Source organism: Pituophis catenifer, unplaced genomic scaffold (assembly GCF_029215685.1).
Source record: "Pituophis catenifer annectens isolate HBS135680 unplaced genomic scaffold, rPitCat1.0.hap2 SCAF_6, whole genome shotgun sequence".
Lineage (NCBI taxonomy): Eukaryota > Metazoa > Chordata > Lepidosauria > Squamata > Colubridae > Pituophis > Pituophis catenifer.
The window spans coordinates 95,061,073-95,304,865 of record NW_027256886.1 but is presented as its reverse complement, the minus strand read 5'-3'; the positions used below and the strand labels follow the sequence as shown (position 1 = coordinate 95,304,865).

Genomic DNA, 243,793 nt, shown 5'->3' with positions numbered 1-243,793 from the left:
CAGGCAAGTTGCATTTTAAGTAGTTTCCACTAGATCCCGTTGGTTGGATGATTTACTGCAGTGGAACTGGACAGATTTGGATCCTGGCATTACTGGGGGCTTCCTTCAACCTTGGCCTTTCTGCACAGACATCCAGGGCAAAGGCCAAGAAGCACAGCTTTCTGGGATGGGGATGCACCCAGTGAGGGAAAGAGCATCGGCAGCCCCTCAGAGGGGTCAGGTTTGCCCTCTCCTGCCTGGAGGCTCAGAGCTGCTGCTGTGTAACTGGGCTCATCTGCCCTCCAGAAGAAGCGATGCCAGTCTGGAACTTCTGGTCCGGCTCGAGGCAAGTGAGATTTGAGTCTCTTCTGGCCACCCTGCAGTTCCAAACAGGGTGAGCTGGGAGCGTTCCTCAGCCTGAAAGGTGAGTTCTGCCCAGCCCTTGGGATCCCAATCTCAAAGGGAAACCTCCCACAACAGCTGGAGCGAGGCTGGATGTAGTCCAGAGGAGGAGGCTCTTCTGCTGCCAGAGTCAGGAGGGCTGGCACAACCCCCCCCCTTTGACCCTGACCTGAACCCCAATCAAGAGCTCCAGAGATGGCGGCTCTTGCTCTTTCAGCCAGGGAGGAAGAACTGGCTCCTTGCAAATTTTAATACGAAACTTTGTCTCCTGGTCTAGGAGTGGATGAGAGTGCAGTTATTTTTTGGTTTTCACACTTCACTATTCTTTTACGCAGTTCATGGTTAAAAAACCCCCATGTTTTAAAGAGAAAATTTGTTGAGATTTATGTACTTTGAGGGAACGTATGTTTGAAATATATTGAAACAGATGTTTAAATACATTTTTGTGTGGGTGCGGTTTATTCTTTTTATTCTGTTTTATCACAGTTGAATGCTGAAATGGGATGGAGGAGGCATAGGGGAAACGGCTCATAGTGAGACAGGCTGGACACAGATGAAGCCATCCATGCTCCCCCCCCGCCCCCGTTGGACGTGGCTGCCTTTCAAGGGTTCAGAGGCAAGCTGGGAGCTCCACAGCAGAAGGAGTAGGCACAGAGAGGATGGAGGCGCACACATGTGCCACACACCCAGGGCGAAGCACAGGTGGGTCATAAAATGAGGGGCTCTGCCAAAGCCTCACATAACTTGTGCAGACTCTGGAAGGCATTGTAATCAGGAAGAGGTAGACCAAGATGCTCCCTGGCCTGGCTCAGTGGAAGAAGGGGGGGGTCCAAAGCAGTGCTCTGCTTCAAAGTTTTTTACACTACCCTGCCTTTATGACTGCTAGAAAGCCAAGGTTTAAAGTATATTGGGGAATCTAGCCGAGATCAACCAACCAAGAATTCAAGCAATTAATGGCTAGACTAGCTCTTGGACAACCCTTCCTTGACTCTGCTTTGAAGAAGCCCAGATCGACCGGGCTCTCTTTTCAAGGGATTCCCTTGGACGGCAGGATCCCAAACATCATTACCTAAAATGTTCTCCCCTTCTTCTAATCTAATGGCTGTGGCTGAAGTTCTCGCAACCCCTGTGGAGACTCATCTGCATGCCAACGTTACTGATGGTGCATGGGAGGCTTCCTCTGGGACCGAAGGACAGTCGGGCAGCCTGTAAGAGATTGAGCGCTGCAGTTCGTAACCGACAGGCCGGCCTTGAGACAGGAAAGCCGCACTCGGCTGCGAGGGTGGAGTTGCTCCGAAGGGTCGAGGCAGGACCCAGCAACCTCAGGCTGGGGGGGAATTGGGACTTTTTGATCATAGTTGGCTTCTGTCCCATGAAAGTGGATGTAACCCCCTCCCCAAAAGCTGCCTTCAAAATATAAGCAGAGGAGGAAAGGCAGAGAGAGACAAATGCAAAGTTTAAAAAGCCCTTAATATCCAGAGCCTCCTTTTTTGCACTAAAAAAACAAAAGGAAAAGGGGAAAAAAGTGGCAAATAAAAAGGAGCTGTTTAATTTTTTTTTCTTTAAAAAACAGCACATGATACGCGGAAAATAAGAACTTACATAAATTATACAAATGAAATTGACACGGGTCATTCTTGTTTCTGAAGCAGATATGTACAGTCTATTTTGTGTTTACTTTTTCTGTTCTGATAGTGTTAAGATGAAAGTTGACACAGTTTTTCTATACATTGCATTGATTTGAACTCTGAAATGGTACCCAAAGAAGCAACCTCCCCAGGTGGCGTTTCCTGCCTTCCGGATTTATCTGAAAGGTTTCAAGGCTGCTGCCCGGGGGTGGGGGTGGGGCAAACCGAGAGGGCCCTTCCTCTGAGTTGGGGCCCAGGCGCACCTGAGCCTCGGCTGCCAGGAAACCCTAACCCCCTGCAGCCCTCTGTGCAGCAGGAGGCACACCAGTGAGGAGGCTCGGAGGAAGCCCAGCAGTCTGGCCTCAAGCCCAGCTAAGCGGGAGCCGCGTCTCAGTCAGACCCAAAGCGCTCAGCAGGGAGGAGCAAAACCGCTTATTGGTTATCACAAATATTGATATACTTGTTTGCAAGACAGGATTGCGGGCTGAAGGAATGTCATTTGCAGGATGTCATTTTTCAGGAGCATTTACAACTTTGTGCTCGGGTGTACAGAGGAGAGCTGGGAGGGGGGGAAAGCAGGCTGGGGGTTCAGAGCTGCCAAAGGATAAACGCTATTGTGCAAAAGGTCCCCGTAGGAGCTGCCCACAGGGGAGGCTGCCGCCAAGTGCCGGTAAAGCTGCTGAGAGCTGCCTGGGGAGGTGAGGAACTGTCTGTGCACCATGAAGGAGTGGAGCGCAAATGGCTGCACCAGGGGGGAGAGGGCGGCCTGGTTTTTCAAGTACTGCAGGGGGTGGGAATAACCAGTTGCGGGCATGCGGCTGCCCAGGCCGCCGCACAGGGACCCTGGATACAAGCTTGTGAAGATGGGGCTGGAGAGGGGGAACTTGTGGCCCTCCAGCGCCCCGCCTGGGGGTGGGCCATGCACTGGCTTGCTGCCCTCCACGTCCTGCTCTTTGGAAGGGGCTTCCTTTGGTAAGCGCAAGGGCGAGACTGCTCGGACTTTCTTCTCCAAAAGGCCTTTGTCCAGGTCCTCCAGGCTGCGCTTCAGAGGGCGAGCTGCCCCGATGCCCGGAGCCATGGCTTTGTGGCTCAGGACTGGGTGTACCATCCCATCCAACTTTCTTGGGGCTGGCAGCTTGCAGGCCCTCAGGAGGGGCTCCCCCTGTTTCTTTGGGGCGGAGACCGTCATTGGGGAGACCCGACAAGCCTTTGGATTGCCATCCACGCTTAGAGTCTGACCAGTCAAGGAGTGGAACCGGGTGGCGCTTTTGCTCTCCTCTGCCCCCTTGGGTGAACCCCGCAAGAGAGGGGCTCCCAAGGTTTTTGTTGTCTGTTTGTGGCCCCCTTTGGGAAGACTCAGATCTGTGGGCTGATCATCTGAGGAGGTTTCCCGGGAGGTCTTGTTCTCTGGCTGGTGCAAAGGGGGATGGTAGCTGAGTAGTCGCCTGTCCTGAAGTTTATGGGGAGGGAACCCGGCAGCATTTTCCCCGTACATGTCTCGGGGGAAGTACTTGGAGCACGGCTGGCTCCCTAGGTGCTCAGCACGCCTATAGAGGCTATGGAGGGGAGGGGAGGCATAGAAGTCCGCCAGGAAGCCTGGCATGTGCGAGTGGTGCAGGGCCCTCCTCTCATTCATTCGCTCCTTCATGTCCTGGATTTCTGACTTTAGCGCGTAGGATTCTGCCAGGGCACTCAAATGCTGCTTGGAAAAATCACAACATTCAGAGTCTGGTTTCTTGAGCAGGGACTCATGTCTGTAGGCATCGTGAGTGGGCCTCCTGTCCTCCGCAGTCTTGGGTTTAAAACTCTGCACGTGTTGGATGACTGATGGCCTGCTGACTGCTGCACTGTCCATCGAATGCCTGGAAGACAGCAGTCCCGGCCTGCCAGACAAGAGGTCGTCTTTGCTGCTGAACTTCTTCTTGCTAATCAGTGGTGGTGGGGAGCCATACGGGTAGTTGCCACAGGATAGGGCTGCCCCACTCACCTGGGAGAGGAGCTTCTTTTTTGCCAGAGGGGACATGATGCCTGGGTTGCCCTTGGAGTAGAGCAATGGGGTGGAACCAAACCCGGGGTCCCCATTGAAGGGACTCGGGAGGTCCTTCTCCTTGAACATGTCAAAGTTCTGCACCACCAGCACTTTGGGGTTCTGCTTCAGGGCACTGTGGATGTCCTCGCTGCCCAACTGATCCACTTTCACCGTGCAGTTGGCAATGTAGTCCGCCATCTCTGGGATTTTATCATCTTCCATCTCATTCTGACTTGGGAGGGGCAGCTGGAGGCTGGAGAAGTTGGTGAATGGAATTGCCTGGGCCTCCTCCTCGAGGCCGTCTGCAAAACATGACACCCCACATAGTTCCTGTTTGGGCTCCTCCTGCAGCTCCTCCAGTGGCGGGCTTCTGATCATGGCTTCAGGGGAGACCAGAGATGCGTCAGCCAAGGGCTCCTCCTCTTCCAAGAAGGCCACTCTAGGGGCCGTCGGAGGGGAGAGCTGAGACCCTTCGGCAGAGAGGTTCATGGCTTCTGCTGCAGTCAGGTCCGATAAGCTTTTCTGCAATGAGCATTCTTGATTCTTCTCTTTGGCCGATGAACCCTAGTAAAAGATTTGGAGAGAAAACTGTGAGAAAACACCACCAAGACAAGCATCTTATCTGCAAACAAAGCCCTCGGCCCTTGTGCTAAAGCCTGCAGGATTTTCTAGTGGCCTCCACAAGAGTTTTCCACTTGGGGAAGAATTAGGACTCAGCCCCCCTCTTCTATCCCACCATAACGAGCAGGCAAAGCTATGTTCCTGATCTGCATCTTCAGTGTTGTATGGAGACCCAACAACCTTCATGGAAGGCCCACCTGCCAATTAAGGGACGGTTGCTGCTGCTGGGTTCACGGAGCAGCCCAGGGAGACAGAACCCAATCCCAGCCAAAATGGATCCTCAATCTCTGTTTTAGATTTAAGCTTTCAATGCCCTTTCTATAAAGAAGGATCTCTCTTAGGGTGTCTGGAAGGGGGTCAGTGTGGACCGAGGGAAGAGCTGGAGGGAAACCAGGCCAATAGATTGGGAAAGATGCCCAGGAGGGACACAGAAAGCTCCCCTCCCCCTTCTGGGCAGGGCAGTCTTGGGCTTTCCCTATGGCGAGTGTTCCTTCAGACCATTTTGCTAAGAATCTCCCCCTTCAGTTCCCTCAGTCCATCCATTTACACAGAGAGTGAAGCTGAGGCCATTCGTGTGCTTCACCTGAGGAGCAGCTGCCTGACAATCCTGACAATCCTGCAATCCTGCACCGGTTGGAAGAGTTGGGGGTGGGGGGCACTGTGTTGCGGTGGTTCTCCTCCTTTCTCTCCGACTGGTCGCAGTCTGTGTTGACAGGGGGGCAGAGGTTGACCCCGAGGTGCCTTATATGTGGGGTGCCACAGGGGTCGGTCCTCTCGCCCCTTCTGTTCAACATTTATGTAAAGCCACAGGGTGAGATCATCCATGGTTTCGGGGTGAAGTACCACCAGTACGCTGATGACACTCAGCTGTACATCTCCACCCCGGACCACCCCAATGATGCCCTTGAAGTGATGTCCCGGTGCCTGGAGGCCGTGCGGATCTGGATGGGGAGAAACAGACTCAGGCTCAACCCATCCAAGACCGAATGGCTGTGGTTTCCGGCGTCCCAATATAGTCAGTTGGTGCCATCACTGACTATTGGGGGCGAGTCGTTGGCCCTCAAGGAGAGGGCTCGCAACTTGGGTGTACTCCTGGATTCACAGCTGTCTTTAGAAGAGCACTTGACAGCTGTGACCAGGAGGACTTTTCATCAGGTTTGCCTGATCCGCCAGTTGCGTTCCTTTCTAGATTGGGACTCCTTACGTATGGTCACTCATGCCCTCGTCACTTCCCACCTGGACTACTGTAATGCTCTCTACATGGGGCTCCCCTTGAGGAGCACCCGGAGGCTCCAACTGGTGCAGAGTGCGGCCGCGCGGGTGGTTATGGGAGCGACGTGGCACTCCCATGTAACACCTCTCCTGCATGAGCTGCACTGGCTCCCGGTGGTCTTCCGGGTGCGCGTCAAGGTTTTGGTTACCACCTTTTGGCCAAACAGTGTCGACTGGCGGCCCCCAGGGGGAGAGCCTTCTCTGTGGGGGCACCTACTATTTGGAATGAGCTCCCCCCGGAGATACGGAGGATCCTGGATCTACGCACCTTCGGCCGCGCCCTCAAGAGTTTCTTATTTCAACAGGCTGGCTTGGCCTAACTCCTCCCTTTTAACTTTTTAAATTGTAAATTTTAAATCTGTCTTAAGTATTGGGGGTGTTTTAATTTGTTCCGGGCCAAATTTATTTAATGTGGTTTTATATTGTTTTTTTTAATTTTGTAATCTATGTGTTTTATTTTTTGGCTGTTCACCGCCCTAAGTCCTTCGGGAGTAGGGCCGTATAGAAATTTAATAAAATAAAAAATAAATAAATAAAATAAAATCACCTTCCTTCCCCAGCTGTCTTTAGGCAGGAGGCCCTGACCACAGCGTGATGGACTAAGCCAGAGGTCTTCAAACTTGGCAGCTTTAAGACTTGTGGACTTCAACTCCCAGAATTCTCCAGCCAGCTATGAATTCTGGGAGTTGAAGTCCACAAATCTGAAAGCTGTCAAGTTTGGGGACTCTTGGGCTAAGCTAAGCTGCTGTCCTTCTCCCTCTCTTTCTCAGGCCCAAAGAGAAAGCAGCAGGAAAGCAGCAGGTGCTGCATTCAGGAGATGGATGGAAGGCAGGAGACAAAGCTCCATCTTCTCCTGGATTGGTGCCTCTGCAGCTGCTTTTAAGTCTCCCTGCGTGTTGAGAAGAATGTGAGGCTGGCAGCAAGAGAGCGTTTTAGCGCTTTAGTCAGCTCTCGTCCCCAAAGAGAGCCACCTGGTGATCAAAATGGAGCGGTACAGATCAAAGAATGAAAAGTTTGGGACACACAAACGGGAACAGGTAGGACTGACCTCTGCTGGATCCTGGGGCTTTGGTGCCTCTTCTCGCTCCTTCTTGTTCTTCATGTTTTCATGTTTGATACGCTTTGTGCCCGTCAATTTTATCTTACTCTCCACCTCCTGAGCGATCTCTTGCTTTCGAGGCTTCACCTGAGGCAACGGCTTGTCTTCCTCCCCTTTAATGTATCTTTCATAGGGCAGGATTAATCTAAAGAACAAATCATCAGTCAGTTACGGAGATTCTCACCCACGGGAAGAAACCATGTCTTAGTAGGGGAAACGTCCTGGAAAAACACCAGGACATCCTTTGGGGAGGCCGGGAAGAGGCAGGCCTGCAGCTGTTTTGGGCAGGGAAGGATCTCCAGCTTGGAGGTCCAGGGTGGGGTCACCACGAGCATTAGGAGGGTCCTCCATGTGGCATTAGGGTAGCCAAGGCCAGTTCCATTCCCAATTCCCCCCCAACTCCCCATCCATGGACCCCTCTCTGTCCTGCTCAAAAGGGAATCTGGTTTTTGGTTTTGCTTTGTTTAAATGAGACGCTCTCCTTTGGTTACATCCTGGATTTCTAAGTCATCAAAGAGACCTTCCTTTGAAAGAACCCTTTGATGCCATCGTAGTCTACAGTTTTTGGTAAGCATTAAACAATTCTCAATGCTAAGGGAATCCTTAGCAAAGGGGATGGTTTTAAAAACTCGGAAATGACATTCACCCCAACATGATCGTGTACGTGTGTTTGTGTTTGTGTGCGTGTGTGTGTATCTATTTTGTTGCTCCCAATCAGCTGTACACTCACTAGAAGAAAGTCTTAGTATGTTACTAGAATGCTCTATCTGGGGAAGAGATTTTGGATCTCTTTTGAGCTGGTTCAAAAAATCAAAATGAGATTTTGAGTTGGATCAAATCAGCCCTTAGCAAACAAGCTACTTATTTTTCTGAAGTTTGACCCTTTAAGTCAACCGAATTAAGCTTTTATTTTTAATGCCATTTTGGGTCACTAAATAAAGTTGGTCTACGCACCCATGAGAATTCCCCAACCTGGACCCCCACCTGTAAAATTTGGGGCACTGAATTTTCCATTAGCAGAGGAGATATTGGTGTGCTGGAAAACCGAGGAAGGCTGAGGGGATGCAGAGGCAGGCGAGAGACCCTTCTTTACTTGAGGGAAAGCACAAGAGGAGAGAGACTGGGTAGGAACCCCAAGTTTTTATTTTTTTAAAATCCCTGCCTCCTGAATGGTGCCATTCTTTTTTAGAAAATAAATCTCAGTGCTATTTTTCCCCCCTCCCCAGTGTGGCTCTTGATTTAAAAAGGACGAGTTCCTTCGCACTAACGAAAGGGTTACACACACTGGCTATCGGAGTTTCAGCATCTGTGATTAAAGTTTTTATAATGCATTCAATGTGATTAATGAATTACTCATGGTGGGAATAAAATGGGAACTTTTATATAGCAAACATGTTTTTAAAGGCATCTGTGGAAAAAAATGTACTTGGCTTTAGAAACAACATTAATCTGTTCAAATATCAGACTGCTTTAATTATAGTTTAATCTATGGATTCAAAGTAAAAAAATGCTTTTGTTCGAATGCAAATTTTGCTTTCTGGGTTGTTCCAGAATCCACTCCACGTGGTTTAGATTTAGATGTCCCAACGCAGAGAGAGCTGGGATTCGCGTCTTCACAATGATAGAATTTCACATTTTAATAAAGTGCAGCATAATTGATGTTAAATATAAACCTACTTCATGCTCTATTAGAAACCAGAGTCATTAGCTGAGCATGCTTTGCCAGGGCCAAGTGTGGGAGGAGGCGGCTTTTGAGCCCAGCCTCTGCCCCCCCCCCCACGTCCAAAGGAGGCCCAGCCCAGGGGAAAAGTCCTCTTCAGATCCCATTACAAACTGAGTTTAAACATGTTACAGCTGCTGGAACTGGGAAACGTTCCCTCTATGCAGGCTTAGCAAAATAGCAGGGACGCTGCCAAATACTTCCTGCGGTAACATTACAGTGACTGTTTATGTAGTGAAACAAGGAGTAAAACAAGGCTGATGGGGGTGGGGGGAACCGACTGCCCCTCCTGCTCCAGCTCTTCCTGAAGAAGCAAAGGAGAGTTGGCTGGGTTGCTTGCAGAGCAATATTTATCTCTTCTCTGCCATATGTTAAATATTTAAAGAATCAGATTTAGTCAAAACACATTTTTGCAGCAAGATGTGTTAGCACTGCAGAAAAGATTGTTTGATTTGGGTTGCTATGGGAACGTGCAGCCTCTTTGAAATCTGCATATTCGGCTGATAAATCAGCAGCCCAGCAGGGGCCCCAACCTCTGCACCCCCCTCGGGGTTCAGGATCCTCCTTCACAGACCGGTCCAGAAACCTTTCCCCCCGGCCCCCAACAGCCCCAGGAAGCCTGCAGCCTCCTTTGTGATCTGGTCATCGCCAAGGGTGGGTGGTAGCATTCCCCCCTGCCCCCAGGGAAAGGCCAAGGGCCCCTTGCCTGGCTGGTCCCAGGTAGCTGCGCATTGGAATGATGGGGGAAGGTGGAGGCAGCAGGAGGACAGCTCTGCAGCACCCAGACTTTGCGAGGAAGCTCCGCTCAAAAGGAAGCCTGAGGGAATATACCTGACTGATACAACTGAAAGCGCCATGGAGCCCCTCCATGACAACTGTAACTGATGAGGTTTCCAGGGCTAGAATTTCCACTGTTTCTCTCCCCCCACCCTTAATCTCTTTTTTCTCTCTGTTGAAGCCCAACACAGTTACCACAGGATGTGCGATCTTATCATGTCATTATTAGGTGCTGTTACAATACAAGCATAATCCAGTGGATGGGAGACTCAAACCTCCAGCTGCTCTCTTAGTAAAACACAACACCAACATGTATGCGTACACACCCACCCACCCACACACACACCAATATTGCCCAGACAGGAAGAATGCCGCTCTCTGCTTTGCAAATGCAACAGGCCTGAAATGAGCAGCTTGATTAATTTCTGTGTAATTATTGTCACTCAGCTGAAGACTGACATCAACCTCTGTGCAAAATAAAAGGGTCCCCTTCATAACCATAACGAAAATAAGCCAGGAGGGGTTGGTATCCCCCCCCAAGACAGCCCCCCTCCCCAATTGGATGTGGACCCAGGGAAGGCCGAAGGTGGACAGAGGCTGGTGGGGCTTTTCCCTCAAGGTTCCTGGGCTGCTTGCCTTGGCGGCCTCTCCCTCCACAGGGTTTCCTCTCCAAACTGTTCTCAGGACACCAACCCCCCCCCCCATTTTCTGCTGCCCTGCATGGCACCACCTCTCTCTTCCCACAGATTCTTTTGGCAAGTAGGAATAAGGCAGAGGGGTTCTGGCCACAGGAGAATGGATCAGAGCAAGACTTTCAATTTTATGGGGATTTTTTTTTTGGGGGGGGCAATATTTGAGGTGATTTGAAATGATGTATTTTTGGCTTCCAATTTTAAATTTGGTAGGAAACTAAGTTTTCCTGGTTCAGCATTTTGGCACTAAAATCTGCTGGTTTTCTGTCTGTACAACAGAGGAGCCCTTCTGTGGGGTCCAAGCCCCAGTGTAGATTTACCAGCATGGAGAACGGTTAGAAAGACTCCAATATTTACTCCCAGGTTGCTCCCAGATTCCATCTGGTGTGTGCTTTTACCCATAACAGCATTATAAAGTACAGTTCCTATGTTTAAGTTAATAAAATGTATTATTTAAGGGATAATTGCCGTAACTAGAAAATGTAAACAGCCACACATTAAAAAACAATTTTTCCATAGGTAGCAGATTTTGGAACAGCACGGGGCAATTTTTTCTCCTGCAATAATAAAAGAATAACATTTTCCAGTCCACAGCAGAAACAGTAGGGAAGCCTTTGCTATCAACCGAGCTGCTGATTAAATTCAACGACTATGAAAAGCAACATTATCCTTTGCAAAAAAAAAATAATAATCATGGCAACTTCAAAAAAATCCATACAAGCTGATTGAACAAACTGAAACTGCATTAATCCTCACTTAATGCAGCGATAGATGACATTTAATTGCAACAATTTCCCCCTCCCTTTAACGAATAAGGGAAAAAAATCTGTGTAACTGAATGTTGGTTTAAATAATGCAGCTTCTCGTCCTGAGTTTTGAGCTTTCAGTATCCCCTGATATAATGAAAAATTCAGCATACGCCTCTGCAGCGGAAGTCAGAGGTCATCAAATCTATTACAGTAATGTAAGTCATCTGGCGTTCTGCCAAGCTTTGGGAAAAGAAAGGAAAGAAAGGAAGGAGAGGGGAGTGGAGGAAAAGGAGGAGGGCACCGTTTCTCTCTTACCTTCTATCTTACAATGAGTTGAATAAGACAGACCAACAGACGAAACCAGGAATACTTATGGGCTGTGTGTGTGTGTAATGTGTTTCTTCTTCACTGCCAACAGATCATTTTATGTTTACAAATTCTCTAGGACTTTTCCTCACTTCCACCAAAAGCAGAAACTTCCCATTAAAAAGATGGATTTCACGGCATTTCAAACATGTCTTCATTGCTGGGATTTCATAAACAATGCGGGGATAAAAACACGCAGACCCACTCATGTCATGCTCTCTGGCCAACATGGTTTCTCCTCTTGAAGAGGGCGTGTGAATGTGAATGGCTCCTATCCCAATGAATGCTTGTGCCACAAGACTGATCTGGAGTCAAACTCTTCATAGCATGCAGCTCTTTATGGAAACCATAAAGTCATCACCACCACCAACCCCAGCATTGGCCAGCCAGAATCCTTGGGATTTGGGCAGCATATGAGATTAAGTAACAACAGCCGCCGCAGCCCCAAAGGAGGCCAGCCAGAAACCATTTTTAAGGCTCTTTGATGAGGGACCAATGCTAGAACTGTGCCAGGAGAGCCTGGCTTCGCAGCATTTCCCATCAGAGGCATTTTAATAGCAGAATGAAAAGTATGACCACAAAGGCCTTTGAGTCACTGGTCAAGCTTCAGCTTCATCCTGGCTTCCAAGGGTTGGGGAAGACAACTATTTGAATGGGTTATTACGGCCCTTCTAGGCCAATCAGGACTGGAGAAGCAGCGGATTTGCTTCTGAGTCACCAATTAGGGCAGGAGCTGCATCAACTGCAGATCTGGAAGACACTGCCAGTGGTGGTCACTCAGTGGGCCAAAGTCTGACATCTAAATCTCAGCCACCTGTTAAGACCTCTGCTGCAATAACCGGTCCCTGTAGCCTCTTGCATCAAGGAAAAATATATAAACACTAGAATTCAGCATAACAAATGGAAACATGATAAGGCAGAATTTCAACTGCCTCTGGAGGTAATTATTTCTAAGAGACAGAGATAGCCGTATGGACATAAATAATAAATCATTAATTCTCCCCATGGAAATGATCCAAACCCTTAGAAATAGGATTAAAAAAAGCAAAGAAATGTAGGTGTTCATTACTTAGCCATCTGCTTCCTCTAAAGCAGGGGTGTCAAACTCGATTTCATTGAGGGCTGCATCAGGATTGTGTTTGACTTCGGGGGTGGGTGGGCTGGGCATGCCCAGAATGGGCGTGGCCAGTTTGACATCATTCCTGACGGCGCCTGTGGTGGCCCAAGCACTCTGCCAGTGAAAAACAGGTTCCTGAGCTCCATTTTCGGCTGCTACGGCCTCCTGCAACTCTCTGCCAGTGAAAACGGAGCCTGGGATGGCCATGTGCGGCCCTCCCAAGCTCCGTTTTTACTGGCAGAGGGTTGCAGGAGGCCGGGGCAGCTGAAAATGGAGCTCAGGAACCCGTTTTCACTGGCAGAAGCACCGCAGACTGGTCCTTCGCTGTTTCCAGGACGGCCCCATGGGTCAAATCTAAGTACCCTGCAGGCCGTATCCAGCCCCTGGGCCTTGAGTTTGACACCCCTGCTCTAAAGCATTCTGAAAGGGTATATCTTGTAGATATGGAACAGCAACAAATCGCTCCTTCAGGACTTGTTTTGATCTTATAAAACAGAATCAATTGGGAGATACCAAGTGTTTGATCATTTTCAGCCGGCTGCACATCTTCCCTAATCTAGTGCTTTTAGAGATATTGATTTCAGCAGCAGGTAGCAACCTGATATGAGCTGAAAGCTAAGCAGGATCAGGCCTGTTCAGGGCTTGGATGGGAGACCATCATCCGTTCTCAGAGACTAGTGGATATTGTTTTAAACAGATTGGAAGGTTCTTGGGATACGAGAGTCTGCTTCAAATAATTGCATTCTTCCATCACTAGATATTTAATTTTAATGTTCTTTTTGTACTTATTGGTGAGGGGAGGAGAGAAACATCATTTCAGACTGTTCAATAGTTCTTTTGTTAAAGCATCCATTCCACACATAATTGAAAAGATGTTTGTTCAGTGGTATGCTTGACAGTACAGTTATTTAATCTTAAGGATAAAGCCCTGGGGACAGAAATGTAAGTTAGAAAGCTTCTTGTTATTTATCAAAGTGGGACAAATCGCCAAGGCAAAAAATTGATCCTCTAGTTCTTGCTTGTTTGCTGAGGAACTTCAACCCAGAATTCCAGAAATGGCTGGATTTTCCTGGAGACAGGCTCCTTCTCTCAGCTGGCGTCAAAGACCAACCCAGTAGAACTGGAGGCGTGGGCTGATCAATACATCTGTTTTTAGTTAATAGGCTTTTATTGGCCTGCTTTTAGTTACCTAAAGGCACCCCTGCAAGAAGGCTGGAAATGCCTTCACTCAGTAGAGTATCATAGGGCCTCCCTGTTGAAAGATGCAAGGATATTCGATAATAACACTAAAGCATAAGAGTGTTTAAACTCTGCCCTGGTTGGTGCTGTTATATCAGAAAACCATGTTCAACTTCCTAGTTCTTAAAACATTTCTTTAGGAAAAAAGGAGACCAGCCAGCCTGGGCCTGGGCATCAAGAGATCAACACACATCCTGACTCCACTTCTATTCTGCTGAGAGGAGAGGCCAGCAAGCAGGATGGAGAAGGCAGAGGGATCTGCATCCAGAGAGGCAAGAGAAGAGGACCCATTTTCTGCAGAGGATCTACAGCTCCCTCCAACATTTATATTATTCCTTCCTCATTCCCAATTGCCAAACCATATGAAGTGTTTCATGAAGTGGCAAGGCTGCATTCAAAGGCTGAATTCCTTAGGAGGAAGCCGTCAAATCTGGGTGATTTGCTTCAAGTAACAAAGTGCTCTTTCCTCTGAGCCGTTCGGGATGCTGGGCATCTTCACCCAGATCTTTTTCTCAGTAAGAATTTGGAAAGGGTTGCCACCACTTCCTTCCAGGGAGTTTTTCAATTTCCTATTCCAGAGTTATCTCTAAGACCTTAAATAAACCAACTTTTGATCTGGACATTGCATATTGAGTTCCTTCAGCAAGGAACAATATGTCTTAGTAGTTCTTTCAGGACTCAGTTTCCCTTTCAGCCCAACTTGGTTGTGTGAATAAAACTGGTTGTCAGAACTGCCATCTCATGCCTGTGCTTTGCATTCGCTAGCTGCCAGTCTGCCGTGAACTTTGGGGGCAGGGAGCTGGATGTGAGGAGGGGGAAGGATAACAACTCATCATACCTTCTAGAGCAGGGGTGTCAAACTCGCGGCCCATGGCCCGGATGCATCACATATTGGCCCCGCCCCCGCCTGGTTTAGTGAAGGGGGGAAAAGTCCTGATACATCACGTGATGCCATCGTGACGACGCGGGCTTGACACCTCTGTTCTAGAGACATAACTTCAAGGTCAGACAGCTGGGGAAGGCATGTGTCTCCAACTGCCTACTCTACAACTGAAGAGACCATTCCCAAAACATTTTATCTGAATATGATTGGACAATGAGGGATCAGCAATGGGAAGGGACAAACAGGAAAATTTCACTGGGAAACTCTGTTACCCAAACTTCAGTTCTGGCTTTGCTATACTGTAATCCACTTGATCTTTAGTAAAGTAAATCTTTCACATCGAATGGAGTCGAGGATCATTCTTACTTAAGAGACAAAGTTGGAGCAGGACTGACACTGGTTGCTATTTTTCCGCAATCTAGCATAGAGTTCCTGCTTCACTTGTTGCAAATTCTTAGTGGCTCCTGGCCGACTTTCCCAGGAGTTCACTTGGTGCCCAAACCCTTCACTTCTCCCGGGGTGAGAAGAATGCTGGACACTAGAAGTGGGCAGATGGGAGGGCCTCCAGGCTGTGCTGTAAGCTCCGCCCTGCTGCTGTGCAGGGCAAGAAGCCTCTTGCTGAAAGGAAGCTCTTTAGGCCACAAAACCAGTGGAATTCCACTTTGGCTGTGCAGGGAGCCCCAATTTCTCCCTCCTGTCTGCAGATCCCGATCCAAATGTTTAGGATGCTTTAAATATGAACATTGCTAATCAGCCCTGGGGCTTATTCCAGGAAGCAGGCAAAGGAAATAATCTTCCTTGAGTGAGTGCCCCAGATCCACAGAATGCTAGTAGAGAGGAGCTACCAGGTGGGATGGCAGCATTATGCAATAGGATTATGTGGCTGGAAATAAATTTGCCATAGTGCAAAGAAAGGCCATATCTAGTTAAGAATAGAAATATTCAGATAAGAGAAGGAATTTACAAGCCACTAAGATATATGCAAATAAACTGAGGTTGGGCTTGCATCCTGCAGTCCTAAATCATAATGCAATTGAGATATTTTTCCTTTTGTATGTTCTGTGACCAACCCAACAGGACTTATTCAACAAATCATGAAATTGTGGTTTAGCATGAGGGGTACATCTCTCCAGGCCTGTGCAGACCAAATCTTAAAACCACAAATGGGAGAAACCTATGCAAAAAACCTGGCCCTTCTCCTTGGTCCTTCCAGGAATACAGAGAGGCACCCGTGCGGGCCAACCCCAGTAAGTCTTGGTGGAGAAGAGAAACGAAACACCAAACTTTCTCTTGTCTTGGGTTTTAAGGTTATATTGTGAATGTGACTTGAAATTTCCCTCAGAATTCCAATAGGCATCAAGCAATTGAGGTCTGAGGTGCAAATCAACACACTTGATTTTAAACATCAATTTCAGTATTTCAGATTTGACAGATGGCATTTGACAGTTTTCATAAGTTGGCATGCAATGGCACTTAGGATTTGACAAGATTGATAACTGGCGCGTAATAGTATTTAATATTTTTGTTTCACTGTGATGAACTGCTGTTTGACAGGATTTGAGAGCTGGCGTGTGACAGCATTTAGCATCTGCTGCTATTATTATTATGGTTGGTCACACAGTCATCCAGATGTCCAGACTGGACTTGGCATTTCTGTCCAACTCTCGAGTTCTTCCCAAGGACCTGAGAGAGGCAAGAGGGGGATGTTTGATGATCTTAAAGGTGTCATCACAGGATGTACGGTAAGTTTTTCTGGGTAAAGCTTGCCTTTTGCAATTGACTGATCGTGATTTTGTCAATGCTATTGATATTCCTATTGATTTCATTTATTAAGTTTGCCATGAGATGACAATAAATGCTAAGCGCTTAAACCAAATCCAGTGTGAGATTTAATGGACAAATGTGCCTATTATAAGTGTAAAAGGCAGAATGAGCCACGTCAAATAGCTAAAAAGTTCAGCTCCATTTGTTTCTTCCCTTCAAAACTTCTGGATATCATTCCCACCTTCCATCCTAGAGCCGTGATGGCGAACCTATGGCACACGTGCCACAGGTGGCACGCAGAGCCATATCAATGGGCATGCGAGCTCAGCTCTGGCACACATGTGCGTACCGGCCAGCTGATTTTCAGGCCTTCCGGGCCCACTGGAAGTCGGCAAACAGGCTATTTCCGGCCTCCGGAGGGCCTCCAGGGAGGTGGAAAAGGCCATTTTCACCCTCTCCAGGCTCCTAGAAAGGCTCTGGAGCCTGGGGAGGGTGAAAAAAACGGGCCTACCAGGCCCCCCATGCCATCACATGCCTAAAGCAAGGGAAGTGTGTGTGTGTCACACACATATGCACATGGGTGGGGTGCATAGAATTATGGGTGTGGGCAGACTCGCACACAACCCCCCTGCACTCCCCCTGCTTTTGGCATGTGATGGCAAAAAGGTTAGCCATCACTGTCCTACAGGGTGGATGGAGGGGGAAAGGATGGATGGACAGATGGTGAATCACATGCCAGGCCCCCTTCAGTGCAAAGAACAAATCCTTTGGGGTTCCTCTGGACACACACACACACACACACACACACACACACACACACACACACACACACATCACAGCAAGGACAAACCAAATCAGACGTGTATTAGGTCTAATGGATGAGTTTGGTAGCTATAGAAATTGGTTGATTGACTGATTGAATGAATGAATAAATAAATAATATGGAATTTGCACCATACATTTTTATGTATGTTTTCTCCACAAGAATTAATCCTTGGCTCATTCCAGGCTTGCAGTTTCCATCTTTTAGCAGGATTACACAACAATATTGAAAGTCCATGTAAAACTACAGAATTCATCCCTAAGAAGGCAAAACTTTTTTCTTTGACAGAGTAAATTTTTCCATGTGCTTAGGGAAAGGCCCTAATACAGTCTTAGCTTCAGTATTTAGTTCAAAGTCAATTCCACTATTGTGGTCAGAGGAATCTCAAAGTTTAGGCTTTGGGCAAAAGTTTCATCGTTTGGGACAGAGTCGCGGGTGGCTTCCTTATCCGCCTGCTATGAACATTTTCACCAGAACTTTCTTCTTTTCATTGGATCATAGATTTGGTTGAACTAGTTCAAAGAACAAGAGATTGAGCTTGTTTGGGTACAGTAATCTTAAGCGTATGAGACTTAAATGGTTGATCAATGGAGTTCAGAGGCCTAACTACTAATACGTCTCTGCAGGTATGAACATATCTGCTGAGGTAGCTTGGTGCATCTGGGGCTGCTGGGATCTGTCTGGTTGTGCCAGCTCACCTTCACTTAAGGCAAGCGGGGGCAATTATGCCAGCTCTTGGAAAAGGAAATTGCCCATTTTGAAGATCTACTGAGGGTGCCTATTTGAAGCAACAGACTCCTGTTGTGGACCTGGGTTTTTGTCTCTATCCAGACATTTTAACCATCTGCTTCCCACTCTATGAAGGGGAAAAAAAACCTCCCAAGATAGACGATTTGTACAAGGGCTCAGAGCTTTAAAATATAGCTTTTCTTTTCCTTAATTTACAGTTTGTTTAGAAATGTTGAGCTCCCAGATAAATGACAATATTTTCTTTATAATCGGATAGCTGTTATGCTATCTTTAATTCTCTGGGGGAAAAACTCACTGTTTATTCAGGGAAATGAAAGTCAGTTGTCATGTATTTTGCACAGAAGTCAAAGAAAAGGCCCTGGAAGGAACCGCATCTGATTTAATATCATTTATATTATGATGCAAAGAATAACTCAGGCATTACCAGCTGTCTTTATTTCTTGCTAAACCAGGGATAAACCAAGATGGGCGGAAGCTGTGCAGGGTGGCACATCAGGATGCGCTGGGGAGAGGGAACCCACCAGAGCAGCTTCATCCCACAAAGCAGGCGACCCTCTGATTGGTCTTAGGTGACCCCAGCGGAGAGAATTAAAGCTGCACTATCAACATAATGCCTTGTGCGCTTTGTGAATGTGGAATCTGGACCATAGCAACGGCTCCTCTCTGGAAGAATGCATTTTCTACCTAATAATACCAGGTCATCATCTAAACTCCGCATTGGCGACAGGAAGGGCAACCGGCCAGTAAACACTCAGCTCCATTCAGTTCCCCAGACTCCACCCCTCAAGGGATTATGGGGTCATTAAAAGAAGAAGATGATGATGATCACCTGTAACCTAAGCTTCTACGTAGAGTACAAATGCACAACAGGCAACAGCTGGTACTGATGCTGAAACCCTTTCAGAGACGGAGAGGGTGGAAGCCAAACTGGGCCGGCAAAGACTTTTTGGTGAAGGGTTTGCACTAACTGAAGACAATCAATAACAGCTGAAGCTGCGGTGATGATTCTGCATTTGCGGACAGTAAAGGATTCCGCAGAAATTTCCACCGAGCAACCTGCATTTACACTCTTTAAGAAGGCCCGCAAAAAGTCCTAATGCATGTCCAGAACAACACTTAGGAAACTTACAGCCGCTGCACTGCCTGGTTTTAAAAATGAAAGTGTTTACTGTCAGGTAGCCACAACAATGCAAACAGGAATAGGCAAACAAAGGTGTTCCAAAAACCACCTTCTTCTGCCTCTCTGGGGGCAGAGCAGAGGCTGCCTCCACAATACAGGCTCTGTGTTTGTGTGTGTTCATAATTTGAGGGTTAAAGATGGCAGAAGGGGAGCCAAGAGGAGGCAGGCCTGGAGAGAACAGGCAGTTGGGGGGGTGGGTGAGCCCCAGGCTGGATAGGCCACGATTTCTCTTCCTTTCTCGTAATTTTGGACAGGAAGCCGATGTTCTTCAGCCTCGGGATTGAACCCACTTGCAGGTCGGGGGCTTCTCCCTCCCTATTCAGAGAATTAAGAAGATGCCAAGTCATGCCTGGCTTCTCACAAAGATGTGGTAACATCTGGGAAGGGTTTCCCTGCAAGAGGACGGGGTGCTTTGTCCCCTCCTTCCCAAACAGCTTTCCTGACTCTCCTCCATGGGCTACACATGGCCATCCTGGGGGGTCTTTATCCAGCTCCTCACTAGAGCCAGCCCTTCTTAGCTGGGTGGGTGAGGGTTCAAATACCATATTTTTCAGTGTGTAGGACGCACTCCCCCCCAAAAAGTGGGTGGAAATGCAGCAAATGTTGCCGAAGCACTGCCCACCAGCCAGCCCCCACCCTTTGGCCTCTGTCTCCCAGCAATTTGCTTCCTTGCAGCAAACAGCCTGGTCAGCTTCAGCACAGCCTGATTTATCACAAACAGCTGACTGGCGGTTGGATCGGCCTATCAGAATACCAACAATCAGCTGTTCTAGGCTGCAGGCATCGCCACTGCCTGTTGCTGCTGCCCATTGCTGCTGCCACCTATCGCTGCCTCTGCGCACCCCATTTTCGGCCTCTGCACATCCCATTTCTGGCCCATTCCAGGCGGCAGGGATTGCTGCCGTGGCCGCTGCTGCCTATCCCCAACACCTGGAACGAGCCAAAAATGGGACACACGGAGGCTGAAAAGGGAGCGTGGGGAGACGGTGATAGATGGCAGCAGCAATGGGCGGCGATGGGCAATGACAATCCCCATAGCCTGGAACAGCTGATAGGCAGTATTCCGGGAGGCTGATCCAACTGTCAATCAGCTGCTTGTGCTAAATCAGGCTGTGCTGAAGCTGACCAGGCTGTTTGCTGCAAGGAGACAAATTGCTGGGAGTCAGAGGCAGATTTTCCCCCCTTGTTTTCCTCCCCAAAAACTAGATGCATCTTATACTTTGGAGCGCCTTATAGTCCAAAAAATACTGTAATTATTGACCAATCAGTTCTGATGTTCATAATCTTGTATGGGATGGAGGCATCCGCTCAGTTTACTCATTGCGTAAAGTCAGTTGGAGGAAAAACTCACGAAAGGATGGACTTTCCCCTAGAGATGACAGTCCAAGGTTGGCCCCAGATAGGAAGGGCCTGAAATCCCCCAGAGACATCCCGGCCTCCCTTTCTAAGCACTGGGCTGCCCCCTTTCCTAGCTCTATATTTCCCAAGCAGACCAGGTTTCTACCAGAACGTGACTATCGCCCTTGATGAGGACTAGCAGCTTTTTTGTGCTTGTGTGGCCAATGGATCACGACTTGGAGAGAGGCCCTCCTGCCTGGCTGGTGTCCCATGTGGAGAGCTCAGCACAAGCTGCCTCAGCCCCTCCAGCAACCGGTTAGTGATCTGGAGCATGAGAGCACATTCTGCTTACAGAGCTGGAAAGCGGGCATGTTTTATTAATGGCCGTATTTTTAAAAAATTCTTTTAAGAAAGCAGCACAGCCGTATCGTGTTGTCTGATGTATGTTGGATACCCGGCTTTGGAAAGTATTATTAACTCAGGGTATAAAATCAATGCTTATAAAACTGCAAGTCTTTCGCATTTCGAAAGATAAATGGCTGATAGCGACAGAAGGAAAAAAGAATAAGGAATATGGAGCAGCCCCATCAATCTCAATGCACACACACACACACACACACACACACACACACACACACTCCAGTGTAACAAACAAGCTAATTGTTGCTTCATTTACATATATCTGCATAATTTTTTTTAAAGGCAACCCAGAGCCAATCAAATCTTTAAAATATCTCCCATTGGTGCCCTGTTGATTATCTTGCTTAATTGTTAGAGCTTCAGGCTAATAAAAGCTTTGGAGAAATGAAAGAAATCAGAAGGCAGCTCTTTGTTTTCTCATGGAAGAAACAAACACTAGTGGAAATCAAAGCCCAACCAAAGGATTAAACTGGCGTTGGAGCCTTGAAAAAAGAGCCTTCCAGGCTCCTCCAGCCAATTCTGTGCAAAAATCTTTGAAGGCTCCCCAATTGAATTGTTCCTCTTTATCAGACAAGCATTTCATGGCTGCTCTCTTACCTTTCGTAATGTCTGCGTGTGCAAGTGGCTGCACTGGTGCTCCCGGGATTTCCACCTAATTCGTCATAAATATGTTTCCATTGTCGACGGGCTGTGATCTGCAAAAGTGGCAATGGACAATTTAATCTCGCACTTTCACAGATTGTGTGTGCGTGTGCGCGCGTGCAGCAACAAATGTACATGTGAAACATATAGGACAGCAGGAAGCACAAGCCATAAAGCCAGTGCATAATAAGCTAACATGGATCCCTATAGCATACAAGGTTTTGCACATTTCTTTCACCTACCTTTTATTTTTTCTGGAATTGCATTTTGTTTCTGTCTGTTTAGTAAGCTATCTCACTATTTTGTGTATGCAATTTCTTGGGTTAAAAAAAAAAGCATTCAGTCACTGAGAGCATTAACCATTAAAATGCTTTCTGAGAAATCTCCTGGTAAATTATAAACATGAATCCTAAACTCAGCATAAATAATGACTGCAGAATTATTTTATTGAGTTAGTGACAAGGAATTACAGCTGTAAGCCTCAATCCATCACATTCTCCAGTAAATCCATCCAGAAATACAATTTGTGTAACTTGATACGAGCTGTTTATTTTCACTCATCTGAGCTAGTAAAATATATAGATCAAACGGTAATGAAATCTAAACACTCTCTAAGATTAATATCTGAAGTATGTCCTAGAATTGGCTAAATAAAAGAAAACAAACATCTGATAACATGTTAAATTGCAAGCTATGACTTTTATGTGCCCGATCTTTGTACAGGAAATAGGATTAGCAGAGAAACAGATGGAAGATGTGGCAAGAGAACTGAAGGGGTCTTCATTATTTTATACAGTCCAAACTACTTTAAAATAGGACAGGAGGGGGAGAAAAAGCTTGATAGGATTCATGCGTGACAAAAGAGGGAGAGTGGAAAATAGAGAGAAAATGATTGGGGGGGCGGGAAATTCAGTTCTATTTTGCAGTGGGTCTTGCAGCTCTGGGGAACAAAGACTGGGCATGGTTAAAGGGAGTTGGTGCTGCTGGTCAGATCAGAACCAAAGGAAATCAATGCCCAAAGTTGTCAAGTTGGCAGAGTAGGTAGGTGTGTGTGTGTGTGTGTGTGTGTTATAATTTTAATCTGAAAAGGAGATGAATGGAGGAGAATTAATTAGTACTGTATAGAACCTATACATTTCCTGTTCTGCATGAAGATAAAATGCCTTCTTTGCAAAAAGCAAGCACCAGAAGCAAAACACTTGTTACTTGGTAATATTATAATTTCAGACAAACAAGGTTATCTTTGTTTTCTTCTCTTTAGTTATAATCACTACCTTTTTCAGATGGAGATTAAGTCAAAATGCCTCTTTATTCAACTCTAACCTGAAATATTTGAGGTTTGGTAGAACTGGCTTAAAGGTGGGCAAATTCACCTGTATCTTTTCTTTCTAGCCTTGCCTGGTGGGGATGAAGACTCACTAAACATGCCTATCAGATGTTTTGCCAGGACTAGACCAAGACATGACCTCTGGGTCTGCTGTGCCCACTGAACTCTAACGGCAAGGGAGGGAAGGATTTGTGCTTCCAGAACAGTGGTGGGTTGCTACCGGTTTGCCCCGGTTTGGACGAAGCGGTAGCAGCAGTGGCGGGGGGCTCCACCCACCTGCCCGGACGTCATCAAATACGCTCTGTGCATGTACAGAAGTGGTGTGTGTGCGTGTGAGCGAACCGGTAGCAAAGGTAAGTGAAACCCACCCCTGTTCCAGACCAACACAAAAGATTGTGTAGTGGGTGGGTGCCTCTTTCTTCTTCTGGGGCAGGGGCTCCTTGAAAAGAGGGGACAGTGATGGACAACAGAGGTTGCAGGCTTCGGCGAAGTGGGTTCCCATTCATTCTGTGGGTGAGGCAGCTTTGCTTTCACCCCATTCAGGCAGCGAGTGGTTTCCTCCAGGGAGGGAACTGTAGGTGCTGCCAGGAATGGCAGGAGAAGGAGACAGGCTTGCTCTCAGTTCTGCAGGCAGCAATAAGCCATGACTTGTGGGCAATAGTCCTCAGAGCATCGCAGACAATCATCTCACATGATGTAACATATTTGAGAGAGAAAATCATTTCTGGGGTGCCAGCAGGTCTTGCATGTTTACCCCCAAATCATAGTTGATGTGAGAAAACTGGGCTTCTTAGTCTCTGAGGTCAGTCACTTGATAACTAAGCCTGCATGTCGAACCCTGGATGTTTGTATGTTTGCCTTTAGAATGTCCTTCCTTAAAACAACCCTTGCTAGAAAATGTATTCCCTATTTTAGAGAAGGTTTCATCCAGTGGTGGGATTCAGCCAGTTCGCACCACTTTGGGAGAACCGGTTGTTAACTTTCTGAGCAGTTTGGCAAAATGGTTGTTGAAAGAAATCATTAGGGCTGAGAACCGGTTGTTAAATTGCCTGAATCCCACCACTGGTTCCATCCACCTTCAAACGGAGACACCTGGAACACGAGATTCTCACTTCAATCCCTTGCAAATGAAACTCTCCTATTAGATAGTTCTTTTCATGTATAAAATTGAATTAATTGAAAATAAATATACGATTAATTCCCAACACAGAAATGTCTTATTTTAAATATGCATCTGCATCAACTCGTGGCATTTTGGAACACCTCACAAATTTGTCTTCTGTTGGTGGGCCATGTAGTATATAACATAATATCTGACAATTTCCATTGTGACAATATAAACACTGTACTTGGCTTTAATTAAGGGTGCAGATACTACTTCATAGTTATTTCTATTTGCAAAACAGGCTGTCACAACTGTCTTACATGCTTTTTCTGAAATGCACATAATTCAAAGCCACGGTGTCTTTCCCATTTTTCTCTCTTAAGTATTATTGCCTTCTTGTTGTTCAGTTGCTTCTAATGCTTCATGATCTAACAAGCATCTTTTCACCAGGACTGGAAGTTTCTGCTTGGGCCATTATCTGTGATGGCAGCTGGCCAAATAGTCTTCTGTCCGCCTCTTCTTCAATTCCTCCGAGCATCAGAGCCTGTTCCAAGGACTCCCACCTTTGCATTATGTACCTAAAGTAACTCAGTTTTAGCCTCATTCCTAGTGATTTTAGTGAACAGCCCCGTGTGACTTCATCTGGTGTTGAATGATGGATTGGTTCTTCAGGCTGTCCAAGCTTCTGTCAACAATTTTCTCGAGTACCAAAATTCAAAAGCATTCATCTTTTTTTGCTTAGCCTTTCCGATGGTCCAGCTTTCATAGCCATATGCCACAACTGAGCAGGCGTGGGCTTGACAATACATACCGTGGTTGTCCATGTGATGTCTCAGCAGTTTAACATTCTGTGTAGATTTCTGCTAATCCCTCTTCCAAGTAGCAAATGTCTCTTTGTTGCATGGCTCTAGCTGCCATTCCTCTGCAAACTTTATCCTAGGAGGGTAAATAAAGTCTGTTACTATTCAACTTCTTTGCTCCCTATTTGCTTTGGATTGGCATTTCCTGTTAACATAATCTTTTGAATTTTGATTTTTTTTTAATGTTGAGCAGCCGATGGGATTTTGCATTCTCTCCTTTCACTTTCAATACAAGATTCCCAAATCTTTCTCATTTTCAGCCTTCCTGGTTTCATCAGCAGTTTCCATCTGAATTTCTGCTTTTTTTAACTGAACAGTTCCTTGTGATTTATTCTGCATTTAAATTAAGCATTGGTATAAAATCTTGCACATTCCTTTCCCGACCTTGAACCATTCAGTTGCTCCAGAAACCTTTCCCACTCTTCTTCCTGGCGATCATAGTTTTTAAAGGAGAAGACCCAGTTTGCTGTGGGATGGACACACAGCCAAAGTCCTATGTAGAAGCAACAAAGCAAAAATCATCATCTTTTTGAAGTGCCCTTGTCTTTTCCGTAATGCCACAGCACTGTGATTTCAGCCACTAATGCTTTTCTTCTATTGAGCTGCCATTTTTGGCAGTTTTATGTCCAGCTGCGGAGGAAATCTGAACGGCAACATCTTGTGCTCTGTACTTGGGGAGACTTCTCCGGCAGTCCCCTTGCATGGTCATAAACTGGCCAATATCAATGGGTCTTTTCCAGGCCTTTGGCTTTGCTGCCTCTTCTGCACCAATCTGCCAACCTCAAGGAGATGCCAATCGGTTTGGCCGCTATTTCATCAACTCCTGCAGTGGTGTCCTCAGCAGCTTTTTCTGGGAGCTGCTAAACTTCCCCTTTTGTATCTCTAGCTCCACTGGTCAGGTTTTCTTCCTGTATGTACCTCTTAGCACTTGGGGAAGTTTTTAATCATAAATGGGATGCATTTTCAACTGGATATATTCACTTCTGTAAGAATATCCTCCCCTCCCCCCCTGAAAGATGGCTGGTACCAACCAGCCCCAGGACATCATCTGATTCCTTCCTGACAATAAAGCACTGACCCCAAAGTGCGCTTGAAGCCAAGCCCAGGAAAAGCAGGTTCAACAAACGGTTTCATTTTCCAAATGAAAGCTTTTCTTTTCTTTTTTTCTTTTCTTTTTTTTTCTTCCAGCGAATAAAATATGTGCTATTTACAGCATTGAAATAGATGCTTATTAAAATCAGACCAACCCTAAAACCAAGTTTGAAAAGCTTTCTGGAATAGAAAAGTCTATCCAAATTTCCTCCTAAGAGTTAAGTGGCTGAAGGCTCTATAAGGAATGGAGTTCCTTAAAATTATAACAATTGAGAAGCTGCTAAACTGAAAGGAGAACCAAGAGACCAAGAGCAGGAGAGTTCTACTGGCTTAATTTGGGATTTCTGGCAACATTTAATCACTGTTGCAAAATATATGTTTTTTTACCACTTTTACTGGTTGAGGGGGAAAACGTTGCTTCCTGCACCCAAATGCCCACGGGCTCAATGAGATTTCAAATGTTGTCACAATTTGTGCTAAACCAGGGGTCTCCAACTTTGGCAACTTTAAAACTTTTGGACTTCAACTCCCAGAATTCTTCAGCCAGCAAAGGAAAGCTGGCTGAGGAATTCTGGGAGTTGAAGTCCACAAGTTGCCAAGGTTGGAGACCCCTGTGCCAAACAGAGCCAGAAATCAAAGCTAAATTCTCAGTTCAAGCACACGATATGCCTGCTATGTTTAGAATCCTTCTGGATTTCTTTCCAGTTTCCATTTAGGCACCTTGTTTGGGAATTCATTCCTGTCTCTGTGACACAGGACCCTTGGGGGACAGGATGATGGGAATCTTTTTGATTTGATAATTCAAAGGGACATCAATTTTTAAACTGGCCATGGGTAACTCAGGCACCATCCCCAGTGAAAGCCAAGCTTCTTGCCGCATGCTTTGGAACAGAATGTTAATTACGATATTTTCATTTCATGTTTTAAGTATGGCAGTAACCATATTAAACTTGCAATTTTCCTTCAAAGCATGACCCACTAAATTTAATGGAGATTACTCCTGAATAAATAAGAACAGATTTAGCCACGCAAGTAGACTAAAACAAAAGGAACAAATGTCAATTAAAGGGCGAGCTAAAAAAACGGCTTGTATGCGTTGATTATTTCCTGTAATAACAAAAGCATCTCAACATCCATTAGCAACATAGTTATTAAAGTGAAACAATACACTTTTTCTTACTAGTTCCAGGATGATTTGTTGTTTCGCTTAAACACATTTCAAGTTTTATGTTATTTCATTGCAGCGTAAGGGCAGACAACCTGTGTGCTTTCTGAACAAAGGCAAAAACTAGGGTTTTCCATACATCCAGGTAGGCCTGGTGAATGTGCTTGGAATCCAGCTGCCTAAAGAAGGCTCCAATTAACCTGAGGCCATGAAAACATTTCCACTGATGAACCTTTTATGTCAACTGGATCTTGTTACAGATGCCATCTCTCTTTCTCGGTCATATCAGGCAGTTCTTTCTTCTCCTTTTAAGATCTTAATCACAGTTTGTGACTCCAATATTTGTTGGTTTGGGACACATGCTGTAAAATCCACAACCATCAATTTTCCCCACGAGCTAAAAATAAAGTCTCTGTGTCAGATACTGTTAGCTGATAAAAAGGATCAGTGCACTGTGTTCCCTCCCCACTCATTTAAAACTTTAGATAACTTCCTGTTTATATGGCCTGACCCTTTTCTGCAAAAGGCTGTTACCATTCAAAACAAGAAGAGACACCGCAGTGCACTACACTGTAATGGACATGGCTGATTGCTTTTTAAAGTATTTAATACATTTCCCACATTTGACAAGAACAGATGTCAGGGACTATGCCAAGGCAAATGTTCTTTTATGCAATCTTGGCTAGTTGTACAAGAATATCCCTCTCTTAACATAGGAAAAAATTACAGACCCAAACAATTTCCTTGACAAGGAAGAGTTACGTATGTTTTCCACTCAGAGTTGGGTTTTTTGGTTTTCTTTCTTTCTTTTTTTTAACTACAAGTTTACAGTTTTGCCAAGCCTGGAATTAATTCAGACTGTTTCCAAAAGAGAACCCCATAAATTCAAAGTGTTTTCTGCTGAACTGTGGAGGTTTTTTTTTTTTGTTTTGGTATATTTAATGCACACATGGCAAAAACATGAGAAAATTAAGAGTGCACAATTTTTTTTCTCTGAAGTTACTTCAACACTTACTGTTTCATATCCTCCCAGTTTTTGAGCAGCTTGAAACATAGTCCAAAGGTTAACTGTTAGAGGGACAATAAGCATTGAGATAAGCATTGCATTAACCATCTTTCCAAGAAAGGCAAATGAAACAATCTTTCTTTGACAACGAAGCAAGAAAAACAATAATCACATCCACACGTTTAGACAAAAACAGAGAAACAGTCTGAGAAACACATTTACATAATTCAAAGTGTAAAGTCTGCCCTTTGCACATATGCCATTCTGTTAAAAACCGCAAGGGGAACATTCTACTTGGATCCAGTTACAGGTATTCAAAAACAATTATTTCCTCCAAGATAAAAAATAATCAGTACTTCTCCCAGTAAACAAAGGAAGCGTTGTTGTATATGCTCCTAAATCGAGGGCATTGATTAATTAAGAACAGGGCATTTCCTTAAAGTGGCCTCACTAAGAGAGCAGTAATTGTGAACACAGATACAAGGCGAGAGAAGAGCCAGAGAGAAGGGCCAGATCCAGAAGCTGCCTCCACCCAGCAGCCCATGTGCTCCTCCTGCCACCTGGGGCAGGTAAGGGACAGATGGCCCTGGAGAGGGGGCTCTGTCCAAGATGTCTTCCCTCTAATTCCCACCAGAGCTACTACCTGTGTTTCCCCAAAAATAAGACTCTGTCTTATTTTTTTGAACCCTGAAATAAGCGCTTGGCCTTATTTTTGGGGAGGTCTTATTATTTTGGGGCGTGTGGAGCAAGATGGGGCTCCTCTTGCTGTCTTACCTGATTTCCAGCTCTGTGTTTAAATATTTTTGGGGAGGGCTTATTTTTGGGGAGGCTTATTTTAGTGCATGCGCTCAAAAGCCTGATTGAGCTTATTATCAGGGATGTCTTATTTTTGGGGAAACAGGGTAGATGCCAGAGCGGGGGTGCAAACCCCCCCAAGATTGGATGTGGAAGGTTGCTCTAAGCCAGGGGTCTCCAACCTTGGCAACTTTAAGACTTTTGGGCTTCAACTCCCAGAATTCCTTAGCCAGCAAAGCAAAGCTGGCTGAGGAATTCTGGGAGTTGAAGTCCTCCAGGCTTAAAGTTGCCAAGGTTGGAGACCCTTGTTCTAAGCTAAGGTTAGAGATGCTTGGGGGAGGGGGGGAATGTTCTCTCTTTATGCCTTAAATTTCTAGACATTTTGGTTCAGCTCAGCTCTGGGTACAAAATGTTTCCTGTAGAGACCTGCCCTTAGAACAACTAAGAGTGCAACGGTTTTGCTTTCTTTCTTTCCAATTACAATTGAGGCGTTAATCATCTGGAGAATGGCTGATGTGGATGTGTTTCTGGGCCTGTTTCCTTGTGTCCAACACTTGGCAGGAGCATTGGGGAAATACTAGAGGCAGCCCTGGGAAAGGGTGCTCACCCCGATCCCTTGAGCTTGATGATCCTGGCCGCTCCCTGTCCCTCTAATCCTTGCTGAATCTGAAGAGCCTCATAGCAATGGGACAAACAACTTTTCCTTCAAGGAACATGTGAATGGTCACTGATCTTCACTTACAGGAAACCCTTGACAAGCTTTCACGAAAGTCAGCCTCTCTCAGGCAAAAGGACTGAGCCAGCCCATTCAATTGTCCAACATTTCAAAAAAGCCAAAGGCATGTCTTGCTTGGGTTTAGTCAAGAGCAGGGGTCTCCAATCTTGGCAACTCTAAGACTTGTGGAATTCTGGGAATTGAAGTCCACAAGTCTTAAAATTGCCAAGATTGGAGTCCCCTGGTCAAGAGACAGTCAACTTCAAAAGCCCAAGTGGAATTTTTGTGTGTATGGAGGTGGGTGGGACAGCTGGGACAACAGTTGACTGCACTTTCTTCAAATATGTTGTTTTCCTTCAAATTTGGAACATTTCTTGAGTAAAATGAACACTTTTCAACGTCCACCTTTTAGATATTGAAGCCATGAAAATAATTTCTAAAAGCTGAAGCAGTCCACGTGAAGACCTAGAAACTGCAGAGGTTCTATAAAAAGAACTTCCAGCCAAGGTGACAAGGATGGAGACTTCATAGTCGTCTCAATGTCAGAAAGGGCACCCTTACATCTCCATCGCTTTCTCTCTTCTCTTTTCTCCTGCCTTTAGCTGAACAGGGCTGAGCACCAACTGATTTCTACTGCAGGTACTAAATTAAAGCAATCAGACTGAGCATCATTAGAGAGCGTGAGTTCGGGGTTACACTGAATAAGTGCCCTTCAGCATCTAAATGCCAATTGTTATTATTGTTTTAGAATTCACCATGATCTACAATTTGGGTCATTGTGGAAATGCCAAAACAGATCATCTTTTAAATGTCTAAGAAAATATGCACATTCAGTCTTTCTGCAGGATCTATTAATCTAATTAATCAGTGGAATGACTTGCCTCCAGAAGTTGTGGGGATTCCAACACTGGAGATTTTAAACAACAGATTGGACAACCATCTGTTTGAAATGGTATGGAGTTTCCTGCTTGAGCAGGGGGTTGGACTAGAAGACCTCTAAGGTCCCTTCCAACTTTGTTATTCTGTTATCTAGATTCACTTTCCATTTGCAAGTAATCAGAGATCTGAATCAGAGGCAGAAAGAAGGATCCTTTGATGTGATTACTATATCATTTCCTGTAGGCCCTATTTTAAAGGCATCATGCATGTTTGATATACTTTTATTTAAGTTACAAATATATAAAAAAGATTCTCGTTTGCAAAAGCCCTGGTCACCCCATTTAAACAATGGGATAAACAAAGGCTGCCTGTCTCTCTCTGTCAAGTGAATTATATACTATTCCACGAAAGAGCTTTTTCTCCTGGCTGCAAATGAATATTACCTAAAAATGGGGGTTCTCTGGTCAGCAGAACGTGTTACTGAGGCTGGTAGCATATAACGCTTCAGTTATCTACCAGCAGAGTAGTTTCACTCTCTCAACAGGTTCTCCTGACTCAGCAGGTTGTTTTCCCATGTCCAGATTGGAAAACGGCAGTCAAGAACCGTCCTAGTCATCACAGGATAATGTGGCTCCCCTTCGGCAGTTTCTCCCTACTCTGGAACCCTCCCTGAAATGCCCCCAGCCAGTCTCCTGGACTACACTTCCCATCAGGTTCAGCCAGAACAGGGATGCCGTTTTGTGGAACTGTTTGCGGACTTGGAAACTTGGTTTCAGCCTTGTTGAAAAGCGACGCCGCACATCCAGGGCGCTGGGCATCTGAGCACCAATAGTCCATTTCTAAGCAAAGCAGAGCTTTCTAAACTACATTCCTGTTTCCTAAAATTTATTAAGGATGTATCTGATATGATAGCAGTGTCCCAGTATCTCAGGGACTGCCACAAAGAGGAGGGGATCAACCTATTTTCCAAAGCACCAGAAGGCAGGACAAGAAACAATGGTTGGAAACCAACCAAAGAGAGAAGCAACCTGGAATTAAGGAGAAACTTCCTAACATCATATGCTGCCCTGAGTCTTCGGAGATGGGCGGCATATAAATTGAATTAAATTGAATTGAAATTGAAATTGAACACTGAGGACAATCAACCAGTGGAACAGAAGTTGCCACCAGAAATCGTGGAAGCTCCATCACTGGAGGCTTTTAAGAAAAGACTGGACAGCCACTAAGTTGTCTGGAATGGTAGAGGGTCTTCCAACTATATTATTCTGTTATAACTGGGGGAGAAAGCATTACAATTTCTCTCTTCTCTCTCTCTCTCTGACACACACACACACACACACACACACACACACACACACACCCTCTCAAAACTTTCTGAATAAAAAGCATTGCTAAATCTTGCATTTTTTCTGAGCTATCAGAAGCTTTACTCAGGCCTTAATTTAATAGGAATCCAATGCATAATGCAACAAAGCTGTTCATAGTACATTAATTCTGCTTCTATTTCAAGCAGCTAGTTTTTCAAGCAAACATTGTAATCATTTTAGAGTTATGTAAGCTTCTAATGGCTGCTGGAAGCCTGTTGCAATCAGTGTCAATTGCTATTAGGTATGTAAATTGTTATGTAAAGCATACCAGTCTGACATTCTGCATCAACATAACAGGGAAAAGAAATTCAGATACCCAGTATTTCCAAATAAGAAAATAATTTAAAATAATTTGTAAAACTGATCGATGATTCAAAACACATCCTTTATGACATCATTCCATCCATTGTATGGGATACTAACACAGAATTTAATGATTGTTTTAAAAATAGGGGTAAGTCCTGCACTGAAACAGCTTTTTGCATGGTGTACTGTTAGTCAGATACATTAAATGTGATTTTCATATCTGGAATTTACTTTACAAGTTTCCTGGTCTTATTGAAAGTAGACTTGACTTAGACTTGTACACCCCCCCATCCCCTTCTCAAAGTAAAAACTGGGTAGGATACAAGTAAATGTTATTTTAACTCAAGCAACTACTATGGATACCAACTGATTTAAAATAATATTTTCTCCTGCACTGCTTTTTAAAAAGGAAAATAACAGAAGCATCTTACAGCTATTTTTGGCTTGGCTATGCATGTCAAAAGCATATGGATGATGCAGTCCCATCCAGCTAATTTACTAATTTAATAAGTCTTGCTAGGAAAAAGGGGCACTTAAGAGAGTGTGACAGGATTGCAGACTAAATTCCTAGGATTTATGGAATAGGGGATGCAAAAGAAATCAATGTAGGAATCAACCCAGGGCCAATAACTGGATTCTTACGAGTCCCAGGGTGCCCGTTTAATGTACTCTAGACCTCTAAGACACATAGACTGCCTACCAAAGGATTTGCTTTCAGTATGGCATTCCCCAAATGTGGACAGGTTGCTCAAAGCAATTGGGAAAAACCAAAAACCCTACCGACCTTTGGTATGCCTGAATACCTCTCGGGATGTCAACATGACTTGGATAGTAAAATAGAATGCAAAATTAAAATAATTAAAATTAGGGTCCCATCACCTTTAAAATTGTCCCTTCTTACCAAGTCAAGCACATTAAATGTCACACACAAAAATGCAATAAAAATTCTACTTACTCTGCTTAAAACCAAGGTAGGGTATTCGTTCAATGGGCGTTTTTCTTTCTTTCATATATTTATAAAGTGCCACAAGGAAGGCCTGTTCATCTGCTCTGCATTCCTCACCGACAGAAATCTTGGATTTATCCTCATTTGAGCCCTTTTTACAGTTGCTGTTATTGTTTTTGGTTTTGGACAAAGGTGATCTAGACTCACATTTTACCTGGAAGAAAAGAAGAGATGGCAGATTAAATCCTGAAAACTGTTTGATTCAGTTTACATTCCCCTTTGACCGTTGTTGTGTCTTCACATTGAAGCTTTCCTTGGACTTTGCTCTATCCCTCCTTCCACCTGGTCCCATATACACAAACTATGATGGGCAAAGGCAGGCCACACCAAATCTGCTTGGTGGCCAGGCGGCTGTGCTGTGGGGGAGACAATCCACTCTTTTACCTCATTTTAATATGACCAAGACATGGATTAATGGGTAAACTTTCGTGCTGAGGATCTGCCTTCATTTGGGGGATTGATCTCTTCCCAGCAATGCACACATGCTCGCCTCTCTTGGCTTGTTATTTATTTATTTGTTTGTTGAACATGTACAAGACAGCAGGTATAAATATGAACATGGACATGAACGAAGGAAAGGAATACAAATAAATGGGGACAGTAGTCCTCCTGGTCCCTTTCATCTGAGAGAGCGATTCCCAATCCCAATCTGGGCAGGCAGAAAGGATGCTCTTCACCCAGTGAAGAATTCAATGGGCAAGAGAAGGCAGGACACCTGGAGAGGAGATTCTGCAGGAAATGCTTTCTGTTGGTCCTGGCCTTCTGAGACCTTTAGCGCTTGTCAGGTGAAAAATGTCCTGGACCTGCCCAGCCAGAAGTGGCTACAGGGAACGCACAGGCACTGTTGCTTCTAGGAAGTGCCGTGGTCCCCTGGTGCTGCCTCCATCCAGTTTGAGGCCTTTGATCTTAAAACCACTTGATAGGACCTTTTCTGTTGGGTTGCTTGGCCCCTGGAACACAAGGCCCTGGAGGTTGAAAGACCCTGCCCTGCTTTAAAGTGGCCACAATGACCTGCTCCTTTCCCCAAAGCTAGAATAGAAGAATGTGCCTCTGTGGGAGTTTTATTAATGGCTCACCCAGTGCTGGGATTTAACTGGTTCAGGCTGGTTCGGGAAAACCGGTAGTTAAATTGCTGGCTGGCCCCTCCCCTCCCTGCCGCTTCCAGGAGTCCCACCATGCCCCATTTTGGCTCCCAGGTAAGTGCAGGGAGGCCTCCTAGGCCCAAAACGGGGCACGGAGGGGGGCAGCGTGCCCCCCCTGCAGCCTGTTTTCACTCCCAGGAGGTTGCAGAGACACCTCCTAGGCCCAAAACAGGGAACGGGAGTGCAGCGCATTCCCGTGGCACGTTTTTGCTCCCAGGAGGGTGCAGAAGGCGGAGTGCTGCCTGTCACATCCCCTGGCCACATCCACCATGGCCACGCCCACCCAGCCGGTCATTAGGGCAGAGAACTGGTTGTTAAAGTATTTGAATCCCACCACTGGGCTCACCGTAGGAGTCCTTGGCAAGAACTCCATGGGAACACACAAAGGCACCACTTAAGCAGTCTCAGGTTTGTTAATGGACAGCTTTGAGGTCCATCACTCTCCTGGGACACTTCTTTGAATGATGGTGGGAGAGAGCAATAGACCCTTAAATAATGGACATCCAAGAAGACCACTCATATTCCTGGAGCATAAAAATTAAGATGATGTTGGCAATAAGCCCACCAGCCTTGAGAAACAAAAAATTCAGGGGGATGATCAAGAATGACATCTTCCCCTGCATCCTGAGGACATGGGATCTAAAAGATAATGTCTCCTGTTTGCTACTAATAAATGGGGGCATTTGGTATTAGGCCAGATCCTTCATGGTGACCAAGTTGAGAACAGGCCCACCATGTGGATCAGTGGTAGGTTTCAAATTTTTTTACTACTGATTCTGTGGGCATGGCTTGGTGGGCGTGGCAGGGGAAGGATACTGTAAAATCTCCATTCCCTCCCCACTCCAGGGGAAGGTTACTGCAAAATCCCCATTTCCTCCCGATTAGCTGGGACTTGGGAGGCAGAGACTAGATGGGGGTGGGGCCAGTCAGAATTTTTACTACCGGTTCTCCAAACTACTCAAAATTTCCGCTACCGGTTCTCCAGAACTGGTCAGAATCTGCTGAAACCCATCACTGACGTGGATTCTCAATAGGTCACACGGCTATTACCAGCCTTGAGTCTTCCACTTTCTAAGGACAACAATGCTGGAAAGTAAATATTTTTTTCCCTGTGTGACTGAGGTACAAGAGCCCTGAGTTTATTTATGTTTGCAAAGTATTTATGGAAATATGAGAATTTTTAAAAAACTAGTTTGGTGTCAGACAAGCTTCTCAACTATAGTTGTGAATTTCCCAGCAATATTTGCAAGACTATGTCTTATCCAATGATAAGCATAACAACTAATTTGGGTGCTCAGAAAATAAATCAGAAATTAAGTAATTAAGAAGGAAAGAAAGAAAGAAAGAAAGAAAGAAAGAAGGAAGGAAGGAAGGAAGGAAGGAAGGAAGGAAGGAAGGAAGGAAGGAAGGAAGGAAGGAAAGAAAGAAAGAAAGAAAGAAGGAAGGAAGGAAGGAAGGAAGGAAGGAAGGAAGGAAGGAAGGAAAGAAAGAAAGAAAGAAAGAAAGAAAGAAAGAAAGAAAGAAAGAAAGAAAGAAAGAAAGAAAGAAAGAAAGAAAGAAGAGTAACTGACAGGATACCATGAGTTCTTTTATATGAGAAACTTCCATTAAATCAAAGTAGTGCATGTCAAGCCTTTATTATGTAGTTCAGGGGTCTCCAACCTTGACAACTTTAAGCTGGCCTGGGAATTCTGGGAGTTGAAGGCTTAAAGTTGCCAAGGTTGGAGACCCCTGATGTAGTACAATCTTAAATAAATGACAATTTTAGGTGATTATTGGTATTAAAAGGCCCTTGTCAGAAAAGATAGGGAGGAGATACGTGATTTGGATTCCTTTTTTAATTTAAGAAAAAAACACACACACTCCTATATAAAAGAGACCTTTGAAGACTGCATAACTTAGCAGGAACATTTTCTTCGTATGTTCATGACCAAAGTGGTGTTTCCATAAATAAAATATCTGGTATAAATGTCTTGTGGTGAGGCATGAATTAGTTCTGTTAAAATTTGGTGAGAGATCATCCATTTTATTGTGGGCTCAAAGTATCGTTTAAAAGCTGCCATTGGGAAATGGATTTGTTTATGGGTCTTTTAAGAGGAAATTTCCAGCATTCGTGCTGAAGGGAAAAATTGATGCGCCTGTACTGCAAACGGTCTTTAAAACTCTTGGAGTCTCTTGGGGCTTATATTTCTTCAGGGGAAACTTTGGTTCTCAATTTCACTGAGTGTGAAACTATCTGTGGACATCAACTGCGTCTCTTGACCGTAAAATCATATCATCCCTGTGCTGAGAAAGAAAATTAAAAGCCAACATGAATTGATCCTCTTAATCAAAGACGGAGACAAAGTAGAACGATCTACAGAGGGGCCTGTTTTGAATTTAGCAAGGCATTGGGGGGGGGGACACGACTCTTCATGCAAAGGGAGGGGGGCACTGCCAAATTGCACATGGGAACAACAAACTGATACCATCCTTTCAGAATTTTTAATACATGCTATTAATTAACATCTTAATTAGATTTTTTTTTTTTTGACAGATGAAAAAGAAGAAGGTTTCAAACTCCTTGATGAAATTCTGGGGAGTCATTTTCCTTATGAAATAAATTGAGCCTTCCTTTCCTCTTGTTAGAATTTTCAGTCATATTATTGTCATCATACTGCTTGTGTGTTTTGTATTACAGCCCCACCTGTAACTGAGAGTGGGTCTCAGGCATCAAGAGTTGTTTTGTTTGGTTGCGTGAGCAAAACAAATTCTTAGAAGGGTGGGAACATGTTAGCAATATAGAAACAATATCAGTTACGTTGTTTATTTATTGGACTTACATGCTGCTTTAATTGTTGCCAACTGTAAGCGGATTATGTAGCTGGTGTCTATAATTCAGATTAAGCAATAATGATTAACATAATTTATAGCGACGGCAAGAGATGACAACCTCATCATGTAGCCATTACTGAGGCCTATTGAAGCAGCCACGTTTCCCTGGCTTTCCTAACCCTAGGAGGGTTGTGGCCAGTTGCAGAGAACGGGTCTCTGGTAGCGTCTGCCGAGTTCTTGGTCCCTGATGGTTCCTTTCCCGGGGAGAAGCAATATGGGGGGAACCCACTCCTTATCTTTACTGAACAGGCAGATATAAGTGGGAGCAGGTGGCCAAGCAGAATTTTGAAGGCAGCCACCATGAATTACATCCACAAGCTAAGCAGCAATCAACGCAGCTCTCAAAGCAGAGGGATTACACAGGAAACAGAGATACCACATTCTGGGCCTCCTGTGGCTTCCAAGTGGTGGCAAGCGCAGACTCATGAAGAAGACATGGCGGTCGTCCAAGTGAGAGATGACCAAGGGATGAGTGACTGTGAGTAAAATCTCCTGATCCAAGAAGGTTCATAACTGGCACATTATACAATGCCCTCCTAACTACAACTGTCACTTGTGACAGGATTGGGTTGAGGTCTAAAGCTGAGCATCATCACAGTACTGATGATGCCTGATCTATGTTGATGGGTGACCTCCCCATGGCTTCATGTAGACATTAAATCAGAATGGAGGAGCATACAGGCTCCTAGAACTCAACTCCTTCCTCAATGACCAGAACTGACTCCTTAGAAGGAGAACAACTGCAAAATCAGTGCTTCCAGTGCCAACCCGGGGAGACAGTCCAGAGGGATAGCACAGTGGGGGATGTTCATGGTCAGTGATAAGACCAAGCAACACTGGGGGGCTCCCCCCCCCCCGGTCTCACCAAAGGCACCTACAAGTGGAATCCGGGTAAACTTGGTCCTGTACCCTGGACAGATTGAAAAGAGTTCAGATAAGCTCTTTCCTCTAGTTGTAGGCCCAATTTATGACAATTTATTACTGATCTAGAATGGGATATATATGATTCCTTCAAAGCCGTTGCAAACAGAAGTCTTCATATGTTGGGCAGGCCAATGGATCGTGCAAATTATTTATTCATTTTGTTTGAACTGGCCCACTATCTTATTGGCAGGGTTGGGAATGTAACTAGAGTATATTTTCATGTTTTGCCCTAAGACAGGAGTGTCAAACTCAAGACCGGGGGCCAGATCCGGCCCGTGGGGTAGTTAGATCTCTGGCCCACGGGGCCGCCCTCGAAACATCACAAAACCGGCCATGGTGCCTCTGCCAGCAAAAACAGAGCTCTATTTTTGCTGGCAGAGAGTTGCAGGAGCCTATCGCAGCTGAAAATGGAGCTCGGGAGGGCTATGGGCGGTCCTCCTGAGCTCCATTTTTGCTAGAAGAGGGTTGCAGGAAGCCATCACAGCCAAAAACGGAGCCCAGAAGCCTCTTTTCGCTGGCACAGCACTTTTTTTTTTTTTTTAAATTTGATTTATATGCCACCCTTCTCCGGAGACTCAGGGCGGATTACAATGTGCTCAGCAATATGCTCAGCAATACTTGGGTCCCCACAGGCACCCTCGATATGAGTGACATCAAGCTGGCCACGCCCACCCTAGCCACACCCACCCTGGCTCCCCGAGGTCAAATAAAACCGTGATGTGGCCCTCAATGAAATTGAGTTTGACACTCCTGCCCTAAGCCCTCCAAAATAAACTTCTGAGCAAAAGTTATTAATTGGTTTCTGAGAAAATGTCTGAAGATGGAGTGAGATGATGTCTCACTGGAGACATCTGTCTGAGATGGAGTGAGAGAACAACTCTTCAACTGATGATTGCATTTCCCAACAAGTATTTATTGCCAGTCTTGCACAGAGCCTTTGCAGGCAAGCTCAGAAGAGGAGAAAGGACGTGCAAAAGCAGACAAAATACCACATTAAACAATTACAGTTCTGCAATTGTTTCCAATCATCTGCTGACATGCTATTAATATGCAGAGGACATATAACCCTATAGGGCGATTCATTGTTTACAGCCAATGCGTGATTAGTGAACTGGGGAAGGCAGACCATGATCTCCGCAAAGTGGGCCACAAAGGAAGAGCACCTTCTGAGCAACTGGAGGAGGCCCCACACTTTTCATGGAGTTCAGACCTCAACCCTCACATTTTCCACTAGTATCTCTGAACTGTCAGGATACCTGTCAATCTTATTTACAGACTAATGGCTCTTATGTACCATACGTAACAGGCCACACAACTAAACTGTGAATTCAAAATTAGTATGTCTTAATGTTAGAGTGAATATTATTGTTAGCATACATGAAATATGAAGCAGACAAAAATAATAATTTAAATGACCCAGAAAATGTAATACAGGTAGTCCTCAACTTACGACCACAATTGAACCCAAAATGTATATTGCTAAGTGAGAAATGTGTTAAGTCGGTTTTTCCCCATTTTACAACTTTTCTTGCCAATCACTGCAGTTGTTAAATTGGCAACCTGGTTGTTAAGTGAATCTGGTTTCCCCACTGACTTTGCTTGTCAGAAGGTCGCAAAAGGGGATCGTGTGACCCTGGGACACTGCAACCGTCATAAATGTGAGTCAGTTGTCAAGCATCCGAATATAAATCATATAACCATGGAGAATGGGGATGCTGCAATGGTCACAAGTCTGAAAAATGGTCAAAAGTCACTTTTTTCAGTGCCGTTGTAACTTCGAATGATCACTCAGTGAACTGTTGTAAATTGAGGACTACCTGTACTGTCATCAGACTTTTTAGAGCCTCGATTCAGCTTTAAAAAAAAATCAAATGGGAATTCTCTCAAAGGCCCCCACCTGTCAGTACAGAGCTTGGCCCATCATTGGGCTCACAAAAGGATGGGGGGGGGGGGCGGGTGTTGGAACTGCAAGAAGCAGTTTGACCAAGCTTCCTACTTCCTATTGTGAAGAACTCAGCATTTCCCATTTTTCAATGCGCGGGAGATGAAAAAGCACAAGCCTCTCATCTTCGGGAGGCCTTTGCTCCACATTAGTATAAACTAATTTATAGCATTAAAGATTCCTAAAGATTTAGATAATCCAGCATATTGAAGAATTTAGGAAGAATTTAGGAAGAATCTTCAGCGGTGTTGCCATTTCTTGAAGCTCCAGCTATGAACTTCTGAATTTGGCCAAGGTCCAGTGAATTAAGTTTACCCTACCAACCGAAATCTCTGGCTACTAATGGTTGTGCATAAACGAAGCAGTTTGCGTGGAAAACACCCAAACCCGTGAGCTGAGGATGCTGCAGCCTGCAGCGGGAACAGGGGGGACCTTCCACGGGTTTCACTGAAGTAGGAGGCTGCTGCCTCTCCAGCCACGTATTCCTTTGAGATGAGCTCACAGTCTCATTTTTAGTCTCCACGACTGCTCTTGCATCTAGCCCAAGGAGTGAACCAGACTCATCCTTTGTTCACAATTACTCCCCCCACCCCCATTCTAACTATCCTTCAAAGTAAGCTGAAATCCTGGGCAGTTCCATGTAGTTGCCTTGCAATGGTGAGGATGAGTCTGCCCACCATCTTCCTCTGGTCCATTTCTTCCCCTCCCAGTAACCTCCATGATGGGATCTCCTGGAGACCTTGCCCCGTCTACTCATCAGTTGGACCTGCTTAGCTCTGAGTTCAGGTAAAGATACTGGCTGCCATTGGCTGCAGCAGCCCCTCCGAAAGGAGGCTGTAAAAGTTACCAAAAGAAGAAGGGACCTGCTCCCCGGAACCTGCATTATAGAGTTGACTCTACAGGGGTGCCCTTTGGGGAGCAGCCCCGCTCCCTTTCCATACTCCTATCCCCCCCTCCCCCTGCCCCGTGAAACACTGCCCTGAAAAAGAAGAGCAAAATTCATCTGGAAAGGAAAATTTGGGGAAGGTGCCAAAGCTCCTTACCTTGGCCACAGTTTTGCCTTCACAATTATTCTGAGAATCTTTATTGCCACTGAACGAATCTCTTCTCTGTGAGTTGCAGGACTTTTTCTTCCGTGGTCGTCCTTTGAGGTTGGGAGCTAAAAACAAACAGGCAACAGTTCAAGCCCAATTCCTTACACGGGACTAATAAAGTTAATGTGCTCCACGAGCTGCTAGAAGCGACAGATCTTCCCCACAAGAACTCTCCAAAGTTGGGCTGTTTCTAGGTCACATGTTCCTGTGGCCATTCCCCCCCTGCCCCCTCCCTCCCGCCCGTGACTTGGAGTGCCTTCACAGCATCACAGCCATCAAACGAAGCCTGTCTGCACTGCTGTTATTTTGGCACAATGGTGCTTGGATGGAGTTGTTAGCGAGAAATGACCTATATTACATTTGCTCCTGGCTCATCTAGTGCTGTTTACATTTGAAAGAGCTAAAGAAAAACACAAAGTGCCTTTTGCAAAGCTAGGAGGAAGCAGCAGATAGCTGAGCTTTACGTGGCCACTCCTTAACAGAATAACAGAGTTGGAAGGGACCTTGGAGGTCTTCTAGTCCAACCCCCTGCACAAAAGTAGGAGATCCTATACCATTTCAGACAAGTGGTTGTCCAGTCTCTTCTTAAAAGCCTCCAGTGATGAAGCACCTACATCCTACAATTTCTGAAGGCAAGCGGTCCCACTGGTTAATTGTCCTCACTGTTAGGAAGTTTCTCCTTAATTCTAGATTGCTTCTCTCCTTGATTAGTTTCCATCCATTGCTTCTAGTTTTTCCTTCTGGGGTTCTGGAAAATAGGTTGACCCCCCTCCTCTTTGTGGCAGCTCTTCAAATACTGGAACACTGCTGTCATGTCACCCCTCGTCCTTCTGTTCACAAACTGGCCATTCAGTGGGGATCTGTAACTTCATTTTCTGGCCATGTCCTTGCAGAACATGGCATCAGAGTGGGTTCCATATGCCAGCAGTGAAACAGGGAAAGGACCATAGTCATTGAGGGTCTCCTCTATTCTCAACCATTCAAATGAAACCATCCTTTGCCAAATTAAGTGTTTAATGTAGGCCTTTATTTACAGAGCCCAGAAACTCCAGATTTACAGAAGATCAAACTATTTTGAGGTCATGTTTTGAAAACCCACATATATGATGAGAAAAAAAACAATGGGGAAAGGAAGGAAGTTGGGAAAATCCTTAGGGACGATTCACACCCTGGTCAGCCCTTCTTTACTCTCATAGAAGCACAGCCAGTCGAATGAACAGGCTGAAAAATAGCTTCTGCCTGTGGGCTGTCAGACTTCTGAATGCAACGTAACACCATAACTACTTAGTATGATAGACTTGCAAGGCCAGCACAATGTGCAATGTGTCTACACTGATGCAATATAATATAACGTAATGTTATGCACATATATGTATAAAGGATTGTGTGTCTGTTAGTATGATCTATTAGGTTAGGGTTTTTTTTCTTTCTTTCACTTATGAGTTATTGAGATGTATTTGTGTTGGGGTGGGGCTGCACTAAGGGAGGCTCATCCAGTCTCATTGTACACATGTTGTGCATTGACAATAAAGGCTTGAATTGAATTGAATTGTTTGCTATGGAAACAATAATAATAAGCTCTACAAATTCAGCCTTGAAATTCCAACAATCTTCAGCGTGAGAAACAATCATTAATTGGTGACTGATAACTTGAGTCTCTCTTTCTTTGAGAGTAACCATTGTTTTCATTACTTCTAGGGATAATTATAACGATGTCAGAAATCTAAACACCACAAACCTCTTGAGTGGCTTTTAATTGTTTCTAATCTTACATTTGTCACACAAGAGGTTTTAGGACATTCTACATTTTAATTAGTTCTCTGAAGCAAAGCTGTGCTAATTTGATCCTGATGCTCTGAAACGAGAATTTCCTGGGGGTGTGGAAAGACAGTCACCCCAGCTTCTTCCCCACCTGTTTCCTCCAAACACCCCCACAGAGCTCCTGCTTCAGAACTATCACTGGCCAGAAGTCCAAGGTGTCCTCCGAGCAGATGTGGCTGGCACGCAAGAGAGGCAGAGCACAAGCCAGCCAGCAAGGCAGGAGAAGGAATAGTTACCATCCCAGACGGCAAACATCTGCCTGATTTATCTTTGACTGCTGGATGCTGCAGCATGTGGCTGAGCACTGCACAACCCTCCCAGGAAATCTCCTCTGTTGTCTGTCTGTCTCCTTTTCTTGGAGCTGCACTTGGCACTCCCCGTTGCCCTGCCGGCTGCTCCCTTACTCACAGAAAGCCCAATGAGGGACTGGGCAGCAGAGGGAGGGATATGCATTCTGGCTGCAGCTTACAGTCCCTCCTTTGCAAATGTAGCCCGTGACTGCATTATGATGGGTCTGCTGCACTGACCTCCTCGCCTGAGCAGACCGAGATCCATCAAAGAGGAAAGGAGGAAAAAGAGGAGGAGGACAGGACAGCCTTGGTACTATTTCCCTCCAAAGAGAGGGCCTCAACTCCAAAGGCACTCCCGATTCATTGCGCTAAAATGTCCCTGCAAAAAGGGTGTCAGATGTAAATGCCTTATTCTCTAATGTGTAAATAATGTATATATGGAACATCAGGGGTTAACTTATTCTTTGGACTTTAATGTATTCATAATTTACCACTCCCATTCCTGGCTCCACCCCTTGTATATATAAGGAGCCATCCTCCCCATTTTCCTTGCTTCTATCTTGAATATTCAGCGAATATAGAATGCCTATTATGATTAAAGAGAAATATATTTAAATCTCTAACTTCTATTATCTTTATTGAGTCTGATCCTGAAAATATTGCAACAAGCTGGTAGCAGAGGATGGTTAATTGACTCAATAAGTAATTAAAAATGTCCAAGAAAGATAGGCCCAACACCAGGGCCTACAGCAAAGAAATAGAAACTGATCAAGAGATGATCAACGAATCCACTAATGCGATTTCGAGAGAATCCGAAGAATACACCACTGAAGAAGAAGAACTGATGAGTGAAAATAACAACCAGGAAGAAATTGAGATAGAAAATAACGAACTCAGGTCAGAGATATTAAAGATACTAAAAAGTCAAAAGAATGATGAAAGCCTCATCGCGGACCTCCAGGAGATGCTGAGGAACAGCGGAGCAGCGAGAGAGAAAAACGTCATTAAAGAAAAACCCAAAGATCAAAAAACTGTGAGTGAAATGACTACTGAGAAAATAGTTGTAAAAAAGAAAAGATGTGACATCGCGCGAAATTTTGAATGGCAGCCATCTTGGTTTCAACGAACTTCAAAAGAGAGTGAAGCAGAGCCAATCAAAACGCTCAGTTCAAAATTTCTGGCGCGAAAAACGCTATCAGACGAAGAAAGTGAAAAAGAAGTCTCAAACTCTTCAGATGAACCAAAATCAGAAAGTGAAGACGATTTAACAAAGTCTCAAGTAAAGTCAGCAATGAAAACGCTTTTTGCTGCTTTTGGGCCAAGATTGAAAATTTCCAAGACATCAACGAAGAAGCAAGAAATCAAACCGACAACTCAAGACCTGCACGCTCCCATCCTGACTTCGAAAACGACGACACCCGAGCCCAGAGAGCCATGCCGATTCCGTCCTACACCGCAGACAGAATCGAGTGCCAGCACACACAAGAGAAAGAGAAGAACCGTCGCCATCACCAAAGCCCCAAAAACCGAGCCAGAGACCGACTCATCTGAAGAGGAGCGGATCGAGAGAGCTGAAATGGAGAGAACCTTCCACAACGGCGCCAAAGAAGAAATGAGCAACGCGCATGTGCAAAACTACGTAGACGGCCCCGAAAGACTTGAACTGGCCAGAGAACCGCGCAGACTCGTTACAAGCATCCCAATGCCGTTCTGTAATTTCCTGCACTTGAGAGACCACGGACTGCCTCAGGTTGTAAGTAATGGACAAAATAATGTGGGGAACTTACCCAGTGACTTCCCAAAACTTAGAGTTGATGGCATTAATTTACAAGAGTGGTACCAACAGCTTCAGGTTATTTTCATGAAAGAAAATTTACTATTCTTTATAACTAGTCCTCCAAGAAGACCTTGGACTTTAAAAATAGATTGTTTACATCATAGAGCATTTTTCATAATAATTTCTAGCGTGTCTCCTGCAATGTATCATAGCATCAAACCAAACCTAACTGTATCAGAAATAATTCAATGCATGTTTAATCTATTTCACAGCGATAGCGTAGCCACAACCACAAGAATGTCTAAGGATTTCTTTTCTTCTAGAGTGAAACCAGGGGTTTCTATAAGTGAGCATTTGATAAATCTAAACAAAATAAGAGCTGAGCTGCAATTGAGGGGGGAAGTGATTTCAGATCAAACAATGAAAAGTGTTATTATCAATTCACTTGATCCATCATGGGATAGCTTTATGTCACACTTAGATACCATTAATTTGGGATATTTATCAATAGAAAGTCTATCTAACAAATTGATAGCAGAAGACAATTCAAGAAAAAATCGTTCCAGTAACCAAACAGAACACAAATCTTTTAGGAAAGTAGTCTTTCAAGATAAATATAATGAGGCCTTTAGATGCCACAATTGTGGATCCAGGGAACACAGTAGAAGAGACTGTCCCAAAGTCCCAAGGGAGAGACATAGGCCAGAATATAGGAGCAAATACAATTACAGACAATCTTCCACAGATAGACACAAATATAGAAGTCCACCAAATTACAGAGAAAGTAGAGGGGGTAGAGAAAATTCAAAAGAGAGAAAATCTGGGTCACTAAATGGGCTAAATAAACAAGACAGCACCAGAACACAACAAGATGAGAACAATAATTGGCTTATTGATTCTGGTGCAACAAATCACACCACTAACAACAAAAGTATATTATCTTCATTTACAGAAGATAAGTTTGTGATAAAGGTAGCTAATCAAGAAAAGGTTCAAGTATTAGGCAGAGGAAATGTGACCTTGCCTGGTTTAGGGAAAATAGAGGGGGTATTATTAATCCCAGAAATACCTCACAACATACTGAGTGCTATAAAACTAAGCAGAGAATCTGACATCAATATAGTTTTCTCAAAGGGGAAAGCAACTATAGAAAAGAACAAAACAAATGTAGGTACTGTGATGATAAAAGGGGATCTACCCTATCTGATAACCAAAGAAAGATGGTTACATAACATTGATTCAAATATGGAAGATTGTATTGAAGCAGATGATGAAAATGTCAATAACAGTGACAATGATGAATGTAAAATAACTCATGATAACAAAAATACACACAATGAGAAGAAACCAAAAATAGGTAAACCAATTCATGATGAGTGTGCTCACATCTTACATAGGAAGTTAGGACATGCAAGCTTTCCCGTAGTACAAAAAATGACTGAACACGCAGAAGGTGTCAAAATAAAAAATTGTGAAAATTATTTGGAATGCTCAGTATGTAAATCCACCAAACTAAAAACCAGTCCCAGACCAAAAAAATCTAACAGATCAACTAACAATATTTTTGATTTGGTACATATGGACTTAGTTGGTCCATTAACTCCATCAATTACCTATAGAAAACGTTACTTCCTAACAATAGTGGATGATTACAGTCGCTATGGTTTTGTTTACACATTAAAGCACAAGGATGAAACCTTTCAGAAATTTAAGGAATTCTACAAACGCATAGAAACACAGCATAATATCAGAATAAAACAAATTATGACAGATAGGGGATGTGAATTCATGTCTAAAGAATTCTCCCAATGGTTAAAGGATAGAGGGATGCTACATTTCACGTCCAATCCATTTTCTGCATTTCAAAATGGGATTGCAGAGAGAAAGAATTCCACACTACAAACCATGATTAGATGCACATTAGAGGATGCTGGTTTAGGCAAACAATTTTGGTCAGAAGCCTTACATTATTCAAATTACACTCAAAATAGAACATGGTCCAGTATTGTGAATAAGACACCATATGAGGTGATGTACAATAGAAAACCCAAATTAGCACACATGCACATATTTGGAGTTACTGCAGACGTACACATACCTAAACAATTGAGGAGAAAGGGAGAAAACGTATCCAGGAGATTAAGATTCATGGGATACGAAACTGGAACCAAAGGGTACAGATTCATTGATAGTAATAACAAATTTATAGTATCCAGAACAGCTGTGTTCCATGAGCAGGCCAATTGGTCTAAATTGCACCTTAATGAAATATTTCCTAATAAAAGCAAAGATAATATATCTTGCGAGGAAGGAACAACAGAAAATCAAAATATTAACAAAAGTAAGAACAAAACCAAAACTTGGACAAATAGTCAGCATAAAATAAAGACAGACACATTAACAAAAAAGGAAGCCAGATATTTGCATGACAACCATAGCAAACCTGAAAGAAATGTTAGAAACAATAGAAACCAAATACCAAATAAATACAAAGATTACATAATGCATATGGATGGAGAACAAATAACACCTAATACATATGAGGAAGTATTGAAACTTCCCCGTGAAGAAAGAGAAAAATGGGAACTAGCTATGGAAAAAGAGATGGAAAGTTTACAAGGATTAAATGTATTCACACCTGCGATCGCACCTAAGGATAAAACAATTATAGGTACCAGGTGGATTTATAAAATTAAGAATTTGGAAGGAGGTAATACCTTATACAAGGCCAGACTAGTTGCACAAGGTTATGCACAAAAATACCCAGAAGACTATACTGACACTTATTCACCAACAGTGAGAACAGAGAGTGTCAAAACAGCTCTTGTAGTAGCATCTGCACTCAATCTGGACGTGTTTCAATATGACATACAGACTGCATACTTACACGCAAAATTAGATAAGGAAATATATGTAAGAGCACCACACAGTCAATACACTAATAAGAACGAAATTTGGTTATTAAATAAGAGTCTGTACGGATTGAAGCAATCTGGCAAAAGATGGTACGATTGTTTGGTAAAAGTACTTAAGACCATGGATTTCAACGCCACCACTGCTGATAACTGTTTCTTTGTAAAAAAGAGTAATGATCATATTGAATTTGTATTAATTTATGTGGATGATATTTTATATATTGGAAAGCATAAAGAGAGCAGGGAAATCTTTGTAAATAAGTTAAACGAACATTTCTCATTGAAATCACTAGGTAGAGTGAATAAATACCTTGGTGTACAAATTAACAAAACTAAAAGGGGATTCAAACTTACTCAGAAAGATAAAATTATTGAACTCCTAAACAAATGTAACTTAAATAATGCCAAAACATGTGACACACCTATGCAAACTGATTTTCTTAGAAACACTGATGAATCTTCCCCTGAGTTTAAAGACAACACATTTTACAGATCAGTTATAGGTTCACTCCTTTATATATCTAATTGGACTAGGCCAGATATTGCATTACCTCTCAATTTATTGTCAAGATATGTTAGCAAACCAACCTTGTATCATTGGGAAGCTGTCAAAAGAATTTTAAGATATCTGAAAAGTACATTAGATTTTTGTTTAATATTGGAACCAAATAATGACAAAGAACCAAAAATTACTTGTTATGCTGATGCAGATTGGGCTGGTGATACATCATGCAGAAAGAGTACCTCTGGTTATGTTTTTCTATTGAACGATTGTCCAGTTTACTGGTATACTGGTAAACAAGAACTGGTAGCCACTTCTACCACAGAAGCGGAATATGTTTGCTTGTCTAAAGCTGCAAATAACCTTGTATGGTTCAATGATTTGATCACAGATGTTTGGAAGAAACCTACTTTACCATTTATTATGCATGAAGACAATAAAGCGGCCATTGAAATATCTAGATCCGATGCAATTGGACAAAGGTCCAGGCATATTGATATAAAATTTAAGCACGTGAGACAACTATCTCAAGACGGATTCATCAAAGCAATACATTGTGATACTTCTGAACAATTAGCTGATATATTAACAAAACCCTTATCTTCTAAACAACACAAATATTTAACTTCTAAATTATATGTATTATATTGTCCTGAATCTGAATGTAACTGGTGTTGTATAACGAACCGGCATTTAGAGGGGGATTTGTCAGATGTAAATGCCTTATTCTCTAATGTGTAAATAATGTATATATGGAACATCAGGGGTTAACTTATTCTTTGGACTTTAATGTATTCATAATTTACCACTCCCATTCCTGGCTCCACCCCTTGTATATATAAGGAGCCATCCTCCCCATTTTCCTTGCTTCTATCTTGAATATTCAGCGAATATAGAATGCCTATTATGATTAAAGAGAAATATATTTAAATCTCTAACTTCTATTATCTTTATTGAGTCTGATCCTGAAAATATTGCAACAAAGGGGACAGATTCCTGCTGAGCAAAACCACTTGAAGATGCTCAGATTCTGGATTCCCTTCTGGCCCAGAGGCACGAGAACGTCTCTTTTGAGGGGCCCCGGAATGAAGCAGGGACGGTTCCCAGCAAGGAATTTTGGGGAAAGAATGGAGTCTGTCTGGTCTGGAGGGAAAAAACACACCAGCCCCATCTTACTTCTCATCTTTAAATTTCAGCAAACAACCCACAAATTAAGCAGCAAAAAAAGGCCCCTTCCCTAAAGAGCAGACAAGTATACTGTGTACCACGGCAGTAACATAGAGTTTCTTTTTGAGGAATTTGGAGGGAAAGGACTTCTCTAGAAATTTCATACTCTGGGTATGACATAATGTGATTTTAAATTGCACCATATCAGATGCATAATTAAAAGTGTCTCAATGAATCATCAAGGACTGTGGAATTTCACTGACTAGCAAGACAGGCTGACATTAAAGCAGCATTTCCATTCCCTAAACGGCTGCATATGTTTACTTATTGCTCCTAAGTGACTAACACTTCCCTTGGCTAGATAAATAAATCATTGATAAGAAAATATTTATAGTTCCATCTATTTATAGTATTCATAGTGAAACTCTTACACAAAAATATTTGACAGTGGCCCACTTCTTGTTAAAGATATTTGCAGTGGAAGCATTCAGGATGAAGAATACTTTGTATTTTCTTAAACTTTTTCCAAGAATGAATGAATTAATTAATTAATAAATAAATGCCAGGTGAACATCGTGCTAGCATGCACCAATGTTGTTTTCTTTTAATCACTTACATCAGGCCAGACAGATTATCTCCAGAGTATACCCCAAAAAAAGCAAACTGAAAAAAGCTTTTAAGAGGTAATAGTATCTCATCAGAGAAGGAAAAAGGTTGCCAGAGGTCACCTGCACCTACTTAACTTTGGGTTTAGAAGAGTGAATGCCCCGAGAGAGGAGCTGGATTACAAAGGATCCCAAAACCTGAAAGTCGATAATCCTGTGTTTCAGCTTTCCATTTTTTATTTTGCAGTCACCATCACCATTATCACCAATCATAATAATTACGCAGATTAATCCAATGCAGAAAGATGGCCTCCTCCCTGAAGGGGATGGGTCAGAATCTATCATGGTGATCTGATATGGGTTAATAGGTTTTTTTTATTATTATTTCTGGGTGAGCAGGGAGGAACTCATGAAAGTCACCCAGCCGGCTTCTGTCCTAAGAGTGGATTGCAACCTGCTTCTCCCACTGCTACTCCAAAACCTTCCCCTTCCCTGCCCCGGCTCTCATGCATGTATCCATGTCAACAAAGTAAATAATTTTACTATTCTTCAACATCTTTAGGATCAATGAATATAGGCATCCCCTTCCCCTCTCTTCACCTTGTAAAGACCATGGCCGATGTCCTATTCTCTCTAGCTTTCCTCTTCTTTTACCAGTCAGACTGAAGCAACTATAGCAAGAAGGAAGTACATCTGTTTTTGCTGAGGTCACACCATTTCCATCACAGCCCTTAACGCTGCACATAATTGCACATAAATGAACCAATGTGTCCCTAGAGAATAGATGCATCCTGATGGGGCCATACAAGCTCCCTTGTTTCAGAGTCGGTCTCTACTAATACCAGCACAGTCACTCATTCTATCATTATAGACAAATGCTGAGTCATCAAAATAGGATTCCAGGGCTCCTTGTAAAGTCTTTTTTTTTTTTTTTGTCTGTAGGAGAATTTACTGTGAAATGTACTGAATGTGTCTGTTTCTGAATTTTTTTAAAAGCATCCACCCATCACGACCCTCTTGTACACCAAGAAATGGCCATGAAAGCAGCCTGGTCAAAGCCTGCTCTCTACTATGCACCCAAACTCTCTTGTAAGAAGGCAGACCATCATACGTATTTCCATACAGCTACCATTTGTGGCGAAACCGAGGTTATGAATCACATCACCCACACCAATATCCCTGCGGATGAAACTTAAGCGGATGGTTCAGGGACCAAGATCTAGGAGGGTCCTGGGGAGGGAGGGAAAGTTGTTGGACTTCCCAGGAATTGTCATGGGAATATATGACCTGTATTTATTCATCTCTCTGGAAAAGTAACCTTGGCCTTTGATCACCAAATCAGAATCTCTAGGAAACGTGATGCATCTGGCTGGCTGGGAATCCAGAGAGGTTATTCCAAACTCTGCCAAAATTCCCCAAAGGGCAGAGCCTGGATAGCTCAGCAGACTAATGCATTGTAATTTAACTCCAGCTGTCTGCAATTAGTAAGTTTGAATCTCACCAGGCTCAAGGTTGACTCAGCCTTCCATCCTTTCTAAGGTAGGTAAATTGAGGACCCAGTTTGTGGGGGCAATAAGCTGACTTTGTATAAATATACAAAAGGATGAAGGCTATTGCTTAACGCATTGTAAGCCGCCCTGAGTCTCCGGAGAAGGGCGGCATATAAATCAAATTAAAAAAAAAAAAAAAAGCAAAGCCACAGGCTCCCTCCTCAGGAAAGGCTCTATTGAAAGGCCAAGGGAGTGTGGAGGGCCAAAGTGGCACCAGGACAGTCCATGAGGCCAGAGGTCCTTCCTGCTTAGGGGGCTGAAGAGTCCGCATGGACTTCCCCGGGGAAGAGCAGCCCAGCCCAGCGGCGCCCCGTCTCCTGAGCTGCCTGGGCCGTTGGGGGACAAGGCCCCCTTGCAGGAGGGGGAGGCTCAGATCGGGGGAAGGGTCGCTGCCTCTCCCCCCCCCCCCAACAGCAGCACCCTTAATGAAGAAGGAAAACTGCCTGTGAAACAGAAAAAGGCAGAAAAGGTTTCTCTGTGCAGGATGCGAGCCTTCCTAAAAACCGGTCTCGCCGAGTCAGCATGAAAAATTCTCTGAGCCATAAAATGGCTCCTTGCATACCAGCCATATTTCAGAAAGGGCGAGTTATGTAATATTCCGGGGGGGGATGGGGAGGGAGGATCAATACTGATTTGAGAGAGATGAAGGCAACGTGCCATGGCAGGGTTTGCTGATTTCCCCGTTATTTCTTCCCCTGATCTACTGTAACGATCGCATCGGTTGTGCATGTTGCTGGCAGAGCCGCCGCCGCCGCCGCCGCACCACACGCGATTTCACATTGCAGCGTCGCAGCGGCGTTATTGCCTCATGACCGATTGTCAGTTGATCATTATCTAACCCAGAAGGAAGCCAAGAAAAAAAAAATCCCTTATATGGGCAAAAGCAGCTTTCCTCTCCCCACTTTTCGCTATTTTCTCCTCCAGTTGGACGATCGTTCTCTGTCAGCAAAGAGCTGCGTGTCACGTGTATATTAAAAAACGTACAGCAGGCAAAGAAAAATCAATCTTTACCGTGTTTGAAACACTTCAGAATGTTATTAAACCAGCCGGATTTGTTCTTCGAAGCAAATCTCTCGGTCGCCCTCTAGCGGCCCACTCGGGCTAAGCCAGGGAGAGGAACTGCACCGGAAAGGTTCCCATCCCATTCATTCTTAGAAACGGGTCGGAAAAGCCACTCTTCAAAAGGGCAGCTCGCTTCCTTATCCCAAACATATATTCCCATATATTCCCCCAGTAAAGCTTTCCTCAGCAGGTCCATTCGGAAATCTGGGGAAACAGCTGCACATCTTCCACTGTAAAAGATAAAATACCTCCTTGTGCCCAGAAAGGTAGCAGCTCATGTTTCCTTGACATGCTGGATTTGTGGGTTGGTTATTAGGGAAGGAGAACTCCTCACCTGCACTTAACAGTAGAGGAGAAGCTCTGCCATCCTCTCCTGCAGGTAAATTTTCCAGTGACACAAAACATTCTGGAAAGCAAAAGTTCTCTTGAGGAGTCACCCTTGTCTGCCCCATTTCCGTTATTGCTATCAGAATAAAAAGAATGCATTTTTTTTTTAAAAGTACCTGTTCCTATAAAGAAGAAAGGAACCCAAAGATCCTCATAATCACAACTCAATCGACAGGAGAAGGAAGCACCAACAGGAGGCCTCGTCTGATGATGAGGGTGCTGGGGTAGGAAGAAACCGCCTCAGTCGGCCTCCCCAGGGGCACAAAATATGATGGAGCACTTGGTGAGCTGAGTCACACTCTGGTCATGAGCAAGCCAAAGCCATCCATGTGCTCCACAGAGATCTGGTGCCCTGATCAGGTGGTGCAGTGGTTAGAGTGCAGTACTGCAGGCTACTTCTGCTGCCTGCCGGCTGCCTGTGATTTGGCAGATTGAATCTCACCAGGGTCAAGGTTGACTCAGTCTTCCATCCTTCCAAGGTCAGTAAATAAATATGTTGGGGGTAATATGCTGACTCTGTAAACCAGGGGTCTCCAACCTTGGCAACTTTAAGACCTGTGGATTTCAACTCCCAGAATTCCTCAATTCTGGGAGTTGAAGTCCACAAGTCTTAAAGTTGCCAAGGTTGGAGACCCCTGCTATAAACGGCTTAGAGAGGGCTGTAAAAACACTGTGAAGCAGTATTAAGTCTAAGGGCTATTGCTAAGTGCTATCAGGTGGGTCTGCTGGTTACCAGGATCAACCTCACCAGGTTCCTGCCCTTCTGAGGCAGGTCACCGTCCCCTCTATGGAAATGGGAAATTTTCAAGCACAAAGAGCTGCTTGGATCTTTTCACAAGATACTGGATTCAAAGGGGTCAGAGAGAAAGGAGAGGCATAGTGAACCTGATTCCACCTGAGGCCTCCTTGTTCCCCAGTAGAAGTGCTGAATGACTCACCCAGGAAGGAAAGAGCAACAGGCTAATTTTAAGGATGTGAGCAAAGGTACCCCAGGGACATAGACGGTCCCTTAACATCCCTTGTATCATTTCACCCTGCCTTCTTTTTATTCATTTTGTTAAATACACAAAGGGTGCCTATTATTACATTTACGGGCCACAGTTCAAACTTTTCAAGAGAAATTGCTGCATTTACTTCCTGCAGAAAATCCATTCTTAACCCAAAGCAGCTCTGGATGGCCACAGGCACAAGATTGGATGGTTCAAGAGAGAATTGAGATCTTAAAATTCCCTAATATGGGCAAGAAATACAGTTTTTGTTTCTGAAAAAGCAGCTAATTTGTCTCTGCAACTGAATAGCATGCACAAAGACCAAATTAATCCCTGGCAGCACAGAGTTTTTCTACCTTCCCCCACTCGTCATGTACATTTTAAAAGGTATTTCAACAGCCTGAAAACATACATTTAATTATCAGATTAATTCTTCAAAACAACTTTATTAAAAGGTGACTAGGAGATTTTATCTGACCCATCCCTGAAATGCAAATAGCCTGACATTAAAGGAAGCAGTAAAGGCACATTTGAAAGAGGAAAAGAGCACCCCAAAAGCGTTTTCCACTCCCACCTCAGTAAAGTTGCCAATCATCTCTTTTGGCTAGACTGTTTTGAAGGTGGCCTGTCTTGGCTGCCCTTTGTGCCCCAAAAATGGCCTCTTAACACCAGAGGAAGGAGGACGACGACATCACCCCCTTCTGTTTCAAAGTGCAGTTTTTGTGGCACAGGTCACAAGTCGCTTCTTCCTGTGGCATCATCAGCACCCCTGAAATATGGCTTGCTTAAAAGGAAACAAGAAGCTCTTTAAAAAGGCTATGCAGGACATGCTTGCCTGCTCTCTTTCTACCCCGTAGTTACATCATTTGTTTTCTCTGCCAAGTTTCGTTTTCTTCTTTGAACCAATTGCCCCAGGTAATTATTCTACCTATATTTATACCCGTATTATTTCAATATCCATGTACTTCCTTCTTAATGAAGAGAAAGTAAAGGTCATCTCTGTCGTTTACTGAAGTAGGTTCGCAATGCCGGCAACTCTAATTAGAAAAGGGGGTTCTCTTAGTTTAGGCGATCCCTATGCCTCAACCTGTTCACACGGCTCAGGAAAATGAATGGCTGATGTGATGTGGATTGTTTCTATGAGCACAACCTGTGAGTAACCCAGAACTGGCTCAGACCCATCCCAGGGAGAGCAGCTCAGTGCCAGCTCTGGCGTTAGGAAAGAGGAAGCCAATTGGCGGTAAGGTATATAAAAGGGTAGGATGGCAACAAGAAGGCCACACTTCTTGAGTTCCAACCCTATACATACAAGATGCCTTCTGCCCACACTTCCATCTGACTGCAAATGTCTAAAGATACGTATTAAGCCTGCAGATCTCCTCCTAGCCCATTCTTGACCTGTCCTATTTCTACCTTAGGGAAAATTTCTCGCTTGTCCTCTGTTCCAAATTTGTTTTAAGAATGTGGGCAGTTGGTGCTGTGCTGTTATTAGGCACCTAATCTTCTTGAGTAGATTGTAAATATTTTGTGAGCAAGGTAAGCATGTCCAAAAAAAGGCAGGTAATACCTTTTAGGCCTCTACATCCTTCTGAAGGTCCCAGTATTTCCTGAGTAAGTGAGCAAAACCTAAGAAATCATCTGAATTCTGAGCTAACATCTACAGATCATGCTGGCTTGCCATCATTTCCATCCCTGGCCTATAAAGTAGGAAGTTAAAAATTCAGGAAGTGATTCACCCCCCACCCCACCCCCGCCAATCAATACGGTGCTTTTATAAAAGGGATTGACCTGCAACTTTAAAGGTGCTGCCATATAACATTTTAGAACTTTTATAAATAATGCTTTTATCCTAATTGCAAAATAATACTCTGCAATGAAAACAGGCAGAGTGCTTTTATAGGTAATGATTCAAAATGTCATTTTTTAAAAAGAGTAAAAATAAACTGCCCGCATCCTTGCATTTCTCCCTCCCTCCCTGAGAAGCATTCAGGGTTCAGGAGTAGATTTCATTTTTCTGAGCTCTTTGGGGCCTCCCTGCCAGACGCGCTTTGTTTATAAAACCTGAGTTAAATATGTTCCTGTGTTGTAGCTGGGCTGCAACTGCACTAACAATGGAAACAACAACGGAACTGACAAAGCAGCAGACAATTCTCCATCCTAGGACTAGTTCTCAGTGCCATGTGCTGGAAACCTTCTGCTGCAACTCATTTTCTGTTTAATTTGGCTGTAATCCCAGCTTGTCCCGTGCTTTGCTACACTAATTTTATAATAATAAACTGTTTCACAATCTTTACGCGGTCATGCAAATAAAGGGGTTGCAGAAGACATTTTCATTTGATTATCTTCTCAGGAAAAGGCATTGTATGGAAATTAAAAATGTAACTTAATGAATCTGTGAAAAAATAAAATAAAATAAACATCCCAGGGTATGTGAGAATATCTTTTCTTAAAGAGAACATTTTTCTTAAAATAGCTTATTCATGATCATTAATCATGCCTGCCAGAGTCTCGCCTTCTCACCCTCACTGAGTCCTGCTGTTGACTTCATTATATATGGCCCCAAAATTTATTTTTAAAATAGCTTTTTTCCCCTCATATTTGGGGGCTTGGTTCTGGAAATCTTTCCAAGGAGGGGCAGCTCACTTCTCTGCTGATAAAAGACACTTGCTTTTAGAAAGACTTCTTGTAGGCTGCTATTTTTTTAAAAGAATGTTTCTTTTGTTTTTTAATATTTTAATTTCTTCGTATTACTGTTCCACTAAGGTTTCTTGCAACTATTTCTGGAATGTAATCTTTAGCACTGGAATTGGATTGAAAGTGGGCTGCATGTTTGCAATAGTTAAATAATTGATTTTGTTGCAAACCTTTGTGAACTCACAAAAGAAAAAGAGGATTACATTTCAGAAACATGATTTTGATTCTAGTCAATTGCACTGTCCAACCGGAAGGCAGGATAATCCCAGAGAGACAAGACAAATCCAGTGGGGCAGGAGAGATTTATAATAAATTGCTTTTCAAATTTCTCAAACATTTAATGTGTTAGTGATATTTAGGGAAAGGAATGCTCATTATTTCAATTGTATTTGATCCAAATGTGAGTTATGCCTCTCTGACATCCCACTACCTTTAGAAATCCTTAATCGCAATGAGCATGCTCAAACCGCCAGTGGGCATTATCCGAGGCACAGGAAGGTAGGTCCAGAGGCAGAACAGGCAGAGTGGGGAGCTGCCTTTTCTCCCACTTCATCCCCCGAGGATGGATTGACAAAGGGATGGCAAGACATTAGTGCCATCAAAGTTCCAACATCTGACTCCAGGAAATTGATTTAATTGAAGGCCAAAGCTGGAAGCTGTCCGCTGCTTTCTCCAATTAAATCTGCTGGACCAGCCATGATGACACACCATGGTTTAGAAGTGTCAAACTGGTAGGCTACGGGCCGGATGCGTCACACACAGGCCACGCCCACCCCAGCTCCATGAAGCGGAAAAATGTCACAATACGTTACGTGACGGCAATGTGATGCAGCGAGTTTGACACTTTACACCAACGTTCCCCAACTACTGAGAGTTGAAGTCACACACCTTAAAGCTGCTGAGTTGGGAAATGGTGGCCTGCACAATGATTAGCCCTATGCAGTGGCAAGTCTTAAAACATGGTTTCAACAGCAGCTGCTCCTTGGAGGGTTTGCATTAAACCTGAATTGGACCAAATTTAACAGCTGGACGAGACCATCTGAATGATATTGAGGGATTTGGTCCATCCACAGAGGAAGGTAGAGAAGTGAGGCTTATCTTGGTCCTGCAGGGGCCTGTGTTCTGTGTGAATGGGTGGATGGATGGCCAGGGAGGGAGGGAGGGAGATAGAGGAAGAGATGTCTGGATCAGCACAACATATTTTCTTCCTCCCTCCTGTAAAAAATGAATATTAGACAAGTGATTTTCATAGACAGAAAAAGAATAAAAACTATAATATATTTTAAAGCAATGGCTAATTTGCACTCTTTTGCTAGCTTAATCTTGGTCGGCAACCATCAGTGGACTTAGCAACGGCTGAGGTAAAACTTGTGCTGCATATTCAGAGGGGTGGTGACACTTCCCCCTTCTCTTCTCTGGAGAGGTAATAATCTTCTGTATGTGATGGCAGGTGCTGCATCACATGGATTCCCAATAAAATCTGAAAAGCATGAATTCTCAGGGCCGGGCCGGGCTGGGGGCCGGGCCCTAAAAGGCAGCACCGGTTCTCCTTGCAAGTGAGAGGGTCTTGATCCAAAAGGTCCTGGGGTGGCCCTTCCTTTCTCCTGCAGGAACCATCTGATGAAGCTCCCTCGGCTCACCTGCCGATACAGCTGACATCTGTGGCTCAGTCATCTCAGCCGCTTTGGCTCTGCAAGCCAGCAACTTGATGGTTGCTAGGCAACTATTGTTGAATACATGCATAAGACATTAATTGTCTAAGCACTTTTTGAAAAAAGCAGAGAGAGAGAGAAAGAGAGAGAAATTCTTAAAAGCGGAGGCTACTGTCATATCTAAAATTGGGCATGTTCTTTATCGCCATCTCTTCAAGTTGGTGTGCAGTGTGTTTGTGTCAAGGGGTGAAATGAGTCACAAATTAATCAGACATCAATCCCAAAATTGTCAGTAGCCTCATCTCTTGCAATGACTCATTCAAAGAATTTTATGTCTTCTTAATCTTCTGCTCTTCGTTATCCTGCATGTCATTTTGCTTGACATGCAGTTGCCTTATATTAGTCTCTGTATCATGAGGCTACACAAGTGACATGTGTGACTTAGTATTTCAACCCATTTAGAAGATCTGTCTCCCTGTAATGGAATCAGTAAGAATTCTCATTTATGTCACTTCGCAGGGATCGTGTAGCCCACAGCGGATACCAAACACTCTGTATCCTTGGACCCCCTAGTGCCAATTCCCCACTTTGGCCTTTCCCAGGATTCCAGGCTCAGGAACAAATGACCATGACAGCAAACAGGGCCTTCCATAAATTGATGCAAACTTTTCTAAATAAATGGAAGATCTAGATCCAGGGAACCATCAATGTCTGAACTCCCACGGTTTTGATGAGAACTCATGCTAGAAACCCACTCTTGGAAGTACAGTTGCTCTTGAGAAGGCTGGGATCCTGTTTCTCGAGGAAGGCAGGATTAGTGGGGCTCAATCTTGAGCAGAAGGGTGCTGCTGGGGCCAAGCCATTGGCTGCCGTAACACCAGGAAGCCTTTCCTAGAGCCATAATTGCATTTGCCAGAAACAGATGTTGAGGAGCCTGTCTCCAAGAGATGCTGCCACTGCTCTGGTCGGAGGACATGACAGTTTGGTGAGAAGAAGGTGGAAGGCATGGGCAAGTTCTCTTGGCTGCCTTCATGGTTCTTCTCCCTGGCTATTGCCCTTGGTCTTTGAATGAAGGCCGTTCAATGGGCAGGAGAGGCTTAAAGCAGAGACTGAAGTCCACTTGCTATCAGGGCCAATACAGAACCAAAGAGAGCTGGAATACCTCACCCAGACCTTCTGATCTCCAGAAAAGGTAGGTCTCTGAGTGCTGGACAGAAGCTTTTGCTCAGTCAACCAACATCAGGCCAACCGCTTTGCTCTTCCAATGTCTAAGGGGCTGCCACAAAGAAGAGAGGGTCAATCTGTTCTTCAAAGCACCTGAGGCAGGACATGAAATCAACGGAATCAACCTAGAACTAAGGAGAAATTTCTTGACAGTTAGAACTATTAAAAAGTGGGACGACTTGTCTCTAGAAGTTGTTTCAGTGGTTTCAGACAATCATTTTTCTGAAATGAGCAGGGGATTGTACTAGAAGACCTCCAAGTTCCCTTCCAACTCAGTCATTCTGTTAATCTGCTCTTGTTATCAGAAGCTTCCCAGATCATGGGCTGATGGCACCAGGAGATCAGGGCACCCCCAGGCTCAATGTTGAGGATCTTATACAGATAGGATAAATATAGGTATCTCCATACAATTGTGCCACAAACCCCAGTAGGTTTTTAAGCTATCCACCTTGCTGAGGCTCATGACTTGGCCATTTCTGCTTCTCACGGCCTGGCTTCTAAGTTAAAAGCTGTTCAGAGGCATCTTCCATCTCCTTTTTGGCTCACTGGCTGCTAGCATATTTTAATCAATGTGCTCATTAAGACTGTTATACAAAATAATCCAGGTAAATCAACCATGAGCTAGGGAGGCAATTTGAAAGGCCTACTTAAAGCTCCTGTGGTGCATCTTGATTTTTGAGTTTGTATTAGTCAATGTTTTTTAGCCAAATGAATTTAAAATGCTATAATCAAGTAATATTTTCTAGTTTAACTCACCCCAAATAACAAAATAAGCGTATTTCTCAATCTCTGTAATGAGGCTCTTCTGCTGAATATTCTGCTGAAATTAATAGCTTACTGGTACTTCAGTCCAAACACCAGAATTGCACAACTCCTGTACATGCAAAGATATCGCCTGATCCCATATGCTGAATACACAAAAGGGGAGATCACTACAGCTGGGGCCTTTTGGATCCCCAGCACACTCGGAGATCTCATGGAAGCAGCTGGGTAAACTGAAGGCACCAATGGAGAAACTCCTGAGGCAATTTGCACATTACTTGAGGGCCTGCATTTGATTATCACCAAATGAAGGGGTGGCCTGATTCCCCTGAACAGCCCTGACTTGGAGAAATTTCCCACCCATGCTTCAACGAGGAAGGCCACTTTCAGATACGCAGCCCATCCCTTCTTGTTTCTGTGGTCATAGACCCCTGCTGCCAATCAAGGTTATGTCCAAATGTGTCAGACCTTCAGCTTCTACGCTTTGCTGGCATCTTGACAAAAAATGCAAGGGGTAAGAGCAGGCAATGTAATGTAGAAGGTAGAGATGGGAATGGGAATCTAAAGACAAATGGTGGGAGGGGTGCCTTGATGGAAACCAGAGTTGCCAGGACAGGAATACACTAGTTTTCAAGGACACCTGGCCTGAGAAAGGATTGCAAAATTTCATGGAGTGGTGCCAAACATCCAAGCCATTCCCAAAACAGCAAAGCATTGGACATTGATGAACTGGTCAAGTGGGGAGGGCCAAGAAAAGGGGAAGAGTGTAACCTTTTGCACAGGAATCTTCAGATCTAGCCTTTCTTTCACTGCAACCACTTAACTCTAGTAAAAGAACCTATCACTTCAACCAAAGAGTCGAGGGTCTTTCTAAGGACCTGAGTGAGGCAAGCCTGACAAAATGACAACAAACTCATTTATAATAATAATAAACCCTAATTTAATTCTGATCAGAACCAACTTTATATTCCTTCCTTTTACTTCTAACAATTTTAATCTTTAGTCCATTCAAATAACGTTGTAATGATTTCTTTTCATTTTTTTCTTTGTATTTTGAGACTTTTTAAAAACTTTAACAAGCTTCTTTTGTAAATCTGATATAGGAAAACTATGCAGGTTGGTTTATTGTTTGTATATCCCTTTTAATTATTAATACAGCAGCTGGGCTTTTTAAAAATATGGCTAAATGAAAAAACATCTTTTTCCATGTCATTCTTGTAGCCTATCATTTTCAAATCAACTTTTAATTCAGTCTTGGTCTTGTCAGGTAGAACTTGTTCCTCTTCCATAATATCTTTTAGATACAGGTCCCTCCATAGAGGCTGATGTCTCTGTTGACACTATTAAAAATAACTTCTGAGTTCACTCTTTAAAAATATGCCTTGATATGTTTAATGGTATAACTCTGTACTTTTAAGTCAAATTTATGAGTTGATGAGTTCTTCTCCTTTAATGAATTAGTGTCCTTTAGTGTCTCCTCCTCCTCCCTCTCCTCCTCCTCCTCCTACTCATTATTCAATTCACAGACTGGGACTGATAAAAACTTAGCAGTTCAAGTCCTAACCAAGGACCCAAGAACTGATAAGAGCTCTTAACCTAAGAGTTCTTAGTACCGTGTTTCCCTGAAAATAAAACCGGGTCTTATATTAATTTTTGCTCCAAAATATGCATTAGGGCTTATTTTCTGGTTAGGTCTTATTTTGCAGGAAATACAGTACTAAATGCATCTATCTGCCTGACAATCTTAACTGGGGCTTATTTTGGGGGGTAGGGCTTATATTACGAGCATCCTGGAAAATCGTGCTAGGGCTTATTTTCCCGTTGGGTCCTATTTTGGGGAAACAGAGTATTTACTTAGTATCTGAGTATATAGGCAGTTCTGAGTAGGGTGTTTTTTTGCAAAGTCAGGAGATTCAGATCTAATAAGTTCAAAATTTCCATGTATCTAGGCAGCCCTTTGAGTATTGCTCCAAGTGCTCCTATTACTATTGGTACAACTATTGATTTCTTCCTCTATAGTCGCTCAACTTCAATTTGTAAATCACGATATTTGGTTATTTTTTCTAGCTGTTTCTCTTCAATTCGTGCATCACCTGGTACTGCAGTATCAATGAACCAGACTTTTTTCTTTTCCACATTAGTGATGTTATGCGTGTTGTGGGCCAGATGTCTCGTCTGTTTGGATCCGAAAATCCCACAGGATCTTGACTTGCTCATTTTCAAGAATTATTATTATTATTTCAAAGGAATTGTTATTGTTATGGATTTAATCTTCAATTTGATTCATAATCTGGGACTGATAAAAATGTAACCATTCAAGTCCTAACCAAGGACCTAACAGCTGTTAAGGTAGTGTCTGAGTATATAGGAAATTCCGAGTAGGGTATTTTTTTGCAAAGTTGGGATATTCAGGTCTAATAATTTCAAAATGTCTATGCATCAAGGCAGCCCTTTGGTGGTATTATTATTATTATTATTAAAAAACAAAATCATTTTTAACAGTGTTAAGATTGCTGGGTATAGGTTTTGTATTTATCTACACAGTGATAGGAAACTGCGGAGCAATTTCAGCAGCTGAGCAGCTGAAATGTGGGTGGGGGGTCATTCCCCCACTGCCTCTGCTGAGCCTCCCTCTGACTACAGGGCTCCTTCCTCTGAAGGGCCGAGCTGTCTATGTTGGGTTAAATGATGACATCCCATGGAAATAAGACTCCTTCCTCCATTTTGGACCTAGTACAGCAAACATTGTGCAGCAGCGCACATGTTGTTTGAAATAATTATATAGACCAAACTGTATTAAAAAAAACCAAAACAAAACCTGGGCAGATATCTCTCAACTGGAGAGGAGACCATCCAGATTCAGACAATGCTTTTACTCTTCCATTACGATTTCTGAGAAGCCAACCGATCCGGCATTGTAAGAAATGGAAAAAAAGAAACCAAAATATACTTAAACAAATCAGGGGTGGATAGAAGGAGTGATATTAACCAAATGGTTTGTTCACAATTTGCCCCATCCACATATTTTCAGCTTTATTTTGCCCTATTTAATGTTTATCCATCCAGTTTCTCGTCTTTAGTAACCATTCAACCAAGGCACACAAGTCACTTACTCGTTTTAGGGTTTTTGCCTGAGATACATAATAATTTTTCTCATGTAAACATATAATAATGTTTTCTTTTGCAGATGGAAATAATAACCTAGATTATCAGCCCTGGTCAAAGTCTGGACACGTGTCCTGTTCCTCGCCAACTGTGGGAATACCACTGGTCAGTCTGGCCAGAGAACCACAAATATGACCAGGCCCCAGTTCTGCCTCAAACATTATCCTGCTATTGTGCACTAAATTTGCCTGCATCCCATAAATTGGTGGGAGGGGGGGCACATGCTGTGTTCTGAGGCACAGCCTTTTTTCTAGCATGTGTGTTTAAGAGGCATAATTGAAAGAAAGGAAACATAACCATTCAGGGAATATTATTGCAACATAAAAAGGAAAATTAAAACTGTTTGTTATCAATTTTTTCTCTTCTGTTTCCTGTAGTGCGTCATCTCCCAATTGCCCCAATTTTCTGCTGAGTGTGTTGATTCTTTAAAGGCATGGTCCTCAAATGCACATAATTGTGGAAACAAAATTGTGAGGCCATTAAAACAGTAATACACCAGCACTTCCAATAGATGCCAATTCTTTTCTAGATGACTAGTTGTCTGTGGCTCTAACTTCACACATGGGAGGTAAAATAGCTTAATTCTTCTATTTTGATGCAGATGTTTTCAGAGGATTGCCACAGACACCAAATAATTTCTTCAGAAATATTCTTCACAGTGTCTGCCATCTTTTCCTGGGCTTTCCAGATGTGTTGGCTGAGCTAATGGAAGCTCCACACATCTGGAGGGCATCCACTGAGTAAAATTGCTGTGGAGTGTTTACAGAGAACCCCAAAGGTCACAGTTTTTGACTCCAAAATCTACTTGGACTGTTGAGCAAAGGGCTTAATGAACTTATACGCCATCCCAATCTTTTCCAATTTGATGCTCTGTCATTTTTAGCCTTGCTGGAGGACATTTGCAGAACATTACAAACTGCAGCCCACCAGCCTGTTCCCTCCTTCTAAACAGCCATTAAAGAGAAAGTCTAAAATGTACACATTTCAAAGACGGCTTTGCAAGCATGAAGCCTCCTTCCAGATGTTTTACATTTTGAATTTCCCAATAAATGAATAACATACTAAGAAAGCAAACAAGAACTGACATTATTTAGTCTAAAGTTCTAAAATGGCGTAACATCTGTAGTGAAAAACTATTTCAAATAACTATATATAAGTATCTACAGGGTTCAATTAGATTTGAACCTAGTTTGCTTTGCAACCACCTCCAGGACTTAAAAGACAGATAAAAGTTATTAAGAAAATTGGAAGTGTTTTAACTTAAGTGTTTCTTTGGTCCCACAGATCTTCAGGGTTTTGAAACAAGACCACATTTTGCTGAATCTTTTTTTTTTTGCAATGACACCTTTCTTACTATCTGCCTTCAGCTTTATACTGGGGTTGGGGGGAGGGGGAGAACCCTGCTTCCCATCCAAGGAAGCAATCTGGCTTTACCTCTTCCCCCTTTTAATTGTTCAGCTCTTCCAATGTTTGATATTAGCACAAGGAATCAAAGCTGTTAAAATAAAGCTCCTCTAATCTTGTAGTAATTTTTTCCAAGCTGTTGAAAACAAGCATTCAAAGTCGCAGTTGGGAGCAGAACAGCACAATGGTTAGTGCTACACAATTTCCTCCCTCCTGCTGCCTATGGAAAATTTCCCCTTCCCTTCTAGTGCAGGAGGAGAGGGGGGGGACAATGAAGGTCTCGACATCTCCACCACCCACAATTGGGTGGAAATATTGCTCCATGGAGCTTCTCTGCTTCCTGGCGAGGACTCCCCCATAGAGATTCCCCCATAAAACAACCCAGCTGCCCCTGGATGTCCAGGTAGCTCCCCTGGAACATCTCAGGTGGCCCCACATCAGCCCCGATCAAGGTTGGAAGCTTTTCAAAGTCTTTCCAAATGGAGTCTTTCTCCAAACTGAACTTTGTCCCAATCTACAACCAGCACGAACCGTTATTAAAAATCCTTCTATAAAACCTCATCCACATTTATCTGCTTTACAACAAATACTGAATATTTCCTCATTAACCCAGAATAAGTGTTGCTACATTCTATAATCTTTTCACTTGCAATGGCTTGTGAAATGCCTTTAATTAAAAATCTGGAACAATTCTAAATGTGGTTTGCAGACTCATTTGCAAAGCATTTGGGAAAAGTGTCTCCTTTTGAAAAATCTACAAGATCCCTGCATATTTATTCACGTTCCATAATAATCACATTTGCCTTGTTGCATTTTATCAAAATAACATTTGTATGTGTGGTACATGCCCACACACACGCACACTTTGTGTTAAAATTAGAAGCCCTAGTGTAAGGCTGGAATTTGTGGCCATTTATCCTAGGAAGAGATCTGTTTTCTTCCCTCCTTCAGCCCAGATCAAAATGCCCCTTTGCAGCAGTCCCACCTAGATCTGCCAGTTATAAGGAAATAAGATTTACCTTGAAAGCGAGAAATCAAAGCTTTTGCTGCTTTTACGTTGCTTTGACAAAGAGAAGGTTAAAAAAGACAAATGCAAATTAATTTGGCTAAGAGTAATTAACTAATTGCGTGTTGAGAAAAATTAAACAATGTTCATAGTGAGTCACTAGCTGTGTTTTTGTTCTTTGTTCCATTTTCTGGCACACCCTGCATGTTTCCTTTCTTCTTCAAAGAAATACTGCATGCACTGGAAAATATGCTGAGCATTTGGAACGAAGGGATCCTAGGCTGCTCTTGCTCCTCTGTACTGAAGCCCTGGAAGGTGAGGGCTAAGGATCTGCTCCCTGCCCAGGTCAGAAGAAGGCATGTTCCACAAACTAAGTCCCTCCTGGGCTACCCTTTTCACCATTTTTTTACCTTGCTGGCAAAACCCCCAAACCCACCAATTTCACCGATGCTTTTGCGCTGAAATGGCAAAAGGACCCAGTTTGTGGGGGCAATAAGCTGACTTTGTATAAAATATACAAAAGTATGAAGGCTATTGCTTAACGCACTGTAAGCCACCATGAGTCTCCGGAGAAGGGCGGCATATAAATCAAATTAAAAAAAAAAAAAAAAAAAAGCATTCGCAAGAGCCGTACATCCATTTTTTAAGAATCTGAATGTCCCGCCTGCCTCCAATGGCAGCTTTCTTAAGTAATACATAGATTTGGATGCAAGCTTGTATTATAGGGGTTTGTTTGTTCTCCAAATGGTGGAAAGGTTTGCAAGACGACATAAGAGCAATTGACAAACCTTTGCATCCTCTGTTTGATGGCAGGAGCGTCAGTAACGCTTCCCTTTTCAGTCCTCAGAGAATTATCCACTGGAGCCAGAGAGGAAGGGAACAACCTGAGCTCTCTGGGTCAGTCAATATTCGTAATTGTAACTATCACAAGAGTGAGGTGGCTGATGGCCAACTCAGAAGTTCACTGCCAAGGGGAATTTGTGGAGCCAGGGATTTCATGTGTCACACCTCAGGATTGCACAGAATATCTCCCACTACTCAACTGGATTCCCTAGATCCAGTAAATCAGTTCCTAAACCCTGGGAAGCAAGTCTGCAGACCTGATCCCATTAAGCCAGAAGTCTTCAAACTTGGCAGCTTTAAGACTTGTGGGACTTCAACTCCCAGAATTCTCCAGCCAGTATATCATTCTGGGAGTTGAAGTCCACAAGGCTTAAAGCTGCCAAGTTTGAAGACCTCTGCATTAAGCCTTAGGACAGTCGCTTTCCTTTCCTTCTTCTGGTTGACTTTTGGCTGGAAGATTCTCTGCCCCCCCCCCGCCCCGCCCGCCGCCCCCATGATTTCAGGTATGCCCACAATGGCCTCCTTGCAAAGAAGCATTAGCTAAAATTGTTCTGGATTTCAGTGGGAGAAACTTCAAGTGCTGACATGTAACCGCAGGTCACGTGAAACATAATCATACTCTTAAACCAGCCTTGACATAATATCTCCCAAAGCAAAATTACCGCAAATGACTGCTTTAGCCAGGAGCAAAACAGAGCCATGTAAGAGTAGATTTAGCCATAAATACCTCTACAATGTCTTACGCCACTTTATCTTAAAAAAAGAAAAAGAAAAGGAAGGAGTTGTGCAATAATTAGCCGGGGGTGGGGGGGAGCGAACCCAACCCTGTGCCCTGTTCTTTATTCCTGCAGGGGGCCTGCGAGTTGTTATTTCATCGCCCCTCAGCTGCCACACATTGCAAATTATGCACCAAGAAGCATTAAAGAGAATAAACACATTTAAATGAAAGCTGACGTAATTCATGATAAACAGTCACTGGAAAATATTACATTGTTGTCTCTCTCACTGCTGTTTAAAGCAGGTTTATTCTGAAGAATGAGTCCATATTCTGACATAGATCACTTATTCCTTTGTTCATTGTGTTACTTTCAGGAATGTTGGCACTTACATGATAGATTTTTTTTTAAGGTTCTCTTCTGTTCATAATAATTACTGATCTCCCAGACCTCAGGGAATTTAACAATGTAAATTTGATAGTGTGATGGATGAAAACTCTTCTGAACACACAATGCAAAAAGCTTCCAGCAGGAGACACAAAAGGCATCCAGGGTGGTCCAAGCAGAGGACAGAATGTGGGGATAATAATGTGTGAACCAGGATGTTTGTCTGAAGAGAACATAAATTACTTAATAGCTTAAATGGCTTAAAATAACTCCTCTCTGTATGGGATTTGATTCACTAGAACCCCAATTACTGAAAAGGCAACAGTGGAAGATCCTAAATATAGTCTGCTAATTCAGGTTTTTTCCAACTATACAGAGCTCTGATTGAAATGGATCCACAGAATCAAACCATCACGGAATAGACCTTGGACGTCGTCCCCTGCTTAGTGGACGTCTGATCAATGACCACCCACCCTTGGTGAAGACACCCTGTAGAAGAGCCACTGTCTGCCCATCTGTCCAGCAAGCAAACCCTCCTGGACCACTAAGCCCCAGGAGTAGAGTACAGATAGTTTATTTAGTGACTGTTCAAAGTTACTACGGCACTGAAAAATGTGACTTATGGCCGTTTTTTACAGTTACAACCTTTGCAGCATCCCTACAATCATGTGACCAAAATTCAGATGGTTGGCAACTGGTTCCTACTTATGACCGTTGCAGTATCCCGGGGTCATGTGATCCCCTTTTTGACCTTCTGAGGAGCAAAGATAATGACGAAGCCAGATTCACTTAACATCAATTTATCAACTGAGTGATTCACTTAACAACTGTGTCAAGAAAGGTTGTAAACTAGGGAAAAACTCACTTAACAAATGTCTCACTTAACAACAGAAATGTTGGGCTCAATTGTGATTGTAAGTTGAGGACTATCTGTACAGCCCAGAAAACAGATTCACAAAAAGTCTCATTTGTTAGGTTTATTGTCAAGAGGGAAGGAGCTAATGTACAGGTTCTTGGAAACTGACAAGCCCAAATTCCAATTCTAGCACTCCATAAATTATCCATGAATTCCTTAAGGTGGTGTCTCTGAGACTACTGGGACCCCTTTTCTTCCAAAAGACCAAACCAAAGAGCCTCCCCTCCCCCTCCCTCCCTCCCCACTCTTTTTATATATAAATAAAAAACTTCTTAACCATTCATCTCCCTCGTAGAGCCCCCCTCTCCCCACGGTCCATGCATACTCACCCTCCTGACCTAAAGCAACTTCATTCCATCATGCCATTGAAGCAGCAGGATGTTGCTTTTCAAAGAAACAGAATGTTTTAATTGTGTGTTGTTTTTAATGTATTGTCTGGTATGATAACTCTGGATAAACTGAGGTTCTGTTCAGTTCCCCAACTGTCTCTGGGCCACGCAGCTGGAAGCTAGGAAACCACAGCCAGCATTTTGCACAGCAGATAGCAGGCAGGTTCTGTGGTTGTGGGGCAAAAAAACAGCCTCAGAAAGCTGGATGTTCACATTTTTCCTGTGTGGTATATTTAGGTGGCAGGGAGGGAGGGAGGGAGGGAGGGAGGGAAAAGGTGGCAGGGAGGGAAAAAGCTGCACTTACACCGTATGCTGAACTCAAGCCATGAAAGGACCTTATCACAAGAGACAGAGTTAAGCCTTGTCAGTTCTGATCAATGTTCATTACATGCAGTGGTGCAAGGAAGCAGGTTTTATAGTAATGGAGCATTAACATTGTTAAGATGAATATTTAATATTTGCAACGTCCAGTTGGTGGGAAACAGAATCACCTTTCAGAATGCATTCTCGCCCTTTCCATCCATTTCCCTCCTCAGCCATTATTTCCTTAACTGTGATCACTGACAAGCAAAAGTAAATGTCCTGCATTGGATCGAGTGGCTCTTGGTGTGCAAGCTCTCCCCCGCTCCGGCCGAGTCCAGTATACCTGGGAGTGGCTCATGGGTTCCACATTGCTCCAGCTGTAGCTGCCCTTGCAGTGGGTGCCTGACCCCGCACAGCATCAGGGCAAACGGAAGGACTCCTGGCCACAAGCAGGCCCTGGCCAGCATCCTTTTGTTCTACAACCCCACCCCACCCACTCCCCAGCACTTCCTGGAAAGACCCTTTCAGGGTTTGAGTGATGACGTTTCAGGGTTTGCAGGTGGCCAGGCCCACATTCGAAGGACAACCTCGACATGAGAGAAGAAGTCCAGCTTGGCCTTCCAGTTGGCAGAATCCCTCCAGTGCAAGATCGCCTTGTTTCCTCCCCTACAGAATGGCCTGTCAGAGGAAATTCTTTCTATTACCTTTACAAAAGTGCAAAAGAGTTGGAGCAGATGTTTGGAGCATCCTGGAAAACAGGGTTGGACTCATGGGCCAAAACACCCAACCTGAAGCTCCAAAGGGCATTGGAGGATGGAACTGGGACCACAGTGCCTTTGCGTATTGCCAACTCAGTGCTTAGGAGGCCTTGGTCAGAGGGCATCAGCTGCCATTTTCTGCCGGTGGTCCTGGCCAGACACAAAGGACAACCTGGACTGAGTCATGTGATGGATGGAGCCCATCTCTTTTAGCTCCTGGCCTCACTGCTCATTCAAATGGCCACTGAAACTTCAGTTATGTGTGAGTATCCCGAGAGACCAGCCAACAGTATACATAGTAGGGCCAAAGGAATATTTTCCCTAATTCTCAAAGCTTCTTAGTCAGATGAAAACAGCAACACATAAAGACAAAAATAAGTCATTACAAGTTTTTATTTGCACTAGAAACCTTACAGGGGGAATCTGTCCAACCATCAGTCTGAGTAGTGTCAGTTTAGGACAACATGAATATGGATTAAATTATAGCCGCATTGCAGGAGGGAAGCAGACTTTGACCTTATTATTATCTGGGACTTTTATGTTTAGTGAATGCAACTATTTTACGCATACAAGGAAAGACAAAATGTGCTAATATTTATTCTGAGATTATGAAAAGCGGGAAGCAATTAAAGTTAAACATTTAGCAGGAAGAAATAATTTAACACAAGAAATTCTGCAAGCTATATAAGTTCCTCTGTTCAATATGTTTTTTTCAAACATTATTCTAGGGGATGCTAGAACTGAATGTTGTATCACTGTTGGTGTTGTTTTAAATAGGTATTATTTTACAACTGAAAATCAGTCACTATAAGCAACATCTGGAGACCATTAATAGCTTATTTCTCCATTCTTATTTTTTAAAAAAGAAAGGTTTGACCAGGAATTCAAAACATTTCCAGATTTCTCATTTTCAAACATTTCAGATTTATGCTAAATGATGGGAAAGCACTTTTATTTTACACATACCTAAATGGAAATAACATTATGGTTACTGCTCACTAATAACAGTTCTCAGTGCCATTTGCTTTATTTATTTTTCTAAAAAAAAGTAGGAATTGCTATATTTAATTAAGGTACTCTAACCATGGTTTCTGAAATCTATCTTTTTTTAGACTGGTAAGACACTGCAGTGAACTACTGTATATTTAAAGAGGCTCAGAATCCATCCACATTGGAACCATATTGTAAAGATGAGAAATAAATATTAACATGCACTGGCTTTAGGATTTAGATGTATGTTTCTGCTTTACCACTGAAACCTGCGGACCCATTGTCCAGTAAAGATTTGGGCGGAAAGGCAGATAGGTAGATAGTTCATCCATGCTCCAGTGGTGACTCTAGACTTCCCTGCTACTTATGGATCTGTCCAGGTGGAAAGGAGATGGTTCTTAATAGGCACTATGGAACACCATAGTGGTGGATGTGCAATTTTACAAAATATCTTTAAGAAGAAAATTCTTTCTTGACTTCATTCATTTTTTCAGCAACGTCATGTAGGAAGAGCACAGATTAGACCAATGGTGCCTTGGCCAATCCCAAAAGGCCACACAGGGTCAGGTCCATGGTATTTCTTGGCAGAAGATCCTTGGAAACATCAGGTGGGTTAAAATCAGAAAAGGCAGCAATAAACCCATTTGATAATTTCCCCAAGATAACCACATGGAAGTGAGCATGTGCTTACCAGGAATCCAGTTCAGCTCAACAGAGGCTTTATTTCACATGCTAGCTGAAGGTGTACTTGAACGAAATGACTCATAATTAACATAAACAAATCATTTGCATAATGAGGAAACCAGGCCACAAAGAACTATAGAAGTGGAGCAGTCAATCCTAGACACACACACACACACACACACACTGGAAAACATGTCACTATAAATTCAAGGCGGATTCTGGGCGAGTAGCCTGGTCTTCCTGGGAAATACAGGGCCGAGGTAGCACAGTGGTTAGAGTGCAGCACTGCAGGCTACTTCAGCTGACTGCTAACTGTAGTTTGGCAGTTCAAATCTCGCCGGCTCAAGGTTGACTCAGCCTTCCATCCTTCCGAGGTCGGTAAAATGAGGACCCAGATTGTTGGGGGCAATATGCTGACTCTGTAAGCTTAGAGAAGGCTGTAAAAGCACTACGAAGCGGTATATAAGTCTAAGTCTAAGTGCTAAATACAGCAGAAGCCTCTGGTTGAAGAAAAGGAGGATGGCACCTAATCTTCCCCATAAGCACAATCGCAGGAGATGGCTGGGTGGATTTGCACTGGGTGAAGGTGAGAAGGCCCTGCATTGTGCACGCTGGCAATGCAACTGGCCCATCCACAGGGGAGAGAGTATTATTCCCTAGGCTGCCACTATGAAGACAAGGTATGTGGTGGCAACCACAGAGCTTGGTGAGCGTGCTTGAAGCAACAGCAGAAAGAACAGAGCTGCTCCTCCCAGTTGTGACTTGACACATTTGCATGTCCTGAATGCTTATCTCTTTGACTGAGATAAGGAGGGCCACAAAGAGAGAAGTTGCTTTTTCACTCATTGCAATATCAATATTGCCCATATGAGATTAATGATTACATTAGATTAATGGTAATAATGCTGTGGAGGATTAAGGCTCACGTCTTAAAGGTGTTGCTTTTTTAAAGAAGGCAACCAAAATTCCCTTGCCATATTTAAGACGGCTTTACTCTTCCCCAGTTTAGAAAAGAGACGAGAATGCTGCTTTTGTTAAAATGTCTAATTGAAAAGGGAAAAGGAAAACAAAAACAAAAGCTTCATGGAAACATCATCTATTTTGGTTGAAACTTTCTAACAAATACATGAAGTTGATATGTCCTATAAAGGTTTTTATTCTTGGTCAAAACAGTCCTATCCTCCCCCTTTAATACTGAATAATACAGTATCTACTATCCGGAGCCTGCAGAAGATAAAGTGGTGCCATACGTTAATCATTAAATACAGTCTTCAGGAATTAGAGGCCCACATTGACGTTTTACCTAGTAGTATTTCAGCGCTGGCACATTTCTGCATCACAGAGCAGGATGCTTTAAATAGAAATATTATAATATAGTTTAATAATATGTAGTTTTAATTTTTTTAAAAAATCTGGATCTTGACTGATCTTGCATTCCCTTCCTGTCAAATCTATCTCTCTGTCAGCATCTCTTCTTGAAATGCTTTTGCTTCTCTAAAGGAGTCTACTGAATATTGTCTGGCTGCCCAAAGTCATAGAGATGGCATAGACATTTAATATGTTATCATTATTGTTATTGTTCTGAAAAAGAGCAGCACTGAAGCTCTTTTTTAAAAAATGTGACAGTCACTTGCACCCCTGTAAATTGCTCTTTTCTTTGCACATCAGACTGAAAAGCAACCGGCCACTCAAAGCACACGACTTCTCTGTTATACCACCATTCTTAGGTTTATATTTACCTGCCATGATTTTGTATATGTCACCATCATCTATATGGAATTAATGTAAACTAACAGTGCATACTAGTTATATTGTAGTAGATGGAATTATAGAGGAGGGGGCAACCTGCCACCTCTCTCTCACGTACTCCTCAGCCCCGGAGGTCTAGGATAGCAGAAGTATAGCTTAGGTCAATGCTGGCTTCTGCCCACAAAGTGGTCTTTGGTTTCAGAGCAAATCCTTGATGCCCCCCTAACTAGATACCAGGGCTGTGCTGATTTCACAAATGATTTTATCCTTCACATATCCCCTAAATGCAGCTGCATGTGCAAAGACACACTTCATTCTAGGCTCCCAGTTGAATCTGGAAGAAACAGTCACATTGGACTTTATAAATTGGCTCCTTAATACCACTGCAACTTCTTTTCAAACTCACCAGAAATGTGAAAAATGTCAGGCTGCTTTAATGACCAGCAGGAAAATGCCACGTCTGTGCCCATCCGTGAACTCAAGCCCTTCCTCTGAGTTTTTTTCAAAGCATGCATGGATCTACCTTCTCTAATCCTGAGGTTGGATATCTTGCATTGACAGAGACGGCAAAGAGTCACAGCATGGAAAGAAGCCATGGCCAAAATAGTTCTCTGGATACAACCCTGCACTTGCAAAACCCAAGCTGAAAACTTACCAACACGATGAATACCCTTTATTTAATTATTTTTTTAAAAAAAATACCCTGAAGTCTACAGACCCACTTTGGTATCATTTTTGCATAAAGCAGTTAACCAAGTAATACTTGGTGACCATCACTGCAAGATAGAAAAGGGGTTTGTGGAACCATTATTAATGTTAATTATCAGATGTAGAAGGAATGATTGTGATCCTACTAATATTGAATAATGTATGTTAATTTGTTGCATATATAGTTTGATGCTACCTAAATATTTCTGACTTTCTGCCATAGCTCTGGAAGCGGGAATTGAACATGATGCTTACATGTGTCTTTGTACTGTAACCTCAGAGAAAAAAAAAAAGACATTGCTATTTACAAAAGCCCTGAGTAAGTGAGCTAATTTAGAGGTAGAGTTCGCACAATTAGCCAATAAACAGGTCAGCCAACTACCACTAAATTGTGTATTTGATACCAGTTATGTCAGTGCAAATCAGGGGTGAAATGCTCCCGGTTCAGACCGGTTCGGCTGAATCGGTAGTGATGGCAGCTGGTGGTTCGGAGAACCGGTAGTGATGGCGGCACGAGGCTCCGCCCACCCACCTGGTCGTCGTTACTTCCTGGTTTTAACAAGTTTTTTACCCTCTGTGCATCCACAGAAAGGTTTGCGCATGCGTAGAGGGTCCACGCATGCATATGACATGCACACGCGCACGAGCGAAGTGTGCACTTCTGAACTGGTTGGGAAGGTAAGTAGATTTCACCCCTGGTGCAAATCCTCCCCACCGCCAAAGTACAGCCAACCCTTGTGGGTGATGTAAGGAGGATAACTTGGCATCTGGGCCTTGCTGTCCCTTTTTCAAATTACAAATAACTCAAGGAGAAACATCTTCAGAAGAGATGGGTCATGATGGGTCTTTCTGGAGGATTCCAAGTATGAATTGGCAATTATTTGGGAGAGATATTCTGGCTCAGGAAGTCAGCATTAAGCAGGGGAGAAAACAGAAGCCAGGTAGAGCCACTTTCTGGCCATCCTTCCATTATGCAGTTTGTCCCTGGTACCAGAGCTCCTCGATCATAGTTTTGTCCTGGGTTCCTGGTTATGAAGGAATAGGGTTCTGTCTTGTCTTTGGGGAACAACCTTCTGCAGGAATCTGATCCCTCCATCTCAACTGAAATCTGCCCAAAAGTCATTACCAAACTGGAATTTTTAATGTGCTGTATGGGGAAGTTACTACCTGCATAGGTGAAAATGATATTTCATTTTAGTTAAAATTAATTTATCTTTAAATTAAATCACAGGTTTCATGCTGGCTTTATAACTTTTGGACTGTGGGCACCATCTAAGTCAAAATAAACCAGCAGGAAACACCACATTTACTGATGAGGTTCCCTAGTTGGGTCATGAAATGTTTGCAAGAAAACCACCAAGTTCAGAGAGCACCAAGGACCCCCCCCCCCCAGTTCAGCCCTGAGCTCTTCCTTTCTACCAAAGCCAAGACAGACTTCCTTGCATGAAAGTATCTGAGCTCTGTAGCTCCCATAACTGACTGAACAGTTTTCCTTCTGAATCTGAACTGATCCCGGTATCTTTACTTTCTCACTGTCTTCCAAAACATTCTCTTTTTAAAATCATCGTTTATCCTGAGCCATGGGAAACCCATTCTTTTCAAACAAGTAGCAGGGCAGCGGGTAGCAGAATAAGAAATATATTTTCTCCTTGTCTTCACCAACATATAAAAAATGGTTTCACATTACAAAGATTTATGAATGTCATCTAATTTGTAAAGTGATACGGTAAATAAATACTGATTTACACAGCGCAGGTAAAATAACTCAGAAAATCAGCCTATCCCAATAATTAAACTTGTGCAGGGCCCAGAGACAAAACTCTGAAAGACAAGGGATGGAAGCCTCTCCACCATTTTTGTCAACCTCCATAAAGCGTTTCTACTCACGAGGACAAGCCTTTAAGGGCCGGTTGTGCAAAGTGTGCCAAACAGGACCTTCACAAAGGAGGTTAAGGGTCTCCCTTGGAAGTGCAAAAGCAGCTGCATCCTTAGCCAACTCATCCAGTGCTCCAAGGATAAGGATAAGGATAAGGATAAGGATAAGGATAAGGATAAGGATAAGGATAAGGATAAGGATAAGGATAAGGATAAGGATAAGGATAAGGATAAGGATAATTTTATTTCTATACTGCCCCTCTCCCGAAGGACTCGGGGCAGTATACAGCCAGGTAAATACACAATACAAATATCACAATTTAAATTTAAAAATTATTAAAAGTATTACATTTAAGGCCAATTAGCCAAAAAACTCAAAAATTTAAGAATTCCGAATTTAAAACTCAATTATGAAGCTAGCCCTGCCTGTCGGAAGAGCAGGGTCTTAAGAGCACAGCGGAAAACTCAGAGGTCAGAGATCTTGTGTATGTCCGGGGGCAGTTCATTCCAAAGGGCAGGGGCTCCCACCGAGAAGGCTCTCCCCCTGGGTGCCGCCAGCCAACATAATTTGGCCAACAACACCCTGAGGAGTCCTTCTGTGGGAGCGAACTGTGGGAGGCTATCGGTGGCAGAAGGCGGTTTTGTAGGTACCCAGGTCCTGAGCCATGGAGTGCTTTAAAGGTGGTAACCAACACCTTGAATCGCACCCGGAAGACCACTGGGAGCCAGTGCAGCTCGCGCAGGAAAGATGTTACATGGGTGCAATGAGTTGCACCCATAATTACCCACATGGCCACATTCTGGACCAGTTGGAGCCTCCAAGTGCTCTTCAAGGGGAGCCCCATGTAGAGAGCATTAGAGTAGTCCAGCCGGGAGGGCTCTTCCTCTGTTTTGTTCATGGTGCACGGTGCCTGCACCCCTCCCATTTCTGAACACACTTGGAGACCGCTGAGGATAGCCTTCCAAGCAGCCAAGCGAATCTCGCAAAGGATGTTGCTGCTCTAATGTTGTGTAGGGAGGTGCTTCATTCTCACAGACATGCTCTGAAAACATCTCTTTGTGCAGCCCAGCTAAACTCTACGCTGCACATTTGGGGACTGCAAACTGTAGAACCTGATGAAGCTAACACCGATCCCGTATTAACAATGTGGTCTCTGCTAGAACTGAGCTCCACAACGAGCCATTCACTCTACAGCACCCATGAACACATCTGACACTGGAGCTTGTGAATCTCCTTCAGAGTAAGCAGTTTAGAGCTTAATGGCTTCAGCATAAACCAAGGACTGACATTCTGATAATAAGCCAGAGCCATCTCGAGCTAGAAAACATCTCAGCATCTGTCCGCTGGTACACAATTGAAGAATAAAGGAGGTGCAGCAAACCCCAAAGAATAAGCAAACATGGAAGAATGAGGCCCAGCGCAGTTGTGCCTAAGAACCAAATACACCATGTTGCCTTCAAAGCTCTCTTCAACATCATCTCCATCCTCCAACAAACATGCTGCTTTTCTAAGAGCATTTTGCCAGTGAATGCAGATGCCTAACTATAAGGACTGTTAGTTCTGGGCACCTCCTTGGCTTCTCAGTAAAGTAAAATAATGCTTTTCACCAGCCATTGTGACTAAATCGCACTTCCAAAATGGGGAGCAATTGCAGAAAACCCTTTTAACCTGAGACAGAAGGAAAGGTGAAGAGACTTACCAAATTCATCACATACACTCTCATTTTCGATGAGTGTGGGATGCTCAAATGTGTCTCGACAGTAGAGGATTTGAGACCTTTGACTGATGGCTGCAACACCTCCCAGGGCTAAGACGAACTGGTCTGCTTGCACTGAAGATGGCTTGCCCTGGATCCGTTTCCGCATAGAGCGATAGCGGCAGTATTGAGGGTAGCTGAGGATCAGCACATTGACATCTTCTTCCTCCTCACCTGAGAAAGAAAGAGGGAGCAGAGCGTTATTGCGTCCCTAGACAGAGAACCAACCAACCAACCAACCAATCAACCAACCAACCAACATTCAGCTTTTGTTGTTAGTTGCGAAGTTGTGTCCAACCCATCGTGACCCCATGGACAACATTCCTCCAGGCCTTTCTGTCCTCTACCATCCTCTGGAGTCCATTGAAGCTCATGCCGACTGCTCCTTTTTCTTTTGCCCTCAGTCTTCCCCAGCATTAGGCTCTTCTCCAGTGAGTCCTTCCTTCTCATTAGATGGCCAAAGTATTTGAGTTTCCTCTTCAGGATCTGGTCTTCTAAAGAGCAGTCAGGTTTGAACTCCTCTAGGATTGACCAGTTTGATCGCCTTGCAGTCCAAGGGACTCGCAGGAGTCTTCTCCAGCACCAGAGTTCAAAGGCCTCCATTCTTTGGCGCTCAGCCTTTCTTATGGCCCAACTTTCACAGCCAGACATTGCAACTGGTAAAACCATAACCTTGACTATACACACTTTTATTCTCAGGGTGATGTCTCTGCTTTTTAATATGCTGTCTAGATTTGCCATAGCTTTCCTCCCCAGGAGCAAGTGTCTTTTAATTTCTTGGCTGCAGTCCCCATCTGTGGTGATCTTGGAGCCCAGGAAAATAAAATCTGTCACTACCTCCATTTCTTCCCCATCTATTTGCCAGGAAACCATCAGCTACTTTGGAATAAAAATTTCAGTACTTTAAGCATTTGGTGACTAATTAATTTTACCATTTTTGAAATTTTGATGGAATAGTTATATTCCACTGCTTATTAAGAGCATTTTAATTGTTTATTTTTCTTTTGAATTGCTGTAAGCCTCTCTCTTTAATGATAAATAGAATAGATAAATAATGCATAAGCAATCTCTTAATAATAGGGTCCTTGAATGTGGATATGAAATTATAATATTACACTTGAACAATAATGGTAATTTAATTATTAATCTGAACTCACCATACTGGCAAAACCCCAAAGAAAGCCAAGTCTGAATTTCTATAGAATTCTTCTACACAAATTAAATCTTTTAGATGTGGCTAAGCTCCAACCAATCTGAAAAAGACACCCAGCATTTTAAAAACAGAGATCACCAGAACTGTATGAAGATTTTCCCCATCCTGTGAACAGAAACTGCTTATATAGGGAAAGATGTTGCTGAATCCTGACCCTCATAATAAGCTGGTACATCACATCCTGAACAAGGCCATAATATGGCTTGTTTGGCTGGTGCCCGTGGCCCAGACTCCACCATCTCTTATTCTAGAAGATGCCAAGGGACAGCAAAGCCAGCCATGTGGGTATGGGTGTGCAATGCATCTATGGATGCAGCATGAAGCAAGCAGGGCAGCCAGCACCTCCTTCCTACCTGCAGAAGCTCTCAAGAGTCCATGGAGCCTCTGCCTTTGCTGAACTCCCCGCTTTCAGGGCAATGAATCAGATATATTAGCTTGGGAAGAATTTCTGGTCTGCCCTATTTTCTCAGAGGCACTTTACTCAAAGGCCCCTCTTGAAACCTTTCCGGCTTCATTGTCTGTCCTGACCATCAGCTGCAGGTTCCCAAAGGCCACATTTTCAGGGTGGGTTTATGGCACTTTTAATCATAATGTTGTAACCAAATCTTTGCACAAGACCTGCTGTCTTCAATCATAGATTTAAGGCCACATTTCCCTAATATACCAGGATGTACTCAAGCTGCATTTATGTGTGACAGTTTATTCACTTAGCATATGGCATATTGTACATGGACTAGTAATATATATTAACATTTCATCTAGATTAGTAAAGCGCAATAAAATATAAATGTTAAAGAGATCTGTGTTCAAATACCAATGTCTAGGCCATCTAACCATTGAAGCATAGCATCGTTAATATTTTTTAAAAAATCAGATACTGGTCTGGTATATGTCCTCAGCTTACAGCCAATCATGATGTGATCTAAAGTTTAATGTGGGACCCTGCAGTCACACTGAGAGGAGGATGCTATGCCTGATTTATACAGATAGTCCTGGCAGATGAGGTGTGAATCCTGTTCAGGATTGTGTATCAGTGTTTTGGTATTACTTGAGGATTGTTGGTTTGTTTTTGCCAAGGTCTCTCTCTCTCTCTTCCCTTCCCTCCCCTCCTCGCTCTCTCATCTTTAACCATTTTACAAACAGTATATTCACAGTAAAGTGCATTACTAAAATGACTGTAATACTATTCAGGATTATTTTAAAGGGATATTTTAAAGCCAACTCATCACTAAGGTTATATTTTTTACCCTGATCTTCTACTCTCTTTACATTTACTAGATTTTAACTCAAAGCTGCAAAAGCAATAACGAAAAGAAAAATGAAAGAGCAATAGGAGCTCAACAAGAGTGCTGCATGGCATTAACTCCCCCCCCCCCCGCACACCTTTTGCAAAAAGTCCAACCAAAAGATAAAGAGGAAAAAAAGCATTTCCATTTGTTTAAGCAAAGACAAACAAACGATTCCTGGAACAAATATATTATTTCCACCACACCAATGCAAGAAAAAACAACAACCAAAGGTCTCTCTATCTCTCCCGACTGAAACGGGGAGGAGAAAAACCTTTGATTACTTTCAATAGAACTTAGTAAATGTTACTATGGTTATATGTTAAAATTATAGCACTGTGTCAGAATGAAACATCTGAAGATAATCTGCTTTGAGCATGAGCACAATCCTCATTTTCTCTGTGGAAAGAGAGATGCCCAGTCAGTTGTCAGCTCCTTCTCCCTGGGCTGCATTTATTCGATTACCCCCCCCCCCCCTCATTTGGCTGGGCAGCTGGGCTTAGGACGGAGCCCTGCCATTCTGCGGGGTCTTCTCAGGCGTGATCATTTCACAATGGACTATCAGCTGTAGATGAGCCTGGCATCACGAAGGACATCGGGACAGAGCCCAAACCTCTCCATGCTGGACAAGCCCTGGAACTGGAGCTGCCGCGTAACCAAGGTGGGCCTTTTGATGGGACCATTTTAAAGAGCAGACACATTGAGCTCTTTGTATTTTCTTTCTAGTCCAAATAACTTCTGAAGGAAAATATTTTGTGGTTCCACCTCGGATGCTTGGCACCCTGGCTATGTGGACAACTACCTTTTCTCGATTTTGATCACCATGAGAGAACAATGGTTTATACTAGTCGCCCCTAGAAGCAGAAAGTGAATTTTCAGGTCAAAGTCCAACCCTCACCATTAAGGCTCAAACTGACTTTCAAGATCAAAAAGTCTTTCAGCTAAACAGAGAAACACATAAAGGGAGCTTCTCCTGCTGGGTTTCAGAAACACCACACTCCAATGATTATTGCTAACCACCAAATCCAGTTTTAACATCACTGAGCTTTTCCCCTTTTCAAAAACACACATAAAAAATAATCTTCGCACCGGGATTTTGTAGAGTTGGATGGAAAACTATGCATGTCCCTTCCTGTACCTAATTACCCAGCTGCAGAAATCTGCCAAGAATTTTGCCCTTTAGTTCTCTTAATCGCATTAGTCCAAACGCATTCCAATGCCAGGAGAAACACTTTTTTGTTTAACTGATTCCAATTCTGTATTAGAAGAGCTATTTTTGAAACATCATCTCCCCTTTTCTGAGAAGAAAAGACAGAGGTGTGTTCTTGCTTTCTTATCATGCTTGTGGGGCTCTGGGTGTGTGTTTATTGTTTTCATTTATGGTATTTCCTTCACCGCAGATATGACCGAACGGAAGGGCTGAGGAGGGCTGTTGGCAGTTGCCCACTGAGGTCGTATATAGAAGTTCTCAAACATTTCCAGGTGGGCCTGCAAGAAACTCTTGTGCGACAACTGGGAAAGAAGTTGGTGGAAGGGGAGAGTTCACGAAGGCATCTTCCTCTGCTTTTGTGCTTCTGGGAATCTCTTCTGTCTGCTGGTGGGGCATCACCTGTCAACCCCACCACTTTAGAGAGAGAGACGCTGTTTACTTAGTCACTTCACTGGAGGATTAATATTAATTAGTTCTGCGCAGTGTAGATCTGAAGAGCATCCAATCTAAGATTGATCTAGGGCAGCTCAGTTCTAGAGGAGGTTTGTATAATCTTTTGATGTTTTACTGTGTATTTTTCCAAACTTTGCTCTGGCCTGATCACATGCTAGCAACCAAACTGGAACAGCTTCCAATATTTGGCACAGCTCCAGCTTTCAGATACCAATAATTAAGTTGATGTCTCCATGTCGTTGTTATTCTGCTGCAAGACACAATTCCAGCTTCTAATTAGGCACTTTGTAAATTCTGTGCATTCATTTTTTGAAAAATGATTTTAAAAAGTGGGGGAGCAGGCGGCGATGTGAAGAACCCAGCAGAACAATGTTCTACAGATAAGAAAATTTACATCAGTTTCTATCACTACCAACGTTATCATGTGAAGCAAGAATAGGGGTGGGGGTGGGGGGGTTGGAGTGTGAATATAATTTCTCAGAAGGTAATTTTCCTTTCAGCCTAAGTACTCTTATTCATTCCTCACTTACTCAATGATTTCCTGTTCTAATTACACGACATTATACAGTACGACATTTGTAGAAATAAAATGTGTCTAAATCTAAGTGAATTGGTTACCAATGCTTAACGTTTTAAAACTGTGAATCAACTTTATCAATCCTCTGGTTTTAGCATATTTATTCTACCTGAACTCTCTCCCAAGGCAGTTAAATTAGTACAAATGTATGCATTCAGGAAAGAAATGAACACTTGTAGGTAAACATGCAACTAAACACCTGGACAAGAGGATAGCTGTATCCTCCCCACTTCTGCTCCAACTATTGTTGGTGGTTAAACAAATCAAGACAAATGGAAAATATTCAAAAGAAAAACACCTGTTTCATTTTTTAGGAAAGGGGCAAGGAAAATATGAAGGGAGGGGAGAAAAGAAAGACAGGCTAAAACAGAAGGGAAATAGAAAGAGACTTCGTAAAATGCAAACGAATATCTGTTTCCATTATTTTGTAACAGCAAAGCAAACCAAAATAAAACAAACACAGCATTATCACTTTTGTGTTGTTATTGCACTGCTGTGGTTATTTTGAAAATCACAAGTTCTTAAATTACCTCCCAAAGCCACACCCTTGAAGATTTTATAATTATTTACAAAGAAATCAACAGAAGTGGGCTGTGAATACTGAATATTGAGTCTATAGACTAATGAAAACACTCAAAAGATGTTTCTTTTGATGGTAGAAAACAAGGTCAAACTGCCTTAGATTGACTGGCTTTCCTCTGGAGATTCCTTCTTCTTCCACACCTTGTCCTAGGACAATCATCTAGTTGTCTCCATCAGATGCACAATCACTCACATGGAGCTCTGTCTTCCTTTCCTTCCAAAACCAACACGTCTCATCCCTCATGAGACTCAGCTTCCCTTCATCCATCCCTTTCCTTGTCTCACCAGCCTCTTTTAGGCATGCCATTTGGAAGTGCCTTAGACTCTGGTTGATGCTACCTGTTTACTCATTGCTCATTGCCGTAGCAGAACTGTGATTAAACCAGACTAGGTGATCGTTTTATTCTGACTCGCAGATACAGGAAAGTATCCTCCCCCTCCTCCCTCTTCCTCCAATTTGTGGTTGTTTTAGCACCACCATGTTGCCAATGCTGCCACGGTGACCGCAACAACATAATTATTGTGGCTGTATCCCCATCCCTTTTCCTGCTCCCTCTGGCTCCTATGCCCAATTGGCTCTCAGCAAAGCCTGATGGGTGAGCACCAATTGGTTGCTGTGAAACTGAGGCCAAAATCTGAAATCTCTTAATGGGCGGCAAAGGAAGGATGGATGAGCAGCTCAGGTGCCTGCTGGCATGTTAGGGCCGGCTGGGGGCATCAGCAGTCAACAGGTGAGCTGTCTTCTGCCTCAGAAGGAGGGGGACCTTGGGAATATGCTGGAATGGGGTGTGAGAGTGCAGTTTTCCTTGTGGTCCATGGCTCCTTTTGTTTCTCCTTCCCACAGCAAAGTGGCAGACAGTTCTATGGGAAACTTTGAAAAGGCTGAAGAATGCATCACTGTAAGCAGTCAGAATTTGCTTTATAAAGATGACTAGAGAAACTGGGTTCAAGATGTGCTCAGAGAAATGTCCCAAGGCATTTGTCCCAGGGATCTTTGCATTTCCAATAAACAGAAAGGCCAAATGAGAAGCAGCACTTCAGGGCCCAAAACTCTCACTGGCACCCAGGATCACAGGGAGCACACAACCCGCGCAACAAAGGAAATATTCATGTGAAGGTGCTTAAACAAATGCCAGTTGATTTATTTGTTGTTGCTGTTTAATTAGCCAAATATTCCTCGAAGTTTCTCAGCAAACAATTTCGCTTGACCCTGAGGGCAAACTTGCTGCTCCCTTTCCTTCTCCACATCACCTCCTGGTCAAGGTGTCTCCAGGATGTTAACTGGCCACAGAAGGATCACCTTGTGGTCTCCACACCAGACATGGGAGCCTTTTGTATCGATGACTCCAACCATTTCCTTCCTCTGCTCCCCCCACTTGTTCTTGCACAGTTTCAGTATCTAATTAACAGCAACACTTTTTAAATATTAATGGCTGACTTACCACATTAAGGAAATGCAAATCAAATAATTAACTAATCCCAATAGGCGAACCTCTAGTTTTTTGTTTTGTCGAGGTTTGAACAATTTTTTATGAATTATCCACACAACGGGAATCTGCTTTGTTGATAGAACTTTAAAGGAAAAATGTCTCCGGTGGTTCATGGAGCACCTCAACGTTTGAAAGTCCCGGTAATCAAAGAGAAATATCCCTCATGGAAAAATGGCTCCTGATGATCAGAGAGAGGCTTATTTTTGATATACTGTCAGTTGTGCCAATTTCAGATGGATATTTAAGCGCCCTGAAACAAGGGCAGCAGTCCAGCTCTTCTTGTGGTCATCTTTCCTCCGCATCCGGGTCAGATACCTTGGACCAGAGGACTCCCTTCTGCTGAGGAGATGTTTCTTCTCCTCTCCGTGTAGAGCAGGTGAGGGACTTGCAGGTCCCTGTTTGCCACTGGGTGGGTTCCAAGTCAGACCTTGGCTGAACAAACCAGGTCCTCATCTGGTACTTTGACCCACCAGTTTCAATGTCCTAAGAATCTCATAATCTGGCTTGGTAAGAAAAAAGACTTGCCAAAAATATGTAATCTCCCTCCTTGATGCAGTCCTCGCTAATCCCAGTTTTAGGAGTTTTCAAAATCCCTGCCTCCCTCTCCACGCAAGGGTTTCCCCAGAGCCCCCAATCTGCTGGGATCCAGGACAACATTCCGGGTCAATCCCCATGGCCACCAGTTGGTGGTGATGGTTTCCAATCATTGGCCCAGAGAAGTACCATCACTAAGTGGATGATGGTGAAAGCATCAGACCTTTGAACACACAATGGTTCCTTTAGTCCATTGCAGGAGATAAGGAGGTGTTAACTTTCCAGAACCTTGTTTAAAGCAAACCTGCAGAATATTTTGCATTAATTCATGTGATACGCATACTCTGGGGTTATGATTTTTTAATGATAAAATGTATCCAGAAAATAATTTGGGATCCCCCAAACCTGACAAGCCCTATTCCTTTCATTAAAAATACAGAAAAACGAATCTATTTCATAAATAAAGCATCCAATCTGTCCATCAAAAAGTTAAGAGAAATTTAGAGAACATAGCGGGAAGTAAGTAAAAGACCGATTCTTTTAAACTGTAATTCAATGATTTATACTGTTCCTTATGGAATGCTAGTTTAGGTCCCGATATAATGTTTAATGCAATGTAGTATAGAGTCCTATACTGAATCAGAATAAAAGAAAGACCCTTGACATTTCCTTAAAAGAGAAAACATAACAACAACAAACAAAAAAGATTATGAAGGGGAATTAATTCAGCAGTGCCTGAATGGATAGAACATGTTTAAAATTGCTAAAATTCTATATCTATGGGATTGCTGGCTTGTTTTTAATACCCCATGAATTTCATTTTAATAAGAAAAATGTATTTATCCTCAACAGGTCTATAGGTACCCTGTTTCCCCCAAAATAAGACATCCCCTGATAATAAGCCCAATCGGGCTTTTGAGCACATGGCAATAAGGCCAAGTGCTTATTTCAGGGTTCAGAAAAATATAAGACAGGGTCTTATTTTCAGGGAAACACGGTACGACCATTCGTTTAATGACAGTTCGAAATTATGTCAGCCTTCAAAAAAGTGAGTTACAACCTACATTCACACTTAGAATCGTTGCATCCCCACAACTGTCTTGTGATTGCAATACGGGCACTTGGCAACCGGCTTGCATTTATGACCTGGATGCTTGATCTTGGTTTCATGCAATGTCTCTTCGTTATTAGCTAAGAAATTCAGCAGAGCTTGGTCTCTGCTGTTAAGAAGCAGCTGTGGGTTTCTTCGTAATGGCACCTAGTGAGGATTTAAGCATTTAAGACCTGCTCTTGACATTTATGCCTTTTTTTTTAAAACCTTTAACGAAATAACAGCCTTGTTAGTTCTTGCAATGTATACTTTGTATAGCTTACATGTTAAAGAAGTGGGGTATGTGAGCGTGCCTGAAATATATATTGTTTAAAGCCAATAGTGTACTAGCGGCCCTATCTCAATGCCTATGAAAAAGAAGTCCTTTGGCTATTAGGCCAACCTTCCCCCCAACGAGAAACCTTCTCATTCTGTTTAGCAACCCTCGATTTTGAGAAAGAGATTCTTTTGGAGGCCACACGTTCCAGCAGCAGCCCTCCGTAGTGATTGTTAGGGAAAGCACCGTCAATATGAATCAAAATTAGAGCTCTCTCATGTGGGCATTTGACAGCCGGATAATAGAGTCTGGGCACAGGTTGCCCGGGCGTTTCTTTTCTTGTTAATATTTCCTTGTGTGCCCAACATAATGCAAGAGACAAGTGTAAAACAACACACCGGGAGAGGCAGGCAAAGAAAGGCTTGAATGGGAGCCATAACGGAGAAAAGTGTTAGGGTTAATTTTCAACAGCATTCAATAACAATTTATTTGCAGCCATTTTCTGGGCTAACCTCGCACAATAGAGCAGGTAAGATGCAGCACAAGGCAATTTGTCAGCTGCCAGATAGGAACAAAAGAACCAATTTTTAATAAGCTCCAGCATTACCTTATTTGTTCTGCAACATTTTAATAACTGTTTTGGAGGCCTATAAAAGAATCATTAGGGAGAGAAGACGAGGAGATGAAAGCCAGCAAGAAAAAGATAATCACTGCTGAAAACACTTTTTACAGATAAACTTCATCTACTCACTTTCCAAATAATTCTCTTCTCTTAAAGAGATAATTACAGGCTGGCAGTATCTTGTTCCCACGCATCAGCTGAAGGTCTGAATCAGTTTTCCTCCTGCACTGACCCCACAGCCCTCCAGCAAGTCCAGTATGTGCTGTTCTGCCCCCAAGCCTGCCTCCCTATCCTAATTGGCCTTTTTTCTCTTCCTGGCTGGCAACTCTGGCTTGGCATCTCAGAAGGGTGCCAGGTGAGCCCTCTTCCTTTCCAATTTTGCACCTAGGCTGGTTGGACTGAAGACTCCCCTCTTCCTCTTTGCAGATTTTTCAAAAGTCTACATTCTGCTTAAATAAATGCCAGTCCTATCCAGACTCAGTAATGAAGGAATGTGCATTCATTTTTTAGTTCAAGAGCTGCACTCAGCTTTTGATTTATGTGCCAGAAGCCATTCTCTGAAGATGGGCAGAGCAGAATGAAAACAAAATTTGATGAAATATCAGTGTGAATTATTGATCTGATTTAATTGTAAATAATTAATACTAAAATATGCACTCCCCCCTCCTTTCTGTCATAAGGAATATAAATGAATGGTATTCGGGGGACCCCTCAGGGACAGCCCTGAGAAGGCCCCAAGGGCCCCTGAAGCCCTTCCATCAAATCTCCAAACACCTATGAGCCCCACACTGGCCACAGAGAGACTGAGATTGCAACAAGTACCCAACAGACCAAGATGGATGTTGATGGGCTAAACTCATTCCTCATTCAGTGGAGTCTTTCAATCACACGCTGGGAGACAGGAAAAGCTCCTCAGATCAGAATCAAAAGTTTTTAGTCCTGTAATTTCAATGCACTTTAATCTCCACATTGGAGAATAATGTATTTTTTAAATGTGTTTCCCTTTTTATTTCCTGTGGGGGGAAAAAAAAGCAGCCAAAGCAGGAAAGCCCTGTTTATTAGTACCCCATTTTCTTTTGAACTGAAGGTACCTGGTCCCCATATCAGACCTCACTAAAACACCAAACTTCCAGGAACACCAACTGCAGGAGCTTTGGGAGGCTACCTCAATTGCTTCAGGCCATGATAAGCCCAACACATATGGAAGGCCCAGGTGAGGGAAGGCTGGTGCAGAGCCAGTGAGTCACATGAGGGTGGCCTTGTGCAAGGATTCCTGGATGCTTTAGGAATGAATAAGTAGCTAGGACAGAAGCCACTTTTTCCTGACCAGAGGCCCTGATTAATTTGGAGGCTGCATCTCCTGAGATGGGATTCCACAAAGACTGGAACCCAATGGGGAAATGTGGAAGGAGTACAACTCTGTTCCTGGTGTCTCTTGAAGCAGAAGAGCAGCAGCAATTCCACAGCCAATCTGAAGATCTAGCTCAGAAGGCTCTTTCCAGAAACTGCATGAGAAGAACCAGTGCAGCTATCATCTCTTCTTTGAGTTGGCATTGAGTACAGACCTATGCTTATTTTGATAGGTGCTCATTACTCCTTCAAGAGACGCTCTAATTTCCTAGCCTCAGAATGCCTTACCCATGAATTTTAATGCATTTATGAAATAAGACATAATTTCCCTACTGTAATACTATAATCCAGAATGCCAGTAAGATTCAGAGCCTAAAACATTCTAGGCAAAGACTGAATACTTACAGTTCAGACCAGGCCAGGCTGGTGACTTTTCCATCAATGCTAAATTGGAACAGCATTAATTATTCCCGAAATAAAGAGAAAATATCCACTGTGGTTGTTTAAGGTATTCCCTGCCCCGCACCCCTTTCTGTGTAGTCATTAAAGAATAAAGCAGCCAATTTTGACACTAGAGTTTGGATGTCGCAAATGCTATGCAGCAGGTGAGTGATTATTAAATTTACTGTGCTTGTATTTTTACTGGTGGAAAAGGTGGCATTTTTCTCTCTTAGGTGCTAAAGTAACTTGACCGGCCCAAAGAAATTTGCATGTGGAAGGCAGCTCCCTTTTCTGGCTGTTTCTCATTATTGCCCTGGTCTCACCCTCTGAAAGAAGGAGAAAATCTTATGAACTAACAGCATTTGCCCAACTGACGTGAATCTTTATTTTTCAGGCTGTATAGAAAAGGGGAAGGAAAGCTATGCAGCATTTTTGGGGCCATAAGATTAGAAATCTCAACAGCGGCAACCATCAAACCTCATGGCAGCACCCAGGTTGTCTGTCAGCAACTTTAAAAAGACCTGATCCTAAACCTCTGAAGAAGCAGCCAAAAGCCCCTGAAAGGAGGTGGTGGCAGTGAGAGATCTCTGGACTTGAAGGGACCAGGTCCTTCAAAGCTTCCTCCAGTGAGTTGAATCAGAATGTTACCTCTTCAGCAGAGCAAGCCCAGGAGGTGAAGGAAGAAGCTGAAGGATCAAACTACCCCACTAGGAAACTCTTCACCAAGAAGGGGCCTGAATTCAGAAAAGATGATGGGTAATTCACTTTCTGCTATCCAGGACATAGCATATAAGCGATGCTGGAGCAGGGTCTGCAGGATTGCCTGGGACACTCACTACCCATCCTCTTCAGGACCTGTTTTCTTTGTTACCTCCTGGGAGGAGAGGCTTTATGGTACCCAAAGCAGAACATCCAGATTCAGTCACAGCTTTGTTCCATATAGCATCAACCTTGTGAACTCTCAAGCTTCCTCTTTCTATGTATTCAAAATGGACAGTGATATGTGTGTGTTTGTATGTATGTATGTATGTATGTATGTATGTATGTATATATGTATATGTATATGTATGTATATATATATATATAGTATGTGTGTGTGTAATGTGGGCCAGTGTGTTCACAATAAAAAATGACAAACAAGGTTACCTTATCTAATGCTGTGGGCCTGGGATATGTTTCCCATAGATCAATGTCCAAATCATTAGAATCTCCCCACTAGAAAAAAATTATGAAGATGATCAACATCTCATAACAAAAGAGCTCCTTGGAGTTCCCATCCATGCAATTACATTCTGCCCTGCGCTCCAAAATAATCAGCCCTTCAGATCAAGAATGTCCTGTTTTGATCATGGCTGTCATTGTAGACAATTCTGACTCTAAATTCGCCTCTCTTTTTTTTCCCTTTGCCCATCCCGTCAAGATGGCTCTGTGTCCGTGTGTGAGCATGAGTGTGGCCCCTCTCTCCACACATATTCACACACACTTCTTTCTCCGGACATGCGTGTGTGGATTTGACTGTGATGCATTAAAGGTAACTAAGTTTGACACACCACAAGACTCAGTTTTAGAAAGAGCAAATTGCCATGTGAAATTACAGTTGGAATTGCCTGGAGAAATCATGGGGGCTCAGACGATGGAATCTAGGCACTGCCCACTCCTCCTGTCAAGGCGCAGAAACCCCCTTGGCCGGGGAGAATGGGTGCCATTGGGTGAAGATGCCACTCTGCTCCCCAGATTGACAGGATACCAAACCTAACACTGGGCAGTTTCACTGTGGATCAGGAGGAAAGGATGCTGTGCTTTGAGTCAATAACGTGATGCAGTTCAATGCATCTGTTTTGAATTCCTAGCCTTTTATTTATACACAGAACAAGTCAATTTAATAACTGCAGAATGTTGTTTCAGGCAACATAATGGACACACAATAAAACTATTCTTTTCCCCAAAGGTCGCCCTAGGAGAACCATACATTGTTCAGACACCTGTTTCTCCCTGGCTATTAGGCTATTATTCCGGCAGAAAATAAAATTGAAAGAAAAAAAAATGTATAATAAGCATATATTTTCATCGGAGCCCCTCGGCTAATTTAAAGTAGCAGCACAAGGCAATCAATCACAGGCTAAAATTACTTCGTTTTCCAAACTGTTTACACTTTTAAAGTTACAAACCCTCTTTCTGCTATTTCAACTCACGATTTACAGCGACAGATTTAGACTGCCCTTGGCTCCCTCCCAGCCTGCAGTCACGAGGGAGCTAATGATATGAACAGATCAGTGTTTTATAATGGAGAAAAGCGCATGTAAATTTCCAGTAGGTCTGCAAGTAATCAGGGCAGTCTGACTATAAATGAGGATGCCTGAAATTTATTTTAGGAAAAAAATCTGAAAGCTGCACTTTTAATCTGAGCAAGCCAGAGGGAGGGTGGGGGAAGAAAGGAAGAAAAAAAGAGTTTTTTCTTTTTTTAAAAAAAAAGTTCTGGAAGATGGAAGACTGGTCACAATTTATCCTAAATAAACTCTTTTCCAAACAACGCGTTAAGGAAAAGCACAATATCCAACTGGCGTCAGAGTTCCTATTTTTAGCAGTCATTCCTCATCATGCTTATGTGAAACATTGAAGTGGCTGGCTCATGAAATTGAAATACACTCACAGGCACAAAGAAATGTTTTATAGCATGTTATCAGAAAGAAGCAATTTTTTCCAAAGAAGGTCAGGCCTTATGTATGCAGAGCAATAGTGCTTCTGTTTCTTTTCCAGAAATACATCAGAAACGTTTAATAAACAGATAACCGTCAAAATGAATGTTCATGATACAGACAGCCTAGCAACAATCCAGCAGTTGTCATCGGTTTATTCTGTCGGCATAATAATAAACTGTAAGCGGGGGGGGGGGAGGGCTGGGGGTGGGGGGCGTGCGCTAATGTATGCACAGTTGCTAATGGTTTAGCTTACCGTGTGTTGAGGCTGAAAATCTTTTTATTAGGTGATACACCAGAACAGCAATTTCAAAAATTCTAAGGCTTAATAAATGGCAACTCATCAGGGTCTTTGCAATAAAATTCTAGTTCCTTTTCAGTGGTTCTCCACTGAGGTCAGTAAATCTATGCCAAAATACTTTATATTTTAAAATTTTATCTTAATTGGTAATTGTGATACAATCTCAAGAACAGATCCAGTCAAGGTGTTAAAATATAGAATATGGTACAAATATTTGGGGAATCTGAGTTTTGGAGAAAATAATTACTCCACAAACGATCCAGCCCTCAAGAGCTCCTCTTATTTTAACATGAAAGATTTAAATTTACTGTATATTTACTCACGACACGGAACGAGTGTTTTGACAGGTCCCTCTTGATTCATTATATTCTTATCACACTTATCTTTCTCTCTTTGATTATCCATTCAAGTCTGTATCTTATTTTAAGCAGAAGCGAACCAATTTGGGAACTGAATATGGTGGCAGAAAGAATTGGTATTAGTTCAGCTTCTTTAAAATTAATGGACCAAGTCAGAAAGAATATATTGATCATGTCCTATTTTCACGTTTCTTGGCTTTGAAATTTGTAGCTCAGTATCTAAAATGCTGCTGTTGTGAAGTGGGAAACAGCAATACAACAATTAAAATAAGCTAGATGAACAAAACTACCTCACCTCACTGTCCAGAAACTAAATCATTTTATTGGCTAAGAACTTGTTTCTCCTTTCTTGGTAAAGCATTTAATACTTGGGGAAAAAATATTTTAAGGCCAAGAATAAAAAAGATTCCTGCTGTTCAAGAAAAAAGATAGATAACCACACTGTGTGTGTTTCTGTCTCATCTCCAACGTGCTTTCAGAAGAAAAGTTTAGGATCTGCTTCAAGGTAGTTTGAAAGGCTGAAAAGGCTTTCATGAAAAGGCTGTCATGTCATACAAGAAAATTTCTGGGGGAAACACGACCCTGAAAGTTTTCCAGAATCTTAGCCTATTTCTGACTGCCTGGTGTCCAAACGTGACCAACCATGTGTGTTATTTGTGAATCAAACCCACCACATATTTGAGAATGTTTGGACAATAGAGCCCTGTGGATGGAGAAAATCATCTTCACAAGCCAGAATTTCATTTTTCCCCAAAAAAATATATTTACCTTGATATGCGGCATTTCCAGATTTTTGTTCAGGTAGAGACACTATATCTCTTTCATGCAAGGACTATTGGAGACCATGAAAGGAGGAAATGGGATGAAGGTGAAGATGAGCAGCAGCAAAAATGTGCGAGATCAGAAACACTCCTGATTTCTGCAGCTTAAAAGATGGCAGAAAGCCTTGGTCCTAAGCCTTGGTCCTAAAAGGCGGGTGAGCCCCACATCCTTCCCCCTGTCCAAAAGTCAAGTCTCACCCCCACCCCCTTTGGGCCTTTTTTTTTTTAATTTGATTTATATGCCGCCCTTCTCCGAAGACTCAGGGCGGCTTATAAAGTGCTCAGCAATAGCCTTCATCCTTTTGTATATTTATACAAAGTCAGCTTATTGCCCCCACAACTGGGTCCTCAATTTACCTACCTTAGAAAGGATGGAAGGCTGAGTCAACCTTGAGCCTTGGCGAGATTCGAACCCTGCAGTAATTGCAGGCAGCTGGTCTTAATAATCAGCTTAATAACAGGGTGCCTTAAACCCCTGTACTACCAAGGCTCTTAAATCCTTAAGGGCCTTGAATCTCTGTCTATCAAAGGGGTGAGCTTTTGGCTCCAAATGGCTCACCATGATGGGGACAGAGGGAAGAAGCTCTTCCGTATTTCATTCTGGGGTTTTATGGTTCTCTATCTGTATTTTATTGTTGTATAAACCACTCAGGAGATCTTTAGGATTGGAGTGAATATGAACAAGTAATCGACAGCTTGCTGTTTTAGTGCTCCAAGGGAACTTCTATTTAATTCAGCTGGATCTGCTCCCTGATAAACCTGTATGCAGCATTGTACAGCCCAATTCCACCTTGGGCTCAGCTCGTTCGAAGATTTGCCACCCAGCAGCAATTTTTAAGAGGACAGAAAAAGAAAACTATTAAAGTCATGGGGAGAAATAAGAAGGAAAATCAATCAATCAATCAACCAACGCATATCCAAAACTGTGCCAGTTTTTAGCTCATCTGAGCTCATCTGCATTTTGGAGCATAGTCCTGCAGTCAAGCTGGGACCAAGATGGCTCCTGGCCTGAAACAACCAGTGGAAGGTGAGGGTAAGCATACCTCCAAGCAAGGAACCCTCGGAATTCCCCAGTTACCTCGCAAATCTGTTGCTGTTGTAGCCTTAGGATAAGACTGCTATCCAAAACATTGGAATGACCTTGCTCCATGCAGCATGAAAGGAAAGGGAAGAGGGAATGGGGGAACCAGACCTTCCAATGGGAGGGAATAGGGGAGGATTTGGTTTTGCAGCCCTTCTAGATGTGCAGAACTGATAGTGGCCAGCAACACAATGGGCCTGTTGCACAGGGCCCTTTTTCTCTGGATTGCCAAATCCCTCAGGATGACCAGACTCTGGTGGAGTGGTAAAGCCCCACTACTTCACCTCATTGGCCCGGCTTCCAATGCAGCTTTGACAAGAGAGTCCTGGTTGGAGGGAACAAGGGCTTTTTAAAATAATAAAAGGAAATAAAAGTGCATGTTCCATTTTTGCTAGGCACACACTGCTTTCACTCTCTTGACTTCCACGTTCACAATATTGCATTCACCAGCTAATATACAGAAAGATATCTATGTGATGAACAATAAGTGGTATATATGGGTAGAATCAATTTGTTTCAATTTAAGGAAATGGAACTGGGATGGCTCAAATGCTTGTTTTTTGGGTCACCTCCAAGTTCTTAAGTTTTCCTGAAAGCATTCTCTCTCTCTCTCTCTCTCTCTCTCTCTCTCTCTCTCTCTCTCTCTCTCTCTCTCACACACACACACACACACACACACACACACACCAGTTCTGTAAACAAGATTGGAACATAAAATTGCTGATGTAATTTAGGGTTATGTAAAAAAATGGCTGCTATTAAAAGACAGAAACATTCACTTTCTGTCCCTCTTTTGAGTCACAGACAGTGAAGAGCGAGATCTGAAAGTGCAGCCGATCCCCATCCTTCACTCAGGTGCAGAAATGCTGCAGAACATAAAATTACAAAATGTTGTTAACAATAAAACAAAAAGAAAAAGGGAGGGAGGGAGGGAGGCAAAAAAATGGAGGCTCTTCTCTCTTGCCTCCTTTGCTTTTCTCTGTTGAAGTAACCAAAAAGATTCTCTCAAACACCATAGCCAAAGAAAGGGGTGTCAAATTCAGTCAACAGATAAATCACTGTTCTTTTTTTATTCAAGTTTTTTTTTTAATCAAAATAGCAAATCAATGCGTGAACAGTGTGGCACCTGATTGTCATACATTCTAATACAAATAAAGCTAATCAAATTAATCATAATCCTTGCATTCAATCCACATATATTTCTAATAATAATGCATACTTATATTAATTTATAGTCTCATTATTCAATTATTCCACACTTTCTCTTATTACTTTCATTTTGTTATGTAAAAGGTCTACGCTAATATTCCCCCTTTTCTTGTTTCTCTCACTTATTCTAGCTTTTGATCATATCACCCTTTATTTAAAAAACCTTTCCCTTTCTTTCTTATCTAACTTCTAATCATGTCACCTACTTAAAAATGAAAGAAGGAAAAGAAAGAAGAGAGCGAGAGAAAAGAAAAAGTAACTCAGAACAACAAAAGAAATATCCCTCGTCCGCTTCAGTATTTTCTTTGCTATGCTTTACAAGAAAAATAGGAAAGAAGAAAAGTAAATCAAAACAACAATATAAAAATAAAAAGAATATCATCTATCCATCGTCCTTTGCCCACCTCAGAATTTTAATTGCTAACCTTTTTTTTATTTGTCTCCCATATTCCTTTCTTAAATCTACTTCTTGGATGTTTAATCTAGATATTCCTCCCACCTCTACCCACTTCCACTGCCTAATTTCAGGACAAGGGACTTGGTTCATCTTCATGAGCTTGACAACAAAATTTGCAATGAAAAAAGGTGGCCGTCAGGCTGCATTCACCCTGGACCATGAAGGAAAAGGCCATTCTTGGGAGGATCAACGTTCTTTATGGGGGAAAAAAAACACCTTTGTTTCGTAATAATCTCCTTGTCAGGGGTCAAGAGGTACAAAACCTGGGAGTCAAACCATTCTGTCGATTAAATGAGCAACCTCAGCTTGAAATCCCCAAGACCATGTAAACAAGGGTGAATCACAGCTTTTGTTTCTGGATAACTTTTGAATGAGGCGATCTATGGAAGGGCTCTCTTGTTTTCTCTCCTCCACCTGCAGAACAGCAGGGCTTCCATAAAGCCATCGCCTCTCCTTGCCAGAGTTTCTATTTAATTAAACTGACAGTAGGACAGGCCCTGCCTAATGTAATCCAGACCTGTTTTCCTACAATGTAAATTCTTAGGCATGAAATTACATCTGAAGCAGACACAATAATCTCTCTATTTCTCAGACATAAATTTAATCTACACTAAAATAACATTTCCTTTGTCTAGATTGGGCTAGTTCAACTTTTTTTCTTTTCTTTCCTGAAATAAAGTTTGGGGAACTAGGCCATTTAAAATGACCCAACTTTTTTTTCCATTTGTGGGAAAAGCAGCAACAGGAAATTCTACCTCTACGGACATCCCATCCTTCCAGGTGGTTGCCCAAAACACCTCTGCTTCTCTGCAGGGATGGTGTTCCCTGCTGGGCAATGCACTAGGCCCTCTACCTATCTAGCCAAGCCCATGGGGACCCTCATCCTACCTATAGGGAAATCTCCTACAGACAGACTGAACCATGGTGATTATTCAGCCTGTTAGAGGAGCCGATTCAGTGGATGGAGTCACAAAACCAACTCTGATCCTGTTATTCAATACTCACTAAATATTATTTGTAAAGCTAAAAAACTGACCTTGGTCATGACCCAGACAGAATTCTCACACTTGACAAGTGAAGGACAATGACCTGTTGGGTTCTCCAACAACTTTCTCTGATTGCTTCATCCCAAAACTCTCTACCTGAGCCCTTGAAACCAAACGGAGTACAGAAACATTAAGAATCACTTAGGAGGGATGGGCAATGTAGAAATGTGATGAATAAATAAAAACAAACAAATAAATACATTCTATGCCTCCCCCTTCAACGTGACAGGATGTCTTGCCAGGAGGCAGTGGGGGTCCCCAGTCCAAATACTCTCTGACCTGGCACAAAGCTGTGCCCTGCGATGGAGAAGACCCCTGGGGTTGATCATTCTCAAGCCGATAAGGGCAAGGATTATAATTCCCCTAATGTCAGGAAACGTTTCCTTTAGAGAAATCTTAAATTAGACAGGAAGGATGATGCCTTGCAACTCGACAGCCAGATCTGCTCTATGAAATCCTTCCAAGGGCTTCTTACAAAAGTATCACGTGCCAAAGATGAGGAATCTGGCTCTTTGTAGCCTGGGCTCCACAGTGGCTATTATTTATGAAAATACAGGTCTATAAACAGCCAATTTCTCCAAGTGAAGAGTCTTATTAGGCGAAATGATATAAAGAACAAAAAATGCTTTCTAAATAATTTCTTCCCCAGTCAGATACTTGGAACAATGCACTGTATGTGCCCAACTCCCCCCCCCAAAAAAAACTCCAGCTGCCTAGATTACTTTTAAATATTTGGCACAGTTACTCTATCTGCTGCCAGATCAAGTATGTAGACATGCCTGCTCAGAACACGGCATGCTTGGAGTCACCAGAGAGTTCTAGGGCTGTAGCTATTCTTTCTATCGGCCATTTTTCCAAGGCAAATTAATTGTCCGCTTTTCCTAGAAAGACGGCAGGGTGGATTTGTTTGCAAAAATTGGTTCTCCTTGCTTCCGTCCGAAGAAGGCAGAGCTGCCCTGGGAAAGGGCACTGGAACAAGCGAGGGCTATTCAGATAACACGAAACAGAAAGTCTTGGCCCAGGAAGCTAAAGTGTGTTACGACACACATGCATTGATCTCTTAATCATTTCGGGGCAAGAACTGGACTTGGAGAGAAACCAGCAGCAGGGCTGACTCTCTTAAGTTCGAGATCTGCAGTTCAAAGAAGGCAGGATGCAGCTGGAGTCTGTGTGTGACTGAAAGACAAGCTACTTTTGCTCCAGCTCTTTCCAGATTTGATTTGTGGAGATTTCTGCCTCCTCTATATTGGAAAAGTATCAGTGGCAGTAAGACTGGTACAGCAGGGGAGCATCCTGTCTGCGGAGGTCGTAGCTCCTCCACCTCTGGGGGATTTTAAGAAGTGGCAGGGGGACCCCACTCAAGGATGGCTTGATTGGATTTAATGCAGAAGGGTGGACTAGAAATCAGGGGTCTCCAACCTTGACAACTTTAAGACTTGTGGACTTCAACTCTGGGATCATGCTGCAATCATCAAATAGCAAGGTTTGCCTCCCTTATTGGAAGGGCTGTTGAGTGGCCAAGGCTGCCCCCTGCTCATTGTCAGAAGTCCGTATCATACCAAACTAACAATGCAACTTATGAAAATATCCCAGGATGGGAAAATGATAATTGTAAAGAAGTTCCTTCCTCTCTTTGGAAAATGTTTCCATTATAAACCTTTCATATTTTATTAATTTAAATTGTTTAGAAAAATTAAAACGATGACATGTTAAAAGGGAAACTATTCGCTCCAACTGACAACACAAGATGAGGGTCAGGAAGCACAATCAGGGAAGGGAAATCTCAGATCTAAATGTCAGCAGAATACCAGATATAGACAGAAGGAGCTGTAAAACAGAAAAAAACAACTTGAGCAATGTTATGCCTGTATTTTTATTAATAATTGCAATTTACCACTCTATTGTTTGGCCATGTTCCCAACAAGGCACATTTATTTTAATTCTGAATCTTTCCTACCATGTTTCATGTTAGGCCCATCCTTGGTGAGGACCTGAGCTATTTCAGGTCTCTGTGCAATGAGACCACCCCTGACCACCTGTTTGATCTTTGATCAGACCCTTTGATCTTCAACCACAACTCCTTGCCCACTATCTGGGGCCTCTTAGAGCTTGTGCTGTCAGCAAGCATCTTTTAGATAGATCAAGGGCAATTCTGATTAAAATTTGACTGTAATTTAAAATTAAAATTTAAACCGTTCTGTTTAAAAAGACCTCATAATTAAGTTAATGCGTTAACTGTTAACTAAACATTTCACGAAACAACTGAGTCTGTTAACAGTTCAGTTTAACATTCTGCAACCTGGCATGCATCAAGCACTGGATCACAGCTTCAAGGGCCTGATGGAAAGAGCTGATTCAGCTGGGAAAAGCCTCGACTTAGCGCTTCTAAACAGGCTGGGGGTGCCAAAAACGTTACCTGAAAACTATGAGTATGAGAAGAAGCTGCATTTAAAAAACAAAAGAAAAGAAAAGAGATACTTTGTTCTTTTGTGGCTGAAACAGCTAATCATTAGCCATTAAACACATTTTTAGTGTTTATCCATTTACTGCAGGGGTGTCAAACTCGATTTCATTGAGGGCCGCATGAGGGTTGTGTTTGACCTCAGGGGGCTGGGGGGGGCGTGGTCAGCTTGATGTCACTCCTGTCGAGGGCACCTGTGGCGGCCCGAGCGCTCTGCCAGCGAAAATGGGCTCCCGAGCTCGGGAGGGCTCCCGCGTGCGGCCCTCCCGAGCTCCATTTTCACAGGCAGAGGGTTGCAGGAGGCCATGCCAGCCGAAAACGGAGCTCGGGAGCCTGTGAATGAATGGCAAAATGGATCTCCCTCCTCCTCCTCCCCATTGGCCAAGGGAAAGCACCTGATGGTTTGGATTCCTGCGCTTTGTTTATTGAAAGAGTTTCCTTCTTTCCTGAAACAAAAGTATTCATTGCAACGAAATGCTTACCCTGAAAGTCATAAATGGAACAAATAAAAGGAAAATTCAAGACATCCCTCTCAGCTTAACAAGTGTTCTTGTTTAAAAACCTCCTCGCCACATTCTGACTCGGCCATTCTGGAGAAAGATCCAGTTTTCTTCCTGCCTTGTTCTCCGAATATGTAAACAAGGTGTATGGCTGCAGGGCAATGTTCTGCTCCGAAAGTATTTAAGCATTTGAGCAAAGCTATTTAAAGAATGGAGGATTCGGTTCCCTAGGCCAGATGCTAGTATAAATATGAAACTATGCTCGTATTGCAGAATGAAGTATTTATAGTGTCTGTGTTTGAACAAACAAATGACTAGAGTCCTTCTAATAACACCAGACAATTGGTGCTCTTCAGGGCACCAGACCAAGATTCATTCCCACTCTTAAGTCCCCCCTTTTAAAAGCTGAATCAGTTCAACACAAGGAAAGGTATTTGGCAAATTAACAGGCCTGGACCAGTGGTGGGTTTCAAATATTTTTACTATCGGTTCTGTGGGTGTGGCTTAGTGGGCGTGGCTTGGTGGGCGTGGCAGGGGAAGGACACTCTAAAATCTCCATTCCCTCCCCAATCCAGGGGAAGGTTACTGCAAAATCCCCATTTCCTCCCGATCAACTGGGACTTGGGAGGCAGAGAATAGATGGGGGCGCGGCCAGTCAGAATTTTTACTACCGGTTCGCTGAACTACTCAAAATTTCCGTTACCGGTTCTCCAGAACTGGTCAGAACCTGCTGAAACCCACCTCTGGCGTGGACACTTTTCCACACACGTGGTACCCGACGATGTCCATCAGCCCTATAGCTGCTGGCCCATCAGCAGGCATGGGGCAAGCCATCACTTTAATGTGCCTTCCGTGCCCAAGAATAATGCCACCTGAGATCTCAAGGCAACACAGGCACTTTAAATGGCTACTCAGGTTCCTAAAGGTATTGGGACTAGCAGATCCAACCACTGGTGAAATCTGAACCGGTTTACTACCGGTTCGCTGGCTGTGCATGCGCAGTGAGCACCACGCACCAAATGCAAGGTGCATGCGCACAGTGCACGCCAAAAGGAGGCATGCGGTAAATAGAACAGCGCGTGAGAGGGGTGATCAGCTGTTGTGCGTAATCTTTTTTTTTACTTTTAAAAGCATTGCTTTTAAAAATTTTAAAAAAGCCTCTGATGATCACGCTGCTCAGCTGGGCATGGGGAGGGGCAGGGATTTTTACTACCAGTTCTTCCAACCACCCACCGCCATTGCTATCAGATCGGGCGATCTGGTCCGAACCTGGAGCATTTCACCCCTGGATCCAACCCAGGATAATCGAAATGTGCTAGGGACACCATGAATGTCCTTATGCAAGTTTTAACGGGATGGAAAAAACAGTTCCTAGTATGCCAATGGTCTGCTGTTGAAAGGAAGGGGTTAAATCTCCCAGTTGCGGCCCTTTCTGGATCAGGACGCCCTGCGCACAGTCACTCACGCCCTCGTCACTTCCCGGCTGGACTATTGTAATGCTTTCTACATGGGGCTCCCCTTGAGGAGCACCCGGAGGCTCCAGCTGGTCCAGAATGCAGCCGCGCGAGTAATAATGGGGGCGTCTCATCGCTCTCATGTAACACCCTTCTTTCGCGAGCTGCACTGGCTCCCGGTGGTCTTCCGGGTGCGCTTCAAGGTATTGGTTACCACCTTTAAAGTGCTCCATGGCTTAGGACCTGATTATTTACAGGACTGCATTCTGCCACCGATTGCCTCCTACCGACCAATATGCTCCCACGGAGAGGGCCTCCTCAGGGTGCCGTCGGCCAAACAATGTAGGCTGGCGACCCCCAGGGGGAGAGCCTTCTCTGTGGAGGCCCCAGCCCTATGGAACAAACCGCCCCCAGACATACGAAGGATCCCCGACCTCCGCGCCTTCCGTCGTGCTCTTAAGACCCTATTATTCCAGCAAGCTGGTCTGACGGGATAAAGGATTTTAAATTTGGTTTTGATAGGGGTTTTAAAATGATTTTAGTTGGGTGTTTTAAACTCGGCCAATGATTGAATTATTTTAATTAAGTTTTTAAATTTTTGTTGTATATTGTTTTTATCATGGCTTTTCACCACCCTGAATCCTTCGGGAGAAGGGCGGTATATAAATATAATAAACTAACTAACTAACTAACTAACTAACTAACTAACTAACTAAATCAACAGCTTCCTCTAATCCTTCAGTTTAGCCACAGCAGCTGTTTGGATGCCAGCAGAAAAGTGTGCTCAGATAAGAGTCAGAGGTCTCTAACACCATCTCACCAACTGCAGTCCTCAGTCCCCTGTAAGGTCCTTATCGAAGATGACTCTGCAGTCTTGCACAGAAGAAGGACTCTCCCCCGGCACCAAAAAGCCCATCTCTCTGCATTCCATGTTCCTTTTGCTCCAGGGCCTGAACTTCCTGGCCCAGGCAGTTCGAGGCTACAGTAGAGATGCAGGGCATCTTGGAACATGAGGCATCGTCTTATGGTTGGTTCTCTTGCTTTGGGGAAATCATCATTTCTGCTGTTCCACTCTGGAGCGTGACCACCTGAGGTGAAGCTCTCTCAGCATCACTTCCTATTCCCCTCTGTCTCCCAAGTCCTTCTTCCTTTTCCTGCGCACAATTGCCCTGTATTAATTTCATCCGTATCATGCACACCTCAGAACTTGCTCAAGACTTCAGTATATCACTAACCCTTCTTTTCCTATGTGCATCAACCTGTTCTTGACAAAGAGTTCTACAAAAACACCCTAGTAGTTGAAAAAGCCTACTGCTTTTCTGTAAATGCACGCTTCTGATGAAATGAGCTGTCATTCATGAAATCTGATGCCTTTGAATAAAATCTGTTAGTGTTCAAGACTCCCCCGATTTTGGCTTCCATAGACTAATACAGCTCTCCTCCTACAATGCTTTTCTGTAAAAATTCCAAAACATGTTTTTATTTCAAACATGTTAATTGGTACTTGAAGGAAAATAATGACTGGAAAATTCAGGTTCTTCCTGTTCTCTTTTTCCATAATAGAGTGTGAAAAGATAGTGCAGCACTAAATTAAATGCTGAAGCTCTTGATTGCGTTAACTGTTACGATTGATTATTAGTATTGTTGTGGGTTGTTTTTCTCAACTGCTAGTTATGTTGTTTACAATTTTGTTATGCTGTTCTTATTCTGTTTTCAGTTATTGTTAAACAGCCCAGAGTCATGTACTTGAGAGGAGTGAGCATATAAATTTAATAAAAAAATAAAAATGCTCATACACTTTACAATTAAGTGACAGCTGTATTTCCAGCTACAGGTAAACGTCTGTGGAGATTCTCCATAGTCATCCAGGTCATGGTTGTCCCAAATGTGCTTTTTCAAAAGGCAACTGGACTTTGTTTTTCCTTGAAGATGTTTCGTTTCTCATCTAAGAACTGAAGAAGCTTCTTGGATGAGAAGTGAAACGTCTTCAAGGAAAAACTAGAAAGTCCAGTTGCCTCTTGAAAAAGCACCTTTGCGATACAGATCAGTATTAAGACTTCTCCACTTTGTGGCTAAAAACCAACTTCTACCATTTATATATGTGGCCAATCCATTTTTTCCTCTCACATCTTCACATTTTAAACTTCCCCAGAGATTGTTGTTTCATGTACTGCTGAGAAATTGGCCATTGGTTCCAATGTAGGCTACATTCCTGGGGATCCTTCATCAGAGATTTCATGCTAATGTCCTCTTAATGAATCCATTTATGTATAGGCTCCCAGCCAACTGCACAGTGCCCCGTTTCAATCATCTGTCTCTATCCCCTCATCGGGTAGTTGAGGACAGCCCCATGAAGGTGGCCATCTGAACAAGGAGGATCCTTTCCCAGCAGGTGCAGATGTCTTCCTCCAGCCCCATCTAACCCTCTGGCTCTCAGCTGCCTCCAAGCTAGCAATCGCCAAACACTAATGAACTATCAATAGACATTGAAGAGTCCAGACCGCAGCTACATAATGATATTCATCACTGATATTCATCAAACATAGGGAACTACATGCTAGTTTCCGTTTCACTGCAAAAGGCCTTGCTTCCAAAGAACAGGAGAATGAGACAGCAACTGAAATGATATTGCTAATGGCTCAGATAAGAAGTCTGAAAATTCCATTCTTGGGTATAACAATTTATCAGTGACAGAAATCATAGCAAGACTATTTACTACTGGAAATCTCCATAAGGCCAGGTTTGCACAATGACTTAAATGAAAAGCACTGTTAAATCAAAATATAGGAACATAATCCCTATTGCTGTGCTGTGCTGACTAGCACATAACATTCTGGGGAGGATTCCTGTATGTCAGCCTGCAAAAGGCTAGCCTAGGATAGGGGGCCAACTTGCAGGATAGCAGAAACCAGAAAAGGAAGTAGGACAAGCTGTGTATTGCAAATATTGCCTATCTGCTCATTACAAGAATTGCATGAGTGGGTAGCGGAAGGAAAGGAAAGGAAAGGAAAGGAAAGGAAAGGAAAGGAAAGGAAAGGAAAGGAAAGGAAAGGAAAGGAAGAAGGAAGGAAGGATTATAGTGTTCTAGCCAAAGTTTCTTTTCTCTTTTCCAAGGTACCTGTTCAACTCTCGTCCTTTTGCTGCAGAGCAGATCCTGGAGACTCATCATAAAGAGGCAGAGTAATTATTTAATTTCACATGTAAAATGCAAATGAATCTAAATCTCCATTTTAAATTTGCATTTGCGAATCAAAATTAAAGCTCATATTATTATGAAATTTTCAATGCAATTAGAAGAATATGGGTACAAAAATGTATATAGTCATGAAAATAATTTACAGAAACATATACTATACTTAGCCAAATGCACTGAAAAAAATGTATGTGTGTTCCAAAATATATATGCTTTGTGAACCTATCAAGATTAAAAAAACTTGACAGGTGAGAAATGAGAAACATTAGTATGATATGCAACACACTACAAGAGAAAAGGAAATTCTTTCTGGCAAGTGGGTCCATTTCAAGGGACGCAACCCAGAATTATGACGAAAGGCAGCTGTGGTACAGCAGCTACTAGGACTGAGAGCAGAATCCCAGTTGATAGAAGTCAGAATAACTTGTTTAGATTTCTTTTTACATTTCTTGAATCAGCAGAGGGGTTCGGTATATTTTTGGGTGCATATGCACTCACATATGTGCGTGTATGTATGTCTATGCCTTTTAAAGTTAAATCTCTCTGGAAGATATTGACAGCCTTATCAGGTAGCCCGTACGGGAGAAACGACCAGATAAATTAATTCTAGTTTACTGTAAATTGCCATTAACAGAATCTTGCAAGTCTGGAAGTATAATCCTCCCTCTATCATCTTTACAGCCTGATATTTGAGGAGGATTCCTTCTGAGCCTCTTGCTTCGTCCATTATGTAGCTGCGGTCTGGACTTTCTCTTGATTGCTGACTGTTCCCTAGTCGGTATCTCTTTGCCCCAATTCCCAAGGTCTTTCCCTATTATAGAGATTAATACAGATGTAAAGCTTATTGGGTGGTTTTAAATAATAAATGCAAAGTTGCTGTAACACAAATAATCAAGTGATGACTCATTTCTTAAAGGATTAGGAAAATTCAAATTGATTAATTATGCATACCTTTTATTTGCTTAAATTGAAACACCAATAATTATTGGTGTTCTACATACTAATGCATGTAGAATTCTGTAGAGGTCCAATCTAAAATTCAGAGTCCTCCATTTCTGCAGATGGTGCCACACTTATGGCTTTGTCATATTCTCTCTGCCTCAGCACTCCATTTTGGAGCCTTTGATTGCCCACAAAATGCCTGTGAGATTCCTCCAAGGAGGAAAGGACCCTTGGCCAACAGGCTCATGTCTGTCTCTAGTAGACCCTACTGTTCTGGTCTGAGCTTTGACATTTTTCTGACAGTGTTGTTGTTGTTTAATTTTGGGTTCAAGTAGTATCATAAGGATTTTAAATCATGATTTATGATGATACCAAAAAAATAATATTGATACATGGTTCATTCATGTCCTGTAAACTGTAAAGTAGAATAGTTTGGAAAAAAGTCAGCTTAGACTTTGCTTCCAGAAGAGAAAATCTTAAAGCCATTTTATTGTACAAGAATGCTGACTCATTTCTGGAATTTGACCAGAGGTCCAAATGACATTGTCCTACTTTTGTGCTTTTATTTTATTTCCAGAAAGGAAAGTGGTGAAGAAGGCAAACTGAGAAGAAGAGAGGCACAGTTTCTGATTGCTAGGGCCAGGAGCCTTCACTTTGGAAGCCCCAAACCCACAAGCTCTGCTTGATGAATTACATGGGGCAGTCGATGATCTCCCCTGCTAGACCAGCTGAAGACATGGATCAAGTGAGTAAGATAAACAGGTCTGTTTGGCCCATCCAGAACAGGGTTTTCAGCAGGTTGAAATATACTGAAACTGCCAAAAGTGGTAAAGCTAATGAAATATAACAACCCTGGAGAAAAGCGTACTTGAATCATCCAAGTGTTCATTAAACAACTGAACTGGTTCAAAGAGGAAGGGGTCAAAAAAGACTGACAGTGAGCTTGCTCAGTGGCTGCAGCTACAGCTGGGGAAAGAACAGAAAGTCAGAGAAAAAGGGAAGAAATAAAAATTGAAAAGGTAGGAAAAGCCAACACAGCTTTCTACTCCTTGGCCATGAGCTCCTTCCAGGGTCTCCTGCACAGAAGGGAGGGTCTTCAGATGGAACATCTTCAAAAACTGGCAAATATTTCAGAAATATTTGTTCCTGCGGATTCAGCCCATATGATTTTTCTGTTTGCGGTGTAGACTTCTCTCTCCATACCAAACCAGTCCTATTTTGACAGGGTCTAGATAGAACTTCTCAACATTTCATGGAGCAGAAAGCGTACAAAAAAATAAAAAGGCTCAACAGCAGAGACTCAGCAGGATGCAGCATAATATAATCTTATACCCAATTTTGCAAAGACTATGACCAAAAGAGAAAAACAATTCACAAAACTTCCAAGAAGTTCCGCAACTACTGATGTGGCACGTTAACACAATTATTATTGCCATTTTTTCCCCTGGATCCAAAAGTATAAAGCAATGGATTTCACCCTATTCAGGTGCCCTGGACAATTCCCTGGAGATGCCATTCTGACACATCTGGACAAGGCGAACCCCTGATCCCATGCGTGTGTGTGTGTGTGTGTGTGTGTGTGTGTGTGTGTGTTTCTGTGATGCTGACTATTTCCTCTCCTGTACAGTTGTGCTGAATGACCCACCCACACCTGAATGGGCTTGCATCTCCCAGCTCTTTACCACCAGAATGAGACAAAAAGAAATATACAGGAGAAACAGGAAGAAGTTTAAAATGGAACCACAAAAACCTAGATAAGATCCTATGCATAACAGAAACATGCATTCATTTATTTTATTACTAATGTTTTTATGCCATTTCAGACAAAAACAATGAATGTATGCAGTTTACAAACGAAAGAAATAATTAATAATTAATACTATTATAATTAGTCCTCTCTTTTACTTGACACTTTCCATAACAGCAGATGAAAGAAAGGCTCCCCAAGACCTAGGTGGATTTTAATAAGAATAACAACAACAACAAAAGGCTTTGGGGATTGATGCTAAAAGGGAGGAGGAGAAAAAGTGATTTTAAAATGGATGAGTTGCCCATGACTCATTCAGAGAAATTGCTGGGCTCCATGGGAGACATTCAGCTGAGCAGAAAATCAGTGTATTGAATTAAACCGCAACATTTAGGCTGACAAAGGAATGTGATAAAGTAGAAATGAAATAATCAGTGTTAAGTTCTAGAGACAACAGGAAGAAAAATAAATGTCAATATTTCTGGCTCCTAATCAGACACAAATATGCTCAACGACCTGTTGGGAAAGGTAAACATTGAGAGTTGGGCTGGATGGAGTCCCTGAGCCAGTGGCCGCCCAGGTAACAGGATGATTTTACAAGTCCATAAGTTTTAAGATTTGAAGGGAAAGCGGACTTCCACTTTCTTGGACCTGAATATAGTTCTTCACACAATCCAGGACTTTATTAGAGCCTTGGATTGTAGCAAACCTATACTTAGACTCAAACGAAAATGGCTCTTGGCTGGAGAAACAGCATCCAACCAGAAGAAAGTGTCGATCTGGACATCTTTATGTGTCCACTGGAGACCCTCCATGGCCATATATAGAGCACCTCCACACACAACAATAACTGCACATACATACTTGGCTAAAAATAATGACTGGATTAATGCAGATCCATGCCATGGCCACCAAAATGTGACAAATAAAACAAACATGTACAAGTATCATTTACCTAGAATATTAAAAGTGTAATTAAAGAAGCCGCCTCCGGTCTACAAAATAAAGGGCAGCCAGCTTGTAAAACTATGGAAGTTAACTATTAGATCGATTTAACAGCTCCGCTTCTAAGCAATTAAGCAATTAAACAAGTGCAACATGTTCCTTGACTATGTTCCTTTTGTCTCTGTTGAGTTTAGATTGCCTAGGAATTCTCAGTTTACATACAAGATATTCTGGCCACTCATTTCTAAAAAATCATCTTAAATTTCTTACTCAACGGGTGGGGAGAGGAAATAACACCACCAGCACATCCAACCTTTTCCAGATGACTTCACCAAAAATAGTATTGCTCCAAGCATTCATATTTAATTCATATTTCACATTTTAATGAAAGAAACTGTGAAACAATCTATGCCACAAAGTAATTATTGAAAGACAGATCATGTGTGTTGTAATTTGTGACAGTCATACTAATTCCAGACGTTCATCATCTACAAAAAATGTATCTTGTTCTTACCATGCTAAATAAAAGACAAGATAAAAAATAGCTACCTTCTAATGCCTTGTGCGCAGTTCAAGGCATGAACCCCCCCCCCACGCTAAACTTCTCCATCCTTCTCACACACACACACACACACACACACACACACACACACAGAGTTTCTAACTGAGTGAAGTGGTCCTAACCACCTCTGTAATCCTCATGGACTGATTGAACAGGAGAAACAAACCATAATTCAGTATGGGAACTTGAGTAACCTCTTCCCCCATTTCATTGATTTTCCCACAACATCAAATTCAGCAAGCACAAATTGGCAGGTAAATGATGGGAGGGTGCAAAGCTAGTTAGTGTGACAGGACACTAACCAAGATATGCCCTTCAAAGCTTGTTGGTTGGCAGATGCCCCCTGCCCTCACCATTGACGGGACTGGCTGGCATGGAGTGGAATTTCACTCTGTCTGAGGGGTCACAAGTTGTCTGCTCTGTCACTAAATCAATTTGTTCATTTCTTTCCATTCTGCAAACCACAGATGGTTGTTGCAAACCACAGTCAGCCCTGGTGGTGGTGGTTTATGAAAAGAGTCCAGGAAAACCTCAGGAAAAAAGAAGTTTTGGCTTCCACAGAAAACTTCATGCATTCATTACCTAAAACCAGACTCAGCCATCAGCTTAGCAACTGGCCTGGCATAAATCCGAGCCCAGAGATACAGTGCTGCCAGATTCATGCAACATCATAACCCAGGGGAAACAAGCAAGATTTGGAATTGTGGACAGTTTATGAACCACTATTTATGTCTTAACACGCTGCATAAACTTGTTCAGTTCTCAAGGAAGACTGAGGGTGAGGTATAAAGTCAGGCACAATTTCCACCTGATTCATCCAATAAAGCCAGAGCACCCCAACAATAAGAAAGGAAGAAGTAGGGCAGCAACCCCAATAAATGGAGTCCCCTCTACTAAACGTTGAGTCCTTCTTTCCTTCTTCCCATTTTCATGCAAGCCCAGCTCTGACTGTCCAGTCTTTTTCCAATGGCACATTTGGAGATGAAGCCATTTATAACTGCCTGTCCTCAGAGTCTGTGGCTGCGTAATTGACAATAAACTCACTGCAAACCCGAGAATGCTGTTTTAATAACCTTATGCTAAGACACTTTCTACGGTATGCCTCAAAGGGTGGCAATAAGAAAAAAATCAACCTGTAGTGACATAGTTTCCTGCATAAACACCAATTCAATGCATATAACCAGAGCGCACCTATAATGACACCTTTATGGGGCAATAAAACCTAAAAAGAAGCTTTCATACTTCATTTAAAGGAACTCTGTAAGAAGCAGCGTTATATAAAATAATTTGACTTCTTTTCTTGAAAAATAGGTAGACCAATGAATGAATACATGAATGAAGATATGCATTCCCCCACCTTCAAGTGGCTTGCTTTGCTCAAAGCCTGTGAAATAAACAAACCCTCATTCAACTATGCTGATTTATCAAATATTGGGTATGCAAGTCAACTAAAAATATCATAAATCTGAAGGAGGAAGAAGAGGTGGCAGAGGAGGATCAAATAAATGATTTAATCAAATGAATTTATCTTGAAAAACAGGTTGACATACTTAATGTGAATAACACATTCCACAACCAGTTCTATTATTATCTATAGGGTAAGGCTGAACTTCTGTTATTTTGATAAATGTCTAAAAGAAACAGCATTCCTGATATAAATCAAGTGACGGTTGCAACTTCTGCTCTCCTGCTGACTAAGAGCACCTTGGACTTGAGACTTTCCTTCAGGAGACCCACAGAGGCCCTCAACCGTCCCCTGCTCTTCTGCTGCTGAGCTGCTCTGAGCACTGCAAAGAGCAAAGGGCTGCCAGGGGCTTCGGCATCCAATCCCCATTAGTTTTAGCCAGTGGGATAAAATCAAGGATAACATTAGGATTCCCAGGAACTTTAACCGATTTTATCACATCAGTTTGTTGTATCCATCTCAATAGAGCAGTTACCTTCAGCTGCCTTTGGAGTTTTGGGGTTTACCTCTGTAATCTTACTTCTGTAAAATCTTTCTTAGATGTACTGGACCAAGTAGAACCAGCTCAATGTCCGTTGCTTGGAACTGAACCAGAAGTCAACCCATCCAGTTCCTTTCTCTTTCCAGGGCCAGCCCAATTCTCTGATCCCAGCATCTTTCAAATACTGTTTTCCTCGGCCAGAATGACTCTGGCACAGGTTGCACAGCCAGGCCAGCAACAGAGGGAGGTGTGAAGCCCTTGGTTGCTTTCTCTAGTGGTTTGTTACCCGAAGCATTTTTATATCCCAGCCTCCAGCTGGGCTGATCTACTTAGTCAGTTTCATGTTGTCAAATATTCTAGAGAGGACAGTTTTATTATGGGGATTCTGGGGAAAGCTTTTCCCTGTCATTTTGGCCTCAGACACTATTGCTGGCTCACACACTACATTATACCCTAATCCTGGGATAACAAAACAAAGTTGTTTCCTAGGCTGACACACAAAATTGACACACTGACCCATAAACTTCCCAATCCCAAACAAGCAAGAATTATACTTGCATCACATGACACAACGAGATGTGTAAAGAATAATTCACAGTTATCCTGGGCTTAGAAATAACTACAAGCTACACATCTGGCCCGCTGACCTGCTTGCGCAAGACGAGCCAAGTTGGACTCTGCTTGTACACTGGCACTATGTCAACTTGGATTCCTTCTCAAAGGGTTGTGACTACTGGTCTGTTTTACCAAGGAAAAGTTCAGGATTACACGATTATAAACCATTATTTGGCAAATAATGATTGTGAAAAATCTGAATAAACAATCTCTGCTAATGTAGTCTAACATTTTATCCACAATCAGATCAGAAACTTTTTAAATACTCTAGTTACTAGTACCAAACTATCATCAGGGCTTTTAAAAAAGACTAATATCCAAACCATACTTGTAAATTAAAGAAAAGGATTTTTTATAAAGAATAAATGGGATAAAGAAGTAAAAATTCTGTCCTGCCACAATCAGAAATCTTTCCCAATCTTCCACCACCTTGGGAACCCCATCTTTTGATTGAAATAAAACCTCAACTCTGCCAGGCAGAGGCTCTCCCAGAAATAAAAAATCTACTTCTGTCCACTTAAGGACGAGATGGAAAGCCCAAAGGGTCCCAAGACCCAGCAGCAATGAAACAAAGATGAAAGATTATGTCCATATGTACCTTCCAAAAATAAGGAGGTCATCTTCTGGTTCGCTGAAGCTTTGAATAAAGAAACCATGATAAGTCAAGGCCACCAGCCCTGGGTCAGAACTTTCATGGGGCTTCTACAAGGAGATTGGAAACTTGCAGAGTTCCCTGCATTTTGGGCTTTTGCATCTCAGAGCAGAGCATGAAATTACACTTTTCTGAAAGGAAAACATGTCTGTTGGAAAAACTTCAACTGATACAATCCGATGGGATACAGGATTTTTTTTTCTTACATCGCCCTGCCAGACAACATGATTTCCTTAAATCCTTTGGATTATGTATTGATTGTGCCACTCAAATTCTTGGGCAAAGTATATAAAGGCGAGATCTTGTAAAGAAGTCTCTGAAGATTTATTTTAATTATTTTGGTTTCTGGATAAACTTGCTAGTTTCTGTTTAGATACACGAGTATATGTATGCAGTTTATTAGAAGCTTACAAAACAGAAGATAGTCTTTAAAAAGGCTCTGTCTCTGAGAAGCCCAACAGCTTATAGAAAAATAACTAAAACATGGAAAGCATTAACAGGGCAGCTGGGGATGTGATCCCCTTAACCTTCTAACTAACACGAAGGTGGGCAATGTTTAACATCCAGGCCTCTAAAAGTGTTTTGATCTGAGTGAGACTGAACTCTCACCAGCTTAGATGGTGGTGGCAGGATTGGTGGGGCGCAGATGCCAGAGGGGGAGAGAGGCTGAGCCAGCTTCATGTCTTCCAAACCCAGAAATGGAATCTTTCAGAGGCTCAGCCACTGGGCAACGAAATGTCCAGGGAACAAGCAACCATATTAAGCTTTAGGCTTTATAAAGACAGAAGCAAAACACCTAGTCCATCAGAAAGCCCCACTGAAATGAGTAAGGGGGCCCAATGAAAGCCACATACAAGGAAAAAAAAACTCTCTTGACCATTTTACACAAGACCCATAGGGAGGACAGCAGAGGTCCCTACAGTGGCCTTGGCAGTGGCCCTCCTTCTAAATTCTGGCAGTTTGCATTGACTCTGATGCGTCTATTTTGCGCAAATATCGTTCACACTTTATCCTTGCCCTCCAGTGAATTTTCAATACGCTTTATCCTCTGCAGCCCAACAGACATTGGAATGTTCCTTCATTTTACAATCACCTTAGAACAGGGGTCTCCAACTTTGGCAACTTTAAGACTTGTGGACTTCAACTCCCAGAATTCTCCAGCCAGCATAGCTATGCTGGGAATTCTGGGAGTTGAAATCCACAAGTCTTAAAGTTGCCAAAGTTGGAGAGCCCTGCCTTAGAAGTCATTACCAGATTCCCTGAGTCTCTGCCACACACCCCTTCTCCTTTCAGTCAAGAAAAGCCCAAGAAAATTGGTCCCCTCAATAATCACAGAAGCCATAATCTCGCACAAGAACCAAAGGAGCACTCACCCAAGTCGGCCTTTTCCTTCAAAATATCCTTGAAATTGAGGCCACTGTTGTGCGTGGATTGCCGGAACCTGCTTAGGGCTTCCCTCTGCCCATCTTTCCTCAGTTCCAGAGGTGTGAGGGCTTCATCCTGGACGCCACGTTTCCACTTGGAAATATCTGTCCGGGCCCATTGGGCCAAGTCTTCAAGCTTCACAGTTACTTTTTCTGAAGCAGCAATGACTTCATCCTGGAAGAGCCAAAGGGGAAAAGGTTATTTTGGCTCCTGACTTGTATCGTCACCAAATTACAACAGGCTTTTCTCACCAAATGAGGTGGAGAAGATCTTCTGATCTCCCACTTGTCCCAGCACAGCACTGCCTTAAAAGCAGCCTGATTAGGCTGGTTAGGATTAAGGTTAAGGCTGAGAGGGCCTCCCTATGGTGCTTCTCCCCCATGCAGCCATCCCAGGGGTGTGCAGCATGATCATCTCCCATAATTTCCATCCACCCAAAACATTGCGTCTTCCCACTCCTTCGCCTTTCCCCTAACCCCTCCCATTTTTTAAAAACCCTACTTTCATTACAAGCAGTTCCAAAGTAGGGCATACTGACTGTTCAAACGTTTGGACTGGTTCTAAAAAATTTAAGAAGGAGCAGATCCAAAGGAGTTGGTCTTTTGCTCTGCTCCACCACTATCCATGGAGCTCACTTCACGAAGACAAATCAGGACACTTTTTGGTGTCTGCTCTTGTTCTGGGAGGCTGCTCTCCCACCCCCCAGGGCACCAGCACAAGGGGGAGCCAAACCCCTATGGATAGAAAACCCTCTTTTCTAAAAGGGTGACTTGGCTGCAGTACTTGGCACTGAGACCATTGCAGCTGACGTTAAAATACACTAAGTAGACTCAGACCACTGGAAAAGGCCAGGATTTCCAGTAGGTTAGACCGAGGAGTCTACATCTCATCCCCAAAGAGGGCAATTGCACAAGTCTCCAGGATTTGCGCTTTGCCTTTATAGCCTGCACAGAAATGAATAACCCATGAAGGTGTCACATGAACATATGCCCTTTTGTGGGAGTGCAAAGGGACATCCCTCATTAGGCTGGTCTTTCTTGTTCACATCACATTGTACATGTTATGATTGTTAATGTTATTTAAATCAACTTTTTATACATATTTCCAAGAACATGAAATAGAATTTACTTCTAAATAATTAGAAACCAGAGACGTGTGTATGTGTTCCATCTTCCGCAATGCCAGGGATTGAGCAAGGGCCCCTTTCTGAAAATGCAATTAATCTCCAGAGGCAAAAATGCATAGCATGATGAGTAATGGTTCTAACTTGTTCTTATTTGCACAAATGATCTAACTATAAATGGGGTTCCTGGAACTCTGAGTCACTAGAAAATTCCTGTTTATGATACAATTTCCTTGCCTAATATACAAATATTAAAGTAAACTTTTGTTCTAAAAGTTACATGAAACGTTTGACCTAATCACCCAAGAAATATTACAAAAATTCTGCAAGTCTCCTGCAAAACAAGATAATGGGCAATGCTCTGATTTCCTGCACGTTTCCAGGCAATTAGTTTTAATTCCTCCTTTTTTCCCAAGTTTCCTTAAAGTAACAAGTAGTCCTTGTTACACCACCACTGAAAAAAGTGACCGATGACTGTTTTTCACACTTACAACTGTTGCAGCATCCCCACAGTCACGTGATCAAAATTCGGATGCTTGGCAACTGGTTCGTATTTATGACGGTTGCAGTGTCTCGGGGTCACGTGATCCCCTTTTCCAACCTTCTGGCAAGCAAAGTCAATGGGAAAGCCAGACTTAACAACCGTGTTCCTAACTTTAACAACTGCAGTGATTCACTTAATGAATAGGGCAAGAAAAGTCGTAAAATGGAGCAAAGCTCACTTAACAAATGTCTCATTTAGCAACACAAATTTTGAGCTCAATTGCGGTCGTAAGTTGAGGACTACCAGTATTACTTTAGAGAATTGTCCTTTATAGAACGCCTATTCAATCAAGTCTGTTGACTGAAGTTTGTTTTACACCCTTGCCAGGAGCACAGCGGGTGGCAGCATCACAGGGCCAACCGTCATCCTTGCAAAAGGGACCCTTCCAGATCACTGGAAGCGAAATTGCTATTACTTTTAATGGACAAGAGCCAACATTTCAGAAGATTTCAGCTATTTTTAAATACCCCATTCAATGTCTTCCAGGTACCTTAGACATCAACTCTCATATTCTCAACCAGTATGGGAATTATGGATACCAAGGGCCAAGATGGGTGGCTTTACACATCATGCAAGCAATTACGACTTAATTCTGTATGGCCATTTTGGCTGGGAATCATGGGACTTGCTGTCCAACAGATCCCAGCAGGAAAAATGCTGAAAGCCATGTAATGTGCCAACACTCCATGAATCTTGCCTGGCACTTTTAAAGAGCCTTACACCAACGTGATCTTCCCAGGAACCATGACTCTTAGCCCAATGCATTCTTCCCCAGGGCTCAGCCAGGCCAAGGTACCTGTTTTCAGAAGGATCTGGGTGCCAGACCAGGCGATACAGGGCTGCTTCTAAAGGGGCAAAGGATTAGCACTTCCATTGCCAGGCGCTCACCTCCTCCTTTTCAGGAACTGCCATGGCTAAACCTTCTGTTGGCATCCCAAGAGAACAAAGGTGTCCATTGAATAACTTAAAAATGAGCATAATCATGACTCCATCAGAAATGAATAATCCGGTTATTGAGGATCCAGGCCCAGCGGTCAAGCCACCCAAGGCACCTGCAGAAAGACTATACATTCCCTACTGCCAGAAACCAACAATTCCATCTCACAAGCAAATGAAGCTCAATTCAGGACTCATGGACCGTCAGTTCTATTTGGCCACTAAAATCTGATTCAAATGAAAACAGATCTTATCCCATTCTCCTTTGACCCTGCTGTCTCTCCCCCCAAGTGGAAACTCCTTGTTAGAGTGGAATCTCTTGTTCCATTGATGGAAAGTGAGTGTGAACTTTGCTTTCTGTCTTGCCACTTGATTTAGCCCAAAAGACGTATTTTGAGATAGCATCGAAACCTGACAGCATGGCTCCATTGTGGAGCTGGGGATTTTTCGGGTGACCAAAACAGCTGTCTTGACTCTTTCATGCAAATGCTTGTAGTGTGGATTTAATTCCATTTACAAATGGAGTGTTTAGTTTATATGACACCTGGAGGAACTTACTGTGATGCTATTATTAAACAGTAACTATAAAATGCCACAGGTTACAGCAGCATGCCTGTAACACAGCGGTAATCACCATAATCTAACCTTGTTATAATTATCATCATTTCTATCAATATACAGACCAGAACAAAGGATCTCTGCAGCAAAATGACATGTGACAACATTAATAATACATACAATTCAACTAAAGCACCTTTGATGGGAGAATTGAAAATGCTCGGGTATTTGCATTTCTGGCCTCTGGGCTGGGAAATCCTTACACTCTGGCTGAATCCAGCCCCAACTGCATTAAGACTGTGGCAGCTAATGGCGTAATTTGGTGCACAGAAAGGCCTGACTGCGCAGACCCCTCTAGATCCAGGTCACATAAGCAGGACCTATGGTGTGCTGCTTTCTTCTCCTCCTGAGTTGGAGGTTCTTCTGGGTAGAGGTTCTTCTCCTCCACTGAGACCCTGAAAGGATGTGCTTGTTCCTAGCAACAGCCATCCTAGAACTGGAAGGGGCCTTGGAGATCATCCAGTCTAATCTCTTGCCCAGCAGAGGAATCCAAATGAAAGCATCCAGGCAGATGGTGGCCTGGCTCTGCTTGACCCCCTTCTTCTTTATGGCAACCCCATAGCTATTGGAAGACTGCTATCATGTCTCCCCTGGTCCTTCTTTTCATTAAACTAGACATATTCAATTCCTGCAACAGTTCTTCATATGTTTTAGCCTCCAGTCCCCTAATCATCTTTGTTGCTCTTCTCTGCACTTTTTCTTTGGTCCAATATCTCTTTAATGAATGTTCCCATCACTACAACTTTGAAAGAGCTGCAACTTGCTTGTAGGAAGCACTGCCTATATTTATTGCGATGGGCAGGCAATTATAGGCCCTAACTATTGGATCAATTTGATAGGGTCCCCCACCCCACCCCCCATTTTCTAACTCAGATGCTCTTTGCTGCACTACCAGATTTTATTCCCAAATTTCTGAGCAGAAGTGGGTACTTTTGACTCAAAATGCAGCTTCTTCCCCATTTTTACCACTTCACTTCCTTTTGAACAAATTACGTTCCTTCAGTTCCAATTATAATTCTCTATTCCTAATTTCTGTCTACTCAAGGCCACTGTAAAGCGCCTTTACCATCTCCAGGTTTAAGATCGTGAACTTATTTTGATTAATATGTGACAGTTGGCAAATAAACTTGAAAAATATATACTTTTGAAAGCAATGCTGAGATGGTAAATATTGGGCTGTGTGAGTATCCCTGCCTTTGATGGGCTGATGCCCTCTAGAGCAGGGGTCTCCAACCTTGGCAACTTTAAGACTTTTGGACTTCAACTCCCAGAATTCCTCAGCCAGCTTTGCTTTGCTGGCTGAGGAATTCTGGGTGTTGAAATCCACAAGTCTTAAAGTTGCCAAGGTTGGAGACCCCTGATCTAGACAAGCTGACTCTTCCCTTGCATAATCCTGAACCAGGATGTGGCAGAAAAGCATCAGTGAGATCAAGGAGACCCTTTGGTAGGCAAAGTCTGCACACAATTTTGGGAGGCAGTCCAAAGGAAACATGAGAAGCTGCAGGAGTCGCAGAGAGTAAACAGGGATTTTGATGGGGGGGGCATTGAAAAGTGCATGGGGGGGGCATTGAAAAGTGCATTGTGACTACACTTTGAAAAGAGCTTGAGTTGCTGCTTTGTATGAGAAAATAAGAGCCATAATTGTTTATGAGTATCAGACCTGCTCATGCATGACCAGATCACAACCCCTCAGTCTTGTCTATACATGTGAAAAAATATGAGTATTGAAGCTCCCCAAGTTTTAATCAATACTTAGAATGGGGAGATTAATTGAATTCTAGGGGAAAAACATAGTCAACTTATCATAATAGAAGAACAGAATAATTTAGGTTGTTAAAGCATACTAAGTTACTAATATTATACAGACATCTTGTAGAGACATAATTATTTTGTCTAATTGTCTATTTGGACTGAAGATTATGGTGCTAATTATCATCAGTTATGAGAAATACACTTTCCCGCTGATAATGTAACATCTCTCGCTCTCGCCCTTTTTCTCTCTCTCTCTGAATACACTCAGAGCCTATTCCAAGGAGACCCAGAGCTGTTCCAGGAGAGACCAGAGGCAACGGCTTGACCACCAACTGCAACATTTAAGGGACGAAGCCCCCGCAGAGATGACCTCTGTTTGTTGCCCAGCCTGGTTCAACCTCTGTGTGAATGTGGGAAAGCAAGGGCTTTTAGACATCCTTCCTCATTAAGCAGATGAACCCCGGCCACAGACCAGCTATTTTTTCTTCTACTTCCGGTAAACTCCAATAATTTATATTGTGCTAAATATGTGCCTATGGGTTTACCTACAATATGGGCTTCCTAATACACATCTGTTTCCCCCTCCCCATTTTGTAATTTCCACCCTATAAGGCAGGAGTCCCCAAATCTGGCAGCTTTAAGACTTGTGGACTTCAACTCCCAGAATTCTCCAACCAGCTGTGCTGGCTGGAGAATTCTGGGAGTTGAAGTCCACAAGTCTTAAAGCTGCCAAGTTTGAAGACCTCTGTTATAAGGGAATGAACCATGAGAAAAAGGAGAGGAGCCTAGTGAAGCAGCCCAGCTGCCAGCCAACCCAGAAGCACATTTTCACATGCAGTTTCTGTCTCACAAGAACAGCCCTGTATGGCTACGTTCCTGTTGTTGGGTCAATATTTCTATCCAGAAGGGCCCATTTCACCCCACACTTTCAAGGAGCTGAAAGGAGCAGCCTCAGTCTGATTCCATTTCATCCTCACACAGTGGCTCCTGTTGGAGTAAATCAGATGGCCTGTACCAATCCCTCTCACACATACACAACACAGTGACAACCTCAGTTCCACTGCCACCTGGGTATTGGCAGACCATCCTAAAAAGGCCATTGATCTACTTAGAAAACGTATGTGGCCACTCACAACCTTGGTGGCTAACAATAATTCCCACAGAATGCATAAAAACACCAGCATGAAAATGAAGTTTAAAAACAACTGCAATACATTAACTGAGATATCAAAACAAACCTCCAATCTAAATTTGAAGCAATTAACACCATCCTTCCCAGGAGCTCAGGAGTCTCAGGTCCACCCCAACACTGGAGGACATGAGGAACCATTCCCTGAATCCCAATTGCATTTGTAACATTTATACATTGACAACAGAATGTGCTTCTTCTTGGATTTGACAACACAGCCACAAAGGAGGAACCAGAGGTGTGTTAAAGAATGTTGGTTTTAATATCTGCCCTTCCTATTGGGATAAATTAATCCTTCATGCCATTATAAATATTCCCATAGTCACACAAAACCCCAGTTTGCCATTGAAAATTTCCAGGTATATTTGTACAATCATGCTGGGATTCCCAATTCACATAATCTGTTTGGTTCTGAGAATCTGAGCTTTTAGGAAGAAGCATATGTGACTGACTGCTTTAGCACAGGCCTCAAGCCTCAGTGGGACAATTGCGAGTAAGGCAGGAGAACCGTAGCGGATCTCTCTCAAGGATTTTTATTTGGGTTCTACAGACTTACAAACTGATCAGCTGGGACTCTCAAAGGGAGCGATTCCTCCCCTCCCCATTTAATTTTATATGGAGTGAAACCATGTGCCTCTGTTTGAATGTTGGGAAATAAAATTCCTCTAAATCCCAATCATTCTAACTACTTCCATCTAGTCTTCAACCTTCGGGAAGAAGTGGGCTAGAGAGTTGATCAGGCTGGAGAAAATGGATCGTCTAGAGTCGGAGACCTTCAGTCAAATTTCAGGCCAGGGATCAGTAGAGAGGTCGCTGTGCCAGTCAATAAACCTGGGCAGATCTGGAATGAAGATGGTGAGTCCATCCTGGGGCTCCGTGATCTCCCACCAGCCTTCATTGACCATGGTATCCTTTTGGACCAGCTTTGGTGTCTCTTGTGGAAGTTCTCCTTCTTTTTCGGTGGCCATTTTTCAGTGGCCACTTTTAATCGGCGTGGACAGGGCGGGGAGGTCATGCCCACTGTCCAGGCAGACTGGGCACATTTGGGGTCTTATCGATAAAACAATGTCATTTTGCAGAACCCAGGAATTGTGCCTCTTCATGAATGGCACGTTATCTCTTCAGAGGTCCATCTGACATGTTATCTGTTCAGAGGTCCGCATTGCTGCCACCTTAATGACTTTTCCAAAAATTTCCAAAAACTATTAAAAATCTAGTTAACATCCCTTGGCTTAGGATGACTGAGAAGCCATTAAGATTTTGGTTTGGCCTTTTGTCACAGTGAGTTAGCCTTCTGGTTGGCTGTGTTCTTTGATATTTGTTGGAGCTTTTTTCCTATTGTAATCCATCCAGTGTCATTGAAGAGTTGGGCAGACTGAAACTGAATTAATAAAATTTAAAAAATAAATAAACATCCACAAGTCATTAAAACAAACATAAAGAGACAGCTCAAAGTAATTTAGTTTCAGCTCCAGTAAACAAAGGAGGAAAGGGGTCCCGTGTCAAAAAAAAAAAAAAAAAAAGAGGAAAAAAACAAAGCAATCCCTCAAATAAAAATTGTCCAAGGAAAACACCGCTGAGCTGCTTGCTGGACAGCTACTAATCTTGTATTGAAAGTTGAGAGAGATTACACTCGGTTGCAAATGAAGAACAAGTAAACAATCTCTTCTATTAGCCATAATGAGCAAGCATTAAATAGACATCCTGCATCTCTTGGTGAATTTCTTGGCTCAACACCCATTGAATTGGACCTCCTGTGGCATGGTCTCTCGCCTAAGGGCAAGAAGTGAAACCTTTTGCAGATCTTAAAAGCATCCCATCCTCTTGATCAGAGGTCTTCAAACTTGGCAGATTTAAGACTTGTGGACTTCAACTCCCAAAATTATCCAGCCAGCATAGCTATGCTCTTGATGGTTGTCTTTGCTACTCAGCTCATCTTCGGCTTGGAGTCAAAACTTATGTGGGGTGGGTGGGATTCTTGCTGCTTATCAGGAAGAGCCCAGAAGATTATCGACCTGAGGCCAGACTTTGCCTTGGTAGTGTAGTAGAAAGTGGCAAGAATGCCTGCATCTTTAGAGGTTCTGCTGGGACAAGCGATCGAGGGACCCTTTGACACTCCCAAAGGGAGATATCCTACTCCCCATCTGATGGAGAAAACTTGTTTTAAGATTGAGAAAAATGTAAAATGCTTGAGTATTATACATGAATTGCATGTTATTTAAGATAAGGCATGGAATTAAGAAGCACATGTTAAGATGGGAGAAATTAAAATCGTCACTGTTAGGGAGAATTCCTGTGATGAAAATGAATTTCTGCATAGAATGATATTTTTGTTTCAGACAGCACCTGTTTTGACAACTGATGTGCCATTCAAGCAGTGGCAATAATTTATATCTAAATTTGTACTCAAGAGAGCGGGGGAGGGGCACGAATTAAATATAAAGCCACGTTTGTCAAAATTGCTGCTGGGTCTGGACAAGTTGCCCCACTCTGAAAGTTAAGTGAGAATTCAGATTTCACACCACATCTCAGCCATCTAAAGCAAAGTGTTAGTTTGGCACTCAGGAAGCTCTGGCTGCAGGCTTGCCTATCTGTTTTCCCTTCAGCACAGCTTGTCGTGTAATCTTTACTTGAGGAGGACCTCTTGAGCATAGATAATAAACTGTGGCTTGCTTTGAACAAGCCAATTCCACATCGTGTAAGTTGTACAGCTGATTTGTTTAGACAAGTTTTAGTGACTGTCAGCCCCAGTGTGAGACTTGGGAGGCGTGATTAATGGGAGCTGCAGCTTTCAAACAGGCCCAAGACGAGGCTGCCCTGGTTCATTTCCTCCACCCCGAATTATTTTACATTCACATGCTATTTTAAACAAACTATTTAAATACGCACAAAACATGCTTCCTGAGGGCTACTTAGAATGATTCGTAAGTGAAATTGCAAGCACTGAAAGTTGTTTCTCTCATTTCCCTCCACGTCCTCCTTCACAGCCCAACTGCTCTGACGCCTTTCTAGGCCCTCGCATGAGGGGGGGAGGGGGTGCAAGGAGGTGGGGGGCTGGAATAACCCTGCCCTCTTTGGCCCTCCTTTCCAGCCTCTCTTCCCTCCCAGCCATGGCCTTTCAGTGACCCAGCCCCTGAAGTCAGACACATCTCCATTTTCATTTTATGTCTAAAACCCATCAATCTGAAATGCCGCACAGGTAGTCCTCAACTGAAGACCACAACTGAGCCCCAAATGTATGTTGTTAAGTGAGAAATTTGTTAAGTGAGTTTTGCCCCATTTTACAAATTTTCATTCCACATTTGCTAAGTGAACCGCTGAAGTTGTTAAATTAGTAACACGGTTGTTAAGTGAATCTGGCTCTCCCATTGACTCTGCTTGCCAGATGGTCACAAAAGGGGATCGCGTGACCTAGGGACACTGCAACCATAGGGATGCTGCAATGGTCATAAGTATGAAAAATGGCCGTAAGTCACTTTTTCAATATTGTTGTAACTTCGAATAGTCACTAAACAAATTGTTGTTAAGTCAAGGACTACCTGTATATTATTTATTTTTGGCAAAGTGTCAATGCTCCAAACAAACCAGTGAAGCGGAAGACTACAGAAAATGAGGTCATTAAAAACTGTAACTACTCTGAAATTACAGGTAAAGTGGGTTGACACTCAGGTAGTTTAAGGTCTCCTTCTTATTTGTCCAAGTGGTCCCACTCTCATCCTAGGTCCACCTGAAGCACGAGCATCAAGAGACCGCTGGGATTATCCTAGATCCATGATGGCGAATTTATGGCACGCGTGCCAGAGGTGGTACCCAGAGCCCTTTCTGTGGGCACAAGCGCCGTCGCCAGCTGCTCTTCCAGGCTCCAGTGCATTCACTCCAGTTTTGGCACTTGGTGCCGAAAAGGTTAACCATCACTGACCTAGATTGATAGAGCTAAAGACCCAAATGGAATCAGCAAAACCAATTTGGGAGAGATCCAACCCTTCAGACTTTGGGTCTCAAACTTCAACATGGCTCCCTTGGAAGCCGATGAGTTTGGCACTCACTAAGCTGCATGTTTTGTTTTGTTTTAAGTTTTTATTATATTTGTATACCGCCCTTCTCCCAAAGGACTCAGGGCGGTAAACAGCCATGATAAAACAACATACAAGACAAAATTTAAAAAACATATTAAAACAATTCAATCTTTGGCCAAAATTAAAACTTCCAATTAAAACCATTTTAAACCATTTTTAAAACCCAATTTAAAATCATTTATCCCGTCAGACTGGCTTGCTTAAATAATAGGGTCTTCAGAGCACGACGGAAGGCGCGGAGGTCGGGGATCCTTCATATGTCCGGGGGCAATTCATTCCATAGGGCAGGAGCCCCCACAGAGAAGGCTCTCCCCCCTGGGGGTCACCAGTCGACATTGTTTGGCCGACGGCACCCTGAGGAGGCCCTCTGTGTGGGAGCATGTTGATCGGTGGGAGTAAAACGGTGGCAGAATGCAGTCCTGTAAGTAACCAGGTCCTAAGCCATGGAGCGCTTTAAAGGTGGTAACCAACACCTTGAATCGCACCCGGAAGACCACCGGGAACCAATGCAGCTCATGCAAGAGGGGTGTTACATGGGAGCGACGAGTCGCCCCCATTATCACTCGCGCGGCCGCATTCTGGACCAGTTGGAGCCTCCGGGTGCTCCTCAAGGGGAGCCCCATGTACAGAGCATTATAATAGTCCAGACGGGAAATGACGAGGGCGTGAGTGACTGCGCGCAAGGCGTCCTGATCCAGAAATGGACACAACTGGGAAATCAGGCGAACCTGATAAAAAGCCCCCTGGCCACTGCCATCATATGATCATCTAAAGACAGCCGTGAATCCAGGAGGATGCCCAAGTTGCGAGCCCTCTCTGAGGGGGGTAAGATCTCATTCCCAATAGCCAATGATGGTGTTAGCTGGCTATATAGGGATGTCGGAAACCACAGCCACTCAGTCTTGGAGGGGTTGAGTCTGAGCCTGTTCCTCCCCATCTAGATCTGCACGGCCTCCAGGCAACGGGACATCACGTCAAGGGCATCATTGGGGTGGCCTGGGGTTGAAATGTACAACTGCGTGTCATTGGCATACAGTTGACACTTCACCCCAAAGCCACGGATGATCTCGCCCAGCGGCTTCACATAAATGTTAAACAGGAGGGGCCTGCCTGATTTGTTTAATTTAGATTCCTTTGATTAAAAAAGAATTAAATGGATAAGTGACAGCAGTTCCATGGCCCTAAACAGATCCCCAAAGGCTTTTTGAGAAAATAAAAATAAGGGTCAGCTACAGCTGAGACCTTTGCTAGAAGGATGCTCTCCACTTCCTCATCCCCAACTCCCCAAAAACCAAAGGTGTTTATATGGCTGTAGAAAAACTTGTGAAGAGAAACCTTCATCTTCAGATATGAATGGCTGGCTGTGAGGGAACCTGCCAGAGTAGCTGCTCTTCTGAGAAAGACCCTGGTCTATGGACAATGGTCAGCTTTCAGCTTGGTCACACCTGTGGCCAGAGGGAAGGGCCTCTCCAGGAGGAGTAATGATGAACCAACGTGAATTAAAATCAGAGCTTCTTTTGTGGGAATCCAAATGCACTGGAGACAGAGAAAAGCAGGTTCTCTGCTAAGACTTGCACGTCCTTAATTTACATTCAGATCATTAGCAGACACTGATGGTCTTCTCCACTTTTAAATAACATGCAGACATTTATGTTCACCAAGGGGTAGAGAAGAGCTGGAATTCCTAATGTGTTGACCCCCAGGATCAACATTTTATTGATCATAAAAACTAGGTTAGGCATTCAAAGATGGCCACCATTTGCTGCCCACGCTCCATCCTGAAGTATACTGAATCAGGACCCCGCTGCTATGGCTCCAGATTTTTCCCTAATTCTCCCTGGGCTCCTCTACTACATTTTGTCTGCTTCTACCCCTAGAATTAAGAACTCAGAACAGCAATCCATTTGGAAGGAAAGCTGGCAACTCTGTTCCTGCCACAGCTCCCTTTAAACACACAAACAAACAAAGCAGGAGTGAGATTTAAAGAATGAGGAAAACACAAACAGGAACTTGAGATTCGGCTACAGATTATTTACCCAGTTTTTTAGGAAATTAAAAGAGTGTGCTGTAGTCCACTGATGTCACCTGTTATTTCTTGATGCATACATAAACCACCCAGGCTGCACCCTTTGCTGTATAAGTTTAAAATAGCAACAAAACTGAACACAGATTAAATATTTAGTTATTTACGCGTGCTCAGCTTTTTGTGCCATGCAACCACTCATGTCAAACAAATTATAGGTCAGTGGCTTGGAAGTTGATCCCCCACTCGCAAAACTCATCTCTTGATCACATTCCAGGATCCTTCAGGCTTGGCTAACATCAGGATCTCATGTCAGCTTCTCATTTCCTCCTTGCTCCTAATCTTTCACACAACATTGTGGCACAGCATTGCCCAAATTACACGCCAGAAGACTATCTGTTGGCCATATTCAAGAGAAGAGGGATACTGAGGCAGCGTTCTTCAGAAGGGAAGAGGTGCAACCCTCTTGAAAACTTCTCCAAAACCAGTTCAGCTTTATGGGAAGCTCCTACTAACTGATGGGAGACTTCCTTGACTGCATCTATTTGTCTATTTGTCTATTTGACACAGCTGGAGGATTCCTTCAAGGGAGCTGCTGGTAACCCTCAATGCTTCCTTTTTCTAGGGAGTAACCTTTGGGAGAAGACTTTTACCACCTCCAGAGAAAAATTATTCCCATTCTCAGATCTACTAAAACCAGCGGAAAGCAAAGCTTGAACCGCTTCCCATCTTCAGATGTGCTCCTTGGTCACCTTCGAGGGCACCAAGAAGGCGAATCCCAGGAAGAGATCATGGGCAATGCTGAGTTTCCAAATCTTTCAGGTTCAGCCAACACTTCCATTTTGAAGAGCGCATTTTGGCTGAACATTCGGATTGTTCCTCAAAGGCCCATCTCTCATCCCAGATGAGTGGCAGCTTTTCTAGCAGGAGGAATGATCTCAAATTCAGCCAACAGAAGTTTGGCATTAAAAACCACACAGACACACAAGAACGCTATGATTACAGAACCTGAACACATGCAAATTGGAGGCTTAATTAACTGACAATTGTTTCTGAGATATAAAGAATTGCCATTTGTAGTTTTGCACAGAAATGGCACATATGGCATTCTGGAAGACAGACAGCAGGTTCCCCCATCTGTGGAATATGACTGTGCAACTTACACTGTTTCAGATAATTGTCATCAGCATTTGTACGGCACCTTTCACTATTCAACACCCTTCACATCGATTGCTCGTAAAGTCTGGTTTCATTCTACTGCTGGAATATGAAGCCTGACTTAACGGGTTGGATCCAGGCATTCAACAATGTGACATGATCCACAGGCACAGACAGTTTAGCACCAGCACACGTGGATTTCTGTCCCGTGTCTCAACTCTGATTGTACCGGAAGAGCCGTGCACACTCTTAAACTCCACTTCCCAATGATCCATCCTGTATCACAATAATGTGAATCTGAAATAAAAGGACTTAGCCAAGTTGGGCTATGCTACCCCTTAGGCACCCTTCCTCTCAACACAAGCTCACTTTGCAAGGGGAGAGGGGAACAGAGCTGTGGGCCAAGCAAGACTGTACAAGAGTTGTGGATGCCTTGGTCTACTACAGGGCAACCTTCTCATGCTTGCTGGGAAGTGAAGGGCCTTCCCTTTCTCCCACTAGCCCCAGTCGTGCTCCAGAGCTGTCTCCCATTCCTGTGATGAGTCCGTGAGTGGCAGACGGTTCATCCTGGACCTCCTTCGGTCAGCAGAAGCCCAGATTCACCTAGGAAGGCTTCTAGGATGAGCTGCCTGAGCTCTCCACGCTGCTGGTCTCAAACAGGACGGTTGCCTTCAAGTGGCTGTTACGGCATCTGCCTTTCAGGAGGGTGAGATCAAATCTCAAAATGCTTCAACATCGTTTCACTAACAGGCCGGCATGTACTGGTGACTGAGACAAACAACAAGGTGCCACTGAAGTGTGGGGAATCATGGAGGTCCAGGCTCTTGGACACCCAGCGGGCTGCTCTCTCTGCCTGCTCTTGTTACCCCGAGAAGAGTCCTTTCTGGGCAGACGACAGACATATTTTTCTTAGCAAGAAGTGTTGCCCTCTGCATTCGCCCAGTGAAATTATGCATGCGGATTTCTTTTTTGGCTTTTGTTTGCATTGTGTCCCATTGTGCTGGGGAAAACAATATGTGCTTTAATTAGCAAATATCTGTAAATAATTTACTTGTTTCTGGGTACAACAGAACAATGGGGCAGTTTTCACATAATTCGATTGAGCATGTGCGGCTGGGTCTTTGCCATAATCTTCCATTGTCTGATATCACAATCAATCAGGACATTATTCACCATCAACATTAAAATGTGCAGAAGGAACCCAAGATTTAAACTCTGTCACTCTAACAGGCCCCAGGCAAAGGAAATGAATTGGTTTTATGAAAAGGGCACAGTAATATTCAAATAATTTTGAAAAAAGAAACCAAAATATCCCCAAATAATTAGATCACTAATTTAGATTTGTCCTTAGAGAATAAAACTATTCCTAACAATTATTCAGTGGAAGTGTTAGTGGATTAAGCTAACGAGTCCAACAATTAGTGACATTTTGTACAGAATCACATGCATATAATTTCAGGAATATTTATACTATTTATTGTAATGTTTTTCAACCTGGGGATGAGTGAACTTCAACTCCCAGAATTCCCCAGCCACATCTGTATGTTACACTGGGTTGCTGCACACAAACTGCCATGCAACATCAGCAGCACCCTTTGCATCTAATTCTGCAAATCCAGCATCCTTGCCAGTAGATGAAGGCCACCAAAAGCTGATCTCTCCTGGAACTTCTTACAATGTAGTCATGGTCTAGAATAGGGGATTTCAAAATTTTTCAGGCCAGGTTATTTTTCTTTTAAATTCCCAGAGAGGAGACAAAGGTAGGAAATTGGCTCCATTTGTTTGAACTTTTTGTTTCTTATTTTTGCCTTTCAGCTTTCATGGATCCCCAAGTTCTCAAAGACCCCGGCCTCAAAAGCCCTGAATCAGAGACCAGAAATGCCCAGTTGGACCCAGACCAGCTTCTATAGGGTTCGAGCTGGGCGGGGCTGCCATAAAACCACCCTGAAGAGGAAGAAAATGTCTGTGAGTAGCTCTTTGAGCTTGGGAAGTTGCACGCCTTGGAGAACCATCTTTAAGTGCTGCTGGTAGCTCCCCTTCAACGTAGAAAACCCCAAGACCAATATCTCTTCCTCCTCAGCATTTGCCACACACCCATGAGAAGCCCTGAACAAGCCTGGGTACTTTTGCCCCAAAGGCAATTTGGTAAACATGATTAAGAGCACAAAAAGGAGAGTCAATTTATTTCACTTGTGCTTAGGAATATGCTAGAGCGTAACTAGGCAACTAAAAGTAAAGTATACCCAAAATTAATTTGCCCCTTTGCTTATTTAAAACATTCAATTAAAACATTTTTAAAAAACACTTTCCATCTTGCTCAGGATCTTGATATGTTTGAGGTGCGATGTGCAGAAGCTTTTATTCACCACGGCAAGAATTTAATGCTCAAGAATCGCTGACCTGCAGCTCCAAATCAGGAAGGTGTCAGTGGGGTGGGGGGGAATTCTCCCCTACCAGAGTCAGGCTGTTAGGCCTGATGGGAACAACGGCCTTTCTCCTACAAAAGAATTTTGGAGATCAAGATCCACAGTACTCCACAAGATTTATGGAAACCATGCCACACCTTCCCAACTTTCATTACAAAACTGTGGTTTCAGAGGGGTAAATGAAAGTTGTGGTTTGGTTGCTTATAGTGGGCAGCAGATCAGCCAGAGCTTCCCGCTATTAGAGCCCCATAAGCAACAAAGCCTAGCAGGAAAGTCTGCATTTGTATGCACCAGCATCTCAAGTTCACTCAGCAGCAGCTCCACAATCTATCTGGACAGGCATTTGGGAGTCCATCTTGGTGCTTCAAAGGAAGGACACCTGGGAGGGAGCAATCGATGCTGAATTGGTCTCAGCATCAAGAATACCTTGCAGAGTGACAGGAACTTGGCTTTCTAAAATGACTATCTCTTTGGAGGAATGGGGCAATATTTAAAAGTTAGTTTCAAAATGCAGAGAATAACTCAGATCAAAAGTAAAGGAGCTGGGGATTTTTTTAAAGCTTCAAACTAATTTCTCATGCAGTTTTAATCTCTGCCACTGAATTGTCAGGAAAACTGTATGGATGTGTCCATGAAGGCACCAAGAATCCAGCATGATTCTGGATCTTGTTGATTTTATATGGCCGGCTTCCTTGGTCACTCACTATGTATATAAGGTTGTGTTGCTAGGCTTCAACACAGTGTACATACCAGGGAATAAGTTCTCACAACCTCAGTGGGAATTTCTCTTGGAGATAATGTGGAGGGGATCAGGGCCTGCACTGCTTCATCTCAACCGGACCAATTCAGTACATCTGTCTTGGCCCCAGCTTAGCTTCATTATAAGCTAAATTACAAAAATACTGTAGGGATGTACAGGTAGTCCTCGCCTTATGACCACAATTCAGCTCAAAATTTCTGTTGTTAAGTGAGACATTTGTTAAGAGAGTTTTGCCCCATTTGACAACCTTTCTTGTCACAGTTGTTAAATGAATCACTGGAGTTGTTAAATTAGAAACACGATTGTTAAGTGAATCTGACTTCTCCTTTGATTTTGCTTGTCAAATGGTTGCAAAAAGTGATCACATGACCCTAGGAGACAGCAATGGCCATAAGTGTAAACCAGTTGCCAAGCATCTGAAGTTTGATCACATGATCATGGGGGTGCTACGAAGGCTATAACTGTGAAAAGTGGTCATAAGTCACATTTTTCAGTGGCGTTGTAACTTTGAATGGTTATTAAATAAACTGTTGTAAATCCAGGACCACCTGTGCATCTGTATTTCTGTGAGTTTGAAGAGCCTCAATGGTTTCTCCCCATAGAACAGCCCATGGTTCCTGGTAAGAAGACTGAAGGTGGGGGGGGGGGTGAGCATACCCACAGTACAGGCACAACTTCAGCCCAGGAATTCAGTCTCTGCTACACAGCCTGGCCTGGACCAAACCAGCCCTTGCAGGTACGCAGGAAGTTTAGGGCAATAGTTGCCTGCTTAAAGATTTGCACAACCTGCTGGACAGACACATAGAACAACTCCAAAGGACAAAACTAGCTCAAGACTAACAGGCCAAAATAACATAATTAAAATGCGGCACAACTGCCACAAAGGCTAGGCTTCGACAAAGTTCTGAGCTGTGTAGAGTTCTCCACAACTCATGGCACACAATTCCCAAAGATAAAAGAGCAGGAACTTCTTTCACTGCATTGGGGGCCAATCACTGCCTGCTTCCTGGATCACACATCCCTCTCCAAGCAAGCCACATCGCTACCACTTCACTTGCAGAGAAGAGACTGGCTGGACCTCTGGGCTCAAGACACACAGTCACATTCTTCTTAGTCACCTCTTGGAGGGAGGGCAGAGCTTCTACTCTTTAGGGGGCATCTCACAAACCTCTGGAGATGGTACCAAAGGCCATAATCACCCAGGCCTCCCCCTAGGTTATGTTCCTGGCCCATGGCCGCAATGCTGCCCATCTAGGATGTCAAACTAGCAAACCAAGGTTGGAGAGGAGCCACAGGGTCCTATCAGTGCAAAGGCCAACATATTGGACTAATGATAGCTGCAGCTTCAACCAATCTTGGCTAGATCTTCCAGCTACAACTTATTATCCTGTTTCTGCTAAGAAATGTATCTTATACACCTGCAAACTGCTGGTGTTGTTGTCCACCTAGTCACTTTTGCAACCTGCAGCTTCAGGCTCTTTTTTATGAACCCAAAAAGTCCTGACTTCATTGTAAAACCAGAAGCCCCCACGATGCAGAGTTTAAACGTTTTCAGACCATATTTCCCATTTCTTGTTTTTTGTGCTGAAAGCTATTGCTCCAGGGCTTTTTTTCCCAACTCCAGGTTTCTCCATGCAGTTACAAACATTTCTGCTGGAAAACACCTCAGAGGCTTATTTCCTGCATGCAACATTTATTGCTGGCCTGTGGCTCCCATGCTCAAATGTGAGTGTATTATGTTGCAGCCTTTTACAAAGCCTCTCAAGCTCAAGAAAATGGCCCCAGAATGAGTCAACCTCCAGGGATGCAATTCCAACAGCCAGGAAATCTCTGGAAGATGCAGCCAAAGCACCTTCCTCTGAAGGGCTCTGCATAGTCATCTGGAAACCAATTGCATCAAGCAGTGGAGCTGCACCCAAGTAATCAGGGATGAAGCTCTAGGAGGGGGTTCTGTCTCCTGGTATGTTTTGAAAATCAGGAGCTGATCTAAAAAATTGGCTACTTGGGTCGCTTCACACCCTCCGAGCTCCCATGGACAACTCCTATGGAACCCGTCCTGTGGGAGGAAGCCATGCTGTGTCAGTTCTTCACTGGCCACCAACGATGGTCACCATCACTCAAAAATCGGAGGCCTGCTTTGCCTTACCTAACACATCTGCATGCTTCTTTAGCGTGGAAGAAATCCCAGCCTGACGTTCCAAGAAATCAGTTCACTATCCCTTTCCAGACCCGCAGAGATGCCTACTAGAAGCCCCCATTGAATCTCTGGCTACCTGTGATAAGGACCCCCTACAGCCATGTGCCAAGCACAGCATAAGCCCCCTGCTGACCTTTGACTACCCAGAAGGGCCCTGACTTTAGAGATTTATCATCCACCTTAGGAAATGGAAGGTGGGCAGGGACTTCGGCCATACTTTATGCACTAGCTGAACATATTATCCCTTTTTATTACACCACTCTTGTTCCAAGCCCTGTCTATTATTTTTTTTCTATGAATTATCCCCAGAATAATTTTCATGCCCACAGGCTTAGAAAGGGTTGCAGGAGGCTTCTCCACTTAACATGGCTCAATCTCTCTGCTTTGGAAATAGCTGTTAATGCCATTTACATAAAAGAATTATCACTGTGGTTAAGTAACTTGAAATAATTGCCTCGTGTCCTGAGAAAGAAGCTAAACTGCTTTTTTGGCTTTGCTTTGGCCCTGCACTTTTTTCTCAATGGGATGTTTCTTCCCAAACAACATAAAACCAAAGATGATCAAATCATTTTGGCAAGATGCCAGAAGAAGTGGAGAGCAAGGAGGCTTCTTCAAAGGGGGTAAAGATGCCTCCTTAGGCCTCTGGCCCAGCCCCACCACTCTCTTTGGCATCTTCTCAAAACTGCAGAGGGCAGCCAGGGAATGAAAGGGGTGCCAGGAACACCCTCCACCTGCTTGGTGTCCAGGATAAAAGAGGGTTCATAATGTCAATATTTCAGGCACATCAATTAAAGGTCCCAGCCAAAGACACCAGCGGATCCCTACAAGTGAACTGGCTGCTCTCCTTCTGGGTCTGTGGGGAACGCAGAGGAGATCCCTTGTACAGGAGAACATCCCAGCCCATAATGTTGGATTAATTTTCAGCCATGTTCATACCATATAACGCGAGATAATCATTAAGGCATATTAAAATGATTTGTGGCCTACTTCCCATCCTTTCATTAAGACAAGGCTGGATTGGGTTATAAATATTCATTGCAAGGAATTTCATCTTTATCTAGCTATCTAAAATTTCAGCTCATCACTTGCAGGGCTCCATTCTCTGATCCCTCAGAGGGAGAAGAGGACTTTCTTGGCCACAGTTGTCACTACCCCCCCCCCCCAAAGGATCCTCCCCGTGTCCTCTGCACCCCCTGAAAGGGGGGGGTCCATTCTGAGGCAGTTAAATGAACACCACATGGTGAAAGAGCAGGGCCAGTGGGCTTGGGAGGCTGTCCTCTTTCGGGGGGGGTGGGGGTGGAAACAGGCCAATACCTGGAATCTGACATACCTTCCTACATGCAGGTGAGTCTAAAGATGCTCCAGGAAGCCATTCAGGCCCAGTTGCCCTGGCTGCATCTTTCTCCAGAGAGACCAAAGAGCGGGCCCTCTTCTGCCCCTCTGCCTTATCACCCACCAAGTGGAAGGAACCACTTCCTCAAGCGACCTGGTCCCTGGGGAGAGGCCGGGAGACGCTGCACTGGGCCCCGGGGGACTCCCGGGCGGCGAAAGCCGAGGGGCGGCGGAGGGCCCTACACGCCCCCTTCCACCCACACGCCGCTCCAGCGGAAAAGGGGCCTCGAAGCTCCGGTGCCCGGCTTGCCTTGCCCGGCAAGGCCAGACCCAGCGCGGCCTCTTCCTGCCGCCCGCTCGCCAGTCGCCGGAGCTCCCGCGCGGAGACGCCGAAGGAGAGGCGGCCTGCCTGCCTGCCTGCCGAGCTCGCCCCTCCCGGCCTGGCCAGGGACGCAAAGCCCAGCCGCGCCGTCTGCCAAGGAAGCCCCGCATTTCGGCCGGAGCTCGCGCGAGCCCAGCGCCCCTCGCCTCGGACCCAGCCGCCGGCTCAAGGCGCGACCTGCCGCCCAGCCGGAGGCTCCCGTGCCGCCGCCTCCGCAGCCCCCTTCGCTGGGCAGCCCGGCAAGCGGGCAGGGGCGCGGGAGGCGTGGCGGGCCCAGGCTCGTCCAGGAGGCGGGAGAGACCGCGGGCCGGTACCTGTCATCCCGCACTCGTTCCTGCCGGCCGACCCTGCCCGGCGCTTTCCCCCGCTCGCCCGCGCTGCCCGGCCTGCGTGTCGTAATTTCCGCCTTCCGTCCCGCGGAGCCCAAGGCCGCCAGCGCCTCTGCAGCCGTCCGAGGCGGCCCAGGTGAAGACGGGCCTCCGCTGACGGCCAAGGGGGGCGGGCCCCGCTGCCTCCCCCCCGCCCCGAGATGGAGGGGAGCGGCGCGCCTGTGACGAGGAGGCCGGAGCGGGGCGGGGGCGGCAGGGAGGCTGGTGGCAGCAAAGATCACCTTCAGCCAGGCGGAGCCCAGGCCCCCCTCCCCCCCGGCTCTCGCCCTCCCGGCTGCCAGGCGGCCAACCTGCTGCAGCCTCCCCGGCCGCCGGGAGCCCGTCTCACGCCCGCGCTTGACTGAAGGCTGCGGTCGCGGGGCTGGGGCTGGGGCTGGGGATGCAGACCGTCCCGGGCGAAGCCCGCTCTCTCCGGCGCCCGGCCGGCCGGCAGAAAAATCCCTCCCCCCGCCTCCCCCTCCGCTCCCCCCGGGAAGACGCGGCGGTCCCACCTCGCCGTGCTGGCTCCTCCGGCCCTGCGGCGTGTCCTCCGGGAGGAAATAAAGTTTGGAGCTGGATAAAAGTTGCCGGGAGCTCCGTTCCTCCCAGAGCAGCTGCAGCTCCGCTATGCAAAGGGGCTCTTCGGGCCGGCACCGCACAAAGAAGAAATCGCCCAGGGAGAGGATCCGCGCCCGGCCGTCCAGGTGCAGCTGAAACGCCTTGTAGAAAATGTACGGTCCGTGCAGTCCGCACGGCGAGCCGACCCACTGCAGGGGGGAGGGAGGGAGGGAGGGAGGGAGGGGGAGAGAGAGAAGCATCAGCCCCCGCAGAGCCATCGCCAAAACACGCTCCCTCCCCCTCCCTCCTCCCCGCCATCCCTCCCTCCCCCGGCCGCCGGATCGGGTCGGGTCGGGTCGGGGCTCGGGAGAGGCGGCTGGGGGCCAGGCGGGGCGGGGGCTGCGGGCTGGCCGGCTGCCCTCTGTCCGGCGGGCAGGGACCCGGCCAGGCACCCCCATCCTGTCCCCATTCGGGGAGCCCCGCCAGGGCACGGGCAGTTCCCGGGGAAAGTTCCGGGGAAGTTGGGGGGGCGGCGGGGCGCGGGGCGCAGGAGAGCCGAATACCTGGACTGAATTGGGCTCCATCTCGACGCTCTGAATTGATTGAACTCAACATTCTCCAAACTTGTTGGCTTGAATGGATCGCATCAGGTCCTGGCAGGGAAAAGCGGGCTCTCTCCGCCGCCGCCGGCCAGCCTCGCTCCCAACGCCGAATCCCCGGGCCCGGGGCCGCCTCGGAGAGCCCGCAACGCCCCGCGGCGCCTCTCGCCGCCTCCCCATTTCCCCGCCGGGGCGCGATCCGGGCCCTCCGCGCCGGTTGCCGTCCGCCCGCCCCGGCGATGCGGTTCAAGGCGCCAGCCCGGCACTGCGGGGAGGCGAGCGGCTGGAAGCGGGCTCGGGCTCGTGCCTTAAAATCTCAGGCTGGCCGAATCCCCCGAGGTGCCGGCTCCCCTGAGCCGCCCGCCGGCCCCCCGAGCGCCCGAGCGAAGCGCCGCTCCATTTTGCCGAGCCGAAAGGCGGTCTGGTGAAGTCTTCATCTGACAGGACCTGCTTGTATATCTCTAATATAAAGAACATTTCCTGCCGGGAGTCGGAGGCGCTGTTCTTCTTTCTAATTCTCCCGAGCAGATTGGCTTTTATTAGACATGTAGATTGGGCTGATAGTTAAATTACGTTTCCTTGGTGCCATATTCCGCGGACCCCCCGCCCGCCCGCCTTCCCTCCCTCCCTCCCTCCCGCGCCGGAATTTGATCGCCTGGATTAGCTGCCTGGCGCTGATATTTCCATATCAAGACGGGGGGCGGGGGGGGGGGTGATCGATTATATAAACATATAAATATTAATGCATTTGTTTGCTTTTGCGCACACACACCCGGCCCAGAAGCCCAGAGGCGTGGTGAGCGAAGACCCAGGGAAGCGCAGCGATCACGGGATCTTGCCAGCGATCGCGAGGAGCGGATCGAAGAAGAAATCAATATTGGGGCACCGCGCAGCGCTCGGGGCCCCCCTTCTTTTCCTCGGGAAGTCCTGGGCACACACGTACACACAGTTACGTGGGCCCAATGCGCATTTCCGGCAGGGACCCGCCGCCGCCGCTCGCACGTTTAGCTCTCCAAGCGGTGCGGAAAGCGCAGGGGGGCCGGGGGGGGGGCAGGCGGCTCTGCTTGGAGGCCCGCTCGATCCCCCCCGACATTCAAGCCGAGCGGGACGCGGGACGCGGAGGGGGGGCAGCTGGAGCGTCAGACGCCCGCCGGCTTCTGCTGCTGCTGCTGCTGCGACGGCGGCCGTGGCTGGTCTTGCGGACCCCGCTGCGGGCACCGGCATTAAGCAGAAACTTAAGAGCCGCAACCCCTGGCAGACGCCGCGCTCGCTGGCTTCGAAAATGGTGCAGTTGCCTTCGGCGCCCGGAGCGGCCCGGCTTGCTCTCCTCCCCCGCCCCCGTCCAAGGGCGAGAGGGAGGGGGCAACGCATCCCCGCGATGTGCTTGTACGGGGAGAGAAAGGCCTCCACAGCAGATGCCGGTTGTACTCCGAGCCCTGATTAAATGACCGGAGGACGAAAGGCCCCGAGGGCTCTTTGGACGCCTCCGCAACGTTTCGCCCCGAAGCCCCACCAGCCCCGGAGAGAGGGCGACGGAGGAGGAAAACGGGCCGAAATTAATCGCGGGGGGCTTCGGCCTCCTCCCTCCCGCCCCCCCCCGCATCGGCGCCGTTGAGCCCGGGCGGCGGCGGAGAGGGCAAGCGGGAGGCTTCCAGAGGGGCCGGACGCCCAAAACTCCGCCGCTAATTTCGCGGGCCAGCCGGTCCCGCCGCGGCAGGCGAGGCGAAGAGGGCGCTCGGCTTAATCCGCTGCGCCGACGGGGAAGCCCCTCCGAGGCCAAATCGGAAAGGAGGCTCAAGCTGGGCTTCCTCGAGAGTAATTCAGCCTCTCCCTCCTCGGCTGTAATTCCCTTCGGTCCCTTGATTTCTCTCAGCCTAGGCGGGAAGCCCCCGCCCCTCCCCGCCTGATCCGGGCTCTCCTCGGGCTTTGGGCCGATTGCGAGAAGCTCCGGGCTCTGGATCATGTATCCGGGCGCCCCTAGCAATGGAGCAGGAGCGAAAGCGCCCCCAACCCCGCCACCGGGCGCTCTGAAGGCCGAGGGGCGCTGCCGTTTCCCGGCCAGGTCCCGGGGCCCCGAGAGGCTGGGCTCGCCGCCCCCCTCCCTCGGGGGCGTTTGTTCGCGGGCCGCTGCGAGGGAATCGCCTGGGAGCCCCCCCCCCCCCGTCCGCTTGCTTGCTCGGAATACCAGCAACTGCAGGGGAAACTTCGGAGCAGGTGCCCGGTTCCCCCAGCCCCGACTCCTCCGACTCCCAAAAGAAGAGCCCCCCCTTCCCTCTCGCTCCGCCCCCGGTGAAGTCGCCGCAGCGCACACCGCTCCCTGACCTCCTCCCACCCCCGGCGCAGAGGAAGCCCCGCTTAAGAGAAGCAGGTGGCTCTGCGGGCGGCCCGTTGGAAGTCCCGCCGTTCCGAGCCCGCTTGCTTTCTGCCTGCCAGAGACGGAGAGCCACCGACCGCCCCGCCGGCTGGGAGGCTCCAGACCCTGACGGGGAAGGTGGGGGGGAGGGAGGCGCCCCGAAATCAGCCCTCTTCCCGCCGGTGGGACTCGGGAGCTGGGGAGCGTCCCCAGCACGGCCCGGGTTCCGTTAGACGGGCTTAGGCGGGAGCTTCGTCTGGCGCGCGAGGGAGGCTCTTTGCCTCGCATTCCACCAGGGCAGCGCCGGGACTTGGACGGGTTGCGCTGACCCGGCCGGATTTCAGCCCTGCTCGCGGTCCAGCGGAGAGGGGCCAGGCAGGGCTGCCAAGCAGGCTCCGAGGCGCTTGGGGGCGGGACCGGGCTGGCTCCGCGTGCAAAGCTCTCTCGGGCCGGGGGCAAAGAATCGGGGCTGCGGAATAACGGTCGGAGAGTTGCGCCTACAAGACCCGCCGGAGGTCGCGGCCAGCAGCGCAGCCGAGATTCCGTTCGAGCGGGAGGAGGAGGAGCAAGACCTCGGGTGGACGGGACCAGCACCGAGCCAAACTCGCCCTCCCTAAGGAGGAGCCCCCGCAGGCCGAGCTCGGCTCGGGCTGCGCTCCCCCTCGCCCGCAGCCGCTCACTCCGCCGCGCTTCGGCCGCCCTGGAACGCAGAAGCCCCAGCGCAGCAGCCGTCCCCGGGGCAGCCGCTCTGGACAAGGGGCCCGGAGCGAGGATCGTCGCGCCCCTTCCTGCCTTCCCTGCCGTGGTCCCGGGAGGCTGGAAGAAACGGCGCGGCGCCGGGATGAGTCCGGCTGCGGAGCTGGCGGTCGCGCTGCCCGGAGCTCGGGGAGAGCAAGGCTGGCCGGGGCCCCAGGACAGCTGAATGAGGAAGACGCTTCGGCGGGCGGCGGCCCATCAGCTACGGGGCGTTTGGACTCCTGGTTCTTTCTGCCTGCGGACCGGGGCACCCTTTCAGGCATACCCGCCGGGGGGGCTGGTGCGGTGCTGGTGCGCGAGGCTACTTGAAGCCACGGGACCCGGCCTGGCTGACTTGGTCGAGCTGATGGGGCGCCTCACTGTTCGGGACAGGCCTTTTCCTGGGGCTGCCGGCCAGCGGGGGCGTTTGGAAGGGTGGCTTGCGCAGCCCCCGCTGGGCCACCTGCAGCATGGCTGAGCGTCGCCTCCACCGAGATCCAGATGGCGGGAAAGGAGCGGGGGAATGAACGGGGAGCTCTCGGCGTCTGGTTGCGGTGCACCGAAGCCAGCGGGCTGTCAGCAGCCTGGCGTTGTGGCTGTGGCTGGGAAGGATTCCTCGGTCCCTCCGAGACTCCTCGGGGCCAGGGGCAGCAGACCGGCGAGCTTCGCCTTGCCCAAAGGTCCCGAGACAGCACTCTGGGTCCTTGGCGACGGGTAGCGCTCCGGCTGCCACTTGGCCCTTCGGCAGACGGGAAGGGCTGGAGCCGGCCAACGAGATGCCTTTGTTGCGGTTAAGGGGGGAAGATACCTAGGAAAACCTCGGGGTGTATTTGGGGAGGCCCGCCCCTCCTTCTTGCTGTCTTTGTCGGGAAGGCCCTGGCTTCTGCCTCATCCCTGCTTGGCTGCGCTGTGATCAGGGGCTCTTTGGACACCCGTCCCACACCCCCAGTTCCCCGCTCCTGACTCAGCAGGTGCCGAGTTTTTCATGTCCGGAGGAGAAGCATCGTCTCTGGATAGTTTCAGACTGACTGTGACTCATGATGAGTTTCATCCTTGGCCGGGATGCAAAACGTTTGTCCCACCTGATGGGCAAGTGAGCTATACAACTCTCCCTAGAAGAGAATTTCCGCAGAATCTCAGGGCTGAAGGGGGAATCCTCAGGGGAGGCTCTCTGAGCTGGCCGGTTTGATCATCCCAATTCCCACCGTCCTCACCCTTGGCTAGAGGGGCTGAGAATCAATCAATCAGAATGGAGCTGGAAGGGACCTTGGAGGTCTTCTAGTCCAGCCCCCTGTTCAAGCAGGAGACCCTATACCAGGGGTCAGCAACCCGCGGCTCTAGAGCGGCATGTGGCTCTTTCATCCCTCTGCTGCAGCTCCCTGTCGCCGCCACAATTTTGAGAGGACCTTCCGGTTATGGGGAGGAAAAGCAAGGCGCACCAGGAAGAGACTCTATGGCAAGATGCAGGTTTTCCAGTCACAATTGATAGGGCTTTCAGTTAGGACAGGTAGAGGAAAAAGGATGCTGCACTAGGAGGAGACTCTATGGTGCAGGGAATCGGACTTCTAGTCGGCTCCAGAATTAACTGGGGGCTTCTGGTTAAGACCTTTGTGGCTCTTTCAGTTTTTAAGGTTGCCGACCCCTCCCCTATACCATTCCAGACAAGTGGCTGTCCAGTCTCTTCTTCCAGACTTCCAGTGATGGAGCGCCCACAACTTCTGGTGGCAAGCTGTTCCACTGGTTAATTGTCCTCACTGTTAGGAAGTTTCTACTTAATTCCAGGTTGCTTCTCTCCTTGATTGGTTTCCAACGGTTGCCTCTTCTCTTGCCTTCTGAAGAAAATGGTTTCTGGAACACTTGGAAGACCACAGGCCTTCTGCTCTCTCCTTCCCCAGTTTTGTTGCTGTTGCTGTTGTTGAGCATTTGATATAAATAGATTTTTCTTTGCTGCTTTATTTTTTGCAAAAAAACCCACTTTCTCCAAACCAAGGAAATCCAACCACCAATCAACTCCTGAGTCTCTCCCACTGCAAAATAATCACAGATAAGCAAGTAGCATTATATTCCTTTTTTAAAAAGTGAAGCTCCAAGTCTGGCTGTGGGTTATATCCCAAATGGGAAGAGGGAAGGGGATTGTAGTTGCTTGTTGTATCAAAAAGATACCCCGCAGAACAGGGGTGAAATCTACTTGCCTTCCCTACTGGTTTGGAAGTGCGCGTTCCGGGCGCGTCATGTGCAATTTTGGACCCTCTGTGCATGCGCAAAGCCTTCTATGTATGCGCAGAGGGTCAAAAACAGGTTACTGTAATGACATCCAGGTGGGTGGGTGGAGCCTCGTGCTGCTGCCGCTACCGGTTCGGCTGAACCGGTGTGAACCGGTAGCATTTCAGCCCTGCCGCAGAAGCTCTGTGGTCATACCTCCTCTTTCTGTGATGTGGGTGTGACATTTGTGTTGCCTTTGGAGCAGCGGTTGCCACAAGAGGGAATGAAGGTGACGTCCCTGGCCAGCAAGGCAGTTCCCCTTCTGAGAAAAACCTACAATGCACTTTAAATGGTGGGAAAGTTGGACTTCACTTTTCAAGAATTCCAGCACAAGGACTTTTTCTATCGAAACTGGGAAAGATGGAAGGTTTCTGGCCTTTTTCCCACTCACATCACCTCTTGCCAGAAATCTTCAAGGGAGGCACTCGGGCTGCAAAACCGCAGATGGGAGCAAAGAGCCCAGAGTCGCTTTACTAGCAAGATGGGTGGCTTGTACATTTAGTAAATAAATAAATAAGATATCTCACTGCTGCCACCTAGTAGTCAAGGGGATTTTTGAGCCCCAGAATATAATGCCTTAGTGCCTCCCCTTTTCCCAGCCTGACCCTCCTCTGAATGTCCGGTTGGAAAAGTAACCATACGGTGACCCCCTTCTCCCTTCCCTGCCCAATGACTGCACATCCCAAGCCCGGCTTCCCTGCAGCTCAGTCGCCTGCTCTCCACTTCTTGGTTGCAGGAGAGGCTGCCAGAGAGCTGGGAAGACACATCAAAGAGCCATTTCCCGAGAGCCTTGAAGTGATCATCTCCGGTGCACCAGAAAGTTGGAGACCAGAGCCTGGCTTGGCCAGCAGCCCTCAGCCCTGGGAGCTGCACGCTTCTGTCACTCACCCTGAGAATAGATTTTCTGCAGCTGCAAGCCAAGATCACAGAATGCAAGAGCATCTCTTGGATAAGGCCAGCAGGGGCCCTCAGGTTTAGGATCCTGGCTTACACCTCAGCCAAGGAGGAGCATCAGGAGAGCTCACCTACAGCCAGAGGAGGGTCATACCTGCCTCTCAAGGGCAAAGAGCCAGTCAGATTCATCGCCGGGAGATTCAGACCCTTTAAAACCACCTGGGTTGGTGATCTTCATCAGCCCAACAGGGGTGATGGCAGGAAATTCCACAACTTAAAAGCCCTGAAAGGCCCTGCACTGAGGCTGAACCCTAAGCCAAGCTCTAACAGCAGTTTTTCCATCCCTAAGGCCTCCTTCTCTGGGGACATTGAGAAGACCCTCATTCACAGCATCCCAATGGCAGTCATCGCAACCTTGATCTCAGGACTGGCCCTTTGCTTTGAATCCCAAGCTTGGAAGCTTCTGACAGCAGCCCGGCCTTCCGAGACCTCTTTCCTGGTGATCACCGCCATCTCAATGAAAGGGTGTGTGTGTCTTTGTGCCAGCGGGCACCATTTGGCCTTATTTGTCTGGATTGGCATTTGCCATTTTGAGCCTTGGAGAGAACCGTTTACAGCCCTTTTCTTTCCCTTCCCTAATTGGAGCGGGATCATCGGCAAACACATCCCCTCAATGCCAGATCTTTTCTAGAAATGGACTCTCTAGTAACTCCCCCTGGACCTTTCCCTTTAAATCCTGCTTTTAAGCCTCTCTCCCTTTGGCTGTCCACTCTGCAGCCCACGTATTCTGTGCCTTGCCACTGGGCCATGCTGGTTGGGGCCCTAAGAGGTCAGTGAGACTTCCTTTTGCAGTCAATAGCAGCACCTCACTTTTAGGGTTGAGAAGTGCCATGGCCCCGAATTAGGGCTCAGCAAGAAAATCTTTGCACCCTGCTGTCTCTCCTGCCCAGCTGAGAATGTATCTCCATCTCAAAATGCAGAGACATTATTGCACATAATGGGCAATTTGCAAGAATATATGATTCACGGTTCCTCTGGCAACATCACGTCCTCCCCTCTCCGTGCTACCTGTGAAAACAACAACAACACAGGGATTTAAATTCCAATTTAATCATAAGTTGGTTTTTATCCTGCAGAGCCTGGTTGTGATTCTGGGTATGAATACCTGGGGGGGGGGGAAGGAGAGGGGGGTGAAAGAAATTTAGATAATGTTGTAATGGTTCTGTGCTTTCCTTTTGAACATTCCAGAGTTAAGCTTCTAATAAAATGCTATTTTCAGAAAAGAAAGAGAAAATGTGGCAGTTTAATAAACCCATAAAGCAATTGGGCCTTTTTAAAAATTCAGAATCTCCTGCTGTTCCCCAAGCAGCATTAATTTATTAAGCCAAATAAGCTTCATGGCTTAGGCTGAAAAGCATCTACCGTTACAAACATTTAGGGGAGAGGAGACTAGTTAAATGGAAGGGAGCAGCGGCTGGCACGTGGCAGCTGGCACAAAACCTTCAAATCCGAGAAGGTGTGTGGATAGTCCAGAGGGACACATTCACTTTGCCAGCCTTCAGTCCTGGCACAAGGAGTCCAATTGCTCTCTAGTTCTCTTGGCTTGATGGACCTGCCAATCTCTCTGCTGATGCCAACATTTGGAAAACTGGACCTGCTTAAGGCTCCCCCCCCCAGCAGTGGGACCTGTCAGATGACTCTCTGATAGGGGCCCTCGACAGTTTTCAGATGTGGCTTTACAACTGCCAGATGGAATTTCTTAGTGTAGCCAGGCATCTTTGCATCATCGTGCACCCTTGCAGCAAGACTCCGCTCCAGGTCTGAGTTCTGATTCAGGTTCCACATGCAAAATGTTTCCCTCCAACCTTTTCTTAGGACTTCTGCATTTGCGCCTTTCACACTGTTGAACCAAACGAAGAGACCCTTTGTTTAATCAAACCTGCAGGCAGCCTGAAACCTCAACCTAGGTCCTTTGAGCTTTCCCATGGGCAGAGGGCCTTTTCTATGGAATTGGGAAGATGGTGGGAGTGATGGTGGTGAGGACTGGTCCTCAAAAGCAGTTGGGCTTCCAAGATGCCAGGACAAAAAAGAGGATGAAGAGGCTGGTTGTGTGAAATTATGCTTGCTGATGCTTCTTAATTGGAAGTACAGGTGAAACTCAAAAAATTAGAATATTGTGCAAAAGTTCATTTATTTCAGTAATGCAATTTAAAAGGTGAAACTAATATATGAGATAGACTCATTACATGCAAAGCGAGATAGTTCAAGCCTTGATTTGTCATACTTTTGATGATTATGGCTTACAGCTCATGAAAACCCCAAATTCACAATCTCAGAAAATTAGAATATTGTGAAAAGGTTCAATATTCTAGGCTCAAAGTGTCCCACTCTAATCAGCTAATTAAGCCATAACACCTGCAAAGGGTTCCTGAGCCTTTAAATGGTCTCTCAATCTGGTTCAGTAGGAATCACAATCATGGGAAAGACTGCTGACCTGACAGTTGTGCAGAAAACCATTATTGACACCCTCCATAAGGAGGGAAACCCTCAAAAGGTAATTGCAAAAGAAGTTGGATGTTCCCAAAGTGCTGTATCAAAGCACATTAATAGAAAGTTATGGGGAAGGGAAAAGTGTGGAAGAAAAAGGTGCACAAGCATCAGGGATGACTGCAGCCTGGAGAGGATTGTCAGGAAAAGGCCATTCAAAAGTGTTGGGGACTTTCACGAGGAGTGGACTGAGGCTGGAGTCAGTGCATCAAGAGCCACCACACACAGACGGATCTTGGACATGGGCTCCAAATGTCGTATTCCTCGTCAAGCCGCTCCTGAACAACAAACAACGTCAGAAGCGTCTTACCTGGGCTAAAGAAAAAAAGAACTGGTCTGTTGCTCAGTGGTCCAAAGTCCTCTTTTCTGATGAGAGCAACTTTTGCATCTCATTTGGAAACCAAGGACCCAGAGTCTGGAGGAAGAATGGAGAGGCACACACTGCAAGATGCTTCAAGTCCAGTGTGAAGTTTCCACAGTCTGTGTTGATTTGAGGAGCCATGTCATCTGCTGGTGTTGGTCCACTGTGCTTCATTAAGTCCAGGGTCAACGCAGCCGTCTACCAGGAGATTTTGGAGTACTTCATGCTTCCTTCCGCAGATGAGCTTTATGGGGATGCTGACTTCATTTTCCAGCAGGACTTGGCACCTGCCCACACTGCCAAAAGTACCAAAACCTGGTTCACTGTGGGATTACTGTGCTTGATTGGCCAGCAAACTCGCCTGACCTGAACCCCATAGAGAATCTATGGGGCATTGCCAAGACAAAGATGAGAGACATGAGACCGAACAATGCAGAAGAGCTGAAGGCCGCTATTGAAGCATCCTGGTCTTCCATAACACCTCAGCAGTGCCACAGGCTGATAGCATCCACGCCACGCCACATTGAGGCAGTAATTGATGCAAAAGAGGTCCAAACCAAGTACTGGGTACATATGCATGCTTATAATTTTCAGAGGTCCGATATTGTTCTATGTACAATCCTTGTTTTATTGATTTCATGTAATATTCTAATTTTCTGAGATTAAGAATTTGGGGTTTTCATGAGCTGTAAGCCATAATCATCAAAAGTATGACAAATCAAGGCTTGAACTATCTCGCTTTGCATGTAATGAGTCTATCTCATATATTAGTTTCACCTTTTAAGTTGCATTACTGAAATAAATGAACTTTTGCACGATATTCTATTTTTTCAAGTTTCACCTGGTTGAGAAAGAGTCATTGGAATGGAGGAGAATGGAGGGGCCTTTTGCCTCCAGATAATTATTTCACAGCTGGAACCCCACCGGTGCTTGGAACCGTCTGTTTTCTGTCTAGCTGTCCTTGGGGAGGGAGGGGAATGTGTTAACTTCCTTTGCTGAAAAATTATTCCCTTTATTTTATTATTTTCTTTAAAAGACCCAATGATGACTAATGAAATCCATTTTACGGAAACATCAACATGAGGCAACACAAAGCTTTTATTCAGAGCTCTGAGGAAGGATGGACACCTCTTAGGCAGCTCCCTAAGTGGCTCAGTGGCTAAGACGCTGAGCTTGCAGATCAGAAAGGTTGGTGGTTCAAATCCTGCATATAGGTCTCCTGCGTGAAGGGGGTTGGACTAGATGACTTCCAAGGTCCCTTCCAACTCAGTTACTGTTACATCCAAAGGTCACTTCATTTTTCCAAATAATGTGCAGGTAATTAAGCACTGTGCCTGTTTCATGTTTATTTCATATCAAATAATTCACTTCCAATTGTTCCTTGAGACAAACATGATGACTTGAGCAATAGGAAGATGGGAGAGAGGGAGGGGAGGAGGGAAGGAGAGGGAGAGAAGGAAGAAGCAAGGGACTTCTGGCCCCTTTGGATCCTCCCTGGTACTTTTGGCAGTGTTCTCACACTTCTCTCTTCAGCAGTGTTCTCACACAACTCAACTTCACTGCACGGGGGCGGGGCGGGGATTCAAATGCAGGGAGGGGGGTCAAGGCTTATGCAAGCCAGAAGAATATTTAATTTTAATTTTTTTTAAAAAAAAGCTCATAGTAAGAATAAAAAATAAACGTGTGATATTAGGGCAAATATAAAATGTTTGAAATGCCCAGCTGACTGGAGCTGATCTTGAAAAAGTAAGCTGGGCTGATCCTAATTAGAACTGGATAAGGCTTCTGGGAGTTGAAGTCCACCAGGCTTAAAGTTGCCAAGGTTGGAGACCTCTGGGATGAGAGATGCAAGGAAATCTCAAGGTTGTAGGCTACATGGGAAAGTCATCACACACACACACACCCTTCCCCAAGATGGCAGAACTATGGCTGCCTTGCTGCCAAGAAAACAACCTGGATACGTCCATGAAAACACCCAAAGTCAATCTGAAATTACTCTACCTATCTTTATCACAACTGGGCAGCTGGTGTGTGTGGTTGTATATCCATCTACAAGGGCATTTTCATTAGCCCCAAAGATTAGGAAACTCTCCCACTGACAGAGGTCCTTTTCTACCAATGGTGATGTCCGGTTTGAAATTCTTAATATTATGATCTCAGTATTAATAAATTAAATATTCCTTTCCATCTTGAATTGGTTTTACCAAGTTCCATGGTACACGCCTAATATATAATATGATTCATCTTATTTTTTCTCCACTTCCCCGCAGTCATACATTTTTGTTTGAGACATTTATATTCTAGCCTCCCCCCCTTTTTAAAGGGTCTTCTGAAGACATATAAATGTGTTTTTAAAAATTTCAAAATGTTAGAATTTTGACTATTCAGTCTATCAATATTTGTTGGAAATAATTTGATCCATAGTATGTCCATCATTAGGTTGGTTTATGAAAAAAAAACTACTGACTGACATGCTATTGATATTCTGCATCATTTTTAGCCTGTTCTGTTACTGTTAATGGCTCAATTATTTTACTGGTATTCTCTGTTGGATATAGAAAGGATTTGCTTTCCATGAAGATCTCCAAACAGGGCCTGGTGGCTCAGCAGACTGATAGCATTGTGATTAACACCAGCTGTCTGCAATTACTGTAAATTCAAATCTCACCAGGCTCAAGGTTGACTCAGCCTTCCATCCTTTCTAAGGTAGGTAAAATGAGGACCCAGTTTGTGGGGGCAATAAGCTGACTTTGTATAAATATACAAAAGTATGAAGGCTATTGCTTAACGCATTGTAAGCCGCCCTGAGTCTCCAGAGAAGGGTGGCATATAAATCAAATTAAAAAAAAAACTATAATTGATCTTTCTTTTTTGGACAATGGATATCACAAGTCTCAAATCTCTGTTTTTTTTCTGAGTGGAACTGAAAGAACATCTGTAAAATCTCAGTAATTGTTTCTCCAACTTTTAAAGGAATAAATATTGGCCTTTTAAATTCCAATCTTCTTGAAATATGCAAATATAATGAGCATCTTAAATGGTAAGTTTTTCTAAGTGCTGTCTATGAATTTATTTGGTAAATTTGAATTTCTAATGATTCTTCTTCATCAAAACTATGAAAGCTTCATTTAATTAAATAAGGGTATGCTTAAACATGCTAATGGACAGAAGAATTTCCCTGTTGATCAGGCTGAAGGCTAAATTTAATGTGTCCATGCTTCATAAACAGACTATAGTAGATTGTTGGGATCTACTCAGGCGGCATCCATGAAAATTATCAGGAGAGGAGTGGGAGCTGGCAGGATGGAATACATTTAATATTTTTTTAGTGACTTTCAAAAGAAAGAAAGAAAGAAAGAAAGAAAGAAAGAAAGAAAGAAAGAAAGAAAGAAAGAAAGAAAGAAAGAAAGAAAGAAAGAAAGAAAGAAAATTAAACGTATTCCATCCTGCCACTCCTCTCCTGATAATTTTCATGGACACATCTAAGCTATGTTGTTTGCTATGACCTTATTTGGGGGATGGATGGACGGGATTTCTCTCTTAGCTCTAGCCCTAGACTTCCCAAATTGTCCTCATCCAGGTGCAATCCATGGCTTCCTAGATCAACTGAGATCAGATTGGTTCCAACAAAAGGTATCTAACACACTGTAGAGCACTTCAGAGGTTGATCTCTTCCTTCCAGTTATCTTCAATTCATGTGGGTGGACTTCTTAGTCTCAAAGACAATGATTCAGATGGTTCTGATATGCATGGATTTATTATGTTGATTTCTTTGGCCACCTACTAAGTTCTCACTTATGTGGACACAGAACACAGAGCAAAGATGATAAAGCACATCAGTAAAATATGAAGTAAAACAGCGCATAACTAAAACTATAATAAAGCTGACAACAGGAATCAAAATAAAGCAACATTTCAAATGAAAACATGCTCCAAAGAATCATGTGAACAAACTCTCTTGGGATCTCAGAGACCAAGAAGGACAATTGATTGGTTGCCCCATGGAAGTCATTCCAGGCTCCCTAAAACTACGATAGGAAGTCAAGAAAAACAAAATCTTGCTTTGTGTTCCTTTATTCATAATTACCCATTTTCTATTTGGGACTCTGGAACTGGCCAATTCTGACCAATAAGCCAAGACAGACAGTTCCTGCCCTCCATTGCAAAATTGTCCAATCTCCCTTCTCAATCGCAGTTCTTCTAGGCGCAAATCTTCCATAGTTTTTTTCTCTCCAGATGCCAAAAGAGGAAATGAGAAATTCGGAGAGGTTTTTTTTTTTCTTCTTCATCCTACTTCAGAGCACACACTTTAACAGATTCTGTGGCTTCTAATAAATTCATAAAACTGCTTCTAAATATTTTTGTTCCCCTGAGAGGCCCTTAGATGATGTAGAAGTAAATAAAATAAATGTATCAGGAGGGAAGGATTCTAACAGTCTCTTGTATTTTGAGCAAGCTAAACTATGAATCGAGGAGACAATTTTCATTAACTTTGGAAGTCTCATCTTACTCTTAAATTTCTTTGATATTTCCATTTTTAATGAGCGGTTACCTCACTTAAATTTAATCAGTGCAATTCCTATCAGACGCTGACATATTCAGCAGGATTATGGGCTCTTTCTGCCAAATTAATTAACCCCGGAAGCCCAACAATCGCACAAAGTCAGGGCAACAGCTCTTAAACACCTCCCTCCCTCCCTCTCTCTCTCCACAGACCATACCTGGAGGTGTTAGAAAAGGTTCATTTTCCAAGAAAAGGACGCTGCCCTAATGGAGCTGAATAGCCTCTTCCTATAGGTTTGCATACTTGGAATAAATCCCACAAACCCAATTGCTGCATGAACGTGTGTAGACTTGCTCTGCAAACAAGGAAAAGAAGAAAGAAAACACTTGCATAATTGGCAGAAATCACAGCCTTCTGCCTTCCCTTGTGCAGACCTGCATTCAGAGAAGGATATTTGACATTATTTAAGCGGCTGGGCTGTCCAAGTCTGGTGCAAAGATTAAAAAAAGAAGGAGGAGGTGAGCCCAACGTGGCTTGGGGGCCCATCATAAATCTAGCCACAGCTCTCTCCACTAGAGTGCAATTTCCACTGACATTATGTCTAATTTTGCATGTTTATGAATAAACAGTGTTGGAAGAAATATCCTTCTGGGTTCAGTTCCAAGTGGGGAAAAAGACACTGGAAACATGGAGACTGCTTGGAAAGATGGTTTAATGGTGGACAGGATCACATGGCTTGAGTTCCTGAGCAGAAAAGAGGCTGAGATGCTGAGCGTGCCTTGGTTTTATGCCCTCTCTGAGCTTTCAACTTCCTGGGGCACAGGAAGAGTATCCTGATTGGTTGTCAGACTCCCAGGGGGTGGGGGTCTTAACTAGCCTTGCTGGCTGATGTAATCTTCCCAGGTGCCATGTGGTGAGTTTCTGTTGCTAGATGGGTCCTATTGTGTTGCAGATGATGGTCCATTGACAAAGGTTGGGGGAAAGAGTGAGCTTGGCTGAGGCCTTAATGGCCCATTGACAAAGGTGGGGGAAGGCAGAAAGCTGCTTTGTCTTTAAAACATGTTTCTCCATTTCTCATCCAGGGGAATATAATATTCTGCCTTTTTAATATTTCCTAAAATATTTCATTCTTCTAGGAGAGGGGTGGGTGCTAACTTCCCACACCAGTACATACACATTTTGTGCCATTATGTCCTTTTTTTCAGAGTGTATGCGTGAGTGTGTGTGAGAGTCATTTAAACTGATAAAGAATTAGGCTTGTAAAATCAATGGGCAGGTATAGCCCAAACTATAATCTGCTTTTTTAAAAAAACGGATTTCTCCATCTTGGAGCCATAGAGCTCCAGGATCTGTCCTGGCTGCTGGGAGCCCCTTGGCCAGCCTTGACATAGCTCAGAAGCTAAGCAGGGTCATTCTTGGCTGAATCTTGAAGGAGGACCACTTAAAGCTCCCAGAATCCTAGGCAAGGCTGGGAATTGGAAAACAACAACAACAACAACCGCAAAAACTTCTACTGGATTGAATTATGAACTTTAACTGGAATTGTTGCAATGCTTGAGAAAGGTGAGTCAGTGGTGAGAAAAGAACTTCTCGGCAGTGCATCTGAGGATGCCATTAAAAGGTCTGAAAAGTGCAGGGGATTTTGCCTTTAGCTCCTGGCTAACAAAATTAACTTTAAAAACTAAGGCTCACAGCTGTTCCCGGAGAAACAGAAGCTTTCATGTTTGCACGTATATAATTACTGCTTCATTCCGCAGATACGTTATTTACGTCTCTGCTAATTGATGTTGAAAGTTCAATTACCTGAAACACAAAGGTGAGTGCAATGGTTGCTCAGCCAGAGGAGCCGGGTTCAGGCAGAAACAAAATTGCAAAGTGTGTGGGATGCAACCCTTTGTTGTGGTAGCTGTTGCTTTCTATAAACCAGTTGGCAAGGCAAACTCTCTTGGCAAAGAGGGCCTGTGCCAGGGCTGCACGAGGAAAGTTTTGATGACAACAAGATGCCCAGTTTTCTGTGCCTATTTGCTGCCAGCTGCTGGCTGTCCTGGATACTGCAGCCCAGATATAGCAGCCCTTGACCTCCATACTTTCAACGGTTGATGTAAGACTTTATGATTGCATAGCATCAAGAGAAGAAGCTCCAGCTGAAGTTAGATGTTCTCAGCACTACTTGCATTACATTTACCCTCTCCCTCCTCCATCCCCAAAATAGGTTAGCTCCATCTCTCTTGATGCTCCAGAACTCCCTCAAGGCCTGGCTGTGTCTGGGGTGCTCATGCTTTTTCATGCGGCAAGTATGAAAGGAGAGCAGCTGGCTAATGGTTAGAGCAAGCTACTCTTTTACTCATCTCAGCAGGTAACACCCATTATCAGGCAGTTGCAATTGCTGGGAGGATCTGGGGTGTAATGGAGATGGAAAGGGAGGGTGCTCAGTCTCTTCAGCAAATCCTGCTTTGGGCACACGTGTTCAGATCAACCCAACAGAGAAATGCCAGTCAGAATTTAGGCTGATGAGTAGAACTGCTCCTAAACTGCCCAGTCCAGAGGTGAGATGTTGTGGTTGTTCTGTCATTAGGTCTTAACTTACTGTAACAATCTGTCATATCAGTTCTCTGAAAATATTCATCTGTTCACACAGAGAGGAATTCAACAGTTTCTCTTTTTAAAGTTTTAACTGATTCCATTTACAGTACTAATATAATTCCTCCTGCTAGGAAGGTATGGAGTAGCATAGAAATAGTAACATTATATATTGCTATTATCTTTGTGAATAAGCCAAGTCTGGTTGGCACACACCTTCCCTTCCCTTCCCTTCCCTTCCCTTCCCTTCCCTTCCCTTCCCTTCCTTCTTTCCTTTCCTTTCCTTTCCTTCCCTTCCCTTCCCTTCCCTTCCCTTCCCTTCCCTTCCCTTCCCTTCCCTTCCCTTCCTTCTTTCCTTTCCTTTCCTTTCCTTCCCTTTCCTTCCCTTCTTTTCCCTTCCTCCTTTCCTTTCCTCCTTTCTGTTCCCTTCCTTTCCCTTCCCTTTTCACTATTCTTGTTGCATCAATTACTCTAACAATATTCTGTTCCTCACGTGACATTGTGCAAGACAGTAAGACAGATTTTTAAAAAAGAAAAATCTGCAAAAAGTTAATGTTTAATAGCTCACTCGGGAATGTTGTTTGATGTTTACACTTCCTTTGAGTAACCTAATTTATAGAGTGAATTAAGGTTATATAAGACCCGGACTTGGCAAATTAGTTACTAGTACTTGTTGCCCAGAAACTATTATGTTCTTCAGCGCAGCATGCCTCTGAATGAACAATTTCAATTCTGAGCTCTGCTCCCTCCCCCAGGAGCATTAATGCCCTTCCGAGCTGCGTCTGCAAGCAATTCGCTGAGTGGCGCCTGTTGCACCTTGAGCAAAAATGGAGGCCGGGAGAGGGATGCGTAGATACCCGGGTCCCTGTGCACCGAGGACAGGCCACCTTTATTTATTTATTTATTTATTTATTTATTCGATTTGTATACCGCCCTACTCCCGAAGGACTCAGGGCGGTGAACAGCCAAACAATAAAATAACATAGACATAAAAAATTTAAAAACCAGATAAAATCAAATTAAATTATTTTGGCCCAGACAGATTAAAACACCCCAATAATTTAAAAACAGATTAAAATTTACATATTTAAAAGGGAAGAGATTAGGCCAAGCCCGCCTGCTGGAATAAAAAGGTCTTCACAGCGCGGCGGAAGGTGCGCAGATCCGGGATCCTCCGTATCTCCGGGGGGAGCTCATTCCAGACGGTAGGTGCCCCCACAGAGAAGGCTCTCCCCCTAGGGGTCGCCAGCCGACATTGTTTGGCTGACGGCACCCGGAGGAGTCCCTCTCTATGAGAGCGAACTGGCCGGTGGGAGGCTATTGGTGGTAGTAGGCGGTCCCGTAGATAACCAGGTCCTAAGCCATGGAGCGCTTTAAAGGTGGTAACCAAAACCTTGAAGCGCACCCGGAAGACCACCGGGAGCCAGTGCAGCTCGCGCAGGAGAGGTGTCACATGGGAGCGCCACGTCGCTCCCATTACCACCCGCGCGGCCGCACTCTGCGCCAGTTGGAGCCTCCGGGTGCTCCTCAAGGGGAGCCCCATGTAGAGAGCATTGCAATAGTCCAGGCGGGAGGTGACGAGGGCATGAGTGACCGTGCGTAACGAGTCCCGATCCAGAAAGGGACGCAACTGGCGAATCAGGCGAACCTGATGAAAAATCCTCCCGGTCACGGCCGTCAAGTGCTCTTCTAAAGACAGCCGTGAATCCAGGAGGACGCCCAAGTTGCGAACCCTCTCCGTGGGGGCCAATGATTCGCCCCCAATAGTCAGTGATGGCGTCAACTGCCTATATCGGGACGTCGGAAACCACAGCCACTCGGTCTTGGATGGGTTGAGCCTGAGCCTGTTCCTCCCCATCCAGATCCGTACGGCCTCCAGGCACCGGGACATCACTTCAAGGGCATCGTTGGGGTGATCCGGGGTGGAGATGTACAGCTGGGTGTCGTCAGCGTACTGATGGTACTCCACCCCGAAACCACGGATGATCTCGCCCAGCGGCTTCACATAAATGTTGAACAGGAGAGGCGAGAGGACCGACCCTTGCGGCACCCCACATATGAGGGGCCTCGGGGTCGACCTCTGTCCCCCTGTCAACACAGACTGCGACCGGTCAGAGAGAAAGGAGGAGAACCACCGCAACACAGTGCCTCCCACCCCCAACTCTTCCAACCGGTGCAGCATGATACCATGGTCGATGGTATCAAAAGCCGCTGAGAGATCTAACAGGACCAGGACAGAGGAGCACCCCCTGTCCCGAGCCCTCCAGAGATCATCAACCAACGCGACCAATGCTGTTTCCGTGCTGTACCCGGGCCTGAAGCCCGACTGGAACGGATCCAGATACCTTTCAACAAGGAAGCAATTAAGTGGCCTCCCCTGGACAGAAACCTGGGTGGAGAGGAAATGATCCTGCAACCCTGTGAAATTGGGGATGGGGGTGGGGGAGGCTGCCCATGTCGCTCTGCTCGGGAAGCAGAAGAGGCCAGAGTGACTCCTAGAGGAAACCCCATTTTGAAACAAGAAAATATCTAGCTTCAGTTCACACTAAATAATAATTTATCATGGCCACTGCATATACTGAACTGTTATTATTGTTTAGACATATGTTTAGACACATAACATGGAGGGTTGGAAGTAGACCTGAAACTGAACAGAGAGCTTGGCGAAATTGGAACTCAGATCCATGGCAGCTGCTACTGCCCTCAAATGTGCAAATGCTCAGGGTTGCACCCTGCGATGCCACTGCCCATGCGCCTCTTCTTCCCCTTCAGGCCAACCACTCCACGCCCTGTTTAAACCCCCCCAAGTCAGTGGTGGCCCCACTGGAGGAGGAGCTAGGGCCCTGTCCAAGCACCCGAGTCCAGGGGTGACCAGGTGGGTCTCTTCACCTTCGCCCAAACGGGAGTTGCCAACTCAGCAGCGGAAGGCTGTGAGGGTTCACCATGTCAGGGTGAGACCTGCGAGGAAGACAACCCCACCCCCCGAGTGTGTCTTTTCTGCACCCGAGTGAGAAGGAGCTTGGACACCCCTGGGATGATTTCTACCAAGAAAGAATTGAAGGGAGAATCTGCAGGAACACAAATCACCTTATGAAGATCAATTATAGCCCTCCATTTTCGCTGATCAGTTATGCTTCCAAGTAATCCATTTTTTTGCTGCAACTGGGACTTTGCTTCTATCAACCCTGAGAGAAGGTTACAAGGCAGCAGCTTTTGAGATGGCTCCTAGCAGGCATCTGTGGAGGCAAAGAGATCCAATTAGATGGATCCGCCCCAGGCGCCTGATGGATCCTGAGAGGTTCCAGATGGAGCTTGAGCCATTTCGTGAGGTTCTAGCACATGACTCGGCCAAGGACCTGGTAGCCGCCTGGGACTGGGCAGCTGGTGGGGCCTTGGACCGAGTCGTGCCTTTGCAGCCTCTGACCCGGTGCCGATCCCGCACGGCTCCTTGGTTCACTGAGGAGCTGAGGGAAATGAAGCACCGGAAAAGACGCCTGGAGAGCGGTTGGAGGGCCAGTCTCGCTGAATCTGATCGAACACGGGTAAGGTCGCATATTAAGGCCTACCTAGTGGCGATAAAGATGGCAAAGTTTAATTACTTTTCCGCCTCTATTGCGTCATCAGGGAATCGTCCGGCCGCCCTGTTCAGGGTAACCCGCTCCCTGCTCCATCCGGGAGTGCGGGAGGATCCCTTGGAAGGCAGGGCGGAGGATTTCGGACAATACCTGTATGACAAAATCGCTCAGATCCGGGGGGATTTGGACTCTGACTGGGTAGATCAGGGCAGGGTGACGAGGAATAGTCTTGAGAATGTTATCTGGGAGGAGTTTGATGCTGTGACTCCCGATGATGTGGACAGGATTTTGGGGAGACTTAGTGCGGCCACATGTTTACTGGACCTGTGTCCCTCCTGGTTGGTACTGGCTTCCCGGGAGGTTACACGAGGCTGGTTCCAGGGTGTTATTAACGCTTCATTGAGTGAGGGTTACTTCCCCACTGCCTTGAAAGAGGCGGTGGTGAGGCCTCTCCTCAAGAAGCCGTCCCTGGATCCGGCAATATTGGCCAACTATCGTCCTGTCTCCAACCTTTGCTTTATGGCGAAGGTTGTTGAGAGTGTGGTCGCACGACAGTTTCCGCAATTCTTGGAGAAAACATCTTATCTAGATCCGTTCCAGTCGGGTTTCAGGTCTGGGCACAGCACGGAAATGGCATTGGTCGCGTTGGTTGATGATCTCTGGAGGGCTCGGGACAGGGGTTGCTCCTCTGTTCTGGTCCTGTTAGACCTCTCAGCGGCTTTTGATACCATCGACCATGGTATCATGCTGCACCGGCTGGAAGAGTTGGGAGTGGGAGGCACCGTGTTAAGGTGGTTCTCCTCCTTTCTCTCCGACCGGTCGCAGTTTGTGTTGGCAGGGGGGCAGAGGTCGACCTCAAGGCCTCTCATTTGTGGAGTGCCGCAGGGATCGGTCCTCTCGCCCCTTCTGTTCAACATTTATGTGAAGCCGCTGGGTGAGATCATCCGTGGCTTTGGGGTGAGATACCACCAGTACGCTGATGACACCCAGTTGTACATCTCCACCCCAGGCCACCCCAACGATGCCCGTTGCGGCCCTTTCTTGATCGGGATTCCCTGTGCACAGTCACTCATGCCCTTGTCACCTCTCGCCTTGACTACTGCAACGCTCTCTACATGGGGCTCCCCTTGAGGAGCACCCGGAGGCTCCAGCTGGTCCAGAACGCAGCAGCGCGGGTAGTGACGGGAGCAGCATGGCGCTCCCATGTAACACCGCTCCTGCGTGAGCTGCACTGGCTCCCGGTGGTCTTCCGGGTACGCTTCAAGGTGTTGGTTATCACCTTCAAAGTGCTCCATGGCATAGGGCCTAGCTATCTTCGAGACCGCCTGCTGCTACCGATGACCTCCCATCGTCCCACAGAGAGGGCCTCCTCAGGGTGCCATCAGCCAATCAATGTAGGCTGGTGACCCCCAGGGGGAGAGCCTTCTCTGTGGGGGCACCTACCCTCTGGAATCAGCTCCCCCCAGAGATAAGGAGAATCCAGGACCTCAGTGCTTTCCGTCGTGCCCTTAAAACCCATTTTTTCAAGCAAGCCGGGCTGGCTTAAGATGAAATTTTTAATTGTTTTTAAATGTTTTAAACGTTTTAATTGGTAATGAGTTTTAATTGGGCCAAATTTATATATCTTTTAATTGTTTTTTAATATTTGTCCTGCATGTTTTTAATTTTGGCTGTACACCGCCCTGAGTCCTCAGGGAGAAGGGCGGTATAGAAATTCAATATAAATAAATAAAAATAAATAAATAAAGAGAAAGGCAGTCTCTTCCCCTAAGCATTCTCAAGATTTAGGTTCTGGGTTTTGAAACCCTTGTTTTAAAAAACCTGGTTGACTCTAATATGTTTTCAGGAACTTTTAGCAAACCTAAGAACAAAATGTTACCAGGGCTCAATTGTGTTCCTGGAGGATGGCATCAAACTCCTTCCTAAATTTGTAAAGAGCTGCTGCTAATACCCAAACACTTTGATGGTCGAAAGCCTCACAGAGGTTTCCAAATGCACAAGAAATTCAGAATCCAATATAATAAGGAGTGGGGGTGGGGGCCAAACATGGTCTTTTGTTTCATACAGCTCGCCTGTTTACCAGAAATGCTACTTTGCAGATTTTTACAATTAACATTCCTGCCATGTATGCAACTCTGGGATGAAGCTAATAAATTCTTTCAAGCTCACATGCGGCTTATTTTTTCTAATCATTTAATGTCGATTGTGGACTGTAACATTCCCCAGAGTCGCTCTTTGACTTCCTTCTCAAAATTTAGATCTTATCTGCCCCCCCCTCCCAGAAATGCCTCTGGGTCAACATCTCGGTAACACATTAATTTTAGGTTGTGAGAAGCATCATGTAGAGTATTTTGGTTTGGCATACGAGAAGCCTGTTATAATGCTACAAGTTTTTTAAAATACTAGGGATGAGGGTGGGGGAAATCAGAACCAATTGTGGTTTATGGAAAGTATTAGTGTTCTAAACAGTCCTCTGTGATAAATGCAGATGGGGGTGAAAACGTACATTTTAAAAAAGATTATTCATGTTTTAAGGCCTCAAATGCAAAGTGGTTTAGCATTTAGTGCCTAATAATAGATGATGGCTATCACATTTCCAACCTTTATTTCAACCATCTTTGAAGTCCGGCCATATAAAGTCTGTTTGTAGAACCACAGGAAAGTTAAAGCAAATATGACGGGTGATTCATCGAAGCAGGAATTTGCAATGAAATACAGGCTTGGGGGGGGAGGACAAGGGAGGAGAGGCCCTCAGTCTGTATCAAAGGAAATGAAATGTTTGCAATATTTTCCAGTTGATAAATTTATTAAAGCATCTTAGAATTATGTAGCATGAACACTGCTGACATAAACAATCTTTGATCCGAAGCAGATTATATTAGACTCTGTGGGGAGGCAGAATTAGAGGAGAGTGGGGGTGGGGAGAGGAGGGGGGAAGAGGCTTCTTAGATTTAAGGGGGAAAAAAAATGCCAGAAGGTCATGGCGACCCTTAATTGACTGCACCAGAGCGGAAATTTTTAAGGGGGAAGTAGATGCAATCCTGTGTTTGCTGTTGCCCAGGCTGGGTGCACTTTAAGCTGGCTTTGTTTGGGCCAGGAGCCCTGGTTCAGTGCAAAGCATTCTGGGAAGTCCTGCAGGACCTCCTTGTGGACCTGCCATGTCTGGAGAGGGTCACCAATCTCCCCCACCGGGCATAATGCACCTGGCATGGAAAGGCTAGGGGGTGGGGGGGGGTGGGTGGGTGGGCAGGGTTTGGGGTTCCCAGAAGTCCTTTTCAAAGGAACCCCAGGAAAATTCTGGGCTGAAAGAGCAGCCAGGCTAAGCAAGGTCCCCTCTCTTCCACTCCCAAGTCCTTTGGGAAGGAGGGTCTCTCCAGATCATGTACTGCTGGGCTGAAGTTGCAAAAGAAATTAATTTGTTGCTTGTTATTACACATTGGCAAGCTTTCTGCTGCAAGAATGTAAGCAATCTTTCTTTGTTTTCCAGATTTAGTTAATCTGGCAGTTAAAATACTTTGGAAACATTTTAATGACTTATCTGGAAAAGTAGCTTTGGTGTTTTTCAAAAGAAAAGCTTAGCCCTGTATGCAAGGGGAAGATAAAAGATAGAAGTGTTTGTTCTAAGCGATACTATTCATTTGGAGATCATAATGTAACCCAACCCATGCAATTATTCTGCAAAGAAAAAGAGAAATCTGCTTATAGTGTTCTTTGATACAGTCTTGTCTTGGGAAGTAAAACATACAACACACACACACACACACACACACACACACACACTATCAATCCATTATGGCGAGGGCTTAGAGAAGTGCAGGCTGTTTTTATTAGAGTCAGCTGAATCCTGTTTTGCATAAAAAAGTGGCCTGTTTGAAATCAAGAACACATTTCCATTAATAGGACTTTGACAAAGTAAAATAAAATCTCATTAAGATGATGTAAGTACATACGACAATGAAATCTCTGTAGCTAACTTTGGCTTAGCAATTTACAGCCAAGTCCCCACAGGAAGGAAAACAACAGAATTTTACACCAAGCTGTCTTGTACAGTATCTTGAGTATTTTTAAAAGGCCTGCAATGAAACCCTTTGTCAGGAGTATCCGAGGGAGGAGGAGGAGGAAGAAGGCTTGGAGGGAAGGAAAGGATTAAAGGAAAAATAACTTGGATCCCAGGTTCTTTCTTATTCTTTTTCTGGCAAGGAGATAGTGTAGATTAGAACTATATTTTTGCAATCATACAAACATGTTTTGTTCTGGAGCCTGCTCTATAATCAGCCTACCCGTTTCAAGGGACTTTCCAATAGCAAGCAACTGACAACAAGGTTTTGGATTACATGGCAATTTAGGAATGCATTAAAAACTAAGCAGTTAATATAATAAAGTGTAGTCCTAACCTTTGTGAACTTTAGAACAAAACAAAAAGTGCCATTTCAAAAACTTGTTTTATTTAATGCTTACTGGCTTAGCCAAATATTTCAGTTTACTCAGGCTGTGCATGTTTAAAAGAGATCTTTGATGTCTTTCTTGTTAGATTAGTCATTAAAAGAAAGGGTATTGATGGCTCTTGATCATACGGTGGATTTTATGACTAATCAGCCTTGGCAGTTGCTATATTTTCTTCCAAAATGAAACTTTAATATTCTTTTGACCTTATATAAACTCCCCTCCCCCTTCAGAACAGTTACACAAGCTACTTATTAAGTATTACAAAAGGCATCACACCAAACAGCGTATTCTGAATTTACACCTGATCCAGTGAAGGCAGGGTTTTGCTTTTCATTCTCTGGCAATATTCACAGAAGGAAGCAAGTTGAGCTGGTCTAGAAGTAAACATACTTCGGTCCAAAGTGTATATAGGATTACAGCACAATTATCAGGGAATAATCGAGACACCACATCAGGGCCCAAGCAACCACATCCTCACTGGAGGGCAGCAAAGGGATACTGAAAACTCAAGTCTTTGCTGCCCTCTGGTGGCCGCTTAGAGTTTTACAGTTCAAATTTGGTAGCTCAGAAAGCAAGTTCTTTTCACTGATGATCAACAGATAGATCAAGGTGAAGTTAATTAGCTTGTGTTTGCGCATTCGGTTTTTAAAAATTCCTTCAATTTGGATGCCATCTGACTCTAACCTTTTCTAGGTGGCTCACAACCATAAATAACAGAAAAACAGAAAATACACATTAACCATAACAAATACAAAAATAGACACAAAACGATCACCAGATGGCAACCTAACAACAATAGAAACACAAATATCACAAACAGAGGAGTCCCTTCTACCCTAAACCATGGTCTGGGTAAATAGCCTGGTCTTTTTGGACTGTCATTAGGGCAAGAGCTGCACAAAACTAGGGGTGACTTCATTCCAGAGGGCAGGTGCCACTCCAGGTCCCTAGGGATGACACTGTTTTAATTTTAATTCATTTAGTTAATTAATTTGAATGATCAGGCTGCATTTTAGAGAGCACTGGCCTGTTTTTTTTTAAGTTCTGTCTCCTCTATTAATTTTTTTTTTTAATTTGATTTATATGCCGCCCTTCTCCGGAGACTCAGGGAGGCTTACAATGCGCTAAGCAATAGCCTTCATTTTTTTGTATATTTATACAAAGTCAGCTTATTGCCCCCACAAACTGGGTCCTCAATTTACCTACCTTAGAAAGGATGGAAGGCTGAGTCAACCTTGAGCCTTGGCGAGATTCGAACCTGCAGTAATTGCAGGCAGCTGTTCTTAATAACAGGATGCTTTAGACCACTGTACTACCAAGGCTCTTATTAATATAATATGAATGGTAAAATATGGGCAAACCCTTGTTTTGCCACGGCTCCCCCTCCCTGACTCCCCCCATGGCTGAAGGGGTTCCACCTGCCCCCCCGGGATCTGGGGCCCCTCGAGGGAACCGGCCATTGTGCTCCTCCAGGATGGGGCTATGGACCTCAGCGCAGTCAGCTGGGTGACACTTATAAAAGCGTGGGCAGAGCATGGGCCCTTGGTGGCACTAAAGGGCAAACTCTTGATTAATGTGTGACCCCTGCCATTTGGAAGGTATTGAGGGGCTACTAGTTCACAATTAATCTTTTGCAGAATAGAATAGAATAGAATACAATAAATACTTTATTACAGCCATCAACCAGCAATAGACATACAATAAATTAAAAATAATACTGACATTAATCATGAATTATAACTTCCCTGTTATGAAAATACATGATCTCAAAAGGTTAGGGGTCACTCCCTAATTTACATGAGTGGAGAGCCGATAAGTATGTGGGTAAATGTATTTTTCCAATAATTGTTATAGATATCTTCAAAAAATTGGCACCAATTGACATCTATAATTAATCTTTTGCAGGGAAAGTTGACCATTTTCTCTATGAAACCACTGATTGGCTGCTTTCCCTTTTCCAGAAGACTTTTGCCATTTTAAAATGGGTGGGGAAAAAAAAGAGATTTCAATCATTTTTGCTCAATTCTCCATGCATCATAAATTAGGAGTAAAGACTCGATGAAATCAGTAAAAGACACAAAAGCTTGAAAGCCTCCTTTTCCTGAACCAGCAGAGCAAGAACTGAAAAGAGAGGGGGCACCCAGGTGTTCTCCCTGCAAACACAGGATTTGCAAACACATCTGTGGACAAACCCGCCCAGGGCCCCCCACCACCACCACGAGGACCACATCAGCATGCCCCGCCCCAATTGCCCCCGACATTACCTCAGGCCCTTTTCATGCCAAGCCATCTTCACTCTTAGGGCTGAAAAACAAAGGACGCAGGCGTAGAGTAGGAATAATAGCCAACAATAATTCTCAGCAATATCTTCACCAAGATCTAAACATCTGGTACATGATGTTATTACTTGCTCTTTTTTTGTTGGTTAAAATAATAAAAAAGGATCCATCCATCCTCACTTAGCTAAATAAATCTGCCTCTTTTTTTAAAGAAAAGGTTCCAGCATTTTTGTGGATATTTAATTAAACATCTGAAACAACTTACATTGGACTATTTAGAGACAAAGTTGTTCTTATCCTGTTTACACATGTAACTTTGCTGGGGTTTTGCATATTTTCTTACTATTTTTGGGGAAAAAAACAAAAAAACCCTCATAGCTCTTTCTGTAAGCATTCTGTTTTTTTCCTTTCCTTTTCTTAAGAAAATGAGCCACAGAGACTTCAGATCAGTTCAGGTACCCTCAAATCACTGTGGAAAGATTTGATTCTGGTGATTCTGAGATTTGATGGGGTCTGCAAGCCCCCCCTCAATCTGAGATATCTTGGGCCCAATGCCAACTGACTCAGAGAAGGATCTTCATGGTGTGTCAAAGCCTGAGACAGACACACCTCTGCCCTGGGCATTCCTCACTGAGCAGGTAAGAGAACAGCCTCCTGTCATTTCATAGAGTGCCCCCTCCCAAAAGAAAAAGTCTCCACTACAAGAACTAAATTGGGATTCTAAGTAAAGTAAAGCTTCTGAGATATTTGCTTCTTTCAATAAATCTGGGGAAACTAAATGGAGCTTGAGCTAGGGTTGCCAGGTCTGCTTCCAAAAAATAGCGGACAAGCGGGGTGGGTGTGGGGTGGGCGTTAAGTAGTAAAAAAATTTAAAATTTTTTTACAATTAAATTATATATTTTCTTACAAACATTTTAACACGTATTAAAATAATCACTTCAAAACTTTACTTAAAATTCAAAACATCAAATATATTATAATAATATGTAAAATATTAAATCACATTTTACTTTTCTGTCGTGCAATAATTAGAAACACACATACAAACATACAATGTATTTTCTTTGAACAGAATATTTGGCCGGTTCACAAATTTAAACAGTGTTTAGTCATTTCAATTAAATTTACAATTTCTATATTTCCTTTTTGCCATATTTATTCCTCATCTATTTTTTTAAAAAAATAATATTACCCTTCATCCTCATCTCTAATCTTAATCAAATTCAATTTTTCTCTTCTATTCTATATTATACCCCTTCCCATTGTCATCTATTTTTATATCCATCCTCACATTGGTTAATTATGTAATTATGTAATACAGTTGTTTAATACAAATTCAACATTTTAATATAAATCAATTAGTTATATAACTATCTTTTTTGTATATTAATCAATATGAACATGAATATTCCAATTATTTCCATGCAATCCAATTTCTTACAAATCAATTAATTATACTTACCAATAATAATAAACCAAATAATCTCCCCCATATATTCCTCCAAACCACAACTTAACCATTTCTGCTTTCAACACAGTATACAATTAATAGTATCTCAATTATTACAATTCCCTAGTTAAAAAGAGCTTTTTTTTCTTTTGTGTTTTAAAATCTTGAACTCTCCTCTTTTGCCCTAAATAATTTCCCATTGTTTGCACCTACCTTTTTTGGTGAGGAAAAGGAAAATAAATCTGCTGCCTAATTTTCCAACGTTGCAAGCAAACAGCAAAGCCAACAGCCTGTTTTACTTTCAGTTTCGTATTGAGCTTGGTTTGCACAAAGAGAAAAAAAAAACTGCTGAGCAATTTAGCAAGAGCAGAGCCCTGCGCAAATCAGCTGAGAGGGGGAAGCCGAGGTTGGCCCTTTGAAGCCCCGCGGCAAGAGTTTAAACAGGTTTTTTCCCTCTAGCCATCAGCTGGGACTCAGGAGGCAGCCGGGACTCAGGAGGCAGAATGAAAAATTGGGACTTTTTTAAAACGCCGCGGGACGCGGGACAAATTGCTCAAAAGCGGGACTGTCCCGCCAAAAGCGGGACGTCTGGTCACCTTAATCAAAGTGTAGTTTTGTATTCAGTGGTGGGATTCAGCTGGTTTGGGCCGATTCAGACGAACCAGTAGTTAAATTGCTGGCAGGCCCCTCCCCTCCCTACCCCGCCCCTTCCAGGAGTCCCCACGTGCCCCATTTTCGCTCCCAGGAGGCTGCAGGGAGCCCTACTAGGCCCAAATTGGGGCACGGGGAGGTGGGGCGCCCCCTCCCCCCGCGGCCTGTTTTCACTCCCAGGAGGCTGCAGGGAGGCCTACTAGGACCAAACGGGGCATGGGGTGGGGTGGGGTGTGGTGTGACTCCCCTGTGACCTGTTTTTGCTCCCAGGAGGCTTCAGGGAGGCCTACTAGGCCCAAATTGGGGCAGAGGGAGGTGGGACGCCCTCCCCCCTTGACCTGTTTTCACTCCCAGGAGGCTGCAGCAACTCCAGGGAAGCCTACTAGGACCAAACGGGGCATGGGGTGGGGTGGGGTGCAGCGCAGCTCCCCTGTGACCTGTTTTTGCTCCCAGGAGGCTTCAGGGAGGCCTACTAGGCCCAAAACAGGGCACGAGGGGAGTGGCGTCCCCCACACCATGGCCCGTTTTTTCTCCCAGGAGGATACATGAAGCCAAGTGCTACCTGTCACACCCCCTGGTCACGTCCACCCAGCCAGTCATTAGGGCAGAGAACTGGTTGTGAAATTATTTGAATCCCACCACTGTTTGTATTACTGTATATCTGTCAATCAGCCCAGGTCAGTTCAGATATTGGTAGACTCTGTAGACCTGGGTAGTTCCCCTGCCCAGGTTATTGCACAGGTCAAGGGAGGGGAAGGGAAGGCCAAGAAGATCTTGAGACCCTGTGCCTGCTGGAAGAGCGGCCACCCAGTGTTTCAGAATCACTGAGCATCTAAATTAGGGACTGTAAGAAGACAGAAAAGAAATGCTGCACATTAGAAAAGTACCATATAAATAATAATAATAAAAACCTTTGTTCTCATCTCTAAAACTAAGCTGCCTTTTCTCATCTCAGCCTCTTTTGTGAACATCCTCAATACCCAGGGCTTGGAGAAGGGTGGAGGGTGGATGTTTTCAGCAAGACAGGAAGAAAAAAAAAAAACTCCAGCCTTTTACCATATCCATCTCAGCTGTTCCGTCACTCAATTCAACTGGCAACGTTCAAAAGAGGAGTCTGATCTTTGTTAAAAGATTTGTATAAAGCTCTCCTCGACATCTCACCTGTGAAATGGTTTCTTTACAAGGTTCCAGTATTCAAACGAAAGAAAGGCCATTGTGTGGTCTGTAACAATAGCAAGAGGGGAGCCAATGAGAGGCTGGGTCTACGCAAAACATAAAGGCATCATACAACTGCCAGAATTAAAGTATACTTTTAAACATGACAAAGCCTCCTTGGCACCACATCTGAAAATAAGCTCAAAGTATGCTTGTCGATAGAAATAAAATACGAATATCCACACCATCAAATGCGAACTGAATCTGCCCTCCTTCAAAGTGGGCTCTTCTTGGATTAACAAGCTCAACCCAAGGAAGATCCTGAGGTTTTCTCTGGAAGCAGACGGACAGTCAGTTGCACCCAGCTGCACCCTGAAGCGAAGGGGGAAGGGGGCTGCGGTTCCCTTTCTGACTCTGGAGCCTGAAGGACACACGGTCAGGCCTGGACAGCTCCAGGGGGAAATGCAGAGGCTGCCTGAGTCTCTGAGGGTGCAGCTCTCGTCCTGGGAATCTGCTGCAGGACCCCCTGAACTGGACCACCATCTTTGTCTCCTGGTGAATGCGTTGGAGGGCCTGGGATGGGGGCGACAGGTAAGCTTAGGCAAGACTCAGGACAGTATTCTTAACCCTTCAGTGCAAATGTTTCCTTCTGACCTTAATCCTTTTCCCTCTGGCAAGAACTAAGATATAGGGATAAAACAGTGGGGAACTGCAGCAGAGGTGGGTTTCAGCAGGTTCTGACCAGTTCTGGAGAACCGGTAGCGGAAATTTTGAGTAGTTCGGAGAACTGGTAAATACCACTTCTGATTGGCTCCGCCCCCATCTATTCTCTGCCTCCCGAGTCCCAGCTGATCAGGAGGAAATGGGGATTTTGCAGTAACCTTCCCCTGGAGTGGGGAGGGAATGGGGATTTTGCAGTATCCTTCCCCTGCCACGCCCACCAAGTCACGCCCACAGAACCGGTAGTAAAAAATTTTAAATCCCACCACTGAACTGCAGGTAGAAGAATACAACATGTGGAGTTAAAAATGCAATACAGAAAGTAGATGCTTCTAACCAGAAGCATCTGAGATAAGTAACAGATCCTGGTAAATCATCAACTGTCTGTGTGTGTGTGTGAGAGATCTGCCATGACAATCCTTGATACATTGCAGAAACATTGGGATCATATCGATAGCAGTGGTGAGTTGACCCCGGTTTGGACCGTTTCTATAGAACCTGTAGTAAAACCGGCAGGAGGCTCCACCCACCGACCCCAACATCATCAGGAAGCTTATGCACATGCGTGCGGCCCCGCTGCAAACCGGTAGTAAAGGTAAGTAGAACTCACCCCTGATCGATAGATGTATTTAGCCCCCCCCCCCTTTACACTCTTTAATGGCTGGGTCTGCAGTTGCTGGGGAAGTTCTGTTGCATTTCGTCTTGATGAGAAAACTTTGGCTAAAGCACACCAGGAGTAGCTGTCATGCTGGCATTGAAAGACACTGTTCCTAATGCCTTCTTAAAAGAATAACTTGAACTGAAGCACACAAGAGACACACACACACAGACAAACGCACACATTCTTAAGCATCAGTTTAAAGCTTTTGTAAATTGATTACACTCCCAAATAAATCAATCCAGGCTCAAAGGCCAATTATTAATATAGTATTTCGAATAACGCCTCTCATATTCAGGGGAAAAAAACAACCCCTGATTGAACATGTTCCAAGAAGCCGGATGCTGGTAAATAGGTGGTGGAGTGGTACAGTTTCCAGTTGGATCCCCAAGGGGGAAAACATCAATGGAGTAATTCAGGAGATATTTACACCAAAGGAAACCTTTTCAGGATTCTTCAAAAGTACTGAATAAACCATGAGCAATCAAGCTCAGCATCTACACTTCATCAGTACTCAAGAAGCCCTTGTGCTCCAGAACCTGTTTTGCTTCAGAGGAGAGCCCTGGGGTGACTCCCTGCTCCCCATCACAGCAGACATACACAAAGAGGAGAAGAGAGATGGGGAGGGGGGCGAGGGGACACTTCTGGCCTTCTTTAGTCCCCCCTTCCTGTTTCAGGCCTCTCCATGAAGTCATTCTCGCCAAAGCCAGCTTCTTGCAGCTTCTTGCAAGAAAAGACAAGTGCATTCTCTTAAAAATGGCGAGTCCAGATGTTCATATCAGGAGATGAGCTGCCCCTCTTCCCACCATTGGCACATAGGAGGGGCCTCTGTCCTGGCTCTAAATAGGCTATGAACGTATCCAAGATTTCTGTACCTGATGTAAATATTATGCAGGTTTAAACCAGGGTTGAAATGTAAAATTTGTTACTACCGGTTCTGTGGGTGTGGCTTGGTGAGGGGGGCGTAATGTGACTGGGTGGGCGTGGCCAAGTTTTTTTTTTTTAACTTTTCAAAGCATTTTTTCTAATGCTTTGAAAAGCCTCTGCCGATCAGGCAACTCAGCTGGGATCGTCAGAGAGGCTTTTTAAAAAATACCTCTCTGCTGATCAGGCAACTCAACTTGAAAAGAGACTTTTCAAAGCATTTTTTAAACCACCTCTTCGGCCAAGAGGTTGCAGAAAAAAACGCTTTGAAAAGCCTCTGAGGATCCCAGCTGAGCCGTGCGATCATCAGAGGCTTTTTTTTTTTTTACTTTTAAAAGCACTTTTTCGTTGGAAGAGGTTGTAAAAAAATGCTTTTAAAAGTTAAAAAAAAAGCCTCTGATGATTGTGCAGCTCAGCTGGGCATGGGGGGGGGCAGGGATTTTTGCTACCGGTTCTCCGAACCATCTGCCCCATCGCTACCGGATCGGGCGATCCAGTCTGAACCGGGAGCATTTCACCCCTGGTTTAAACCATTCAGCACAAACTGAAAACCAGGAAGAGCCAGTTAACATCAGGGTTGACTCACCTCAGCTATCCCATATCACGGCCAACTTTCAAAGGCTAATAGGCTAAGGAAGGACCCAGGATTTGCCTTGATGGAGACCAGTATTGGCCAAACAAATGAACCCTGATCCTCAGTGGAGTACGGGAGAAAAATATCTCCATGATTTTACAGAGTTTGGCCATACCCCTCCCGTCTCCATTCTTCCAAACTACAGATTCCACCATTCAGTTCAACAGTTTGAATCTCACCGGCTCAAGGTTGACTCAGCCTTCCATCCTTCCGAGGCAGGTAAAATGAGGAGCCAGATTGTTGGGGGCAAGAACTGACTCTGTAAACCGCTTAGAGAGGGCTGTAAAAGCACTGTGAAGCGGTATATAAGTCTAAGTGCTCTTGCTCTTGCTATTCTCAATATTTCTGGTATGGAAGAAGTTTTAATTTGATGACCATTGTGATTGTCTTCTTCCATATTTCCCCCTGTGTTGTCATTATATATTCCCTTTTCACCTGTGATGACCAGAACTGTACACAATATTTCACAGAAGGATGTGGCATTACAGAGCTGGAAGCTTTATTTTCATTATCTTTCCAAATGTTCTCTAGCATAGAATTTGTCACAGCTGGGAAAGGAAACAGCCTGATAGCACCACTGGGCCTCCTAACAGGACTCAACATATTTGGCTAATCGCAGTCTACTCAGCTCCCATCAGGCTATATGTGAAATTAGGGTTTTCTGTCCCAAAGCCCATCATTTTACATTTGCCATTTGGTTGAGCATTGACTCAGTTTAAGAGATGCTTCTTCATGCCTGGTCACTGAATAAACCTTAATTCCTGTATATATTTTGTTTTCCCTTTTCCCTTCTTCTTTTCTATTTAGGACTAACGTCTTTTCTGCAGAGGGGCCGAATGTCAGCCTCCGCTTTTACTGCTTCAGCTGCCATAAGAAACGGGTGGGAAACAGTTAGGGGGGCAAAGGGGGGGAAGGGCGCAGTAGGAGTCTTTCCAAGAAATGAAACCGATTCTCCAAAGGAGCCGTCAGACCAACCGTCATTACATTCCTGATGGATGACGTTGCCAGACGTGATTCCACCTGACCTTTGGGAGACCTTTGGATTGGATGATGGACGATGGACAAGTGGGGGGAGATGCTTTCTAGATGCAATTTCACGCGTTTTGCTTAGTACCAGGTTTACCTGGGTTGCGATCGCTTCATTTTCAGTAAAAGTACTAATCTCTATAAAAAATTGAGTTTGGGTCATTCTTTCCTGGATTTTGAAGGAAGCATACCTGACAAGCTCATTTCTTACCCCAGTCAAGATCATTATGAACAAGTTTAAAGGCAGCAATCCCTCCAAGCAGAAAATTGCACATTTATTCCCACTGTTTTCTCTTGGGATTTTTTTTTAACCAATTAGCAACCATTTAAATTACAGGCTCCTTTCCTCATAACTGGAAGTCTTGGTGGCAAACTTTAAGCAAAGATTTTTTTTTTTTTTAAAAATCAGGTAATCAGAGTCAAGTGGGCACCTTCAACACGTGTCCATTGGCACCCTCAAAAAAATAAATAAATCCTCCAGACAGGCAGAATTTCCTTTTGAGGAATCCATGCTAATTTTCTGGCATGGCTTCCTTTTCCTTTGATCATCATTTCTATCAATCTGCCTGACCAGCTCATCATTTTTTGGCTCTCCCCTGAGTTTCTTTAAAAAAAAAAAATGTTCAGCTAAATTGTCAACATGGCAGCAGTGGTGACAGGAGGTACTGTGAACAGCCCTGCTTGGATTGTATCTTGCACGGAGCAATGTTCTGCCTGGTATTTGGTCCGTATCTGCGAGAGATCCTCCCTCTGCAGACAACCGCCAAATTCCCCACCACCCTTGTGCAAATGAGTTTATTATGGCAAGGGGGGAGGGGGTCAAGGAGGCTTGGGAAAAATGGTTAGTATGATCCACTTCATGTGTCTGGCAGCAGAAGGAATTGAAAACATTTCCCTGGAACACAATCAAGGGACCAAATTCTTCTCTATAAGTAGCCTGATAAAGCTTGACTTAAATATTATACTCTAGGGAAGATCACGAATCTAACCATAACACAGAACGGAACATTTGGAGCTGATATCTAGCAGCCAGAACAAAAGGGAGGATTACAAGGCGGGACTGAAACATTTGGATATAACTACAAGCACAGAGAAGCTTTCAGAAGTATAAAATAAAAAGTTCTTGTCTCGTAGTTACTGTATGACAGTGTTATTTGCCTTACTAACCTAGATAAAGATCTACGAGAACAACACTTCTTTATTGTACTCAGTCAAATGACAAAATGGGGCAGGGAAAAAAAAAAGTCAGGTCTGCTCCTTGCTTTGAAAAGTTTCTTCTCTTCTGTTGACTTGAAGGGCAATGAGCAGATGGCCTTCAAAAGGCCTTGCAAAATTTCCCTTAATCGCAGATGCTTTTCCTAGGAAAGAAGTAGAAGAAATGGTGAGAAAAACCTCCAGAAAGTTCCAAACACAGAATGTCATCCTCTAAGCTCCTCCCCAGGCTCTGGAATCAAATTGGACACGTTGATAATTGGTCAATCTCAGTAGTTGGACAAGTTCTTGTGACCTTCTGCAACGTGGGCATCAGAAGAAGCTTTGCCCCAGCCAAGCTCCAGGTCAACCATATTTACATCACCCAGAGAAGCTCAAGTCATTTTCTGAACATCTGAGATTTTGAAATTTTGCTGAGACAATCAGCAAAATTGAGGAACATTTAAATGAAAGGGTTATTGATTAGGCATGCTAATGTAAAATAGATTGACAGAACCTGATGGTCAGTATGCCTCTTCATTGTACTTTAAAAGGTAAAGGTTCCCTCCACGTATGTGCTAGTCATTCCCGACTCTAGGGGGCGGTGCTCATCGACATTTCAAAGCCGAAGAGCCAGCGCTGTCCGAAGATGTCTCCGTGGTCATGTGGCCGGCATGACTAAATGCCAAAGGCGCACGGAACACTGTTATCTTCCCACCAAAGGTGGTCCCTATTTTTCTACTTGCATTTTTTACGTTCTTTCGAACTGCTAGGTTGGTAGAAGCTGACACAAGTAACGGGAGCTCACCCCATTACGCGGCACTAGGGATTTGAACCGCTGAACTTTCGATCGATAAGCTCAGTGTCTTAGCCACTGAGCCACCACATCCCTTTCATTGTAGTTTATGTGTCCATTTTATTTTCATGAGTTAACAAAATGTGGTGCATATTATTTTTGAATTATTCTAGATGTTTTGAAAATTAGCTTTTGCTCTGTGTGCCCCTTTCCTCTTGTGATCCAATTTAGTCAATCAATTATTTTTATACATGGAATTCTTTTTGATGCTCAATACGGATGCTCAAACCCTATAGAGAACAATCTAAATTCTCCCAGTTCCAGGAAGAACATTGTAATGAGAAGCGTGGATACACTTGGGAGATGAGGAAAAGAAATATCCAAATGATTCGGATATTATGGAATTTCCTTCTGAAGACTTATTCCACAAATATGGTACCAAAACAGATTTTTCCATCCTATGGCCCTGCACTTCATTTCTGTTTCATAAATAAAGAATGTTGCGTGTCTTCTCCTTGGTTTGATGAGCAGCAGCAACAGAATTGCTTTTATTCATTGCCATGTTTACTTTAATCTGGATGCTCTCCAGAGCACTGTCAAATTAATTCTGAGCAAGAATGGACACTTTTAAAGTATACAATGGTTCCTCCTCCTCTGCCATTTGGATTACAATCCCAAACAGGGAAGACGATGAAATTTATGAGCCAATGTACTTTCATTAGATTTTTCATTGACTGGTTTAAGAGGGCTCCCACTGTACTTCCTTCTATACACCACCTCTCCAGCAGCCCCAAAGAATTTGGTCAAAGGCCATGTTTTGCCAAACCCATTTTCCTCCTCTTTGTGAAGTTGAACCCATCTCAGGCTAGTTGTCCATCAATGAAATAAGTCAGGCCACCTCACGGAAACTCAGTCTCTCCCTTCAACCCCATCTGCAGAGCTAGCCTGTACTTGTGGCTCTTTGTTGTGATCTGCCAGCAGCCTGTGGAGCTAGCAGCAGAGTCGGACAGTGAGGAGTCTGGGAAACGCTCAGATGAGGGCTCTGCGTCAGAGGCAGAGATGGAGCCAGAGCCATCTGGGAGTTATGTGCAGACTCTGGAGCCTCCGGAGTCGGACAGCAGAGAGGCAGAGGAACAGGGGAAGCCTGTTCCTAGTGCGTGCATGCGCAGAGCTGCCAGAAGGTAAGAATAGTTAAAACAAAAGGGACAACTCAGGAGTAAGGCTTGGAGATGATTGGCCTCTCCCGTAAGACATAAAGGAAGAGCAAAGGCACATGGGCCTTTGCAGGAAGCAACATTGTGGATGGTGTCGGTTTCTACTTTGAAGCTCCGGTTTTGACTCTGTGTTTCTGTGTGGCCTTGCCAAGATAATTGCCAATTAGGTCTTTGGCAGTGTGTCAAAGAAGATAAAGGTGGGTGTTTACCAGCCTTATCCAAAGGATTGTGGCAGACTTCTGTTGGACTATTTATAAACTCTGGGTGATTCATCACGTGATGTGAATGAAAGGAATTCTCAGCCGTTAAAATAAAATAAAATTAAAAAAGGGGGGGATTAATTGTGTGCTTTTTACTATATCAGGAAGCCTAGGTCAAAACCCTCTTTCCATTTGAGTCAGTCACACGTAAAGGAGGAGTGGGAGAAATTCTAGGGAGGAAGCACAGAAACAGTGCCCAGAAGCAAGGGCTCTGACACTTTCCCAAAGGATGATCATTCTCATCATTCAGCACAGGGGACAAGCAGAAGCACTTAGGCCCCGATCCTCAGAGAACGTCTCCTGTCTTCTGCTCCTCTCTCCATGCAGAGGTCCGGGGAGCCACCTCTGGTTTGGGTAGCTTGAGAAGAGCAGAAGAATTCATAGAAAGGAGATAAACCTTTTGTTTATAAACCTTTGAGACATCAGGCTTCAGGCCTGTTACCTTTAACAACCAAAGACAAGTTTGCTTACTGTCCCTACAATATAGACGTACATACTTGAATCCTCCAAATATCTTCCAGCAACCTACACGGAAGGAGAAGCTTCACAGATCTGATGTGGTTCAGCTTAGAAAAGACGTATGAAAATTAGGGATGGTTTTAAAGGAGGGTTCCCTGCTCTCTACCCTTCAAGATTTTGCTACCCACTCCAGCTCTAAAAGAAGAAATGCATCGATTCCCAGTCGGTGGATCCTGCCTAAATTATGCTTCTCTTACCAACAAAACCTAATGAATTGCTCTGTGTAAGATCCTACCTTGTTTGCTCCACTCCTCTGATGGCTTCAGGCTTTCTTCAGCTTCTCTATTCTCGTTGAATAGGTGTCTTCTTGCATTTGGAGCTTCTCGTACATCTCAGACTACGAAGAAGAGTGTTGACAAGTCTGACAAGTCTGTAATCTTCTGTCTCTTTTATCTTGTATGCATTACATCCAAAATATACTACAGACTGTATAGTGTTAGCTGATATTGGTTAGTCCACAGATTGCTCTCCCTCTTTGGGAAGCCCTGCAGCTTCAGTGGGATAGGGCAGCACCCCATAAACTCTCTTCTTCTGTGGCCATCCAAGCTCCCTTTGCCCCAACCCAGAGCGGGGCTCAGCTGTCTTTGAACTATAGCAGTGGTCTCCAACCTTGGCCACTTTAAGCCTGGAGGACTTCAACTCCCAGAATTCCCCAGCCTGCTGGTTGGGGAATTCTGGGAGTTGAAGTCCTCCAGGCTTAAAGTGCCCAAGGTTGGAGACCCCTGAACTACAGGACAGCAAACACCTCCTGGCTTCCTGATGTTTGAACAACTCAACCTGTGCTTGCAGAACACAACCCGTCTTCCTGGGGAGGGGGCAGATGGTCGGACCTTTCTGAAATGGAGACTGTACAGATATGTTGGATAAAATTCCTGTCTTTCCTTCCCAGCACACAGTTGCCAAAGCCTCGCTCCAATAGATCTGGAGTCACTAAGCTGGGAAGGCTGATATCATTCAATATACTACAGGTTTGTTCTATTCTATTTCCTTTGTTGTGGAGTTTCATTTTGTGGGGGGAAAAAACCCTATTGCATTCTGGAAAATCCAACTGGAAGTGAAATGAAACTCCAGGAGAAAAAGTGAGTTAACTAAAGTGTCATTGCTAGTAAACATCCTAGAAAGAAGTATCAGAATGCAGAGTTTAATTTCACTGTGATGCTGCTCACATATGGGTCAGCAGAGCTAATAGAGTGGGCTTCTGGAGCTTTGTGGCCTAAAAATGCCCAGGGCTGCGTGTACAGGCAGAGAGGGCAACTGGGGTGGGGAGAAGGTAGTAGAAAGGGGGCTCTCCAGTTCCCCACTATCTGGACACCTGGCTGCCTCCTGGAATCCATTCTTCCCTGCAAGGAGTTATGCAGCTGCCTAATTCAAAGGACCGTTTGGAGGAAAACTGCAAGAAGCAATGCGTCCATTAAGGAAAATTATGAACAAAATAATGTTTCCTTTGGAGGAATGTGCACAAACCCACAAATTGTACTGTAAGCTTAACAAATACTCCCGAAGTTCTGTGGGAATAGGTTAAATGGAAAATATGAGAAACTGCAAGGAAGGCATTTGCCCGTCCGTAGTGGCAGGTTAGCAAAAGCAACAGGGACCCTTGCGCAGAATGTAAACTTTCCCAGGATTCTTTAATGCCCCCATTTAATCACTCTTAAATATTTCAGCTCTCCCAAGTGGGAAAGGCTCTCAGCGCGAAGTTTTTCTCCTTTCATTTCTCTTTTCATTTTTTTATTGTTAAACAGCTCAATTTGCAATAAAAAGGCACAGTAAAAGGGAACTAAACCGGCATTCCTTCTCTGCCGGAAGTGGTATTTTCACGGGGTTGTTAACAGGTCATTCCACATGGATTTCCAGATATAATCCATGAGATGTATCAGAACAGCCAAAATCTGCAAAAATGAAATGTTAATTGAACGGAAATGATCTTTGCTCAGACCACATACTCGTGGGGAGTCCCTAGGCAAGGACCCTGGCCTAAGAGGGCACTGCAGGTGCAGGGGGAAGACAGGGGAGACCCTCTGCTGTACCCCACTTGCTGCGCCTTCCCATTGGGGCTGTCGCCTAAAGGGACACGCTGGCTCAGGCGGAGGAATGATCCGCAAAAGGCTCCTTTGCTGCCTCAACTGCACCGGAGTGGGCTTCCATGCGGATGCCATTGCAGAGGCATTCTTCAATTCCCTCTGGGGTAACAAAACTCACGTTTGGGAGGAGCAGCACTCCAGCTCTGCAGTGGTCAACCAGGCTCAGTTCATCCTGCTGTGGGGCACAGCGTGAAAGCAGAATTAAGCCAAGCTGCTTCTTGCAACCCTACCTGAATGTTGCTGATGAGGTCGTTGGTGAGCTGGCCCAGAAGCGAGCGAACGTCCTCGATGGTGTAGCCCATCAAAGGGTCCACGGTCACTTGCTCTTCAGCTGGCACTTCTGCAAGAACGCCTTCTGGCCCCTAAAAGAGGACAGGCAGATGCTCACCAAGCGGCCCCTCTCATCACAAGGGTGAATGGCCTGCTAGAGCAGGTGGAGTCACGTGCCCCCCACACCTCGGCCACTAACAGGTTTCCTGCTGTCACTCATGGCAGGAAACCCTCCCAAATTCTCTACCTTTGTCCAGTTTTTGGCAGAAGCAGGAAAGATGAGGGCTGTGTGTGTGTGTGTGGGAGAGAGAGAGAAAGAGAGAGAGAGAGGGAGGGAGGGAGAGAGAGAGAGAGAGAGAGAGAATGAGAATGAGAATGAGTGTGTGAGTGAGTGAAAGGGTGCAGGGAACCCAATGTTGCTACTACGTCCTTTAAGCCAGGAAGAGGTGGGGCATTTTGGGAAGCTGAGAAGATGCCCAGGCTGGGGCAAGGTCCTCTTTTGGTTACTCAGAGGCCTCCAAGCTTCATAGGGGAAGGAGCTGATGAGGGAGCCTCTCAGTTAAGGCCACCAAAACCGTCTCCTGGGAACGCAAGCCAAGGAATGGAAGAGTTCAGCGATGGCAAGATGGCATTTTGCTTTCTTCCCCGGAGACCTCCACTTACCTTGGCCTCCTCCTCTTCCTCCTCCTCCTCCTCCTCTTCCTCCCCTGCAGTCAGAGCTACGAATTTGAAATAGATGTCGCTAGGTAAGCCTTCTTCCAAGGGGGCAGGAAAGGGCATCTTTGAGGGCTTGACTAGTTCTACCACTTTCTGTTAAGAAGAAATAAAATGGGGAAAAAAGCATGAGAGGTTAGAGAAGAACAATGCCACCAATGGTGCACAATTTGCTGATGGCTTTTTCAAGAAAGGAAGTCAAAGGCCCAGACCATGACGCCTCTTTTGTTACTCTCCCAAGTGCTGGAAGCCTCCCTGAAGTCCTTCTCAGATCTGCTCTCCAGGCTTGGTAACTAACAACCGTTTTGTCAGAGGGGAAAGCCGGATTCGCTCAACCACCACGGCAGAATAGGTTGTAAAATCAGGCATGACTCAACAACCGCAACGCTTAGCATCCCATTCCCAATTGTGGTCATAATTCGAGGGCTACTTGTATACTGAACTGCCAAGGTAAAGGAAGGAGAGGGGCTGGAAGGCAAAGGATTGTAACCCTCTGAGAAGCCTCATCCACGGTTGCCCTGCGCCCAAAGACCCCCTCAAGCCCCCCCCCAAAGAGACAGTGGGAAACGTCAGAGAGATCAGTTCTTCTCTCTGGGCGATCTGGCAAAACCTAGTCTGTGGGGCCTGAAAGAAGCAGAGAGCACTCAGGTTCAACCGTCTGTGTCTCAAAATATGAAACCAAATGCAACTGTTCAAAACTTGTGGCAAAGGAGAGACCTTTGTTGGAAGGGCAAATGACTGAACATAGATGATGTTGGGAGAAAGGATACAGCTAGTCCATAAATACCCCAGTGGCCTCCATCCTTCTTTAAGCACAAGAGTCCCTGCCTTTTCCCTTGCTGGCTGGGGTCTTCCAATTTTTGCTTCTTCCCAATGGGTTCTCCATTGTTTTGGCTTGGCAGCTGAATTCAGTTGCCACTCAGTTGCCACTTAGAAAGTCTAGCAATTCAGTCCCAAACATGGCTTGTATCTGCCCTCCACATGTGCCTTTACACAGATGGATTGGTGGGTCCCAATGATTCTGTGCACAGAATTTTCCTGGCGTGGGTCGGTCTCCTCCGTCAGCTCCTCATTCAAACAAGGAGCATGTTTTGTTAATCTCTGCAACATTCGGCCAGGTTTTAAATGCACTTGTAGTTGCAATTTACAATAAAAAGGAAGCCTTTTGTTGGCAGCAGAGATTTCTGAATAAAACTAAGCTTTGGGGACAGAATGTTGTGATCCGGCAAGGCTGATTTCTTTTTATATTCTGCATTCCTAACAAGTCCAAGAGAAAATCAGCATGAATGAATTGTGAAGAGAGCCTCAAGCCAAACGTATTTAAATGAATCTTTCTGATGCAATGCTTTTTTTTAAGCAGTACAATTAAGGCGTTGTATTTCCTTTAAACAAAACCTCATGTATACCATTACCATTGATTATATCGTGAAAACTATTTAAAACCGAGGAGACAAGGTCAGCATTACAATCCTGTTTTTATTTTAAAGTTACTCTTTTTTTCCCCCAAAGAGAAATTTATTGTTTGTTCAGCATGGAAAGGGCTTTGAGGGAACGAAGCTCACATATAACATTCTAAGAAAATCCATCCTGTTAATTTATTTAATGGCTGAGACACAGGCACCCACCCACCCCATTTGCTGAATGCTTTTCCCCTCCCCTGGCCATTTGTCACCCATCACATTTCAAACAGAAGAGAACCGATGCTGGATCAGTGGATTCTGCAAATCTCCCTCTTTGGCCAACCCCAGACCGACCTCCGTGTTCCAACAGCAGCAACAAAGAAGCTGCCACACAGCTCCAGAAAGCCCTTTTAGCAATTTCCACTGCAGATATTAGCCTAGACCACGTGTCTCAATCTCAGCAAGTTTAAGATGGGTGGACTTCAACTCACCTGGTTGCCATGTTGCCATGTTTGAAGAAAACTGATTTACACCAACAGGTTAAGGCATGGCTGGTTGGGGAATCCTGGGAGTTGAAGTCCCCCCTCCCTCCCAACCGACACATCTCAATATTAGCAAAGCAATTTCATCCCTCTTTTTGCTTCCTCGGTTTGAGAATCTTTAAGTCACTGGCTGCCCTGAATTCCAAATTCTACTACACCTTACACCTGCAGGAGAGCCTTTGTGGACTGGACAGCCATGGGTTTTCCACCCGTTGGTATTCCCTTAGGGGTGGAAACATCCCAGGGATTTCGGAATAGCTTCTCTGGGGAATCAGGGAGTTTCTTGGCTCCACTTCACCCTCAAAAGCTACATATTGGCCTTTGCCTGTTTTGGCCTTTGATCTGCCTTGCCTACAGCCACCCTTGCAAGGACCCAAGACAGGAGCTGTGATCAGCCTGCAGGGTGAAAAGGAAACCCTTGTAGCTTGGGTTCTCAGAAAGGCCCAATGTCAATCAAGCAAACATGCAGAGTGATTGGATCTTTGGAGGCAGAAGTCTGTAAGTCAAGGTGAGCGTTTCAGCAGCAATGCATCTAATCCTAGTAGAAGCTCCCCCTAAAATCCAGGGGAAATCCAGATGAATGAGGCAGAGAAGAACCTTTTGCTTTGGATATCTGATGCTTTGGGCAGAAATAGGAAACCAGTCTAGCCAAGTATTCTAATTAAGTTTTTTCTTTCTTTGTAACATAAATTGTTTCAACTTCTACCCTCAAAATGACGCTAGAGCACTGCACACCAGAACAACAAGACACAAGGACAGTTTTCCCCCAAATGCCATCATCACTCTGCTTAAACAACTAATTCCCACAACACTGTCAAACTATTTACTAAGACTGAATTACTATTATTCTTCTCTCCCTTCCTGTTACCTATCTCTTCCCACTTATGGCTATATCCATGTTGCTTGTATCTTTCAATTATATTGTTTTTATTTGTTCCCTAGTACGATTTGATAGCTTATTAGTAACCTTGACTATCACTAAGTCTTGTATCTTATGATTCTTGATGAATATGTTTTATTTTTTCTTTATTTAGAATCCCCTCACAGTCTCATGGTCGTAATGAAATTGCAGCATCTCCCATCTTCCAGGGGGGCTGTGCTATTTGCAGAAGATGGTGGCCATCCTGGAGCCTGCTTGGAGCAGTGCACAGCCGAGAAAACTGGGATGCCCAGAATGTGATTTCAAGAAAAAAGAGCTCTGGAGATGAATCAAAAGCAGCAAATGAAATAAATACACGCAACAACCCGCAATGTTCAGGGTAGAGTACAAATATTTAGGTTTGTGGCTGGGAAACGATTGGAAAGGAAGGGCTTTTTATATATATATATATTTGCTTTTTCATACTTGCGCTTTGTGCCTTTAAGTTTCTGAAAAAATCTGTTAAAAGCTTAAATGATTATTTAAAAAGCCACTGATTTCTAAGAAGTGAGAATATAAACTAAATCATTTAGTCTGGATGAGGATAGTTTTTGCCAAGCTTGCTCAATTATTTGCAAGCTCTATGTGCTAACAACACATTTCTGTTTGGGGAGAGTAAAAGAGGATCCAGACACGTCTGGGCTCGTTCAAAGGATGAATACAATAAAGTGCTGTGACTCATGAGTTATCAAGGAGATATTTATGTAATATTAAAATCTGCTCCTGATCTGCAGTTAGCAAGCATTTTATTCTCTCTGCTGCAATTCAGATCCATGTTTGCCTCCCACCCACAAAGTCCAGATGGAATATCTTGGCCCATTCTCGGCCTTCTAGATAGACACCATTGTATTCTGAAGCTTGGTTTCAAAACAATGAGGGCTAGAAACTTTTTCAAAATGGAATGAGAGCTTGAAAATAGCCTGTGGCCACACATATATGTTTCGGAATTATTCTATATACACAGCTTCTGTTGCTCCTCCATTTTTAAAATTACAGATACATAAAGCACCACTGATTTTTTTTCCTGGTCTCCTAAAGACCATGATCAGCACAAAGGAATTTTAATGTTATCAAACATTAAGAATCACATATTGCCTGTATTTTAATTATGGAATTGTATTCACATTCCAAATTTTTTTGCATCTGCTGGTTCCGAAGAGACAAAGAATCACTGAAAGTGCAAACATCTCTGTTAGTGAGTATCAGCATTCAATTTTAAGAGATGTACACCATCAGCTCAATCATCTACGGTTTCTATTTCCTCCCCTCCATATTTAACCCATTAATTACTGCCATAAAAAACATCATCAATGTGACAGTACTTTCCCTGAGATATTAAATAGCTTTGAAATGTTCTTCCCCTGCCCAAATATCCTTTCTGCACTGTGTCTTCTCCTCTTCTTCCACTGTCCAACTAAAGAATCTTCCTTCACCCTCAAGATTTATCCTTCTCCACAGAAGGACGGAGCTTCCTTAGTTTCCCTCCTTGATGCTCGATCCAGATTGGGTCATACTGACAGCCCCACCTCTGCTCTGATACTGTCCCTGACAGATTTATCTCCCTCTTTCCAACTGGCATATTCTGCATCTGGATCTTCCAAGGACCATGACTGGACCAGCATTAAAGAGGTCAGACAACTTCATCAGCTGCCACCATTCCTGCTCCAGTCGGTCTGGTCTCTGATGGGGATCCTGGAAGATGCAGCCCCACACATCTGGAAGGGGCCCAGGACGGGAAATGCTGAGGTTGACCTTCCAAAGTTTGTTCTGGACTTCTGAGTCCTCACCGGTACCATCTAAGGCAGGGGTCTCCAACCTTGGCAACTTTAAGACTTGTGGACTTAGCCACAAGTCTTAAAGTTGCCAAAGTTGGAGACCCCTGATCTAAGGTGCCCAAAGGAGCTTCTTCCCAGCAAAAGCATGAAGCACTTCTAGCTCTTTAGCTGAAAGAAACCAGTGTAGGAAAATAAACTTTAAGAATCTTAAAATTAGAAGTAGCAGGACATAAATTCTTCAAAATTACAGAAACTGCATGTTAGAGTTTATTTTATAAATATTATGCTTTTAGCTAAATGTGTGCTCAACAAAAAGATTTAAAGACTGTAATGAGATGCCGTGTGACAGCAGATACAGTGGGCAAAGGGCTCTGGACTTTTCTGCACAGTGTCTCACTTTCTGTTAAAACAACCATCTTTCTTCAGGCTGCAAATTCAATTACTGACTTTATACCAATCCAACCCAGCTACAAAAACCAGCAAATGCAAGGATATGCAATTCTGGGTGTTTTTTTTTTTAAAACATTCCAAAATAGATGTGATTGTGTGAAGAAATTGGTTGTGAATATTCCTTCCCTGTGAAGAGCAACGAATCTCAACTTATTTCCATATTTCTAATTAACACCAACTTAAAAATAAAACTCATGCCATAGCCCACTTTAATCCAAACGGGGAAATACAAAATTCATTTTATCAGAAAACTGACTAGTGGTGATTTGAGAGACTTCCATTTTTCACGTTTGAATTGCTAAAATTAAGTTATTAATGTGCACTTCCTTCTCCTGCAATCAGTGGGAAGAGACTGAAATTTTAGATGTTTCTGGATTTTATCCCTGGATAAAATCTGAAGGATCTGAATGGTCCCAATAGGGACATTTTTGTACCTTGCAACTCCCCGATTCTCCTTCCCTTGAAGATTCACTGAGCACATTCAGTCATGAGAAGCCCCCCTCTGACAAGTGTTTCAGTACCCTTTATTCTAAAGTCCTTTAAAATCCAAAAGATGCCATGTGCCCACTTAGTTCCCCTGAAGTCATGGAGAAGGACAGTCAAGGGCGTCCACAGGGTAATGTGACGAAAGTCAAGATAGAACCAGACAGTAATGACTGAAGCTCATGCCTAGAAAACAAGCACAGCTTCCGTCACCTCTCTCTGACCAAAATGAATGAATCCTGTGGACACCTGTGAGGGGAAAGAGGAACTCAGAACTTCCCTGGGAGGACCATGCCTGGTTGAGTTTGTCTCTGATCAAGGTGGAGGCCACAAAGCTTCCTAAAAGTGGGCAAGTGGTGTCATAATAACCCTCCAGTTTGGGAGCCTTCCATTTTACTTTCAAGTATCTCCAAACTTCAGTCACCATCACCCACTCACCTGGGCTCTTCCCAAGGCATCTGCCTCACAAATAAACTTATCCTAGGGGACAGGCAGGGCCAGGCAAAACCTTTGTGAGGTGTACCTCTCTGGAGCTACATCTGGAAAACTCCATCCTATTCTCCCATGTTACTGCCAGCTTAGGAAATACTGCTGCTTTCACTTTCTCCAGTTGTTCCTTCCACAGCTCCTGGATGTTCTCCCTGCAGTCCACTTCAGTGCAAGAAATAAAAAGTGTGCAAGAAAAGTGAAGCCAGAAAATGACCTGTCTGGTGCAGCTGTTCACACAACAGCAATGGCGGAGCCACAGCCCCCCCCCACCCCATGTCATATCCCTGCTATTCTGCTATAATTCCACTCCTCTGATAAACAGATGGTTGCATCAAGTAAGTACATTCCTTCCAGCCAAACACGGAGTATGAGGTTATTACAGGGGGATAAACAAAATAAACCTCCAGGTTAGTTAGCTATCGCAGCTTTGTCATCTTGCTCATTCGGAACAAATAAATTCTAAAACTTTATCTTGTGTGGGGAGATGATTTGACCCATTGGCCACCATTGGCCATGCTTCGCACCAGGCTGATTCTTGGGTTGGTTTTACTGGATCTTATTGAACTTGTTTAAAATGGAAGGTGCACCGATTAGATTCACAATACGCTGCATCAGAGCCTCGGATTCCCCGAGAAAGCCATTCAGGGCATTCATTTCAGGTCTGATATGGCTATAAGGCTTCCAAGCGCCTTGCTGACGTGCATGTAAGATGAAAGAAAAACCTTCCCCCTTTTCAAGAATGTATAATCTTTGTTTTCTTTGATGCATCATGGCAATCGGTCCGCAATTATATTGCTCAACCTCTCCTGCAACTAATTCCCGTCCTGCACATAACCCTGGATGGAGAAACTGAGCCTAGGATACCTCCAAAGCCTCTAAGCGATGTAAAGCGACAGCTCCTGACCTGCAACTCAGCTAGGGCAACCATCCTTGGCTCCCAGGGGAATGTTGATGGCAGGTGGATTTCAACGTATGTTTGAACTCAAGACCCTCCAACAAAAGATTACCAATTAAACATGGATAATTTTAAGAAGCATACGTTTTGTTTCGTTCTTCTCTGTCAGAGCTGAGCTGAGCTGGAAGGTGGAGTTAAAATTGTCATCAGTTTGGAGTCATTGCGTTGCCATAAGCGACCCAAGGCCAGCCCCCCTTGAATTCTGTTGACCGTCATCTAGTGCCAATTTAGATTTTACCCTTAGTTGACCCTCATCTAGTGCCAATTTAGATTTTACCCTTATTATTGCTACTTGTGTACAAGTAGCAATAATAAACTCTTCTGTGCTTTGAACTTAACTCTTGTTCCTGGTTATTTGCACCAGACATTCTCCCACCTTTCAGCTTGATGAGGCTTCATAAAAATAAGACAAGTGACAGTGGCCTCCACCTTTCCACCCTGACCTCTTTGAGACCTTCATGTGGGTCTTTAAATGAGAGCCAGGCAAGCAGTGTTTATTATGATATGTTCTTTGGATCTCCTTTACCTTAAAAATCCCCGGCCTCATAACGTTACAGCTATGCAAAACAAAATCACCCTAGTCACACACAATCTCCATCAAATTGTCCCAAGTGAAGACACTGCCAATAATTCTGACAAATGGCCTAAAGGACACGAGATAGCAGAGCAGCTGTGGATCTGATTGTCATCTCTAAATATTTCATTGCATAAAGGGAGATTGCTTTGCCTCCATCTAGTGATCAAGTTGGGTGAATTTGACATAAAATCGACAGACATCTGTGGAAGGAGAGGAGCATCTAGTCAAAAGAACTGGGTCACAAGGAAGATTTTGAGAGTAAAGGAGGTCATGAATGAAAACTTGAATTGTCTTATAAAGCAGAGACATGTCAAGTTGGATGTGTATGGATCAAGTCTATATTTATAACATGTATCCTCCGTCTCTTTCCTCTCATTATCTTTACAGAAAAGGACAGATTATGCTGTACCCTCTCAGATAGAGTAATTCTGCATTTTGTGACATACAATGAGATGAACAGGAACACTGAGTTCTGGGGACAGGTGTGATTCCAGTTGGACTGGCCAGTTCCTGCCTCAGAGTTGGTGGCTCATGAGCCATTCAAGAGCGTTTCCACAGATGTCCACAACCACAGGGGTCACGGCTGCAGCACCACAGACAGAAAAAGGCAGGCAGTTTTCTGAAGAGAGCTTGACTTTCTGATTCTACTTCCTGCCAACTGCCTGGACAGCAGAAACAGGCAGAGACACCCAGGAACATATTTTAAGTTACAGTTGCTTTAATGATTTGAAAATGTGTTGCTTACTTTTGCAACACTTTTATGGTCTTCATTGGTTATTTTTTTTTTTTAATGACTTGGCTCTATGAATTCCTGAGAGATTTTGTAATTTTGATGGAATATAATAATGGGAAACAAATAAATAAGAGTGATGATTCATGTGAAAGTTTTATTGGAGAGCTTAAATAAATGACCTGCCACAATTTAGTTCATGCTTTGGATTAAAGCATGATACTGATAAAAAAAAAAAAGAGTGCCCCATTTCCTTTCTTGACCTGAATCTTTGTCTTATTTAGCTCTACCTACAGAAAAGGACTCACTGCTAAGCTGGCTGAGAAGAAGCAATCTCTTGCCACCCGTGTGAAAAGCCTATGAAACAGGTACAGCATATCAGTAAGAGCAAGAGAGTTGGAAGGGACCTTGGAGGTCATCTAGTCCAACCCCCTGCTCATGCAGGAGACCTATACTAGGGATTCAAACCGCTGAACTGCCGACCTTTCTGATCAACAAGCTCAGCATCTTAGCCACTGAGCCACCTAGCCAGGCTCAGATCAAGTGCCCAAATGCTTCAGCTGTCTGTATGTCCATAGTCGTTTTGCCACTATTGCCCCAAAGTGTAATATTCCAAAGCTTCATTTTATTAATTTTAAAATTTTACCTACTTTATGATGTACCTGTTTAAATATTATTCTCAAACAACAGAGATGGCTATAACTTTCTTGTTTGTATCTTATGTTGATTGCTTTTATTTAGTATCCTATGACTATCACTTAGTGTTGTAATTTATGATTTATGATTATTGTATTTTATGATTATGATAATGATTTATCACCTGCTGCTTGTATATATACTGAGAGCTTATGCACCGGAGACAATTCCTTGTGTGTCCAATCACATTTTATTTATTTAATATTTATTTAATATAATTTCTATGCTGCCCTATCTCCGTAGGACTCAGGGCGGCTCACAACAAATAAAACAAACCCAATAAAACATAAAATACATAAATATGCATACATAAAATGCATAAATGTATAAATATATAATTTAAACATATATTAAAACCCATTAAAATAATAAAAAAAACCCTCAGTCCAGGCTGGGCGATGTGAACAGCCATGTTTTTAATTCGCGGCGGAAGGTGCGAAGGTCAGGAGCCAACCGAAGCCCTAGGGGGAGTTGATTCCAAAGAGTGGGCACGCCCACAGCGAAAGCTCTACCCCTGGGGGCCGCCAGCCGACATTGTCTAGCTGATGGCACCCGGAGAAGGCCCTCCCTGTGAGAACGCACCGGGTGATGGGAAGCTGTTGCTGGCTGCCGATGGTCCGCCAAATATCCTGGGCCTAAGCCATGTAGGGCTTTATAGGTCATCACCAGCACCTTGAATCTCGCCCGGAGGGCAACCGGTAACCAATGCAAGTCGTGCAGGAGAGGTGTAACATGGGAGTATCGGGACCCTCCCATCACAACCCGCGCGGCCGCATTCTGCACCAGCTGAAGCCTCCGAGTGATCCTCAAGGACACTTGGCCAATAAAGAATTCTATTCTATTCTATTCTATTCTATTCTATTCTATTCTATTCTATTCTATTCTATTCTATTCTATTCTAATTTTATTCTATTCTTCATTTGGAATAATAATCACACTATTCAAATGCCTTTTCTATGGCATTTTAATGCCTGGAGTTAGATTCCCTGTAGCTAGTAGGAAATGCAGAGATAAGGCCAAATTGTGCCCATACTATTCCCACTGCGCAATTACATTTATTCTGGGCTTCTTTGAAAGCAAGCAGATTGTCTAATTTTAGAAAGATAGTCAGATTTGGGAGTAAGGACACAAAAGACAAGACTGTTTGAAGAAATGGGTTTTTAAGAAAAAGTTGTATCTTGATCTCCTTTTGATCTCCAAAAGACAGGATTTCTAAATATTATACACGCAACCCCCCCCCCCCCAGAGATGCACCCCCACAGGCACAGCACGGGTCTTGGGGCTCGCGACCTAGCAGGAAACCTCCGGAGGAGAAGAGACATCATACAGAACTTTCTGAGACCCCCACAAGAGGGCACTCAAGGGTCCTCCGGTTAGGCAATTTTTGCAGAACAAAGTAGCCTCTGCACATTATTTTCTAGTTTTCTGAATATTTAATTTTAAAGGAGGAAACTCACACCTCTACAGTTCTCTAATAACAGATGCAGGTGGAAGAACAATCCTGTGAAATGCACTCTCTGAAGAGGGATTAGGATGGGTTAATTTAGTCTTCCCTCTCTTTGCAAGGGGGTCCAAAAACTCTGCCAACAAGCCGTTACTCTTGGAACAATGAAAGACAATAATGAGTTAAGATGCCCTCAAGCCAGGAGGCATCACAACCAGGAATGGACTTGACAAAGGACACCATAAATAATCTAGAGACAGAAACAACCTAAGAACATTACGAAGAGAATATTAACCAGTGACCAAGTGCTTCAGCTTTGTGTTGAAGAGAAGACACCTTTGCCTTCCTGAAGAAGACAGTCTGCAGTCCTCATGGGTCCATCTTCTTCATAGTCTATCAAATTCGTCTCATGGTCTTCTAAATTCAGTATTATGTGACATCAGGAAGTCTTTTTCTCATCTGAGGATGAACAGGGAAGTTTCAAACTCCTCTACCCGCCCCCCACCCCCAAAAACCACTTTTCCCAGCACAGAAATTTTGGGTTTGCATAATCTGGAACTGCGCCGCCTGCAGTCCGATCTAAGCATAGTACACAAAATTGTTTGCTACAACGTCTTGCCTGTCAATGACTTCTTCAGCTTTAACCACAATAATACACGGGCAAACAATCAATACAAACTCAAGGTAAACCGCTCCAAACTCAACTGCAGGAAATACAACTTCAGCATCAGAGTGGTCAATGTCTGGAATGCTCTACCCGACTCCATTATTACATCCTCAAACCCCCACAGTTTCAACCTCAAACTGTCTACCGTGGACCTCACCCCATTCCTAAGAGGTCCGTAAAGGGGGCGTGCATAAGTGCACCAGTGGGCCTACCATCCCTGTCCTACTGTCCCCATTTATTTGTATTTACTTCCTTTGTTTATGTTTATGTTCATACCTATACTTGTTATGTTGTACATGTTTGACAAGACATGTTTGACTAATAATTAAATAAATAAATGGGCCAGTTGCAGAAAAAAAAAGCATCAGGCTGAATTCTGCACTGCTGGCCTTCCGTGAATCCCATGAATTTCCTTAATTAGAGAAGAGAGGAGAGATTTGCTGCTCTAAAAGTCAAAACATATTTAATGAGAACTTAAAACTGCATGTCGATCTTCCTCCTCCTCACATTCCTAAGTATTCCCATTGACTTATGTTTTGATAATTCAGCCAGTCAAAAACCACCCAGGATTAACAAACCACAAATATTTAACTCTGAAGAAGCATTCCTTTCAAGGGTTCCGCTTAACAGTTAGTGTTCATATCATATATGTTGCTATAGATTTTTTACTGAAATATTTAAAAAAAACATACTTTGATAAAGCTTCAGAGATCTATATGTCTAAAAGTTATTTGATAGGTATTTGGGTACTCTAATTGCTGCTAGAATAATTTCAATTGACTGAAATCCTCACTTAATGACTGCATTTTGGATTGGCAACTTCATTGTTAAGTGATGCAATTGTTAAGTGAAACATCAGATGACTGGGTCACACTTATGAGGTCAGTTCCATTTAAGGTCATCAAGCGAATCACCCACAGTGGTGAAGTGCAATTTCACACGACCATGGAAATCTCCTATGGAGCATTTTTTTGCTGAGGATGGGAAAAAATGAATTGATTTATGGATTTGTTGATTTAAAAGGGTTGACTATGGGGATATGTTGCAACTTTAAAGTGGAAGGAAAGATCATGAATTTGTTGTAAAGATCTTTTTTCTTTTCTTTTCTTCAGCCTTTTCTACTTCTTTCTTATTTTTCTTTTTTAATGTCACTCTATAAAATTTCATGCTTATCTTATAGCATATGAAAACCTTTAATAACAATTATAAAATGAATACCCACAAGCAGCAGCACCCCTCTATTTAGCAAGCTCCCTCCATCCAAATTGAATGCATGTTTTTGCAGGTAAGGTATTCAGCAGGTTGCAAATGGTCTGCATTAACACAATATCACCTAGTTTATGTTTGCATTGTCTCACACACAATGCAATTTTGTTAGGGGGGCCCTAAACTCTGGGGGCATCAGAGGGGGATGAAGTTGGCAAGGCGGGACTCCCAGCCTGAGAGAACCAGCTGTCTTCACAACAGGGAGCAGCCCAGGATCCCGGAAGCGAAGGGAAGGCCCAAAACTGAAGCCCAGCATAGTCTTCCAACCCAGCATTTCTCAATATATTCTGGAAAAAAAGGAGTAAACAAATAAAGGGCCAGTGTATGACTTTGGATCACTCCTTTCCCAGTTTTGAACTATTCTGGTTTCTTCATTTTTTGTGTAAACTCTTCCTTCCTGGTCATCCCACAAATTCTTCAAGAGAGAGATGAGTGGCCCATTACAAGTCCCTACTTTTAAGAGTGATGCACACTTTGTTGCAGCCAAAGGTCTTGTGTAATCAATAAAGGAGAAGCAGCTGTCTTTGGGGCGCAATCTTGCCTCTCCCATTTTCTGCCAGAGGGATCATGGGTGAAGCTCCTCTGAGCTCCAAGTCCAGCTTGCCCATCTGGCAGGTTCTCCATCCGTGGACTGGCCATGCCTGCGCTGCAGAATCCCCCACCCTTCTAGCAGGTCTGATAGGAGCAACGGTTGCAGCTGGAGCCTCCTTTAGCAGGGTGCTTTGATGCTTACAAGCCAATCAATACAAATTGGTCTCTTGCAGTCTGTTAGCCACTGTTTATCAAATCACTGGCTTATCAAATTCATTTACCACTTGAAATGCATCGGCTACGTCAACATTCTAACTAGTACAGTTATTACTTTGTCATGTAGTGATGTTTTCAGCAATATTTCCTAGGAACCTTCACTTTCCAGAACATTTGGCTCTAGATCAGTGATCAAAAATTTGTAGGTATTTTGTTGTGCTCAGAAGTCCATGAATACGGTAGATTATTTCATTTGTTTTCTCCTCTTGTCCTTCCCATTTGATTGTTCGCCTCCGTTGCTTTGTGTAACTTATATAGGAAGGATTTCTGCTGCCTTCTAGTTCTGGGGAATCAGTGTTTACTCGGGAAGTTTGCCTTCCCATAGTGCCTTTTACCCCTCCGCATCTGGCAACGCTTCTCTTTGCTTCCTCTCGGTCAACGTGATGTTGTGATGTTGCAGCCCACAATTCTCCAGGGATCCCATTTAACAGATCTAACCTGGTAAATCTACTTTTCAGCTCCGCATTATCATTGTGAATTCTGTAAAGGTCAGAACTTGCTGATCGAGTGATTTCCTTTTCTTTGTTCCAGTATATTTTTACCAGAAGGTGTTTGTGATCTGAGCCAAAGGCAGCCTCCGGACTTCTATTGCTTGACTCAATAGAGCAGGGGTGTCAAACTCGATTTCATTGAGGGTTGTGTTTGACCTCAGGGAGGGGGGCGTGGGGGCATGGCCAGGGTGGGCATGGCCAGCTCGATGTCACTCCTGTCTGGGGCACCTGTGGTGGCCCGAGTGCTCTGCCAGTGAAAACGGGCTCCCAAGCTCTGTTTTTCCTGGCAGATAGTTGCAGGAGGCTGTGGCAGCTGGAAACGGAGCTTGGGAGCCTGTTTTTGCTGGCAGGTCCTTCACTGTTTCGAAGGCAGCCCCGCGGGCCAGGTCTAAGTACACCATGGGCCGCATTCGGCCCCTGGGCCTTGAGTTTGACACCCCTGGAATAGAGGGTCTCTATCGTTGCTTGCAGAGCAAATGGTCAGTCTGATTTCAGTGTGATCTGTCCAGGGCTAACTATGCACAGGACCATCACTTAGGCAATGGACAGTGATGATATTTATGACCAATACTGGATTTTCTTGGCCGAATGCTCTTAATGGGTCAGCAGTTTCATTCTCCCATAATACCAGAAGCAGTTTTCCTTCCAGGCTCCTCTCGTTAATTTGGTACTGTGTCAACTGGTTCTTGAAACCCCATCAAAAGAGTCCAACTTCTCCTTCCATTGTGATTGGAGCTGAGATTCAGGTGGTCCTAATATTGACTAGTTTCTCTTGGAGATGCCAAGATGGATGTCCACATTTTGTTTTCTTCACTCTGCTGTGAGGCAGAGTTTTTCCTGTTTTAATTCTTCGTCTTATTTTGTTTCATCTCAGAGACTGAGATGTGGCCAATCAGAGTGTTTTTTCAAAGGATGCCAGACTGATTCCATTACTACTCAGGGGCACCATAAAGTAACTGGGAAATATGTGTTTTTATATTGTATTTCATCTTCAGGAAGAAGAGCAGCATTTGAATGATTTTTTTGGACTCAGGGGCCAGAACGACTCGACCAGATTCTTTTTTTTTTTTTAAATAATCTTTATTTACATTTTTCATTAAAAAAAAAACAAAAAATAACAACACACCATATAAATAACATATAAGACAACATAACAAATAACAAACATATCTGCAAGTACATTATGTTCCGAGGGAGACAGAACAACTTATATCTCTTTATACATCAATTAGGTCTATCCGACCTCACTTTATTAATATAATATAGATTTCTCAGTTAATACCTTTTCTCTTTTCTTTTCTTTTTTTTTTTATTGCAAAAGTTTTACAATTACATTTTCACCCCTTTTTCCCCTCCCACCATCCACCCCAAACTTCCCAACCTCCCTAACCCTCCCTAACCCTCCCCTCCCCCCGGACTTCCACACAATATACTCATATCAGGTAAAAAAAACCCCTTAGTATAAAACTTGTATAAAACTTGAACCCCTTCCCTCCCCCTTATAATTTTTTTTTTTATCTTCATTACATTAAAATATTTCTAATACATTATTTTCAAATAAAAGCTATTTGATACTTCCTAGTTTGATATTTGTTCTGAACATATTCTATCCACTTTTTCCATTCCCATTCATAAGTCTCTTGTGAACAATCTTTTAAGTATGCTGAAATCTTCGCCATCTCTGCAAAACTGGCCATCTTCAAAGTCCATTCCTCAATGGTGGGCAAAGCTTCGTTTTTCCAGTATTTACCTATCAACAATCTTGCTGCTGTTATCATATACAATATCAATTTTGTTTCACCCAATGTAAAACCCTTAACTATACTCTTCGGCAGCACATATACTAAAATTGGAACGATACAGAGAAGATTAGCAATACCTTTTCTCTTTTCAATTGGGTTGTGGTTTTCTCTTCGCTAGCCAAATATATAATTTTTCCCAGGATAAACATGTTTGTGTTTGATCTTTATCTTTTAATTTTTTAGTCAATTTATCTGCTTCCGCACCAGATTCTTGATATCTCCTTCAGCTTCCCTCCAATCACGACTGCTTCAGTCGCTCTTCCAGCCAAGCATTCCCAAGGCTCTCAGGCCTGCAGCCCCAGGATCCCCTCAGCTTTGTCTCCTTGCTGGCCGGACCTGCCTTCTTGGCCAGCCACTAGTGCTTAAAACTGTCAGATCTGATGAAGCAAATTCATCTGCCTTTGGGAGAGGTTGCCTGTTGCACCTCTGTGTGAACTACTGAGGACCTGGGTTGGCTAGTTCCTTTCTTTTTATGGATCACAGTGAGGATAGCAACTGATGCAGAAAAACAACCGTTTTTTTCTGGGTCACATCCTGAATGTTTGGCATTTATCATGGTGTCATGATCAAAGTGAGCTCAAATAATTATGACACAACAAGAAGAGAAACTTGACTGTTTATCAACATCTGAATAATTCTTTTTTCAACAGAGAGTTCAAGAAAAGGGCTTTTGAGCAATCCTGTCAAGTTTTCTGGAGATGTTTTGCTTAAGGAGCAAAATCCCAAGCATGTTTCTCTCTTATTTCATTTTTCTTTAATGTTAAACTATAGGTGAACTTTTAACACTGTTAATTGAAACCATATTGCTTGAATTAGCATTCATAAGATATTAGAAAAAAGAATTCAACAATTATATTTCTGTTTGTAGGTTACGTTACTAATATTATTATGTTTCTCCAAAGAGGAAGAAGAAAGAAAACCAAAAAGAACTGTTTTGTAAGCAGATAATTCTTCCAAACTCTAAAAATTGGCTCTAAAAATGAGATTATTTAATTCAGCAAAGTGCGACTTGGGTAACAGACATTTGAAAAACTGAATTAAAATTGTGCACAAGCCAGAAAGGAAGGAAAGGAACCCTTGGTGGTGGTGTTGGTACCAGCAGCAAAATTCTCACATGAAACCAAATTCCATAATTTGAAAATGAGCTTTTCCTTTAACAATTCTGCCCCCTCGGTGCTGCCAGGAAGAGAGGGGGAAAAGCCCCCTTTCCCCCCCATCACAAATGAGTCGCTCTGTCCAAAGGAAACGAAGACCAATTTGGAAGCAGCCCAAGTATGTGAACACCGAGGAGAGCATTAAGTTAATGTAAATAGTTTCTGTTTTGCAAACTGAACTCCAACAGATGATATTGGATGACTGTAAATTTTATGGCAGAGCACTTTTAATAATACACTTTTGTGTGTGTGTGCGGGTGCACGCATGTGCGTGTGATGGGGAGGGAGAGGGAGAGAGAGAGAGAGGGAGCGCAGAAGCAGAATCTACACCATGTCCAAACCCAGAGTATAATGCTCTGGGAAGCTTTGAGAGGCCTTTAAATTCGTCCAGCAGGGGCTGAACCAGAGGTCTCACAGCTGGGTCACTGAACCAGTCAGCTGGGTCATAAAACACAGATTATTCCATCATGGTGATGGAAGCCCAGAGGGATAAAACTACATTTGCCAACCATGCCATGTTATTAAGACTTGTTTCAAAGCAAGAATCGGTCCAAACACTTTCGCCTTGTTTCCTCAAAGAACTGTGGGACCGCATCACCCTCAAAATCACATTTCTAAGTGTCCCCCCCCAGCTCTATAAAAGGCAGACAATAATACATCACCATCACTAAAATAGATTAGGACCCCCTCCCCCTGCCAACATGGCTGATAATCACGAAAGCTTCTATGCAGCTATTGACTAAGTGAGGGGAAGAGTCATTCCTGGGTGTGATATTTTGCTGTATTCAGTTCTGCTGAATTTGTGAATTCCACTTCAGCTCCCCGAATACATAAACTGCAACCCCGTAAAAATGATAAATTAAATCAGTTGATAACTGATTGCAAAGTTTCACACAGCTGAGTTAAGAACATTTCTGTTATATCATTGTAATGCAGCACAATTTTTGTGTGTAATTGCACAGAAATAAGAACTATATTATGGTTAGAATCCCAGCCCAAGTCAACAATCCACTGGGCTAATGCCTACAACAGATTTCCTACAAAGATCAAAATAAAACATCAGATCCTACATGAAAAGCTCAGTAAAGAGCAGAGGGTTGGAGAGAAGCAGAAGTTCAGCAATGGTTTGCAAAATGCCTGCTGCATTCTCCTTGTGGGAAGCTCTGATGATGTTATCTAGTTGGGTCTGCAAATAACAACAACAACAACAACAACCAAGCTCAGAGAGCACCAAGGACCCTTCATGCTAGGAAGTCCTCAGCAGGAAGCTCCCTTCTAGAGGAATGGCTTTTTGGCACGGCCATCAGTGTGTCTCCCCCTCCGCCTGCACCGCCCCAGCAATGCACAGCCCACTGCTCTGAGCACCCCCTTCCTTGTCCCTTGGGTTGGGGCCCCCAATCAAGGCAAAGAGCACTGCTTGGCCCCATTCCTCCTTAGCTGCAGTAACAAGCCCTGGCAACAGGGGGTGTTGCTCTCACAAACACTGTCAGCAAATACATTGTTAACACCACAGCCATCAGCCAAAGCAACAATGGCACCATTTATTGTTGTTAATTTCAAATTCCAGAGGAGACAGGCATTACTATATTCCCTTTTATTCTTTTATCCGCTATTCTATTCTTTTAACCCTTGAGCATTTTTGACATAAAGTTGCTTTGAGCTATAGAAAACAGATGCCAGAGAATATGCATTAAAACATCCCACTTAATCATTTCCAGCCGTATGAATTACTTACCTCATCTCCAATCACAACTTCTTCCCTGGGACTGTGGAAAAGATATTCGTACAGTGTATAATGTTGGAATAAACTGAAAGACAAGAAAGTGGACAATTTTTTTTTAGGAGCATATGTCAGTTTTGGAAGACAGTTTTCCTTTTTGCCTCCTAACTGCCACATTCGTTGGGGGTGTTCCTTGGAACCCTGACAGCACACAGGGTCCATGTTGCTTCTAAAAAGGGGCTCTTTAACCACACAGCCCAAGACCCTAAAGCTCTAGCTCAGGGGTCTGCAACCTTAAACACTCAAAGAGCCATTTGGACCCGTTTCCCACAGAAAAGAAAACACCGGGAGCCACAAAACCTGGGTGGGCGTGGCTAACTCGACATCACTCCCTTCCACTACATGACTACATGACTACATGACACCCCCCCAGCCACGCCTACCCAGCCAGTCATTAGGACAGAAAACCAATTGTTAAAAAACACCAGGAATCACAAAACCCTTTTGACATCTCTCCCTCCCTCCCCCCCCTCTCTCTATGTCTGTCTCTCTCCCACTCTCTCTGTATCTCTCTGTCTCTGCCCTGGCTGCTTCTCCATCCCCCACCATCACCCTTACCTTCTCAGGCCAGGCAAGGAGTGACTGGGAGGGGAGGGAGAGGGGCGGGGCCAGCCAGTGGTGGGATCACTTGACATGGAGCCACAGCAGAGGGCCCAAAGAGCCACATGCAGCTCTGGAGCCGCAGGTTGCTCACACCTTCTCTAGCTAAATTTCATAACCCCAAACCCTGTTCCTCTCTCTTGTTCACTGTTATAAAATCCTGCAGTGAGGTAATAATTCCCACTAAATGCAGAACTAAGTTTGCAGCAAAACTGTATAGCTGTGATTTCTGATCTGCTTCACAAAGCTGCTGTGAAGGTGGAAAGCAAGACATCCCATCACCTTGGAGGGAAGGAAGAAGAATAAATGCATTGTGGTGAGAAACTGTGAGAACTCTAACAGTAACAGAGTTGGAAGGAACCTTGGAGGTCATCTAGTCCAACCCCTTGCTCACGCAGGTGACCTGTACTAGGGATTCGAACCGTCAAACTGCCGACCTCTCTGATCAACAAGCTTAATGTCTTAGCCACTGAGCCACCTACTCTGGAAGGGAGCAGGGTCATTTGCAAAGTAACTTGACCTTCCTTTGTCAGTCAGGTTTTGCTGACCATGGTGAATCCGGGTTGATCCCTTCAGGATGGCCTTGGGATCTGGGCTTTCTGCCCGGGGACGGGGAGGGGAGAAGAATGTGTCTGCCAACTGACGACTGCCCTTCTTCCCTCTGAACCCAGGCTAAGAAACGAGGCGGCTTGGGCAACCCCTGGGTTTCTCCTGGTCTGAACAGATTTTCCTTTTTTGTATCAGACACGGAATGCACTTGACATGCATTCTGGCTGCTATTGAGGGAGAGAGTTTTGGCATAACATGACAAAGGATTACAGATGTGAACTAAACAACAAGGCAGGCTTTTTCATGACAGCCATGTAAGCATCTGAAAGCGATTAATGCAGACAGACATTCCTCCTTTGACTCTTTTCTGTAGGAAAATGTCATCAAAGAGGCCGATGTCGGGGTTGGTGATACAAAGCGGACTGGGTGGGAGAGGAGGGAGACAGTTACCAATCACCTGCCCTGGAAACTGGGCATTTCTCTCTTTTCTCCTTGCAAAAAAAAATAAAAATAAAAAATCTCCACCAAAACTAGAGGGAGGAAGAAATTGTGAATATTCTTGGGGGGAAAAAACCCACCAACTCCATCACTGGAAACAGATCAAGAAATATTTCTGTCGAGGAATCTAGCTATTTCTTCTACCAAAGACCTGTGCTAAGAGTGGAAGGACCCAGGCAAGCTCCATTTTCAAAGCTCCCAGAGGTTGGGAAGCAGGTTCATTTCATTTCATTTTCTGAAATTGGCTTCTGCTCTGAAAATTAGTTGAAAATTCCACAGATCCAGGCTTCTTCTACTATTTCAAAGCCAATAAACATTTCCATGTATCAAAGGCAAAGGGCAGGGAAGGGCCTTCTGTTGGGCATCCAGCTTGGGCCATCTAGCTCAGGGGTCTCCAACCTTGGCAACTTTAAGCCTTGGTGGACTTCATTTTTCATTTTTTTTTTCATTTTATTAAATTTGTATACCGCCCTACTCCCGAAGGACTCAGGGCGATGAACAGGCACAAAATAAAATACATAAATACAAAAGTTAAAACATGATTAAAACCCAATTAAATAATTTTTGCCCGAGACAATTTAAAACTCCCAATAATTTAAAACAAATTAAAATTTCAGTTTAAAAATTTAAAAAAAGGGGAAAAAATTAGGCCAGGCTGGCCTGCAGGAATAGGAGTGTCTTCAAAGCATGGCGGAAAGTGCGCAGATCCGGGATCCTCCGTATCTCCGGGGGGAGCTCGTTCCAGATAGTAGGTGCCCCCACAGAGAAGGCCCTCCCCCTAGGGGCCGCCAGTCAACATTGTTTGGCTGACGGCACTTGGAGGAGCCCCTCTCTATGAGAGCGTACCGGCTGGTGGGAGGCTATTTGTGTTAGTAGGCGGTCCCGTAAGTAGCCAGGTCCTAAGCCATGGAGCGCTCTAAAGGTGGTAACCAAAACCTTGAAGCGCACCCGGAAGACCACTGGGAGCCAGTGCAGCTCGCGCAGAAGAGGTGTCACACGGGAGCGCCATGTTGTTCCCATAACCACCCGCGCGGCCACACTCTGCGCCAGTTGGAGCCTCCGGGTGCTCCTCAAGGGGAGCCCCATGTAGAGAGCGTTACAATAGTCCAGGCGGGAGGTAACGAGGGCATGAGTGACTGTGTGTAGGGAGTCCCGATCCAGAAAGGGGCGCAACTGGCAAATCAGGCAAACCTGATGAAAGATCGTCCTGGTCACGGCCGTCAAGTGCTCTTCTAAAGACAGCTGTGCATCCAGGAGGACGCCCAAGTTGCGAGCCCTCTCCGTGGGGGCCAGCGATTCACCCCCAATAGTCAGCAATGGCGTCAACTGACTATATCGGGATGTCGGAAACCACAGCCACTCGGTTTTGGATGGGTTGAGCCTGAGCCTGTTCCTCTCCATCTAGATCCGCACGGCCTCCAGACACCGAGACATCACTTCAAGGGCATCGTTGGGGTGGTCCGGGGTGGAGATGTACAGCTGGGTGTCATCAGCGTACTGGTGGTACTTCACCCCGAAACCACGGATGATCTCACCCAGTGGCTTTACATAAATGTTGAACAAAAGGGGCGAGAGGACCGATCCTTGTGGCACCCCACATATGAGGGGCCTCGGGATCGACCTCTGCCCCCCTGTCAACACAGACTGCAACTGGCCGGAGAGAAAGGAGGAGAACCACCGTAGTACAGTGCCTCCCACCCCTAACTCTTCCAACCAGTGCAGCATGATACCATGGTCGATGGTATCAAAAGCCGCTGAGAGGTCTAACAGGACAAGGACAGAGGAGCACCCCCTGTCCCGAGCCCTCCAGAGATCATCAACCAACACGACCAATGCTGTTTCCGTGCTGTACCTGGGTCTGAAACCCGACTGGAACGGATCCAGATACGTCGTCTCATCCAGGTGCTGGGGAAGCTGTTGCACAACCACACTCTCAACAACCTTTGCCACAAAATGAAGGTTGGAGACCGGACGATAATTAACCAACATTGCCGGGTCCAGGGAAGGCTTCTTGAGGAGAGGCCTCACCACCGCCTCTTTCAAGGTGGCGGGGAAATCACCCTCACCCAATGAAGCATTTATAATCCCCTGGAGCCAGCCTCGCGTCACCTCCCAGGAAGCCAGCACTAACCAGGAGGGACACGGGTCCAATAAACAAGTGGTCGCATTCAGTCTGCCCAGAATCCTGTCCACGTCCTCAGGGGTCACAGGATCAAACTCATCCCACATAACATTCTCAAGACCTGCCCCAGTACCTCCCCCTGAGACTACCCAGTCGGAGTCCAGATCTTCCCGGATCTGAGTGATTTTGTCATACAGATACTGAACGAAATCCTCGGCTCTACCCTCCAAGGGGTCCTCCCGCGCTTCCTGGTGGAGCAGGGAACGGGTCACCCTAAACAGGGTGGCTGGGCGGTTATCTGATGATGCAATAAGAGCAGCAAAATAACTACATTTCGCTGCTTTTATCGCCACTAGTTAATTCCTAATATGGGATCTTACCAGTGTCCGGTCCGATTCAGAAAGACTGGCTCTCCAACTACTCTCTAGGCATCTTTTCTGGCGCTTCAACTCCCTCAGCTCCTCAGTGAACCAAGGAGCCAAATGAGATCGGCGCCAGGTCAGAGGCCGCAAAGGCACGACCCGATCCAGAGCTCCAGCAGCCGCCCTATCCCAGGTGGCCACTAGGTCTCCAGTCGAGGCGTGTGCCAGAGCCTCGGGAAATGGCCCAAGCTCCATCTGGAACCTATCAGGTTACATCAGGCGCCTGGGGCGGAACCATCTTACCGGCTCCGCCTCCCTGCGGCGGGGTGCAGCGGTTTGAAGGTCGAGACGAAGGAGAGAGTGATCTGACCATGACAAGGGCTCGGTAACTATATCCCCTATCTCAAGATCACTCAGCCACTGTCCAGAGACAAAAACCAGATCCAGCGTGTTTCCCCCCGTGTGGGTAGGGCCATGAATTAACTGGGTCAGGTCCATGGCTGTCATGGAAGCCATGAACTCCCGAGCCACCTCAGACGCCTCACCCACGGACGGCAGGTTGAAATCCCCCATGACCATAAGCCTGGGGGTATCAACCGCCACCGCGGCGATGACGTTGAGTAGTTCGGGCAGGGCTGTTGCCACGTGGCAGGAAGCCAGGTACGTGATCAGCAAACCCATCTGAACCCCATGACCCCACTTCACGAGGAGGGACTCACAGCCGGCCGTCTGAGGAACAGTGGCCTCCCTCGGTCTCAGACCTTCTTTAATAATAACCGCTACTCCCCCGCCCCTGCCCTGTAACCTCGGCTGATGGAATGCGAGGAAACCTGGTGGGCACATCTCGACGAGGGGGACCCCCCCTCCTGGCCCAACCAGGTCTCTGTAATACCCACCAGGTCCGCTCCCCCCTCACAAATAAGATCACAAATGAGGGGGGCTTCAACTCCCAGAATTCTCAAATTCAACTCCCAAAGCTGGCTGGGGAATTCTGGGAGTTGAAGTCCGCCAAGTTTTAAGGTTGGAGACCCCTGAGCTAGCTGATCCCCCCTCCCCCCTCGAGGAGGAGAAATAAAAGGGGCTTTCTTCCTTCTCTAAGCAAATTAAAGGCATTAGTTTTGCAGTATAAATCCAAATGTGCTCCCTCAAAATATCTTGCTAGAAGATGTCATGTTTCCACGAGAAATGTTAGGGTAAGACATACAAACATTTAATCACTTACTCAATTTATTAAAACCCTAATGATTAATTGACTAATTAATCCATTACCCAGTGAAGGCTGTCTAGTTTCATATTACGAGAATTAGTGCCATCAACTTAGCAACTGATAATCAATTTTTTTTTTTGCTAGTGTAATTACTGGGGGGTTCAAAGTGCCACCAACAGTCAAAACCCAAACTTGACTCATTCATGAAAGCAACACAAGGGACCCCGCACCAGCTTCCCAATGCCCAACCAGCACTGAAGGGCCACCTCCTCCTAGCAGTGCTGAAGGATGAGGAAGGCCTACCTGCTCTTCACGTAATTGATGATGGCTTTGGCTTGATCTACGGTGAAGAACTCAAACCCGCCGCTTATCTCTGAATTGCTCAGCCCGATGCCAGCCATGGTGCTCGCAAGTTCCTGGATGTTCTCTTCCAGGGTCATGTGATAGGCTGCAATGCCAAGGGAAGGAGAGTGAGCACCACAGGTGGTTTCAGCAGGTTCTGACCAGTTCTGGAGAACCGGTAGCAGAAATTTTGAGTAGTTCGGAGAACCAATAAATACCACATCTGATTGGCCCCACCCCATCTATTCTCTGCCTCCCGAGTCCCAGCTGATCGGGAGGAAATGGGGATTTTACAGTATCCTTCCCCTGCCACACCCACCAAGCCACGCCCACCAAGCCATGCCACGCCCACCAAGTAATCCGATAGTAAAAAAATTTGAATCCCACCACCTGTGGTTCTATGTGGCTGCAATGCGCAAAGAGTTCTCTAGCAAACCTACTCCAAAGAGATGTCTTCACACGGCCATTGGCTTCCATACTCTGGATCATGTGAAAACTAACACGCGCATTGAAGAAAAGCCTTTGCACACATAACACAAACATAGAGTGACAGAGAAGGGTATGGCTTATCAGGGAAATGCTCCCAAGCATGCTGGGACATCCCTATGGTTACCCCCCATGTGTTTTCCTCGACTGAGGCTCCAAGGGGTGAATCAGTTCCTGGAAAAAGTAGGAGCAGACCTTGGCAAAGCTGGAACCAGGGGAAGCCTATTTTCAGCAGACTGGAGAGGCTGTGCTGGTCAGGAGGTCTATGAATTGCCCTGCCTCTGAACTAACTGCCTGTCCGCTAACTCTGAACTGAGTTAATGGACGGGGACTCAAGATTTAAGCTCTGCAGATCCTCACTGGTGAAGATTGTGGTGGTGGGCTCAGCACAAGAGTTCCGCTGAAACCACGCAGACCCCTAGAAGTCAAAATGTTATTGGACTCAAACCAGTTTCCAAGAAAATATTGAACCACCATTTTTCTGGATTGATCCCTGCACTAGGGAGTGGGATGGACTGGAGAACTTCCAAGACCTCTTCCAACCCTAAGGTTCTATGATGTGGACAAGTCTACACCAAGGAAATTTAATCTTTGATTGGACCTCCTTCCAGGTTTCATAGAACTTCTCAGTCCTTGGTATCTCCATAGGTGAGATGCTCTGGAGGCCAAATGTTCTCAAGATAGTCAATCTGCTGTGCTGGCCAGTAGTGGGTTTCAAATCCTGGCGGTTTGCTATCGGTAGCGCGTGGGCGTGCGGCACTTCTGTGCATGCGCAGAGTGTTTTTTATGACGTCTGGATGGGTGGGCGGAGCCTCCCACTTCCGCCACTACCTGTTCGTCAAAACCGGGGCAAACCGGGAGCAACCCAGCACTGGTGCTAGCCCAATGGAGGGTCAGTCAGGGAGGCTTTGGTGGCAAAGGGCTTGAAAGGGCAGGCCTTTTCTTCTGCCCATCGGAAAAACCAGTTATCCTCTGTGTGGGCTGTGGGGTGAAGGGGGCTGGCCTGCCCTGGCCTATGTCCAAGTAGGACAGGAGATGTTAGATCTAACGCAGCAGCCTGACCTCAGCCAAGAGTTGAGAAGCCAATCTTTAATTGCTTGGATTTGTTCATTCAGTTTAAATGGATATATACAATGGCGATGTAAGATGATGTTTTAGTAAATCAATTTTAAAGTAAGTTCTCAGGATATAAAGCAGATGTGCACAACCAGAGATGCTCCAAGTTCTTTACTCTAATGGGCACACAGTGATCTTCTTTTAATCTTAAGCGTTCAGCAGCCACTGAAAGATGTTTTAATCCCTCCTGGTTTGTCAGATACACTGGAAGATGAAACATGATATAGCCACAACACCCTTTCCCTTCTTGCTCTGTTGCAGATGCTCTGACACTTTCCATTACGTTACAGATAAGGCTGAGATTCATATATTAACAAAGTTATACAAATGCCACTTTTAAAATATAGCTAATATAGACTGTAATAAAACCCTTTTTGGAAAACAAGAACCACAGTGATTTTGATTTTCCACCCATAGTTCCAGATGGGCTTTTTTGCAAGAGGTAAACACTCCAGATAAACCCTAAAATGCTAGAGAGTTTTCAGTTCAAGCGCCAGAGCCCCTTGTCACAAATTTCTTCATAAGCTAGATAACTCTCTCTTTTAGGAGAAATATTGGTTTTCCCTATAAAGCGATGCCAAGCCGCCTTTGTCAAAAGGATGGCTGATTCCTGTCATGCAATTCTAGCTTTGTTTTTGCTCAAATCCCAGGAGAGAAATCAACACGCCTGGCATTTGCCAAGCCTGAGTGCAAACAGAGCGCTTGCTGATGGGCAGGTATGGCTCTCCTGGGCAGGCGAGGGGGTCCAGGGAGGGCGCTCCGTGGCTTCAGAAGCTGCATGGCTCCATGGGCTGAACTTACCTCCCATAATAACCTGTGGCTGTTTGAGCTGTGAAATATCTCAATAGAAACCTGGTTAGATCCATCTCTCTTCTTCTGGCATTTTTGTGGCAAGATAATTTAAGACACCAGAGCAACTTAAGGCCAGCACTAACTGTGGTTTGCAATTCCATGTTAATTGGGTCAGCGTGCTGGAATGCCAGCTCTAATCAAACCATATTTGTAGCCAGGTTCAGATGTTAAGTCATTATTTGGCATAGATGCGAGCAAGTTCTGAGGACTCAAAAGGCTTCTATTTTTTTTTTTTAATTTGATTTATATGCCGCCCTTCTCCGGAGACTCAGGGCGTCTTACAGTGCGTTAAGCAATAGCCTTCATACTTTTGTATATTTTATACAAAGTCAGCTTATTGCCCCCACAAATTGGGTCCTCAATTTACCTACCTTAGAAAGGATGGAAGGCTGAGTCAACCTTGAGCCTGGTGAGATTCGAACTTACTTTAATTGCAGACAGCTGGTGTTAAATTACAGTGCTTAGTCTGCAGAGCTATCCAGGCTCCTATTTAAATTCCCCACTTCTGGGGGTGGGAGTGGGGGCACTGGAGGAGGTGTGCTATGAGGCCTACTATTTATTTAGTGTGGTTGTAGACCACTCCCATTGATACAAATACAAAAAGGGGAGTCAGGGTGGGAACTTCCACTACACCCACCCATCACAGGGAAAATAGTGCCCAAGAGCCACAATCCATTTCTAGGATTTGTTGCCATAAACAGCTTTGAAATGTCTTGGCATAGAGAACGGTATACAAATACCAGGAATAAATAAACATATTGTCCTTTCAATAAGAGCAGCCAGTGAATTCAGGGTAAAATCACAATTTAGAGGGGCCAGGGACATTCCCAAATAACTCTGCCCCTAATCAAAAGAGTGCAGAGAAGAGCAACAAAGATGATTAGACATGATAGCAGTCTTCCAATATCTCAGGGGCTGCCACAAAGAAGAGGGAGTCAAGTTATTCTCCAAAGCCCCTGAGGGCAGGACAAGAAGCAATGGATGGAAACTAATCAAGGAGAGAAGCAACCTAGAACTAAGGAGGAATTTCCTGACAGTCAGAACAATTAATCAGTGGAACACCTTGCCTCCAGAAGTTGTAAATGCTCCAACACTGGAAGTTTTTAAGAAGATGTTGGATAACCATTTGCCTGAAGTGGTGTAGGGTTTCCTGCCTGAGCAGGGAGTTGGACTAGAAGATTTCCAAGGTCCCTTCCAACTCGTTTATTCTATAGTCTAATATTCTTATATACAGTAATCCAATGGAGTATGGGTACATTCATAAGATGCTGCTGAACTTACTCTCCAGATTATCTAGCAGCAAATTGAGGAGAGTCAGGAACCCCCCAACCTGCACAGATGAAAATTCTAATCCTTTGGCCCACCAGAATCCAGAGACATAATAATCCAGTAATGCAGCTTCTTTCAAAGATGTCAGTCGATGCGTGAGATTCAGAAACTCTTCCAAACTCCTGTAGTTGAAAAATATCGGAATATCAGAACACAAAAACACACCTGTCTGTGAAATTGTGCCAATTTACTTTGCAAACCCAGGAATGAGCAGAAATCGGTCTCCAAACTTTGGACCAAAACCAATGCCAGAAACTGAACCATTTAAGTTTAAGCTGCTTCTGGAGCAGGAGTCTCCAACCATGACAACTTTAAGACTTGAGGACTTCAACTCCCAGAGTTCCTCAGCCAGCAAAGGTGGCTGAGGAACTCTGAAAGTTGAAGTCCACAAGTCTTAAAGTAGCCATTGTTGGAGACCCCTGTTCTGGAGGACAGATTTCTCCACATGGATTTTCGTACAAACAAAAACCTGAAATTTTGAAAATATTTTAATACCACAGCTAGGCACAGTCAATGTCTACAACTGCATGGGGAGGGCCACAATCGGTGGCATGTTGAGGAATGTGACTTTGTCCCTGGACCAGGAGTGAAGAATGACACTGTGACCACCCACAGAAACTCCGTCTCTCTTTAAAAGGGAAGAAGACACACATCACAGGAGCCCAGGCCACAGAGTTCCCCTCACACACAGATACACTCCATCCGCAAACCAATTGGCTGCTGCCTCGACAGATGATGGCAAGGGCAAGATCTGTTGATGTCCCATCAAACTTACTTCTCAACTCCTGCAACATCTTGTTCCAACATAATGCTAACCTCAGCAAACGATAGAAATCTCCAAGCCATTACTTCTTCATCTTTATTAAATTTGTCTTCATCCTACAGCAAAACAATGAATAGCATCAGTACAATAGCATCCAGTACATTCAATCTCAAGGATTTTTTTTAAAAAAATTAGTGCATAAAGAAAAACAATGGCAACTGTCAACACCAATTTAGCTGATTTACAACAGGAGCAGGAACAGACTAGATAAGAGAAGAATAATTGGCCTTCCATTTGCAAATGAATTTTTTAAAAAGACAATTCAACGCAGCAAAGCAGAAATTCTTATTTTTGCTAGGTCACCACTGGCCCTTGAGCAAATTTCAAACACACCCTGCAGGCCTCGGCCAGACCTTTGGCAACAGCTGTTGTTCCTCCTGCAATCAGCAAACGGGGGTGGAAAGGGCTACGTGAGAAATTACAAAAAAGGGCTCAAATTTCAGAAAGGCAAGCGCTCTGTTATTGTAGTTTTGGCACCAGTTTTGGTAACTTTTAGGAAAATTCTATCCATTCCTCTCAACATATCAGAATCAAAAACAGGGATGTGGTTTTGCAGCAGGTATGTATGTATGTATTATAATTATTTATTATTTATTTATTATTTATGTATTATTATTTGTTATTATTTAGAATTATGATTAATTATTAACTAATTATTATTTATTTATTTATAAAATTATTTATTAATTATCCATCCATCCATCCATCCTCACCCACACAAATCTGTGCACAAGCCCAATTGGCCAAGGCCCAGGGCAGCCAGAGGAAGACCAGCTGTCCTCAAAGATGCCCCAGAATACCTGAAGCGGGAGGGGGGCCTATGCCTTTCTAGGCCACAGCCACAATGCCCGCCTGGCAGGAGCCTGTGGTTGCCACACGGCCTTTCTCCAAGGCTGCTCCAGTCCAACCAGAACCGGATCCCGTGTGCAGCTTCTTTGCTTTCTTCTTCAGCCAGGACATTTCTTCTGCCCTCACCCCCAAGTGGAAAACGCGGCCCTTCCTCCTCCTCGCCCTTCGAGAGATGTGAGGGAGAAGCGCCTCTGTCCCCCGCCAAGGTCCTGAACGGCAAGCAACCCAAACGCCACTCTGGGACCAAACGGCGACCCCGCCAGCGCCCCCCCCCCCCCCGCACAATCCCAGCCCGGCGCTTTGGAACCGTCCCGGGCGAGGAGAGCGGCTGCCTCCAAGCGCCCTGGCCTGACCCGGAGGCTGCCCGGGAAGCGGAGCCCGTACCGGCAGCACTGATTGGCCGCTCCCCCTGGTCGCCTCCGGCGCCGCCGCTGCCCTGGTCGCCATGTCGCCGCCGCCGCTGCCGCCGCTCGGTTGCCGGGCAGCCGGGCCACGCTGCCCCCGCGGGAGAGCCGCCCTCGCGCCGCCTCCCTGCAGCCTGGACAGGCGGGCTTGGGCCAAGCGAGGGACGGGCGGAGAAGTCTCCGGGAGCGGCGCCTGAGCCGGCCTGGGATGCCCCGGGCTCTCTAGTCCAGGGGTCTCCAACCTTGGCAACTTCAACTCTCAGAATTCCCCAGCCAGCAAAGCTGCCAAGGTTGGAGACCCGGGCTCTAGGATCCCAGGCGGGAGGGAGGGCCAAAGCTGGGCCGGCTCTGCCTTCTGTCTCTCCGCCTCTCTCTTGGGGCCCCCCTCGCGTTTGTGTGCCCGGCCCTCTCTTTGGGCAAAGCCTTCCGACCTTGGGAAGCATTCAGAAGCTTCAGCTGGTGCAAAACGTGGCAGCCCACAGAGTGACGGCTGCATCCTGAGACACTCAAGTGGCCCCACTGCTCCCAGAGCTGTGTGGGATGGCAGTGGACTTCCTGGTGAGATTTGTGGCCCCCTTTAAGGCCCTGCCTGGATCCAGAGCAGGTTATCTGAAGGGCCACTTTCTCCCCAGTTCAAGCCCTGGAGGAAGAACTCCAGATCCTGTCTGTACACCTGGTGGGAGTGTGATTTGCCATTTGCCATCACTGCTCAACATTCAGGGGAAACTCTTTACACAGAAGGAGGGCAGGTTGTGATGGTAGGCTTGGAATTTGGAAGACACCTGCTTTTGTGTCTTTTCTTTTTTGTACAATTTTGATACTGCATTAGGTTTGATTGACAGGTGGGTAATTCTCTATGACTTTGAGGGAGGAGACTTTTGATAGGAGATCTTGCTGATGGTTAACCATGCGGATGAGGCCTAGAAATCAAGTAAAACAGAAATAACTAAACCAATAACAGCCTTGCTGAAAGCCTCCCAGAAGAACAGACCATGTTCGGGAGCTACAGGAGGAATGCTGAGCATGTTAGAAAACTCCCCAGCAATCCCATTTAATTCTCCCCATTTTTCTTCTGTCTCGCAGCGGACTGTGTCTCTAGCTTAAAATAGCATCTTTAATTGACAATAATAGATGTCTATTTAGCAGAGGAGGAAATAACAGCCACTATGCTGCTATCCACTGTAAAGTGTTGCAGGAAATTCATATATTTGTAGACATTCGCAAGGCTTTGGCTGCACCATCCAACAATTGAGCAAAATGCTGCAACTGATTCTTCGAGGCACCAGAGGATCCCGCAGCGCTCAAGCAGCAAACGGGGGTGGGGGTGGAGTTGAAATTGGGCCTGTGGAGGATCTGGCAGAGGGTCTGAGAAGCAGAGGAAAAGGAGACCCCACCCTCCAAATGTAAAAGTTAAGCTTTGGGTTTAACGCTTAGAAAAGGGCTGGGATAGGAGGGCCAGAGGAAGAAGGCTGAGGAAGCTGCAACCCAGGGAAACTGATGCCTTTTCATAGACTCTTTGGGTCTGAACAGGCCCTGCCAGAGTGGTGAATGTGGTGAAAATTAATTTTTTTGCGATTTTTTTCCAATGAGGGGTTCTAAAAATACGTGTTTTTACACCAAGAATTCAAATCTGCTCTTATTTTTGTAATTGCACAACATTTAGCTTGGTACGGTAAATCCACGTCTGATCATATACACCCCACCCCCCCACACAAAAATACTGTTAACTTTGTGGTCTCAAAATTACACCTTGTGCTACAAAAATCTGCATGATTTTCTGCATGAATCTTATCTAGCTAATCAAAAAATAATCCATGCGATCATAAACTAACATCAGAAAGCAAGTTATCTGAGTTACAAAAACATTTAAGTGAGTTTCGTCAAGTCTTGTTTTGATTCGTTCTTCGACATCAGCCGCCAACTTGCTTCTTGGCCTCTGATAGGACGTTTCTCATGTGTCTACACTCTGCTTGCTGCCTCTGTGACCTCTTTCGCACATCTCTCTATTGATTGGGCATGACAGGGTCACTGTGGTACTTGCATTGGTTCATCAATGAACTTCTTTAGTTCCACTGTAGTCAGTTTGCACATCAAAGGTGGCTCTCATATACACCTTCAGACCAGTCAATCAGCTCCAGCAGAGTGAATGCTCTGGCTTGACCTCTACTCAGTGCATGGCACCACCTTCACAGCCAGTATTAACATTTGTAGAATCTCCTCCAATGGCCTTCAAGCTTTTGTCAATGCCTTTCTTCTTCCTGAAATACACCAGATTATCTGCAATCACTTGAGCAGGTTTTCCTGTTTTTGAGCTTTTCTCTGGAGGAAAATGGTAAAGATATCTTCCACCCGGCTCACTGTGATCCTCCTACAAAGACTTTTAAGAGGAAAATTTAAAAATAAAAGGCAGGAATGTACCATTTGGTAGAAAACAAGCAAGGTCCCCATATCAGGGGTGGGTTCAAATCTTTACTACCGGTTTGCAACGGGGCCGCGCACATGCGCTCGCTTCACTCACACATGCATTCTTCTGCCCATGCGCAGAAGCATTTTGATGATATCGGGGTTGGTGGGCAGAGCCTGCCGCCGGTTTTACACCGGTTTTATAGAACCGGTGCGAACCAGGGGCAACCCACCACTGCCCCATATCTTTACCCTACACATCTTTTGAGAAAGCAAGCAGACGAGGTCTGAGTAAGTAAGGCAGCTTTGATTTGAGGTGATGTGGAGAACTCAATTTCTGTGGCTCTGCAGCTTCCCTGCAGCCAGATGTGTCCTGGGCATATTGCAGTACAACACAGAAGCCTCTTTCCAGGTTTGCAGAAGCTTTCTGGGACCCCAGCAGCTGGAGGAAGGCGGCCAAGGAATGAGACCCTGGAAGCTTCAGCTTGTTCCAAAGCTGGTGCTGTGTTTAGGAGCAGGAAACATCCTGCTTTTCAAAGCACAAAAGCTTCCAAGGCACTAAATATGGAGTTTAGAATAAATTCATCGGGAAGTTCAATTTTAGAATCAATTCTCAGTTCAAGGAATCCATAAGACTGATTGAAATAAAATAAAATAAATGAAAAGCAAGCAAACAACTGGGTTGCAAAAATGCAATTACTGGGAAAACAGCCCCATTTGCCTGATTGAAAGTGCTGTCATGCTGTTATTAAAATATCTTTTGATGGATTGTAAATGGTGCAGATAGTTCGTAAAGGAGCACAACGGATTTGTCTTAAGGAAAAAAAATGGGCTTCATTTTGAAGAGGGGAGCAATCATTTTGATCGGGTGTTGATTGAAATCGCTCGCACCAAACACGCGTTCCTCATTTTGAAACAGACACCTGTCTGGCTGGGATCTGATTTAGTGCATTCTTGCCATGAGATCCAATTCATCTCTAGGCCAAGAAGACTGGCTAATTGAAATATTCCATAGATATTTTTGAATGCATTATTTTGCTGCCAAAGAAGCTTATATGTGACAAAAATTCTTAAAAGTTTTGTCAGGAAGGGTTGCGTGGAAAGATTTGTAAATACTGTCAGCACAAATGTTTGCACTGAAGGAATCAGATTGGAGACCCAACACACGTAGATGGATTGACCAAGTCTTGTGAATGCCAGCCACAGAAGAGACAACATCATTTTTCTTGTTGCTCATCTTCTATTAAGGCTGATGTCTGTTTCCACTGCTCACCAGTTCCATCTTTCTGGAGCTTTGTAGGGTCCCATTCGCAGGAATTTTCTTGAAATGAAGATAAAATTGGCTGACATTAAGCTCTTTCTTCAAAAACAGTTCTTAATCAAATGCCTGACCTGGCTCCAAAACTGGTAAAGATAAAGGTTCCCCTCACACATATGTGCTAGTCGTTCCCGACTCTAGGAGGTGGTGCTTATCTCCGTTTCAAAGCCGAAGAGCCAGTGCTGTCCGAAGACGTCTCCATGGTCACGTGGCTGGCATGACTAAACACCAAAGGCGCATGGAACGCTGTTACCTTCCCACCAAAGGTGGTCCCTATTTTTCTACTTGCATTTGTTACGTGCTTTCGAACTGCTAGGTTGGCAGAAGCTGGGATAAGTAACAGGAGCTCACCCCGTTACGCGGCACCAGGGATTCAAACTGCCGAACTGCCGACCTTTTGATCAACAAGCTCAGTGTCTTAGCCACTGAGCCACCGTTTCCAAAACTGGAGATCACACTAAGAAAGAGGTTTCCCATTGCCATCTCTGCCTGCCATTGTAGGACCCAGCCGTTTTTTTCAATTCAGACCCCCAAATGCATCCTTTCCTGTTTTTAAGGGAGCTCTTTGAAGCCAAGAAGAGAGAAACCCGTAGCTGAAACTGATGCTGAGCTGACTGATCGGATGGGATTCTAGCAAAGCTAATACCGCAGCAACAGTAACACAACTGGACTCATCTAGAGGAAAATATCTCTGCTATTGTAATCTTTCCAGGCCATTAGGCAGCATAATGCAAACCTACCCATTTCTTGAGAGTGTTAGTCATTTTAAAAAAGGTTCTTCTGCCATCTCGGCTGAGAAATGAGAAATTCCTTGGTTTTCCCATGCAGCCTTCTACATCAGACCCGGGTGAAATGATTGATCTAAAATATAAACAGGAAACTGCTCAGTCATGACGAGTTATTTCCTAGAGGGATATTTTTCTAGCTCATTTTCTATTTTGTGAGTGTAATTCAATAGCAGCATTTTGTAGCCTATCTCCTATAATGGAATATATCATTAGTTTTACAGCTAGATGTGTTGATTCTCACTAGATCTATGTGGCATCATCCTAATGGGTTTTTAATAGCAACCATGAAAAAGAGGCGACTTTCTCAGATCAATAATATGATTCGAGCGCCACACTGTAAATGATTAAAATATTAGCAGGAGCTTCTTGCTTAGCAGGTTAAGTTTCCCTTCCTGCTCTGCCTTCGCCTTGCAGATCCATCTTGGCCTTTGGCATTTTAGCCAGGGAATTGGGTGATGTGGATTCACCAGTTTTCTCTTATTCTACCAAGCAAGCCCACGGTAGATATTTATGTACCTCTTTGGGGAGGAGGGCTGAATTGCAGACACAGAGCCTGGGAAGGTTTTTGTTTTTCTGTCAGATTCTCAGAGAGCTTGAGAACTTGGCATTTTGGCATTTTGTGCAGGCCGCCATTGCTACAGTGACCGTCTCTTGCTGGTCCTCCTTCTCCCCCTTTGCAGTTGCGAAAGACCCCAATGGAAGCATCCCCTAAGCCAAGTGAACCACTTGAGAGAGGAGGGTAGAGGGAGAAGGGGGATGTCCTCAGGCCTCACTTCCTGCCACTCAGGGTAATTTCATGGAAACTCTCTGCAATTTGAAGGAGAACTGGGAGGGAAGATGGCTGAGGGAGAATGTTTGGTCCTCCAGCTCTCCAGCTTAGATCTGGGCAGAAGCTGAATTTGGGAAGAATAATCGAGATTTCATCAACATTGCAAATCCAGGACAATCCCTGGAAAATTACCCAACTCACCTTGCATGATTTCTAAAATCTTTAGAGTGAACCCAAGCATTTTTCCTTCCACAAGCAGTTTCATTCTTTTCTACTTTATTTTATGGGTTTTAGTTGGCTTCTGTTCTCTTGCTTATTTATTTATTTATTTATTTTATTTATTTGATTTGTATACCGCCCTACTCCCGAAGGACTCAGGGCGGTGAACAGCCAACAATAAAATACATAAATACACAAAATTTAAAAACCCGATAAAATCAAATTAAACTTTTTGGCCCAGACAAATTAAAATACCCCAATAATTTAAAAAACAGATTAAAATTTACATATTTAAAAAGGGAAGAGATCAGGCCAAGCCCGCTTGATGGAATAAAAAGGTCTTCACAGCACAGCGGAAGGAGCGCAGATCCGGGATCCTCCGTATCTCCGGGGGGAGCTCATTCCAGATGGTAGGTGCCCCCACAGAGAAGGCTCTCCCCCTAGGGGCCGCCAGTCGACACTGTTTGGCTGACGGCACCCGGAGGAGTCCCTCTCTATGAGAGCGTACTGGCCGGTGGGAGGCTATTGGTGGTAGTAGGCGGTCCCGTAAATAACCAGGCCCTAAGCCATGGAGCGCTTTAAAGGTGGTAACCAAAACCTTGAAGCGCACCCGGAAGACCACCGGGAGCCAGTGCAGCTCGCGCAGGAGAGGTGTCACATGGGAGCGCCATGTCGCTCCCATTACCACCCGCGCGGCCGCACTCTGCGCCAGTTGGAGCCTCCGGGTGCTCCTCAAGGGGAGCCCCATGTAGAGAGCATTACAATAGTCCAGGCGGGAGGTGACGAGGGCATGAGTGACCGTGCGTAACGAGTCCCAATCCAGAAAGGGACGCAACTGGCGAATCAGGCGGACCTGATAAAAAATCCTCCCGGTCACGGCCGTCAAGTGCTCTTCTAAAGACAGCCGTGAATCCAGGAGGACGCCCAAGTTGCGAGCCCTCTCCGTGGGGGCCAATGATTCGCCCCCAATAGTCAGTGATGGTGTCAACTGGCTATATCGGGACGTCGGAAACCACAGCCACTCGGTCTTGGATGGGTTGAGCCTGAGCCTGTTCCTCCCCATCCAGATCCGTACGGCCTCCAGGCACCGGGACATCACTTCAAGGGCATCGTTGGGGTGATCTGGGGTGGAGATGTACAGCTGGGTGTCATCAGCGTACTGATGGTACTCCACCCCGAAACCACGGATGATCTCGCCCAGCGGCTTCACATAAATGTTGAACAGGAGAGGTGAGAGGACCGACCCTTGCGGCACCCCACATATGAGGGGCCTCGGGGTCGATCTCTGTCCCCCTGTCAACACAGACTGCGACCGGTCAGAGAGAAAGGAGGAGAACCACCGCAACACAGTGCCTCCCACCCCTAACTCTTCCAACCAGTGCAGCATGATACCATGGTCGATGGTATCAAAAGCCGCTGAGAGATCTAACAGGACCAGGACAGAGGAGCACCCCCTGTCCCGAGCCCTCCAGAGATCATCAACCAACGCGACCAATGCCGTTTCCGTGCTGTACCCGGGCCTGAAGCCCGACTGGAACGGATCCAGATACGTCGTTTCATCCAGGTGCTGGGGAAGCTGTTGCGCAACCACACTCTCAACAACCTTCGCCACAAAACGAAGGTTGGAGACCGGACGATAATTTACCAACATTGCCGGGTCCAGGGAAGGCTTCTTGAGGAGAGGCCTCACCACCGCCTCTTTCAAGGCGGCAGGAAAGACACCCTCACCCAGCGAAGCATTTATAATCCCCTGGAACCAGCCTCGTGTCACCTCCCGAGAAGCCAGCACTAACCAGGAGGGACACGGGTCCAATAAACAAGTGGTTGCGTTCAGTCTACCCAGAATCCTGTCCACGTCCTCAGGGGTCACAGGATCAAACTCATCCCAGATAACATTCTCAAGACCTGCCCCAGTCCCTCCCCCTGAGACCATCCAGTCGGAGTCCAGATCTTCCCGAATCTGAGCGATTTTGTCATACAGATATTGGACAAAATCCTCGGCTCTACCCTCCAAGGGGTCCTCCCGCGCTTCCTGGTGGAGCAGGGAGCGGGTCACCCTAAACAGGGCGGCCGGGCGATTATCTGATGACGCAATAAGAGCAGCAAAATAGCTACATTTCGCTGCTTTTATTGCCACTAGGTAATTCCTAATATGAGCTCTTACCAGTGTCCGGTCAGATTCAGAAAGACTGTCCCTCCAACTACTCTCTAGGCGTCTTTTCCGGCGCTTCAACTCCCTCAGCTCCTCAGTGAACCAAGGAGCTAAATGAGATCGGCGCCGGGTCAGAGGCCGCAAAGGCACGACCCGATCCAGAGCTCCAGCGGCCGCCCTATCCCAGGCGGCCACTAGGTCTCCAGTCGAGGCGTGTGCCAGAGCCTCAGGGAATGGCCCAAGCTCCATCTGGAACCTATCCGGTTCCATCAGGCGCCTGGGGCGGAACCATCTTACCGGCTCCGCCTCCCTGCGGCGGGGTGTAGCGGTTCGAAGGTCGAGACGAAGGAGAGAGTGATCAGACCATGACAAGGGCTCGGTGACTATATCCCCTATCTCGAGATCACTCAACCACTGTCCAGAGACAAAAACCAGATCCAGCGTGTTTCCCCCCGTGTGGGTAGGGCCATGAATTAACTGGGTCAGGTCCATGGCTGTCATGGAAGCCATGAACTCCCGAGCCACCTCAGATACCTCACCAACGGACGGCAAGTTGAAATCCCCCATGACCATAAGCCTAGGGGTCTCAACCGCCACCGTGGCGATGACACTGAGTAGCTCGGGCAGGGCTGCTGCCACATGGCAGGGAGCCAGGTATGTGATCAGCAAACCCATCTGAACCCCGTGGCCCCATTTCACAAGGAGGGATTCACAGCCGGCCGTCTGAGGAACAGTGGCCTCCCTCGGTCTCAGACCTTCGTTAATAATAACCGCTACCCCCCCCGCCCCTACCCTGCAACCTCGGCTGATGGAATGTGCGGAAACCTGGTGGGCACATTTCAACAAGAGGGACCCCCCCTCTTGGCCCAACCAGGTTTCCGTAATACCTGCCAGGTCCGCTCCCCCCTCCTGAACAAGATCACAAATGAGGGGGGCTTTATTTACTACAGACCTGGCATTGCATAACATCAGACGGAGGCCAGGGCCCTGAGGATCTGTGCCACCTGGAAAACGAGTGGAGCTTTGGGGGCCGGAGCGCGCCACCGCTCGAAGACAGCGGGCGCGCGCTCCCCTAACACGATATGGCCCCCTGCTCCCGCCATATCTACCCCTCCCACCCACAGTACTGATGGTAAAAACCTTATCTGGATGAACTTTATCCCCCCTCTTGACCCCAGGCCCCCCACCCCCCATGCCGTGCTCCACAGCCTTACCTGGCCCTCCCCTTAGTGGGTTATCCCCCATACCCACGGCCTTACTTCTGATCCAACCCTCCCCCCCCGGAACCCCTTAAGACATTTGCTAAAACTTTATCTGAAAAACCCCTCAACCCTCTCTTCGTGACATGCCACCTCTCTGGGTTCCAAAGCCCTTCATCGAGGTAGGCCTTCGATAACATGGAAGGCCAGGCTTGCGAGAGGGGGGAGTCTCTTAACCTGAGCAGATCTTTTAAAGATAATTAATGTGAACTTTAGTGCAAACCTTAGTTTGTTGTTGTGAGCCACCTGGATTCCCTTAAATTGGGCAGACGTAATCCCTTAAATTGGGATTAAAAAGAAATGTTTTTACAAAAACAGGATAAGATTACTTTAAATTAAGAAATAATGAGATGTAACTCCATCCTCTAAATTCAAGGAAGGAGGGAGGGAGTAAGTAAGTTCTTTGCTTTCTTTTCCAGTGTATAAAACAAGAATAATAATGGTTGGCAATCTGTATATGTTGCAAAATGGTTTGCAAATATTAATCATCCTGCGTTTTTTGGAATCAGCTGATTCCAAGTCATTACAGAAGAAATCCAATCCACCCATCACAATTATGTGAGCAAATCCAAAACAATTTCTGAGAAGATACTTAAAATTCATGCTTGCTGCTGCAATTGCAGGATATTTAAAACAAGGAAATGGAAGACTCTGCAAAAGTAGAAAAAAATAGGGTTTAATTACAAAGAGTGTTTCCTGCAAATGAGGCAAGATATTCAAACTATTATTTAAAGACCTCTGTCCTGAAATAATGTGTTGCATTAAGCATTGTACAATAACCCAATAAAGCTAACAAACTGCAAATTGCAATTGATTTGAATGGACTTTTTATGCCTGACTACGTGCAGCATTGCAGCCTCTGTGATTAAAAATAATACTGCCCCAGCCATAAGAAGCATCCATCATTGTGAATCATAAATGCAATTCAAAAGTCAATGAATTCTGAAGAATTAAAGTGAAATATTTATGCCCATCTAAACTTCTGAAGGAGAACTAAGCACTTGCTTTTTGAAGAGCAACCAAATGCTGAGGATTCATTTTTCTTGCCAATTACCTGCTTCTTGTAGGTTTTTTTTTTAATGGATTCTGAATCTGACACCAACTTCAGTACAATATAATTTCCAGCTGAATATATAATGCGCCTCGATTTTTGTACTGGCACTTTATCATCCCGATTAACAGCAACACAGGAAAATATAGTGACATCCAGCACATAGGTCAGCTGCACTGCCGTAAATTTGTTCCAAAACATTATATAGAACCTGTAAAAATAAATATTGTGTACTTTAAAAAGTATTGCACCCATCTACTGTATTTTCTGTTTCCTAGTAAGATTCCGTTAAAGTGTTCGAAAAATGTATAGTCCAGACATAATTTGTTTTCAGTACGATGGCTCTGAACCTAAAACCTTGCAGGAGAAAAGGCTTCTGAGTGCCAGAAAGATTTGTCTCTCAAAGGAGAGGGGAGAACCTGGTTTCCTAAGAAGGCTCTGCAGATGGCAGGGGCTGCTACCAAAAAGGTTGTGGGGTCACTTCCTCTCAATCAGGCCCAGAGAAGGTCTTGGAGTTCGCCTTCTTCCTGAGAGGAGAACCAGGTGGGGAAGGGAGGGGTCCCTGAAAACCAAGGCTTGGAGGGGGCCCCACGCAGGCAGTGAAGACATGTCTGGCACTTGGGGTGAGCTTCAGGACCGTTTGATCTCATGAACAGATGAAGACATTCACACATGCCTTGGAAACATTTTGTCTTTCAGAATGGAAAGCTTCCGATATGAAATGGAAACACACTTGGATCCTCCAGGCCTTGCTCAGTTCAACTTGTTTGGGTTCAGATGAGAAATCTTGCACCCACAAAGACAACCTTGGAAATGGCCGTCTTTCTTTGTGACTCACCCACACTTTGTATCAGCAAATGACATAGGACTACCTTGACTAGAAAAAGACAAGAAGCAACTGATTTCTTTTCACTGTCTAGGTTTTGATTTTTTTCCCTGTAAAGGACCAATTGTTTTCAATGAGTACTGCCATTTTCCACAATGAAATATCTTTGTGGTTGAAGGAAATTGGCAGGCATAAATCCATTCACATCATCCAGTTCATTGGGACTGTGCATTTAATTCAATCAGAATAATTACTTGAATTCAGAAGATCAATCTGGTTTGTTCAGATGCCCAAAGTGATTCAATCTGGAGGAGCTAAATCAGTATCAAATGTGATTTGGTCCAGTTTGGATACAAACATGTATATTTGTCCATAAGAGGGGTATCAGAATTAATCTGTACTGAACTGATTTTGAGGCACCTGGTTTGAGTCAATAAACTGGATTGAATCTTTGCTTCTTTGCTTCAGGTCAATTTTTGCTTCAGGAGCCTTGGTAGTACAGTGGTCTAAAGCACCCTGTTATTAAGACCAGCTGCCTGCAATTACTGCAGGTTCGAATCTCGCCAGGCTCAAGGTTGACTCAGCCTTCCATCCTTTCTAAGGTAGGTAAATTGAGGACCCAGTTGTGGGGGCAATAAGCTGACTTTGTATAAATATATACAGGATGAAGTTATAAAGGATGAAGGCTATTGCTTAACACATTGTAAGCCGCCCTGAGTCTCCGGAGAAGGGCGGCATATAAATCAAATTTAAAAAAAACAAACAAAAAAAAACTCAGATTCATTTGGAGTTGAGCCAATTGCCCTCAAACTGATTCCTAATCCAAATATTCACACTGGTTTTCCCTGTTCCTTAGTCTCTGGCTCCTTCCTGGTGGGTTTACTGTGCCTGCTGGGACCTCCTTTCCAATTATTCACTGACTGGGAAGCTTACAAAAGACCCCATCATTCTTTGCCTAAGCCCTGCTCACTTCTGTAGATGCAACCCCAGCTGGATTCAGAAAGGAGAGCACAGCCCTCAGCCCCATTAAAGGACCCTGGGATGCTATCAATCAAGGACACCAATAAAGCAGGTTTCCTAAATGTAAAGCGAGGTGATCCTTGCATTCAGATTTATTGCGTGGCTAAATTTGGAAGCAGCAAAGTAGCTTTTTAATTATTTCAGATACGGCTTCCAAGGCATGATTAACATTATTGTTGTACAATATTTTATCTCCTGCCAAAAATTGCATTCAGACATCATTGGTAAAATGGTAATTATGCTTCTGGATATTGCTGAAACTGATAAAGTTGTAAGATAGAGTGTGTGGAAGGAATTGATGTTCCATTTATTATGTACTGGAATATTCAATATAATCCTATAACTCCAGAAGGGCATTTTTCTGTACATGTATTATGATAATACAAATATTTTTCTCATTAAATGAAGTGGTTGTCTTAAGTGCAAATCATGGCTGTAAAGTTGAGCCAGCAGCTCCCCTCAAGTGGAAAAAGCACCCCCAATAGCAATTGTAGGGAATTTTTAAAATGTCAACTTTAATAGTTACATTACATTTCATGGCTTCTTTACTGTGGGATTGTATCCTGAAGTGAAGAATAAAACTAGTAGCTCGGACTGATGTAATTAAGAACTATATCTAATCACATGATTTCTCTTGCTGACAAATAAATGTTGTTTTTGAAAAAGGTGCAAATGGGGAGGGAAAAAAGGGCATTCTGAGAACACAACAGGTTTTCTGAAGCACTTCAGGCAAGCACTTTCACCGTTGTGCTGGTACGCAGATCACACCAAAAGATTTAATGTGTGTCTCCATAATGGACACACAATGGAACATACAAGCCAAAATGGAGAGTTTTCAGAAAATAACCCAAGGGCAGGAAAAATGGAGATGTTAAAAATCCTTAGTGCACAACTCAAGTTCTAGTACAAAGGTCTTCAAACTTGGCATAGCTGGCTGGAGAATTCTGGGAGTTGCAGTCCACAAGTCTTAAAGTTGCCAAGTTTGAAGATCTCTGTACACGCAAGCATGAAAAATAGCCTCGTGACATCCTTTTGTCTCCATGTTTATATCTTCATGTACAGAAGAAGTACATCAAAAAATTATAATTCCATTGCAATGGTTGACTTTTTCATTTTCTATGTCAGCTGGAAACTCGGGTTCAGAGAATGATTGTCGGAGTGTGATTTCCGGTCCTGCTTTCTGGGGTTAGCTCACCTGAAATGGACACCTCAGGTAACAGATGCAAGGGAGTGGATGACAGCAGCTGTTTGTTCTTGAAATGCCAGGTGTTCTGACCTTCTTCTCCATCCTGTGTATTAGACAGGATGTGTATTAGAAGAAGCCAGTTGCCATTCCCAGATACAAGTTAGATATGCCCACAGAAAGTCCCTGAGAAATTGTGGTCCTCAACTGAAGGAGCCAACTCTCCTTCCCACATGCACCAATCTCTGTGTTAAATCCCTTCACCCATGAAGAAGACACGTTGGTGGATACAAGCAGTATCTTTATGTGGTTCTCCACCCTGACATTGGGCTGTAACTTGATTCCCCTTGTTCTCAAGCACTGTGATTCTGGAAACAAAAGGAATTTAATACAAAGGTCAGAACTCAAGGTTTTTATTTTTGGATCTGATGGATATTGGGAAAGGAGAGAGGGAATGGCTGGATCATTCATGTCATGTGTATTATTTGTTCTACATGAGACTAATCTGTTTACTGTCGAGGGCATGGTATGTCCAGGTGAGATTTGGGTCTCTGCTCAGCAGACGGTACTGGTAACACCTGGCTGCCCTTGGCTGTGTCAGAAGCTAAGCAGGATTAGGCCTGGCTTGAACTTGGATGGGAGACCTCCAGGGAAATCCAGAGCTACAGATGACATTGAAAGTGGAGCTTGTTCCTATATTCTTGCCACAAGATAGAGGTGTTCAGGAGGTGAGTTGGATGAAGGAACTTGACTTTGACTGAACAGGTTCCTAACCTTAAAACCCTGAGCACCAGATGTCTCAGCCTCCCCAGCATCAGGCTCACTCCCTGATGGAACTCTGGGACTTGGGTGACTGCTTCCCCAGGATCTTGCCCCCTTTTTCCACAGTTGTCATCTGCAAGCTACGGTTGGAGTGACTTCCTCTCTTGTCTTACATAAACATCCCAGATCACTCTGTCTGGCCTGGAGGAAGTTTGTGGAGGGAAACACCAGTGACGCACATGAACAGGACATCCAAATGGGAGAGGCCCCCGGGAGGGAGAGGCAGCCCCCAGGACAGTCTCCGTGTTCCTTTTTGCACCATTTGAGTGCCACTGAGCTTCAGGGCTCCTGCAGTCAAGCAGCCCATCACATGCAGTACATCTAAAGACTGGTAGCTCCTTCAGCATCTGCAGCCTTTATTTTGTGTAAATTCCATACTAAATAAAAAAAATAAGTGCAATATTTAGAGATAACGGAAGAGCCCTGGAGGTATTCCTTATGTGTGGTTCCATTCCAACAAGGAGTGTTAATATGCTGTATATAATGAATTTATGTTGTATTTCCATCTTGTGTAGCAGGGCGAATAAAACCTGCAGGACTCATGCTTGAAGTCATTGGTTTGGTTGAATCCCTTGTATCTTGTAGCCACTGGGGAGGAGACTCACTGGTTGAAAGTCTGGCCACTCCCTGTTCAAGGATGAAAATGCACTTTGGTTGGTAGGTAATCAACCAAAGCAAAATAGAAAACTTCAGATACGGGACATCATGCTCTGCTTGACAGGCCCATAAACTCAGAGGATGGTTGTCACCTTTCTCTCTATGGGCCATTAAGGCAAAGAACGAGAGACCAAGGCCCGCAGATGGAATCAGAATCAGCGGATGCTGCAAGGATGGGAGGTGATGGCAAAGATTCTCTTCAGCTGGTGGCAAATTAGCCCCTTAATTGGGGACTCTAAAATGTATCTTGGGATCAGTTTCACCACCTGAATACATATATATTCAGAGAACTTAGGAGGAAGGTATCTATATACATAAAAGCCAAATACCACTCACGCGTCATCATGAAATCTCCAGAATTGTAAAGCCTACAAACTTGAAATTTGGCACATATGTTCCTCTTGGCTTCTAGGTGCTTGCTAAGAAAGGATTTTTAGAAATGACCATCAGATCATTAGTATTTCATATAGGGTATTACAGTGGTGGGTTTCAAATTTTTTTACTACCGGTTCTGTGTGTGTGGCTTGGTGGGCGTGGCATGGCTTGGTGGGTGTGGCTTGGTGGGCGTGGCAGGGGAAGGATACTATAAAATCTCCATTCCCTTCCCACTCCAGGGGAAGGTTAATGCAAAATCCCCATTTCTTCCCGATCAGCTGGGACTCGGGAGGCAGAGAATAGATGGGGGTGGGGCCAGTCAGAATTTTTATTACCGGTTCTCCAAACTACTCAAAATTTCTGCTACTGGTTCTCCAGAACTGGTCAGAATCTGCTGAAACCCACCTCTGGGGTATTAGATTCACGCGCTCTGATGCTAAGGAGCTAGACATTCTACTCCCCCTCTCCACTTGAAAAGAACTCTGTTCCAACTGCCAGTTGCCTTATATTAACATACTCTAATGCTACCCCTATGCTTAACCAGGCATGGGCGTGGTCAGCATGTGACTCATCCGGCCTCGGGCTGGGACATTCTACTCCCCCTCCCCTTCCCTCTCTGTTCCAACTGCCAGTTGCCTTATATTAACATCCTCTGATGCTACGGAGGTACACATTCTACATTAAGTTTCAGGCTTTAAGTGTCAATTTATCACACACGATCACATAGTTTTGTAGTGAAGTATGAGTGTCCAGCTAATATCTCTCTCCCCTCCCCCCTCCACCTCCCCCCCTCTCTTTTCAGCCAACAAATTTGCTGATAGGAATCTACCTGGAAAAATCTGAAAAGTCATTTCTTTGGACCAAGTGCTTTATCGAGGCCTGTGGCTGGGATTACATGTGGCTCAGCATTGGGTGCAAACATATCCTTGTTTCATGAATCCTTGGAGGGATGTGAGAGTCCAGATTTGGCCTCTTCTCGTGCCAACTTTGAACCACAGGTGAGCACATTACACTGTGTAGCACACAAATAAAGCTCTAAGCAGCATCCTATTGGAGTGTCTTTCATAGTCTCCTCCTTGTGCTTGTTTTCTTTTGATGGAAAGGGCTTTCTGGATCAAGCTGCCCCTTCTGGACTTCTGACCACAAGCCCCAAGGCTGCCTCTCTCCACCAAAGGCATCCAAGAGAAGAATGGGGGTCTTGATGATTCAGGCCAGGGAAATGGGATCTGGGCTTTAAAAGGATCCTTGGACCCGTTTCCTCCAAAACCTAGCATGCATCAGCCAAATTGTTGATTTCACCATCAGGCTCGCGACTGAGGATTTTGACTGACGTCTCTTTTTTGACTTAAGGAAGGAAAGGCAGATCTTTCGGCATTGAAGGAAATGGGCACAACACGCACGGACCCCCCCCCAACCTCCTAGGCAGGGACGCCCATTTCAGTTTCACAGTGAGGCGGCAGAAGAGGAATTAATCCTATTCACAATGCAAGATTGGAAAAGGGAGGTCAGAGTCTTCTCTGTACAAAGAGGATGGAGGAAAATCTATCTATCTATCTATCTATCTATCTATCTATCTATCTATCTATCTATCTATCTATCTATCTCCTGGGCTGGTTGATTGTAAAGAAGAAAGATAATGGCATGTATCTACATGGTGCTGCAGGCTGTATAATGTGCTGTTTTTTTAATGGTCCACATTAGAATTTCCACACAGAGCAAGGCAAAGCTTTTTATTATTGATGGTTTGCCATGTAATGACAACTGAATGCATTATTTTCCTCTAAAAAGAAGGTTTGGACTGGTTTATTTGGCCCGTCTTCACCACCGTACTGATTAAATTGTGGAAAAGGGATTCCAGCCACATCTGGGAGGGCCGGGGGAGGGGGTCCTTGTTCCCAATGCTTAATTAACCTAGAGAAAGGGACCACCTGAATTAAAGTAATAACCGCACCCTGGCAAACCCCCAAGCGACTCCTCTTTAGGGGTTTGGTCAAAAACTGGTGGGGCAGACCTTTGCCTGGGAAGCCAGAGGAATGGGCCTGATGACTTGCAAGCTGCTCCCTAGCTCTCTTCTTCTGAGGCAACTACAGGAAGAAGCTCAAGTCCTGCAAAGGTACAAAGAGAAGGAGACCCATGCTGGGCATGGTGAAGGGACCCCCCCACCCCATTTCTTTCAACCCTCACTTCAGAAACCCCGGCCTTGGAGCCATGAAGAGGGGGAGGAGAGCAGCAGGAGGAGGAAGATGGGACAGGAATGTGTACTCCTTTCAAAAATGCACTTAAAGTTATCTGGACCATTGACATTTTTAAAAAGCAAAATAAACAAACAGATAAAAGATATGTCTAAAACCTCTGGCAGGTTTGGCACACACATTTCATTTCTTCTTTCCTGATTCACTATGGGCCCCTACTGAGGTCTCATGTGATGCCTGTGCAGGCCAAAGCATCCATGGACTTGTCCTGGAGCACCCTTCAGGTTCCTCCCTTGATTTTTTTCAATTTGTGACTGGCCACACCCTCTGGCAGTGAGCCAGAATCCATGACACCCTTTTGAAATCACAGACACACCCAAGGTCCAAAAGATGTCTGATCTTGACAAATACAAATCACCCGGACCTGATAGATTACATCCCAGAGTTCTAAAAGAGCTGGCAGATGTCATCTCAGAGCCACTGTACCACATCTTTTAAAAATCCTGGAGCATTGGGGAAACTACCAGAGGATTGGAAAAGAGCTGATGTGGTTCTCATCTTCAAAAAAGGGAAAAAAACAGACCCAGGAAACTACAGTTTAACATCAATACCCAGGAAGATACTGGAAAAGATAATAAAAAAACAGATCTACCAACATTTAGAAACGAGTAAAGTAATAACTAGCAGTCAGCACAGGTTTGTTAAAAACAGATCATGCCAAACCAATCTTATTTCATTCTTCAACATAGTGGCAAATTAGTAGACCAGCAAAATACTGTGGACATAATATACTTAGACTTCAGCAAGGCATTTGACAAAGTAGACCACAACCTACTTCTTGGTAAGCTAGAAAAAAGTGGGACAGATAGCATCACCACCAGATGGATTCGTAACTGGCTGACAAACCATACTCAACGAGTAGTCCTTAATGGGTCTATGTCTACATGGAGGGAAGTAAGCAGTGGGGTACCACAAGGTTCTGTCTTAGGCCCAGTATTCTTCAATATCTTCATAAATAACTTAGATGAGGGAAAAGAAGGGGAACTTACTAAATTTGCAGATGATACTAAACTGGCAGGAATAGCTAACACACTAAAAGATAGGCTCAAAATTCAGATGGATCTTGATAGATTTGAACCCTGGGACCTATCTAACAAAATGAAATTTAATGTAGAGAAAAGTAAAGTCTTACTGTTAGGCAAGAAAAACCAAAAGTACACATATAGGCTGGGTGAAACCAGGCTTAATAGCAGTAACTGTGAGAGGGATCTTGGAGTCTTATTGAACAACCAGCTAAATATGAGCCAACAGTGTGCAGCGGCAGCCAAAAAGCCAATGAAATCCTAAACTGCATTAACAGAGGGATACAATCAAGATCAAGTGAGGTACTACCGGTAATACCACTCTATAAAGCTTTAGTAAGGCCACACCTAGAATATTGCATCCAGTTTTGGTCCCCACACTATAAAACAGATGTTGAGACTTTAGAAAGAGTGCAGAGAAAAGCAACCAGGATGATTAGGGGACTGGAGACTAAAACATACGATGAACGGTTACAGGAACTGGGCCTGGTTAGTCTAGTGAAGAGAAGGACCAGGGGAGACATGATAGCACTGTTCCAATATTTGAGGGGCTGCCACAGAGAGGAGGAGGGGGTCAAGCAGGGGTGAAATGCTATCGGTTCACGCGAATGGGTAGTGATGAAAATTACCAGTTTGGGCAAACTGGTAGTAAAAAAAATGCTTTAAAAAGGTAAAAAAAAGGTTCTGACTCTGCCACGTGATTGTTGGAACCTTTTAAAAACTTTTTAAAAGCATTTTTTTTACTAATAGGTAGTAAAAAATGCTTTAAAATAGTAAAAAAAAAAAGTTGGCCATGCCCACCCAATCACATGACCCCCCACCAAGCCATGCCCACCAAGCCACACCCACAGAACCGGTAGCAACAAATTTTACATTTCACCACTGGGGCCAAGCTGGATGGAAACTGACCAAGGAGAGATTCAACCTGGAAATAAGGAGGAATTTTCTGCCAGTGAGAGCAATCAACCAATGGAACAGAAGTTGCCTTCGGAAGTTGTGGGAGCTTCATCACTGGAGGCTTTCAAGAAGAGACTGGACTGCCATCTGTCAGAAATGGTGTAGGGTCTCCTGCTTGCGTGGGTGGTTGGACTAGATGGCCTACAAGGCCCCTTCCAACTCTGTTAATCTGTTCTATTCTGTTAATTTGCCACCTTCCATCCCACATGTTGGCTTGTCCCACAAAGACCTGAACAACCAGCCAGCTTGGAGAAGATCCTCAAGGAAAGAAAATATTATTGCAGAGAAGAATATTTATGTAGCTTTCAAAATACACTAAAACTTGTGCTGGGAAGAAAAAAGGAGCCCTTTGAGTCATTCAGTTTTTCTGTGCTGCCTCTTCAGTTGTGCAGAGCAGAGCAGGGATTTTAGCTGCTGGTATAAAGTTCCTGGTATAAATTTACTCTTGGAACCCAGGCTCGGCTATAACCTACCACAAACAGGCTCACAGGCACATTTTTGTCTTGCTTCAGAGAGAAAGTGCAAATGTTTAAATACTCATTAAGTGTGTACAACCCACGAAAAGACTCTGGATCAGTTGCATGTTTAAATTTTTTTAAAAAAAAAAATACACATCCTACACAATCCTATTTTTGTACAGTGCAACTGAGATCTGGAGAACAGTTAGTTACAGTTGAATAAGGATCCAATACTCACTGACAGTCCTTGCATTAGTATAATTTATGCATTCATAAAACTTTTAATAGATACTTATTTTCAAAAAGTCATGGCAATAATGGAACGAGTCAGCAGCCTGTCACTCCTAATAATTCTCACACCTCCCAGATTCACAGCCTTCCATTTTTGTGCTGGCTATTTCGGGGGAGGAACAATTCATTAGTCGAAGTTTCACAAGTTCACTAATCAGGAGCAAACTCCTAGTTGCCAACTCCCAGAAATCATTCTTCTGCTTGTAGTTTATGGTAATTTGCAAAACATTTGTCACAATACTTTGACTTGTCTTCTAAAAGCCACTTGCTTCGGCAGTCTGACTGAAGATGGAAGAATTATACCAAGGAGCTGCTGTTCCCCTATTCCGGAGCCCCCCCATAACTCTTCCAGGAGACCCCTTGGTTCTGAGGAGCAGAAGAGCCCCTACCGGCTGCCAGGGAGGCTGCATCCCTCTCACCCCTGCCATTTCTGGGTTCACCATTCTTCCTGTTTCAAAGGTTCCCATCCCTCAAAACTCTGGGGGGACATGTCCATTTGGGGGAAGGCTTTGGAGACCAAGGATCCCGAGGAGGAACCCTTTGATCTCCTCCTCAGAATATCCCACAGGGCACGGTCAAGTTGCTCAAGATAATGAAGCACCACAACACCTGTACAAGGTAGGGGTTGAAAAAAAGCCTCCTAAATATCGGAAATAATGCTTGCCTCACCCTTTTGCACATACAGCATCTGCCTCACATATCTTGGGAGTGATTAGAATTATTATTTATTGCTGATCTGAAGTGAGCAAAAGCTTTCAGGAAGGGGGAGCTGGGCCTTTCCTTATTGGGGTCCCCTAACCCTCTACCCAGGAGCAGAGATGCCGTCCTGGCCTGTGGGGATCTCAAGTTTCATTTCCCTGCAATCAGCTCCGCCTGTTGGACTTCTCTTTAAAGTGGTGCTCCAACTGAATGTGGAATTCTAAATGGAACATTATAAAGCAAAATGGATCCATCTTCCCCTCATTCTTCCTTCACCTGTAGCCAATTTATCTCCTTGGTAACCGAAGGAAAATACTTACATTAAGCATAAAAAGCCTCCCAAGCAAGTAATTTCATTATATCATTTCATCTAATTCAAGTATTCTTCTGATATTTTTATTGGGCGGTTTCTCAAATTGCATGTAATTCAGTTCTGCAGATCAGACCTCTGCGGATCAGAATGAAGGTGAAGGAGAAGACGGCCTCTCTTCTCCTTGCTAGGAACCTGAAATCTACTTTGATCATGAATTGCTTTCTTGCATGCTTTGACTTTTTGCCTTTCCTCCCTCTCAAGTTTAAGCTGATCTTAAAGTGAGAGGGATCTTAAAGTCCAGTTTATTTCCTCAGCCTGTTGGCTTCCCAGTCATCCTGCCAAAGTGCTGTGTCTTCACACCCTGAGGGGAGACAACAGGCCACCCTGCCTTCATTTACTCAGGGGATCAGAAGGACCTCAACACTCCTGAGGTAGCCATGTGTGAAACAGGGACAGGGAGTTGGGATGGGTGGGTCTCTACTATAACAGCTTTGCAGCACCAAAGGTGCCTCAGGGAGCATGGGAGCACGGACTGGGCTGCTGCCAGAGTTCCTTGAAGCAGCCGTTTCTCCTCAGTGTGCAGTGGTTTTGGAGATGTTCAGGGCTTCTGATTCTTGGAAACTTGAGTCAGAAACTCTTCATGATCAGGATCCTTTAGAGACTTTCTGTTGGATTATCTGACAACTCCACAAGAAGGGCCGGTTGAGCAGGAATGGGAAGACTTGTTATATGTCAGAACTGATGGTGGCAAACCCAGGCAATCCTGGTTTGATCTTTGCCACCTCCGGATGCTCCTAGGAGAATGATGGTATCCAGGACTGTCCCGGGGACAGTCTTTTCATGGGGATCAGTCCAGGGGTGGGTTCTACTTACCTTTACTACCGGTTTGCAGCGGGGCCGTGTGCGCGCTCTTCTGCACATGCGCAGAAGCATTTTGATGACATCAGGATCGGTGGGCAGAGCCTCCCGCCGGTTTTACTACCAGTTCTATAGAACCTGTGTGAACCGGGGGCAACCCACCACTGGATCAGTTGCAGGAAAACCTACCAGAAGTATGTTTCAGAGGGCCTGAACTGACTGCAATTGATGTCCTTCTGTCTGGCAGCCTGCACTGCATGGCTCTGTGGTGTGGGTGGAGGTTGGGCCTATCTACAGGAAAGTGGGAAGCCACCATGAAGCCACATCTTTGCTGCTACCAAGAAAATAATACCCCAGAAAGAAAGATTTATAAAACAATATAAATTATATATAAAGTAATGGGCTTTCTTTACTTTTATTGGATTATTTTTTTCTGGAGGGGAAGTGTTACAGCCAATGTCACATTTGCACATTGCTCAGCTTTGTAACCTTGGGCTGTGGTGGCTTCGTGCTGCTTCCTGGGACTTGGGGGGGGGAGGTGGGGGGGTTTATATCCGGATGGCCACATTCTCAAGCACAAAGGGGATGCCCTTAAAGCCTCCCCTGCTCTTGCTGCATTCAGTGGGGATGGAAATTCACTGCAAGCAGACTGATATTCAGTCATACATGGCTCTTGAGTTTTTTCTTAGAGAAAAAAAATTGCCAGTTATTATTAGAATAATATGCTCTGCAATCCCACTCTGATTGTTATTAGAAGCAACTTCTGTTTAAAGGTGAAGGTAAAGGTTCCCCTCGCACATATGTGCTAGTCGTTCCTGACTCTAGGGGGCGGTGCTCAGCTCCGTTTCAAAGCTGAAGAGCCAGCGCTGTCCGAAGACATCTCCGTGGTCATGTGGCCGGCATGACTCAATGCCAAAGGCGCACGGAACACTGTTCCCTTCCCACCAAAGGTGGTCCCTATATTTCTACTTCCATTTTTTACGTGTTTTCGAATTGCTAGGTTGGCAGAAGCTTGGACAAGTAATGGGAGCTCACCCTGTTACATGGCACTAGGGATTCGAACTGCTGACCTGTCGACCTTTTGACTGACAAGCTCAGCGTCTTAGCCACTGAGCCACTGCATCCCTTAGCTTCTGTTTAGAACAGTTTAATGGGGGCAGGAGAGAGGGAGAGAGAGGGGGAGGGGGGAGAGAGAGATATTAAGAGTATAATCTTGAAATGACATCTGGCTAACCCTTTGCAAAAAAGGCCTTTTACACATATTTTCCCAAGGGATACTTTTCTTCTCCAATATGCTGGGAGTTTCATAAGATTTTGCAGCTACTTCTGCAAAAGTAGGAGGCACGGAGTGCAGACCAGCATCAAATGCATAAGTGCCCAGAGAAAACACACAGCTCTGAAACACTGCTTGGAACGGAAGGCAAGTGTGCTTCCAGATGGGGCAAGAGCTATGGACTGGCTCTCTCTTTTCCTCCTGGATTCTGGGTCTTTTCAGACAAGGATTTTATAGCTTTCCCAGAACAGTATGCAGATTGCCTCTGAATTGCGATGGTGGAGAACATTTTGGGGGCTCCTTGGACCACAAGAAGAACAAATGATCCAATATTAGTAGAAATAAAACCAGGCTTTCAACTGAAAGCACTAACAATGAAGGCAAAAGCTTAGCTAATTTGGTCACATAATGCAAAGTCCTTGGCAAGAGCCGTGGTGGCCCAGTGGTTAGAATGGAGTACTGCAGGCTAATTCTGCTGACTGCCGACTGCCAGCAGTTCAGCAATTTGATCCTCACTGGCTCAAGGTTGACTCAGCCTTCCATCCTTCTGAGGCCTGTAAAATGAGGACCCCGATTGTTGGGAGTAATATGCTGACTCTGTAAACCACTGTAAAGTACTGTGAAGTTGTATATATAAATCTAAGTGGTGTTGCTTTTTCTATTGCTTGAAGGAATAGAGGATCCTTGAAAAAGAAGCTGACTGAAGATCAGAGGACCAGATACCATCACTGATGACACCAGCAAAATCTTGCAAGAATGCAAAGAAGTGACAGTTAATAGACAATTCTGATGAAATCATGTTCATCGGGTGATGAAGAACCAGAAACCTCTGAAGAGGAGCCAATAAAAACAAGAAACCAGCAGGATCTCCCTTGCCAGAGATCTTAGCTGCAAGTTCTCCTCAAGCGTCTCATGACATATTGGATAGAAGGAAACGAACTTGTCGTCATCATCAGACAGTTCCTATCAAGCCAGATGAGTTGACAAATAGGTTTTTCAGCTAGAAAACATAAATGACTTCTGGGGGTAGGATTTCAAGACAATTACCGAGAGGATTCTTGGAAGAACCAGCTTATTAAATATTAAATATCAAAGTTGTAAATTACTGTAGCAGCTTTATATAACTAAATTAAATTCAAACAACATCTAATTTTCTTGATCATTGACTGTAATCCTCCAGGAACATGTGTTATTAACTCAGCTACTAATAGTAGAGAAAGTGGAAGACTTGGAAAAAAAAAAAGTTTGGGGATATTAAATTTTAATCCTCAGAAAATCTTCAAGTGGGAGTTGCAGCCCAGCCCTGACAGTTGGGGCTCAACAGCATTTTTCCAAACTTCTGCTGCACTAGCGGTCCCCTCCCCCACCTTCACTGAATGAAGTGTGGCTATCAAGACCTGGTCCTCTGTGGAAGTGGCGTGTTTGTGAGATTCCTGCCCCGCCTGCCTGTCAAAAGAGCGTCTGCCTGTCCCGTTGCCCTTTTCGAAGAGATGCGAAGCCCCCAAGGGAGTCCTGGCTGGCCGGGATGTTGCATTGGGCGGGAGGCAGCAGAGCCACAGCCCGCCAGACGGGGTGGGGGCCTGGCCGCTCCTGGCGCGCTGGAGGGGCCGCGGGAACCTCTCCCCCACCTCCGGCCGCCTGGCTCAGCTTGCCCTCCCCGCCCCGGCCTCTCCCCCTTTCAGGAAGTCCGGGGGAGGGAGGGAGGGGCGAGGAGGAGGCCGGGCTCTTCTGCGGGACCCTCCGCGGGCCGAGAGGATGGAGGCGCTGGTGCTGCTGAACGCGCTGGTCACCCGGCTGCTCTTCGCCCTGCACGCGCTGCTGGGCGTCTGGCGGGTGGCGGAGGTGAAGAAGGAGCGCAGGTACTGGCTGCTGGCGCTGCTCAACCTCTTGCTGTGCCTGGAAACGGCGCTCACGCTCAAGCTGAAGCGGGGAAGAGGCTACAAATGGTGAGCCCGCGCTCCGCGTCCCGCCGGGGCTCCAGTTCTTCCTCTCCCTCCCTCCCTCCCTTCCTCTTTCTCTTCTCGCTTTCCTCCCTCCGGGGTTCTATTTAGATTTATTTAGTTTGTCAAACATGGACGAGAAAAAAATATATATAAATATATAAATTTATATAAACATATAAACATATATAAGTTTCCGAGAGAGCAGCTCTTCTCTGCCCGCTGGCGCTGGCGCTTGGGTGACTTCTGCCTCCAGGAGGCCCTCGGGCCATTCAGTGGCGGATTAAGGCTCACTGGTGCCCTAAGCACTGGCAAATCTCGGTGCCCCCCTCCTTTGTGCATACTGTACAAATCTTCATTGGGTTTTCTTTCTTTCTCAACTTTGTGGTGCCCCCTTTGGGCCTGGTGCCCCAAGCACGTGCTTAGTCTCCTTAATGGTTAATACACCCCTGGGCCCATTTGTTTAAGCGCTCCGGCACAGTCCTGGTGCAGCTCTGGGTATACTGAACTCGGAGAAGACCCTGTCTGGAGGGGACCAACCTGTGACAAAAAGTTGTGTTTGTGACTAACAGCTTGTCCTTATGTTGGATCCCACTTTTGCTCTTAGAATAAAATGACTTGGTGGACTTTGGTAACCAGCCCACCCTTCCGCCCCCCAGCTCCCAGCCCTCTCTCTGGTTGTGGAAGCTCAGTCTGTGACTGGACTTGTCTTGTCCCGGGATGGTGAGAAGCAGCAGGAGCTGAAAAGAGAGATGCCCTTTCAGCAGAACTGGGCTGTGGAGTGAGGTGGCTTCAGGCATCCGCTATTTGGCTTGCATTTAAAAAATGGATGGGTGGATGGATGAAGTGGATGAATGAGTGGACGAATGAATTGGTGAGTCACATGAAGGACCCTTATTTCAGATTATAATGGGAGCCTTGTTGGACGCCTCTAACAGAACAATGGCTCAGTCAATTTCTCAGTTCAGTCTACACGTAGCCCAAGATCCCATTGAAGGAGAAATGACAACACATTTATTAAACAAATTTCCCAGCAGATGATCAGATTGCAACCTTCTGCTGATCAGCATTTTTGCACTGAGAGGACATCAGCTTGGAGAGATCAGGGCTAAGTACTGAAGGCAATTTCAACCGCTCTTGACAATGTCCAGAAGAAGGAAAGCCACATAGTTTTAATTCACAGCTGCAAAGCCAACTCTGGAGACATCGACATGTCTGGTGACTCACGGTAAAACTGGGCTGCTAAAACCAGGACAGGAAGAGGAAAAAGAGCAGTTGAAAAGTGTCCTGTTTTCCCCCAAATGGGGGAAGATTCTTGACTTCTGATCTCATCAGCATCAAGATGGGTTTGTCCTTCTTCTGAAACTCTGGTTTAACCTTTCAGCAGGGAAAAGGACCACGTCGTCTCTGCAAGGGGAAGAACAAAGGTGTCCTTTCAGGATGGGAGGCAGATGGTCTACACGGCTTCCTGTTTTCAAACTTATCCACCTCTTCATACTGAAAGGCTGCTCTTATACACGGAATGGCTATTTCTGTAGACCAGAGTTCTCCAAATTTACAAGACTGTGAAATGATAAATGAATCTCCTCCTCCCTGGGTCAGATAAAATGAATGAACGGGGCTCTGTTGGGATGAGAACTGAATGTATTATCTCCAGCTGATATCTCACAGGGGTCCTCCGTCTTTGCAGAACAGCCACCATCCCTTGGCCTGGGCAGAATGGACAGGAAGCAAAAGCCAACAGAGTTTTGAACATTCTCCCACTTTGCCTGGGCAGGCCTAGTTAAACCTGAGCCTTGGTGGCGCAGCAGACTAAAGCACTGTTATTAACATCAGCTGCCTGCAATTACTGCAAGTTCAACTCTCACCAGGCTCAAGGTTGACTCAGCCTTCCATCCTTCCGAGGTAGGTAAAATGAGGACCCGGATTGTGGGGGCAATAAGCTGACTTTGTATAAAAAAGAACACCGCTTGGGGGGGCCCAAAAGCCCTACTAAGCAGGTATATATAGTACAAAAGTATGAAGACTATTGCTTAACGCATTCTAAGCCGCCCTGAGTCTCCGGAGAAGGGCAGCATATAAATTGAACCAATAAATAAATAAATAAATAAACTTGTCCCAACTTGTCCCACCTGTGCTCTAGACCAGTCCATTGGGTAGACATGCCAAGGGTATCCATGCCTTTGCCTTGTACCTGCATCGCACAAAAGTCATCTCCAACAGGTGTTCCTTGTTATCTACAGGTTTTCCTTGGTTTTGTCAGTATCCAATTCAAGAGCAGAGTTGAGAAAGTCTTATGGTGATTCTGCTGATAGAGCTCCTGGGTAAAATCCTACCCCTGCCTTCTCTGTGATCAAGGAGACTGAAGGAGCAACTCTGCTTAATGGAGGGGATCCATTTCTTCTCTCCCCCTCCCAGATTGAGTGCCTCTGCTTTAGGGAGAGAGGCCCATGTGTGAGCACGATGGGGAGCCTTCAGAGAGGCCCTCAACCTTTTTGTGACTGTCCTTTGAGCAGTAACTCAGTCACCCATCTCAGGAACTTCATGCTTCTGATGAAAAATGGACCTTTCAGTGCATTTTTCTCCATTTCTCTCACTGGTCATGCAGGTTCATTTCAAAACTTCAGTCCACAGCATCAAACTGCCTATCCACCAAGAAACCTTTGAATTCCAACCACGTGCACTGGTATCTTCTATTCCTTCTGTTTGACAATGTATTCTACTCTTTTGTTTGAGAAAAGGTTAAGAGTTCTTGGATTCATATCTTGATTGACTTCTTTGAAGTTTAAATTCAATCTGTTCCAATAAACAGTTAAGTACTTAAGTATCATCTACCAAGTATTCAACTATTAAATGGATGGCTTTGAACTATGCTTGAAAAATCATTATCTTGGACAACTAGAAGAATCCATGTTCAGTACCAGATGGTGCAAAGCCAAGCTGTTCAGTGGAAGTTAAAGCTGGGATATTTTGGACACAGAATTTTATTCATTCATTCAATCAATGTATTTATTTATTAAACAAATTTACATAGTCACTCATCTCCTCCCCCCAAAGGGGGGGTCAGGATGCCACACTATAGCCAATATAAAACTGATAAAAATCTAAAAAGTCTCAGTAATAAATAACATAACAACAAAAATACCGATCCTGAGTGGAGAGAGGATAAAAATGGTTCTCTCAGCATGGACCTTTCCGATAAATCTCCTGTTGGTTGAATGTTGCATGATGACGGTTGAGGCTCACAACAATGCAAAGGTGAGAATCATTGGCCAAGATGCTTGGTGGATTCAGAGGCAGTCAAGAAAGAGGCTGGGAAGAACAAGGTGACCAGACAGTCTGCCTAGGGACAAGCAGGGGCTCCCAAGCACTCAGGATGCTGTTAAAGAGTTTTGACAAAGTCCTAAGTCAGAAATGACTCAATGACTGAACATCAAGCAGGAGGCCTTTGAATTGGATCTCCTCTGCAAAATACCATTTAGTATAACTTACAGTCATGGCTGAAGGGTCACCTGAGGCACAGAGGTCTGGATATGGATCACTGGTCAGCAGTTGTCACCCAAAGAAAGAGGTTCTTTCCATACCCGTCTCAGCCATCTTGGAAGCGGGGGGTACCCAAAAGTCTAGGAAAACATCCTTGTCCTTCCTCCCTCCCTCCCTCCCTTCCTCCCTTCCTTTCTTCCTTTCTTTCTCTTTCTTTCTTCCTTTCTTTCTCTTTCTTTCTTTCTTTCTTTCTTTCTTTCTTTCTTTCTTTCTTTCTTTCTTTCTCTTTTTTCTCTTTCTTTCTTTCTTTCTCTCCCTCCCTCCCTCCCTCCCTCCGTCCCTCCCTCCCCCCCTCTCTCTTTCTTTTTGTAAAAGCAATTCCTGTCCTTTCGGATGCAGCCTGGCTTTCATCCTTCCGTCACTGACTGGTGTCGCTCTATCATGGACCACTCTTTTCCTTGTGGCCCTTTCTTCCTTCTCTGCACCCTCTAACTTTGCTGCTAAATTATACTTTTAAACATGACTGAAAGGGGAATCATTGCAGCAGCTGATAATTACTTAACTTGATAATTATTGGGCTTGCTATTTCCTATAGTGGCCTCCTGGGGTCCCAATTGATACCAGTCATGGGTATCCATGAAACTGGGCCAATGGGAGGCATGTGACTTCATGACATCATTGTGTCATGTCATTTGTGCAATCAGGGATGTCATATCATTGGGGCTCCTTGATTCCTAAGCAGAGGGTTGGACTAGAAGACCTCCAAGGTCCCTTCTAATTCTATTCTTCTGTTTATTCCTGCTGATCACATGGACTCACCCTGCTGTTTTCCTGGGATCGGTATTTCTCCCAGAGTATTTCTTTAGATCCCTATTGAAACTTCCCCTTCCAACCGTCTTGCTTGGCTCTCTGAGGCCCCCAAGGCCAGTAGATGACGTAGTTTCTCTACGTCAGAGGTCTTCAAACTTGGCAGCTTTAAGACTTGTGGACATCAACTCCCAAAATTCTCCAGCCAGCACAGCAAGTTTGAAGACCTCTGCTCTACGTGCCTCCTCTTCCCCACTCAGCACTTCACAGAAATATAAAACGACCATGATGATGTTATTTCTTAATAAAAAGGCTGGAAGGTGATATTACAGTCACTTTTAATGAGGATCCTGGAAGGAGGAAGGCAGAGCTCAGCCAAGAATGTTTTCACAAGGCACCTCCTCCTCCTCCTCCTCCTCCTCCTCCTCCCCCCGAAGATGCAGCGAGAGAAGAGAAGCCCGTTGGTGAAAGACGCCTGTTTAGATCAGCTTCGCTCGCAGCCAGCTGGACCAAGTTGAGGAGGCAGGAACCCTGGTGGGACTCAGCATGCAGGGCAGCCTCCCTCGTGCAGCTTGCTCCCCCACCACCTCCACAATCTTCCCTGATTCCACACCTGACTTATGTTCCAGCCGCCAGATGGAAGCATGTCTGTGTCACAATTTCCTCACCAAAAGGCTGGATAGGAAATCTCTGTGTAGAGCAGGGGTCCCCAAACTTGGCAGCTTTAAGACTTGTGGACTTCAACTCCCAGAATTCTGGGAGTTGAAGTCCACAAGTCTTAAAGCTGCCAAGTTTGAAGACCTTTGATGTAGAGAGTTGTAAGTTCTCCTCCTCCTTTTCGTCTTCTCCTCTTTCTTGCTTTTCTAGAAAAGAGGAAGGTTGAGGAATCCCACAAATAAAAGCTCTGGGGTCCTTCCGGCAGGGGATCCCAAACTTTTGAAACCACAAGTTGCAATCTTGGGAGTCCCTATGTTGCCTCTCACTCCTCAGCAGCCTTCCCCCCACCCTTGGATCAGCCCCTTCCTACAATGCAACTAGGGAGCCAACTTGCTTTTGGTTCCTCTGATTCTTGTCTTCTGGAGACCCAGAAAGGATCCTGTCTCACTCGAGTTCTAAGAACGGGCAGGCCTACTACTTTGGAAGGCAAGTGAGGGGGCATTCGCCCAGTCTAAACTCTGCCTCCCGTTGCAGAAGTTGAGGACCTTGGAAGCAATGCAGAAGCCAGGGAGAGGGAGCAGTGGATTTTCTCTGCCCTCCAATGGTCCCCAAAGGGTTTGGGTGGTCAACGTCTTTGTGGTTTCAGTTGCAGGCTGTGGAAGAGGTGGGGGTCAATTACCCACAGCCCAGGGGTGAAATCCAGCAGGTTCTGGAGAACCGGTAGCGGAAATTTTGAGCAGTTCGGAGAACCGGCAAATGCCACCTCTGGCTGGCCACAGAGTGGGGTGGGAATGGAGATTTTGCAGTATCCTTCCCCTGGAGTGGGGTGGGAATGGGGATTTTGCAGTAGCCTTCCCCTGCCACGCCCACCAAGCCACGCCCACAGAACCGGTAGTAAAAAAAATTGAATTTCATGACTGCCACAGCCCATTTCCAGCTGACAAAGTGACCCCACAGCTCCATTCAAAAAGCCCACCACCAGCCCCGTTGCAGTTTCCTCTCTTCCCTGCAAGGGTACCGTGGCCTTTTCTTACGAGAAAACATGGAACTGCCATTTATTTTCTAAGCAAGCTTGTGGGTCCTTTGAAAAGTCTCAAGATTTTACAGGCGGTCTCTGCTCCTGCCCCTTTGCTGCCTGCCTGTTTCCAAGAGAAGCTTTGTAAAAATTCAGCTCGGTGGTGGGAAATCTAGTGGGCACCAGCTGTGGGCATACGAATGTCCACACCCACCCCAGGGCATCGGTGATCCCGCTTATTCCTTCAACGTTTTGACAGAGAATTCTGTAATGGTTTCTCAGGGTGCTCAACCCAACGCTTTTTGTCCTTTCTCAGGTTTTCACCGCCGATCTTTGTCTATCTCATCAACATAGTGCCCTCATTGTGGATTCTGGAACTTCAGCCTAAAAACCAGGTACCAGTTTTGTGGGTTTTTTTTACATGGTTTCACGACGGAGAAGGAAGGAAGCTGTTTCCTTGGGGAAAGAAAACCAAGTTGCCTGGAGGCCAGTTTGGGCACCGGTTACTGTATTTTTGTACCCCGAATTCAAGAAGGAGCTTCTTCTGGGTTTTCTGCCTGAGGTATAAAATCGTTTTGGTTTAGGCAATGATACAACCCTGACTTCTCTTGATGCACCTTGAAGGACGTGAGTCGCAAACTCTCCACGTGAGCCCAGTGGCTGAATAAATGCCACCAAGAAAGAGGGATGATGCAGATGTGGTTAATTTGTGCGATGGTTCTAGTTGCGCAATCAAGTTTTTGTTAGACTGGATGGTTCTTTTTTAGTTGCTTTCTTAGACACATCCTTGGTTCTAAAAGTTGCATAAATGTATCCAAATATATCATCTTGGTTCCTCCCCACCCCACCCTCCATGAGAGAAACATGTTTGGCATCAGCAGTTGCAAAAAATGTCTTTTCTCACACAGAATGGATTGAAAAGTGTAGCAAGCTAGGAAGACTTCGGCCTTCCTTGTAGCAGCTCCTCCATCTCACGTGAGAGTTCAGCAAGTAACAGTAACAGAGTTGGAGGTCATCTAGTCCAACCTCCTGTACTGGGGATTCGAACCGCTGAACTGCCAACCTTTCTGATCGACAAGCTCAGTGCCTTAGCCACTGAGCCACCTAGTCAGGCTGTGTCAGGCACGTGAGATGCTCATGCACTGTCCCTTGTTAGATTACCATTAAAGGGGGCATTTTGTGTTTCATTTGCATTTCTCCTTCTGCTGTTTCGTTACACATGACCAGTACCAATTACATGTACGTCCCCGGGACACGGCTCATTGGCATTTCACATTCAACACAGCAGTTGCATCCAAGTAGGTCTGTGTAATTGTGTAACATTAGCGTAAGATTCTGACCAATTCACTGAAGCCACACCAAGAGGAGAATTATGGCCCAGTCCAGAGATTGTCCTGTCGTTTCCCTGTGCTACGTCTTCCTTGCATAAGGGAGCCACGGGCAGCCTCGCCATGCGAGTCCTGCGCGCAGAGCAGCAAAATGCTTTCAGTTCAGTGGCGTTCAGTCCCAAGCAGAGGCACAGCTTAAGCCAGGGGTGTCAAACTTGATTTCATTGAGGGCTGCATCAGGGTTGTGTTTGGCCTCAGGGGGCGTGGGTGGATGTGGCCAGAGTGGGTGTGGTCTGCTCAATGTCACTCATGTCGTGGGTGCCTGTGGTGGCCCAAGTGCTCTGCCAGTGAAAATGGGCTTCCAAGCTCCGTTTCCAGCTACCACAGCCTCCTGCAACCCTCTGCCAGTGAAAACTGAGCTGGGGAGGGCCGCATGCATCAAAGGAAAAACCCATGGAGATCCAGCTGACCTATAAGGTCTCCTGCCTTGACCAGGGGGTTGGATTAGAAGACCTCCAAGGTCCCTCCCAGCCCTATGATTCTATGACTTCTTTCTCACCTAAAGGGAATGGGGGAGTGGGTCTGGGCTGATTTGAACAGCTTCTCCCTGGATTCTCACTGCATCTTCTTCCGTGCTAGACTCCCTCACTGCTTTAACCCCATACGGATTGTCCAGAGCCAGGGGCCACCTCCGAGGCTTGGGGGAGCCAGTGAACTGACAAGGGGGAACCTTTGGGGTCCTTCCACTTCCGGTCTGTGCAGGACCAGAGCTGAAGCTGGGTTTTTATTGCAGCTTTGCCCCAATGAATATGAGCAGCTGGTGAAGAACCACAGTGAACAAGTCAGACCCATTTACAGAAATGAGACTGCAGCAAACAACATAATGGAAAAGGTAAGTGTTGAGGTGGTGGTTGATATCTCATCATCACAATTTGGATTATTTGAATTAAAATGTATTTCCACAACGACAACAGCCTTGGGGGTGCAGCAAGGAAACAGAATTACACCAGTGTGGTCCCAAAGATACTAGCACATTATGCGTGGGCACAAGGAGCACTGAAATGATAAATACCTTTTCCAATAAAAGTAAAACCAAATCCAGGAGAGCCAGGAGTGTAAGATGTAATAGATAATTTCTGCTGGCAGTTGGGGGAGATGGGAAGGGACTCTCCTGGATTCTGTGCAAAGGGTCTGCTCAGTCCTCAACACCCCCACCCCCACCCCAGGTGTGCAAGGTCAGCAAGAGCAGATCTTGAACCAGAAGCGCTTTCTCCAAAGAAACCCTCTTCCCTGCCACCTCTGGCTTCGCTTTTCTGCTTTCTGACCTTTGCCTTTGCTGCAGCTGCAACAGGCCCAGGAGTTTGTCAGCACGCTCTCCAAAATGTGTGAGCCCATCTGGACGCTGAGCCTCCACCAGACCTTCCTGCTGCTCCTCATCCTGGGCCGCTGGCTGCTTCCCATCGGTGGGGAGATCACCAGGGACCAGCTGTCTCAGCTGCTGCTGCTCTTCGTGGGCACCGCCGCAGACATCCTGGAGTTCACCAGTGAAACCCTGGAAATAGAGAACGTCCGGTAGGGCTCAGGTGCTCTCAGCCCTGCAGCTGCACCCACAACAGAGAAGGCAGCCTGTCCTTCCACCCATCTGTCATTCTGTCTGCCTGTTTGCCCACCCATCTGTCTGTCTCTCCAACTGTCGCCCGTTGCCCCACCCTCAGAGTTTCCTTATAAGGTGCAATGCTTGTGAATCAACCAGAATGATGGGGTGGTGAATTTAACTGTTTCAAAGGCTTATAAAACTTTGAACATGAGAACCAACAGGCTGAATAAGGGAAGATGAAATCTTTATTCTTATTAAAAAGCAATGGTATTTGTCTATGACTCTCAAATGAAATTTACTGGCATTTAGCTCTTCTTAGCTCTAGTCGAAGTGGGTGATGCCTCACCTTTTTCAAAAAGTGGTGCCATAAAACCGGTTTTAACTCATTTAAATGTGTATATATATTCAAGGCAATAAAACAAGTTATAATACGGAGAGTTCTAAAGATAGAGATAATTCATTCTCCAAAAGATGGGAAGTTTCATTTTCTGAAGTTTGGTTTGCTATTATAAAATTGATTGGTACAGTAAAATAATTTTAACCTTATTTCCTTCACCCTGTTTCATTATTTCTAACCTACAATATTCCTCACTCCCATTTTATAAATTATAGAAACTAATTGTAGGTTTCCATTGTTGGAGACCTCCTTACTCTAATCAATGTGTCTGGCCTGATTATGTCAGTGCCTTGTTTCTAAAATGCCTGCCTATCCTTTTCCCAGGAACAAAGATGCTCTGGTGTATGCAATCCTAGCCGTGTGGACTTGGAGCATGTTGCAATTCCCTCTGGATCTAGCAGGTTGGTCCTGTCAATGTTTCCCCAGGATTGTGCTCAGATGCATAAGATGCTCCATTCCTCCTCCCTGGAAGATGCTTCAACTGGCTTTCTTTGGGCTGGTCCCTCTAGGGTGAAACCATGGAAAGGCCAATCAGAAGGCCAAGATTCAAGAGGCTGAAATGTCTTATCAGGAAATAGATCCATCTTTAACTATAAATAGATAGATAGATAGATAGATAGATAGATAGATAGATAGATAGATAAATAGATAGATAGATAGATAGATAGATAGATAGATGATGGATGGATGGATGGATAGATGATATATAGATATATAGATATATAGATATATAGATATATAGATATATAGATATATAGATATATAGATATATAGATATATAGATATATAGATATATAGATATATAGATGATGGATGAATGGATGGATGATAGACAGATGATAGAAGATGGATGGATGGATGGATGGATAGATGATGGATGGATAGATAGATAGATAGATAGATAGATAGATAGATAGATAGATAGATTTATTTATTTATTTGTTTATTTATTTGTTTAAATTTCTATACCGCCCTTCTCCAAATAGGACTCAGGGCGGTGCACCGCCTAAGTAAAAACAAAGCATACAAAATTTAAAAAACAGTATTAAAATAATTAGATATTCTGGCCGTAAATTTAAAACAACCCAATTTAAAACCAATTTAAAATTTAGCTCAAGCCAGCCCAGCTAGTTGAAATAAATAATTTTTCAGGGCCCGACGAAAAATCTGGAGGTCTGTTATTGTACGTATCTCTGGGGGGAGGTTATTCCAGAGGGTGGGCGCCGTCACAGAGAAGGCTCTCCCCCTGGGGGTCGTCAGCCGACATTGTCTGGCGGATGGCACCCTGAGGAGGCCCACTCTGTGCGAGCGTACTGGCCAGTGGGAGGCTATTGGTGGCAGTAGGCGGTCTCGTAAGTACCCCGGCCCTAAGCCATGGAGCGCTTTAAAGGTGGTCACCAACACCTTGAAGCGCACCCGGAAGACCACCGGGAGCCAGTGCAGCTCGCGCAGGAGAGGTGTCACATGGGAGCGCCTCGTCGCCCCCATAATCCCCCGCGCGGCCGCATTCTGGACCAGCTGGAGCCTCCGGGTGCACCCCAGGGGGAGCCCCATGTAGAGAGCGTAGAGATGATAGATGATGGATGGATGGATGGATAGATAGATAGATGATGGATGGATGGATGGATGGATGGATGGATGGATAGATAGATAGATGATGGATGGATGGATGGATGGATAGATAGATAGATGATGGATGGATGGATGGATAGATAGATAGATGATGAATGGATGGATGGATGGATAGATAGATGGATGGATAGATATATAGATGATGGATGGATGGATGGATGGATAGATGATGGATGGATAGATAGATATATAGATGATGGATGGATAGATAGATAGATAGATAGATAGATGATGGATGGATGGATGGATGGATAGATGAATAGATGATAGATGGATGGATGGATAGATGGATGGATAGATAGATAGATCAATAGATGGATGGATGGATGGGTAGATATACATAAAAATAAACAGATGATTGATTTACTTAGGAAATGCTGACCATGTGCATACGAAGTTCTAGATGCTCATTAGATGTTCTAATTTGTAAGTTACGGTTTATAAGTCATCACAATGTGAACAGAAACTAAGTAAAGCTTGTGGTTTAGTCAGAAAGCCACAATTCAAAGAACAAACCATGCCACAGGCTAAGCCTGGCTTAGAAACTGCTGCTGTGTCTGACAACTTTGTCTTTGGATGATTTATGACATGGGTTTCAACCTCCTGAAAGAAATGCCCTTCTTTCTTTCTTTCTTTCTTTCTTTCTTTCTTTCTTTCTTTCTTTCTTTCTTTCTTTCTTTCTTTCTTTCTTTCTTTCCTTCCTTCCTTCCTTCCTTCCTTCCCTTCCTTCCCTCCTTCCTTCCTTCCTTCCTTCCTTCCTTCCTTCCTTCCTTCCTTCCTTCCTTCCTTCCTTCTAGTGCAACATCTCAACTGTGATCGAGCAGCTTCGTCCACCAAAGTTTTTCACCTGCTCCTCTGCAGACACAGTGCCGACCTGTGGAACATCGGCATCAGCCTGTTCATCCAAGACGGCCCTTTCCTTGTGGTGCGCCTCATCCTGATGGGCTACTTTCAAGTGCTGAATCAGATGCTCGTGTTTTTTGCGGCCAAGAATATTTTGATCGTGATGTTGCAGCTCTACCGCCTTGTGGTGCTATCGCTCGACTTTCATGCCTCCCTCCAGCACAGGGCAAAAAGCCAGAAAGGAGCCACTTCCTGCTGCCCCTGTGAGCCCAGCTCCATCAGCCTCCCATCCAATGGCCTGCTGGACGGAGGCGACTCTACTGGCCTGGAGGAGACCTTCCCAGACTCAGCGGAGTGCTTGTGAGGGAAGGTGTCTTCTGCCCCAGGACCAGCCCTTCCCTCCGGGGGCCATGAGTGAATGGGCTGGCCTTGGCAAGCAGCCTCTTTTTCCACTGGAAGACAAGGGTCCCATCCTAGCAGCAAAGGGGAGACATTTGAGATAGGAGAGAACAAAATCCATTCTATTGATTGGGTGGATTGATTGACATGGTATCCACGGTATTTATCCATTGTCTATCTGATGGGACTCAGCTGAGGTAGTTTTGTGGTTGGTTCTTCTTGTTTTTCTTTTGTTTTAATGTGTGACATTT

General features: G+C 44.8%; 3 protein-coding genes across 3 annotated transcripts in view; 1 reads left to right on the top strand and 2 right to left on the bottom strand.

Annotated features, from left to right (window-relative positions):
• Positions 1-1,971: 1,971 nt before the first annotated feature.
• Positions 1,972-135,765, bottom strand: ARID5B (AT-rich interaction domain 5B). The gene is made up of 10 exons (XM_070944897.1): positions 135,679-135,765; positions 135,070-135,324; positions 113,622-113,847; positions 78,080-78,310; positions 41,039-41,154; positions 33,063-33,267; positions 28,055-28,107; positions 21,446-21,543; positions 6,980-7,175; positions 1,972-4,602 (listed from the first exon to the last, which is right to left on the bottom strand). Exons 1-10 carry the CDS (start codon positions 135,697-135,699, stop codon positions 2,536-2,538), a joined length of 3,468 nt encoding a protein of 1,155 aa, XP_070800998.1. The 5' UTR covers positions 135,700-135,765; the 3' UTR covers positions 1,972-2,535.
• A 34,915-nt stretch (positions 135,766-170,680) lies between these two features.
• Positions 170,681-206,522, bottom strand: CABCOCO1 (ciliary associated calcium binding coiled-coil 1). Its single transcript, XM_070946032.1, has 9 exons — positions 206,460-206,522; positions 205,179-205,282; positions 204,356-204,525; positions 200,582-200,726; positions 194,896-194,968; positions 176,463-176,609; positions 175,760-175,891; positions 173,684-173,785; positions 170,681-170,826 (listed from the first exon to the last, which is right to left on the bottom strand). The coding sequence occupies exons 1-8, from the start codon at positions 206,520-206,522 to the stop codon at positions 173,711-173,713; spliced, it is 909 nt and encodes a 302-aa protein (XP_070802133.1). The 3' UTR covers positions 170,681-170,826; positions 173,684-173,710.
• A 24,677-nt stretch (positions 206,523-231,199) lies between these two features.
• The window catches only part of TMEM26 (transmembrane protein 26), a 13,308-nt gene continuing 714 nt past the window's right edge, over positions 231,200-243,793 (top strand). Inside the window, exons 1-6 of the mRNA XM_070945886.1 lie at positions 231,200-231,390; positions 237,663-237,741; positions 239,468-239,566; positions 240,017-240,246; positions 240,993-241,069; positions 243,098-243,793. The exon at positions 243,098-243,793 is cut by the window's right edge and continues 714 nt beyond it. Coding sequence (XP_070801987.1) covers positions 231,200-231,390; positions 237,663-237,741; positions 239,468-239,566; positions 240,017-240,246; positions 240,993-241,069; positions 243,098-243,507 — 1,086 coding nt within the window. The 3' untranslated portion in view covers positions 243,508-243,793. The remainder of the gene's footprint in view (positions 231,391-237,662; positions 237,742-239,467; positions 239,567-240,016; positions 240,247-240,992; positions 241,070-243,097) is intronic.

Coding starts and splice junctions, on each gene's coding strand:
- ARID5B (XM_070944897.1), bottom strand. CDS start 135,699: ATGGAGCCCAATTCAGTCCAG. Junction 135,325..135,678: donor TGGAGCCCAATTCAGTCCAG/GTATTCGGCTCT, acceptor TCCCCCCTGCAG/TGGGTCGGCTCGCCGTGCGG. Junction 21,544..28,054: donor AACTGGGAGGATATGAAACA/GTAAGTGTTGAA, acceptor CCACTTTTGCAG/ATCACAGCCCGTCGACAATG.
- CABCOCO1 (XM_070946032.1), bottom strand. CDS start 206,522: ATGGCGACCAGGGCAGCGGCGGCGCCGGAGGCGACCAGGGGGAGCGGC. Junction 200,727..204,355: donor GCTGCTAGATAATCTGGAGA/GTAAGTTCAGCA, acceptor TTGGCATTGCAG/CCTATCACATGACCCTGGAA. Junction 194,969..200,581: donor ATCAATTACGTGAAGAGCAG/GTAGGCCTTCCT, acceptor CTTGTCTTTCAG/TTTATTCCAACATTATACAC.